Source organism: Hemitrygon akajei, chromosome 5, assembly GCF_048418815.1.
Source record: "Hemitrygon akajei chromosome 5, sHemAka1.3, whole genome shotgun sequence".
NCBI lineage: Eukaryota > Metazoa > Chordata > Chondrichthyes > Myliobatiformes > Dasyatidae > Hemitrygon > Hemitrygon akajei.
The window spans coordinates 138036437-138262140 of record NC_133128.1 but is presented as its reverse complement, the minus strand read 5'-3'; the positions used below and the strand labels follow the sequence as shown (position 1 = coordinate 138262140).

At 41.3% G+C, this 225704-nt stretch overlaps 1 protein-coding gene across 1 annotated transcript; it reads right to left on the bottom strand.

Annotated features, from left to right (window-relative positions):
• Positions 1–387: 387 nt before the first annotated feature.
• slx9 (SLX9 ribosome biogenesis factor) lies at positions 388–162921 on the bottom strand. Its single transcript, XM_073046632.1, has 6 exons — positions 162705–162921; positions 162471–162582; positions 26013–26075; positions 25425–25584; positions 7348–7413; positions 388–784 (listed from the first exon to the last, which is right to left on the bottom strand). The coding sequence occupies exons 1-6, from the start codon at positions 162858–162860 to the stop codon at positions 667–669; spliced, it is 675 nt and encodes a 224-aa protein (XP_072902733.1). The 5' UTR covers positions 162861–162921; the 3' UTR covers positions 388–666.
• Between the last annotated feature and the right edge of the window lie 62783 nt (positions 162922–225704).

Here is a 225704-nt window from a genome sequence, read left to right as displayed (position 1 = left end):
ATACAAATCTGTGAAAATAAACTTGATTCTGAACTGTCATTATATTAAGTGCAGTAGTTAACTAAACCATTAATCATTAACATTCTAACTTTCGTTAACTCAGTTCCAGACATGATTCTGGATGCAAACCTTAGAAGAAATTGAGACACTTGGGATCTTGAAATAGAATTTCCAAGTACTGCAGTGTTTAAATTACCTAGTGGCACTTAACAAAATAGCCAAAGCTATATATTAACGCTCAATTTATGGGCAGATTTTATTTATTGGACAAGTTCAAAGAAAAATAAACAACCACTGCAAATTTTCAGGAGTACCACAACGAAAATCATGAGCATGTGCAAAAAGAATCAGAAGTTAACTAAAAATTGGAAATCAAATAAACAGTGCTGGTTTTCAACCAACCTTTATTATGTGTATTATAATTATATGTACAAAACATTTTCTAACATACTAAAATAAAAGTTCTTGCATTGCACATACTACCACTTGTCTTACTTTCTGTTTGTCTAAGAAACCATGGGCACTGAGAAAAATAAAGTCTGAAATATTACCATTCAACAACAATATTTTTAAACAGGACCTGACAAACACAGTCAGCTTATGAATTATTCCATGGTTTCCTGATCACTTAAACGCCCACTGGCAAAAGACAAGCATTTCTGATCTTCAGATTTCATCTTCTTGCCGTATTCTCTTTTGAAGATGTTCACTGACTGCTGCCAGAGGGTTTGCCTTAAACGCAGGGTTCTCAATGGTAACTCTGAACCTGGCCACTTCTTCCTCTCTAGAACATAAAAGTGCAGTGTTAGAATCTAGATCAAAAGGAATTTTTAGAATGGTCACCATAATTCCTCACCAGCCACCCCCAACCACAAGCCAGATATTTCAACCTAAAACTGGAAGATATTTCTTTAATTAAAGCTGTTGGTAAAATAATTCATGGTAAAATGAGAAATCAGTTTTTCACCTAGCAGGCAAGTGGGGTCTGGAACTTGCTGCCTAGAGGTATGGTAGCGGTAGCAACCCAGCTCGGATTCAAAACGTGTCCAGATGTGCTGTGACCTGGAGATCTATAGAACAAGGGCTGGAAGATGGCATTAGACTACATAGCTCTCTGTCAACATCACAGTCCTCCTTGTTCCATGAATTTTCAATGATTCTATAATGATAATAACCATTTCTGTAATTCTGTCCACCAGCTATTCTGTTATCCTCAGGTCACAATATATGTTTAATCAGCTGGCAGTCAATACCACTTTTGACAAATAAAACCTTCATGCAAGTTTATGCACAATGTGACTGTCCAAATAAATGTGATGTTATATATTTGTATAGCATCAGTATATTAGTGAAAAAGTAAAAATAATGGTTTTGAGTTACTCAAATTGGTCATTATTAACTTGCAGCAGATCTGCACTAATGTATACATTATCAGCTATTTCAACTGATGCCAGCCAGCACAATCAGCACCAGGCAGACAAAAGTACAATGAACTCATTACGTAATGTCTAGTTCCATTAACATGTGTAACTGAGAGTGCTCAGTTAATGATCCAGGAAGCAGTAAAGCAGAGGAAATTCTTGAGTCAACAACTGCCCTGCAGGAACCCAAAGCCAGTTTCTCAGAAAACTGAAGATCCAGCACACAAAATGGATGACAATCTGGGAGCAAGTTGAGAAAATCCAAATGTCCCATTTTTTTCCCTTGTTATTGGGGCACAGTCTGCACAACCTTGAAAAGGTACCTACACAAGCACCAGAATTCCATCAAGATATTTTGCTGCCATTGGTTACACAGGATGTTGCCAATTTCTGTTACAAACACTTGTGTTATGATAACAGTTAATGGAATAATTTAGGCAACAGCTCAGATATCAGATTGCACAATTTAATCAGGACCTGATACCCAAAACTATTAAGAGCACCAAATAGTAAACCTGCCTGTATAATCTCAATGGACAGGAAACTGCTCAACAAAATGATTTCTGTTTTTAAATCAATCTCAAGAACAGAAAGATGACTGAAAAAATAAATCACTTGATTTATTTGTGCAGAAAAATATGGAAAGATTTGCATTGATACAGCACTTTTCATGTCTTTAGGAATTATTCAATATTGTATTTTTGGTTTACAGTATAATGCACAAAGTAGGGCAAATAATTTGCACACTGGAGTCAAAATGGATTCAATAATAAAAATAATGACTAAACAAATCTATTGGTGTTATTGACTTAAGGATAAATGTTATCAAGGCACAGCTCTTTTTCCAAACATCGGGTGATAATTTCATCCTTGAATCACAGGGTTTCAGCTGAACATCTCAACAGAATGATACTGCCTTTAGCAATGCTCAGAAATGTATTGATATGGCAGTATAATCTGTATGCTCAAATCTCCAGCGTGAATTTACACACTAAACCTCTTTACTCAGACCCAGAGCTAAAGCTGGCATTTTCAGAATATAACTCAGTGAACGATTAAAATATAGACCATGGATACATCTTAAAATTACCTACTGAAGAAGAAAGCTAAATTGTTGGATGTCACCAGCAGGATTGAGAAATGGCTTAACAACACAAGGATAGTGGTCACAATTACTGTAAATCAGCAGCTCAGTTGAAGAGAATGTGATGGAGCACTATTAATTAATGAAGGCATTTATTCAGATTCAATTAATCGTAGCGGTCAAACAACCTCGGGAATGAAAACAGTCAATACAATTGTAACGGCTGAAGACTCATGAAAGCCAAGGTGTAATACCCTGAAGTATTTCTAACCCATCATAATAAAAAGACGCCCAAGGCAGGATTTGATGCTGGATCCAGTATAGAAAATGAACCAGACCAGATGTGTGAAGTAATTCAGGGAAGTATGTTTTGTTGTCAGGAAAGAATAAACTAATTGCTTGCAGTATTCAATTGAAGAATAAGGATACAAGGGAACAAATGAGGGGAAGGAAAGGTATGTGCATCAAGTAGACCATGGTGCACTGCATTACAAGAGAGAATAAGTTGGAGTTAAGAAAGAAGTCAAAGGCACATTTAGAAATGCAAGAAGGTAGGGGGAAATAACTGCGTAGAAACGAGAGAGCTTGTCTTTAGACATTTGAACTCTATGTACCACTTTGAATTGTAATAAAGAATGACGAGCACATAATGATAAAGAATTAATCAATTTTAAAATAGTCTTCCAGTTCTCTTCAGATATGAGAATCTGTAAATCCTTTTCCCAGTCTCCTTTAATCTTAACTAAATAGGCCTTTTACAGTCCCAACAGCAGACCGTAAATGTGAGATATTGAACCGTTGTCAAAGGGTTTCAGATTAAAAATTGTATCTATTATGTTCTTATCTGGGCTAGTAGGAAATGTATGTAGTTGGGATCTTAAAAAATCTCTAATCTGTAAATATCGAAAAAAGTGAATATTGGAAAGGTTAAATTTCATTGAAAGTTGCACAAAAGAAGAAAAATTCCCTCCATCAAACAAATCCTGAAATCGTTTAATACCTAATCTATCCCATTCTTTAAAAGATAGGTCCATTAAAGACGGTTTAAAAAAGCAATTAGAAAAGATGGGACTTGAGAGGGAGAAATGTACTAATGGAGTGGCCACACTAATTCATATGTTTTGGACATGTCTGAGCCTTGAAAAATTTTGGAAAGACGTATTTCAAACTTTTTCTGTACTCTTCAATGTTAGTTTTAACCCCATTCCCTTAACTGCCATGTTTGGTATTGTTGAGGATAGTATTACAAAACTGAAGCCATCTAATTTGCAGGTATTGGCCTTTATGTCTCTTATGGCCAGGAGGGCGATCTTGCTCAAGTGGAAGGAGGTTGCCCCGCCCACTCATGTTCAATGGCAATCTGAAGTTATGTTGTGCCTTGATCTAGAGAAAATTTGCTGTTCAATTTCTGATTCTAAACATGATTTTCTAATGTTATTTTCATAATCTCTGAACTGTTATTAAAGTATGGTGCTGAGCCATCATTATTATAATATTATATGGTAAGGTATTTTTTCTCTCTTTTTTTCACCAACCAGCTCATTTTGGTAGTGGGGGTAGATTTTTTAAAAATAAAATACAATCATTCTACTTTATTTCATTTCATAATTCAATCTTTTTTTCTACATGATTGATTTGGAATATGGGATACTGTGATCATATTACTGTGATTTAAATGTAATGTAATTCATATTACTTGTATCCTTATGAACTTTGTATTTATATCCATGCAATTTATATAATATTAATAAAAATATTGAAAGAGAAATGCAAGAAGGTATGATATTAAATAGTCTAGTGATTTAAAACACGGTTGCAACATATTTTAAGAGGTTATAAAAAGGCAAAATGGTTGGGATGAGTGGGCAATAAACAGATATACAGGACACTTGGGAGATGGCAGAGAATTTAAATCAGTTGTGCAGCTTGTAGAGTCTCTGTCTCGCAATGCCAGAAAGCTGGATTCACTCCTGGCCTCGAGTGATTCCCTGTGTCAACGTGAGTTTTCTCCAAGTGGTCTGGTTTCCCTTAACATCCTAGAGATGTGCGGGGAAGTTGGCTAATTAGCCACTAAAAATAGGTCTATTGTGAGGCAGTTAATGTGAACGTGTGATTAATGTCCAATTGGTAAAAATTCAGCATGAACTCCATGGACTAACATACAATTTTCATGCTGTACCTCTGTATGGCCAAATTCATTTCACTTCAATGTTTATTTTAGAGCAAGAGGTTGGCATGACATTGGATGATGGAATGATTAACACAATGAATGCACAAACAGGAGGATATATTACATACTGAGACCCTCTGTTGGTTGCAGTCGGCCATGGATATTGCGTCCTAGCTGTCTAGGTGATACATACGCTAGGGCAGTGTGACATGGAGAGCAAACAGTTGCCTGTGCAGAAGACTCCCATTCTCCACACAGCTGATAAATCCAAAGGAACGGCAAAGACCAATACAGTCTGGCACCAGCAGGAGTTGCCAGTCAGCGTTGAACTCAGCATAGAACTTACCTTAGGGACTCCAGCTCTGGATTTTTCCTTGGGGTTTACTCTCAAATTCTTCCCCATGAGTAATATAGCTGGAATTGGATGTCAGAGGCTATTTGAGATGCATGCCATTGGGAGCATTTGATAAGTAGTGGGAGCTTATCCCCACTACCTCCCCCAGCTATGCCAACCCTAAAGGAACCTATATATTACCAAACTCAAAAAGAATAGAACTTTTCCAGATTTCCCATATTTTTAAAGAATCAGAACAACAGATAGCAGAAGCATTGCTATATACAGTACATTTTAATAATACATCATGAAAAAAACGAGGTGGATTGGCAGATGACTACTGTAATGACTAGATTTACATAGGGGAATGTGACCTGGGAATGAAACATTGTCTTATTCAACACTGGTGGTAAATGGTGACAAATATGTTCTTTGATAATAAATTTACTTTGAACTTGGAACTTTGGATCAGTTCAAATGGTAAGCAGCATGTTGCTCCTGATTACCACCACCTCTGATGCTCTACAGTAAACCACTGGAATCTTCTACAAGCCTTGCAACTCTCAGACTTGAAAAGCATAAACACAAGAGATTCTGCAGATGTTGAAAATCCTGAGAGCCGCACACAAAATGCTGTGTATGAGAAACTCAACAGGACAGGCAGCATCTATGGAGAGGAATAAACAGCTGACACTTTGGGCCAAGACACTGCAAAAAGACTTATCAGGTTAAAAAGCATTCCTGCTGAGCAAGCAGCAGGTCAAATCAAACTAATTTCATTGATTCATTTGAATGGCATCAAACACAGTGGTGCCATTCAAATCTACAGACAAAGTCAGTTTCAACACTGGTCAATAATTGGAATGAAAACACCAATGCCCAGGTTCAGAAAGTAGTGGATACAGCACAGTCTATCACAGGCAAAACCCTCCCCACCATTAAGTACATTTACAGGGAATGCTGCCACAAGAAAGCACCAAAGATCTTCACCATCCAGGCTATGTCCTCTTCTTGCTATTATCATCAGGCAGGAGGTACAGAAGCCTTTGGTCCTACACCACAAGTTTAAGACGATATGACCCTGCAAGCACCAGGCTCATGAACTAGCATAGGTAACTTCATTCACAACTCTCCTTACAGACTCACTTTCAAGGACTCTTTATGACTCATGTTCTCACTATTATTTTTATTGGCACAATTTGTTTTCTGTTGTTCTTTGGTTGTTTGTCAATCTTTGTCTGTTTATGGTTTTTTTGGCAAAATTCTACTGTATTTCTCTTTTCCTGTAAATGGATGCAAGAAAATAAATCACAAGGTAGTGTATGGTAACATATATGCACTTTAATAATAAATTTACTTTGAGCTTTTAACAATTTAAATTTTTAATCATTTATATTTTCCATTTTTTAAACTTGCACAAGTAAACTTCAATGCTTGTCAAAGTCAGAGGAATTGAAGCTGTCAAACTGGCACTGGGAATCAGGGTCCCATTTGGAAGACTGGTCCAGGAGAGATACTTAAGTGAAATGGGACGGATGAGAAGTAAATGAACAACTGAAAATGTGTTTCATTATTTGGTCATTTATTATACATTTATTAGATAATCTTGTTAGGATCAAATTGGCAGTGAATTTTTTTTCCCACTTTTGGCGAACAGTATTTTATAATGTTCAGTCCACAAACAGTGAACTTTCATGAAAGTGATTAGATAGATAGATAGATAGATACTTTATTCATCCCCATGGGGAAATTCAACTTTTTTTTCCCAATGTCCCATACACTTGTTGTAGCATAACTAATTACATACAATACTTAACTCAGTAAAAAAATATTATATGCATCTAAATCACTATCTCAAAAAGCATTAATAATAGCTTTTAAAAAGTTCTTAAGTCCTGGCGGTAGAATTGTAAAGCCTAATGGCATTGGGGAGTATTGACCTCTTCATCCTGTCTGAGGAGCATTGCATCGATAGTAACCTGTCGCTGAAACTGCTTCTCTGTCTCTGGATGGTGCTATGTAGAGGATGTTCAGAGTTATCCATAATTGACCGTAGCCTACTCAGCGCCCTTCGCTCAGCTACCGATGTTAAACTCTCCAGTACTTTGCCCACTACAGAGCCCGCCTTCCTTACCAGCTTATTAAGACGAGAGGCACAATTACTGCCTTAATTAAGTTACAAGTGTTTTATAAATGCCATTAATTTTATGTAATTCAACACAAATCTTTAGAAGATTTAATATTCTCTCTTTGAAGGATTTAACCAAAACCATTCTGAAATGTACAGGTAACGGTTGAATCTCCTTGATTGTTAATGTCTTTGAACAAGAGCACTTACATTAATTTCCGTTTTTGAGCTTGCTTCATCCGACTGTATTGTATTCTTTCAGGTTTCTTCTTTGCACTGTTACAAAATAAAAAATTGTTAAACATTCTATGCAGCTTATAACTTAATTGAATCTGTACAGATTGAGAGCAGGGATAGGCTACAGAACTCCTCAGACTTGCTCTGCCATTTAATTAATCATGTGATCCAACGGAAACATCAGCTCTAGGTAACTTTTCACCCCCTTGCTTATCAAGAATCAATCAACCTAAAATCAAATTCCAAAACTTTCCTTCTGAGCCCTCTGAAGGAGAGTTTCTAAAACTCAAATCTCAGAGCATAAATTTTACCTCCTCTCTGCCTTAAATGAGTGACCACTTCTTTTCAACAGTGACCAAGTTTTTACCTCTCTTTAAAGAATAAACACCTTCTTCATATCCACTCTGTCAAGATTCCCCAAGAACTTGCAAGTTTCAATCAGGTTTCCCCACTCTTCAAAATTGCAGCAGATGCAAGTTTAACCTGATCTGTCCACCTATTGATGTAGAAAAGTGGATCTGAGCCACTTCTAATACTTCAACATCCTTCCTTGGTTAGAATGATCAATACCTTCAAGAAGGTGCCAGGCAAAGCTTATTAAACAGAATTAGAGAACATGATATTAAGGGTAATGTACTGGCAAAGACTACGGCTTGATTAACATACAGGTTTGGGAAACTATAACTATTGAAGTGTTACAGAAATTGTCACTATAGCCTCAAATGTTCAAGTTCTGCATCAATAATTTGGAAGAGGAAGTAAAGTGTAATACATCCAATTTTACTTATGATACAAAGATGATTAGCAGTGTGAGTTATGAGAAAGAGTTAGAAAGACCTCAAGGGATACAGGCAATGTGAAATGTGAAGTCATCCACTCTGGTAGCGGAAAAGGATTACATTTTATTTATTTATTATATTGTTCTTTTTTGGAGAATCCAAGTGTCCTCATACATGAGGACTCATTGTTGACATACAGGTAGGTAGGTAGGCCTCCGTTAGTCTCAATAGACCATGGATTTGCACCTTGGAAAGTTTCCAGGGCACAAGCCTGGGCAAAGTTTTTTTTATGGAAGACCAGCAGTTGCCCAAACTGCAAGTCACCCCTCTCCACACCACCGATGTTGTCCAAGGGAAGGGCATTAGGACCCATACAGCTTGGCACTGGTGTCATCGCAGAGCAATGTGCAGTTAAGCGCCTTGCTCAAGGACACACATGCAGCCTCAGCCAAGGCTCGAACTAGTGACCTTCAGATAACTAGACGAACGCTTTAACCACTTGGCCACGCGCCAACACATAGAGTACAGCAATAAATTAAGGCAAATATTATAGTGGCCTTTATTGCAAGATGAATTGAATACAAGAGCAAGGATGTCTGACTGCAATTATACACATGTTCATGAGACACAACTGAAAAAAGATGTACAGGTTGGATCTTTCTACTTAGGGAAGGACATACTTTCAGTAGAAGGGATGCAGGTAATATTTACAAGATTGATTCCTAGGATGGAACTGTCCAAAGAAAGAGTATGCAAGCAGGTCTCATACTTTCTACAGAAAAATAAGAGAAGATTCCTTTGAAACAGTAATTTTGATGGAGAGTAATAGAAATACCTAGGGATGAAACCTCTCCTGATGGCATGTCTGAAATAGCATTGGCCCTTCAGCACCAAGAATAGGAAAGAAATTTCTTTGCCTGGTGGATGTGAATATTTGGAAACCTAGAGTAAAGATTACACAATATGGAAATAGATTATTCAGCCTACCAAATCTGGGTTAATTTCATCCACACTAATCACAGTTCTTCCAAAAATTTGCCTCAAATCCCTCAAGATTTTACCACACACTTACATAAATAGATGAACTAAAGCGACTAATTAATCCACTACTCAGCCTGCCTTTGGAATATGAGGAAAATCAGAGCACCTGGAAATAATCCAGATGGTCACAAGGAGAACATGCAAACTCTGCAAGAAGGTCACTGGAGATGCATCCTATCCAACTGTGGAGGTTTACTGTATATTACAGGAAGAGAGCAACACATTTTTGGATTTTAGGAAAATCAAGGAACCTGGAAATAATAAAGGAAAACAATGCTGTGGTAAATGATTAACCATGACCTCAATGAAAGGCCCACTTCTACTTTTATTCCTTTTCTTCAGGAAAAAAATGTTGTTTTTAAAATGTGTCTTGATGGAGATGAAGTCAGCTGTATTTCCTTTCAAATTTAAAATTTCCACTGAATTCAACACTGGACAGTAAAACCTCAAAAAACCATTTACCTTTTGTAACACCCTGGTAAAGGTTTCACTGCTAACAGTGTTTGGGTTATTGTTAGAGATAAGGGGTGCTTAGGAATGTGGACATTTCAATCAGGAGAGAAGGCTGGGGGAATTTTTTTTCTTGCCTGACATGAAGTCTTGGTCTTTGTTTGGCGGGAGATGAAGAGAGAAGATGCTGGAGAAAACTGATTGTAAGATTTGCTCTGGAGGGAACTGTGATTCGATGGAGCCAAGGAGCAGGAGTCTACTGGGGATCGGTGAATATGACTGTTGGAAAATTTGAGCTCTAATCTGTGTACATTTGACTGTTTAATCATAACCAGCCCTTTTAAATTTTTTTTCTTTCCTCTACTAACCCTTTAGTTAAGTTAACATTCATAAATATACTCCTTTTAATTGTATGCTGTGTGCAATCAGTTTTTTCCTGCAATGAGCTGTACAAATCACTCAACATTTGGACAAACCAGGGCTTGGGCGGGCGAGACATCCTAATCTCACAAATTTGGTGGGACCAGGGTGTGTATACTCTAGACGAACAGGGCCAGTGAAAGGTGGGCTTCTTGGCACTGAGGTGGGAGACTGCCAGTGAGAGCTAATGAGCTATTTCCTGAGATGCCCAGGAGAAAGGGGGTTTTGGTGTGGAGGCTCATCTGGGATTGAGTTTGTTGGATGCTGTGTGATTGCCCTGAGCATTAATCAAGTGGGTTTGTATTTTGTGTTAAACTATTGTCTGGTAAGGTGCTTAAGATACGTGGTTATGGACACTGCAGGGACTGAGCATTGGTGCGAGTCAAAGAGATTATCTATAGCTAATGCTTGTGTATTAAGTGGAGTGGATATTCGTAGCCCAGATGAATTGTTGCTTAGGATTTTAAGTACCATGAAAACAATAGGAACAGTTTTGATCATGGAGTGGAGGCTAGACAAAATGGTGGGCAAAGATTTAATTGTAGTTTAGATTAGCGCTGACGTAATGGTGGTGGATCTGCCTGGTACTATTGGGGCTGTCCGTACTTCCTGAGAAGAGAGGAGTGCAGGCGAGGGTGCCGAATTGGAAGCTGAGTTTCACGGAGACTTTAAATGACAAGTCACTCTTGTTTCTTCGGAGTGAGGGGAAGGAGTGGTCTGATGTGGAAAGTCTAATGTGTCTTCCAGTGAGGGATGAAAATCCTGAATTGGTATCAGGCCTTACATCCCTGGCAAATAAACAGCCAAGTGCACCGGCAGAGAGTCCCAGTTGTCATAAGTTGAGAATGTTCTTGGGAATAACAGCCCCCCCACCCCCAGGCCGAGGAGGAGGAGGAGGAATATGAGACTTGGGCAGAGCAGATGTCTCAAATGCTGGATGAGTGGCAGTGCTCTGATAATGTGAAAACACAGTGACTGGTAGAGAGTCTGAGACCCTTAAAGACAGAGAACCCTTTGGCTTCTTCCGTGGGCTACATGAAAACACTAGAAAATGTTTTTACCACGAAGGGAAGCCCAATGGAGCTTTTGACAGGGTTTAGGAACATGTTTCAGGAAAAGGGGGAGAAACTTTCTGTCTACATTTTTTGGTTAGAAAGACAGCTGAGTTGCTTGTGGTGTAGGGGGGGGGTGCCATCCAAAAAGCTGAGGTGAATCAGTTAAAGATGGATCAATCAGCAAAAGGTGCACAATCACAGGATATGATCATTTTCAGCCTCTGAAGGCCTCATAAGTCGTGCCCTCCTCCCTCAGTTGTTGAGCTGATCAGAGAAGTAAGAGAGGAGGAAAATGCAATGGAGGAGCAGGAGGCCTCCTTCAGCAGGATACAGTCCTCGGTAGAGCCTTCGTAGCTGAAGTGACCCCGGTGGTGTTACAGGAGCTCGTGGCAGATTTTGGAGCTGAGGTGCCCAGGTTGTTATTGGCAGGTGCTGCCACCCAGCGTGCCAAAGCTGACAGGCAACTGGACCCATTGATAGAACACACTAAGCAGAGGGCTACTGTTGAACGGGGTTCCTTGAAAAAGGGACCAGCTGATATTGTCTGTTCAACTGTAGTGAGGAGGGACACTTTAGGTGGGAGTGTGAAGAATGGGAAAACCTTTGGAAAGTGATCCCACGGTTACTTAAGCAGAAAGGGAAGTCAGGAAACTTCAGGGATACCCATTGAGGAAACGGCCTGGCGTCTTGGGGGGGGAACATGCTCCAATTAGCTTATCAAGGAAAACACTAAAGTTAAAAAACCCTATTCCTGAAGGCTTATTGGGGACAACCTCCAGCATATCCCAATGGATCAGGGCTATTTATACCAGAGCCATACTTGACACAGGTTCTCAGGTTACTCTGCTGCTCAGATCGTTCTACAACCAGTATTTGACGTATTTACCATTGACGCCACTCAGTGCGCTAGAGCTCTGCGGCCTTAGTACTGATGACTACTCGTAGATGCTGGAGTGTTCAGAAGCAGATGTGGGAGTTGCTGAGGTCCTTGATACATGGTTTGTCTGGACCCAGTCAAGAAGAGTGAAGCTTCAACTCTTGTAGAAACAAATACTCCTATCATGAGGAGGCTAGAGGGAGCCTGCAAGTAGAAAGTTGGAGAGAGCTTTCTAAACACCTTGTCCATTCACCCTGTGTTCAGAGCTGCTTTTGAGCGAGTGTGCACCCATCCTTGGCTGGATGATGAGCACAAACAAGGAACTGTGTGGTACACTCAGTCCAAACCCATCACGTTACGGCCTGGGGAAGTACCTAGAGTGACCGGCAACCCCAAACTTCTTGGAATGCCTGATGCTGAGGCTCTTTTAGTAGATGCTCTGGAAGACCACGAAGAGGAGTCACGCTTACCTCCTGGGGTACTGGCTCGAACGGCAGAAGCCGTCGGTTGTACAGGTGAACAGGATGACAGTAATTGTCAGGAACACCTTGGGGTGGGAGGTTGCCCTCAGGCGGAGAATGCTGATGGCACATCTTTTTCTGGTGACTGTAATTTCTAGATTTATAGTTTTCTTGTATGACAAATGGGAGAGAAACTATCTCCTGGAAAGGGAAAGTTGACAGATAAGTCATGCATTTTTGGTGACTCCTTGATACCTGGAGGTTGGAACAGGAGATTGTCAGAGCAGATGTTGAAGTTCGAAGAGGCCTTTTTTACCGATGAGTTTGATTGAAGGTTGTTCCAAGAATACTTGCCATACCATCTGAATGATGGCGGAAACCCCTCAGTACCTGCCGAAGTGGAGGAAGTTCGGCAGCATCTGGGGAAACTGAAGGAAGGTGGGATTATCACTGAGTCCAGGAGTCCCCATGTGTCCCCATAGTGGTGGTGAGGAAGAAGAATGGGAAGGTACGAATATGTGTTGACTATCAGACTCTGAACCAGCACACAGTCCCTGACCCAGTACACTATTCCGAGGATCAAGGATGCACTGGCCTGTCTGAATGGAGCAAAGTGGTTCAGTGTGCTGGACCTGAGGAGTGCCAGATACCCACGAGTGAAGCTGACAAGGGGAAGACTGCATTTATATGTCTACCTGGATTCTTTCAGCTTGAAAAGATGCCACAGGACATATCAGGAGTGCCGGCTACTTTCCAGGATGTCTTGGAGGAAACTGTTGGGGATATGAATTTGCTTGAGGTGCTGGTGTAACTGTATGATCTCATAGTGTTTGGGTCCACCCTGGAAAAGCAGTAGGCGAGGCTAATGAAGGTGTTAGGCCGCCTGAAAGCTGAAGGGTTAAAACTATCACTGGACAAGTGCCAGTTGTGCAAGATGTCTGTTAACTATGTTGGGCATAGGATGGAGTAACTATGGATCCATCACAGATAGAGATGGTGACCATATGGCCAAGGCCCAAGAGTGTGAGTGCCCTACGCTTGTTCCTTGGATTCTGTGGGTACTATTGGTGGTTCATGAAGGACTACTCTAAAGTGAGTCACCTTTTGAATTAGCTTCTGTATGGTTATCCTTCCTTGGGGATGAAAGGGAGGAGGACGAAAGGAGAAGATGGTAAAGATTATCTCAGCCCTTTGGAGCAAGATGGAATGTAAACTATGCAGAGACCTTTAAGTTGCTGAATGAGATGTTGACGAAAACGCCTGTGTTGGGTTCTGCAGACCCCCCATTGCCATATGTATTGCCTACAGACACCATCAGAGAGGGCTTGGGGACATTCTGTATCAGGATCACAGCACAAGCTCAGACGTCACTTTTATCAGCCGGAGTCTGTCACCCTCCGAGCGAAACTACCCCTTGCACAAATTGGAGTTTCTGGCACTGAATGGGGCTGTGGTGAATGTTAAGTTTCTATCTATATGGCACCAAGTTTGAGGTGAGGATGAACAGCAATCCATTGACCTATATCCCAACATCAGCAAAATTGAATGACACAGGTTGACAGCGTTGTCTGCCTTTGATTTCAACCTGAAGTACTGGCCAGGGAGCCGGAACATTGATTGGACGCCTTGTCCCGAAGTGTTCATGAAGGGATGGAAATGGACAGAGAGTGGGAGAGCATTCCTGCACCTGGAGTTAAAGCAGTGTGCCAGGTTTCCATCACGGGGAAGTCAGAGGCAAGGCAAGGGCAGGATCGAGCGATGGATCATTTGGGTGCGTCTGGTTGTGCCATTCCACCAGTTTACTGCAACTTGACCGCTCTGAGTACAAAGCAATTGCCTGAGTTGAGTCCAGGGGAAGTGGCTGCCACTCAGTGAGATGACCCTTGCATAGGTACCGTCTGGTCAGCAGTTATGAAAGGGGCATGACCCAAGCTGAAAAGATTAAACACTCTGTAGTATCTCTACTGCTGAGAGAATGGCACAAACATATTAATGCGTGGCTGAGAGACAGGTGTAGGGGGCAGGGCTTCAGGTACCTGGATCATTGAGGCCTCTTCTGGGGAGGTACGACCTGTACAAAAAGGACGGGTTACACCTAAACCCAAAGGGGCCCAACATCCTAGTAGGCAGGTTTAATAGAGCTGTTCGTGAGGGTTTAAACTAATTTGGCAGGGGGATGGGAACTGGTGTGATAGGGGAAAACAAACACAAATCAAAAACAACATGCAGCAGAGATGATAGAAAGGACAGGCAAGAGATGAGGCATAATCACAGCCAGTGGGCAATAGAAGTGTAGTGCAGTTAAAACAGAAAGCAACAAATACTGGACTGAAAGTGTTATATTTGAATGCACGCAGCATAAGAAATAATGGACGATCTTGAAATTCAGCTACAGATTGGCAAATATGATGTTGTGGCCATCTCTGATACTTGCCTAAAGGATGGCTGCCACTGGGAGCTGAATGTCCAAGGATATACGGTGTATTGGAAAGATAGGTTAGTAGGCAGAGGAGGTGGTGTGGTCCTGTGCATAAGAAATAATATTAAATCATTAGAAAGGGATGACATAGAATTGGAAGGTATAGAGTCTCTTTGGATTGAGTTAAGAAATAGCCAGGGTAAAAGCACCCTAATGGCAGTTGTATACAGGCCTCCAAACAGCAGCTAGGATGTGGATTACAAATTACAGTGGAGAAAGAAAAGGCATGCCAGAAGAGCAATGTCATAATAATCGTTGGGGATTTTAACATGAAAGTGGATTGGGAAAACCAGGCCAGTACTGGAACTCCAGAGAGAATTTGTGGAATGTCTAAGGGATGGCTTTTTAGAACAGCTTATTATTAAGCCCACTAGGGGATCAGCTGTGCTGGATTGGGTGTTGTGCAACGATCTGGAGGTGAGAAGAGAGCTTAAGGTTAAGGAACCCTTAGGGAACAGTGATCACAATATGATCAAGTTCACTTTGAAATTTGAAAGAGAGAAACTGAATTCCAATGTGTCAGTATTTCAGTAGAATAAGGGAAATTACAATAGCATGAGAGGGGAACTGGCCAAGGTTGACCGGCAAGAGACACTAGCAGGAAGGACAGCAGAGTTTCTGCAAAAACAAGGAAAGCGCAAGACAGAAATATTCCAAATAAGAAGAAATTTTCAAATGGAAGGACACTACCATGTCTGAAAGTGAAATTAGAGCCAAAGTAAAAGCAACAGAGAGAGCATACAAGGAAGCCAAAGCTAGTGGGAAGATAGAGGACTGGGAAGCTTTTAAAATCTTGCAGAAGGAAACAAATAAGGTCATTAGGAAGGAAAAGATGAATTATGAAACGAAGCTGGTGACTAATATCAAAGAAGATACTAAAAGCTTTTTTAAGTATATAAAGGGTGAAAGAGAGTTGAGCGTAGATATAGGACCAATAGAAAATGACGCGAGAGATATTGTAATGAGAGACGCAGAGATGGCAGAGGAACTGAATGCATATCTTGCATCGGTCTTCACAGTGGAAGACATCTGCAGTATTCCGGACATTCAAGAGTGTCAGGGAAGTGAAGTATGTGTGATGAAAATTACCACAGAGAAGGTGCTCAGGAAGCTTAATGGTGTGAGGGTGGATGAATCTCCTGGACCTGATGGAACACACCCTCAAGTTCTGAAGGAAGTAGCTGGAGATTGCAGAAACGTTAACAATGATCTTTCAAGAATCAATAGATTCTGGCATTTTACCGGATGACTGGAAAACTGCAAAAGTTACTCCGTTATTTAAGGGTGGGAGGCAGCAGAAAGGAAACTATAGACCTGTTAGCCTGACATCAGTGGTTGGGAAGTTGTTGGAATCGACAGTTAGGGATGAAAATACGGAGTACTTGGAAGCACATGACAAGATAGGCCAAAGCCAGCATGGTTTCCTGAAAGGAAAATCCTGCCTGACTAACCTACTGCAATTTTTTGATGAAATTACAAGCAGGGTAGACAAAGGAGATGCAGTAGATGTGGTGAACTTGGATTTTCAGAAGTCCTTTGACAAGGTGCCATACATGAGGCTCCTTAGAAAGATAAGATCCCATGGAATTACAGGGGAGTTACTAGCATGGGTGGAGCATTGGCTAATTGGCAGAAAAAAGAGAGTGGGAATAAATGGATCCTATTCTGCCTGGCTGCCAGTTACCAGTGGAGTTCCACAGGGGTCGGTGTTGGGACCGCTTCTTTTATGATGTATGTCAATGATTTGGACTATGAGATTAAAGGATTTATGGCAAAATTTGCCAATGATACAAAGATAGGTGGAGGAGCGGGTAGTGTTGAGGAAACAGAGAGCCTGCACAGAGACTTAGATAGTTTAGGGAAATGGGCAAAGAAGTGGCAAGTGAAATATAATGTTAGAAAGTGTATGATCAAGCACTTTGGGGGAAGAAATAAACGGGCAGACTATTATTTAGATGGGGAGAGAACTCAAAATACAGATGCAAAGGGACTTGGGAGTCTTTGTGCCAGATACCCTAAAGGTTAAGGTTAAGTTGGTGGTGAAGAAGGCAAGTGCAATGTTGGCATTCATTTCTATAGAATATAAGAGCAGGATTCTTATGTTGAGGCTCTATAAGGCACTCATGAGACCACACTTGGAATATTGTGTGCAGTTTTGGGCTCCATATTTTAGAAAGGATATACTGACGTTGGAGAGGGTTCAGAGAAGATTCAGAAGAATGATTCCAGGAATGTCTAGCAGCTCTTAGGCTGTACTCCTTGGAGGGATCTTACAGAAATATTCCTAATGTTAAAAGGCCTGAACAGATTAGATATTGCAAATTTATTTCCCATAGTAGGGGACTCCAGGACAAGAGAGCACAACTTCAGGATTGAAGGATGTCCATTTAGATCAGAGTTGCGGAGAAATTACTTTTGTCAGAGGGTGGCAAATCTGTGGAATTTGTTGCCATGAGTGGCTGTGGAGGCCAAGTCATTGGGTGCATTTAAGGCAGAGATAGATAGGTTCTTGATTAGCCAGGGCATCAAAGGGTATGTGGAGAAGGCAGGGGAGTGGGGATGACTGGAAGAAATTAGATCAGCCCCACAATTGAATGGCGGAGCAGACTCATTGGGCTGAATGGCCTACTTCTGCTCCTATATCTTATGGTCTTATCTAACTGGAGTTGAGGAACTAGACCCTATACTGGATCACGTCTCCTTCAAACAGGCCTCGGTGTTCCCTGCTGGTTCTGCCTGAGAAGTATCGGAGGATTGTGTTGAAGGTACTTCATGATGATTCAAGACATTTGGGCTTTGACAAGACCTATGGATTGGCCAGAGATCAGTTCTACTGGCCTTGAATAAAGCCTGAGGTTGAAGAGTATTGCAAGTTGTGTATCTGATGTATTCGAAGGAAGACGCTGCCTATGAGGGCCACTCCATTATCCCATTTGCAGAGTGCGGGGCCACTTGTTCCAGTGTGTATGGATCTTCTAATCATAGAGCCTGATTCCAGCAACATGGCAGATGTCTTGGTTATTATGGATCACTACACCAGATATGCTCAAGCCTTCCCTACAAAGGATCAGAGGGCGTCTACCATAGCCAAAGTATTTCATTCATTATGGCTTCCCCAGCCAGATACACAGAGATCAGGGAAGGGATTTCAAGAGTACGCTCATACATGAGTTACTGGGCAGGCTTGGAGTTGAGAAGTCAATGACTACGCCTTATCAACCTCAGGGTGATCCCCAGCCCGAGAGGCTCAACTGGAGATTGCTAGACATGCTCAGAACCGTGGAGATCAGCAAGAACAACAAATGCAGCCAACATATTGGGTATCTGGTCCACTGCTACAACTGTATACAGAATAAAGCCACTTGATACTCGCCGTATTATTTGATGTCTGGGCACGAAGCAAGGTTGCCTGTTGACATCTGTTTTGCAACTGGCGGAGAACATTTATCACAGAAGACTTATCTGAAGTATGTGTCTGATATGTGGAGGGAATTGCAAATGACATATGAACTAGCAGAGGTCTCTGCAACCAAGCAGAATCAAGAAAATAAGAGGAGATATGATCAAAAGGTTAGGTTCTCCTAACTGACGTCTGAAGACAGAGCTCTCATAAAGAATTTGGGGGTACCAGGGAAGATTAAGTTGGCTGACCGCTGGGTGGCTACACCTTACATGGTGGAGAGTCAGATGCCAAATGTGCCAATTTTCCCGGTTGAAACCAGTGGATGGGAGTGGACCTGTCAAGATACACCACTGGAACCACCTTCTACCTCTGGGACAAGAGGTACATGTTAACCCAGAGCCCGACATGGACCATGCACCTAGTAAGAATACTCTGCGACGATATGTGAGAACGAGAGACAAGCAGCTGAAAGGTCTGGAAGGGACCTAACCACTGAATGTGGTACTGACTCAACAGGATGAGGAAATGTGGGTGTGGTATGTGCTACCCTTTGTAAACTCCCCAATAATGGATGAAGAAATTCCCAAACAACCCCATACCAATGTGGATGAAAGGTGGGGAACTAGCAATGGGCAGGCAGGTTTGTGGCTGCACAACGATGGGAGACTGGGCTCTAAAGTGACTGTGCAAGAAGCCGATCTTAGTCAAGTGACAAAGGGACCTGAGTTGTTGGAAGGCATGAATAATGGACAGGGAGAGGCCTCTCCATGTAGACAGGAAAGATCCCAGGGAGTGTTTGAAACTAAAGGAATAGATGATGGGGTAAGGAGGTCTCAGAGAGTCAGGAAACCCCCAGATAGGCTAGCCTATGTCGCACTGGGGGAACAGACTGTTGCGCCTATTCCCCTAGTGAGATATGTCACTACCATTTACAAATGCATTGGAGGTTCTGTGATCACAAAATTCCTTTGAACACTGTTATTAATGAGGGGATGATAAATTATTTCAAAGTCATGAGGACATGACTGTTTTGATGGGGGCGGGGGTTGAGTGGAGAATGTAACACCCTGGTAAAGGTTTCACTGCCAACAGTGTTTGGGTTATTGTTAAGAGATAAGGGGTGCTTAGGAGTGTGAGCCATCCAATCAGGAGAGAGGCTGGGGGAGCGGGTTTTTTTGCCTGACACCAATGAGAGTCTTGGTCTTTGTTTGGTGAGAGATGAAGAGAGAAGATGCTGGAGAGAATTGGTCGTAGGATTCGATCCGGAGGGGGCTGTGATTCGGTAGTGCCAAGGTGGGGATTGGTGAGTATGACCTTTGAAAGGGTTGAGCTCAACCCGTGCACATTTGACTGTTTAATTATAACGGGCTCTTTTTGGTTTTTTTCTTTCCTTTTCTCTACCAACTCTTTAGTTAAGTTAATATTCATAAATTTACTTCTTTTAATTGTATGCCACGAGCTACCTGTTATTTCCTGTGACGAGCTGTAACGGGGCAGCAAATCACACAGCATTTGCACAAACCAAGGCTTGGCTAGGCGAGACATCCCAATCTCATGGATTTGGTGGGACCAGAGTGTGTATACCCTAGACATATGATGCCAGTGAAAGGTGGTCTCACTTAGAAAATCTTTTACCTCATTTTACCAACACCACTCATCAAGTAACTATCTAATTTGTTCAATTTTTCTAAACTTCTCTCAGAGCCTTGCAGATTTTTCAGTTAATCTCAAATTTGCTTCCACTAGCCTTTTAGACAGTGCATTCAAGATAATAACTTTGTGAATAACATTTTTTCTCATACCAGTCTGGTTCTTTTGTCAAATCTCTTAAAGTTGTATTTATTACATGCTGCATAGATAGCAAAGCTTGAACCTATCCTATTTATGTTGTACTTGTTCCACCATCCCTTTTGTCTGCCTTTATCATTTCTTTACTCTACCGTTCGAGGGAGAGGATCTAGTTCATCCAAATAAACTCCTCATAATCAGTGACATAGCAGAGAGCCAATTCAACTTTCATTTATCACACAGCAATTGATACTTTGAGATTTTTTTTGGGATACACAGTAAGAAATGCATAGCTAACCAAATGCACAGCTAGAAATTAAAAACAGATCTGATTGAGTTTCAATGCAGACTGGTGATACTCATCTCTGCACCTAATGTTGTTCTGGCATGGCTTTCCCATTGTATATCTATTTATATCAGGAAATCGATCTTTTTTTCTCATCATCAAGCACCTTAACTTCAAACTGCACTGTTAAATCTCCCTTCAGGCCCCTTTGTTCGTCAGAGATCAAGCTGAGTTTCACCATCAATTGTAGGTGTTGGGTCTTTTGAAGAACATAAGGTTGACAAGACCCCCAGCCTGAAACAATATATCCAACGTTATTGAGAGAGGCAAAAAAATGAAATTGTTGGAGTCTTGAAAAGGATATTTGTTGTCCTCTCTTAGCCATAGACAAGGTTCCAGAAGACTACCAATTCACTAATGTTGTGCCTTTGATCAAGAAGGAAATAAGGAATAATCCTGGGAATTATAGACTGGGAAACGCACATCAATGGCAAGGAAGCTAATGGAGAGGATTCTTAGAGTTAGTTTTTACAACCATTTGGGGGAAAATGGTCAAATTAGGACAGTCAGCATGGCTTTATACAGGGCAAGTTGTGTCTTACTAACTTTATAGAGGTTTTCAAGGAAGAGGGTTATAGAGGTTTGAAGTTATTAACTTCAAACTTTATAGAAGTTTGAAGTTAATAACTCATCAGGGGTGATTGATAAGTTTGTAGCCTAAGGTAGGAAATGAGTTATTATCTTCAAACATTCTGTATAATCACTCAAAGAGTTGACCTGCATGTGCATGTAACAAGAGCTGTATAACCCATCTCCTTCTACCACAGGCCACAAACTTATCAATCAGCCATCTGTGGACACTTTCTGGATGTCCAAGAGCCGTATGCTCCATGACTACTGGACTAAGTGTGTAAATGTAGGAGGGGACTATGTTAAAAATAAATGTGCTAGGTTTTCTAAAATTGACTCATTCTACCTTAGGCTACAAACTTATCAATCACCCCTTGTATGTTCACAACACTTAAGAAACATTATTTCTGATCCACTATTCACTAAGCAGTGTGTTTTTGTATCTCTATAAATTAATATTTTGGAATTTTAAAACATCTGTTCTTACAATTCGAGAATTCATTATACTTATTTCAACTAAGTCAGTAAATTTTTTTCAACACAGCTGGAGTTTAATTTTACATTATAAAAGTCTTATATAAACTTTTATTCAAACCACATTTAATGTTTACACATTCTGACAGCAGTCTACTGCTTTTGGAAACTTTTCAGATGAAAAGTGACTGCAGCGTTACCAACTTCCAGCATTCATACAGCCCATCCCATACTTCAAAAATTTCTAAAGAATGAAGACATTGAATGTCTTCAGAACTGCTCCAGAACTGCATAAACCAGGTCCTTAATTCTTCCTCTACCACTAAATTATTTAGCTCTCTATTTCACTGATTTGCACACAGCTTGTCAAATTCACTACATTCATGGGTGCGTGTTAAGTGAACAAAATTTTAAAAAATAAGATTTTTCAAAATGACATGTTGGAGTTTACTTAATAACAATCTTGAACAGCTTTGACCATTTTCTTACAATTCAAAGTCTCAACCATGATGATGATATTTCAAACACTGGGGATGGGGGTGGGTGGAGGAAGAGGGGCTTTGGGAGTAGCTGGTGCATCTTCCAGCATTATTCTTTGCTTCTGAGTCCTTGGATGGGTCCAGGAAAGTGTAGTGTTGGAGAAAGAAGAAGATGATGATGTAGTAGCAGACTGAAGGTTTAATTCAAAATGGACAAACACCGAAAATATATCCTTTCTGGGAGCAACCCTGCAACAGCCTTGGTCTCATGATTCAGCCATCACTTAATAATATCTGATATTCTGCTTTCATGTTAATTTGCCTTTTGTGGCAAGGTAATTTCTTGATATTTTATACTCTTACTCATTTGTTATTCTTTAAGAGATGAGGATACCAATCGGCTACTCTTGCTCTATTTCCATCAATCCCATACCACTACATTTTTTCCTACAAACTACTCTCTTTCATATACTTATCAACTCTGCTCTAATTCTCCTCCAACCCTCCCACACTGGAGGTAAATTCACAGTAACCATTTATCTAATAACCAGCACATCTGCGGGGTGCAGGAGAAAATGAAGCACCCCCAGGGAATGAATGTGCAATCTCCACTCAATTAAACCAAACCAGGGAAATATGGCAGATTTCCCTCTCTGACAGACATAAGTGGACTATATAGTTTACATTCTTACTTCGTTCCACTAACAAATAGCTGTTGCTCAGAGTAGCTCCTCTTGCTTGGATCTCACCATCATAATGTCAAGAGTATTATTCCTGATGGAGTTGTATCCATGTCTGATAAAATTATTCTTCTCCTTGTTTAGCTTTTCCTGTAATTCTGGAATGTTCTGAATATTTTACACATGAAAAAAACTAGGGTGGCAGACACAGGGCAATGATGACATAAAAAAAGGTTGCATGGTGATAGCAAGGAGACTATAGATGACATTAATCTACTGTAAATAATGGCAGATGGAATTTAAACCTGACAACGATGAGGTGATGCACTTTGGGAGGACAACAAACTCTGATATATATACCATGAATGATAGGGCTCAAGAAAGGAGCATGAAACTGAGGGATCTCAGTGTACAGGATTCCTAAAGGTGGCAGCACTGGTACAGTGCCTATAAAAAGTATTCACCACCGACCCCCCCCCCCCCCCCAGGAAGTTTTCAAGTTTTATTGTTTTACGACATTGAATCACAGTGGATTTAATCTGGCTTTTTTTAAAACACTGATCAACAGAAGTGAAAACAGATCTCTACAAACTGATCTAAATTAATTACAAATATAAAACACAAAATAATTGATTGCTTAAGTATTCACCCCCTTTAATATGGCACACCAAATAATTACTGGTGCAGCCACTTGGTTTTAGAAGTCACATAATTAGTTAAATGGAAATCTGTTTTTGGAGTCCTGTGTTCAGTCAAAGTATTCCAATTGATTGTCGTAAAAATACACCCGTAACTAGAAGGTCCAACTGCTGAAGAGTCAGTATCCTGGCAAAAACTACACCATGAAGACAAAAGAATACTCTAAGCAACTTGACAAAAAGGTTATTGAAAAGCACAAGTCAGGAGATGGATACAAGAAAATGTTCAAGTCACTGAATATCCCTTGGAATACAGTTAAGTCAATCATCAAGAAATGGAAAGAATATGGCACCGCTGTAAATCTGCCTAGGGCAGGCTGCCCTCAAAAAATGATTGACTGTACAAGAAGGGGACTTGTGAGGGAAGACACCAAGAGACCCTGGAAGAATTACAAGCTTCAGTGGCTGAGATGGGAGAGACTGCATATACAACTGTTGCCATGGTGCTTCACCATTTGCAGTTTTATGGGAGTGTGGCAAAGAGTAATACCACTGTTGGAAAAAAAAACAAGAAATTTTGGCTAGAGTTTGCCAGAAGGCATGCGGAAGACTCTGAAGTCGGCTGGAAGAAGGTTCTATGGTCTGATGAAGCCAAAATTGAGCTTTTTGGCCATCAGACTAAACACTACGTTTGGTGTAAGCCAAACACCACACATTATCAAAAGCACACCATCCCTACTGTGAAGCATGGTGGTGGCTGCATCATGCTGTGGGGATGCTTCACTGCAGCAGGCCCTGGAAGACTTATGAAGGTAGAGGGTAAAATGAATGTAACAAAATTATAGGGAAATCCTGGAGGAAAACCTGATGCAGTCTGCAAGAGAACAGCGACTTGGGAGATTTGTTTTCCAGCAAAGCAATGACCCCAATCATAAAGACAAAGCTACACAGGAATAGCTTAAAAACAACAAAGTTAATGTCTTGGAGTGGCCAAGTCAAGTCCAGACCTCAACCCAATTGAGAATTTGTGGCTGGATTTGAAAAGGGCTGATCCCCATGCAATCTGACAGAGCTTGAGCAGTTTTTTAAAGAAGAATGGGGAAAAATTGCAGTGTCTAAATGTGCAAAGCTGATATAGAGACCTATCCACACAGACTCAATGCTGTGATTGCTGAAAAGGTGCATCTACTAAATACTGACCTGATAGGGAGAATAATTATGCAATTATTTTGTGTTTAATAATTTTAATAAGTTTAGACCAATTTGTAGAAATTTGTTTTCACTTTGACACAAATGAGTCTTTTTTGTTGATTGGTATCAAAAAAGTTAAATTAAATTCACTGTGATTCAATGTTGTAAAACAATAAAACATGAAAACTTCAAGGATGGGGGGAATGGATGAATACAGTTTATAAGGAGGATGAATACATTTTAAAAGGTGGTGAAGGCAATGAACATGATACTTGCCTTGATCAGCATAGAATACAAGAGCAGAGACGCAATGGTGCAAGTTTATTACATTCAGCTGGGCCACAACTGCTGTACCACAGGAAAACCTATAGAAATGCTGGAAATAGTTGAGGACTTGATGAAGTTTCTTTGATCTGAAACATTAATTATGCTCTCTTACCACAGATGCAGCATAACCTGCTGAGTATCTCCAGCATTTTGTTTTTATTTGAGGAATATAATTCTTAAGGAAAAATTGGCCGTGCAAGGGAAAAGAGAGAAAGCTCTTTCTCAAGCCATGGAAATCATAAGCTCCACCCTCCAAAAGAACTGATGAACATCAAAAAAATATTGGCAGTAACGCTCATGTATTTTTGTTAGGCATGTGAATTTGGAGTCATGGTACCAAGTCATGCAAGTTGAAGTGCAGATGAGCCATAATGCAGCTAAATGAGCCTATCCATATTCCAACAATTTGTCTTCCTTATTCATGATTAACTATTAATCCTGTAACAAATAGGTAGACAGATGGGGTCCAGTGTTGATATCATAGATCATAATGAAACAGCATAGTGAAATTCAAACCAAGCAAATGAACAATAAGATTCAGATTGCTGAAAATCACAAACATCCTGATATAATTACAAATGTCTGTCTGTACCTCTTTGATTTCTGGGCCATTGAATTGTTGCTTGTGCTGATCAAATCTGTCAATTCTGGCAGTGCATCAGAAAGTGGCTGCATGTCTCCCACCACAGGGGTGGATTTCCGTTTCTCTTGGGCTTTCTTCTTCTGTTTTACAAGTTTAATCATCTCGATCTCTGCCAGATAACAGTGCAAGTCCGCATTGAGGCTAACATTCTTTATGATATTAGTTAAATGTAAATTATAAGTAGTTGGAATTTTAATATCAATTGATGGTTTATGCTACTACATACAGTATCATCTACTGGATTCACACTGGGATACTATCACAGGCAACAATTCTCCACACACTCATGTCCTAAAATCAACCTTTAGTATTCAAACTACTTTAAACTGTAAATAAGACAGCAAACAAAACCAGCATGCCATGTACAAACCAGAGGTATGAAAAGGCTTTTTCAAAATGTATTAGTGAACATAAGCTCTCCAGTACCTGGTCTACATATATTCATTCAACACGCACACCTTTTCTTGCCTACTTGTAGCCTGACACTGGTCTACATCTTACACAATCAAACTGGCAGCTTAAGTGGGTGATACTTACTCTGAAGCCATTGCTCACGCCTCTGCTTTAGCTTCTCTTTCTTTGGGAGCTGAATCTTGTCACCTGCAGAAGACAATCAGTGTTACATCAGAAGAGGAGTGCAAGAAAATAAACAATTTTATGAAAAGTACTGTAGATTTACTGGAGATGAAAGAATAATGCAGATACTTAAGTAGTCTTTCGTTGCCAGCATTCATCAAAAGCCTTTTTCATAAAAATCCAATTCAGCAAACGAGTTTGTCAGTTTAGTATAAGGAGCAAGGCCAATCATCATGATTTCAGTTCCCACCTACCTGTTGTAACTGATTACTGTATTCTCTCAAGCCTTGGACTGTACACTTCAGTTAAGAAAAGATCGGTCTTGGTGCTGTACAGATTCCATATAAAATTTAAAAGGGTTGTGAAGGCAGGTTGAACGTGCCAAATTTCTATTCTCCATGATTACAAGCATGTGAATATTCTCATGTACAGGTTTAAGGAGAAATCCAGGATCAAACAGCATGGAAACAGTCCCTTGTCCCAACTTTTCCATGCCAACCAATGTGTCTTCCTGAACCAGTCCTTTTTGCCTGTGTTTGTTCCATATCCCTCTCCACATTTTCCATCCACATACCTATCCAAATGTATTTTTAAATTGTAAATGCACCGACCTCTCCTACTTTCTCCTGTAGTTTACTCTGTCCATAAACCACACTCTGTGTGAAAAGCTTGTTTCTCAGGTCCCATTTAAATCCTTTCCCTTTCAACTTAAATCCGCCTTCTTGATTTAGACTCGCCTACCCTGGGAAAAGGACGGACAATTTATTTTATCTATGACCCCCCCCCCCCCCCATGATTATAAACATCCAAAAAAGGTCACTTCTCAACTTCCTTCATTAATTACAGCTTGTCCTTACAACTGAAGCCATCATCCTTGTGAATCTTTGCTGCAGCCTCTCAGCTTCAGCACATCTTTTCTAGAGAATGGTGACCAGAACTGCAAATGTATGTTAACCAGCACTTTATATAACTGTAACCTGACTCATGTAATTAATGCTCCTGTCAAGCATGCTGTACACCTTGCTCCCCCTTTCCTACTTTCTACCAGTGTTGCCTCTTTCTGAAAACTATGTTCTTATACCCTTAGGTCTCACTGTTTACAAATCTCCACTGGTTTCTGTCATTCACTGAGCATATCCTGCCCTAGTTTTCCAAAATGCATAATTTCACATTTGTCCAAGTAATGTTCCTTCAGCCAATTTCTTGACCCATTTTTCCCAGTTAATAAATATCCTGTTATATCCTGAGATAAACTTCTTCACTGTCTACCACACCACCAATTTTAGTGTAATCTCCAAGCATGCTAATCATGTCACCTACGTACTCGTTCAAATAGTTAATATGTATGGAAACCAATCCTTCTGGCACACTACTGGTCACAGGACTTCAATCTGACAAAAACAATCTTCCACAACCACACTCTGTCTGCTTTCACCAAAACAATGTTGTACCAAAGTGGCTCGTTCACGCTGGATTCCAGCTGACCTAATCTTCCAGATCAGCCGATCACACAAGATCTTGTGAAAAGCCTTGCTAAATTCAATGTAGACCAGAGGTTAGTGGTTTCCAAGAGGGGGATAGCATCTGTATGGAGGCGGTAGGAGCTTCTTGGGGGCAATAAAGATAATGGGAGTTAAGTAGGGGGGATGGCAGCTGAATGAAAACAGGCTTAATTCAAAAAATGGATGATTTATCATAAGCATTTGTTAGCACTTGATCCTCAGTGCCTCATAACTGATTACAATGATCATGTATCACCTCATCTCGTTAACCCACAGTTCTCTTAGACTTTGCTCAAAGTGCAATATAGTTGTTACAAAGTAATGAGATACTTGTAAATTTAGCATATTATGAGAAATCTGGACTGAAGAAAAGTATGTGTTATTTCCCACCCGCACAATATTACCATTCACTACTGTAGTACAGTGCTAGCTAGCGCAATTTCCATACTCTGATCACGTGGTGACACTACTTCTGTGAATTAGGGTATGACGTTTAATGAAGTAAAGTTCATAATCTGCTCTTTCAAATGGTCTTGACAACATTTCTCCAGCCTATGGCCCAATTGAGACATCGCTGCCCCACGTAATATACAGTCAGTTTTTGCCTGAGCTGTGATGATGTCATAACTTTCCCCTTTATTAATCACGTACTTGAGTTTGGCCTTAAACAATAGGCAATTGACTGTGGTCAATAATCCATAACAAAATTGGCAGAAGCAGGCCAAATGAAAAAAACATTGCAGACAGCATAGTGTGGAGTATCTGAAATATGGATTTATACCAGCACCAAGCAACCAACAGCAGTCTATAACTCTGTTGTATGAAAAAGTAATTTCAAATGAGGCAATAAAACTGTCATGGCTCCTTGAATATTTGAAGAGAATACACTCTTGTCAAGACAAACAAGAACTTGGCTTATTTTCAGTCACTCTGTGAAAACTTTCAGATATGGAAACACTTCAGAACATGTTTTCAAGCACTTCACAAAACAGTGACAGTCTGTACTTCATTCAACATTCATTGCTCATTGCTAAATCTGGAAAACCCTATACAATTGGAACAGAACATTCTGCTAGTAGTAAGGGAAGTTCTGAATACAGTATCACAGAAGTCACCAGACCGAATAATTAAAAGCAATTTTGCTGAGCAACATCTCCGTTCAAAGACGAATAGATGAAATGTCTGAGAATGTGGAAGGCACTTTGTGCGCATGGGACAACAGAATTTGTTCTGCAGTTGGATGAGTCAACTTTGCCAGGCAATTAATCTTTGCCTCTTGGTTATATTGGTTTTGTAAAAGTTGAAAGCATGGTTCAAGAATCATTATTTGCAAGGAAACTAGGAAGTTATTGGGGGGGGGGTCAATATTTCAGACTGTTGAGCAACTAATTTGAGCAACATTCTTGTGCAACAGACAGGGTACCTTCAATGACAGGACACCACTGTGGGGTTATTACTTTCTTGAAAAAAATGTTGTAACTAATACATTTACCATTCACTGTGTAATAAAAAACAATATCTTGTCGCAAAAAACCTAAGAGATTAGCTACACAAACCATTAAATACTTCTACCACAGTGGTAAATAAATAGCCCCATTCTCTAAATTCTCGACTATTTCAAGAGTTTTGTATTGAGAATGATAAACAGTTTGAACACTTGCTGTAGCTCACAAGTCAGAATGGCTCCCAAAAAGAAATTAACTGAGACGGTTCTTTGCACTTTTTGAAACGGTGAAAAAATCCTTTGAAGACCCAAATGATTCATTCAGTTAAAAACTCAAAAATATTTGGCATGACATTGCTTATTTGTTAGAATTATTAGTGGTTTAATGACATCAATCTTAAATTTCAAGGAAATTATGCGAATCTTATCCAGGTGAAATTAGTTGTCCCCATATTTCTGTCTAAGCCTTATTTAAGTGCAACATCAGTCATCACAACTTTTACCAATTTCCAAGCCTGTCTGATTTGGAGAAAAAGAAAGAACACAGGATGATGATCTTCAAGTATCTGTGCCCACCTAGGTGAGCTACATAGAGACATTTCAGAGAGATTTCAAGATCTTCTCTCAATCCAAATTCCAGATTGGGTATTAAATCCATTCCTGAACACTTGTAATGAGGAATTAACAGGAAGAGTGGATAAAAAATTGATCTCACTACAAAATGACTTTGAGCTGAAGCTGAGATTCAAAACACTATCAAAACTACTGGTTGCAGAATGATATCTCTGAATGTTATCCTGCACTGTGGAAAAGGTCATGATGGTCTTAATTACCTTTCCAATACTTGGAAACTGCACAGTTTCAGTGCAGTCACCCAGCTTCATTGGCACAAGTTGATAGATACTTGACTGGTCACGTTATGAAGGGATATGGGGAGAAGGCAGCAGATTGGGGCTGAGAGGAAAACGGGATCAGCGATGATGAAATGGTGGAGGCAGACCCAATGGGCCAAATAGCTTAATTCTGCCCCTATATCTTATGATCTAATTGACTATCAGCAGAACAGTGCCAATCAATGGCCTGCACCAGTTCTAAACACACAGACTAGCCATTTCTCTAAATGTAAAAAATACATTGGAATCATGTTGTAATGCTGAGCTCACGTAATCATAAAAGTTTAGCAACACAAAAGCATTTAATTATAGTACTTGTACTATACAGCAACTGCCATTATGTGGAAGACAGCCGTCAATCCTAGGGGATCAGGGGTTTGCGCCCCTGGTGGACTGTGTCCTCTCCAGGGCACAAGCCTGGTCGGTAAGATTTGAAGAACCGGCTGTTACCTATGCAGCGGGTTCTCCCTCTCCACATCGCTGATGTAGTCCAAGGGAAGGGCAAGCGCTGATACAGCTTGGCACCAGTATCCTTGCAGAGGTTGCCAGAGTGAAGTTGTAAACAACATTTAACTGCCTTACAGATGCTGGCTCTGGATTTCTTTCTCGGGGTTTACTCCCAAAGCCTTTCCTATGGGTGGGTATGGCCGAAAGGCAGCAGAGGTTTAAAATCAGAGCTTTTCTTCTCTTAGGCGGGCTGCTGTCCAAGGCTGATGAGCTGCATCTGCCCAAAGCAACTGGTTTTGAGGTGCCAGTAGTCCACCCTTGCCCCTTCTCTTGTTAGTAGAAACAGTTCCGCCGGGCCTAGTAGCTAGGCCACACATGAAGGCCAAGAGTTGGACTTGGTTGTCAGAGTGTTAGAGACACACACCATTTGGAGCACTTTATGGGTAGTGGGAGCTTATCCCCACTACCACCCCCCCGGCTATGACAACCTCTGGAAACGCCATTACTGTATGTATTTTGAGAATAAATACACTATGTAATTTGAACCACACCGCTTAGCAATTCCCCGATTTAATCCCAGCCTAATCATGGGACAATTTGCAATGACTAACTAAATTAACCTACTAACCGGTACAATTTTGGACTGTGAGAGGACACCAGAGAGCACCCGGAGAAAACCCACACAGTCACAGGGAGAATATAGAATTGATTCAATCTCAAAACTATTGACTTATTTACAAAAAACTTATTAAAAGGAAAAAAAAATAAATTAATTTGCTTGCATCACACACCAGGGTGCTCTCTTTCTTTTCAAATCTTTTTATTAATTTTAAGAAAAACATAAGTGAAATATGAATACAAAACGTTTGAGAGTACATAATTAATAGTTTAAATTGACAATCAGACATGTAATAATCAATATATAAAGCCTCCCAAACTCATAGTATTGATGTAAAAGAATCGAAAAAAAGAGAAAAAAAGAAAAAAAAAACCCAAAAAAACTAACCAACATGGGCAATTGCATAATGTTAAATACATACAGTAGTGCCGATAACTCTGAACCTCCATCCAAATAATTAAGGATAATAACAGTAAGGTTCAGGATCAGACCATTTAACTCATATGAAAATGTTGAATAAATTGTCTCCAAGTTTCCTCAAATTTAACTGAAGAATCAAAAACCACGCTTCTAATTTTTTCTAAACTCAAACAAGAAATAGTTTGAGAAAACCACTGAAATACAGTTGGAGGGTTAATTTCTTTCCAATTCAGTAAAATAGATCTTCTAGCCATTAATGTAACAAATGCAATCATTCGTTGAGATGAAGCGGATAGACGCTTATTATCTATCATTGGTAAACCAAAAATTGCAGTAAAAGGATGCGGTTGGAAATTGATATTTAAAACTCTTGAAATAATATTAAAAATATCTTTCCAATAATTTTGTAAACAAGGACAAGACCAAAACATACGAGTCAATGAAGCAACATCAGAATGACATCTATCACAGGTTGAATTAACATAAGAATAAAATCGAGCAAGTTTATCTTTAGACATGTGAGCTCTATGTACAACCTTAAATTGTATTAGGGCATGTTTAGCACAAATAGAGGACGAGTTTACCAATGATAAAATTTTTTCCCATTGCTCAGTAGATATAGGACAATGCAATTAATCCTGCCATTCCTTCTTAATTTTTTCTGATACATCTGGCTGTACACTCATAATCATATTATAAATGATAGCTACTAAACCCTTTAGACAAGGATTAAGAGCTAAAATTCTATCTGTAATGTCCAATGGACATTCTTTCGAAAAAGACTTTAATTCATTATACAAAAAATTTCTAACTTGCAAATATCTAAAAAAATGGGTTTTAGGTAAATTATATTTATTAGATAGCTGTTCAAAGGACATAATGTTATCATCCAAAAACAGATCACGAAAACATGTTATACCTTTTGTTTTCCATAAAAGAAAAGCTTGATCTATAGATGAAGGTCGGAAGAAATAGTTAGATATTATAGGACTTGACAGCATAAACTTATTCAAGCCAAAAAATTTACGAAATTGAAACCAAATTCGTAATGTATACTTGACTATGGGATTAGTTATCTGTTTATTCATTTTGAGTAACGAAAAAGGAAGTGAAGATCCTAAGATTGAGATCAGTGAGAAATCTTGCACAGATTTACATTCCAAATTTACCCATTGTGGGCAAGCAGCTGTAGTCGATTCTTGTGTCCAGAATATTAAATACCGTATATTAACTGCCCAAAAGTAAAATCTTAAGTTTGGTAGAGCCAAGCCGCCCTCCTTCTTAGGTTTCTGTAAATATTTTTTGCCTAGTCTAGGATTTTTGTTCTGCCACAAATAAGAAGATATTTTAGAGTCAACCATATCAAAAAAAGATTTAGGAATAAAAATTGGTAATGCTTGAAATAAATATAAAAATTTAGGTAGTATCATCATCTTAATGGCATTAACTCTGCCTACCAAAGACAAAGATAGTGGAGACCACCTATTAGCAAGTTGCTTAATTTGATCGATTAAAGGTAGAAAATTAGTTTTAAATAAATCTTTATGTTTTTTAGTAATTTTAATACCTAAATAAGTAAAATAATCTGTAATAATTCTATATGGTACATGATTATAAATTGGAACATGCATATTTAATGGAAATAGTTCACTCTTATTAAAATTCAATTTATAACCAGAAAAGTTACTAAATTGAGCAAGCAAAGAAGAAATAGCAGGAATAGATCTTTCAGGGTCAGATATATATAATAACAAGACATCCGCATATAATGATACCTTATACGTCGTCTCCCCACGGGTAATACCGAAAATATTGGGTGATTCACGAATAGCTATAGCCAAGGGTTATAAAGCAATGTCAAATAATAAAGGACTTAAAGGACAACCTTGCCTTTACCCCGAAATAACTGAAAAAAAAGGGGATCTTTGATTATTGATAAAAACCGAAGCTAAAGGTTTATGATATATTAATTTAATCTATGATATAAATTTTGAACTAAAATTAAAATGTTGCAATGTATTAAATAAATATGACCATTCGACTCTATCAAATGCTTTTTCGGCATCTACAGAAATGACACATTCTGGTATTTTAGATGAAGAGGTATAAATAATATTAATTAATTTTCTAATGTTAAAAGATGAATAGTGATTTTTAATAAATCCAGTCTGATCTTCAGAAATAATTCGAGGTAATATATTTTCTAATCTATTAGCCAAAATTTTACTGAAAATCTTAAAATCCGTATTCAGCAAGGATATAGGCTGATAGGATGCGCATTCGGTAGGGTCTTTATCTTTTTTAAGAATTAAAGAAATAGAAGCTTCATAAAAAGATTGTGGTAGTTTGCCTATACTTAATACATCTTTAAACATTTTACAAAGCCAAGGAGAAAGTATGGAAGAAAAAGATTTAAAAAATTCTGTAGAAAAACAATCTGGATCAGAAGCTTTACCCGAATTCATTGAAAAAATAGCCTTTTCTATTTCAAACTCCGTAATAGGTGTCTCCAAAAATACACTATCCTCAACAGTTACTTTTGGAATATACAATTTCCTTTAAAAATTCATTTATTATAGAAGAGTCCTTAGTACATTCTGATTGATATAAGGAATTATAAAAATCTTGAAAGGCTTTATTTATCTCTTTGTGATCAATCGTCAAAGTACCATCTTGTTTACGAGTCCTAGTAATCTGTCGTTTATCCGAAGCAATTTTCAATTGGTTAGCTAGTAATTTACTAGACTTATCTCCATATGTATAGAATTGGGCTTTTGATTTAATTAACTGACTTTCAATCGAAGAGGATTATAGTAAACTATGCTCCATTTGAAGTTCCACTCTTTCTTTATAAAGTTCTTTGCTAGGGGTCATTGAATAAATCTTGTCAATTGCTTTGATTTTATCAACTAATGTTAATATTTTAGAATTAGTTCGTTTCCTAACTCCAGCAGAATATGAAATAATCTGTCCACGAATATATGCCTTAAAAGTATCCCACAAAGTTCCACTAGAGATCTCTGTTGTAGAATTTGTTGAGAAAAACAAATCAATTTGCTGTTTAATAAAGTTGACAAAGTCAGAATCCTGCAATAAAACAGGATTAAACCTCCAACCTTTAGTATTAATATATGAATCCGTCATCTTAATAGATAACTTCAAAGGTGCATGATCAGATATGGTAATAGAGTCATATTTACAATCCATAACATCTGTAAGTAAATGGTGATCAATGAAAAAGTAATCAATTCTTGAGTAATTATGGTAAACATGGGAAAAGTAAGAAAACTCTTTGTCATTAGGGTGTAAAAAACGCCAAACTTCACAAATAGCTGAATCAATCATAAAAGAGTTAATGAGAGAAGCCGATTTATTCGGAAGAGTTTGGATGGGCTTGGATCTATCCATCAAAGGGTTTAAACAACAATTAAAATCCCCACCCATTATCAGTCTATATTGATTCAAATTAGGAAAGGATGTAAATAAACATTTAAAAAATTCAGGACCATCAGTATTTGGAGCATAAACATTAACTAAAACAACTTTTTGATTAAAAAGTAGACCAGTAATAAGCAAAAATCTACCTTGCGGATCTGAAATTGTTTCATGATGTATAAAAGAAGTTGATGAATCTATAAAAATGGAAACACCTCTCACTTTGGCTTGCGAATTTGAGTGATACTGTTGGCCCTTCCAAAACCTAAACAACCGTTGACTATCCACCTTCCTTACATGAGTCTCTTGTACAAAAATAACATTAGCATTCATTCTATGGAATACTTTGAATGTTTTTTTCCGTTTAATCGGATGATTTAAACCATTAGTATTCCAAGAAACAAAGTTAATAGTCCTATCCATCTTGACAATATTTATTACAGTTAACACATAAGTTTGAAAAAAAAGTGAACTCATGAACCCGGAAGAAGGAAGTAAGTTCAAGGAGAAACCAGAAGTCACGGCACTGCGACCATTTTTGTAGTTTCATATAAGCCCATGAAATAAAACTAAGCGGAAAGCAAGCAAAAAGAAAAGAAAAAAGAAAAATCCCCCTCCCTCCACCCTCAAAACCCCAGGAAAAAAGCCAAAAAGAGGCAAGCAAGCAATCTAATACTAAAATTACCCCCGTGTCTCAAGACGGCAACTCAGACATAACAAAGTTAAAAAAAATACAAACAACCCACATTATAAAAGAGGGTTGGTATAACAAAAGTTAAAATATAAAATTAGTATTATAAATGTATATAAACAAAAGGGTTAAAAAAGAATTAAAATGATAGAACCCATAAATGACTAATACTGGATTGGTATATTCAATGGAAGTTTAAAACTTTCAAACACATCAAAACAGATATGACATTCCAAGCACTAAAGTCTGTCGGGAAGAAGAAACGCCATTTTATTTTAAAAAAATCTTAATATTTAAATGTTAAGAGTATAAAAAAGCGTATATAAGCTTAAAAAGAAAAGCAAAAAGGAAAAAAACCCTAATAAGTTATTTTCAATGCTAATAGATTAATAATATGGAAAAATAATAAAGTCAAAATAAATCCAGCAAAAAAAGCTTTAACCGTATATAAGAAATACATGTAAGCCATACCCAAAAAAAAACCAAACATCATTCTGTAACAGATCCAAATCTATAGGCTAAATTACATTAGTCAGCCCGATAGAATGTCATTGTTCCAAGAAACCTTGAGCATCCGCTGGAGATTTAAACAGCCGAAAAGTTCCGTCCTCAAGAGTAACTCTCAAGTGTGCTGGAAATAACAGCGCTTGCTTGCAGCCTTTCTGGTGAAATTTCGACATAACGAACTAAAAGCCATTCTAGCCCTTAAGACTTCAGGGCTATAATCTTCCAGAATGCAAAATTTAAACTCTTGACAGCTGATCATACCCTTTTTCCGAGCTGCCCGAATCAAACGTTCTTTGGTATGAGGGTAATGGATCCGGAGAATTACATGTCGTGGTTTCAAACTTGAATCAGACCGAAAACGGGAAACACGGTGTGCCCGATCGATTACCGGGAGAGAGTCCAGTACCTCTGGACCCAAGACATCCATTAGAAATTTAGAGAAGAAAATGGTAAGATCACCGCTCTCAAATTTTTCCGGAATCCCAATTAGCCGAAGATTTTGTCTTCGAGAGCGATTTTCCAAATCAGTAATTTTAACTTTATAACGATCCATCTGTTGAGAAGTCAAAGTTTGCTCTTCTTGTATTTTTTCAATTATACGATCTTTCTTGCGAGCGGCTTCTTCAAGAGCCAAAATACTTGCTTGTTGTTTTTGTGATTCCAGTGTAAGTGTCTGGAGCTTTTCTTCAACTAGCTTCAAACGTTCATCATACCAAAAAAGCTTTACGGTTATTTTTCTCTCCAGTTCTTCAAATTTATCTTCTATAAGCTTCACAATTGTTTCTAAAGTTATCGGTTCTTTCGTCTGTTTCGATTCTTTTGCTTTAGACATTTCCGCAAGTTGAGAATAATTCAAATAGTTAAAAAGAAAAATTCTGTATGATTAGACCCCTTTAGAATAAGTATAAAAAGATCCTTTAAGGGGTGTTTTTAGGTTAAAAAGACGTAAAAGGTTTGGAGCAAAGCCTAGCAGCGGTTTACTCCATGAGCGTCATCTTGAGACCTACCAGGGTGCTCTCTAGTTACCTGATGAGGTAACTGTAGCCTTTGGCCAGGAGCAGATGTTGTCAAGTGGTGCCCAATCTTCATAGAGCGTTTCAACCCTTAACCACTATACTCTCCAGGTGACAGGTTAGCAGTGGTGGCCAAGACACAGCCCATCTGCTCCTGACTTCCAGCTCAACTCCTCTAGCCTGCTCCGTATCCAGCAAGAGACTCTTTCTGCTTCCTCCCCCATCCTGTAAGCTGCTTGGTTCTTGCTCTTTTCATCAAGTCCCAGTGCAGACAGCAACCTCCATCCTGACTTTGCCAGGAACCCTCCACAGCCGATCTCTATGGGGAACAGCCACATTTGCCATCCGTTGTCTCCGCACTCCTGGAGTGGTACTTCAAGGCCTTCTTCTCATGAGTCTCCTCACATCCTTCCTCCCATGGTACTGTGAGCTCCACCAAGATGATTTTCTTGTCTTCAGTGGACCACATTGACCCGCATCTCCCATGATTTGGCAGTTTGCAGCAGATTGGATTTAGCACTTTTTGACATGACTGGCATGGCCCTCCTCTTGATGAAAATGACTCCCCTGTTTGTCTCTCTGCCAGCTGGTCTCTTTTTACACCTCTCCCACTCCAATGTGCCAACAAGGATCAGCAGGACCTTGTTGTAGTGCCACCTATACTGACCTTGTATAAAAACTGTTTTGCATCCTGACAATATGCGTGCCAGTGAACTCTGCTGACCACAAAACTTGCATTTAGGGTCTTCTCTCCTGACCCCCCCCCCCCACCCAGGGAGATTGTCATTCATGGACCGCGAGAGGAAAGAATTGCAGAAGGGCTTAATTCTCCAAAGCTCTGACCAAGTGATCTTGCATTTGGGAATATCCAATTTCATCCAGGTGCCCTGTGACCCCAACTCCAGTGCCTTCGATATCCCCCTTTCATCCTCAAGGTTCCGTACCTCTGCCTGAACCATGCTACACCTATCTCTTGCACTTGCACCTATACTCCCCCATTGTTGGAAGTGTGCTGAGCTGATGCCTTGCCGTCTCAGGCATGGGTTGCCAATGATGTCTCTCAATTGCAGAGAGCTCACCGACTGGTCTACAGCCAAGTTGATAGCCCACTTTTGGCCTGATCTTGTTGTGACTCCTGTTTGATTTATTAGCTTGTCATTGGAACCCCTCAGTATTAACACAACTCTATACTTTGCCACCTTGAACTCCTCCACTACCGATGACAACAGGAGCTGTAGCTGGCCTGATCTTATGCACAGCCCCACTGAAGAAAAACTTGGGGGATCCCCAGCCACTTCCACAGGTGCTTTCTGACTTTCCTTTCGATGCCTTCTACAGTGGTCATGGGGAACTCATACACTGCGAAAAGCCAGAGCAGCCTTGGTAGAAGACCATTTTGGTACAGCCATATCTTAAATTTACCAGGGGGTCCGGTTTTGTCGATCTTCTTCAGCCACTTGTCAGTCTGCTTTACGGTGTCAGTGATGTTGGTGCTGTCCGTTATTGCTGCATTAAACCACTTTCCAAGACATTTTGCTGGGTTGCCCTCTATGGATGAAATGACTTGTCCCTGTACTTGCTAGTAACCTTGCCCTTTTTGATCACCATGCACCTAGACTTCCTGACCTTGAAGATCATCCTAGCCCAGGCAGCTACGTTGTCCAGGGTTTCCAATACCCATCTTGCTTGGACGTGGATTACAGTGACGTCATCCACGAACCCATGTATTGTAGTTTGGATAATGGGCTCCAACACTGGACCTCAGGTTACATCTGCTGCTCTGATACAAGGAGTTTCATACCCATGACAAACAAGATGGGGAGATGGTACAACTGGTTGGAATCCCTTTCTGGAGATCTTGCCACCTGGTTGCAAACTGGGCTGAAGTGAAGCATAGCTTGAATCTTCCTAGACAGCTAATAACTATGTCTTGTGTTACTGGTGGAATATGGTAGTTGTCCAGGAAAACCTGGATGAGGACGTGTGGAATTGATCCGTAGGCATTGGCTTGGTCTAACCACACAACTGTTAGGTTGCCTTTCTACTGCCTGGCCCCGCAGATCAATTGGGTGATTAGTGAGGTGTGTTCAAGGCACCCAGAAAATCCTGGGATGCCACCTTTCTGGATGGAAGTGTTGATATACAGTCGGCCCTCCTTATCCGCGAATTCAACCAACCACGAATTATGAAAATTCTTCCAGCACTTGTTGTTCGAGCATGTACAGACTTTTTTTCTTGTCATTATTCCCTAAACAATGCAGTATAACAGCTATTTTACATAGCATTTACATTGTATTAGGTATTATAAGTAATCTAGAGATTATTTAAAGTATACGTGAGGATGTGCGTGGGTTATCGTGGATTGAGATCGAAAAAAATCAGAAGTTCTCTTAACTAAGTAAGTCAGAACAGGTACATCCGGTATTATTTAGCGTCAGGTAGTCAAACGTTTGTATTCGTGTATAGTATATATTTTACCTTTCTATGCATATAAAACACTTAAGAACATATGTTTCAGCGCCAGGCTCAGGAACGCAAGTTTGCGAGTCGATCTAGTGACAGATCGCTATGGAGTGCGCTCTCCACCGTGCCGGGTTGATGTGGAGGATCAAAAACCCAAAACCCCAAAACCCAATAATTAAACCACTGTGTTGCTTAGTAATAATTGTAGCTTTCATCGGGGCTCAGCCTTTCTTACTTCATCCTTTAAAATTGTAATGCTTTTCCAATGACCGATGGTGTTTCACCTCTTTCCGATCGCTTTATTATTTCCACTTTATTTTCAATCGTTATCGTGATTATTTTCGTAAACAGAAACACTGCAGATTCAGATCTCTACCGCTGGTCCTAATGTCTACCGCACTGAGACAGGTTAAATAAGGTCTTGGGTTCCACTGGGTCCTAAGATTCACCGCATTGAGACAGGTTGATAGGGGACTTGCGCATCTGCAAATTTTGGTATCCGCGGGGGGTCCTGGAACCAATCCCTCGTGGATAAGGAGGGCTGACTGTAGTGGTTATCCATTAAGTAAGAGTTCAGCCTTCCTGCAAGCACTGAGAAGATCTTGCAGTCCACACTAAGGAGGCTAGATGGTTCTAAACTGGATGATTGTAGAGGAATCATCATTCTTGGGAACAAAGCATCCTTTAGCCTTTTCCAGCCTTTGGTCCAAATCTTTCTCAGTATCTTCCACAACCTCCGGAAGAGTTTTGGGCATTTCTTACATACCTTGTAGGGTATATCACAGCTGCCGAGGAGAGAGGTGTTGGAGTCAGTGTGCTCTACTGGAGTATCGGGGGGGGGGGGGGGGGGTGGGTAACACTGCATCCAAGCTGGAGTTGGTGCTGTCCCACAGTGTTCACTCAGAAGAAGATAAACTGCATTATGTTCGATTGCAGATTGCTGAAACATTCATGGACTCAAAGTCCTGGACTACATTTTTTTTGTGTGTATTTTATATGCCCTTGCTACCTTGTATGTGCTAAATGTGCCTTGTGCCATGTATGACTTTTGGTACTGTGTTTTGCATTTTGGCCCTGGAATAACGCTGTTTTGGTTGGCCATATTCATGGATATTTTTTCTATGGTATCTATGTTCGAATGACAATTAAACTTGAACTTCATTAAATTTACACAACTTCTCAAATCATTCAGAGTTACGAAGGTTAATAGCTCATGGAAACAATTTTTCCAGAGCAAAGACAACTGCATTAGGGACAAAAAGCAAAAGCAGAAGATGTATACATTGCAAGTTTGAGATCAGATTATCATTATCATGATCCCTCCCACTGTTCCACACCATGAGACTAATATGATCATGAGATGGATCAATAATTTCTGTACTTAAGAGATCCATGTCTTAAATTACACAATGCATTTAGCAGTGTTTTGGGAAAACCAACGGGGGAAGGGGGGTGGGGTTAATGCAAGAGAGAGGGGACAAGCATATGAGAAATAGTATATAAACTGGGGCAAGTTCAGAACTATCTGAAAAGCACATTACTATCACTACCACTGCTGCTACTATGGAAACCAGTTGGCACCAATTTATGCTTTGAGTACATCTCCTCCTGTTTGGAGTTAAAAAGGACAAAATATTCAAGGTAGATCATGAAGAAACCATCTTGTCAAATAATTTGTTCTTTTTCAAGAAGCCTTATATTCTTTTTATCCCCTCTGCTAAGTGGGTGTCAAAGTGAATTCTCCCTTAATGTGGACTGCAGCTACTTTCAATATTCCATTCCGTTGCAATCTTCTCAGTCTGGAATCAGACCAAAGATGTATTCTTTCTAACCTTCCCAAGTGAACATATGGTTTTATTTTCAAATTACATGTCCTCTCTCCCATGTCCAAATTATTAGCAGGTGGGGGAAAGGGAAGGGAGCACAGGGCTGTAAAATAGGAGTAGTACTTAAATACACTCAGTGGCCAACTTATTATGTTCATCTGTACACCTGCTTGTTAATGCAAATATCTAATCAGCCAATTGCATTGCAGCAGCACAATGCATAAAAGCATGCAGACCTGGGCAAGAGGTTCAGTTCTTGTTCAGACCGAACAACAGAATGAGGAAGAAATGTGATCCAGTGAGCAGCAGTTCTGTGTGTGTTAATGCTAGGGAAGCGCTGCATGAAGCTCTATGGCGCCATCAGTGATTTTCATCCAGACATTATGTGGTTTCTTTATTGTTTCTTATTTAACCAAGATGCAGTTTCTTTCAAACCACAGATGATTTCTTTAATTTTGCTGACAACTTCAACCACACTAACTTATTAACAGTTCTGCCTAAGTTTTATCAGACTTTGCTATCAGAGGTGAGAAAACAGGAAAGCTTGTTTATATCAATATCCCTGGTGTATACAAAGCTGCACCCAATCCCCCATCTTGGATTCTGTGACCAACTATCTTTTATGCTAATTCCTGCATACCAACCACTGATTTCAAAGGGCCAAAAAGAGCAACCTCACATTGCAGAACTTTTGAAAACGTGGGCTGGAGCATGTTCAGACAGGCAGCTACCTACGACCATCACATTAACATCAATGAATGTGCAAGATCTGTGATTGCCAACGCAGAGAAGTGCATTGAGGACATCACTATTATTTAACACATTTATGCGAGGGTAAATCAGGATGTTGTCTTCAGAGTGGGGGATAAGACAGTTCTCAGGTCAGCAAGAACTGTACTTTGCTGCGCCATCAGGAAGGCAAAACACAATTATTCAGAGAATATACGAGCATTTCTGTGACACCAAAGACCTGAGGTGCATATGTGGTAGGGCGTTCAAACCACAATGGACTACAAGTCCACCTTGAGCATCAATATCAGTGACACTTCTCTTCCTGATAGGTTGAATGTCTTTTACGCTCGGTTTGATGTACAGAAAAAATGTGCTGCTGAAGAAGGCCCCTCTTCTTCCCAAGGAGCAAATGCTGATGTGAGGAAGACCCTTGCCAGGGTCAAGGGTCAACCCACATAAAGCTGAGGGAACTGATAACATACAGTTACAATAAAAAGTATTCACCTCCTTTGTTAGTTTTCATGTTTTATTGTTTTAAAACATTAAATCACAGTAGATTTAATCTGGCTCTTTTTGACACTGATCAAAAGAAAAAGACTCTTTGGTGTCAAAGTGAAAACAGATCCCTACAAAGTGATCTAAATTAATTACAAATACGAAACACAAAATAATTGATTGCATAAGATTTCATGCCCTTCAAGTCAGTATTTAGTAGATGCACTTTGGCAGCAATTACATTCGAGGCTGCTTTGATAGTTCTTCATCAGCTTTCACATCTGGATACTCAAAATTTTCCCCATTTTTCTTTACAAAACTGCTCAAGCTCTGTCAGATTACATGGTGATCATAAGTGAACAGCCTTTTACAAGTCCAGCCACAAATTCTCAATAGGATTGAGGTCTGGTCTTCACTTGGCCACTCCAGGACAACAACTTCGTTGCTTTTAAGCCATTCTTATGTAGCTTTGGCTTTATGCTTGGGGCCATTGTCTTGCTGGAAAACAAATCTTCTCCAAATCACAGTCCTCTTGCAGACTGCATCAGATTTTCCTCCAGGATTTCCCTATATTTTGCTGCATTCATTTTACTCTCTATCTTTACAAGCCTTCCAGGGCCTGCTACAGTGAAGCATCTCCACAGCATGATGCAACCATCACCATGTTTCATGGTAGAGATGATGTGTTTTTGATGATGTGCCGTGTTTGGTTCACGCCAAACATAGCGTTTAGTCTGATGCCAAAAAGCTCAGGTTTAGTTTCATCAGACTATAGAATATTCTTCTAGCTGACCAGAGTCTCCCAGTGCCTTCTAGCAAATTCTAGCCAAGATTTCATATGTGTTTTTTCAACAGTGGCTTTCTCTTTGCCACTCTTCCATTAAGCTGCAACTGAAGCAGCTCGTGCAGTCTCTCCCATCTCAACCACCGAAGCTTGTAACTCCTCCAGAGTTTTTATAGATCTCTTGGTGGCCTCCCTCACTAGTCCTCTTCTTTCATAGTCACTCAGTTATGAGGACAGCCTGCTCAGGTCAGATTTAGAGCTGTTCCATATTCTTTCCATTTCCTGATGATTTACTTAACTGTACTCCAAGCGATATTTGGTGATTGGAAATTTTCCTGTATCGATCTCCTGACTTATGCTTTTCAATAACCTTTTCACAGAGTTGCTTGGAGTGTTGGTCGGGTGCTGAGAGGCTGAGCAACCCACTTAACAAAGGTTCTAATGGACATTGTCAACATCTCTCTGTAACAGTCCAGTGTCTTCTCAGGCTTCAAGATAGCCACCATCATCACAGTGCCCAAGAGAGCATTAGTAGCTTGCCTCAATGACTACCATCCACTGGCACTGACCTCAACAGTAATGAAGAGTTCCGAGTGGCTGTTTGTGGATCACATTAATCCTACCTTCACACTATATTGGACCCTTTTCCAGTTTGCTTATTGCTGAAATTGGTCCACTGATGGTCTCTGCACTCCACTGTAATTTGTCCCATCTGGTAAATGGTGCCTCATATGCAATGATGCTGTTTATCAACTTCAGCTCAGCATTTAATACAATTATCTCTCAGAAGCTGTTGGGTAAATACCTTGTTCAGTCTCAACACTTTTCTCTGTAACTGGATCCTGGACTTCTTGACAGAAAATCCATAGTTAGTCTGTGTTGGAAGAAATATCTCCAGCTCCCCACACTGAGCACTGGCGCTCCCCAATGCTGCATGCTCAGCCCCTGCTATTCATGCTGCTGGCACATGACTGCACTGCTAGATCCAGTTTGAAACAAATCATCAAGTTCACTGATGACACAACAGTGGTTGGTCTCATAATAACAATGATGAGGCGGCGTACAGAAAGGAGGTAGAGTAGCTTGTAGAATGGTGCAAGCACAATAACTTGAGACTCAATGTGATGATTGTGGACTTCAGGAAAGTACAGGCTGACCACCCCTCACTGCACATACACGGCTCCTCTATGGAGAGAAATTGGAGCACTAAGTTTCTGGGAGTACACATAATTGACAATCACATCTGGTCCCTCAACACTACCACTTTGGTCAAGAAAGCAGAGCAGCATCTCCACTTCCTAAGGAGATTGAGGCAAGTGAGGCTCCTTTCCCACCCCCATTCTAACCAGTTTTGCGAGGAGCACCACTGGGAATATCCTGACCAGCTGCATCACCATCTGGTACAGGAATTACTGGTGATAATATTACTTTGTGTTTTGTGTCTGAGTTATATTACTCTGTTTGCACCTTTGGTCAGGAAATTGTTTCATTTTGCAATATGCGTGTGTACAGTTGAATGACAATAAACTGAACTTAAAATGCCTTGTTAATAAGGGAGGACAGAGAAGAAAAGCCAGTCTGGTTCAACCTGACAGGAAGATGACAGTAATTCAAATAACCACGTGTTACAACAGTGTTGTGCAGAATAGCACCTTTGAACACACAACACATTGAACCTCGAAGTGAATAGGCTACAGCAGCAGCAGATCACAAGCATACATTCAGTGGCCACTTTATTAGGTACAGGAAATACCTAATAAAGTGGCCACTGAGTGTGTATTCTCCTACCGTGAACCTTACTATATTCATGCGTATGATAGACAGACAACATTAATTTCTGTACCACCGTGCAAAAATGTAAAATTTTTGAGTGAAGTTTTGAGATTTTGTAATGTTTCATTTTCAGGGATAGAACAGGCAGTTATTTTTAACCTACCATGGGTGTGGATTTAGAAAGCAGCACCCAAGTTTCCATGTTTCAAGCATTGAGCAATATGGTCTTGCTCCAAGCTGAAAAATATATTATTAAGCCAAGCACACCATAAAAGGCCATCCCGTGCAGCTAAAGCAATGAGATCATACCAAGTACCTGCTATTACTAATAGCAGATTTAGAAATTGACAAATTGACTTTGCAGTTGGCTCAAAAAAATTACATCAATCTGGTTTGCTATTCTAAGTCCTTCGACTTAATTCTAATCTGGCACTGGAGTCAACAAGCCTCTCCTTAGGGGCTCATATGCTAATTCAAACATAGTCCATGCTTTTTAAGGCGGTAACAGAGATTTGTCTGAATTTTGCTGGGCAAATTAACAACAAAAACATAGTGAATGGGATATGGGACTTTGAGAAAAATGTCTAGTAAAGTAATGGTTACCCTGTATGCCAGTGATGCTAAAAGTAGGCAAGAAGTGTAAGAGTACACTTCAAGTTCCTTTCACTGCTGTGTTTGTTAAGTGGACAAGACTCTCAGTTGTGACTCAGGAGGTTACATTTCTGAGTACAGAGTCAGACAGATGCTGTCATCTCGCGCCGAAAGAATGCTGCACTGCCAATTTCATCATTTGATTTTATTTGCATTCCTTCCTTTTTTAAATGTTAATTTACTTAGTAGCATGATCGGACAGTTTCTAGCAGTTTTCATATTTCAAAGGCAACAAAAGAGAAGTTGTCTGAAACATGCAAATACAATGCTATTTGAAGACAAAAGTAAAAAATACTGTGGAATACATTTCATCACTTTAGACATTACATCCAAACCAGATTCTTCACATTCTTTTAAGTCAACTACACAATCTTATACTATTAAGCATAAGTGTCTTAAAATAAATCAGAAACTTTTCCTTTTAAGTACTACATTTTTAGATAGCTCAGTAGATTAATACTTCAATCTTCCTTATTTGTCCACTCTGCACATCAAATTGAATAAGCAATGACTAACTATTATTGAAAATGTAGAGATAATGGACTTTAAGCATCTTACATTCTTTTAATACATGTGATGTTACATCATATGATGCCACAGTTTGCATAATGTCTCATCTTGAAATAATGTCTAAACCTATTTTGTGTTTTTGGCAACAATCCCACTAGTCTGTGGCACAGCCAAATCTAGCCCTTGTTCAAAAACTGTTTTTCTTTAATTTGTTGTAATTATTTCTCATTTGTGAAGAGTGAACCAAATATGCAAAACAAACCACTTTCTTTCTTATACAAAAACCTCTTAAGTTTTCTCGAATAACCATATAACCATATAACAATCACAGCACGGAAACAGGCCATTCCGGCCCTCCTAGTCCGTGCCGAACTCTTAATCTCACCTAGTCCCACCTACCCGCACTCAGCCCATAACCCTCCACTCCTTTCCTATCCATATACCTATCCAATTTTACCTTAAATGACACAACTGATCTGGCCTCTACTACTTCTACAGGAAGCTCATTCCACACAGCTATCACTCTCTGAGTAAAGAAATACCCCCTCGTGTTTCCCTTAAACTTTTGCCCCCTAACTCTCAAATCATGTCCTCTCGTTTGAATCTCCCCTACTCTCAATGGAAACAGCCTATTCACGTCAACTCTATCTATCCCTCTCAACATTTTAAATACCTTGATCAAATCCCCCCTCAACCTTCTACGCTCCAATGAATAGAGACCTAACTTGTTCAACCTTTCTCTGTAACTTAAGTGCTGAAACCCTGGTAACATCCTAGTAAATCGTCTCTGCACTCTCTCTAATTTATTGATATCTTTCCTATAATTCGGTGACCAGAACTGTACACAATATTCCAAATTTGGCCTTACCAATGCCTTGTACAATTTTAACATTACATCCCAACTTCTGTACTCAATGCTCTGATTTATAAAGGCCAGCGTTCCAAAAGCCTTCTTCACCACCCTATCTACATGAGACTCCACCTTCAGGGAACTATGCACTGTTATTCCTAGATCTCTCTGTTCCACTGCATTCCTCAATGCCCTACCATTTACCCTGTATGTTCTATTTGGATTATTCCTGCCAAAATGTAGAACCTCACACTTCTCAGCATTAAACTCCATCTGCCAACGTTCAGCCCATTCTTCTAACCGGCATAAATCTCCCTGCAAGCTTTGAAAACCCACCTCATTATCCACAACACCTCCTACCTTAGTATCATCAGCATACTTACTAATCCAATTTACCACCCCATCATCCAGATCATTTATGTATATTACAAACAACATTGGGCCCAAAACAGATCCCTGAGGCACCCCGCTAGTCACCGGCCTCCATCCCGATAAACAATTATCCACCACTACTCTCTGGCATCTCCCATCTAGCCACTGTTGAATCCATTTTATTACTCCAGCATTAATACCTAACGACTGAACCTTCTTAACTAACCTTCCATGTGGAACTTTGTCAAAGGCCTTGCTGAAGTCCATATAGACTACATCCACTGCCTTACCCTCGTCAACATTCCTCGTAACTACTTCAAAAAATTCAATAAGGTTTGTCAAACATGACCTTCCACGCACAAATCCATGCTGGCTACTCCTAATCAGATCCTGTCTATCCAGATAATTATAAATACTATCTCTAAGAATACTTTCCATTAATTTACCCACCACTGATGTCAAACTGACAGGTCTATAATTGCCAGGCTTACTTCTAGAACCCTTTTTAAACAATGGAACCACATGAGCAATACGCCAATCCTCCGGCACAATCCCTGTTTCTAATGACATCTGAAAGATCTCCGTCAGAGCTCCTGCTATCTCTACACAAACTTCCCTCAAGGTCCTGGGGAATATCCGGTCAGGACCCGGAGATTTATCCACTTTTAAATTTCTTAAAAGCGCCAGTACTTCCACCTCTTTAATTGTCATAGGTTCCATAACTTCCTTACTTGTTTCCCACACCTTACACCATTCGATATCCTTCTCCTTAGTGAATACCGAAGAGAAGAAATCGTTCAAAATCTCTCCCATCTCCCTCGGCTCCACACATAGCTGACCACCCTGATTCTCTAAGGGACCAATTTTATCCCTCACTATCCTCTTGCTTTTAATATAACTGTAGAAGCCTTTCGGATTTACTTCCACCTTATTTGCCAAACCAAACTCGTAACTTCTTTTAGCTTTTCTAATCTCTTTCTTAAGTTTCCTTTTACATTCTTTATATTCCTCGAGCAATTCCTTTACTCCATGCTGCCTATATCTATTGTAGACATCCCTCTTTTTTCGAACCAAGTTTCTAATATCCCTTGAAAACCATGGCGCTTTCAAACCTTTAACCTTTCCTTTCAACCGAACAGGAACATAAAGATTCTGTACCCTCATAATTTCACCCTTAAATGACCTCCATTTCTCTATTACATCCTTCCCATAAAACAACTTGACCCATTCCACTCTCTCTAAATCCCTGCGCATCTCCTCAAAGTTAGCCTTTCTCCAATCAAAAATCTCAACTCTAGGTCCAGTCCTGTCCTTCTCCATAATTATATTGAAGCTAATGCTATTGTGATCACTGGACCCGAAGTGCTCCCCAACACATACATCTGTCAGCTGACCTATCGCATTCCCTAACAGGAGATCCAACACTGCCCCATCTCTAGTCGGTACTTCTATGTATTGTTGCAAAAAGCTATCCTGCACACATTTCACAAACTCTAAACCATCCAGCCCTTTTACAGAATGAGCTTCCCAATCTATGTGTGGAAAATTAAAATCTCCCACAATCACCACCTTGTGTTTACTACAAATATCTGCTATCTCCTTACACATTTGCTCTTCCAACTCACGCTCCCCATTAGGTGGCCTATAATACACTCCTATCAGTGTTACTACACCTTTCCCATTCCTCAATTCCACCCAAATAGCCTCCCTAGAGGAGCTCTGTAATCTATCCTTCCAAAGCACCGCCATAAGATTTTCTCGGACAAGCAATGCAACACCTCCTCCTCTGGCCCCTCCTACTCTATCACACCTGAAGCAACTAAATCCAGGAATATTTAGTTGCCAATCACACCCTTCCTGCAACCATGTTTCACTAATAGCTACAACATCATAATTCCATGTATCAATCCACACTTTAAGCTCATCCACCTTTCTTACAATGCTCCTAGCATTAAAATAGATACATTTAAGATACTCTCCACCTCCTCCTCTCTTTTCATCCCTAGCAATGCATTCAAATTTATTATCCTTTTCTTTCTTCTCCCCTACAACTTCGGGCTGAGCGCATCCCTCCTCCATCACCTGCCTGTCCTCCCTCACACACGGTCTACTTACTTGCTCTACTGGTGAACTAACCTCCTCTCCCATAGTTTCCTCAAATTGATTTCCGCCCCCCCATCTTACTAGTTTAAAGTCTGCCCCGTAGCCCTAGCAAACCTCCCCGCTAGGATATTGGTCCCCCCAGGATTCAAGTGTAACCCGTCCTTCTTGAACAGGTCACGCCTGCCCCAGAAGAGGTCCCAATGATCCAGAAACTTGAATCCCTGCCCCCTGCTCCAATCCCTCAACCACGCATTCATCCTCCACCTAATTCCATTCCTACTCTCACTGTCGCGTGGTACAGGCAGTAATCCCGAGATTACTACCTTTGCGGTCCTTCTTCTTAACTGCCTTCCTAACTCCCTATACTCTCGTTTCAGGACCTCTTCCCCTTTCCTACCTATGTCATTGGTACCTACATGTACCACGACCTCTGGCTCCTCACCCTCCCACTTCAGGATATCTTGGACGCGATCAGAAACGTCCCGGACCCTGGCACCAGGGAGGCAAACTACCATCCGGGACTCCCGATCACCTCCACAGAACCGCCTGTCTGAACCCCTGACTATCGAGTCCCCTATTACTATGGTCCTCTTTCTTCTATCCCTACCCTTCTGAGCTACAGGGCCGTCCTCTGTGCCGGAGGCCCGGCCACTGTCACTTCCTCCAGGTAGGCTGTCCCCCCCAACAGTACTCAAACATGAGTACTTATTGTCAAGGGGTACAGCCACTGGGGTACTCTCTAGTACCTGCCCCTTCCCCTTCCTGATCGTGACCCACCTATCTGCCTCCCGTGGCCCCGGAGTGACCACCTGCCTGTAACTCCTCTCTATCACCTCCTCACTCTCCCTGACCAGGCGAAGGTCATCGAGCTGCAGCTCCAGTTCCCTAATTCGGTCCCTCAGGAGCTGCAGTTCGGCGCACCTGGCGCAGATGTGGACGTCCGGGAGGCTCGGAGACTCCAGAATCTCCCACATCCGACACCGAGAACAACAAGCTGCCCTCACACTCATACTTCCCGAATAACTGAAAATAACAAGAACTAAAAGATAAGCCTACTGTGCCCTCTTCCGCCTAAGCCCTCTGAGCCCAAGCCCTACACTCTGCTCCCGACTCACTCCGCTGCCCGCAAACGAAGCTGCCCGCTGCTTAAGGCTGCGTTCTTTTTATATCTTCCCTCCTTCCCAGGCCTCCTTCACGCGCCTGCGCAGTCCCGCCTCTCAGAACTCCGATCTGAGAAGCAATTTGAAAATGGCCGCCGCCGCACTTCTTCTCAGCCTCGCTGTCCTCTTCCAAAAGAGAACTGCCTCACTCCTTCTCTCCTTTTTATATCTTCCCTCCTTCCCAGGCCTCCTTCACGCGCCTGCGCAGTCCCGCCTCTCAGAACTCCGATCTGAGAAGCAATTTGAAAATGGCCGCCGCCGCACTTCTTCTCAGCCTCGCTGTCCTCTTCCAAAAGAGAACTGCCTCACTCCTTCTCTCCTTTTTATATCTTCCCTCCTTCCCAGGCCTCCTTCACGCGCCTGCGCAGTCCCGCCTCTCAGAACTCCGATCTGAGAAGCAATTTGAAAATGGCCGCCGCCGCACTTCTTCTCAGCCTCGCTGTCCTCTTCCAAAAGAGAACTGCCTCACTCCTTCTCTCCTTTTTATATCTTCCCTCCTTCCCAGGCCTCCTTCACGCGCCTGCGCAGTCCCGCCTCTCAGAACTCCGATCTGAGAAGCAATTTGAAAATGGCCGCCGCCGCACTTCTTCTCAGCCTCGCTGTCCTCTTCCAAAAGAATACTTGAGCAACAAGCAAGATGCTGGAGGAAGTCAGTTGGTCAGACAGCATCTGTGGGGGGAAATGATTTGGGTGGGCCCCTTCATCTGGACTGAGTTCATTGCCAAGCTCCTGCATTTTATTTGTAATTCCATATTCCAGCATCTGCAATCTCATGTCTCTATTCTCTAAAACACTATTATAAGGCAATGGACTGAACGCTGGAAAATTAGATTAGGCAGGGTAGTAAAAGTCTTCTCCTGTGATCTAAAGTGTAATGACCGTCTGGCAACCATGAGATCTTTACATAAATTAAGCAAGATATCCAAAATCACACACTGAAGTCTATAATTTCCCAACGTATTCTGACCAATCTTAACATCATCACAAATGATATTCATCTCCAGGGTCTATAGTCAAAGTATGTACCAGAGTCATTTTTGCCATCAACACCAAAGATAAATATGATTCCACTTTGTTCTTTTTTCTAGTTTATATCCTGGCTGCAGAACATTTTTCAGAGTCAGGATGACAATCTAGATCAATTTGAGAATATTTACACAAATGTGATATATCTGATTTTCCTTACTGGTCCTTCAGTCTATCTGCCAAACTCCTTTGTGACAATATACTATTCAAAGAGTCCAGTGTGAATTGGGCACTGAACATAGCAGGTAAGGAATGGCACAAGAAGGGACTCAGGAGAGCTGGAAAAGGAAACGAAGTGGCCAGGGTGAGAAGAATTAAGGAAAGCCCCAAGGTATTCTACACCTACATTAACAACAGAACCATAACTACAGTGTGGATATGACTGATCAAAGATAAAAGATGAAACACGTGCCTGGAGTCAGAGGAGGTAGGGGAGGTTCTTAATGAATATTTTTCTCCAGTATTCACCAGTGAGAGTGATCTTGATGAATGTAAGGTCAGCATAAAACAGGCTTATGTGCTAGAACATGTAAAGGTTAAAAAACAGGATGTGCTGGAACTTCTAAATTAGGACAGATAAGTCCTCAGGGCCAGAAGGGACATACCCCAAAGTACTGCAGGAAGCGAGGCAGGAGATTACTGCGCCTTTGGCAATGATCTTTGCATGCTCACGGGCTATAGTAATAACTCCAGAAGATTGGGGGGCGGGGGTAGCAAACATTATTCAAGAAAAGGTATAAGGGATAATGCTGGGAATTATATTGCAGTTATATTCAGTGGTGGGCAAACTATTGGAGAGGATTCTTAGAAACAAAATCTACAAGCAGTTGGAAAACCATAGTCTGATTAGGAAGGCATAGATAGAATGGCCAGCCAGCTCTTTTCTCCCAGGGTGGCGATGGCTAATCAGAGAAAATAAAATTAAAGGGAAGCATAGGGGGGATGTCAGAGGTCGGTTCTTATGCACAGAGGGTGATGAGTGAATGGAACCCTCAGACAAGGGAGGTGGTAGAGGCAGTTACATTAGAGACATTTAGGAGACTGTAAGATAGGCACATGTAAGAAAGAAAAATGAAAGGCAATGTGGAAGGAAAGGCTTAGATTGACCTTGAAGTAGGTTAAAAGGTCAGCACAACATCTTGGATCAAAGTGCCTGTGCTATGTTCTAAATTCAGCGACTTCATTTACTTCAATAGAAAGCAGTGGCTCTAAAAGATAGAGGTAAATACAGTTAAATCAACACCAATTCAAAAAGATTATTTAACTGCTTTGAGCATTTAAGCCCAAGGGTGCAGATTAGCCATCAAACGATTTTTTTTGCACTAAAGAAATACGCATTTTAAGTGGAGTATTGGTTCAGAGGGATAACCATCTTGCAGGTTTGACAAGGCCATTAGTTATGTAACACTGGTTTGAACAGAAACAATTTGTAGGCTGTTGATTGAAGTGGACCCTGAGTTTCCAGCTGTTAATTTAATTAATCTCATTCTCAATCTGACCTCTGACTTTCACCCCTTGCATTGTTTCAATGCAGCCAAACAGAAGCTCAAGGAACATAATCTCATGTTCCAATCACACAGTTTAGAGCCCTCATGGTTTGATACTGAATTTGACAATTTTAGGTCACCAGCCTTCCCAGTTTGACCTAGATGATGATACCCAGCCAACATACAGTTTTATTTCAAAATTACAGCATTCAGACTACTTTCCATTTCACAGTTCCATCATTAAGAGCCAGACAATCATACAGCATGGGAACTGGACCTTTGTCTCAACTTGTCCAAGTTAACAGAAATGTTCATCCATAGGTTTCTGCCTCACCAGTGCTTTATGAAGTCTCAACATTACATCTTTGCTTTTATATTCTAGTCCTCTTGAAATTAATGTTATCATTGCACTCTCCTTCCTCACCTCAGACTCAACCTGTAAATTAATCTTAAGGGAATCCTGCACAAGGACTCCCAAGTCCTCAGTTTTTTTGTATTTTCTTTTCATTTAGAAAATAGTCAACGCTTTCATTTCTTCTACCAAAGTGCATGACCAAACGCTTCCCAACTGTATTCAATCTGCCATTTCTTTGCCTAATCTTTCTAAGTCCTTCTGTGGCCTCTTTACTTTCTCCAAACTACCTGCACCTCCACCTATCTTCATATCATCTGCAAACTTTGCAACAAAGCTATCAATTCCATCATCGAAATCATTAACATATCGCGTAAAAAGAATCAGTTTAAACATAGACCTGTGAAATACCACTAGTCACCTGCAGACAACCAGAAAGGCACCTTTACTCCCAACTTTTGCCTTCTGTTAATCAGCCACTGCTTTATCCATGCTAGAATCTTCCCTGTAATACCATGGGATAGTAGCTTGTTAAGTAGCCGCATGTACGGCAACTTGTCAAAGGCCTTCTGAAAATCCAACTACACAACATAAACCAATTCTCCTTTATCTATCCTGCTTGTTATTTATTCAAAGAATTCCAACGGATTTGTCAGGCAAAATTTTCCCTTGAGGAAACCATGCTGACTACTGCCTATCATATTGAAATCACTCCTTCCAAAGGGTTCCTTTACCGTAATCTGCTTAATCGCCTCCAGTTCTTTACATATCACGCAATCCAGTATAGCTAATTCCTTAGTAGGCTCAATGACAAACTACTCTAAAAAGCCATCGTAGACATTCAACAAATTCATTCACTGGGGATCCATTACCGATCAGATTTTCCCCAAGCTACCCGCATGTTAAAATCGCCCATGACTATCATGACTATCTCCCATTGCCTTTTCGACATGCCTTTACTATTTCCCATTGTAATCTGTAGGCTACATCCCAGTTACTGTTAGGAGGGATGTACATAACTGCCATCAGGGTACTTTTCCCTTGTAATTTCTTAACTGAAACTTCTTAACCTACAGGGATTCAAACTCTTCCAATCCTATTTCTCATCTTTCTAATGATTTGATGCCACTTTACCAGTAGAGCCACACCACCCGCTCCGCCTACTTTCCTATCCCTCCAATACAATGTGTAACCTTGGACATTCAGCTCCCAACAACAACCATCCTTCAGCCACAATTCAGTGTTGGCCACATCATACTTGACAATCTGTAAAAGTGCAACAAGATCATCTACCTTATTTCTTATACTCCGTGCATCGAGATGTAACACGTAGAGAACTGTATTTGCTACCCTTTTTGATTTTGCAACCGTAATGCATTGATACACACCCTGCTGGCTACAAGTTTGTCCTATCATCTTCCTACCTTTCCTGACAATCTGACTGTATGCTATCTTTGTTTTTTTTAAATCATCTGTCTGGGACGGGAACTGTAATTCCTTCAATCACAGGACTCTGCAGAGAATGGTGTGGGCAGCCCAGCACATCTGTAGATATGAACTTCCCACTATTCAGGACATTTACAGAGATAAGTGCATAAGAAGGGCCCAAAGGATCACTGGGAACCCGAGTAGCCCAACCACAAACTGTTCCAGCTGCTACCATCTGGGAAATGGTACCGCAGCATTAAAGCCAAGACCAACAGGCTCTGGGACAGCTTCTTCCACCAGGCCATCAGGATTAAGATTAACTCACGCTGATACAATTGTATTTCTATGCTATATTGGCTGCCCTGCTGTACATACTATTTATTACAAATGACTATAAATTGCACATTTCGATGGAGACATAATGTAAAGATTTTTACTCCTCATGCATGTGAAGGATGTAAGAAATAGTCTGTTCAATTACTGTGATTGATTTACTTATTTTTTTCTTTTTTTTTCATGTATTGCATATGCCAGTGACATTAAACCTGTTTCTGATTCTCATGCACAAAGATTACACCAACCTGAAATGTTAATTCCTCTTGCTGAATCATCTACTCCTGTTTCTATTTCTTCTGTTCTTAAATGAGAGGAAGCTGGGATAAAGAGTGGTCAATGCTTACAGGAATTTTATTCTGGCAGTATCTTTCCAGGGATGTTGGTAAATGTGTTACTGACAAATATGAAGCCCCTCAAATGGATATTTAAGAAAGCTCAGAAGCTCTGTTGTAACTTTTGAAAAGAAATGAGGATATGTGTCATTTAAATACAATAATTGAAATAAGTATTAACAAATGTCTTAAAATTGGTGGGCAGTAAGCTAACATATTGAACAATGGGAATGTAGAATATCAACTTATTAAGCAGCTATTTACAGCATAACCATAAGCCTTCTATCCCAAAGATTCATCCCAGTGTTTGCACATCATCTAAGTATCCTGCAGCTTTCTCATCAAATTCTGTATTTGTTTCTCCCTAATATATCTATGAAGTGTCTCTGAAGGCATCTGTTCTGTTCATCTCAACTACCAACTGTCACGGTACATTCTCAACACACTGGATGAATTTCTCCATGAATTCCACAGCACTTGTGACCAGCACATACAAGTATACCTTCTACATGGTCCCACTGCAAATGCAAACATCTTTAAGTGCACCCTATCTGTTCATAATCTCTTAAAACTTCTAGCAGGTCTACTGTCAGTCTTGTTGGTCCTTTATTCTACAAAGTATGGTTCACCTTCCCTAGTGGGAATAATCTTTTAGTTTAAACACCACTTTAATAAATCATTGCTCCACTTTCTCTAATGCTTCCACAGGTTTTCTAGATGCAATAATAGTTGCCGCACAAATTTTTGCAAAGGCCAAACTTAGGCAGGCTCGTGTACATTGGATAAGGTCTAAACAATTGATATACATATATTGATACATATAAAACAGCATATAACTTTGACATCACACCTTCTAGCCTATCATGGACTTAAAATGAAATACAGTGCCTTAAACAACACACACACAATGCTGGAGGAACTCAGCAGGTCAGGCAGCATCTATGGAACCTAACCTATAAGTGGTCAAAATTTCAAGCATTCAACAGGATTGGAAAGGAAGAGGACAAAAGCCAGAATAATAAAGTGGTAGAGGGAAAGGACTACAAGCTGCCAGGTGATAAGTGAGACCAATGAGGTGTCAAGTGGGAGAGTGTGGAGGGGAGATGAAGTAAGAACCTGGGAGGGGAAAGTGCTGAAGAAGAATGAATCCATAGGAAAGGACAGTACACCATGGAACAAAGAGGAGAAGGAGAGGATCAGATAGAGGTGATAGGCAGCTGATGAAAATCTGAGAGGATAACAAGAACGGGGAATGCAAACAGACAGGAGGGAGGGGGAAAATCTATCAGAAATTGGAGAAATTCTTTTTCCATATAGAAATTAGTCTTTGGTTTCCATTTTTGTTAAAGTGATAATCCAACAGACATACAATCACTCTGACTGATACTAATTTCCAGACGGCTCTGACTCTGAAGAAATGCTTCTTAGATTATCTATAATAATTGCTGCTTACTAACCTTTGGCTAGAAACAAACAACAGCCCTTAGCAAAATTTGCAATAAACAGAATACCTGCTACATCATTGACTTTTGTTGCTTGATTGTATGTGAGCTGCTTAAAACCAGCACATTTGATCAAATGTCATTATTTCACCCAAATATCTCAAAAAAAAACAAGAAATAAATGAATTCTTATCTTGATCTTATAAGATAAATAAAATGAGATCAATGCAAAATGATGAATGCGCACAACTTAAGTGGACTATATGTTACAAAGATAGGTCAAATAATGGACCTCTGTGAGAAGGGAATTAAAAAAAAATCAAGTGTCATATTCTGCTATGTTAGTTACCGTCATTAACAAGTCAATTTCCAGTCAATCAGCTCTTTCTCCTTTAGAACATTAATAGTATGATATCTAGTTGCATCAAGCATACGCAATCAGCTCAGCCATTGGTTCTTAAAAGCCGCATACCTTAACCCCACAAAGTCCAAAAATTTTCGTGCCGCTCCTTTTATTGTCCACAAATTTTGGTAACTTGCTGTACTAGCATAAACATTTCAGTGCCAGTTTCAAGGAAGTAAAGCCAAAGATAGAGAATCCAAAAGGAAGCTTCACAATAGAGTACTTCTTAGCAGATATTCAGAAAAAAATACAGGAGGTGGACATGATTCGGCCCTTGATGGCTTGACTGACAGTGAACAAAATAATAAGCTGCCATGGCAGTTATGTACAAACTAACTGGATAGTTATAACCACGAATTAAGATTTGAGACAATACTGTGCTACAGAGAGTATATTACCTTATTATTTCACGTTGTTTCTGCTGTCACTAAGTGGAAGGAGAACTGCACCTTAAAGACGTTTGAATTTCATAATACTGTGCATGAAACACATATGAAAAGTGACTAGAAAATTCTAGGAAAACTCATGTTGAATGGGTAATATCACTAAATAAATCAATATTTCAATGATTCTTAAAAATACGTCGTCTGCTGAAGGCTAGATCTGTGGCATTCAAGTCTGGTGACCCAGACCTTTACCAGAAAACTAGGTATGATTTGCGGAGGGCTATTTCAAGAGTGAAGAGACAATTTTGAATGAGGTTGGAGGTGACACTGGATGCATGGCAACTCTGGCAGGGTCTGCAAGACATTACTTCCTACAAAGTGAAACCCAATAGCATGAATAGCAGCGATGCTTCACTACCAGATGAACTCAGTGCCTTCTATGCCCGCTTTGAAAGGGAGAATATATCTACAGCTGTGAAGATCCCCACTGTACCTGATGACCTAAGATCTCTGTCTCGGAGGCCAATGTTGAAAGAGAGTGAACCCTTGCAAAGTGGAAGATCCTGAAGGAGTACCTGGTTAGGCTCTGAAAACCTGTGCCAATCAACTGGTAGACTATCGCCCAGAAGCACTCATATCTACAGTGATGAAATGCTTTGAGGGGCTGATCATGACTAGACTGAACTCCTGCCTCAGCAAAGGACCTGGACCCATTGCAATTTGCCTATTGCCACAATAGGTCAAAGGCAGATGCAATCTCAATGGCAATTCACATAGCTTTAAACCTTCTGGACAACACAAACACCTATATCAGGGTGCTGTTCATCAACTACAGCTCAGTATTTAATACCATCATTCCCACAATTCTGATTGAGAAGTTGCAGAACCTGGACCTCTGTACCTCCCTCAGCATTGGATCCCTGACTTCCTAACCAGAAGACCACAATCTGTGCAGATTGGTGATAACATCTCCTCTTCACTAACGATCAACACTGGTGCACCTCAGGGGTGTGTGCTTAGCCCAATGCTCTACTGTCTTTCTACGCATGACTGTGTGGCTGGGCACAGCTCAAATATCATCTATAAATTTGCTGACGATATAATCATTGTTGGTAGAATCTCAGGTGGTGATGAGAGGGTGTAGATGAGTGAGATATGCCAACTAATGGAGTGGTGTCGCAGTAACAACCTGGCACTCAGTGTCAGTAAGACATAAGAGCTGATTGTGGATTTCAGGAAGGGTAAGTTGAAGGAACACATACCAAATCCTCACAGAGGGATTAGAAGTGGAGAGAGCAAGCAGTTTCAAGTTCCTGGGTGTCAAGATCTCTGAGGAACTAACCTGGTCCCAATGTATCAATGTAGTTATAAAGAAGGCAAGACAGCGGCTATACTTTATTAGGAGACTGAAGAGATTCGGCATGTCAACAAATACACTCAAAAATTTCTATAGTTGTACCATGGAAAGTATTCTGATGGGCTGCATCATTGGCTGGTATGGAGGGAGGGGCTACTGCACAGGACCAAAAGAAGCTGCAGAAGGTTGTGGATCTAGTCAGCTCCAACTTGGGTACTAGCCTACAAAGTACCCAGGACATCTTCAGGGAGCAGTGTCTCAGAAAGGCAATGTGCATTATTAAGGACCTCCAGCAACCAGGGCATGCCCTCTTCTCACTGTTACCATCAGGTAGGAGGTACAGAAGCCTGAAGGCACACACTCAGTGATTCAGGAACAGCTTCTTCCCCACTGCCATCCGATTCCTAAATGGACATTGAATCTTTGGACACTAGCTCACTTTTTTAAAAAAAAATTCTGTTTCTGCACATTAAAAAAAATCCATTCAATATACGTAATTGACTTGTTTATTTATTATTATTTTTATTTTATTCATTATTATTATTTTTTTGGCTAGATTATGTATTGCATTGAACTCCTGCTGCTAAGTTAATAAATTTCATGTCACATGCTGGTGATAATAAACCTGATTCTGAAAAATGAAACTCCACTGATAACCTATTGAAATGCATAAAATTTCATTGAAATGCTTTACTGATGCATTATAGCTAAAGCTGATTTTCCTCCAAATGCTACCAGATATGATGAGACAATATTTGTGAAATATAGTTAAAATTCAAAGAATTGCAGTTCTGCAATACCTGAACAGTACAAAGAAATAGTCATCTTTTTTATTTGCCTTGATCTACAATTATGTAAAATGTTCCAATGTAAAGGACAGTATTGATAAAATCCTAGGAATAGAAAATGTGGTCTGCATTACTCGTGCAGAGTGATGGTTGGATTTTTGTTACAAGAGAGAATTGTGACAAATTTAGTGCTCAGATAAACAAAATGCTTTTATAAAGGGTAAATTACTGCAAACTATTCCTGTTGGCAGTATTTGTTTGCTGCCTTCAAGAAAAAGAGAGAGAACACAATTGGCAAAACACCCAGATTGGAGACAGCAACATTTTCTTTTATATGTGACGCATAATCAGTAAAACACCATCTGAAAGGGTGGTCAAAAAGCTCAAAAATAAAACACATAAATACATGAAGTGAAAATATTGTGAAGCCATTGAAGAAAACATGGATGAGGAGCTATATCTAGCTCAAATAACAACATACTTGCTGGGGCATGTTTTATTTTCTGGACTATCGTCCTAAGCACAAAAAACTATCCTGAGAGAGAGAAAATTTACAATAGGGAAATTCAGACCATACTAATGTCACTGTGTTTCAATCAGATTAAATATGCTCTTCAATTAATGGCTTTGCTGTGAAACTGTACAAGAACTTTTTGCAAATCTTCCTGTTTGATATACCATTAACAGAAATAACATCACAGTTTGTTTGGAGACCATGATTTATGTTCAGTTTATCACAGCTGTACTGCTGCTTCATAGGACATAGAATTTCTGCAAAAATAAAGCCATCAAAGCCAAACGAAACCTGGTTAAACTTATGTGTGTGATATTGAAATACAGGTCAACCTTCACTAATCCGACTACCTGTAATCCAGTTCCTTCGATAATCCTGCACTGATTTCAAATTTTCCACGCAAATGTAATTTCAAATTTCCCGGGCCACCGTACCAATCTGCTGCACATTGTTTTGGTTGTGCTAGATCTGTTCACATGTTGGCGCGCTCTTGTAAGCAAAGACAGGTGAATCCTGCTTGTTTTCCTGCATTTAGTAATATTATTTGCAGGAGGCGCAGCCGCCCGACACCCACAGGGGAGCTGGCACGCACTGGGTTGGTCCGTCTTCTCGCCCGCCTGCCGGCAGTTGTGCACTGCCCTTCGGCGTCACCTAGCCAGCACTCCGTTCTCTTCTGCCTACAACCTCAGATCAGATGTGGCGACCCGCTGAATTTAAACATTACTAAATGGAGGAAAAGAAACTAATGAGGATTCCCTCAGTAACTGCGAGTGAACAGGGAAGAGCCCAGCGCCGAATCCTCGGCCGCCTGGTGGTTGCATGAAATGTGGCGTATAGAAGACCTCCTTTCTCCAACATCTGTTTCTGCTCACCCAGATGTGTTGCCACCATCAACAGTTTTTGAAGAATCTGTTGTGCCAGTTTCAGCACCAGTTCCTGATGCTTCACTCATTTTTCAAGATGAAGATGTTGATGATCCTGACAACCCCACACTTGCAGACATGTAACTTTGCCTGAAAGTATATTAAACATCTCACTTTAGAAGCAGAAGTGCTCAACTGTTCTGTATAAATTAATTCCTGTACCCTTCAATTTATCTGTGCCTGTACAGTATATTACTTTATTAAAATTTCCCTTGCTACTCATTTAATATTTCTGTTTCATCATCTAACTTGTCCTGATTTACGTGATATTTTAAAGGTATGATGAGGCGGTTAGCTATTGCTTAATGTGATCCTTCTGTAATTCGGCATTTTCACTAATCCGGCACTCCTCAGGTCCCAGTGGTACCGGATTATAGAAGGTAGACCTGTACAACTAAAAATAATCCACCTTCAACTGCATTTGCACATTTTGTTAATACATGGAATTTTGCTATCATTCCTCATTTGGGTAGAATATTCAAAGCAACTCTGAAACTGGGCTAATCCAATTATTTGTCCCTTCCCAGACTGATCATTGACTTAATGGATAATGAGCAGTAAGTGGATATATTAAACCTATTCTGTTTCACATATGGGATGATAATGCCACACATCACCAGAAGCTTGTATGTCGCAAAGATAAATATTTTAATACTCTATATCTCCATTGATGAATCTTTCAATGTCTCCCACAATAATAAACACATCTCCCACAATAATAAACACAGGAGATTCTGCAGTTGCTGGAAATCCATAGCAATATACAGAAAATTCTGGAACTCAGCAGGTCAGGTAGCATCAATGGAGAGAAATAAGCAGGCAACAGTTTGGGCAGAGACCTTGAATCAGGACTGGAAAGAAGGGCACAGAGGTCAGGAAAAGATGTGGGGAGAAGGGAGAGAAGTACAGCTGGCAGGTGATAGGTAAAACCAGGTAAAGAGGAAAGTGTGTGGGTGGGGGAGGCGAGAAGTTTGGAGGTGAGAGGTGGAAGGAAGGCTGAAGGAGAAATCTGATAGGTAAGAAAAATGGATCACAGAATAAAGAGAAGGAAGAGGAGCACCAAAGGAAGGCGATGGGCAGGTGAGGAGAAAAGTGGAAAGGACACTGAAGAATGCAGTAGAAGAGGGATCTGGGAATACAGATATATAATTCTCTAAAAGTGGCGTCACAGGTAGATAGGGTTGTAAAGAGAGCTTTTGGTACATTGGCCTTTATAAATCAAAGTATTGAGTATAAGAGTTGTGATGTTATGGTGAGGTTGTATAAGACATTGGTGAATTTGGAGTATTGTGTGCAGTTTTGGTCACCTAATTACAGGAAGGATAATAACAAGGTTAAAAGATTGCAGAGAAGGTTTACAAGAATGTTGCCGGGACTTGAGAAACTGAGTTACAGAGAAAGGTTGAATAGGTTAGGACTTTATTCCCTGGAACTTAGAAGAATAAGGGGAGATTTGATAGAGGTATATAAAATTATGATGGGTATAGATAGAGAGAATGCAAGCAGGCTTTTTCCACTAAGGCTAGGGGAGAAAAAAAACCAGTTGACATGGGTTAAGGGTGAAGAGGGAAAAGTTTAAAGGGAACATTAAGTGGGGTTTCTTCACACAGTGAGTAGCGGGAATGTGGAATGAGCTGCCAGATGAAGTGGTAAATGCAGGCTCAGTTTTAACATTAAAAAAAAACTTGGACAGGTACATGGATGAGAGGGGTATGGACGCATATGGTCCAGGTGCAGGTCAGTGGGACTAGGCAGAAAAATGGTTCGGCACAGCCAAGAAGGGCCAAAGGGCCTGTTTCTGTGCTGTAATGTTCTATGGTCCTATGGTTCTAAAGGAACCCAATTAGGTATTTCATTGCAATGAAGGTAGAACTAGTTGTTCAGGATCAGCGAAAGGATGCATGTCCACAAGACATGGGTATATGGTACAATGAACAGAACTTATGTAGTTCATACAGGTGTAATGACAACTGAGCATACTCCAGAGTAAACACTGAAAGATTAGCATATTGACCAAAAACTTGATTCAACGATTAAGTTGAATGGTGTTTTAGAGAGGGAGTTAAAATGAATGAAGCCTAAGCAGCTGAAAAATAGGTGGTGATGGTAACAACAGATGAAGTGGGATTTTTATGGGATGTGAAGCTGTGGGGGATAGTGCTGCAAGGTTGTAGGGCTAGAAGAAAATCAGTGACAAATGGGGGTGTGGGTGATTTACTACCGTAATTGAGTGAGGGCGCAGATGTACAAAACTGAAGAGAATATATGTGGCAGATCTTCAGGTGAATGAAAAACGATGGAACATGTGGCTGGGCATCAGAGCAATGAAATAATTGAATTTCAATTGCAAAATGAAAAAGAACAATTTCAGTAGTTTATCGATTGAGAAAAAGCATAGAGGCATTATGTTAGAAATCAAAGCAGTCTTTGGAGTGAAGATTAGACATGGTTGAAAATTCAGCAGAGGGAAGGAAGTAAAATTCAGCAGAGGGAAGGAAGTACAAGTTGGATCACAATGGCACTAAGTGATGCTGTTGACCAAATTCCTCCAAATACATTCAGGAAAAGAAAGTTAAATGAATGTCACTCCACTGTTTATAGACTTGAGCCATGGTTGTAGATGATGCAATCAACAAGGAAGATCTGCTTGATCAACCTTATTGTCTTCCATAAGGAAATTAAACTGTTGGTAAAACAAGGGCAATGCAGTAAATATTAATTATTTGAAAATCCAAACATGCCTTCATCAGAATGATGAACAATTTAACACTTACATTGCACTCAGAAGTCAGACAGCTCTCAAAAGGAAACTGCCTGAGATGCTTTTATCTGCTTATTGAAACTTTGATAAAAAATTTTTGGAGTCGAATGTTTCATTCAGTAATCAACTAAAGAATATTAGGCATGGCATTGCTTATTTGTCAGAATTATCCACAAAGTTTAATGAAATCAATCTTCAATTGCAAGGATATGATGTGATTCTTATGTCAATTCAGTTGTTTCCACATTTCTGTCTAAGTTAACCCTATATAAGTGCAACATTGGCTGTCATTGTCTTTTCCAATTTCTGAGCCTTTCGGACAGAAGAGAAAGAAAGAATACCAGATGATGGCCTTCAAGTATACTGTGCCCATATAGGTGAGCTGCATAAAGACATGTCAGGGAGATTTCAGGGTTCTCTCTTGATCCAAACTCCAGATTGGATAATAAATCCATTTTGATAATGAGGAATTAACATGAAGGATGGAAGAAAAACTGATCTCACTACAAAATGACTTTGGGCTGCAGCTGAGGTTCAAAAAAATCTTATCAAGACTCTAAACGTTATCCTGCTCTGTGGGGGGAAAAGGTCAAGATGGTATTTATTGCCTTTCCAACTTTATATTTAGTGGAGCAGTTTCAGTGCAGTCGCCCAACTTTTTACAAAACAATGAAAGAGACTGCAAATTACTGAATCTTTACATCAGAGAGTCCTTCTAAGTGACATTCAGCCTGATGTTCAGAAATAGATATCACTGCATCAAGCCTATCCATCTCACTTAAATGTGAAAAAGCAATAAAGTAGTGAATATTTGGACTACTGATGTATGCTCTAAAATTATTGATGAAGATTGTTTTTGCTGTAATTAAAGAAATTATTTTATTTGTAGCTTTAAATAGATTTGAATAATGTTTACAACTATTTGTCACTGTTTTGAATTTGTAGCTCCTATTTTCTTTCACTGTGCATCGTAAATCAAGGTTCTTTACAGTTTTTTACGTAATGGTCGGAAAAGGAGAAATGCTGGGGATATGGTCTGGGAGCCAAGTGGGCAGTAATCCAAAAATGTTGGGGAACCAATGTTCTAGAGACTGCTGTGCATGAAGATCCCAGCAGATCAGCAGTATCTGAGATATCTAAACCATCCCGTATGGCACCAACACTCATTCCATGGTCAAAGTCATTTGGATCACATTTCTTCCCCATTCTGATGTTTGGTCTTAATAACAGCTGAACCTCCTGACCATATCTGTATGCTTTTATGCATTGAGTTGCTGCCACGTGTTTGATGGATTAGATATTTGCATTAACGAGCAGGTGTAACTAGTAAACTGGCCACTTAATATATGCCATTTGCAGCCGAGCTCAGAACAAGGGCCATAAATAAAAGAAAAGCACTCTTAATCTAGTGTACAGACAACCATTCCCCCCCCCCACCCCGTTACAAATGTTTGGGTTAAGGAAATACAACCTTATGGTATTTACAAATAACTGCACGGAAGTTTAAATTCCAGAATAAAATTCACTCTCATGGAATTTGTGTGGGAGCAGAAAAGTAAATAATTCAATTAAAATATTTTTCTTCAATTGCATCTCTTGACATATGCACAGATGACATGGCTATGTGTTCAGGAAAATCATAATACTGATTGTTTTCTCAGAATGTTCTCCACCCCACCAACTGCAATACAGGTAGCGTGGGAATTAGCTGTTTTCAATCCGTGATCACAGAGTGGTTTTCTCCAAGAACAGATGACCACTTTGCTAATTACCTGCAGTCAGTTCACTGGAGTGACTGAGTGTATCAAGCGTCTCCCATTTTAATTCCACTGTCACTCTGGGTGTACTTGTTTGTGTCTTCTGCACTGCTGCAAGGAGGCCCAACACAAGCTTGAGGAACTACACCTCATCTTCTGCTTTGCCACCCTTTAGTTTAGTCCAACTCTCGTTCATTCCTCTCTGTAGCTGAATCTGTCATTTTTGCTCTCTCAGATTAGTTCTTTTTCTCTCTATTAGCACTGCCTGTCCTGCAAGACATGTCTCACAGCCCTGCCATAGCAACATATAACACGGGTAAAGAAGCAGTAACCCTCCATCTCCTCCATTAACTAACTTAACTTAATCTTGCCATGCACAGATATTTTCATTGTCTATCTCTACTGCCACCTTACCAGCAACTTAAAATTACTTTAAAAGCTCTTTCCCGGTTATGTTAAATGCTCATCAATCTGAAATATTGGCTGTTTTTTTCTACAGATACTGCCTGACTTACTGAGCATCAAGTAGTTTCAGATTTTTTAAAAAAATTTCAGTTTTCCAGCATCTGCAACATTTTTGATTTTTCTAGTACCAATTCTTTGGCTGTTCATTCTAGTTTCAAGATAAAACCTTCTGCCTTAAGAAGCAGAATAGAGGTAATGAGAACCAGAAATTTTAAATAACATTCTTAGAATATCAGCTATTTGGGGAAACAGAAGCTTCAGAGAAAGTTAATATCCAAAGAGAACAGCATTAAGTCAAACGTGAAGATTGTACTTTTTTAAGATTATGGCTGTGGCTCTTTGAAAGCTACATGATTGTTTGGTTTGGAAACTGCAAGGCATCAGACTGCAAGACACTACAACAAATAGTAAAATCCACTGAGAGGATCACCGGGGTCTCCCTCCTCCCCTATTTGTGACAAAAACTGGGAGTGTTGCAGACAAAGGGCCAGAAGCATCGTTGAAGATCCCTACAACCCATCCCACAATCTCCCTGAACCACTATCATCACGAAGGAAGTACAGGAGTATCAGGATTAGGACTGCCAAACTAGGTAGAGCTTCCTCCCTCAGGCTATGAAACTATTGAATATCTGCCATCACCGAGGTTTTGTCACTAGGACGATGAGCTGCTTACTGTATTGTTTACCTGTGCTGTGCACTACATGCATTTTGAATCATATTTTATTAACTTTATCTACGGAAATATTTTGGTGTGTAATATATGTTTTGTGGGTTCACTGTGGTCTGGAGGAATGTTGTTTCATTTGGCTGTCTATATGTACAGTGGCATGCAAAAGCTTGGGCACCCCGGTCAAAATTTCTGTTACTGTGAATAGCTAAGCGAGTAAAAGATGATCTGATTTCCAAAAGGCATAAAGTTAAAGATGACACATTTCTTCAATATTTTAAGCAAGATTACTTTTTTATTTCCATCTTTTACAGTTTCAAAATAACAAAAAAGGAAAAGGGCCCGAAGCAAAAGTTTGGGCACCCTGCATGGTCATAACTGAGTAACACCCCCTTTGGCAATTATCACAGCTTGTAAACACTTTCTGTAGCCAGTTAAGAGTCTTTCAATTCTTGTTTGGGGGATTTTCGTCCATTCTTCCTTGCAAAAGGCTTCTAGTTCTGTGAGATTCTTGGGCCATCTTGTATGCACTGCTCTTTTGAGGTCTATCCACAGATTTTCGATGATGTTTTAGGTCGGGGGACTGTGAGGGCCATGGCAAAACCTTCAGCTTGCACCTCTTGAGGTAGTCCATTGTGGATTTAGAGGTGTGTTTAGGATCATTATCCTGTTGTAGAAGCCATCCTTTTTTCATCTTCAGCTTTTTTACAGATGATGTGATGTTTGCTTCCAGAATTTGCTGGCATTTAATTGAATTCATTCTTCCCTCTACCAGTGAAATGCTCCCTGTACCACTGGTTGCAACAAGCCCAAAGCATGATCGATGCTTAACATGCTTAACATCCATGCTTAACAGTTGGAGAGGTGTTCTTTTCATGAAATTCTGCATCCTTTTTTCTCCAAACATACCTTTGCTCATTGCGGCCAAAATGTTCTATTCTAACTTCATCAGTCCACAGGACTTGTTTCCAAAATGCATCAAGCTTGTTATGATGTTCCTTTGCAGACTTCTGATGTTGCAGGAAAGGTTTTCTTCTGATGACTCTTCCATGAAGGTCATATTTGTGCAGGTGTCGCTGCACAATAGAACAGTGCACCACCACTCCCAGAGTCTGCTAAATCTTCCTGAAGGTCTTTTGCAGTCAAACGGGGGTTTTGATTTGCCTTTCTAGCAATCCTACGAGCAGTTCTCTCAGAAAGTTTTCTTGGTCTTCCAGACCTCAACTTGACCTCCACCGTTCCTGTTAACTGCCATTTCTTAATAACATTACGAACTGAGGAAACAGCTACCTGAAAATGCTTTGCTATCTTCTTATAACCTTCTCCTGCTTTGTGGGCATCATTTGTTTTAATTTTCAGAGTGCTAGGCAGCTGCTTGGAGGAGCCCATGGCTGCTGATTGTTGGGACAAGGTTTGAGGAGTCAGGGTATTTATAAAGCTTTGAAATTCGCATCATCTGGCCTTCCCTAACGATGACCGTGAACAAGCTATAGCCCTAACAAGCTAATTAAGGTCTGAGACCTTGGTAAAAGTTATGTGAGAGCTCAAATCTCTTGGGGTGCCCAAACTTTTGCATGGTTCTCCTTTCTTTTTTTTCCACTCTAAAATTGTACAAAACAAAAATAATATAATAATCTTGCATAAAATGCTGAAAAGAATGTTTCATCTTTAACTTTATGACTTTTGGAGTTTATCTTCTACTCACTTAACTATTCACAGTAACAGAAATTTTGACCAGGGTGCCCAAACTTCTGCATGCCACTGTACAATGTCCTGTGTATGTTACTAAAAAGGGCTTCTTTGGTTTGTTACGAGTAGGAATGTTTCTTTGTCTGTTAAATGTTTCTCTCGCCGTTGTTTCGCTTTAGAATGGCTGCTATGGTAATTGTATTCATTTGTTAATCAATGGGGAATATTATTGTGTTTTGTGAGGCTGGGAACTTGGGGGAAGGGTTGCGCGGGCTTGGGGGTGTGAGGAGAGTCGGGAGGAGAGACGGACGAGGAAGGTGGACGGGCGCTGGATGGCTCGTAGGACCACCGCGACTGGCGCCGGACGGCTCGTAAGCCCACCTGGGTGGTCCCAGGGGTGACGACGTGGCTGTCGTATGATTCGTTGATTGAGCTCCTACGATGTGCACTACACTGACTGAACTTTGATACGTTGGCGCCTTTTGTTAATACTCTGTTAATTTTAGTAAACTCTTTAAAGTGTATTTCATACCGGTATTTGTTGTGGGTTTGATACTGTGTGCGGGCGCGAGGCATAAACTCGATTCTCACAGCACCTGCGTGTATGGGAGGTGGGTTGGTATGCGGCTGGATCTCCTTTTCCCCTAGACATAGACCAGCCTTTTGGGTAAGTGTTACACCACTGTATGACAATAAGCTGAAACTTGAATTGCTTTCTTCTGGTGGACTTCTGATGTATTGAAAAGGGGTCATATTAGAAAGCATTTTAGGAATCTCTACCCTACCCATTGCTTCCAGTTTTAAAGCCAGCTCTCTAATGCTTCCATGACTCTACATGCTCTGATATTATTCATCTGTAATATGTCTTATTACCCAATTGTTTTTAGTGCAAATAGATAGACATCTTTACTGCATTAATTTAGCTACCTTCTTTACTTCTTCAAAGTAGCTCATCAGCTTTGTTCAGAAAAATTCACATTTGTGATCCATTTTAATAATTTATCAAGATGTTTTTCTATTTTTTTGTCCTTTAGTAGGAATTCTTCCCCCCCTTCATATACCATACATTGGTCCATAGTTCCTAAACTCATTCCATTCTCTTCCTTAAATGAGCATTGTATTAGCTATATTCTTCCAAGCATTACATCTTTATCCATGAATTATTAAATAGCAGCAATAGCAATTTTACTATCTCTTCCATAGATTCTTTAAAAATACATGGATGAAATCCATCTAGACCTAAAGTATTATCCTCTTTGATTAGCTCAACAAGTCTGCTGTATCATTTATATTTTCTTCATTTGTCCATTTGATTGGTCTCCCATGGAAATGGCAAGGCATAAGGAATTATTTAATACATCCGCCATTTTACAAATGCCCTTGATTTCATCCTAACTCTTTAATTATATTTTATTCCATTAAATACAATACCGACCTCTTGGGATGTTCTTCACAATATGTCATGGGAACTGTTGAGTCCAAGTCATTCGAAAATTTCAAAACTTAGCCTGCTAATAAACTCAAGTTCAGTAAACATAAATGAGACCCATCCAAATGAATGGCAGAACAAGCTTAAGGGAGTACATATCTGACTCTAGTTCCTACGTAAATAGTAATAGCCACGATAATAATTACCTAGCAAGAGTTGTCATCTTCAGTCAGACTGTTTGTATTAATTTAGTACTGATTATTTGAATTCAGCCAACAGACGTCAGTTACTGTGTAAACATTGTATTATCAATTACAGCACAGCCTGACATGAAAGCAGAGGTAGACCATGTTTTCGAGATGAGACAGTCTTTGAAACCTTGTCAAGAATGCAAAAACGTAAATGGTTTATTGCTGTAGTTTTTTAAAATCCATGAACCCTAGATCAATTGATCTCTGAAGTTACTACAGTAAAACAAAAAGCAAGCACACAAGATTAATTTTTTTTTTTACAAAACTTTAAAAATTCCACTACCCATTAACCTTTCACCCTTACCAAGCATTACCTCATTCCATTCTTCTTCAGTAACCAAATCATACAAGACAATAGCCTGGTTGGAGAGTTGGGAAAAAAGATTTGTATAACATTTCTCACAACCCAAGGACAATTATAAGAAATTCCTCTAACCTTCCCCCCCTACTCTCACCAAAACAGTTCTGAAGTGAGACTACAGTTGTGATGCAAGAACCTGCAGAAGCTAAAATGTATTCAAGACTTGAATATCAAAATAAATTGCAGATCCAGAAATCTGAAAGAAAATAAAAAAATACTGGTGAAACTCAGCCTCTGTGGAAAGAGAAACAGTTAACACTTCAATTGGAAAAGCATTCCTCAGAACTGTGAAAGGGCACACAAGTTAGCTTTACATTGCAGACAGGGTGAATTGGACAAAAGAAATATCTCTGACCTTACTAGGGATATTCCCTTTGCACTGGCCATCCCTCCCTCACTTTCTCAGCAACTTAAAACAAACTTATTCTCTTGCTTTCCCAGTGCTGGCAAAGGACCTTTGACCTTCATTCCCCTTTCTACAGATATTATCTGACCTGATAAGTGTTTCTACCTTTTTTGGTCTATATTCAAGACTTCATGTGATAACAGCCACTTGTTGATTCTTGCTGAAGGACAAACATTTCCCAGGCAAGAACCCAAGTCTTCCAAGAAGTGTCAAAAAATGTATCTCTCATTTGAGGGGATAAATAGATCCTTCCAAACAGAGGCAGCAAATGTGACTCAACTTCTCATAAAGAAATTGAATCCAAGACAGCTCTCAGAGCATTGCCATTGGCCCATTACCTCCACCTGATTCCCCAATTCATTCAAATGCCCATCAATTTTAGCCTGATACTCAGACCAAGCATTTGAGGCCATTTGCAGCAGCCAATTAACCTACTGACTAGCATCGTCACTAAGGAACCCTGTCACCCAGGACATGCCCTCATCTCATTGCCACCATCAAGGAGGTAGTGTAGGAGCCTGAAGACATACACTTAACATCTTAGATCAACTTCCCCACTGCCATCAGATTTCTGAATTAACATGTACACTATCTCACTTTTTTCCTCTTATTGCACTACATATTTAATTATATGTATTTATTTCTTATTGTAATATAGTTTTTAAAATTATGTATAGCAATATACTGCTTCTGCAAAACAACATATTTCACAACTTACGTCAGTGATATTAGACCTGCTTCTGATCCTAATCTCTCCAAATCTGGCATAAAACTAAGTGGGACTCTATGTAGTGATAAGAATATAATAATATTTTGAGACCTGAAAAGTTAACTCCATTTCTCTTTCCACAAATGTTGCCTGTCTGGATTTCCAGCACTCCCTGATTTTATTTCATATTTGCATTTTTGATTTTCAGTCCTCATATGTAAATCACTGAAAAATAACTTGTGAATGCAGCAGACAACTTGGAAAACAAATTCAGGTTCATTGAAAGAGAATTTGAAATCAAGAGGAATTCCATTTAACTACGATGATAGGTAGTCTTGGCAACACTATATGCTGGAGTATTATGTACAATTTTGGTCTCCTGACATTAAAAATATTTTTTTTAAAAAAGACTGTGTAGCATACTAACTCCTGGGATGACACAGGATCTCAATGAAAGTTAATTCTTAGAGCGTTTTAAGGGTTAAACATTGGAAGGATGGGCTGGCTGGTGGTGTAGTGACATAAGCACTGGACTTTGAGGCAGATGGTCCTGAGTTTGAAACCTGCCAGGACCCAATCTGGGCAACAGCAATATCTATGCAGAAGAATGACCTGGCAATCTGCTTCAGGATCCTATGGGCAACTACACTATCCATGAGTAGACAATGACTTGACAGTGCTCAATAACAACAACATTGGTAGGATAATTCTCCCAGCTAAAGTGCATAGAAATAGGTGTCACAGCCTCAAAATAAGGGTCAAACTACTTAGGACAAAAAATGAGAAGAAATTCCAAGTGGTGGATCTCTATTAATACATAGTAATTAATAACAACAATTAATTTTATTCAAAAGGGAATTGGATTTTTTTTGGTTTGAGAAAAATCAAGAGATATGGTGATAAGGCAGAAAATTGGTGTTGATAAGGAAATTAGCTGCATCTGGCTTTTCAGGTTGGGGAACTATGAGGATCTATGGCACTAGGGGTAGAGAATATGGGGCAAAGCATACAGACTGGGATAGCAACAATGATGGTGGCGTGTTTAATGTTCAATAGTCAGGAGGGGAGCAGTTTTCATTTTATTTCATTTACTTAATTACATTTTTACATTTGAATACCCTTTTCAGCTGTAGCTCCTGCACCACATTCAACCAAAAAGAACAGAAGCAATCTCCTCCCAGATAACTGCCAATATCCAGTTTAGGTCACTGCTTTATCCACAATGGATTATCAACTCACTAAATTGTACACCCAATAAAACAGGATGCAGCAACACAATTGTTAAGTGCTTTAATCACCAAATATCAAATACTGCTTAACTGCAGATAGAATGAAAAGAATCAACAACAGGTGTTTGGGAGGTTGGAGGGAAACAGTTATTCTTTCAGTCTTGTCTTCTTCCTTCTTAAATATCACAGAAAAAAAATTTGCTAATTTTCCCTAACAATGAAAGTAGGCAGAAACTTGCTTTTGTTGCTAATGTAACACAGATAGCGTCATACTACTTATGTCACATTAGCCATTAATTACTGTCAGCAGCTCATTTATAGTCCATTGTAGCACTACTTCCCTGTCTACACTTAAAATCGAGACCAACAAATTCAAGCACTCACTATTAGCTGAACTCTACTTTGCACACTACCTTCAATGGAACTCAGTGGTACTCAGTGATGTGTAGGTAAAATAATCAGCAACAGACATTTTCCCCTTACAGTTTCCATCTGGTTATAACAGTTTCTCCAACAATTAGCATCTTATCTGCGCTATTTATACAGCCCAAGAAACATCATGAAGGATCCCACCCACCCTGCTCATGGATTGTTTATTTCAATCCCATCAAGGAGGAAACTACATATCATCCATGCCAGGACCACCAGACTCAAAAACAGTTATTTTCCCCAAGCAGTAAGGCTGATCAACACCTCCACCCACCCCAATTTCATCATTTCCTGTCATTCATCTTATGTACAGGTGCTCCTGTACACGGTGTCACTTTATGTATATACAATTGATTTATGTATATAAGCTATCTTATGTATTTATATTTATTGTGTTCTTTATCTCATTGTGTTTTTTTTGTGCTGCATCAGATCTGGAGTAACAATTATTTAGTTCTCCTTTACAGTTGTATACTGGAAATGACATCATAGCAATCTTGAGTCTTAAACAAGAAGCATTTGCAGCAAATTGCTCTCAAGCTAACTAATAGGTAGAAATTTTTAAAAAATATGCCAACTAAAATTCAGATCTCAGAATAAACAAAAGCTGCACTAATAACAGCCAGATTTTTCTCATCTTTTTTACAGTTGCTTTACTTAGTTACTTTGAGTTCATATTCCAAAGGAAACACGGGTTCACTGACACAAAGCTTTGTATTTATTGAATTATTAATGCCAAGAACTGACCTTGCCCTTTGTGTAATTAATATGCTTTACTTTTAACTAAATCCACAAATCTGATTCCAATATGATCTTCACACTCAATCTGAATCATATGAATGCCAAGACAAAGCAAGGTCAGGAGTTCTGCGTTTAAGTGTCATACGATTTACATCACGTTGTCCATTGTTAGCAGCTCATTTATATGCCATTGTAGAACTATTTCCCTGCCCACACTTAAAATCTATACCAGCAAATTCAAGTTGGAAGTGACCTAATAGACTCAGCACACGGGGGAGAAAAAGAACAAGTCATGAGATCTAATATGCCCTGCAGTGCATTTCCAGACAAGGATGGATTGTGATCTGGAGGGCAAAGTCAAAACATGGTTTCCCAGGCTTATATCTTTTACCTCTGTTCTTCCAGACCCTCAAAGATATATGTCTAGGATGTGGTTCAGGAAGTCATTGCAAATTACCACTCTTAATTTGTACACGGTAAGCTACTATGCACTACTGAAGGAGGGAGTGAATTTTAATAGAGGGCAGGATACAATCAAATGGGCTGCTTTGATACATACAGTTTCAATATACACTCATCCAGCAAAACATAGTTTCAACTTGGGAAGACAAAAGCTATAACTTGGGGAATCAGAATCAGGTTTATTATCACCAGCATGAATTGTGAGATTTGTTAATTTAGCAGCAGCAGTTCAATGCAATACATGATAATATAGAAAGATGAAAATAAATTATAGTATATATATATATATATATATATATATATATATATATATATATATATATATATACACACACATGTGTGTGTGTGTGCATATATAATAGTTTAAAAATAGTACAAAACAGAAATAATATAGATTTTTTTAAAAAGTGAGATAGTATTCATGGGTTCAATGTCCATTTAGGAATTAGATGGCAGAGGGGAAGAAGTTATTCCTGAGTTGCTAAGTGTGTACCTTCAGGCTTCTGTATCACCTTCCTGATGGTAACAATGAGAAGAGGACATGCCCTTGGTGATGGGGATCCTTAATAATGAACATCATCTTTCTGAGGCACCACTCTTTGAAGATGCCTTGGGTCCTACGGAGGCTAGTACCCAAGACGGGGCTGACTAATTTAATTTTGATCTGCTTTTGTAAGCACAATATTTGTGGCACATTCCATTACGTTTCTAGTACAGTAAAAACCACAGTTTTGATAATTGGCACTCTTGTGATGAGAAAGTCATTAATGTCAAGGGTAGATGGTTACACTGTCTGATGTTCAAATGGTTAATAGCTGATGTGTGTATGTGATGTGAGTATAGTTTTCCATTATCAGCAAATATCGAAATATTGTTCAGGTTTGCAGCTTTTTTCAGCATGCTGATGTAAGGCATTTCATTTTTTGAATTGTAAATGGAGTTAAATATTTTGGAATCATCATCAGATATGCACACATTTGACTTGAAGAAAGATGTAAACACAAGAGAGTGTAGATGCTAGAATCTGGAAAACACACACACAAAACACAAGAGGTACTCAGCAAGTCAGGTAGTACCTATGGAGGGAACTGGACAGTTAATATTTTGGGTCGATACACTTCATCTGGAAGCTTCTCACATCTTTTCTAATAATCATCTTCCCTACTTCACTTCATCTCCAGAACTCAGCTTCTAAACCCACGTCTGAATTAAGAGTTGAATCAAGAAGTCCAAACAAACTTTAATGTTTGTACTGCTGTCATCATGTTTCAACACTGTTGATAAGTGAGGCCAGATTAATGGGGCGATTAGACTGAGAATTCAATTTGTGGCACTTTCTGTAGACAGGGCATACTAGTAGGTAGTAACTTCTGTGTTAGCAGGATCCCCAGAAAGCAAGTGTGGAAAGAAGAGATTAAATTATGAGAGCAAGTCAAAGACTTCCTTACTGCTCATTTGTAATAAACTGCATAAAATAACTTGGATGAGGATAAGGGTGCTCTGATTAGTAAATTTGTGGAGTGGACAAAAATTGGTGTTGTAGATTATGAAGAAAGTTGTCAAAAGAATACAGAACATAGATCAGCATAGTTCAGATACAAAGTTGGTTGGAGCAATAGCAGGGGAATTTAATCCAATCAGGTATGAGGTAAAGCACTGCAGGTGGTCAAATTCGAGTAGGACATCTAGAGTAAATTGGTCAGTATAGATGAGGCGGACCAGAAGGATCCGGTTCTGTGTTTGCTGTGTGACAGTAAAGCTGTATTACAAATCAACTTTTCTCTGTCTCTTTCCCAGTTACCCTGCATTTAAAATGCATCTATTTTCCTGCACTGATGAAAGGTCATCAATCTGCAAATAATAACTTTTCTCTCACCATGGGGAATATTTCCAGTTTTTTATGTTTCATTTCAGATATCAAACATCTGCAGTAATTATCATGTTCTTTACACCTCAGCCAGGTTGGTTATCAGTGATGCTATCAAACTTTCTTTGAAGTTCCACACACTTGCTACATTCAGTACTCTTATAGTGTTCAAAATAGTTTTGAACTAAGGCCGATGTTCAGGAGGGTGAACCCACAAAAATCATCTGGCCCAGACAAGGTACCTGGTCAAGTACTGAAAACTGGCTGTTCACTGAGATCTTCACCCTCTCAAGCTGGCAGTCTGAGGTACCCACCTGCTTCAAACAGGCTTCAATCATACCTCCTGGTGCCTAAGAAGAACATGATAACTTGCCTCAATGACTACGGTCTAGTAGCACTTACATCGACAGTGATGGAGCATTTTGCAAGATTGGTAATGAAACATAACTCCTGCCTGAGAAGCGACTTGATCTGCTCCAATTTACCTACTGGAGCATCAGGTCTACAGCAGATGCCATCTCATTGGCTCTTCACTCAATACTGGAACAGTTGGACAGCAAACATGCATACATCAGGATGCTCTTTATCTATTACAGCTCAGCGTTCAATACCATCATCCCCTCAAAGCAAATCAATAAGCTTCAAGACCTTGGCCTCAATACCTCCTTGTGCAATTGGATCCTCGTTTTCCTCACTCACACACTCCATTCAGTCTGGATTGGCAACATCTCTTCCACAATCTCCAACAGCACAGCTGCACCACAAGGCCATGTGCTTAGCCCCCTGCTCCACTCACTTTACACTTATGACTGTGCGCCTAAGCACAATTCCAATGCCATATTCAGGTTTGCTGACGACACCACAGCCATAGGCCAAATCAAAGGCAGTGATGAATCAATACTCCCCAATGCCATTAGGCTTTACAATTCAACCGCCAGGACTTAAGAACTTTTTAAAAGCTATTATTAATGCTTTTTGAGATAGTGATTTAGATGCATATCATATTTTTTACTGAGTTAAGTATTGTATGTAATTAGTTTTGCTACAACAAGTGTATGGGACATTGGAAAAAAAGTTGAATTTCCCCATGGGGATGAATAAAGTATCTATCTATCTATCTATCTATCAGCATATAGGAGGGAGATTGAAAATCTAGCTGAGTGGTGCCACAACAACCTCTCAATTCAATGTGAGCAAGACCAAGGAGCTGCTTATTGACTTCAGGAAGAGGAAACCGAATGTCCATAAGCCAGTCTTTTTGGAGGATCAAAGGTGGAGAAGGTCAACTATAAATTCCTTGATATTATTATTTTGGAAGACCTGATCAGCACAGCACTTAAGTGCAGTTGCAAAGAAAGCATGGTGGCGCTTCTACTTCCTTAGGAGTTTGCTAAGATTCAGCATGACATCTAAAACCTTGACAAACATCTGTAGATGTGTAGAGGAGTGTATATTGACTGTCTACATCATGGCCTGGTATGGAAACACCAATACCCTTGAAAAGAAAAACCTATAAAAAGTGGTGGATTTGGCCCAGTCTATCACGGGTAAAGCCTTCCAAACCATTGAGCACATCTACAAGAACAATTATTGTACAAATGCAGCGCCCATTGTCAAGGACTCCCACCACCCAGGACATGTTCTCTTCTTGCTGCTGCTGTCAGGAAGAAGCTACAGGAGCCTAATGACTCAAACCACCAGGTTCAGGAATAGTTATTACCCCTCAACCATGAGGCTCTTGAACCAGAGGGGATGAATAACTTCACTTGCCCCATAATTGAAATGTCCCCATAACCTATAGACTCACTTTCAAGGACTTTTCATCTCATTTTCTCAATATTTATTGCTTATTTATTTGTTTGTTTATTATTATTATTCTTTCTTTTTGTATTTGCAGTTTGTTGTCTTTTGCACACTGCTTGATCAAAAGACAAATAGTATTCCATTGATTCTATTATAATTACTATATTATGAATTTATTGAATAGGCCCACAAAAAAATTAATCTCAGGGTTATACATGGTGACATCCAAGGTTCAAAGTAAATTTATTATCAAAGCGTATATGCACTTTGATAATAAATTTACTTTGAACCTTGGATGAATACTGACTTAGTAACTGAGAGAAATAATTTAATGGTAATCAGGAGATATTATTCCCCTACTTTAACCTCATACAGTGAGGCTCTGTGAGACCTTGAATCTTTACTGAGGGTTCCAATGAACACTCTTGCTGTCTGCATTTAATAATAATTATCCCCCACCTCAACAGTCAGGATAAACCCAGCAATTGTTCTCAATTATCTCTATTGCTGTCATTTTGTGAGGGAGTCCAAAGCTGGTCTTTGCTAAACTAGTCTAAAGAATAGCTCTCTGAATTTAGACACCAGGCATCCTGAAGTGGACTTTGCAAGATCAACAAGGCTGACAATACTTTTCATTGGTCCAAAACCATACGATCTATTAATGTTGGTGAAATCTTGCTGGGGGGATCTTAAAAGGCATCTGAAGTTATCTGCATGATGAACTGATGAGCAACAGACTTCCTTTCCCTTTATGAGCCAGGTGGGTTTCATGGACACCATTACAGTTTTCGTCACGTTGCGAATTATTTAATGAAAATAATATAAGTTCCTCAGCTGCCATGTTGTGCTATTAACTCTGTCTCTCTATTGCTGCTAGGATTCTTGTTTATTAATCAAATAATGCACCTTTCAGAAACTTGCTGAGATCTGCGTACATTGCTAACTGAATAATCTAGTCTCCCCAAGTAACTTTTCTTCCTTGCATGAAGCCTAAAGATAACAAATCTCAATTTGAAAATTTTTTCGCTTGCTGCAGCAGCAAACTAATTTCTCACTTTGTTACCAAACTGCCATTTAGCATCAGCAATATTCATATTGGTTCTCGAAAGGTTATGGACAGTTCCATTCCTGTGTAATGTTCATAACCAGGCAAATCCAAACCACCAAACTCCTAAAGGTTTGTACATATAGACAGACAGTACATAAATTGGACATTTGTAAGATAGGGTGGACCTGTACTACGAGTGAACAGGCATGATTTCTCATTTGGAACCCTTCCTAATCAAATGCAAGAATGAAGATTAAGTAATAACATAATCTGAAAACCACAAGTGTTAAATATTTTCTTAATTAATTAAAAAAATTTCTTAATCATTATCAATAGCAATCTTCAGCTTCAACTGTCTCAATTTCAAAAAGTAAACAGCAACTGATATTATCTGGACCAGACTAAAATGTTTTCAGACATTTGCAGTATTTACTCTTCACAGATTCCAGGCATGCCGTACATTCCATCCACAAAGGACAGCCCTTTGAATGCTGAGTAAGTTTCATATTCTTAAACCAACCAGAAGCTTTTAAAACAAATTACTACAAGATTACAAGATGTTGAAGTATTAGGTGCTTACTTTATAGAGGACCACCTTTATACTGTAAAATAAATTTGATTAAAAAAAACCTCCATTTAACTATGCAGAAAATGAAGTTGAAATTGATAAATATACTTTGAAGTGTTTTAGAACTAAACTAGTTGAACAAAATTGCCTTTGTAATTGTTCTTGGATTAAATTTAAATAAAAGCCGTATTATACAAATACCAATTTAGTACTCTGGAATGGCATACTCTTGAATGCATACATTTACACCTCCTTAAATATAAATTGGGATTGTTTTGGTTGCGAAAATATCTTCCATTGATTACAATAAAATAATAATTGTAATGTTATGACAATGCGTTCATTGTATTCGATATGCAATGGACATGCTTGAGAAGGGTAGGCCAAATTTTCAATTGTTTTAGAAAAATAATAGCCAATAGAGCTTTAGAAAACTGTAAAGTTACACTGGAAATCTTTTGAGGAATTACCGTAGATTCCGGACTACAGAGCGCACCCGATTAAAAGCCGCTGGCTCTAATTTTAGAAATAAAATCAATTTTTTAATTGTACAGGCCGCACCGGATTTTAGGCCGCACCGGATTTTCGGCCGCAGGTGTCCCACGTTGTAATATGAGATATTTACACAGAAAGATATTACACGTGAGGATTTTTTAACTTTTAATTAAATCCATATGGTAACAAAAACAAATACATATTGCAAATGCTTTTTTTCGAACCGTGCCCGTAACGCGGCTACTTTTAAATATACGTTGCGTATACTTTTTTACTGAACAACATTCCAATATCCCCTAACGACTGGTAAAAAATATATATACTGCAGCCTACCAGGAAAAGTTATTGATCGCCTTTAACTTAAAAGCAGCGTTTTCGCTCCGCCGCTCCCCCCCCCGCCGTCCCGTTTATCGCAAACCGGCGTTTAAAAGCAGCGTTCACTCGCCCCCTCCTTCCCGTTTATCGCAAACTGGTATCCCACAAGACGCGGCGAAACCGGGTGTGACGTCATAGCATCCCGCGATGTAGTACAGAAAACAAATATAGTTAAAACTCTTCTAACTTTAACTAGAAAATGAATTACTAAGCGAAAATATTATAAACTAAATAACTGCCATAAAGGCAGCACAATGCTTTTCTTCGAGTATTTTCCATGTTGATGAGGGTGAGTACAAATGACTGATTTACAATAATTTAATTGTGAAAGTGCGCTTGATTTATCGTACAATTTCACTGGACCTCTGTGAACTACTCATCAATTTTATTGGTCTACTGTTACGAGGCAAAATGTTTTCGGCGGCATGAAAAAAAATAATACATTAGCCGCTCCGTTTTAAAGGCCGCAAAGTTCAAAGCTGTTCAAAATGTGGGAAAAAAGTAGCGGCTTAAAATCCGGAATCTACGGTAAGCAAAACAACTGGCATACAAGTTTTTCAATGCAAAACGAACACAGATAACACTGGACAAAAAAGGTTTTACTTCCAGAATACTTTTGACTGTATCTCACAGTGGTGGTAGAAAATTTGTGTACCCTGTAGAATTTTCTTTATTTCTGCATAAATATGACCCAAAATGTGGTCAGATCTTCACGCGTCCTAAAACTAGATAAAGAGAACCCAATTAAAGAAATTACATAAAATACATTATACTTGTTCATTTATTTATTGAGAAAAATGATCCAATATTACATGTATTTGTTGGAAAAAGTATGTGAACCTTTGCTTTCAATAACTGGAGTGACCCCCATCCTGCACATCAGCTTGGAGGAATTTTAGGCCATTCCTCCTCACAAAACAGCTTCAACTCTGGGATGCTGGTGGGCTTCCTTAAACAAGCTGCTTGCTTCAGATGCTTCCATAACATTCCTATAGGATTAAGGTCAGGACTTTGACTTGGCCATTCAAAAACACAAATGTTCTTGTTGATTTACTCATCTTTCAAATCATTGTCTTCTTGCATTATCCAACTTCTATTAAGCTTCAGATGACAGACTGCTACCCTGACATTCTCCTGTAAAATGTCTTGATACTTTGAATTCATTGTTCCCTCAACAATAGCAAGCTGTCCAGGACCTGAGGTAGCAAAGCAGCCCCAAGCCACGATGCATTTTCCACCACACTTCACAGTTGAAATGAGGTTTTGGTGTTGGTGTGCAGTGCCCTTTTCCGTCCAAATGTAGCAATTTGCATTTCTGCCAAAAAGTTCAATTTTTGTCTCATCTGTTCAGAGAACATTGTCCCAGAAGTACTGTAGAACATTCAGGTGGTCTTTTGCAAAATTGAGACATGCAGCAATGATTTTTTTTTTGGAGAGAAGTGGTTTCCTCCATGGTGTCCTTTCATGAACACATTCCTTTTCATTGGTTTTCTTATGGTGGACTCATGAACAGAGACTTAAGTAAGTTCTAAAGATTTCTGCAGTTCTTTTGCTGTTACCCTTGGGTTCTTTTTCACCTCCTTTAGCATTGCACATTGTGCTCATTGTATGATCTTTGCAAGATGCTCACTCCTAGGGAGAGTAGCGACAGTGTGGAGTTTCCTCCATTTGTAGACAATTTCTCTTACTATGGACTGATGAACTCTCGGGTCTTTAGAAATGCTTTTTTTTTTAGCCTTTTCCAACTTCATGCATCTCTACAATTCTTCTTCTAAGGTCCTCTGAAAGTTGTTTTGACCGAGGCATGGTGTACATAAACAGATCTTTCTTGAGAAAGGCAGGCTTTGTCACTAACTTGACTTTGTCCATCTTTATTATAGGGCATGGCACCTCTATAAACACACACCTCCAATCTCATCTCATTGATTGGAACATCAATAATACTCCAAATAGCTTTTGTAGAAGGCATTACCCCAGACATTCACATACTTTTTCCAACAAATACATCTAATACTAGGATCATTTATTACAACAAATAAATAAACAAGTATAATGTTTTTTGTGTCATTTATTTAATTGGGCTCTCTTTATCTGGTTTTAGAACTTACATTTAGATTTGATCACATTTTAGGTCATATTTATGCAGAAACGGAGAAAATTATATAAGGTTCACAAGCTTTCTAGCACCACTATATGGATTTTGGGCTGCTGATCATGAACATCACCATGAATTTTGCCCATCACACACCTTTTTTTTTAATGTCACTTACATTTGTTATTTCAATTCATAATTCAAGTCAATTAAAATGTTGCCCACAATGTAATGTGAAAAGTTTCCTATCTTTTCCAGGCCTGCCCGGGCACACTTATGCAGCCCAGGTTTTAGAAAGGCTATAAATTTAATGCATTGTGTTAACAATTATATCACCTTGTGACCGTGTTGATGCACATGCTCTACGTGCATAGCATGTTGCATGTACTCATTATAATAAAGTAATTGTATTTTTGAGAGTATTTGTAATAACAAAATGTCTCACCAATGTTGCAACAGCAGTGATACATTCTGTTATTTTTGCGGCAAATAAATGCTTAGATCTCAAATTCTGAGCATGACTCCTCTTATTAAGAAAGTCTATATGCTCTACTCTGGGTGTAAAATTGGCAACTAAGACAAAGCCTGGGCTCCTCAAGTTTGTTGCGCAACAGGCGCTGTCGATCTTAGAGCTTGGCTCAGAGGTACTCACAAGTCAATGCTGTTCACTGTACCGATGATACGGTGAAAGTTGAAGGACCATGTGACAGACTGCTATTTCTGTCTGACAAGTGTGTTTGGTCTCTCTGCTAAAAACAAGAAATCCTTTGAATACCCCAAACTCCCTTCAACCATGAGACCTTTGCTGCATGATGCATGAGCCAGTAATGGAAAATGACACTGATATTGATACAGATTTTAGAAACATAGATACATAGAAAACCTACAGCACAATACAGGCCCTTCGGCCCACAAAGTTGTGCCAAACATGTCCCTACCTTAGAAATTACTAGGCTTACCCATAGCCCTCTATTTTTCTAAGCTTCATGTACCTATCCAAAAGTCTCTTAAAAGACCCTATCGTATCCACCTCCACCACCTTTGTCAGCAGCCCATTCCATGCACTCACCACTCTCTGAGTAAAAGAACTTGCTCCTGACACCTCCTCTGTACCTACTCCCCAGCACCTTAAACCTGTGTCTCTTGTGGCAAACATTTCAGCCCTGGGACAAAGCCTCTGACTATCCACACGATCAATGCCTCTCATCATCTAATACACCTCTATCAGGTCACCTCTCATCCTCCGTCGCTCCAGGGAGAAAAGACCGAGTTCATTCAACCTGTTTTCATAAGGCATGCTCCCCATCCAGGCAACATCTTTGTAAATCTCCTCTGCACCCTTTCTATGGCGTCCATATCCTTCCTGTAGTGAGGCCACCAGAACAGAGCACAGTACTCCAAGTGGGGTCTGACCAGGTTCCTACATAGCTGCAACATTACCTCTCAGCTCCTAAATTCAACTCCATGATTGATAAGGCCCAATACACTGTACGCCTTAACCACAGAGTCAACCTGCGCAGCTGCTTTGAGCGTCCTATGGACTCGGACCCCAAGATCCCTCTGATCCTCCACACTGCTAAGAGTCTTACCATTAATACTATATTCTGCCATCATATTTGACCTACCAAAATGAACCACTTCACACTTATCTGGGTTGAACTCCATCTGCCACTTCTCAGCCCAGTTTTGTATCCTATCAATATCCCGCTGTAACCTCTGACAGCCCTCCACACTATCCACAACACCTCCAACCTTTGTGTCAACAGCAAACTTGCTAACCCATCCCTCCACTTCCTCATCCAGGTAATTTATAAAAATCATGGAGAGTAAGGGTCCCAGAACAGATCCCTGAGACACACCACTGGTCACCAACCTCCATGCAGAATATGACCCGTCTACAACCACTCTTTGCCTTCTGTGGGCAAGTCAGTTCTGGATCCTCAAAGCAATGTCTCCTTGGATCCCATGCCTCCTTACTTTCTCAATAAGCCTTGCATGGGGTACCTTATCAAAAGTCTTGCTGAAATCCAAATACACTACATCTACTGCTCTACCTTCATCAATGTGTTTAGTCACATCCTCAAAAAATTCAATCAGGCTCATAAGGCACAACCTGCCCTTGACAAAGCCATGCTGACTATTCTTATTCATATTATACCTCTCCAAAATTTTCATAAATCCTGCCTCTCAGTATTTTCTCCATCAATTTACCAACCACTGAGGTAAGACTCACCGGTCTATAATTTCCTGGGCTATCTCTACTCCCTCTCTTGAATAAAGGAACAACATCTGCAACCCTCCAATCCCCACTGATAATACAAAGATCATTGCCAGAGGCTCAGCAATCTCCTCCCTCAACTCTCACAGTAGCCTGGGGTACATCTCATCCGGTCCCAACGACTTATCCAAATTAATGCTTTCTAAAAGCTCCAGCACATCCTCTTTCTTAATATCTACATGCTTAAGCTTTTCAGTCTGCTGTAAGTCATCACTACAATCACCGATACTTTTCCATAGTGAATACTGAACCTCTGCTATTTCCTCTGGTTCCATACACACTTTCCCACTGTCACATTTGACAGGTCCTATTCTTTCACGTCTTATCCTCTTGCTCTTCACATACTTGTAGAATGCCTTGGGGTTTTCCTTTATTCTGCCCAACAAGGCCTTCTCATGGCCCCTTCTGGCTCTCCTAATTTCCTTCTTAAGCTTGTTCATAGTAGCCTTGTAATCTTCTAGATCTCTAACATTACCTAGCTCTCTGAACCTTTTGTATGCTTTTCTTTTCTTCTTGACTAGATTTATTACAGCTTTTGTACACCACGGTCCCTATACCCTACCATAACCTCCCTGTCTCATTGGAACGTACCTATGCAGAACTCCACACAAATATCCCCTGAACATTTGCCACGTTTCTTCCGTACCTTTCCCTGAGAACATCTGTTTCCAATTTAAGCTTCCAATTTCCTGCCTGATAGCCTCATAATTCCCCTTACTCCAATTAAACGCTTTTCTAATTTGTCTATTCCCATCTCTCACCAATGCTATTGTAAAGGAGATAGTATTATGATCACTATCTCCAAAATGCTCTCCCACTGAGAGATCTGACACATTTCCCAATATTAGGCTCATTTCCCAATACCAAATCAAGTACAGCTTCTCCTTTTGTAGGTTTATTTATATATTGTGTCAAGAAACCTTCCTGAGCACTCCTAACAAACTACACCCTATCTAAATCCCTTACTCTAGGGAGATGCCAATCGATATTTGGGAAATTAAAATTTCCAGGATCTGTTTCCTATCTGAAACATCTAAAACTTGGCACTTGAAGTAACCATTCCTGTCCCTGAGCCATCCAAGTCTCTGTAATGGCCACCACATTATAACTCCAAGTACTCCAAATAATCCACAGAGCTCATCCGCTTCGTTCACAATACTCCTTGCGTTAAAGTAGACACATCTCAAACCTTTGGTCTGAGCCCTTTATACTTTGAACCCTTTATATTGAGTGATTCTCATCTGATAACTCAATCTGAGTTAAATGACAGAGTCTCAGGCTTGTCAAAGGCAAAAGCAGAGTTACTGGGTTTAAGACTGCAAGGATGGAATCTGCTGTCACTAGGCACAAAACTTTCTGTGAAGAATTTCGATTATTTGAGACAGCTTTTTCCCAGAATAACTGATGCCATGATTAAGGAAGGCATTTTTTGTTGGTCCACAAATCAACAGGTCATCAATGACAGGCAATTCAAAGAACTTCAAGTGGGACCGGAGAAAATCACATGGCAGACAATCAAGGATATTGTTGAAGACTGTCTTGGCAACTATAGAGCACCAAGCTATGTGCTTTGACAACATGCTTCAAGCATACAAAACCATGAAGTGTAACATGTCACTAAAGATCCATATTCTGCATTCCCATTTAGGCTTCTTCCATGCAAATGATGCTGCTATCAGAGACGAGCATGGTGAAAGGTTTCACCAGGACATTGTGGTCATGGAGAAATGATATCAGGGCAACTGGAATCCATCAATGCTGGCTGATTATTGCTGGACACTTAAACAAGAAGCTTCAGACACTGAGAGCAAATGAAAATCATCAACAAAACATTTTTAGCTCAGTTGAGCTATTGCAAAGCATCAGCATCATTATAGAATTAAACCCATTATATTCAATAAAAGTTAATTTCTTGTTTCTCCAAATTCTACATGATATAAGTAGTTTGAAATTATATTTGCGTTCAGCTTCAAGCAGTCAATTATAGCCAAAAAAAACCTTTCCAAGGAAACACAATTTCGAAAAAAAATTGCTGTCCAGTGTAAAGCTGTGAATACTCAGCAGGCCAAGCAGCATCTGTGGGAAGAATACCCTAACTCCCACAATGACTACTCTAGTGCTTCACCATTTGAAATTGAAAAGACAGACACTTCGAAAATGCAAACATTTACTGCAAGCAATTGAGATATTGCTCAATGCAAGGTGACCAAGTTCTGAGAACAAATCTACAAATGTAACAGTATACATGATAGCAGAGAATGCACTCTTTTTTGGTTATTTGGAAGTTGAGAATGAAATTGCGAGACCAAATATGCAACTATGAGACACAAACAGTAATAACAAAGCTAGAAAGTATAAAAAGAACAGTACAAAGGTCCACACAAAGACACACAGAAAAAGCTGCCATTACAACAGATTTATGGCTAGGATAGAATAAAGAGCCATATACCCATTGCATCAAGGTGTACACTATGTAAGGCTGCTTTGTATTCTCAAGGATTTTAACAGAATGTGGCAGACATGTTGGATCATAGTACGCATAATGACATAAGCAATGTGGCCCTGGCTAACTCAATTTGCTTGAGTTTGTTGCTCAACTTTGAAGCTGCCCCTATGAATTGTGTGGCTGCTGCCAACTGCCACATCTTCACCAAACCACCTTGGTTGCAAGTCTTTCAACACAAAATATACCAAAATTTTAAGCTATCCAGTTCTATTAAGTGCATAATCATTAACTGGTTTGCAGACAAAAATAAATTTATTAAGTACTGTAAGTTACATTTTGTATTACTTGGTTAATAAAACAAAGCTGGAAGAAGTTAAACTTCAAGCCCAATCTTAAAGAAGCACCACACCAGAATTAAAGATCAAGCCATAATTTTTCAATCATCATTTGCTGGTTCTAGTTCCACTGGAGAGTAAGCAATGAAGTTCCCCAACACAGTACATCTCTTTTACTGAAAGAAATCAACTGGTAAACTCATCGTTTCAGCTCACTCTTACCCCAGAGCATATTCCTTTCATCTTGACAATTGTTTTATTACATCATGGTAATCAATATCGAGATTTTCAAAAGAGCATGCCTTTGTACTTTATTTCTGGTGCTGACTTTCTTTTAAACCATTGTGGACATTTGCTCCTTCACCCTGAAACACAGGTTAAGCCCATTTCTTTGCAAAGTGGTTGTTCAATTTGCCTACATGCACTTTAACTCTCCTTCAACTGGCTGAATTTGCTTTTACACAGAATAACTATTTTGACTTTTGTTTTTGCAAGACAAATAGATGAACTTAATGGGTCATACAGAGCATTCTTTGTCCCATTTTAGATATCTGCCCAAGTCCCATTTTTAACTCTGTGCTTGCCTTCTGCATTGTTCCAACCTAACTTGGTCCAGGTCTTCTGACAAGTCATTTATTACTTCAGGTACCTGTCCTTCTCCAGATACTCAACAGCTCAGTAACTTCTGACAATATCTATTCTTTCCAGTTTTCCATTGCTAGTAATGATTCTGCCTCTGGTTTCAATTCTCTTAAACCATTTGTTACATTTTGAAATTTCTCCCACTTAATTTCTGATTTCTGCAACGGCTTAAAATGTTTAAATTTTCCCTGTTTTAACAAAGCATTACCAACTTGAAATATATTGTTTCTCCATACTGATACACATACTGAGTATTCACAGCATTTAACATTTTTGTTAAAGCAATTAGTTGGAAGTCAATCTTTGTTATTCCTTACATCAGCAGACTATTTAAAAACATACTTGCCTTGAATAAAATAAAAACTTGTTTTGAACATTTAACTTTAGTTCTGATAAGCAACTGACCACAGGATCTGGGCCTGCTTCATCTTGTTACACAAGCTATGATGCCTGCTGTTCAGGACCAGAATTTTTAGATAGAAAGCAACTTCATATTAATCCAATTCCTTCAGCATTCACCTTACAAAAGGTGACCCATGAAAGAATTTGAAGGAGGGCAAGATAGCAAAGAAATATTAAGCATTGTGGATTCTTTCAAAGTGATGAATTTACTGAATCTTGTTACATCAAAAACACACATAAATGCATAATTGTTTTGGACTCAGAGTAGTAAGTTTGTAAATTTGGAGGCAAAATAGAAATCCTGAAGAAAACGACTCCATAATATTGTAAAATATCTTTGTTCTTTAGTATTGCACAAAACATAAGGCACAGAAATAGACCATCTGGCTCAGCTACTGGTGTTTATGTTCTTAGCATCAAGTATAAATATTCAAAAATACTCAAAAAATGTTTTTGATATTGCTATAAGATCCTTGTTCTTGGCTTATTTTTGTATGAAGATGATCATTAAAAGATGAAGAAAGTGGTTAAGAAACAAATATGTCACAACAGCAGGTAGAATATAAAGGAATTTGATTTTAATATTAGTGCTTTCCAGATTACCTATTCTTTTTAAAAATAACAAACAGGATTATTTTTGAGGAACAGTGTACAATGCATCTTTGTTCTTCAATGTGAAAGTTTAGCATTAAGAAAAGGTTTTGCTATCATTGAACTGAAAATAGATTACAGGTCATCTCCTTTTTCATATCTCTAACAGCTTCTTTTACTCTGCTACACAAATCACATCAGGAAAGACAAACAATCCAGTGTAAGTTTCAGCAAAGGCATATCTGATAGCGATCTAAAACCTTGTGTTATTATACTCTATATTCCATATGGAATAACCTGATCTATGGCTGTATTTAGTTTGTACACATCCAATAGATTTCTGCCAGTCTGCCAAATCTATAGGGACAGAGACATTTGTTACAAAAAGAAGAGAAGAGATGAGGAAGTGAGGAGATCAATGAAGGCTCCTCTTCCATATTACAAGTTAGTGCTCAGCCTTAATCAATTTGTGACATGTGATCTCCAGTGTGTGGTTTCAGGGTTAATTGAAAGAGCAAACTGTTCTGTGCTTATGGATCATTTTCTCAAGCCACAGCAGTAAGACCTTGACACAAGGACTAGCTGGCTTCTGTTCATAAGAGCAGCATCTGATATGGTTACAAGATTAAGATATGATAATATACATCAAACGGAGTTGGAAAAACTCTTGCAATTCTTTATCATGGTTGTATCAAAATCTGGAGAACTATCAACACACCACAACAGCTGCAATAGTTCAAGATGGCAGCATATGCCACCATCACTTCAAGAACAACAGGGGATGTGCTTTAATGGTTGACTTTGTTAATGTTGCTCGGATTTTGTTTCTGAACAATTAAAAGAAATCAAGAGAAATGCTCAGTGGAAGATTGTGTAAAATCTCAGTAAATGTTGTTCATGGTCTAAAGCAATCAAGGAGAACTTGTAGAAATTTAATAAGTAATTCACCCACATCCCCTTCATTTAGTCACACAATACCATAAGTCGAGTGATCAACAATTAAGTGAGTTTTCCTTTTCATTAAAAAATAAACAAATCCTTGCTATGTTCAAAACTAAAATTTTGGCTACTCTGTTATACATTAGTAAAGTTAGATTTTTTTCTGGTGCTAATCTATTTTTTTTAAAAACGGCATTCCAAATTTCTTGATCATAAATGCATTCACGATTATTTCTTCTTTTCGATTCTCTATCATTTCTGAAATCTTTCAGAAAGATTTCATGACTTTTTTTGAAATCAATGCCATATTTAAGTATGCGGACGACATCACTGGCATAGGCTGAATCAAATGTGGTGACGAATTAGCATAAAGGAGGGAGATTAAAAATCTGGGTTGAGTGGTGCCAAAATAACAACCTCTCACTCAATGTCAACTAGACCAAGGAAATTATTATTGACTTCAGGAGAGGGACCATGAGCCAGTCCTCAACGGAGAATCAGAGGAGGAGAGAATCAGCAACTAGAGGACCTGTCCTAGGCCCAGCATATTAGTGCAATTACAAAGAAAGCAGAGGAGCACCTCTACTTTCTCAGAAATTTGTGAAAAATCAACACATCTAAAACTCTCACAAACTTCCATTGACTCAAGATTCAAGATTCATTTATAATCAAAGAATGTATAAATTATACAACCTTGAGATTTGCTTGCCAGATATGCCATTTGGGCTGAAAGCTTCTCAAGGATTCACCCTCTTGGAGGATACTCTAATGTCTGCCTCAAAGACCAAGATCGTTCAGAGGGGTGGGGGAGGAGTATAATTATTTTCCCCTATAAAAGTGTGCATAAAAGACATTACTCATCTGCAACTGATGCATTGTTGCTACTTGCATACATGTATTATGTATACTCACAGGAAAACACAAAGATGACGATGAAGAAGACGGAGATGGCAACAAAGACAACGAAAAAGATGTAGACAAAGTAGATGAAGATGAAGAGGGAGTCAGAAATGAAAAAGGCAAAGACGACAAAGATGATGAAGATGAAGATAAAGGCAAAGAAGGTAACGACATGGCTTACAATGGGACATAGACTACAATGGGATGGAGCATGCAGTATTACAACAGGATGCACAGCTGGTCTGAGAAGTGGCAGATGCAGTTAAATCCAGAAAAATGTGAAAGATACACTTTGGAAGGTCAAACTTGAAAGCGGAGAATAGGATTCTTAGCAGCACGGAGTAACAAAAGGATCATGGGGTCCAAACCCATAATTCCTGAAAGCTGCCACACAAGTTGATAGGGTGGTTAAGAAGGCATATGGTGTGTAGGGGTTTGAGTTCTAGAGTTGTGAGATAATGCTCTATGAAGCTCTAGTTAGATCACATCTTATGAGGAAAGGTTGAGTGAGCTGGGGGTTTTCTCTTTGGAACAAAGGAGAATGAGAGGTAATAACAGAGAATGATAGAGTGGACAGCTTTTTCTCAGAGCAAAAATGGCTTATACGAAAGAGCATAATTTTAAAGTTCAAAAGTTCAAACTTCAAAGTAAATTTATTATCAAAGTGCATACATGTCACCATATACAACACTGAGATTCGTTGTCTTATGCGCATACTCAGTAACCATAATAGAATCAATGAAAGATGGCACCCAACAGGATGGACTAACAGCCAGAGTGCAAAAGGTAACAAACTGAGCAAATAGAATATATATATATATAAATAATTATAATTAATAAACAGGTAATAAATAGGCAATAAATATTGAGAACATGAGATGAAGAACCCTTGAAATGGAGTCCATGGATGATTTGAGACAGAAAAGGAAGGGGAAGATACCAGAATAAACAGAGAGGGGAAGGAGGACAAGCTAGGAGTTGAAAGGTGAAGCCAAGTGGGTGGGGCAGAGTTATGAAGAAAGAGGCTCGAAAGTGGTAGATGGAAAAAGTAATGGACTGGAGAAGAAGAAATCTGATAGGACAAAAATAGACCATGGGAAAAAGGTAAGGAAGAGGGGCATCAGAGGAGACGATAGGCAGGTGAGGAAAGGGGGTCAGAGGCCAGAATGGCAAATAGACGGGGGGGAGAATTTACCGGAAGCAGAAATCGATGTTCATACCATCAGATTGGAGGCTGCCTAGACAGAATATGAGATGTTGCTCCTCCACCTTGAGAGTGGCTTCATTGTATCAGAAGAGGCAGCCATGGACCAACATGTCAGAATGGAAATGGGGATAGTAGACTGCCCTCCTTATCCGCGGGTTCCGCATGCGCGGATTTAATCAACCGTGGATCGGGGAAAACCCAGAAGTTCTCTTCCAGCACTCGTTGTTTGAGCATGTACAGACTATTTTTTTCTTGTAATTATTCCCTAAACAATACAGTATACCAACTATTTACATAGCATTTACATTGTAATAGATATTATAAGTAATCTACAGATGATTTAAAAGTACAGGCAGTTCCTGGGTTATGAAGGAGTTCCGTTCCTGAGTCCGTCTTTAAGTTGGATTTGAAGTCGGAACAGGTACATCTGGTATTAATTAGCATCAGTTAGTCAAACGTTTGTCTTAGTAAATAGTACATATTTTACCTTTATATGCATATAAAACACTTAAGAAACGTATGTATTTCAATAATCAAACCACTGCGTTGCTTAGTAATAATTGTAGCTTTCATCGGGGCAGGGCCTTTCACATACTCCATTAAAATTGTTCCGATCTTTGACCGACTGTAGCCTAACGCTTTTCCAATGACCGATGGCGTTTCACCTCTTTCTGATTGCTTTATTACTTCCACTTTATTTTCAATCGTGATCGTGATTATTTTCGTGAACAGAAACACTGCGCATTCAGAGCTGCGCCGGGTCCTAAAGACCACTGCACTGAGACATGTTAAATAAGGTCTGGGGTTCCGCTGGGCCCTAAGGTCCACCGCATTGAGACAGATTAAATAAGGGACTTGAGCATCCACGGGGGATCCCGGAACCAATCCCCCGCGGATAAGGAGGGCCGACTGTAATTACAATGGTTGGCCTCCAGGAAATTCCACTTTTACACATGGAACAAAGTGTTCAGTGATGCGTACCCCAATTTATGTTGGGTTCCACCAACACAGAGGAGGCTGCATTGGGAGCACAGATACAGTAGATGACCACAACAGATTCACAGGTGAAGTACTGCCTCTCCTGGCGACTGTTTGGAGCTCTGAATGGAGGTGAGGGAAGAGGTGAATGGGCAGGTATAGCAGGGATACATACCAGAAGGGAGATTAGTAGGGAGGGATGAATGAACAAGGGTATCAAGGAGGGAGCAACCCCTGCAAGAAGTGGAGAGTTGGGGGGGGGGGGGGGGAGAAGGTAAATAAGTAGCTGGTGGTAAGCTGTCGCTGTAGATGGCGGATGTTGCAGAGGCTCGTGGGATAGCAGGTGAGGACCAGAGGAACACATTCACTGCTAAGGTGGTGGGAAGATGGGGTGAGCACGGATGTTGAGAAATGGAGGAGATGCAGACGAGAGCAGCATCAATGGTGGAGGAAGGGAAATCCTCAACTTGGGAACAGATATGGCACAGATGAAGGATCTGAGAAAAGGGAATAGCATTTTTACAGGCAACAGTGGAAAGAGATAAAGTCAAGATAGCAGTGAGAATCAGTAGATTTATAAAAGATGCAAGTAGACAGTTTGCCTATGGAGATAAGACCATAAAGACCATAAGATATAGGAGCAGAAGGAGTAGGCCATCGAGTCTGCTCTGCCATTCAATCATGGCTGATCCAATTCTTCTAATCGTTCCCACTCCCCTGCCTTCTCCCCATACCCTTTGATGTCCCGGCTAATCAAGAACCTATCTATCTCTGCCTTAAATGCACCCAATGACTTGGCCTCCACAGCCACTCATGCCAACAAATTCCACAGAGTTACCACCCTCTGACTAAAACAATTTCTCCGCATCTCTGTTCTAAATTGTCGTCCTTCAATCCTGAAGTTGTGCCCTCTTGTCCTAGACTCCCCTACCATGGGAAATAACTTTGCCATATTTAATCTGTTCAGGCCTTTTAACATTTGGAATGTTTCTATGAGATTCCCCCCTCATCACCTGAACTCCAGGGAATACAGCCAAAGAGCTGCCAGATGTTCCTCATATGGTAAGCTTTTCATTCCTGGAATTATTCTCATGAAACTTCTCTGAACCCTCTCCAATGTCAGTATGTCCTTTCTAAAACAAGGAGCACAAAACTGCACACAATATTCCAAGTGTGGTCTCATGAGTGCCTTATAGAGCCTCAACATAAGAATCCTGCTCTTATATTCTATACCTCTAGAAATGAATGCCAACATTGCATTCGACTTCTTCACCACCGACTCAACCTGGAGGATAACCTTTAAGGTATCCTGCACAAGGACTTCCATGTCCCTTTGCATCTCTGCATTTTGAGTTCTCTCCCCAGCTAAATAATAGTCTGCCCATTTATTTCTTCCAGCAAAGTGTATGACCATACACTTTCCAACATTGTATTTCATTTGCCACTTCTTTGCCCATACCCCTAAACTATCTAAGTCTCTCTGCAGGCTCCCTGTTTCCTCAACACTACCAGCTCCTCCACCTATCTTTCTATCATCAGCAAATTTAGCCTCAAATCCATTCATCCCATAGTCCAAATCACTAACATACATCATAAAAAAGCAGCAGTCCCAACATTGACCCCTGTGGAACTTCACTGGTAACCGGCAGCCAGCCAGAATAGGACCCCTTTATTCCCACTCTCTGTTTTTTGCCGATCAACCAATGCTCGACGGATGCTAGTAACTCCTCTGTAATTCCATGGGCTTCTTATCTTGCTAAGCAGCCTCACGTGCAGCACCTTGTCAAAGGCCTTCTGAAAATCCAAATAAACCACATCTACTACATCTCCTTTGTCTGACCTGCTTGTAATTTCTTCAAAAAAACTGCAGTAGGTTAGTCAGGCAGGATTTTCCTTTCAGGAAACCATGCTGGCTTTGGCCTATCTTGTCATGTGCCTCCAGGTACTCCGTATTTTCACCCCTAACAATTGATTCCAACAACTTCCCAACCACTGAAGTCAGGCTAACAGGTCTATAGTTTCCTTTCTGCTGTCTCCCACTTTTCTTAAATAGCAGAATAACATTTGCAATTTTCCCGTCATCCGGTACAATGCCAGAATCTATCAATTCTTGAAAGATCATTGTTAATGCCTCCACAATCTCTCCAGCTACTTCCTTCAGAACCCAAGGGTGCATTCCATCAGGTCTAGGAGATTTATCCACCCTCACACCATTAAGCTTCCTGAGCACCTTCTCAGTCTTCACTTCCATGACACTCTTGAATGTCCAGTATAGTGCAGATGTCTTCCACTGTGAAGACTGATGCAAAATATGCATTCAGTTCCTCTGCCAATTCTGTGTCTCTCATTACAATATCTCCAGTGTCATTTTCTATTGGTCCTATATCTACGCTCAACTCTCTTTCACCCTTTATATACTTAAAAAAGCTTTTAGTACCTTCTTTGATATTAGTCACCAATTTCCTTTCATAATTCACCTTTTCCTTCTTAATGACCTTCTTTGTTTCCTTCTGGAAGTTTTTAAAAGCTTCCCAATCCTCTATCTTGCCACTAGCTTTGGCTTTGCTGTATGCCCTCTCTTTTGCTTTTACTTTGGCTCTGACTTCACTTGTCAGCCATGGTAATGTCCTTCTTCCGTTTGAACATTTCTTCTTATCTGGAATATATCTGTCTTGCACTTCTCTCATTTTTCACTGAAACGCCTGCCATTGCTGCTCTGCTGTTTTTCCTGCTATTGCCCCTTTCCAGTCAACCTTGGCCAGTTCCCCTCTCATGCCACTGTTATTTCCCTTATTCCACTGAAATACCATTACATTAGAATTTAATTTCTCCCTCTCAAATTTCAAAGTGAACTCGATCATATTGTGATCACTGTTCCCTAAGGGTTCCTTAACCTTAAGCTCTCTTCTCACCTCCGGACCATTGCACAACACCCAATCCCTTAGTGGGCTCGACAACAAACTGTTCTAAAAAGCCAATCCCTAGACAGTCTACAAATACTCTCTCAAGGTCCAGTACTGGCCTGGTTTTCCCAATCCTCTTTCATGTTAAAATCCCCAATGATTATTATGACATTGCCCTTCTGACATGCCTTTTCTATCTCCTGCTCTAATTTGTATTCCACATCCCGGTTGCTATTTGCAGGCCTGTATACAACTGCCATTAGGGTCCTTTTACCCTTGCCATTTCTTAACTCAACCCATAGAGACTCTATACCTTCCGATCCTATGGCATCCCTTTCTAATCATTTAACATTATTTCTTATACATAGGGCCACACCATCCCCTCTTCCTACTAACTTATCTTTCCAATACACTGTATTCCAATACACTTGGATTTTCAGCTCCCAATGGCAGCCATCCTTTAGCCAAGTATCAGAGATGGCCACAACATCATACTTGCCAATCTGTAGCTGAATTTCAAGATCGTCCATTTTATTTCTTATGCTGCGTGCATTCAAATATAACACTTTCAGTCCAGTATTTGTTGCTTTCTGTTTTAACTGCACTACACTTCTATTGCCCACTGGCTGTGATTATGCCTCATCTCTTGCCTGTCCTTTCTATCATCTCTGTTGCACGCTGTTTTTGATTTGTGTTTGTTTTCTCCACACCAGTTCCCATCCCCCTGCCAAATTAGTTTAAACCCTCACGAACAGCTCTATTAAACCTGCCTACTAGGATGTTGGGCCCCTTTGGGTTTAGGTGTAACCTGTCCTTTTTGTACAGGTCGTACTTCCCCCAGAAGAGGCCCCAATGATCCAGGACCCGAAACCCTGTCCCCTACACCAGTCTCTCAGCCACACATTAATGTGCATGATCATGCTATTCTTCCACTTGTTAGCACGTGACGCAGGCAGCAATCCTGAGATTACTACCCTGGCAGTCCTGCTTTTCTGCTTCCTACCTAACTCCCTGAATTCTCTCTTCAGGACCTCCTCTCTTTTTCTACCTTTGTCATCGGTACCAACGTGTACCAAGACTTCTGGCTGTTCACCCTCTTCCTTCAGAATACTCTATACCCGATCCGAGACATCCTTTACCCTGGCACCTGGGAGGCAACATACTATGCAGGTATCTTGATCAGGCTGGCAGAACCTCCTGTCTGTTCCCTTCACTATGGAATCCCCTATGACTACCACATACCTTATCTTCTTCTCCCTTCTGGAGATGGAAAGATCAAGAAAGGGGAGAGAGGTGTCAGATATGGACTAAATGAATTTCAGGGGTGTATGGGGTGTCAGGGAGAGGTAGTACCTCTGACGGGGAACACGTTGTACTCTTCTGAGTAGTTTGTCCGCATTGGTCCTCACCTGACACTCAGCTCTCACCGGTAGTTCCTCATAGCTGTTTGCATGCAACAGCGGCCATGCCCCGGGCAACGGCTTTGACTGGCCGGCAAAATCTGGTGAGGGTAGCCGATGGGCCTTAAACCCTCAGTGAGTTCGGGATTGTCTACCTACGCATGCGAAGACTGAATTCGGCGGACTACGCGGAGGAGACCACCACTTGGTGGTCCAACGAGTAGAAAGGCGGACCCAGCAAAGCATTGTAGAGCGCAATCAGGGCACAGTGAGACACGTAGGACACTGCTGGCCATCCACTGCATCCCGACTTATCTCCAACCGTCTCGACTCCGTCTTGCAACTGGATACAGATAGGTCGGGACGAGAGAGTGTGGCTGACGATTTGCGCAGCTCTCCCTCACTTTAATCCAAGTCAAGCGTAAGTCACGACTCCAAACCCATTCCGCTAAAAAACTTCCAAGTCCTGTGGCGATGGGCGAGTGGCGAAGCAGCAGGTGCGGATACACTGGAAGCTGTAGTTACAAACCTGCACACAGGCAGCCCAGGGCATTGGGGCATTCTCCGCTGGAATGAAGCAGCAGTGGAGCTCGGCAGCCCCCTGGGTGTCTGAGCAGTCCTCTAGGAATCGCTCTGCTCACCTCCATGGAGGAAGGGGCTAGAAAAGGTGCCTCAAACATAGCCTGCTTCATCTTACCCTGACCAGCACACTGCGGCTGGCGGGGATCCCACTCAGCGGTCGAACTACAAAGAAGCCGAAAGTGAAGGTGCTCAACCTTAGCACGTGGAACGTGCGAACTCTGCTTGACATCACCAAGGCTGTCAGACCAGAAAGAAGAACAGCACTGGTCGCCAAAGAACTAGCCTGCTATAACGTGGATATTGCAGCACTCAGCAAAACACGCCTAGCAGACAAGGGCCAGCTTACAGAACGTGGTGGTGGGTACACCTTCTTCTGGAGCGGTCGCAGCAGCACTGAACGACGAGAGGCTGGTGTTGGATTTGCCATCCGATCCCACCTCGCTCGTAAACTTGCCAAGCTTCCAGAGGGCATCAACGATCGCCTGATGACACTTCGACTCCCACTTGGCAATAAGAGGAGTGCAACGCTGATCAGCACATATGCCCCAACAATGACCAACCCAGATGATATCAAAGATAAGTTCTATGAAGAACTTGACGCCCTCATAGCAGCAGTCCCACAGTCAGAGAAGCTTATTGTCCTCAGGGACTTTAACGCCAGAGTGAGGACAGATTACCAGACCTGGGAAGGGATTCTTGGAAGACATGGTATTGGCAAGTGTAACAGTAACAGCTGCTCCTCAAGACATGCGCTACGCATGACCTTGTCATCACCAACACCCTATTCCACCTCCCTACCCGTAACAAGACATCTTGGATGCATCCACGCTCTAGGCACTGGCATCTGATTGACTATGTCATCACCAGAAAGACGGACTGGCAAGACGTGAGAGTGACAAAGGCCATGTGTGGTGCCAACTGCTGGACGGATCATCGACTCACAGTGTCCAAGTTTAAACCGCACCCTGCCTGTGAGAAGACCCCAAGGTCAGAAGACTGCAAAGAGGCTCAATGTCTCCAAGCTGAAGAGCAGCGTAGTTGCAGAAGAATTTCGTGAAGACCTAGATAGCAGGCTGCTTGACACACACACACACCCCAGGATGACCACGCCAGCATTGAAGAGCAGTGGACGGCTTTCAGAGATGCAGTCTACTCTACCGCTCTCGAACACCTCGGACCAGCAATCCGAAGACATCAAGACTGGTTTGATGAGAACGACGAGGAGATATAGACACTGTTGTCAGAGAAACACCAACTGTTCAGAGCGCACCAGAACGATCCCACTTCACAAGCAAAGATAGATGCCTTCGCCAGTGCAAGATGGAAAGTGCAGGAGAAACTCCGTGAGATGCAGGATGTCTGGTTCAGCAATAAGGCCGATGAGATCCAGGGCTATGCAGACAGTCATGACACCAAGCGTTTCTACAACACTTTGAAGGCTATGTATGGACCTCAGTCCTCTGGCTCCTCCCCCTCCTCAGTGCAGATGGGACTCGGCTGCTGACAGAGAAAAAGCAGATTTTGGAGAGATGGGCTGAACACTTCAACTAGGTCCTCAACTGCCCTGCCGAAATCAATGATGAGGCCATTGCTTGCCTACCTCAGGTTGAGATCAACCTGGACCTTGACAACCTCCCCACAGAAGAAGTCAGAAAAGCCATCAGGCAACTTTCTTGTAGCAAAGCACCAGGATCAGATGCAATCCCTGCTGAAGTCTACAAAGCAGGAGGCCCATTCATGATGCAGAAGCTGACTGAGCTCTTCCAGTCTTTGTGGAATGAAGGAAAGTTCCCGCAACAGTTGAAAGATGCCAGCATAGTCCACATCTACAAGAGAAAAGGCAACCGCCAGTCTTGTGACAATCACAGAGGCATCTCCCTCCTGTCTATAGCTGGGAAGATCTTAGCTTGCGTCCTGCTTAATCGCCTTCTCCAACGCCTTGAGCAAGGTTTCCTCCCAGGAAGCCAGTGTGGCTTCCGTGCACAGCGTGGAACTGTCGACATGATACTTGCTGCACGCCAACTCCAGGAAAAATGTCAAGAGCAGCACAGCAACCTCTTTATGACCTTCGTCAATCTGACCAAGGCATTTGATATGGTCAGCAGAGATGGCTTATGGAAGATAATGGAGAAGTCTGGCTGCCCTAGCAGGTTCATCACGATTGTTCGGCAGTTCCACGATGGCATGATGGTGAAAGTTTTGGATGATGGTGACGAGTCAGAAGCCTTCCCAATGACGAACGGTGTGAAGCAAGGAAGCGTTCTTGCCCCTACACTCTTTAGCATGGTCTTCTCTGCTATGCTGAATGATGCCTTCCGCGATTGTCAGGATGGTATACACGTCAGATACAGGACTGGCAGTGGGCTATTCAACCTTTACAAAGGTAAAGGAGACCGTCGTCAGAGACCTCTTATTCGCTGATGATTGCGCCCTCAACGCCAGCATAGAGCAGAAGATGCAGCGAGAAATGGACTGCTTCTCACGAGCCTGTGACAACTTTGGACTTACAATCAGCACCAAAAAGACCAAAGTTATGTACTAGCCCACACCTGGAAAGCCCTACCAGGAACCACACATCACAGTAAAGGGGCAGAAGCAACTGACAGTCGACAGCTTTACTTATCTGGGCAGTACTCTATCACGAGCAGTGAACATAGATGTAGAGATCAGCAACAGAAGTGCCAAAGCCAGTGCCGCCTTTGGGAGACTCCGTGAGAATGTATGGGAGCGGAGAGGACTCAGCCTTACCACCAAGCTGAAGATCTACCAAGCAGTGGTTCTCACCACCCTCCTCTATGCCAGCGAGACCTGGACTGTCTACAGCAGACACGCTAAACAGCTCAACCACTTCCACTTGAGCTGCCTCCGCAGACTTCTCCACGTATGATGGCAGGACAAAGTCCCAGACACGGTGGTCCTGGAGCGGGCTAGCACCCACAGTGTCTACACCCTCCTACAGAAAGCCCAAGCCAGATGGGCTGGCCATATCATCAGGATGTCTGACAGTCGACTACCAAAACAGCTGCTGTATGGAGAGCTGAGCCAACGCAAGTGCTCAGTTGGAGGGCAGAAGAAACATTTCCAAGACTGCCTCAAAGTGTCCCTCAAAGACCTCACCATCAATTCCAGTAGCTGGGAATTGCTTGCTCTGGACCGCCCAACCTGGTGGAGCAGGACCACTAAAGGAGCGTATGCAGCAGAAATCAGATGCACCGCAAAGGCTCAGAGGAAACGCGCCACGCGCAAGGCTTGAGCTACCTCCACTTCCACTGCAGCACCTACCCTCATGTGTCCCACATGTGAGTGAGCTTTCAGGGCCCGGATTGGCCTCACCAGTCACCTCTGGACCCAGAGTCACAAACCCTCCACCTGACAGAAGTCGTGGTCGTCTTCGACTCCAAAGGACGAACGACAACAAATGAATTTCAGGGCAGCGTGGAAGTTGGAGGCAAAATTGATGAAATTGACAAGTTCAGCATGGGGCACGAAACACCACCAATGCAGTCGTCAATGTTGCACAGAAAAAAGTTGTGGAGCATTACCAAAGAAGGCTTGGAACATGGACTGTTTCATGTAGCCAACAAAAAGGCAGGCATAGCTCAGGCCCTTATGGGAGCCAATGGCTACCAGTTGAGCTTGGAGAAAGTGGGATGAGCTACAGAAGAAATTGTTGAGTGTGAGGACCAGTTCCATCGAACAGTGGAAGATGGTTGTGGAGAAAAATATTTAAATATCTTCACAAGGCAACCTTGGGGGAATAAAATCCAGTTCCTTGATTGATGTCAGGGAATACCTGAAATGATCCTGATCCAAGCATTCAGAACATCAAGTTAACGTTTCAGGAGAAAATGCAATCACAGAAAAAGAAAATCAAATACCACCTCACAAGTAACCCACTTGTCCCATATGCAGTACAGATTGGGGGTATGGCTTTTGTTTCATTAGTCCCCTCAGAACCAATAAGGATGGCAAGTCATCCTTCATCCTGAGAGACTATTTTGGAAGAAGAAGATGGTACACAATTTATAACCTCATGCTTGGTATACCCCTTGCTCCACAAACAATCAAATTGGAGTACTAGCCTTGATTCAGTGATGTGCTTTGCTTGGCAATTCAAGATGCTAAATAAGCACAAGATGAAAAGTGAAAAAAATGAGTGCCATATGCATGGTGAACAGCGGAAGCATTATCTTATAGTCAGTTATGTATGTATCCACATGTCAAATAATTACCGTAGATTCCGGATTTTAAGCCGCTACTTTTTCCCCACATTTTGAACAGCTTTGAACTTTGCGGCCAATAATCCGAAGCGGCTAATGCATGATTTTTTTCATGCCGCCTCGTAAACATTTTGCCTCGTAACAGTAGACCAATAAAATTGATGAGTAGTTCACAGAGGTCCAATGAAATTGTACGATAAATCAAGCGCACTTTCACAATTAAATTATTGTAAATCAGTCATTTGTACTCACCCTCATCAACATGGAAAACACTCGAAGCATTGTGCTGCCTACTTAGTTTAAACTATATTTGTTTTCTGTACTACATCGCGGGATGCTATGACGTCACACCCGGTTTCGCGGTGTCTTGTGGGAAAATGCCGGTTTGCGATGAAACGGGACGGAGGGAGGGAGCGCATTACGCGAGCGGCTTTGGATCTGAGCGAACTCTGCTTTTAAGTTAAAGGTATCAATAACTTTTCCTGGTAGGCTGCAATATATATATTTTTTTACCAGTCGTTAGGAGATATTGGAATGTTGTTCAGTAAAGAAGTATACGCAACGTATATTTAAAAGTAGCCGCGTACGGGCACGGTTCGAAAAAAAGCATTTGCAATATGTATTTGTTTTTGTTACCATATGGATTTAATTAAAAGTTAAAAAAATCCTCACGTGTAATATCTTTCTGTGTAAATATCTCATATTACAACGTGGGACACCTGCGGCCGAAAATCCGGTGCGGCCTAAAATCCGGTGCGGCCTAAAATCCGATGCGGCCTTTACAATTAAAAAAATGATTTTATTTCTAAAATTAGAGCCAGCGGCTTAAAATCAGGTGCGCTCTGTAGTCCGGAATCTACGGTAGTTCAAAACCTTTGCAATCCTGCCACATCAATTTATAAAGTTTGGAGTTAATTAAACTGATAATAGGATCTTAATCCTGAGGTTATGCAGCACAAGAGCAAAAGACACATCTGAGACATTAGTGACCATCTTCAAATCAAAGAATGCTGGCCAATTCCAGTCTCCTTCGATGTATCTCATGATATTAAAGACCATCCAACAGTCCATGGGATTTAGAGGAACAACTTTGTAGAGAGTTCACGGACTGTTGCAAGAAACTTAAGGTTGCTAAGTAAGTGATTTTAAACTTTCCACATATTGACTGGGACATCCATACTGTAAAAGTACTAGATGGGATAGAGTTTGTCAAATGTGTTCAGGAAAGTTTCTTAATCAGTACATAAAAATCCCAATAAGAGAGTGTGCAATATTTGATCTCATGTTAGGAAATGAGACATGGCAGGTGACAGAAATTTGTGTAGGGGAACACTTAGTGATCATAATTCCATTAGCTTCAAGGTAATAGTGGAAAAGGATAGTTCTGGTCCTTGGATTGAGATTCTAAATTGGAGAGAGGCCAATTTTGATGGTATCAAAAATGATCAGAGATATGTGGATTGGGACAGATTGTATTTGGGCAAAAGGTGTACTTGGTAAGTGGGAGGCTTTCAAAAGTAAAATTATAAGAGCACAAAACTTGTATGTACCTGTCAGAGCAAAAGGTAAAGAATACAGGTTTTCAAGAAATACTGAGGACCTAGTTAAGAGAAAAAAAGATATATAGCAGGCATAAGCAGGTAGGAACAAGTGAGGCACTTATGAAGTATAAGAAATGCAAGAGAACACATAAGAAAGAAATCAGGAGGGCTAAAAGAAGGCACAAGGTTGCCGTTGCAGACAAGGTGAAGGAGAATTCAAATTATTTCTGCAGATATGTTAAGAGCAAAAGGATTGCAAGAGATAAAATTGATCCTCTGGAAGATCAGAATGGTAGTCTATGCCTGGAGCCAAAAAAGAAGGGGGAATCTTAAATGCATTTTTGCATCCGTATTTACTCGGGAGCTGAACACAGAGTTTACAAAAGTGAGGCAAAGCAGCAGTGAGGTCATAGATGCCATACAGATTGGTGAGGAGCTGTTTGCTGTCTTCAGGCAAATCAAGGTGGATAAATCCCCAGGGCCTGACAAGCTGTTCCCTCAAACCCTGTGAGAAGCAAGTGCAGAAATTGTGGGGGCCCTCGCAAAGATATTTAAATTTTTCTTAGCAATAGATAAGGTACCAGAGGATTGGAAATTAGCTAAACTTTAAGAAAGGCTCTAAAGTACACCAGGAAATTATAGGCCAATGAGCCTGACATCAGTTGTGCAAAAGTTATTGGAAGATATTCTAAGGGACCAGATATACAAGTGTTTGAATAGACAGAGACTGATTAGGGATATTCAGCATAGTTTTGTGCATGGTAGGGCGTGTCTAACCAATCTTATAGTGTCTTTCAAAGAAGTTACCAGGAAAAGTTGATGAAGGCAGGGCAGTGGATATTGTCTACATGGACTTCAGCAAGGCATTTCACAAGGTCCCACATGGACGGTTGATCATAAAGGTTCAGTCACTTGGCATTTAAGATGAGGTAGTAAATTGGATTAGATATTGACTTTGTGGGTGAAGCCAGAGAATGGTGGTAGATGGTTGCCTTTCTGACTGGAGGCGTGTGACTAGTGGATTACTGCAGGGATTGGTGATGGGTCTGTTGTTGTTTGTCATCTATATCAATAATGTCGTTTGTAGATGACACAAAGATTGAGGGTGTAGTAGACAATGAGAAACACTACCAGGGATTGCCATGGGATCTGAACCAGCTGGAAAATTTGGCTGAAAAATAGCAGATGGAATTTAATGAAGGCAAGTACAAGGTGTTGCAGTTCAGTGGGACTAACTGGGGTAGGTCTTACACAGTGAGCAGTAGGCCACTGACAAGTGCAGCAGAACAAAAGGATCTCGGAATACAGGTCCATAATTCATTGAAACTGGTGGCACATTGGCCTTTGTTAATTAAATTTTTTGAGTACAGGAGACGGGACGTTCTGTTGTAGTTGTACAAGACGTTGGTGAGGCCTAATTTGGCGTACTGTGTGCAGTTCTGGTCACATACCTGCAAGAAAGACGTCAGTAAGATTGAAAGAGAACAGAGAAAACTTACAAGGATGTTGCCAGAACTGAAGGACTTGAGTTATAAGGAAAGACTGAATAGTTTAGAACTTTATTCCTTGGAATGTAGAAGACTGAGGAGAGATTTGATAGAGGTATCCAAAATTATGAGGGATGTAGACAGGGTAAATGCAAGCAGGCTTTTCCCACTGAGGTTATGTGTGACTACAATTAGAGGCCATGGGTTAAAGGTGAAAGATGAAATGTTTAAGGAGAACACAAGGGGAAACGTCTTCATTCAGAGTGTTGTGAGAGTGTGGAATGAGCTGCCAGCACAAGTGGTGTACGTGAGCTCAATTTCAACACTTAAGAGAAGTTTGGATTGGATACATGGATGGGAGGGGCAAAGAGGGCTATGGTCCAGATGTGGGTCGATGCGACTAGGCAGTTTAAATGGCTCAGCACAGTCTAGATGGGCTGAAGTGTCTGTTTCTGTGCTGTACTTTCCTATGACTCTATGATTAAGAAAGGCTTCAGACAATTACAAGCTCTGGAGGAACATTACCTATCTCCTCTTTAGCTTTATAATTTGTTATGGCAGTGATATCCAGATCGTCTTGTCCACAAAAATCAGGACAAACTCAAGTTGTTCACATACAGCTCTATTTACCTAGTTCTAAATATCAGCAAGTTCTTTTCAGAACAAATGAGGTTAGCTTTAAGAGAACTCCTGAGGTACTGCACTACCGTAGGCTGAACACCAATGACAGAGTTATGCTCGTTGTCTGAGTGAATGCGATAAATGTGGCCACCTTTGGAAAGCTGTTCCCACACCATCAGGTTGCTGACAAAACTGTAAACTTTAGATAATTTTACTTTTAACGCCAACCCACTTCTGCCTTTTTCAGGTGTATCTTCATTACTTGCCAAACTTTCTTCTACTCAGAGGGTCATTTGATTTTCCTCTCAGCTTGCTCTACTGAATACATTATCCACGGTTTTTATATTTATTTGAAAAATAGAACCCAACCACACTTCAAAGAAAGACTAATTTCTAATGAGGCATCCATTGCCTCCCCTACCTACGTGGTACTGTTCGTTCTTTATTAATTCATACTGCAATGCTCTTTTCCTGCTTTAGTGACTGTCAACACCAGAAGCTGTATTACTAAGAGCACAGTTCTATAAACAGGGGATTCAGACAATGGCATAGAATAGGAACTCATTATTTACAAAGACTCAGACCTTAGTACACCATGAAAATGTAACAAGTAACTGTTCTCTTGTTTGTTTATTTATTTAGAAATACAGTGCAGAAACTGCCCTTCCGGACCTTCAAGCCGCACTGCCCAGTAACACCCAACAACCCCGATTTAACCCTCAGCTAATCACGGGACAATTTACAATGACCAATTAACCTACCCAATACATCTTGGACTGTGGGAGGAAACCAGAGGATTTGGGGAAAAAACCCATGCATTCCACGGGGTGGACATAGAAACTCCTTACAGAGGACATCAAGATTGAACTCCAATGCTCTAAACTGTAATAGTGTCATGCTAATCACTACTATTCACTATTTGTTAATTAAATTATCCTTTGCTTTTAACAATCACAATCTAAATTATACAACAATTTACCAAGAATTCACACTGATGGTAATTAGAGATAATTTAGAAAATTATAATTAATGGTCACTGTACTGCCGGGGTGCTCCAGAACAAGCTGGACCAATGGTCAAGCAGTACCAACACTGAATGTGGAAAATTATCCACAAAATTGGCAAATCCCAGTCACCTAATTATTACCCCATTAACTAATTTTCAAATCAGCAAAGTGATAGACATATTTCACCATGTTGTAAAATGAGTTTAAACCATCAATAACCTGTTCACTAATGTGCAAGAGATTCATAAATCAATAGTCTTGTCAAAACATGGAAAAAGGAGTTTGGCTTCCAGCATTTATGACAACCTGAGGAACAGGAACAGTACTTTCCCCTCTGCCATCAGATCGTTGAATGGACAATGAACCTATGTACACTACCTCATTATTTTTTCTCTCTTTTTGCACTATTTTTTTAATATATCTCTTATTGAAACTTGTTTTTAAAATTATATACTGTACATAATTTAAAACTGTACTGCTGTTGCAAAGCAACAAATTTCACTTAATATGCCAGTGATATTAATTGCACGTCAGTGCAATTGATCAAGGAGCCCAAGTAAAAATAAATTAATAAATGTTGAAGTTAGGGCTGATTACTGACTCAATTCAAACTTTGTACAAAGGTGGTCGAAAGTACGAGAGGCTAAGCAATTTAGCCATGAGCTTTGTTACAGGGCACAAGGACATAATAGGAAGAGGAATATGGTTGCTCAACTCTGCCCTATCTATTCAATGTGATCATGGCTCACCTCCACAGGGCTCAACTCCTCTTCTATGCCAGATCACTACAGCCTTCAATTCACTCATCTTTTAAAAACTGATTTACCTATTTTAAAATACCTCCAGTGATCTAGCCTCCACAATACACACTTCCAAAGATTTAGCACATTTTGTAAGTGGTAGTTACAACCCACCTCTGTTTTAAATTGTTGCCTCTTACTATTGTAACAATGCTCACTAATTTGAGATTCTGTCAATTGCAAAAATATTTTTCCTCAACCTTGACTTGCCTCCTTAGAACCGGATCTTTTAATAATATTTACCTTTTGAATGGCACAGAATATAGATCCAATTTCTTGTCTCAACTGAAAGGATTACTCTCTAATCCCAAGAAATTTGCTTTATGTATAACATTAAAACTTTTTTCCAAAACCACGATACGCTAAGGTGGCCAAAAATGTGCAAGGTACTATAGATGTGTGCCTCACTAGGAGCTTGAACAATGGTAACAACATTTCTCAACCCCTAACCTATTGCAATAACATGTTTTGCCTTCTAAACCATTTTCACAGTGTTAGTGAAGAATATAATGGCACTGGAGGGAATCTGAGAATGATTCACAAGACAAATTCCTAGGATCAGAAGGTTGTCATATCAGGAACAAAATAAATAAAATCCATATTCTTTGACATTTAAGCACTTGCTGCATCTTCGTACTAATATTCTGCAATTTCTGCACAGGAACACCTGGATCCCCCTTTATTTCACTCACCTGCAGCTTTCTCCATTCAGGTAACAGCCTGCTTTTACATTCCTCCTATCAAAGTGCATGCCCTTACAGGTTTCCATATAAAACTCCACTTGCCAAGATTTTATCCACTCACTGAATAATATATCTGTTAAAGTCCAAATGTCTTCAATGCAATATGCTCTCCCAACTATTTTCACATTATCAGTTGCAAGGGAGGAGCAGGAAAACAGAACTGACTGGATTCTTCAATGTAATCCTGACACAGACAAGTGGCCGCCTGAAACAGTGTGACTCTTACATCCTTGACTGTGCAACGGACTTTAATAGAGGTTTGTCCAAATGCACTATCTTCCCTAAAACATACACAACTTTATGGTGAGCAAATACATCACCATTCCTTAATCAAAAAGTCAAATAACTGGAACCCACTACCTAACAGCACAGTGGGTACACCATCCCAACGAAAATCAGTGAAATTCAAGAAAGCAATTCACCAAAGAGTATTTAGACACTGGGTACAAATGGCGATCTTGCTTGTCCATGTCTCAGAAGAGTATTAATAACACATTATTCGCAATTCATTTGGTACTTTTCCTCTCAACAGCATACTCTTAATTTTAAAAGTACATTTAGACTACTGGCAAACAATTACTAAACTGTTATTAATCTGTCAAATTCTGTTCTCTAAGGCAACAAGTAATAAAAAAATCCAAATGCAATTTATTCCATTTCATAAGGAAGATTTCCCTTGATCATATTAAAATAAATACCCATAAATTTTGCAAATACTTTAACCGGTGCCAACTTTCAGAAGAGACATCATGTGATACTCAATATTTTTATGCGAAATTCCTATCCTCATCACTACAGTGTCATCAAATTACATTAAAAATGTCAATAATGTGAAGCTAGAAACTAATTTTCACAAATCATGCTCTTAACTCTGTATCCCAATCTTCTCCTCCCAAAAAGCCATTAAAAATTAAAGTGAGTTTCTAAATTTGGTCTTAAATGACTTCTTAGCACAAATGCCCTGAATGTAAAATAGAACAAATAGCAACTGCACATACTCAAAAGTGTAAAAATGTCCAAACTACATTTGTACGCACTCAAATTGCAACTTCCCTGAGTGGGACTGGGAAATAGTTGGCAATTTACAAATACAATACTTTATTTGAAAGCAAATAGATTCTCCTTAAAAGGTCAATAATGTGTTAATTTCCCAATGCTGCTCCAATGCTGTCAGCAGAAAATACTACCTTCTAAGACGAAGCAAGGAATAAGAAGCTGATGCTAACTGAAACTAGAGCTCCCTGTGCTTGCTCCACCTTTCAACAAGATCAAGCCTGATCTTTTATACCACTGCCACTTTTCTGCAGTTACTACTGGTATCTAAAAATCTATCAATCCCATTCAAGTCAAGTCAAGTCACTTTTTATTGTAATTTCAACCATAACTGCTGGTACAGTACACAGTAAAAACGAGACAACATCTTTCAGGACCATGGTGCCACATGAAACAATACAAAATCTACACTGAACTATGTAAAAACAACACAGAAAAAAATTAGACTACAGACCTACCCAGGACTGCATAAAGTGCACAAAACAGTGCAGGCATTACAATAAATAATAAACAGGACAATAGGCACAGTAGAGGGCAATAAGTTGGTGTCAGTCCGGACTCTGGGTATTGAGGAGTCTGATGGCTTGGGGGGAAGAAACTGTTACACAGTCTGGTCATGACAGCCCAAATGCTTCGGTGCCTTTTCCCAGATGACAGGAGGGAGAAGAGTTTGTATGCAGGGTGCATGGGGACCTTCATAATGCTGTTTGCTCTGCAGATGTGGTATGTAGTGTAAATGTCTGTAATGGCGGGAAGAGAGACCCCGATGATCTTCTCCGCTGACATCACTATCTGCTGCAGGGTCTTGAAATCTGAGATGGTGCAATTTCCAAACCAGGCAGAGATGCAGCTGCTCAGGATGCTCTCAATACAACCTCTGTAGAATGTGATGTGGATGGGGGATGGGAGATGGACTTTCTTCAGCCTTCGCAGAAAGTAGAGATGCTGCTGGGCTTTCTTTGCTATGGAGCTGGTGGTGAGGGACCAGGTGAGATTCTCCGCCAGGTGAACACCAAGAAATTTGGTGCTCTTAACGATCTTTACCACGGAGCCATCGATGTTCAGCAGAGAGTGGTCGCTCCATGCCCTCCTGAAGTCAACAACCATTTCTTTTGATTTGTTTACATTCAGAGCCAGGTTGTTGGCTCTGCACCAGTCTGTTAACTGCTGCACCTCCTCTGTGTGCTGACTTGTCGTTCTTGCTGATGAGACCCACCACAGTCATGTCATTAGCGAACCTGATGATGTGGTTCGAGTTGTGTGTTGCAGCACAGACATGGGTCAGCAGAGTGAGCAGCAGTGGACTGAGCACACAGCCCTAAACATTCTTGAACATACTCAATGACTTAGGACTCCACAGCCTACTTCTTCTGCTGTCTGAGAAAGCCAAATGTTTACTTTCAGACTGTCAGATTCTTGGTTCAAGAGACTGTAGCAAAAAAAAGAAACACTTATCCTGTCAACCAGGAATCTAGTTGAAGTATTGCATTAAAGGAGACAATTTCATTATAGTCTGAAGATGTTCTGGTATTCCTGAAATATTTACCATTACATGATCCCAAATTTCAAACAGAAGTACATAACCAGAACATTGTGCCTTTAAAAATGAGAAAATAAATGAAACTTAGTCTCTCTTGAAGTGCTATTAAATACTCAGGTAGATCTATCAGAAAGGATTGATCTAATTTGGCAGCAAGATGGGAACAGGAGAGAATTCAAGATGGAGAAAAACTAAGCAGAGAGATGCTAGAAAAAATATAAAAAGTGAAATAAACAGCCGCAAGGTAAAGCAGGAGTCAAAGGTATTAAAGAATATAGCAAAATTAAATGCTCGGTATCTGAATGCTTGTGGCATTCAAATCATGGTAAATGAAATGCACAAGTAAATGGTTATAACTGAAATTGCTGTCCAAAGCCTGAGAATTAAACATTTCAAAGTACTTCACGTACAGGAAGGACATTATTTTCTTCTGCTCCATTTCTTCCACTATTTTCTTGGAACACACTAATTTAATTTTGACTTCCAGTTGGTTTCCAGTAAGATTTCTCTCTCTACTAGGGTGCCAACCAAAATATTGGAACAGATAGAGAAAGAAAAATAAAGGGAAGAAGCACCTAAACTTTTTAAATCCCTGCTAATAAGTTTTGGAACTCGCCAAGAAAACTATTTTCATGTAATGATATCTTTCCAATTCCAGCCACTGTTGTGAATAATAACTAGTGATAATTTACCCCTTCATCTCAAAAAGCATGAACTTTACCATATGCTCAAGCAAATGCTCTTATTTAATGCTTTACAGAAATTTGTAAAGTAAACATTCTACATATTATCCTCATTCAAAGACAGTTTCCAACATGTTACCCTGCAGAACATTCTAAATATTATCCTTACTCAAGGACCGTTTCCAACATGTTACCCTGTATTTACATGGAAACTCAGTGGTGACCAGTTAGAAGGATGTCTGATCTAGGCCTCCCATTCTGATTTACATCAATAGTCCTCCAGTATGTTTGTAAAATATTAACAAATTGTAGCGGTGTGCTACACGCAGCGCTAAAATAACGACACGGAGTCGGTAAACTGCAGTTAAAGAGATTTTATTCGAACTTCACAGCTTCGCTTTAAAGCCTCCCTGATCCCGCCCTCCCCGGGCGCGGATGCTGTAGGGGGCACGTATTCACAGTCCCGTGCGGGCTTTTCCCTTTGTTGGTGAAGCAGACCTGGCGCCGTTTTGGGACTGGCCTTTGTGCCGGCGCGCTGGCTATTTGTGAGCCGGTTCGAGTGCGCTAGGAAGTGGGTCGCCACATAACCCCCCACCCCCAGAACTGGCGATACACCCCCCCCAATGTCCACAGTCTGGGCCGGACCCTGTTTGGGAGGTCGGCCTCTGCGCCGCGGTGCCGGAAACTCGACCGGTTGCGCCAAGTCCACATGGGCCGGTTTGAGTCGGTCCACCGTGAAAATCTCCTCTCTCCCCCCAACGTCCAGCACGAACGTGGACCCGTTGTTCCTGATCACCGTAAATGGCCCCTCGCAGGGCCGTTGCAGCGGTGGCCGATGCCCGCCCCTTCGTACAAACACAAACTTACAGTTCTGCAGGTCTTTGGGTACGCAGGTCGGGTTCTGCCCATGCTGCGAAGTGGGTATGGGGGCCAGGTTGCCAAGCCTCTCGCGTAGTCTGCCCAGGAATGCTGCGGGTTCTGCCTCGTGCCCCCTTGGGGCTGGTATGAACACCCCGGGGATGACCAGGGGTGCGCCGTACACCAACTCGGCCGACGAGGCGTGCAGATCATCTTTGGGTGCCGTGCGGATGCCGAGTAGGACCCAGGGAAGCTCGTCCACCCAGTTAGCTCCTCTCAGGCGGGCCATGAGAGCTGACTTTAGGTGACAGTGGAAACGCTCCACCAGGCCGATCGACTGTGGGTGGTAGGCAGTGGTGTGGTGCAGCTGTGTCCCCAAAAGGCTGGCCATCGCTGACCACAGGCCGGAGGTGAACTGGGTGCCTCTGTCGGAGGTAATGTGGGCCGGTACACCAAAGCGGGACACCCAGGTGGCGATCAGTGCCCGGGCGCAAGATTCGGAGGTGGTGTCCGTGAGCGGGATCGCCTCTGGCCATCTTGTGAACCGGTCCACGATAGTCAGGAGGTGCCCACGATATCCACATGAATGTGGTTGAAATGCCAGTGGGTGGGGTGGAACTGCTGCGGCAGAGCTTTGGTGTGCCGCTGCACCTTGGCCGTCTGGCAGTGCATGCACGTTCTGGCCCATTCACTGACTTGCTTGCGGAGTCCGTGCCAAACGAACCTGCTGGAGACCATCCAGACGGTTGTCCTGATGGAGGGGTGCGCTAAGTTATGAATGGAGTCGAAAACGCGTCGCTGCCAAGGTGCCGGGACGACGGGACTGGGCTGGCCGGTGGTGACGTCACAAAGTAGGGTCCTCTCACCTGGGCCTACGGGGAGGTCCTGGAGCTGCAAACCAGAGACTGCGGTTCTGTAACTTGGGATCTCCTCGTCTGCCTGCTGCGCCTCTGCCAGCGCCTCAAAGTCTACCCCTTGGGAAAGGGCATGAATGTTAGGGCGAGAGAGCGCGTCCGCCACGACATTGTCCTTACCCGAGACGTGCCGGACATCCGTCGTGTATTCAGAGATGTAGGACAGATGGCGCTGCTGGCGGGACGACCAGGGATCAGACACCTTCGTGAACGTAAAGGTAAGCGGCTTGTGGTCCGTGAACGCGGTGAAGGGCCTACCTTCTAAGAAGTACCTGAAATGCTGGATTGCCAGGTATAGCGCCAACAGTTCCTGGTTGAAAGCACTGTATTTGAGCTCGGGTGGTCGCAGGTGTTTGCTGAAAAACGCCAGGGGTTGCCAGTGACCCGCGATGAGTTGCTCCAGTACCCCACTGACTGCCGTGTTAGATGCTTCCACTGTGAGGGCGGTAGGGACGTCCATTCTGGGGTGCACTAGCATCGTGGCGTTTGCTAAGGCTTCTTTCGTTTTAATGAAAGCGGCGGCGGACTCCTCATCCCAGGTAACGTCCTTGCCCGGACCCGACATCAGGGCGAACAGGGGGCGCATGATTCAGGCAACTGAAGGGAGGAAGCGGTGGTAGAAATTTACCATACCCACGAATTCCTGAAGGCCTTTGATGGTGGTGGGACGGGGAAAATGGCGGACTGCGTCTACCTTAGCAGGCAGAGGGGATGCCCCATCTTTAGTAATCCTGTGGCCCAGGAAGTCGGTGGTGTCGAGCCCGAACTGGCATTTGGCCGGGTTGATTGTTAGACCGTATTCACTCAGTCGGGCGTAGAGTTGACGGAGGTGGGACACATGCTCCTGATGACTGCTGCTTGCTATGAGGATGTCGTCCAAATAGATGAAAGCGAAGTCCAGGTCGCGTCCCACCACGTCCATTAACCGCTGGAACGTCTGTGTGGCATTCTTCAGGCCGAACGGCATGCGGAGGAACTCAAAAAGGCCGAACGGAGTGATGAGTGCCATTTTGGGGACGTCGTCCGGATGCATCGGGATTTGATGGTATCCCCGGACGAGGTCTACCTTGGAGAAGATCCGTGCGCCGTGCAAGTTTGCTGCAAAATCCTGAATGTGCGGCACAGGGTAGCGGTCCGGTGTTGTAGCCTCGTTCAGCCTGCGGTAGTCGCCGCATGGTCTCCAGCCCCCTGTCGCTTTGAGCACCCTGTGCGGGGGGAGGCCCATGGGCTGTCAGACCGCCGTATGATCCCCAATTCCTCCATCCTCTTGAACTCCTCCTTCGCCAGTCGGAGCTTGTCCGGGGGAAGCCTTCGAGCACGGGCGTGGAGGGGTGGTCCCTGGGTCAGGATGTGGTGCTGTACGCCGTGTCGGGGCATGGCTGCCGTGAACTGCGGTGCCAGAACCGATGGGAAATCCACCAGGACCCTAGTGAAGTCATTGTCGGACAGCGTGATGGAGTCAAGGTGAGGGGCTGGCAACTGGGCTGCACCCAGGGAGAACGTCTGAAAGGTCTCAGCGTGGACCAGTCTCTGCCTCGGCAGGTCGACCAGCAGGCTGTGAGCCTGCAAAAAATCTGCACCCAGAAGCGGTTGGGCTACGGCGGCCAGTGTAAAGTCCCACGTGAACCGGCTGGAGCTGAACTGTAGCTGCACTGTACAGGTGCCGTAGGTCCTTACTGTGCTGCCATTCACGGCCCTCAGGGGGGGACCCGGTGCCCTGTTGCGGGTGTCGTAACTCATCGGAGGTAAGATGCTGATCTCGGCACCGGTGTCGACCAAAAAACGGCGTTCCAACCTCTTGTCCCACACATACAGGAGGCTACCCCGATGGCCAGCCGCCATAGCCATCAGCGGCGGCTGGCCCCGGCATTTCCCGGGAACTTGCAGGGCAGGCTACAGCAGCGGGCTTCTGTGCCCCACCGCTGGTGGTAGAAGCACCATTGTTCGTTGGGCTCCTCACCCCTGCCTCTGGGGTTAGCGGGCTCTGTGGCCGGGCCTGGTCTGGTTTGCTGCTGGAAGCGTGGCCTGGTGATCTGTGCGACGGACGCCCCACTCACCTTCTTGGCGTTCCACAGCAAGTCCGCCCAGGCTGCCACCTTCCGGGGGTCGCTGAAATCCGCGTCGGACAGCAGCAGGCGTATGTCCTCGGGCAGCTGCTCCAGGAATGCCTGCTCAAACATGAGGCAGGGCTTGTGTCCGCCAGCCAGAGACAACGTCTCATTCATTAAAGCCGATGGAGGTCTGTCCCCCAAACCATCCAGGTGCAGTAAGCGGGCAGCCCACTCGCGCCGTGAGAGTCCGAAAGTCCTTATGACTAGGGCTTTGAAGTCCGTGTATTTGCCGTCCTCCGGGGGCGACTGTATGAACTCCTCAACCTGGGCGGCTGTCTCCTGGCCGAGGGAGCTCACCACGTAGTAGTAACGTGTGTCCTCTGAGGTTATCTGCCGAACGTGGAATTGGGCTTCTGCTTGCTGGAACCATAGGTGAGGTCGCAGCGTCCAGAAGCTTGGCAGTTTCATTGAAACCGCATGAACAGATGTGGCGTCGGTCATCTCTGGTCCAAATATCGTTTGGACCGTCGGGGTCACCAATTGTAGCGGTGTGCTACACACAGCGCTAAAATAACGACACGGAGTCGGTAAACTGCAGTTAAAGAAGATTTTATTCGAACTTCACAGCCTCGCTTTAAAGCCTCCCTGATCCCGCCCTCCCCGGGCGCAGATGCTGTAGGGGGCACGTACTCACAGTCCCGCGCGGGCTTTTCCCTTTGTTGGTGAAGCCAACCTGGCGCCCTTTTGGGACTGGCCTTTGTGCCGGCGCACTGGCTATTTGTGAGCCGGTTCGAGTGCGCTAGGAAGTGGGTCGCCACAAAATGATGAAACAGTTGTCCCACCAAGAGAGTCTAAATAGCTTGGAACTGTATTCCTTGGAGCTTAGAAGAATGAGGAGTAACCTTATTCAAATATAAAAGATCCTAAAAGGATAGATATTGGATGTTTTCACAAGTAGGAGAGCTTCAAACATAAGTACAAAGGGCTGGTCATTTAACTCACAAGTATAGCCCTTCAAGATTATAGGTGCCATCTTATGGATGACCTGTTCACATGAATGGGCATTGGGATGACCACTAGGTCATTGGGGAAGATTTTTCTGCTGCTACAGGGCAATGGGCATTTAATGTCAAGTGAGAACAGGGTACTTCTTTGTAAACACAAAGTACACTGCAGATGCAGTGGTCAAATCAAGACGTACAAAAAAGTTGGATGAACTCAGCAGGTCGGGCAGCATCCGTTGAAAGAAGCAGTCAACTACATTTTTCTCTTATTCTTTAAGGGCAATAATAAGGTATTTCTTTGTGCCTGCACTCCCCACACCCATCTCTAAACTACTATAAATTGGGGACTGCATCAAACCAAGCTGAATTGGGGTGATGAGCAGACACTTTTTTTGATCGCTAAGTCAGTGAGACAGACTGGTGGCCACTCTTCCTGCTCTTCTGTCATGCCATTTCTATGATCCTCCACCACACACTGCGGTTTACATTTGTCTTGCAAAAAATCATATAATTAAGAGCTCTCAGGAACAAAACCCTGATATAACCCGAGAACTGTGCTCAAAGAACTTCCTTTGCACAGAGGGTGGCAAATCCTTGCAGTTACTGAAGAAGCATCATGAGAAATCTTTAGAGGAGCTGGATAAATATTTGATGGATAGCAGAATAGAGAGGTTTGAAGGAATGGCATAGAATAGTAGACAAGGTCACTATGGATTAGCTATGATCATATTAAGGGGCAAAACAGGTCTGAAGGACCATTTTCTTGTAATGAAGATACTATGCAAAGAAAAATTATGAATCTTTGTTCACTTCCATAAATTTTTCCTTCAAACAAAGATTCAGAACTACATTTTTCTCTTATTCTTTAAGGATAATAATAAGGACAAGTGCTTGGGTTATCTTCCAAACTCTGGTGGACCCATGTTAGTCAAGATGAGTTATCCGATTGGTATTCAGTTTATATTTACATACATTGGCAAGAACAGAGTTAAACCACAATGCATCATCCACTCATTAGTACTACGCAGGTACAAACTTAAAAAGCTCATACAAAAAAAAATTGTCCGAATGATACAGAGCTGTAATTCATCATAACAGGACATCATACCGTCCAGATGTTAAAACAGAAAATTGATTAGAAGTGAATATGGATTGAAAAGGGGAGATCAAAATTACCATAAATACATCACAGAAAATGCCCATGAAAATAATGTTTTTTTTTAATTTATTTATTAAATTTTTAGAAAATTACAGAGTAAATGTAATGATAAAATAGTGAAAAGAGAAAAAAAATAATAATATTGACCCTCCCCCTCCCCCCCTTAACCCTTATCTAAAGAAAAAAAAGAAAGAAAGAGAGAAAGATTGCCTGGATATCGGAGGATCCCCACATGCTCCATGGAGTTCAAAATAATTTTAATTTTTATTTTTACTTTCCCCAATTACTTTATAATTTTATCTTCAAAAGGACCTATGTATTTAATCCTATCTTTTGTAGGTAAGGGAGCCAAATTTTCAAAAATATATCATATTCATTTCTTAGATTATATGTACCGTAGATGTCGGATTATAAGCCGCTACTTTTTTCCCACATTTTGAACAGCTTTGAACACTGCGGCCTTTACTACGGTGCGGCTAATGCATGGTTTTTTTTCATGCCGCCAAAAACATTTTGCCTCGTAACAGTAGACCAATAAAATTGATGAGTAGTTCACAGAGGTCCAATGAAATTGTACGATAAATCAAGCGCACTTTCACAATTAAATTATTGTAAATCAGTCATTTGTACTCACCCTCATCAACATGGAAAACACTCGAAGAAAAGCATTGTGCTGCCTTTATGGCAGTTATTTAGTTTATAATATTTTCGCTTAGTAATTTATTTGTTAGTATTTTCTAGTTAAAGTTAGAAGTACTACATCCTGGGATACTATGACGTCACATCCGGTTTCGCCGCGTCTTGTGGGAAATACCGGTTTGCGATAAACGGGAAGGTGGGGGCATTAGACCCGAGCGAAACGCTGCTTTTAAGTTAAAGGTGATCAATAACTTTTCCTGGTAGGCTGCAGTATATATTTTTTACCAGTCGTTAGGAGATATTGGAATGTATACGCAACGTAATTTGTGTGTTACCGATACGTATGTATATTTAAAAGTAGCCGTGTTACAGGCACGGTTCGAAAAAAAGCATTTGCAATATGTATTTGTTTATGTTACCATATGGATTTAATTAAAAGTTAAAAAATCCTCACGTGTAATATCTTTCTGTGTAAATATCTCATATTACAACGTGGGACACCTGCGGCCTAAAATCCGGTGCGGTCTAAAATCCGGTGCGGCCTAAAATCCGGTGCGGCTTGTACAAGTACAAAATTGATTTTCTTTCTAAAATTAGAGCCAGTGGCTTTTAATCAGGTGCGCTCTGTAGTGCGAAATCTACGGTAATTTTTTCAAGTGGAATACAACTATATATTTCATTATTCCAACGATCCATAGTTAGATATAAGTCAGATTTCCAAGTAACTGCGATAACTTTTTTGGCTACTGCCAACGCAATTCTTATAAATTTTTTCGGATACTTATTCAATTTAAGTTTCGGTATTGTCCCTTCAATGTCTCCTAATAAAAATAATATTGGACTATGTGGGAGTTGTACTCCAGTAATTTGTTCCAATAAAAGTCTTAGATTTATCCAAAATGATTGAATTTTAAAACAAGACCAAGTAGAATGTAAAAAAGTACCAATTTCTTGATTACATCGAAAACATTGGTCAGACATATTTGAATTTAATCTATTTATTTTCTGTGGTGTTATATATAACTGATGTAAAAAATTATATTGTACTAATCTAAGTCGAACATTTATTGTATTTATCATACTATCAGAACATAATCTTGACCAACTTTTTCCATCAATTTTAATATTCAAATCAGATTCCTTTCTTTGTTGAATACAGATTATAAAATAATAGCAAAAATTTTATCTAATAGAATATCTAAATATTTACCAAAATTAATACATATGGATCAAACAGGTTTTTATTAAAAACAGACAATCAACGGATAATATAACCCGGTTACTTAGTATAATTCATTTGGCACAAAAAAGAGAGGAAATGAGTGTGGCAGTTGCTTTGGATGCAGAAAAAGCATTTGATAGATTGGAATGGGATTTTTTATTTAAGGTATTGGAAAAATATGAGTTAGGAAAATCTTTTATACAATGGATTAAAACCTTAAATACTAATCCTCAAGCTAAAGTAGTTACGAATGGTCAGATTTCAACACTATTTTGCTTAACGAGGTCAACTAGACAAGGCTGCCCATTATCACCTGCTTTATTTGTATTGGCAATAGAACCATTAGCTGAATTAATTAGAACAGATTCAGACATTGTGGGCTTTAGAGTTAATCAAGAAGAATATAAGATTAATTTATTTGCTGATGATGTTTTGATTTATTTAACAAACCCATTGCAATCTTTACAAAGACCATCTTTTAGATTGGAAGAATATGGGAAAATATCAGGGTATAAAGTAAATTGGGATAAAAGTGAAATTTTACCCCTTACCAAAGGAAGTTATAATCAATGTCGATTAGTAACTCAATTTCGATGGTCAATAAATGGGATAAGATATTTAGGTATAAGTCGATAATGATGTAAAAAATTTATATAAACAAAATTATTTACCATTATTAAAAAAAAGAGGATCTTGATAAATGGATGATGTTACCAATAACATTAATAGGTAGAGTTAATGCTGTAAAAATGAATATATTTCCTAGATTGCAATATTTATTCCAAACTTTACCAATACAATTCCCTCAGAAGTTCTTTCAAGAACTGAATAAATACGTAAGAAAATAATGTTTAAACTATTATTTCATAATTGTCTGGTTTAATATTGTGGAAGCTATTAATAATTAGTACCATCAGTGAGAAAGAAGGCAATCATCTATTACATAGGTTCACGATGTGCCCAAGTACTTTTGAAGCACAGGAATTATTGTACCATTAAAAAAATTCAACCATCTGGCACACAACATGCCACAAACAGTAATGTTAAAAGCTTTATGTCATATGATAAGCAAATTCATAATGGCTCATCACTTTATGTTCAATACCTGTGTTCTTCAATTGTGCTTATACAAACACCCTACAAATTCAAATCAGGATCTCAATCAGAAAATGTTCAGAAATTTGACAGTAATTCTGATATGTTTTTCAATTACACAGTGGAGCAAAATGAGTTTTCATATCTGACAAAAAAGGAAAAGGGTCAGACAAGCTTAATATGGGCCCAAGAAAGTCCTGGACATACTTTCTGCTATTTATAGTTGGTTGTGAAATGAGTCGCATTAGCAGCTAATTCCCACAGGGCATACTGAATTCTGTTGGTATCAACAAATCAATTTGAGATTCCATTTTCCATGTCTGTGATCAAAAGAAGCATTTCCACCTCCTGAGATGTCTAAAAATACAGATCCAGATGGAGATTATCCAATGTTAAATAACTGTCCCATCTAATCCCTTCTATTACATGCAAACTAAGCAAATAAAAATGATCACTCAAGAAGATTAATAATCCTCAGCATGTTGGTTTCTCTCTGTTCATTGTTGATTTTTGTCACATTTTTAAATTCCTATCTTACAAGACTGAGCCACATTAACACTTCATAGAAAATATAACCTTTGAAATGTTAGTTTTGTATCTCCTGTGTGAAAATGTATGAAAAACCAATATTATTTTACCAGATTCATTAATGTGATAATTTATGAGCAACAAGTTTATTTTATGAAGTTCATTGGTGAGAAAAAATATTTCACCAACTTTCTCTTCCAATTATGTCAAATCATGCAGCACAGGGGAATTCTTCGAACACTTTAGAATGGAACAATATGGATAAAATTAAAGTCCTGCAAAATAGGATTGGGATCTCCAAAGACTCAGTTTCAAAGATTTTTGAGGGAAACTATAGAAGCAACAGAGATCAAGTTAATTGGAGTTTTTTTCAAAAACATGATGCCTGGATAAAGAAAAGACTCTGGGGAGTGAGTCAGTGAGGATTGGTAGAACGAACAGGCCATAATTTTCAGTTTAATCTCAAAGACATATCGTAGTTCAAAGGTAAAAGTAAATTTATTAACAAAGTGTTGTGTATTTATTATTTCAGTAAAATTTGAATAATATTGTAAATATGTTGTTTGATTAAACATTTGTGTTTAAATAGCTCTTTATAGGTTAAATATAAAAGTCCATGAATGCCATACATCATTACACCACGTCAAAAGTGCGCACCTTGTTAAAAGCAAAAACTAAGTAGTAGACACACATCTCCTGGCTCTGCATTTTTCTTTCAATTAGTTTTATGTTTTGAAGTTACAAAACATAACAGCGATGACGAGGATGCTTTAAACAAATCCAAAACGACTACCTACCTGTTGAAGCGCAGAAAAGTTTTTTAAAAAGCACAGCAAGAGGTCCAGTTAAAAGAAAAGGCAAGAAACGAATGAATTCAGTTCATAAATAGAGCATAAAAAAAAGAGCAGAAATGGTTAGCTACATCAAAAAGACATATTTGATTGCACAAAAGATAACTGGATATTGTATACTTAACAAATTGAGCTGTCTTTTCAAGCAAATGAAATAGCCAATGAAGAGAGTGCCAGGTTTGCTGGGCATTAGGTTAAAAAGCATGCAGCTTGCTTGGAAATTTAAATTTCCAACCAAACCAGCCAAAAATGAGCTTTACTGATATTGTGAGAGTAATGCAGGAACATTTAGAACTGAAACCATTGTTGACTGCAGAACACTGTAGGTTCCATAGGCAGAGTCAAGACGAAGGGAAGTCCATTTCAACATACGTGGCTGAATTGAGAAATTGTCTGAGCATTGCTGGTTCAGCGATGGGCTTAATGATGCACCGAAAGATCACTTAGTTTGTGGAATCTTACAAGAAAGTATTTAAAAATGGTTTCTAATTGAAGCACAACTCACATTTAAAGGAGCAGTTGAAATTGCTGTGTCAATGGAAACAACAGACAGAGAGGCAATTGAATGAAAGTGAGCATGAACAAATTCCAGCCTTCACACATAGTTCTGCCTGGCTGAACAAACTGTGTTATTGTTGTGGTAGGGACTCACATATACCAGTGGTCCCCAACCACCGGGCCGCAAAGCATGTGCTACCGGGCTGCGAGGAAACGATATGATATGGCAAGATGAAACAATATGAGTCAGCTGCACCTTTCCTCATTCCCTGTCACGCCCACTGTTGAACTTTAACACACACAAGGTCATCAGTCGCCTAAACGCAGTGATACCCTCGCGCCAAGGATCACTGGTTGGCCTCGCACAGCTGGTGAGAAGTGCCGTCACTACTGGCCTGGAGTGCAGACAGATGGGCGCCGCTTCTAAACCTGTTTATGGCATGGGGACCTCTGGCCCTGACCTTGTCCTCTCACCCCACACTCGACCAGCTGCACCTGGCCAAGCTGTCTGGCAGTGGGCAGGCGGGAAGCTGAAGTTCGGGCCCAGAGGCTCTCTAATGAGGCAATGAAGGCCTCAAGACTGCTTCTGTACCTTGAGTTCAAGCACCCTGCACTTAAAAACAAACCCATTGAGTTTTCTGAGCAGAAAAAACGTGAACAAGCGGGTTAGAAGCAAGTGCTGATAGCCACATAAACTAAATTGCGGAATAGACTGGACATTAAGGAACCACCTTCGAGTATCACTGTATTCCAGTCGTGTTTAACAGCCCCACCCCACCCGTCGTCGGCTGGTCCACAAGAATATTGTCAATATTAAACTGGTTCGTGGTGCAAAAAAGGTTGGTGACCCCTAACATACACCAGCTAATGCACGCTTAAAGGTGAAACTTGCAGAAAATGCAACAAGGTAAGACACATAGAAACCCGGTAGGACACATACAAAAAGCATGTCAAGCATACAAAAATAAATGAACTGCATGTGGAAGAGAAAAAGATAAAAATGTGTAGTTGCAATTTCAAACTAATCTGCATGTTGTTGATGAAAAATCTGATATTGATGAGTGTGACACAGGACTGAGTAGCCTTGAGATTTATAATGTGAAAACTAACAATAGAGAAGCAGTATGGCTTACAGAAGTGAACAGCAAATTAATTCAAAGATTCAAAGTACAGTTATTATCAACCACCCAATGTGCAAAAAAAGAACAAATTGCACTAACAGCTAAAAGTGAGCAAACAACACATAGAATATCAAAACTGAATTACAAGATTGAATTCAAGAAGACAACTAATCATGGAAATGCTGATGAGTTGTCCTGTTGCTGATGGATTTGATGTGTTGTGCATCCAGAGACGCTCTTCTGCATATCAGTTGTAATGCGTGCTTATTTGAGTTACTGAAGTCTTCCTATCAGCTTGAATCAGTCTGGTCATTCTCTCTCTCATTAACAAGGCATTTTCACCCATAGAACTGTTGCTCAATGGATGTTTTATGCTTTCACACCATTCTCTGTAAATGGTAAAGACTGCTCAGTATGAAAATCCCAGGAGATCAGCAGTTTCTCAGATAGTCAAACCACCACATATGGCACCAACAATCATTCTGTAGTCAGTCACTTAGATTACATTCTTCCCCAGTCTGATGTTTGGTCTGAGAAACAACTAAACCTCTTGACCATGTCTGCATGCTTTTATGCATTAAGTTACTGCCACATGATTGGCTGATTAGATATTTGCAATTCCGAACAGGTGTACAAGTGTACCTAATAAAACGATCGCTGATTATATATGAGAACAAAATTATTATCAAAAAAGCCATAAAAGCAAAACATTAAGTGAAAATGATGGAAATGCTGATTATCTGAAAACTGCTGTACGCAATTCCTGCCGAAGGGTTTCAGACCAAACATCAACTGTACTCTTTTCCTAGATGCTGCCTGGCCTGCTGAGTTCCTCCAGCATTTTGTGTGTGTTGCTTGAACTTAATTAAAATCTGCAGGTTCTGTAAACCAGTGCTCAAACAAGTAGACATGGTATTTCTTGAGTTTACATTGAGCTTCATTCATGGCCACAAATAGGTGGCAGAAGGTAAGAGGTCGCGATGGTATTGAGATTAGTGGCAGGAACCAAGAGCTCAAGGTCACACTTGCAAATTCACAGATCTTCTGCAAAGTGATCATTCATTATGCATTTGAATTCACAATGCAGCACAGACCAAATTACAAGGCACATCACTGAACTGCGTTGAAATGGGAGAAGGTAAAAAGGCAGATGCAACATCATCTCCAATTAACACATACGAACAAGATGGAGGACTGCCGAAGGGTCTTGGCCCGAAATGTTGACTGCTCGTTTCCACAGATGCTGCCCGACCTGCTGAGTTCCTCCAACTTGTTTGTACGTGTTGTTTTGACCCCAGCATCTGCACTATACTTTGTGTTTATCATCTCTAATTGTTTTGTAAGATGCCATGATTAGGGGAAATGGAAGTGTATTAGAGGAAGCTGTTCCTTTGTAGGGCTGAGAACAAAGGAGGTGGGAAAGATGTGCCCAAAAATGGCATAATGTTGAAAACAAACAAAAATATTGCAAAGTAGAGCTGCTAGGATGGTAAAGGGAAACCTATTCTAATCCCAGTTAGAGCATATAAACAAGAAATGGAACTCAGTGCAGTTTGAGGAAGGTTTACACTCGATTAAAAAGTGACAAAAACAAAAGCGATTGTAAAGAAGGTGTAATTGTCAGAAAGTATACAATGGATACACAGCAAGTGTCAAAAGAGAGTACAGTCCTTGCAATGATCATGGTCAAAAAATGTCAAGGAAGTCAAAGAGGCTGCAAGTATTAGTGGCTAAAGGTCACTAGTCGATTTATTGCTGATTGTAGAATTTGAGGGAGAGAAGGTTGAAGAGCAATGCAGCAATTGAATTTAAAGAGCAAACACGAGGAAATCTGCAGATGCTGGAAATTCAAACAACACACACAAAATGCTGGTAGAACACAGCAGGCTAGGCAGCATCTATAGGGAGAAGCGCTGTCGACGTTTCGGGCCAAAGGGTCTCAGCAAAGTGTTCTACCAGCATTTTATGTGTGTTGCAGCAATTGAATGAAAGGATGAAAAACCTTGAGGCCTTGCAAGTGCATTTCCGTGGTCAACAATTTACCAGAAGATCCAAGTAACAGGGCAACAAAGGACCCCTCCAAGTTTCCAGAGTCTCATTTTTCAAATTGGGAGAAGCAAGTGATATTTAAGTTGAAGTTAAAAATAAAACCAATACTGGAACTATTAAAGTCAGCATCTGCAAACAAATCAAGTCAATATTTTAGATCACTGAACTTTAATCAGAACCACTTTTGTCAGTTTGTTTTAAATTGGCTTTTCAATTCAAGGTGAAGCCAATTCAAGGTCAATTGAAGGAATAGGTAAAGTCAAACAGAGAAAGATGATATTGGAAAGGAACTGGCAAGACTATCCAGTGGAGAATTCAAGGATCAAATCACCACCATGGAAATGAACTGGGAAATGGGGAAAAGAAGGGGAAGAAATAACAACTGTGGAGCAAGAACATGCTGGATGCATTATTTAAGCAAGGCTGGCTTCCTTAGATATCACAAGAAGTTTGGAGGTTGGGCATGATGGCTGAGGATGGGAGGTCTGAGGAAAAAGTAAAGCAAGCAGTTATAATCAGTGTATTTACTGTCCAAAGGACAAGATGTGAGGGAGATAGATGCTAGAGGATATCGAAATGCACCATTCAATCTTCATGGGATAAAGATTAATACATCAAACAACAACAAGCAGCTTCAACCTTCGGGTTAGTCTTCATAATTACAGTATTGCAAATTAGAGCGATAGGTCGGAGTACAGCGTGTGTGTGTGTGTGTGTGTGTGTGTGTGTGTGTGTGTGTGTGTGTGTGTGTGTGTGTGTGTGTGTGTGTGTGTGTGTGTGTATATATAATAACTTCTATTAAAATGATGCACTGCTCTGAAATTCAGTACAACTTTAGCGCCACCTGCTGGTTGGTGCAACTTAGGTAAGATTTTACAATGAAGTTTTTATTGATTACAATGATGTCTTTAGAAATAAAAATAAGGAATCTGAATTTTGAAAAAAATCTGAACATTTTCAGATTTAGGCCTCTTCAGACCATTCTTCACCACTATTCAATCACGGCTGAGGCATCCCTCTCAACCCCATTCTCCTGTCTTCTTCCCTGTAACCTTTGATGCCCTGACTAAAGGCTGATTTATACTTGTGCATCGCATCTACGACGTAGGTACTGCGTACCCTACGACGTAGGTACTGCGTACCCTACGACGTAGGGTGATGTGCACCTCCTCAAAAAAGTAACTCACGCGTCGCGGCGACGCAGACCGCAACAACTGTGATTGGTCCGCTTGGTAGCATCGCATTTCCTCCTACGCATTTCCGGTTGCTTCTTCTCCGACATGTCTGTACACCAATGTGAAATAGATGAACCAAATCGTCAAATCTACCTGCCGACATGCGAAGATGTTTGAAATGCATTTCCTTGTCCATGTCTTTCACGAAGAAACACAACACAGTGACATAGAAACCCCACCGCCAGCTAGCGTTTTGGTGCACACCAATGCATGCTCGCTACAGCATAGCCTACGTGAAAGTGAAAATCAGGGCTTTGGTGTAGCCTGCACGCACAAGTATAAATCAGCCTTAAACAAGAACCTATTAACCTCCGCTTTAAATATACTCAATGACTTGGTCTCCACAGCCATCCCTGACAATAATTTCCACAGATTCACCACCCTCTGGCTAAAGAAAATCCCCCTCATCTGTTATAAATGCATGTCCCTCATTTGTGAAGCTGTGCCCTCTGGTCCTAGCCTCACCTACTATAGGAAACCATCCTCTCCACATCCACTCTATCCAGGCCTTTCTATATTCAATAGGCTTCAATAAGATCCCCCCCCCCCCACACCATTCTTCTGAAATCCAGCACGTATAGGCCCAGAGCCATCAAATGCTCCTCATACATGAACCCTTTCTTTCACAGAAGCATTCTTGTGGACCTCCTCTGAACCCTCTCCAATGCCAGCACATATTTTTCTTAAAGAGCACAAATCTGCTCATAATACCCCAATTGCAGTCTGACCAATGCCTTATAAAGCCTCAACATTACATCTTTGCTCTTATATTCTAGTCCTCATAAATAAATTCTAACATTGTATTTGCCTTCCTTACCACCAACACAACCTGCAAATTAACCTTCAGGGAATCCTGAACAAGGATTCCCAAGTCCCTCTGCACCTGATTTTTGAATCTTCTCCCCGTTTAGAAAATAGTCTACATGTTTATTCCCTCTACCAAAGTGCATGAACATACATTTCGCTACACCATAGTCCATCTGCCACTTATTTCCAATCTGTCAAAGCCCTTCTGCAGACTCCCTGCTTTCTCAACACTACCTGCCCCTCCGCTATCTTCAAATCATTCACAAACTTGGCCACAAAGCCATTAATTTCGTCATCCAAATCATTGACATATAACATGAAGTGGTCCTAACACCAACGCCTGTGGAACACCACTCATCAGCGGCAGTAAAACAGAAATGGCCCCCTTTATTCCTACCCTTTTCCTCTCACCAGTCTGTCAATTTTCTACCCATGCTAGCATCTTTCCTATAATACATGGACTCTTATCTTTTAAGCTGCCTCCTGTACAGCACTTCATCAAAGGTCTTCAGAAAATACAAGTAAACAACATGCACTGACTCTCCTTTGTCTATCGTGCTTGTTATTTCCTCAAAGAATTCCAACAGATTTGTCAGGCAAGATTTCCCTTAAAGGAAGCCGTGCTTACTTTGGCCTCCTTTTTCATGCACCTGCATGTACCCTGAAATCTCATCCTTAATAATGGATACAAACATCATCCCAACCACTGAAGTCAGGTTAACTAGCCTGTACTTTCCTTTCTTCTGCCTCCCTCCCTGCTTAAAGAGTGGAGTGAATTTACAATTTTCCTTTTCTCTGGAACCAATTTAGAACCTAGTGAATCTTTAAAGATCGTCACTGATGCCTCCACAATTTTTTCAGCTACCCCTTTCAGAACCCCAGGGTCTAGTCGATCTGGTCTATGAGACCTATCTACCTTCAGACAATTCAGCTTCCTAAACACTTCTCCTTGGTAATAACAACTACACTCACTTCTGCCCACTGATACCATTTTAAGCACAAATACAACGCAATACCCTTATGATTCAATGATACAAGCTTAACACAGCAATACATTCATGATTATCAAAGGACCTTCACATTCTTTAATAAAAATGTCTCAAACACAACTAGGCTGAAAGAACGGTTAACACACACAAAATGCTGAAAAAACTCAGCGGGTCAAGCAACATCTATGGACAGGATAAAGTTCCAGTTTCAATTTGCAAAAACAACAGCTCATCATATTGCATCAGTCACACAAAATGACTGCTAAGTAAATGAGGGTGCATTTTTTATGCTTCAAATATGATATTTTTATGCTTCAAATGTTCCTGGTAAACACTGCAAAGCTCCAAAGGACTCTCTATTATTGTATGCCACCAAATGATTGCTGACCAAATACAGTATTCACATTGACACGTCAATTGAAATTTACAATAAACATTTTAAAACTCTTTTTTCAGAAATCAACCGAAGTTCAGATCTATACTGTGGAAGAGCTCTAGAGTGAGCATCAGGAGAGAGACACTTCATCAGCAGCCAAAACACTTCTGGGAATTCATGACTAGAAGCCCAGTGCTTTGCTGGAGAAGTATAGATGTTATCGGAGATATCTGGGAAGAAGCTGTTTTAAAACAAAGGAAACTAGTGTGTTAAGTAACCTTCACAATATCATGCGAGCCCTTGACGGGGCAGAGAAAAAAAATGTAGTCGGCCCTCCTTATCCACGAATTCAACAACTGTGAATTGCGAAAGCCCAGAAGTGCTCTTCCAGCACTTGTTGTTCGAGCATGTACAGACTTTTTTTCTTGTCATTATTCCTTAAACAATGCAGTATAACAACTATTTTACATAGTATTTACATTGTATTAAGTATTATAAGTAATCTAGAGATGATTTAAAGTATACGGGAGGATGTGCGTGGGTTATCGTGGATCGGGATTGAAAAAAATCGGAAGTTCTCTTACTAAGTAAGTCGGAACAGGTACATCCGGTATTATTTAGTGTCCGTCAAACGTTTGTCTTAGTATATAGTATATATTTTACCTTTCTATGCATATAAAATGCTTAAGAACGTATGTTTCAGTGCCGGCTCTGGAACGGAAGTTCCCGAGTTCGATCCAGTGACAGACCGCTCCCGAGTACGCTCTCCACTGTGCCGGGTTGATGTGGAGGATCAAAAACCCAAAACCCAATAATTAAACCACTGCGTTGCTTAGTAATTAATTGTAGCTTTCATCAGGGCAGGGCCTTTCTCACTTTATCCTTTAAAATTGTTCCAATAGTTGACCAATATAGCCTATTGCTTTTCCAATGACCGATGGCGTTTCACCTCTTTCCGATCGCTTAATTATTTCCACTTTATTTTCAATCATGATCATGATTGTTTTCGTGAACAGAAACACTGAAGATTCAGAGGTCCACCACCAGGTCCTAAAGTCCACTGCACTGAGACAGGTTAAATAAGGTCTGGGGTTCCGCTGGGTCCTAAGGACCACCGCATTAAGACAGGTTGAATAAGGGACTTGAGTATCCGCAATTTTTGGTATCTGCGAGGGGTCCCGGAACCAATCTCTCGTGGATAAGGAGGGCCGGTTGTATTGCCCTTTGATGGAAAGGTTAACTATCAGAAGACAGATTTTAATTGATAATGGATAAAATAGTAATTCAGAATAAGAGTTGTTATCCAAAAATAATAGGGATCTCGAAGCAATACCTGGTTGAAGACTTGAAGAGCGATTGTGAAGCTATAGCCCAAGAGCTAGGCTATGGGAGTAATTTAAATATTTCCATTTTTGGGGGACATGAACACATGAGGTTGCATAGCCTCTTTTAAGTTCTTCTGATTAGAATTTCTCTGAAATATTAGATATATTATCACCGACATATGTCATGAAATGGCTGTTTTGTGTCACAAAAATTGCTATGTGACAATAAATAGATAAATAGTCCAAAAGAGAAATGGCAAGATAGTAGTCATGGGTCATGGACAATTCAGAAACCTGAATGTAGCTGATTTTTGTTCTTCCTGACCTTTTATTAACAAAAGCTCTGGAGTGACCTTAAGTCTCAAATGGAATATTGATTAGGTAATTCAACTCTGAGGTATCTTTTTCTTACTCTCCTATAATCAAAGACATGCAGTAATTTAATAACATTTAACTAATGTGCAAATTAAAGGCATATACTTGAACTGTTCATTCACATTGAACACACTGTCACTGCGATTGACAACAGATGGTTAAGAAATCAACCTAGTATAGCAGCGAGTGGAAGGGAATGAGTTAAATATCAGCTTGTAAATACATTATAGTAAATGAATGTCAAGACTTTCTCATAAACAGAACAAACATAGAGATCAATTTGAACTACAGCTGTCAGTTGGGAAAATCAATTTCTGCTAATCAAACCCCTTCTGCTACCTGTTCTGGAGAATCAAGATTAAATACATGGGGAGCTGGCATTATGAAACATGTTGGGCACGAAACTGACAATTTCATGAAGAACTGGAAGCACTCTAAAAAAAAACACACAAAATACACAAAAGAAAACCATTACTCAGTCTTAAATCAGACTTCAGAAACACTGGCTTTTATTCATTATTCAAAATACATAGAAATAAAACAATTGGCATCATTTATCAAAGGTGTAAGCATTATCGATAATAACTTTGCCATCAACTGATACTTCAAATAGTAATGTTTGTTTGATAGTTTTTTAATGACAGTAACAGAAAATCCAAACAAATACTGCCTTCCTTTAACTACCATCTTGCAAAACACATTATGCTAGGCATAAATAGACTATATTATCCCTATAATTTGTTTACACTTCTGTATCATTACCATTTTTCTACACTGTGTAGATATCAAACAGCAAAATAAATAATGATAGAAATTCAAAGTAAAAAGAGAATGCTGGAAATACTCAACATGTCAGGTAGCACCTGTGGAGAAAACCAGAAATAAGATTTCACATCAACAATATTACAATTTTAATGAAAGACCATTGACTCAAAACATTAATTCTGTATTTCTTGCATTGCCTGTTTTCTGCCCAGATGACCATCAGTCATATAACATGGAAACTGGCAATTCAGCCCTGTTCTGACCTGTGGAGGCACTGTTCATTTTGTATGAACATCACTTCCTGTATGTAAGCTGCCTTTTACATCATTCCCTGTGCAGATAATTTGGATTTCAACTTGAAGCACACACAGTAGAAAGACAACCATCTCTATTCACTCTTTATTTGCCCTTGAAACAGCAATATCTGTGAGTCTTAACCTTTCTTAATATTGGGAAACATTTAGTAGATGTACTTCAAAGTAAGTATGTTTATTGTTTATTGCTATTAAGCTATTGTTGCACCACGAGTTCACTCTGGTCTACACTGAGAATGTGAAAAGGGTAAGGGGTACATGTAGAGGGGGTGGGCGAGGGGTAAGTGTAGCAAAATATGTAGACAGGACAAGAGAGAGGTACGTCATTGGGGAAGTAAGGAGAAGTACCGTAGATTCCGGACTACAGAGCGCACCTGATTAAAAGCCGCTGGCTCTAATTTTAGAAATAAAATCAATTTTTTAATTGTAAAGGCCGCATCGGATTTTAGGCCGCACCGGATTTTCGGCCGCAGGTGTCCCACGTTGTAATATGAGATATTTACACAGAAAGATATTACACGTGAGGATTTTTTTAACTTTTAATTAAATCCATATGGTAACAAAAACAAATACATATTGCAAATGCTTTTTTTCGAACCGTGCCCGTACGCGGCTACTTTTAAATATACGTTGCGTATACTTCTTTACTGAACAACATTCCAATATCTCCTAACGACTGGTAAAAAAATATATATATTGCAGCCTACCAGGAAAAGTTATTGATCACCTTTAACTTAAAAGCAGCGTTCGCTCAGATCCAAAGCCGCTCGCGTAATGCGCTCCCTCCCTCCGTCCCGTTTCATCGCAAACCGGCACTTTCCCACAAGACACCGCGAAACCGGGTGTGACGTCATAGCATCCCGCGATGTAGTACAGAAAACAAATATAGTTTAAACTAAGTAGGCAGCACAATGCTTCGAGTGTTTTCCATGTTGATGAGGGTGAGTACAAATGACTGATTTACAATAATTTAATTGTGAAAGTGCGCTTGATTTATCGTACAATTTCATTGGACCTCTGTGAACTACTCATCAATTTTATTGGTCTACTGTTATGAGGCAAAATGTTTACGAGGCGGCATGAAAAAAATCATGCATTAGCCGCTTCGGATTATTGGCCGCAAAGTTCAAAGCTGTTCAAAATGTGGGAAAAAAGTAGCGGCTTAAAATCCGGAATCTACGGTAGCTAAAATAAGGTGCCAGGCCAGACGTGGAGACCACAAGGAAAAGGGAACCTACAACCACAAGACAATGTGCTTGGCAAAATATTTTAAGGATACCTATTTCAAGTGTCCTGAAGTACGTCAGTATTAATTCTAGGTATTACACTTTAACCTTTGCTAAATTCTGAGTAGTTCGCATGCTTAGCTATGCAATAGCCAATCAATTGATGAATTCGAATCGGTAACCATATTTGCGAATGCAGTACCCTGCTTTTGGTTATAAGTATGACCTTTGTAAACCGACAAATTGGGAGTTGGCTACCTTACGCCCGAAGTGTGTGGGGCTGCGAACTCCTCTCTGAATAAAAACCGTTTCAGAGGTAATTTCGTGTCTCTGGTGTTTTTCCTCAACTGAGCAGGTAACAGTTACAGGTTGACAATTTGGCGAGCCGATCCAGGAGCCTAATGGCTGGCAGTTCAGGGATCCGGTGTAAGCGGTCGGCGGGCAGGTACGAGCGGGTTGAGACAGAAGGGCCCTCCGAGAGATTTTTCTCGGTCTCTCTCTCCCTCTCTGACTCCCCGTTCTGACCCCTTCGGCTCCGGCTGACCATCCTACGGCCTCCACGGACCAAAAAGAGAACCTCAGTTGGGAGACACGGATAACAGGTGAGAACTACATAAAAGTTTGGGGTTCGAGTCCCCTAGTAAAAAGTTTGGGGTTCGAGTCCTCTGGTTAAATGGTTTGGGGTTTGAGTCCCCTGGTAAAATAGTTTGGGGTTCGAGTCCCCTGGTAAAATAGTTTGGGGTTCGAGTCCCCTGGTAAAATAGTTTGGGGTTCGAGTCCCCTGGTTAAATAGTTTGGGGTTCAAGTCCCCTGGTTAAATAGTTTGGGGTTCGAGACCCCTGGTTAAAATAGTTTGGGGTTCGAGTCCCTTGGTATAGGAAGCGGGGTTAGAGTCCCTGCATGGGGTTGGGGTTGGAAGCTCTGGAGCAATACATATTTAATTTGATTAAGGTCTGGTCCCAACATCTAACTGAAACCGCATCCTGCCTTAGACTGGTTGTTAAGAGCAGAAATCTGCCACGCGAAGGTCAGGACACTGAAGTGGATGCGAGAGTAAGTTACCAAAATGGACCAGACTCTAGATAAATCAGGACCAAATACGCCATTATGGAAAATGTGTAAAGAATTCCCTGAAAACGAGACAGATTTACGGAGACTGAGTGCGCGGATGAGTAAGAAGTTGGGGAATTAATTTTGGCCATTAGGGGGAACTTGGGATCTTAAGAAGTGTAAACGAGCAGAGAGACAGGTGTGGCGACAGAATGTCTCACAGAAATGGAAAGATCTAATTACGCGTGGTATACCGTGACCAGCAGACTTAATGAGCGCTCCCGCCAGACCTCCTGGGAGGTGAATGCAAGAAATAGAAAGATACCCATCAACGATAGTGATGGAAAACCCAGGGGCTGGCCGGTACTGAAGGCCTTATGTGAAATCTATGATGAACAGTGTAGGATTGATGATCATAATGTACAATTTGGTGATAAAAGGCCGGCACCGGATATGACTGGGCTGCAGACCCTATTTGACCCTAATGAGGACACTGAGGAGGAGGAGGAGTAGCAGGTCCTTTCGTTGGTGAGGGCTGCGAATCCCGCCCCGCCTGTACCTTCAGAGCCTTCCGCCCCCCCCCCCCCCCCCCATGCACTCCCAACTTCCCTTTTCGGGATTGTCAGCTCTAGTGCAGAAGTTCCAGATGACCGAAGAACTCCCCACTCGCTATAACCACTATGAGTCCCTTATCAGATTTGTGGTAACCCCCAATTTGGGCGTCAACCTGGCAGGAAGGGACATTCTCTGTCGTTTCCATCTCACCGTCACCTGCACCAGTGATGGTCTCACCCTGACCGAACCTCCTACCCATTGGGCGTTCTGGCTTCAGGTTCCCCTGCAATGGTGGGCGTTGGACCTCGCCCATCTCCCCTCCTGCTCGCCAGTCACCCTCGAGCCCCCATACACTCCCCATGTGACCCTTGTGTACGACCCTTCAGGACACTCAGAGGTCTTGTCAGCCTTATTCGCCCCACACTTGGGAACTGAATTCCAATTTCAGTCTTTGCCACTGTGACTGCGGAGGCAGGCGTAGCCTTAGCTGCCTATATCCCCGACTTCCTGTGGCAGCAGTCCCCTGGAATAAGCCCTCATATAACCCTCTGCGTAAATGAGGGTCATGCAGCTATGGAATTGGGCCCTGCCGTCTTTAGGGTGCTGCAGCAGGCAGACCCTTCCCTGACAGGAAACGCGCAGGGAGTGGAAAGTGGTAGCATTCTTTTCTTCAACAAGCAATGTGACACCTCAGGAACCCTGCAGCACCATCAGCCTCCGACTGACCCCTGCTGTGAACCTCCACCCCCCCCCCCAGATATGGGCAACCTCCAAGACCGACGTAGGCCTTACCCCGGTAGCCCCCGTCCAGATACAGGTAAAGCCCAACTCACTATTGCCCTGGATCCCACAGTACCCTCTCAAAGACCTCCTTCTTAGAACAGGGCGTCTTGGTCCCCTGCCTTTCGCCCTGTAATACCCCGATCTTAGCAGTGCCAAAGCCCGGACACCCCGAGTGGCACCTTGTGCAAGATTTAAGGACAATTAATGACATAATCCCTCCCCTACATGCCGCCGTCCCCAACCCCGCAACCATTCTGGGCCAGATACCCACCACTGCACGATGGTTCACCATTACAGATTTACAACACGCCTTCTTCTCCCTACCCTTACCTGAGGATTCACGCTACTTATTCGCCTTCACTTTCCAGGATCGCCAATACACCTGGACCCGCCTTCCCCAGGGCTTTAGGGACTCCCCCACTATTTTCTCACAGACCCTTTGTGGCCAACTGAAGGACCTCACCTTCCCTAAAAACTCAGCGCTCATCCAGTACGTTGATGACCTGCTTTTGGCTAGCGGCACTCAGTATGCCTGTGAGGAGGACACAAATTATCTCCCACTTATCCGATGACTCTCCCGTTAGTAAAGGCAATGCCAGGGCAGACCTGGCAGCCAAGTGAGCCTCCTCCTCTAAAACAATAACTGTGGATTCGGCCCCACGCCTTCTGCCTGCCAGGCAGCCGGTTGATAGCCTAGGCATATCCGACAGCGCGCGATTACAGGGGGACGCCCCGCGACAGAACTTGATATTTGGAAAAAACATGGTTGTATTGTTAATAATGCAACGGGCCTCTGGCAGACCCCAGCAGGTCAGATTTGTATTCCTGATACTCTCCTGCCTGTCCTGGTCGACCGCCTCCACTCTGACACTCACCTCGGCCAGGAGGAAATGTGTATGTTGTTAAAAACATGGTGGTCCCCCAGTTTGAATGAGGCAATGGAGAAACGGGCAAAGGGTTGCTTAATTTGCCAAAAAGTAAACCCGGGTAAATCTATTAGATGTGATAAAGGGTGCACCCCAACCCCAGCAGGACCGTTTGACACATTACAAATGGACTTTATCGAGTTACCTAAGGTAAATTGTTATAAGTACTGTTTGGTTATAATCAACATCTTCAGTAAATGGATTGAAGCCTTCCCCACAATGAACAACAAGGCTTCCAAGGTAGTGCGAATACTGCTGAAAGAAGTTATTCCTCGTTTTGGTATCCCACAAAGACTCTCATTTGATAACGGTCCGCACTTCATTGGGAAAGTAAACAAAGAACTCTGCGAAATACTAAAGATTGAACAACAGTTCCACTGTGCCTATCACCCCCGAGCCGCAGGAATCGTGGAACGTGCAAACGGCACCCTGAAGGAGAAATTAACTAAATTGACCCTTGAAACAGGACTAACTTGGCTTAAAGTCCTTCCCCTGGCACTGTATCATATGCGCATTACACCTCAAACCAGTACCGGGCTAACTGCTGCTGAAATAGTTTATGAGCGCCCAAACAGAACCCCATGGGGCAGTGACCACAACCCCCCACCAATACAAGTAGATCTACAAATGATGGGCGAGGAACTGCAGTGTTACCTCAAGCATTTAACTTTGTCTCTTAAGTCCCTACACACTCAGGTGAAGGAAGCCTCAAGACCTGATCCTGACAGAGAAGGCGAGTGGCAGGGAGCAGAACCAGGAGGTTGGGTGTTAATAAGGAACCGGGATCGACCCAAGCTGGGACCCCGGTGGAAAGGACCGTACCAGGTCCTCCTGCAGACCCCCTCTGCTGTCAAAGTGAAAGGACAAGAACGTTGGATTCATCTGAGCGATTGCAAGCGCTGGACCTCGGACTCGCTAGAAACCACAGATAAATGAAGGAACTGATAAACGGACTTAATTGAACTGTTGTGTGTTTAAATTCCTTTTTCCTTGTGGTGTCACATCGTTGAAATTGTGTTCTGGCAATGGGAGGTAGGATGCTCTTGGTTATCTATATTCTTTTAGGGATAGTGGGGTATAGGACAGAGGTTGAGGGACAACTGGACGAGGAACCAAAACCCCTGAAAGGATCGAAGGGGGACATTTCAAGGCAGAAAAGGGACTGGGGCTTCCCCAAAGGCCCCACCCTTGAAAGACCCTCCTCGGAGTTTATAAGTGGCAACTATTTCCAAAACGTGCACAAACGACTGTATGGCACTACAACCATCGTTTGCTATCCCCACCCCGCCAGTGTCTCCTCGCTCTTTACCGTTTTCCTGCACTGGGACCGTGTTGATCAGCCCTTCCGATGTGCCCCCGCCAGCAAAACATTGCCTGAGGGAAAGAGGGTGGAACTCACCTATGACTCTTCCACGGCCCCGGTTGTGGACTGTTTATTTGCCCCGTCCAACAGGTGGATGAGAAAGGATCTCTGGTGGGAGGGGAATCCCAAGCCCCCGAAGGGTGACCGAGTATATGAGAACTGCTACTTCGGAACAGGGTGGGGGTGTTCAGACGTGTATGTCTCAAAAAACGTCGCCTGCCTCTCCAAGCCCTGTAGGAAACGGGAGTGTCACCCCAACAAGGACCCCTTACGGATCTCTTGCTCTTGCCATGAGACAAAGTGCCAGTCCCTGGCCAAGGGGGGGTGGGGTGCAACTTCTTTGTGGGGAGGGGAAACGCACTCACCTCCGAGTCAACGATCAGGTATTCCTACGACCTAAGTATCGCAGGGGCGCCAAACGAGTGTACGCCCCTGCCGGTGTAGCAGAATGGAGTGATACCATACACCTAAAAGGTGAGGGTTGCACTGAGACCATGTATACCCTCCCGGGGTATTTTTTCTTCTGCAACGGCATTGCCACCAACTTCCTGAAGTACCCTTACCCTTCCTCAGTGGCCTATGGCACCCTCCTCCCTATAGCGGTCCCTTGTCCTGGAACTTGGGGTCCCTCACGCCGCCCGCCTGGGAGGTACAAGAGAGAGGTCTCCCAGGAATTTTGTGCAGATTACCGAATCCTGACCACCCTAACCGCAGGTCAGGTGGCCGGATACGGGGCAGCTGGCTTTTTCTCTTTGGGGGCATCAGGAGCCACTATGGCGGCCTACAATCGGAACTATCTGGCCTGTGGTCTCATGAGCCTCGGGAACGCCACCAGGGGAGCATTAAGACTTATCACTAACAGCCTTAACCAACTGTGGCTCTTCTCCATGCAAAACCGCTATGCACTTGATTATCTCCTCACCAGGGAGGGAGGGCTCTGTGCTTTCGTAAAGGACAAATGCATAATGGGGCTAGACGATGCTACCGCCAACATAACACGGTACATGAACAAAATAGATGAACAGTTAGGATCCATCAAGGAAGGAACAGGTTGGGCAGGGTGGGGGGACTGGGGACTAAGTGCGTGGAAGGACTGGTAGATCAATGGGGCTATTTACACGCTGATGGCTATTTTCGGGATTTTTGTCTCTATCGCCGTTGTTAAATATGTCCTAAACCGCATGATGGCCTCGCTAGGGGACCTGCTGCCGGCTAAGCCACTGATGATAATGCGGGCAACCGGCGAGGCCACCGAACTCCTCGAACCTGCACCAGAGGATTTTCACGGTATTGACAAGTGATCATTTCATGATCACAGGAGGGAATGAGAATGTGAAGAGGGTAAGGGGTACGTGTAGAGGGGGTGGGCGAGGGGTAAGTGTAGCAAAATATGTAGACAGGACAAGAGAGAGGTATGTCATTGGGGAAGTAAGGAGAGGTAGCTAAAATAAGGTGCCAGGCCAGACGTGGAGACCACAAGGAAAAGGGAACCTGCGACCACAAGACAATGTGCTTGGCAAAATATTTTAAGGATACCTATTTCAAGTGTCCTGAAGTACGTCAGTATTAATTCTAGGTATTACACTTTAACCTTTGCTAAATTCTGAGTAGTTCGCATGCTTAGCTATGCAATAGCCAATCAATTGATGAATTCGAATCGGTAACCATATTTGCGAATGTAGTACCCTGCTTTTGGGTATAAGTATGACCTTTGTAAACCGACAAATTGGGAGTTGGCTACCTTACGCCCGAAGTGCGTGGGGCTGCGAACTCCTCTCTGAATAAAAACCGTTTCAGAGGTAATTTCGTGTCTCTGGTGTTTTTCCTCAACTGAGCAGGTAACAGTTACAGGTTGACAACACGACATAGATATGGAATGTTTCATGTGAATATTACCTTGGTTAACACTGATCGTGAGAATATTCGATAATATCAGTATAATTAGGCGCACAACATTTCTGTATTGAATCTAATACATGTTTTACTTAACTTTCTGCAGCTTCACTAAGTTTTCTCATCAGAAACTCTGAAAAAAGCTTCTAGCTCGGGTGATTTTTGAGAAGGTGTTTAACTTGTATGCAACACGCTGTGAGGGCGGTAGAGTGAAAAGATAAATCATCTTCAAAGTCATTGCCCACAGATTGGAGTAAAGTCTGAATGGTGTATGCTACAAATGTCAGCTTCCAACCCCAACAACTTCCGTTCCCGAGCCCGGTGCTGAAACATACGTTCTTAAATGTTACATGCATAGAAAGGTAAAATATATACTATATACGAATACAAAAGTTTGACTAACTGACGCTAAATAATACTGGATATACCTGTTCCGACTTACTTAGCAAGAGAACTTCTGATGTTTTTCGATCCCAATCCACGATAACCCACGCACATCCTCCGGTATACTTTAAATCGTCTCTAGATTACTTATAATACCTAATACAATGTAAACACTACGTAAAATAGCTGTTATACTGCATTGTTTAGGGAATAATGACAAGAAAAAAGTCTGTACATGCTCGAACAACAAGTGCTAGAAGAGCATTTCTGGGTTTTCGCTATTCATGGTTGGTTGAATTCGCGCATGCGGAATTTGTGGATAAGGAGGGCCGACTATACTCACTGCAGGACTAAAAGTGTTTGACGACTAGCCTGCCCAGTTACTCATCCTGGAAGTCAAGCTTTTGCAATGCTGTGGAAGGACTAAGTCTCAAACCTAGCGAAGAGCTAGATCTTCTCTGTAAGTGACTTGATGGGGAAACAAGGGTTAGGGCAGTGCACACTGATAATGCAGCTACGGGTTTGCAAGTGCTGTGGCAGAGGCTAGACAAATGCCATGGCCTCCAGAGGAAATCGAAGAATATCTTTTCAGCAGACTCAACAGCTTTCCAAAGCTCTCACACACAAAGACCCACAGAAGCTACTGGAGTTTGCAGATCAGCTGTCAGAACTACAAGCCGCAAAATATAAGGCTTACCCGCCAGAACTGAGCTTCTTGGACACTGCAAGAGGAATGAACCTTATAGTGGAGAAACTACCAAACAACATGCAAGAACGGTGGATAACTGAAGAGTCTGAGTAAGCATCAGGTCCCCTATCCACCATTTTCCTTCTTTGTGAAATTTGCCACCACGCAGAAATGCAAAATGACCTTAGTTTTGAGCTCTCAACATCTGGCAATGGCAGAACCTTATTCAAAGCCAGGTCTCTAGTAGAAACATGGAAAACCAAGATCAACAAAACTGAAGTAGAAAATTCTGCCAGGAACCCCAATAGATAATGCCTCACCCATAAGAAACTTCACCCTTTAAGAAAGTGCAAGGGGTTCAGAGAAAAGCTGCTGGCAGACCAGTAACACTTTCTGAAGGAGCACTCAGCAAAGGACTGTAAGGCTATCATACACTGCACTGAGTGCAACAGTGATCAGCGCTTCATGCAAGGTCAGCACCTTGGGCTACTGCTGATTCCCGCACACCTGCATCAGAGCACAGCGGGAAGACAGCTGAGCATCCATCAGATGCAGCTACTTTCTCATGCACAGAGGTATGTGGGAAAGGGTACCAAGGCAAATCCTGTTCAAAAATATTTCTAGCCAGTGTCTACTGGAAGGACATCCCAAGCAAAAAATAAAGGCATATGTAATACTGGATGATCAGAGTAATATGTCATTGGCAAAGTCAACATTCTTTTACACATTCAGTATCCAAGATTCTGTCTCCTCATACACTCTAAAGATATGTTCTGGAACATCAAAAGTTGCCAGAAGAAGAGCCAAAATGTTTGTTGTGGAGTCACTATGAGGGGAGATTTGCTTACCCTTGCCAACCCTCATTGAGTGCAATCATATTCCCAACATGACCAAAATCATAACCCCTAAAGCTGCACAAGGTCATCCATACCTTAAGGACATAGCTGACAAGATTTCCCCACTTGACTCTTCTGCTCAGATTCTCCAGTTGTTTAGCAGAGACACCATTTGTGCACACAAGATACATGAACAGCTCAATGGTTAACACGACGCACATTATGCCCAACAACTAGAGCTGGGTTGGGTCAAAGCAGGTGAAATCTGCCTCTTTGGAACTCATCAACCCATTCTTAGCATGTTCAAAAATGTCAGGAGAACACACACCCAAGTTACTCCAGGCCCTGTGAGAGCAGGATCTGTATGAAAAAGACTGTAGGGAAGCAAACCAAGCACCCTGATCTACCTCTGCTCAATCAGATTCAGGCAAGCTGTAATCTGTCAATCAGAAGACGATGATGAATTGGAACCTTCCATTGAAGATGAGGTCTTCCTTCACATCATGAACAAAGAGTAGCCAAAGACAGCCTCTGCAGTGGTTGACACATTTGTAAGCAACCTCTCAGCACAGAGCAATTGAACTGAACAAAGGTTAGAATCCTCCATGTTGTTCAAAGGCAGGTGTATGCAGAGAGAACGCAGTACATCACAAGGCAGGAACTTCTCCCAATCCAAAGTTAACCTCGTAAACTCAGACCCCTTCTGAGTAGGAGGATGCATTAAGAGAACACACTCACTCCTGAGGTAACTCACTCATCTGTCATTCTGGGTGAGCACCAATCCGCTCAAACATTAACATGTATGTCAAAGTATGTCATCAAGGACAACATTTTCAAAGCAAGAACGGTTAACGACTACAGTGAGACTGTCCCAAGACTTAATGAAATGATCTGACTTTTAGTTTCAGTAGTTAAATTGACATCTTATGGGTGTTAGACAGTAAGTGTTCTGGGTTCTAGTTTTGCATGCAGTTTGTTTTATACAAGTTTCACTTACTTTTTGCAAGCTGTTTTTTTACGTCATTTCCTAAGTAAACCCTATCCTCGTTATATGCGGGGGATACGTTCCTAGCAGTTGGCGCATAATGTGAAAACGCATAATGTGAATTATTATTTAAATGGAGAAAATAGGGATGCGTTCTAGAGGGCTTCCTAAATATGTTTTACCTGTAACTTATTCACATTTTCATACCAATACGACACAAAAGCAGTACCACAAGGCAACATTCGTATTATATTTCATCAATTTAAGGTAATATTCAATGTAATATATCATAGAAAGTTAACGTAGTAGGGTGTACAGTACTCACCAACATTGGCAGGTGTGTTCACTCCGGGAAATGAGTGGTTGTTGTGGTCGTCAGGATCATATCAAGCACAGCAAGGGATGAAGGAGACTCACAGAACTCTTAGATCTGCCTGCATCAGGAGATGACACCGGTTTGAAGAAAGTGGTGAGGGTTGTTTGCTTGGCAGCATTTTGTTTTTCAGCATAAATTTGTTTGTAGGGAAGAAGGGTTGACGGCAGAGAACAACTGAAATGCTGACTCCATTCTAAACTTGGGTCCGTGTCCATCGCCATTTGTGCCAAGTGTTCCAACTTCCACCATTCCCTTACCGTTGGTAAACTCCCGAGATTTCCAAATCGTCTGTTGCTTGCAGCATCTGAGAGATAGTTCACCGTAAAAAAAAATGCCTTAAATGTGGATCACACCTTGGTCGAGTGGTTGAGTCAGCGATGTTGTGTTAGGCGGCAGGAAACGCACTGTTATGTTAGGATGAATGCTGTCCAAATGTTTAGGATGGGCTGGTGCATTGTCAAGCAACAAAAGAACTTTAAAGGCAAGATTCTGTTCCCGGCAGTAGTGTCCCAGAGCTGTGTTACCTTCAGCTGATGCCGCGCTGTTTATAATTTCCAACTTTTTTTCAAGTGTTAAAGCGGTTCTCTGCCACTCGTCTGATGGCCCAGGACATGACACTGGACGCTTAGGAGGCATAAATATTTCAAGTGCAAAATCACTGCACCATAGTGTTACGAATGTGCCACAACTCTGAGGGGCCAAAGGGTACAAAGTAGCCCCCTCCTTTTTGAGAATCGCAAGATCGCTATTAATTCGGGTCTGGGACCCAGGAAATGAGAGAGAGACGTCCAGAATACACAAGTTTTGGAATGTGTCCTGGCCTCCGCAAGGCGGAACCATTGATAACGGCTATTGTCTCTTGGAGACGGACTTGTGTATTGAGTACTGTAGTATTCATTGAAGCCCTCAGGGGGTGACCAGAGTGGGCTGGTTGAGGGATTGCATCATCCCAACCTGATTGACATCTGAGACTCCATGAATAAGGATAAAAGAGGGTCTGGGGAACAACCCCTTTAGACACACCAGGAGAAACGTATGAGAACGGTGGAGGCTTGTGTGTGTGACCATCCTTGCCCGGGTGACAAGTCCTCCACGGAATGGCCTCGCTAAAGGACGAATACGGATCAAGAGCGGATAAAGGAAAGCTGGCAAGTTTCTATTCTCAAAATCTCTCTCTCTCTCCAACAATTGAAAACCCAGCGGTCCCCAAAGGCTGAAGCCTGTATGAACTGAATGAACTGAGTGACTTTTACATTTCCATTGGACAATACATTATCCCCTAGACAACGATAGAGCTATTTCTTATTGATTATTATTATACCCGCACTTTTAGATTTAGTATTGATGACGTATATTATCTGTATGTTTGCATTGATATTATTTTTGTGTATTTTTACTAATAAATACTGTTAAAAATAGTACCATCAGACTTCAAAGGACCTCTCTATCTTTGCTGGTAAGTGACCCAGTTACAGGGTTCATAACAGTAGGTAAAACCAACAAAAGTTTAAGAGCGCAAGATCGCACATGCACACCTTGCCAAAACCAATGTGAGACTGGTGGGAGTGAGATTGTGAGGTGCGCGCACCTGACTTGTATTGGCGGGAAAGCGTTGCTTCTCATTCCAACAGTGAGACTGCGAGGCATGCGCACGTGACTTGTATTGGCGGAAAAGCAGTGCTCCTTGCATAACTGAGTTTTGGATGCATATAAGGAGACGTTGGTAGAAACAGGTTCCTCACATAACTGTGAATCTGCATAGTCTGAAGACGCATATAACGAGGATAGGGTGTAGTTAATTTGGATTTTAATGAAGCACATACAGCAGTGAGACATTCTTCTCCCTCCACTCTTTAATTGCCATTGAAACAGCAATATCTGAGAGTTTAAACTTTCTTAATATTGGTAAATATTTAATAAACATACTTTGAAAGAAGTATTGTGTTTATGGTTTATCACTATTAAGCTATCGTTGTGCCACAAGTTCACTCTGGTCTACATGACATATTACAGAATGCTGCATGTTTGTATTACCTTGGTTAACACTAATTATGAGAATAATCAATATTATTAGCACAACAGATCTGTTTTGAATTTAATATGTATTTTTCTTAGCTTAGGGCATTTTACAAAGTTTTCTCATTAAAAACCTTGAAGAAAGCTTCTGGCTCAAATTACTTTTGAGAGGGTGTTTAATTCCCTGCTTAGCTTTCTACGCAATGCAGTGTAAGGGCAGTAGAGATAATATTACTATATTTAGGCACATGGTGATTGAATTTAATACATATTTTACTTAACTTTCTGCAGTTTCACAAGTTTTCTCATTGAAAACCCAAAGAAAGATTCCAGCTTGTGTGATATTTGAGATGTTTAACTCCCTGCCTAGTTTGAATGCATACATCAATCATGCATCCTCTTAACATCCTTTGTTCCAGGGGTAAAAATGTGGCCACCTCTTAATTTATTGAGACTTGCACTTCATCTTCCCCTTTCAGTTTGGAATTTTCCAACTAGAAAGTGAAGATTAATTTGGAATTCACCGAAACCTTCCCCTTTGAGTATTTCCCACTTTGCAGATGTAGACCTAGCTGCAAGTAAATGCTCTCAGACTACCTTTGTTTGGTTCCAACTTATTTTCATAAAATTGATCTTACCCACCTTATCCTTGGTCTATCCTAATCTTTTCTCATAACCACTTTGAAAGACACAATTATGGTTACTCTTACAGAGTTACAGAGCCTTAACTGGCTAAAAAGATCTACGTAAGCCTGTTCCAAAATCTTGTACTCCAAATGATGAAGTTTCTTTTTAACCAGCTATCACTTTTCTGTCAATACCTTCTGTCAATCCAGAAACTTTTTAAGAGTGTTCATCTCTTATTTTCTTTCAAACATAAAGAATAAATAGGGATTCCATCTAATCTCTCCTCAAAGCAGAGCCCTCTCAATCTAGGTCAACTGAGGCAGTCCTTTGGGTTGATGATGACTTTTTCCCAGATCTATTCCACTGATTTTACTTTGGCTAAAGAAGCCAATGGGGAATTCACAGACTCTGCCATGACTGCTTTGAGTGCAACAACGTGTTGAAGGGACTGAGTTAAATATTGGAAATAAACACAGTAGATGGATGCACTCCTACAATTTTCCTTGAGTTTCCTCATAATTCTGCATGTACATGTGGTCCTCAGTAACTTACTGGACCTGTTACTACATCTGTTCCATTTTGATGCACCATGAGCCTGACAGTTGCCTTCCGGTCATGTGGTCACTGAGTATTTCTATTTTTACTTCAGATTTCTTAAATCCACACTATTTTGTGGTATTTTAAAACTATCCAAGAAGACTCAACATTCTTCAGACATACAGTGGATTCCAGTTAATTGGTCACATCAAAACTAGTACATCTTGGCCCAATTAAGTTGCTGCCCCAATTAGCTGGTGTCTGAAGTTCCTTGGAAATAGTTAAAATGGTGTTTAAAAAAAAGACAAACTATCATTTAAGTAACAAATTATGTATTTAAATAAAATACTGAACAGATTAGAATACTGGCAATACTACTACAGTACTATAAAACTGTGTATTAGTTCCTACTAGTTATCGACGGAGGAATTTATCCAGTGTATGCTGCCATGTTTTTTGATTGACTCTAAATGAACAAAATAAGCAAAGACACCGAGTGCAGATAATGGACTGTCTTCAAACAAAGCTTTGGAGAATTGCATCTTCCAAATCTTCATTTTCATTTTAACACTGTAAGATGATTGTTGATACCTTCAACTTCTTCCTACTTCCTAACTTGTTGAAGTAGTGAAATAGTTACATTTTCAATCCCGGCTGTTTCTGACATCTCCAAGCCTGAATGCTTGAACTACAGAGAGCAAAACAGTTCTGAATTGTCTCATTGCTTATTTCTCACTAACTATCAGTTACTACAATCATTGCTTTTTGAACACAAACACACGTAACTGATACTATTTAAAAACAGCTCTAAGCAAAGGATAGTGTCTAACAGCCACATAAGTGCATGCAACTGACACTAGGTAGAAAGTGCTTGGCGACATTTTCCTGTCCCAAATAAATGAAGGGAATCCTGGCCATTTTCTCAATTAGTTTTTGTTCTTTAAGACTTGTCCCAAATAAGCAGCTGCCCTGATTAACCCATGGCCCAATTAACTGGAATCTACTGTATTTCTTTTTTGCCAAATCACTCAAAAATAATTTGTTATAAGAATGAGGGAAACATGGGAATCTAATAAAGGCAAGCCTATTCAACCACATTCTTTTTAATTGTAAACATAACAGCCAAAACAAAAGATGGGAGATCCAGGGTCAGTACCGTCAACAAAGATATGTTTAAATGAACTATTGCCACTTAAAACAGATGGAAACAATACTGGTTGTGGACAAATACGTCCTTATAGGATTCCACAGAGGAAGTGTGGCTGCAGATCAGGGATACAAGTGATTTAAGGAAACTCCCTATATCAACTATCTCGCTGGCAAACGTGCAGTCTCTGGTGAATAAAATTAATGAACTCAGAGCTAGGGTGCTGAATCAGGGGGACGTTAGGACTTCGTGTGTCCTTTAGTATTATGGAATCCTGGTTAACCCCTTCCACACCGGATGCAGCGATTCAGATCAACAGGTTTACTATACACCGTCAGGATAGATCTATAGAGTCGCTCAAAAGCAGAGGTGGAGGAGTATGCTTCATGATCAACTCTTCTTGGTGTACAAATAAATCAGTGCTGTCCCAATTCTGCTCACTAGACCTGGAATATCTAGCAGTTAAGTGCTATCGACAGTGATGACATGCTTTGAGAGATTGGTTATGACTAGATTTAACTCCTGCCTCAGCAATTTGCCTATCGCCACAATAGGTCAATGGCAGATGCAATCTCAATAGCTCTCCACACGGCTTTAGACCACCTGGACAAAGCAAACCCCTATGTCAGGATGCTTTTCATCAACTACAGCTCAGCATTTAAAACCGTCATTCCCATAATCCTGATTGAGAAGTGGGGGGGGGGGGCGTCACGTGATGACGTAGGGTCGAGACGTTGGGAATCCAGCTCCCTCGTAAAAAGTAATGAAATAGGGTTTAAATGAAGAAGAGTTAACAAATATCTACTAGAAACTATTTATAAGCAACTCAGGATTATCTTTTGATATGGCTCCTAAACCGAAACAGAAGAAAGCTACTACTTCGAAGACGGCGCAAATCGGCGGGGGAAAAGGCCTAACCGTCTGGGCGAAGCTTCAGACTCAAGTTGGATCTCCTCCCGGCGAAGTGCATGGCACTTCTGATGATGCGGGACAGGAAGTTGCAGCAATGTCGGCGGTCTCTAAGAAACGGCAAGAACAACGCATGCGCGAAAGTATGCATGAACAGATATTAACAAATCTACAAAGCCCAACCATGGCTGGAAGTGAAATTGGAAGTGGATCGGAAGCAGAAACAGACTCTTTGGGAAATTCAGAGGAAGAAGAAGAGGAAAAGAAGGAAGAGATTAAAGGAGACATAAAAGATATCCTGATATATATTATGAATGAATTAAAAGCTATAAGAAGGATGCAGAATACACTCGATAATGTGGTGGAAAAACAAAAGAAGATGGATAACAAAGTTAAAGAGATGGAAGTAAAAGTGGAAGAAAACACTGAAAGAATAGATAAGATAGAAGACAATAATCTTGCCTGGACAATAGAAAGAAAACGGATGTTGGAAAAAATGGATGCGCTTGAGAACTCTAGTAGACGAAATAATATTAAAATTGTTGGTCTTATGGAAGGTACAGAGGGAGAAAATCCAATAAAATTTTTTCAAGAATGGATTCCGAAAATTTTGGAAATGAAAGAAGGAAGTCAAGTAATTGAAATTGAAAGAGCACACAGAGCTTTAAGACCAAGACCTCAACAAGATCAAAAGCCAAGATCAATTTTGATAAAATGCTTAAGGTACCAAGATAAAGAAATGATCTTGAAGGCAGCTACTCAAGGTGCTAAAAAGAGAAATGGGCCATTGATAATAGAAGGGAAAAGAGGTTTTTTTAAATCCAGACATAAGTTATGATCTTTTGAAGAGGCGGAAGGAATTTAATCCAGTGAAAAAATCTTTATGGGAAAAGGGCTATAAATTTTTATTGAGCTACCCAGCAAAATTGATAATTTTCCTGGATAATGAAGAAAGAAGTTTTTTCGTTGACTACCGGAAAGCGGAGAAATTTGTACAAGAATTACCTGATGTCCATGAAGAGGAGTAAAGAATTATAGAAATGAAATGGACTAATGATGAAGACTGAAACAAGGTTGGACTTGATGGACACTTATAAGGAAAAAAAATAGTCGAGGAGTATTAATTGGGAGTAGAGACATTAATTATTTTCTTTTTTTTTCTTCACTAATATATTTTCTTTTCTTTTTGCGGGGGAGCTGGAGGAGCTCCTGATTGATGGCTGCGAGTTTCACGTGTACAATCATGGCGATTGCCATGACCCGTAAAATGGGAGGGGGGGGGTAATGTTGTGTTCTTTTTATTCGCAACATTAGTGGGGGGGTATTTTGTTTTTTTTCTTATATATTAGTTATTTTTCTTCTTTTTTGCCTGGATGGTTGGGGAGAGACTCATAGCATCATGGAGAATTTTAAAGAGTTCCCAAGGTATTATGAATGATTAATTTACTTAATTTTTTAAGTTTTAATGTTAATGGAATTAATGGACCTGTGAAAAGAAAAAGAGTTTTAACATATATTAAGAAAATGAAAGGAGATATAGCTTTTTTTACAAGAAACACATTTAACAGAAACAGAACATAAGAAATTAAAGAGAGATTGGGTTGGAAATGTCATTGCAACTTCATTTAATTCAAAATCGAGAGGAGTTGCAATTTTGGTTAATAAATCTTTACCAATTAAAATACAAAATGTAATAATTGATTCTGGGGGGAGATATGTGATTATACATTGTCAAATTTTTTCAGAATTATGGACTTTTATGAACATTTATGCACCAAATGAAAATGATGCAAAATTCATACAAGAAGTTTTTTTGAACTTGGCTGATGCACATGATAAAATATTAATAGGTGGAGATTTTAATTTTTGTTTAGATCCAGTTTTGGATAGGTCAACTAAAGTTGCTACAAAATCAAAAGTAACAAAACTAACTTTATCATTAATGAAAGATTTAAACCTGATTGATATATGGAGAAAAATTAATCCAAGAGAAAGAGATTATTCATTTTATTCAAATAGACATAAAACTTACTCAAGGATTGATTTTTTTTTATTACCAAAAAATATTCAAGATAGAGTGAAAAGTGTGGAATTATATAAAGCAAGAATATTGTCAGATCATTCCCCCTTGATAATGACAATGATAATGATGGATAAGGAGGAATCGATCTATAGATGGAGATTTAATTCAATTTTATTAAAACGTCAAGATTTTTGTGATTTTATGAAAAAACAAATTCAATTTTTTTTGGATACAAATCTACATTCAGTTGAGGATAAAATTGTATTATGGGAAGCGATGAAAGCATATTTAAGGGGTCAGATTATAAGTTATACATCTAAAATTAAGAAGGAATACACAGCAGAAATAGATCAATTGGAAAAAGATATCATAAAGTTAGAAAAAGAATCTCAAAGATATATGACAGAAGAAAAAGGAAGACAACTTGTTAATAAAATCTACAATATAATACACTCCAGACATATCGTACAGAAAAAGTAATTATGAGAACTAAACAGAAATATTACGAACTAGGTGAAAGATCACATAAAATTCTTGCTTGGCAGTTGAAAACAGAACAAGCTTCTAAAACAATAAATGCAATTAGAACAAGTGTAAATAAGGTTACGTATAAGCCTTTAGAAATTAATGAAACTTTAAAAAAATTTTATACTGAACTATATCAATCAGAATCACAAAATAAGATTGCTGAGATAGATAAATTTTTATTACAAATAACCTTTCCAAAATTAAATTTGGAAGAACAGAAAGGATTGGATATGCCCTTTACATTAAAAGAGGTTGAAGAAGCTTTAGGATCACTTCAGAGTAATAAATCCCCAGGAGATGGTTTTCCTCCTGAATTTTATAAAAAATTTAAAGATTTATTAATTCCTCCTTTTATGGAATTAATATACCAAGTGGAAAGAATGCATAAACTCCCACAATATTTTTTAACAGTGATCATAACTGTATTGCCAAAAAAAGATAGAGATCCTTTAAAACCAACATCATATAGGCCTATTTCTTTGTTGAATACAGATTATAAAATACTAGCAAAAATTTTATCTAATAGAATATCTAAATATTTACCAAAATTAATACATATGGATCAAACAGGTTTTATTAAAAACAGACAATCAATGGATAATATAACCCGGTTACTTAGTATAATTCATTTGGCACAAAAAAGAGAGGAAATGAGTGTGGCAGTTGCTTTGGATGCAGAAAAAGCATTTGATAGATTGGAATGGGATTTTTTATTTAAGGTATTGGAAAAATATGAGTTAGGAAAATCTTTTATACAATGGATTAAAACTTTAAATACTAATCCTCAAGCTAAAGTAGTTACAAATGGTCAGATTTCAACACCATTTTGTTTAATGAGGTCAACTAGACAAGGCTGCCCATTATCACCTGCTTTATTTGTATTGGCAATAGAACCATTAGCTGAATTAATTAGAACAGATTCAGATATTGGGGGCTTTACAGTTAATCAAGAAGAATATAAGATTAATTTATTTGCTGATGATGTTTTGATTTATTTAACAAAACCATTGCAATCTTTGCAAAGATTATCTTTTAGATTGGAAGAATATGGGAAAATATCAGGGTATAAAGTAAATTGGGATAAAAGTGAAATTTTACCCCTTACCAAAGGAAATTATAATCAATGTTGATTAGCAACTCAATTTCGATGGTCAATAAATGGGATAAAATATTTAGGTATTAGAGTTGATAATGATGTAAAAAATCTATATAAACAAAATTATTTGCCATTATTAAAAAAAATAAAAGAGGATCTTGATAAATGGATGATGTTACCAATAACATTAATAGATAGAGTTAATGCTGTAAAAATGAATATATTTCCTAGATTGCAATATTTATTTCAAACTTTACCAATACAATTACCTCAGAAGTTTTTTCAAGAACTGAATAAATATGTAAGGAAATTTCTTTGGAAAGGAAAGATGTCAAGAATATCATTGGAAAAATTGACCTGTAAATTTGATTTAGGAGGGTTACAACTTCCAAATTTTAAGAATCATTATAAAGCAAATCAACTTAGATTTATTGCGTCTTTTTTTGATGAAGAAAAACCGGCATGGATTAGAATAGAATTAGATAAGATAGGAGAAAACATACCAGAAGATTTTATATATAAATGGGAATCCAAATGGATACGGGAAAAAAAAGAATCTCCTATATTAAGACACTTGATTGATTTATGGAATAAGGTAAATATGGACGATGAGATAAAGAAATCTTTATTAGCAAAAAGAACTAATTCAAAATAGGCTTATTCCTTTTACAATGGATAATAAACTTTTACACAATTGGTTCCAAAAGGGGATTAAATATATAGGTGATTGTTTTGAAGGAGGTATATTGATGTCGTTTGATCAATTAAAAAATAAATATAAAATATCAAATAACACTCTTTTCTGTTATTTTCAATTAAAAGCCTATTTACGAGAAAAGCTGGGTCAAACAATGTTGATACCAAAACCTAGTGAAATAGAAATATTAATTCAGAAAGGAAAAATTAAAAAATTTACATCTTGTATGTATAATGTGATTCAAAAACAGACAATTAAATTAGGAATTCATAAATCAAGACAAAAATGGGAATTTGATTTGAATGTTAAAATTGATGGAAAAAACTGGTCAAGATTATGTTCTGATAGTATGAGAAATACAATAAATGTTCGACTTAAGATTAATACAATATAATTTTTACATCAATTATATATAACACCACAGAAAATAAATAGATTAAATTCAAATATGTCTGACCAATGTTTTCGATGTAATCAAGAAATTGGTACTTTTTTACATTCTACTTGGTCTTGTTTTGAAATTCAACCATTTTGGATAAATTTAAGACTTTTATTGGAACAAATTACTGGAGTACAACTCCCACATAGTCCACTATTATTTTTATTAGGAGACATTGAAGGGACAATACTGAAACTTAAATTGACTAAGTATCAGAAAAAATTTATAAAAATTGCATTGGCAGTAGCCAAAAAAATTATCGCAGTTAGTTGGAAATCTGATTTATATTTAACTATGGATCGTTGGAATAATGAAGTTATTCCAAGTTGTATTCCACTTGAAAAAATTACATATAATCTAAGAAATGTATATGATATATTTTTGAAAATTTGGTTCCCATACTTATAAAAGATAGTATTAAATACATAGGTCCTTTGAAGATAAAATTATAAAGTAATTGGGGAAAGTAAAAATAAATATCAAAATTATTTTGAACTCCATGGAGCATGTGGGGATCCTCCGATATCCAGGCAATTTTTCTCTTCTTTCCTTTTTTTCTTTCTTTAGATAAGGGTTAAGGGGGGGAAGGTTAAGGGGAGGGGGGAGGGTCAATATTATTTTTCTTACTATTTTATTATCACATTTTTTCTTTGTAATTTCTAAAAAATTAATAAATAAATAATAATTTAAAAAAAGAGAAGTTGCAGAACCTGGGCCTCTGTTCCTCCCCCTGCAATTGGATCCTCGACTTCCTAACCAGAAGATCACAATCTATGTGAATTGGTGATAACATATCCTCTTCGTTGACAACCAACACTGGCACACCTCAGGGGTGTGTGCTTAGCCCACTGCTCTACTCTCTATATACACATGACTGTGTGGCTAGGCACAGCTCAAATACCATCTATAAATTTGCTGACGATTCAGCCAAAGCTTTGTTTGAATCTCAGGTGGTGACGAGAAGACGTACAGGAACGAAATATGCCAACTAGTGGAGTGGATGTCACAGCAACAACCTGGCACTCATCCTCAGTAAGACAAAAGAGCTGATTGTGGACTTCCAGAAGAGCAAGACGAAGGAACACATACCAATCCTCATAGAAGGATCAGAAGTGGAGAGAGTGAGCAATTTCAAGTTCCTGGGTGTCAAGATCTCTGAGGATCTAGCCTGGTCCCAATATATCAATTTGGTGCGTCAACAAATACACTCAAAAACTTCTATAGATGTACCGTGGAGAGCACTCTGACAGGCTGCATCACTGAATACGTACACAACACTGGAAGAACTCAGCAGGTCAGGCAGCGTCCGTGAGAAAAGAGTAGCCAGCGTTTCAGGCCAAGACCCTTCATCAGGAATGGGGCATCACTATCTGGTACCAGGCTACTGCACAGGACTGAAAGAAGCTGCAGAAGGTTGTAAACTTAGTCAGCTCTATCTTAGGTACCAGCCTACAAACTACCCAGGACATCTTCAGGAAGGGGTGTCTCAGAAAGGCAGCGTCCATTATTAAGGACCTCCAGCATCCAGGGCATGCCCTTTTCTCACTGTTACCATCAGGTAGGAGGTATAGAAGTCTGAAGGCACACATTCAGGAACAGCTTCTTCCCCTCTGCCATCTGATTTCTAAATGGATATTGAACCCTTGGACACTACCTCACTTTTTCAATATATATTTTTTCTGTTTTTGCATGATTTTTAATCTATTCAATATACATATTCTGTAATTGATTTACTTATTTGTTTATTATTATTTTATTTTGTTTTTTTTTTCTCCTGCATTATGTATTGCATTGAACTGCTGCTGCTAAGTTAACAAATTTCATGACACATATCACTTGAAATTTGTTAATACCTGATTCTGTTTCTGGTTCTGAAATGCAATGAATTTAAGTGATTTTTTTTAATATATTGTCTACCACTTCAATTATGGAATGGGTTGGGGGGGGGGGGGCGAACAGGGAATAAGCAACAAAGAAAGCAGAGTATTTTCTCTTGAAAAGTTAATCTATTGTATACTTGCCCCGGAAATTAATCATCTTACTTCTGCAGTTCTAATCTATTGCCTTAATAAGCAACACACACAAAATGCTGGTCGAACACAGCAGACCAGGCAGCATCTATAGGAAGAAGTACAGTTTACGTATCGGGCCGAGACCCTTCGTCAGGACTGATGAAGGGTTTCGGCCCGATACATCAACTGCACTTCTTCCTTTTGATGCTGCCTGGCCTGCTGCGTTCCACCAGCGTTTTCTGTGTGTTGCTTGAATTTCCAGCATCTGCAGATTTCCTTGTGTTTGCGACTTTGATAAGCTGTTTATTTCAACTCTAATTGTGCTTTCTTTTCTTGCTCATTCTTTGTACCTTTAAATACAAAGACAAAATAAATTGCAGGCACAATTCAATTGGTTAAGGCACTGCAGACTTTGGTTGAAATGTTTAACTGGTTTAAGTCATAGAACACTACAGCACTGAAAAAGGCCCTTTGGCCTATCTAGTCTGTGCCAAACTATTATTCTTTTTAGTCCCATCAACCTGCACCTAAACAATAGCCCTCTGTAGTATTGATGTAACTCAGACACCGCAGTATATTGAACAACCATGTTTATTCAACAGACTTCCATTTTCCTTAACCACCGTTCTGTTCTGACGTCATATGCACACTGACCTACGGATACTCACACAGTACATTACATCCCCCTTCTCAAGATTTTTTTTTACCAAACTGTGAATTATCAAAACAATGCCTTTCTTATATTGCAACATTAAACAAAAAAAAATCTTAACTTCTTATACTGTGTTCTGCACTGTATCTTACAATAGTAACAGCAGTATATTTTCTTTTACTAACATAGACTAATAAACCTTTTATTTCACACCTTGGAAAACATATAACATGTGTGACTTCACCTCAAACTGTGTGATAGGTAGATCTAGTCTCTGTATCTCGCTGGAAGTTTGACTTGTCTCCCAGACCGTGTGTGATACAACTGTGACTGTGCTTGTCCTTCATCAGTGTCAGTCTCTCGAGTGACCTCTGTGACTTTGCGGTCTGCATTTCCACCTCTGTCAGCCTGCGCTGAACCTTCACCTGTTTCGTCGCGCCCCTCACTCTTGGTGTCGTTTGTTTCCATATCTGTATCTGTGGAAATGTCCTGTGCACCTGTATGTGGAAACTCCCTCTCGCCTGTCTTCAGCAGATGCTTCCTGATCCTCCTGTAGACTCTTCCATCCGGCGTGCGAACTATGAAGGATTTTGGTTGCTGATGCCTGTTCACAACCACAGCTGGCTGCCAAGTGTCTCCTCTCTGTATTCTGACATTTTCACCTGTATGCAGATCTGGCAACTGTCCTGTATGTCTGTCATAGTAGCTCTTTTGCTTTATTTGCTTGTCATGTACTTGAGCATTACCTTCAGGAGTCAGTAGAGTTGTGGATGTTGGCAGTTTGGACTTCAGACGACATCCCATCAACAGCTGTGCAGGAGAGAACCCCACACCCTCAATCGGTGTGTTGTGGTATTCAAACAGAGCAATGTAAGGGTCACCGTTGCTGCTCTGTGCCTTCTTGAGCATGTTCTTCACAGTTTGTACAGTTCTCTCTGCTTGTCCATTAAACTGAGCGTGCCCAGAACTGGAAGTAACATGTTGAAATTCCCAGCTTTCTGAGAACCCTCTAAACTCACCACTGGCGGATTGTGGACCATTGTCACTAATGACAATATCTTGAATACCATGCCTTGAGAATGTCGACTTCATTGCGGTAATGACACCTTGACTGGAAGTGTCACTTAACTTGGTGATCTCCGGATATTTTGAATAGTAGTCCACACAAAGCAGATATTCTGCACCATTGTAGTGAAAGAGATCTGTGCCAAGCTTCTCCCATGGTCTTCCTGGTAGTGGATAGGGAAGCAAAGGCTCTCTTGGATTGCTGTTTTTGTTTTCATTACAGACAGCACACTGAGACACAATGTCCTCTATCTGAGTTGACATACCTGGCCAATAGAGAATGTCCCTTGCTCTTTTTTTACATTTCACTATCCCCAGGTGTGACTCATGAATTCTGTTGAGCATTTCCTGTCTCATTTGTTTTGGTACGACGAGTTTTGCCGCTTTGAACATTAGTCCTGGTGCATAGCTGATTTCCTCTTTAAATGTCCAGTATTTCTGCATTTCTTTTGAAACATCTTTTCTTTCTGTTGGCCATCCTTTCATTGTCATGTCTCTTAACATTTGCATTTCAGGATCATCTGCAGTCGCTTTCCTGAACATGTTCAACTTCTCCTCAGAGATAGGTAGCTGAGGTGTAATCCAGTTGACCTCCAGCTCTCTTCCTAGCAACTCTTCCTTTTGCTCTTTGAGGTAAGCACGACTCAAAGCATCAGCGATGTACAGTTCTTTTCCTGGCTTATATGTGACTGTGAGAGTGTACCTCTGTAGCCTGAGAAGCATCATTTGCAGCCTCATAGGAGCTTGGTGAAGTGGCTTTTTGAAGATGCTCTCAAGTGGTTTGTGATCACTCTCAACCTGGATTTCTTTGCCATACACATATTGGTGGAACTTCTCACACCCATAAACTATGGCAAGTAATTCCTCGATTTGAGCATATCAGCGTTGACAGTCCGTAAGTGCTCGTGCTCCATTCCACAGGCCTCCCATCCTGCAGTATAACAGCTCCTATTCCTTCCGAACTGGCATCCACAGACATCAGTTTATTGACTTCATAGAACTTGAGTGCTGGTGCATTGGTAACCAACTGCTTCAATGCGTCAAAACTTTTCTTTTGTTCGTCTTCCCAATGCCATTCAGTGTTGTTGTCTAGTAGCTTTCGAAGTGGAGCGCTGACCTCTAATAAGTTGGGAATGAATTTGGCAAGATACTGTATCATGCCCATGAACCTCAATAGTTCTTGCTTATCTTCGGGTGGTGGTAGTTGTACCACAGCCCTGACCTTTTCATTATCTGGTTTTAGCCCATCAGCGCTGAGTACGTGACCTATGTATTTGATCTCTGTAGTTCTGATCCTACATTTACTTTTGTTCAGTTTTAGATTGTTCTCACGTGCTGTCTCCAGGAGCTTCCTCAGTCTCTGATCATGTTCCTCAATTGTGTCACCCCATACCAGCAAATCATCAATGGTGTTGACCACTCCGTCCAGGCCTTCAATCATTTGTGCCACTGACCTCTGGAATACCTCTGATGCAGAAGAAATCCCAAAGGGAATACACAGGAAACGATATCTCACTATGGGCGTGTTGAAAGTGCCTAATTTGGAACTTTCCTCATCCAGCTTGATCTGCCAGAAACCTTGATTTGCATCTAATACTGAAAAGTATTTCGCATTAGGCATGCGGGAGACAACCTCTTCAACCGTGAGCAGCGGATAGTGCTCTCTTTTGATGGCTTAGTTGAGATCTTGTGAATCCATGCAAATACTCATCTTTTTTTCTGTAACCACTGTCACCATACTACTCACCCAGTCGGTCGATTCTACTTGTCTTGTTATGACTCCCATCTGTTCCATTCTGTGTAGCTCCTCCACTACTCGATCCCTGAGAGCTACTGGAATCTTTCTCGGAGCATGCACGACTGGTGCAACAGTTGGATCAATCTGGATATGGTGTTTCCCTGGTAAACATCCTAGTCCAGAAAACAAGTCAGCAAAGTCTTTGAGAATGTCATTTTCTTTCTCAACACCATAGATTCGCTTCACCAGGCCTAGCTTTGTGCCTGTTGCTTTGCCCAGTATTGCTGTAACATGTTGTTGTACTATCTCAAACTCTATCTTGTGTTTCTGTCCTTTGTGTACACAGATGAGTGTTTCCTTCCCAATGGCGCCATCTTGTGGCCGAAATATGCAACAAGCTTGCAGGTGGATTTTCTCAGTCTTCCTCTGATGTCCAGTGAAATGAATGTTTCTGCTGACATTACATTGCACTTTGCCCCAGTGTCAAGCTTAAATGTCACATTCCTCCTGTTTATTATCAGATCTTGAGTCCAATCATCTTCATCCTCCCTCTGCATTGTCAATATTCTTGATGCATACATCCTGTTCCACTTCAATTGTGCCAATGAACATGTCACTGTTGCCCTCACTCTGTTCCACAGCATGCATTTTCCTTGCGTGCCCCTGCGATTTGCACATCTTTGCAAAGTGATTTTTTTCCTGCATAATTTGCAGGTCTTACCAAAGGCTGGACATTTCCTGTATCCATGTACATAACCACATCTGTTGCAATTAACTTCCTTTTGATCATCCTGTGGAGCTGGCTTTGTCCTACTCTTGTCAGTTTTCAGTTTTTATTTTGTGCACATCAACCTCTTCATTAAGCACTTTAACCTGACTTGACATGACCTCGCTGGCACGGCAAACATCAATCGCCTTTTCTAATGTAAGCTCCGCCTCTCTCACTTGATCATCTCGTATGCTGCATACAATCCTCTGTTGCATATTAAAGAATCATGCAATTGTCTGAACTCACAGTTTTTTGCCTTGTTCTTCAAATCTGTTACATATGCGTCTATGGTCTCTGTCGGTCCTTGAGCCCTTGTGTCCGACGTACGGTAGGTTTTTTCTCGGTTCGCAGTAATCTTGAAACTTTTTCTTCAACACTTCAATTTTATCTTGCTCATCATCTTGGAAGACAAACGTGTTGCAAACCTTTACTGCCTCTGCCCCCGGCACATGCAGAAACGTAGCACACTGCACTTTCTCCGTCTTTTCAGCTACGCCGCTAGCGATGCAAAACAGCTCAAACTGCAGGATCCATATTTTCCAGATCACAGCAAGATTACCTCGTAGTCTTAAACTTGACGGTGGCTGTAACAGTGACATCTTTCACTCCTTTTTTTTCACAATTACTTCTGACACCATGTAGTATTGATGTGACTCGGACACCGCAGTATATTGAACAACCACATTTATTCAACAGACTTCCATTTTCCTTAACCACCGTTCTGTTCTGATGTCATATGCACACTGACCTACGGATACTCACACAGTACATTACACCCTCCATATCCCTCCCATCCACGTACAGGCTGCAGTGATGACTGTCTTTGTGGCTCTGAACTCATTACCATGAACTTTAGTTCTGAATGTTATTTGCAAACTTTTTATTGTTTGCACAATTAGCTCTTTTGTTTTGCACATTGAGTGTTTGACTGTCTTTTAATGGGTTCTATTGGGTTTCTCTATTTCGTGGCTGTCTGTAAGGAAACAAATCTCAAGGTTGCATACACTATACTTACTTTGATAATAAATGTATTTTGAACGTATTCAAGATTTGGTTTATTACTGAAATTGAATCTGCATCCACCACTTCCACTGACACTCTCACCACCCTGAATGAAGCTCTCCCTCATGTTCTCCTTAAACATTTCATCTTTCATCCTTAATCCATGATGTCTAGTTCTAGTCTCTCCGACCCTCATCTACCTTATTTATATCCCTCATAATTTTGTATACCTCTATCAAATCTTCCCTCATTCTCCTATACTCCAGGGAATAGTCCTAATCTATTCAATCTTTCCCTTTCACTCCGGCCCTCAATGCCTGGCAACATCCTTATAGATTTTCTCTGTACTCTTTCCATCTTATTGACATTTTTCCTGTAGATAGATAACCAGAACTGCGCACAATACTCAAAATCAGGTTTCACCAATATTTTATACAACTTCAACATAAGACCACAACTCCTCTGCTCAATATTTTGACTTACAAAGGCCAATGTGGCAAAAGCTCTCTTTACAAACCTATCCACACTTTGAAGTTATGTCTGTTTTCCGAGACCCGCTGTTCTACCACACTCCTCAGTGCCTTACTGCTCACCATGCAAGACCTACTCTGCTCTGTCCTTCTGCAGTGCAACACCTCACAGTTGTCTGCATTAACTTCCATCTACCGTTTCTCAGCACATTTTCCCAGTTGTCCAGATCCTGCAAGCTTTGATAACCTTCCTCACTTTCCACTACACCCCCAATGTTCCAAATGTGGTTTAACCCAGTTGAAAGTTTTAGCCACTTGAAAAGAATTTACTTCCTTATGCCCAGCTCATAGACTTCAAATAATTCAGTAAAAAGAGAATGAATGATGGTGTATTAACCCTGCTGTTTCAAAATCAATTTTCTTCATTTTATGTGAAGAACAAGTTTCCTTTGTGATCCTCCATACAACAGCCACTCTCATGTAAACGTTATTATTCAGATAAACAAGCATAAAAGTTTGTAGAATCAGCTGGCATTAATCTGATTCACAAATATTTGCACAGGAAAACAAGACATAAATAAACTCTTACAATAAAGTTGTGCCTAGACCAAAGTGCGTTTGGTCATTGTGCTTTGTGTTGAAAAATAAATATCAAGTAATCCGGATTCAAAATTAAATTCACAGACAACAATGTAACTGAAAGCAATAATTGCTCAGAATGGGGGAGTGAGCATGTGTTCAGAGTCTTAGGACTGCCACTTTAAACCATGAAAACCGATTTAGCCAAAAATGCTGCTTCCCAACTAAAAAGTATGGAACAGCCAAATTGCTGAGTTACTCATTGAACAGGCATGAAACAGACTGAATTATTCAGTCTAATTTTCCAGGCTGTGAAAGCACATAAGCAAGCTTGAAAAAGCAATTGAAAGTTATTCCCAACCTAATTTTTCAGGAAGTACTGATGAAAATTCCCTGGCAACCTCGACATACAATCGTGGCTCGATCCACGAAAAGTGTTGCAATGGTTTGTGAAGATCGATGCAATTCCAACATCACGGTACAAACTCGGGCGTTTTAACCTTACCTTTTTTACTGGATGCCACGGTCTTGCAGTCTTCATCATCCAGTTTTCTAACCAGCAACTTCGGATCGATCTTGGTACCAGCGAAGATCGAAGTCGACAAGTGATCGGCATCCTGAGCGACGAACAGGAGAGAGTTAGGTCAGTGAAGTTGAAGGGAACTTTCCCGAGAGCAGCTCACAATCTGCCGGCGTCTCGTCCGGTTTGGGCCGGAGCTGCCTCCCTGCCATCACTCACCTCCTTCAGCTGACTTCTGACAGCCGCGGGGAGTGGAAGCGGTGGCCAAGACAGAGAGGAATCTCGGGGAGGCTCACTCTCCGCCTTCGCCGACCCCGTCAACTTCACGGCAGCAGGATGCAACCTGAACCGAGCCCGCTTCGCTTTCCCCACCATTGCCGTCTCTGTTGTCAAGGGCGACACACGTGCCTGAGCCTGGTCCGACCGCTAAACCTTCCGACCTGCCAGACTCTCCCGGGCTACGGTTTCGGGTCCGCCGGTGGGGGGCGGATCTGTTGTGGCCCGAGAGAATCAGCTGATAGTTTGGAGAGAAGTTGGGGTCCCGTACCCACGTTTAGTTTCTATGGACAGTGGTCGATGGAGGTGACAACGAGTCATAGACAGTCCCCGAGTTATGAACTGGTTCCATTTTTATAGACGTCGATTTTGTTCTTGTTGGAAAATACATAAAATCGGTCGATCTGGGTAACTAGACCTCTTCAGCATTGCTACCCTTCGTCTGGCCTATTTGTGAACACAGTCCAACCAATAGTTTTATTCTTAACTGCGTCCCCTGTTCAGAGGGAACAAAAGGAAGGATTTCTCCAAAACCCTTATCACAATGTCGCAAGCAAGAGAAAATCTGCAGATGCTGGAAATCCGAGCAACACACACAAAATGTTGGAGGAACTCAGCAGGCTGTGGTGAACTACATATACCTGTCTGGACTGCTCCTGTGGCTCCTCCCACAGACCCCTGTATAAAGCGACTGAGGCCTGATGCCCAGCCTCATTCCCCAGGATGTAGTGTTGTTCATTCTTCCAGTCAATAAAAACCGATACCTCGTTTCTTTCGTCTCAGAGTGAGTTATTGATGGTGCATCACAGGCCAAGCAGTATCTATGGGAAAGAGTACAGTCGACGTTTCAGGCCAACTGTACTTTTTTTCTACAGATGCTGCCTGACCTGAGTTTCTCCAGTATTTTGTGTGTGTTGCTCACAATGTTGCAAGCAAACTTAGAGGACTGTCAAGGGGACTGCTGCTCCTATCATCTTCCTTTTTCTCTCCACCCTTTCCCCCCTTCTTTGCAGCTTAAAACCTATTTAATTTATATCTTTCAATGACACTACATTAATTGGCCTAATCGCAAACAATAATGAGGTGGCCTGCAAAGAACAAGCCACCCCTGACACAGTGATGTCAAGCAAAACAACCTCTCCCTCAGTGTCTCAAAAACAAAGGAGCGGGTTGTAGATTACAGGAAGAATGGAGACGGACTAACCTCTATTGACATTATTGGACCTGGGGTTGAGAGGTTAAACAGATTTAAGTTCCCCGGCATCCACATCACCGAGGACTTCATTGGTCTGTACACAACAGCGCCTCTTTCACCTCAGATGGTTGTGGAAGTTTGATATGGGCCCCCAAATCCTAAGAAGTAACTTCTAAAGTAGGGACATGTTGGGCACAACTTTGTGGGCCAAAGGGCCTGTATTGTGCTGTAGGTTTTCTATATTCCTATGTTAACTTTCTACAGGGGCACAACTGAGAGCATCCTGACTGGCTGCATCACTGCCTGGTATGGGAACTGTTCCTCACTTAATCACAGGACTCTGCAGAGAGTGGTGCGGACAGCCCAATGCACCTGTTTATGTGAACTTTCCATGATTCAGGACATTGACACAGACTGGTGTGTAAAAAAGGCCCGAAGGATCATTGGGGTCCTGAGTCACCCCAAGCACAGTATTCCAATTGGTACCATCTGGGAAATGGTACTACAGCATAAAAGCCGGGACCAACAGGCTTCTTCCACCAGGCCATCAGACTGATTAATGCATGCTGATTGGAGTGTATTTCCATGTTACATCGACTGTTCTATTTGTTATAAATAACTATGATTGCAGATTTAGACTGAGACGTAACATAATGATTTTTACTCATGTATGTAAAGGATTTAAGAAATAAAGTCAATTCAATTCAAAACTTTCCCCAGTCTGATCAAAGATTAAGTCCCGATGCATGGTTTTGACCTGAAATGTTGACGGTCCATTTCCCTTCACAGATACAGTTCCTCTAGCAGATCTTCTTTTCCCTGCTCCAGTTTCTAGTATCTGCAGTCATATGTGTCTCCAAGCTGAAATTTATTTGTAGATGTGTCCTGATATGCTGGATGTTTCCAGTATCTTCTGATTTTATTTAAGATGATGATCAGAAATTGTCAGCCTCATGTAAGTGATCAGAGTAGAAAGACCAAGTGAAGTGCAATGGACTGTCATAATCCAACATGCTTGGGACACTAGCAGCATCAGTCTGGCAGGGTTATCGAATTATTGAATACTACACACTTTTAAATCTCTTCTTTACCTGTTACACGATATTACAATGAATGTTTCAGTGAAACAGGTTTAATAGGACCATGGCAATTAGGATCCTGGTGAGCAGACAGGGAGCGCAGGAGGCACTGCCTGGTGAACAAGCTGTTAAGCCATCAGGACTTCTGGATGGTGGATTTATTCAAATACTTAATTTTATTTGGTGATACAACATGGTAATGGCCCTTCTTGCCAATGAGCCCGCCCTGCCCAGATACACTCATGTGACCAATTAACCTACTAACCCATACATCTTTGGAATGTGGGAGGATACGGGAGGAAACCGATGCGGACGTGGGGAGAATGTACATTACAAGTCCTTACAGACTTACTGTAATAAGACATAGTGCATAATTAGGCAGTTTGGCCCATTGACTCTGCTCCACCATTCAATCATGGCTGATCCTTTTTTTCTCCTCCTCAGCCCCAGACCCCAGCCTCCCCCCCCCCCCGTAACTTTTGATGCCGTATCCAATCAAGAACCTATCAATCTCCACATTTAATACATCCAACAACCTGGCCACCACAGTTACCTGTGGTAACAAATTCCACAAATTCACCACCCTCTGCCTAAAGAAATTACTATGCATCTCTGCTTTAAATGGATTCCCCACCTATCCTGAGGCTGTACCCTCTTGTCCTAGACTCCCCCAGATGGGAAATGTCCTGTCCACATTTATTCTCTCTAAACCTTTCAACATTTGAAAGGTTTCAATGAGGTTCCCCCCCCCCTCTAAATTCCAGTGAGTGCGGTCCCTGAACCATCGAAGTTCCTCATATGATAACCCTTACATTCCTGAAATCATCCTTGTGAACTTCCTCTGAACCCTCTCCAATGCCAGCACATCTTTTCTTAAATAAGGAGCCCAAAACTGTTCAAGGTGAGGCCTCACCAGTGCCTTGTAAAGGCTTGGTATCACATCCCTGCTCTTATATTCTGGACTTCTTGAAATGAATGCTAACATTGCATTTGCCTTCCTCACCACCGACTCAATCGGCAAGTTAGCCTTTAGGGTGTTCTGCACAAGGACTCCCAAGTCCCTTTGCATCTCAGATTTTTGGATTTTCTCCCCTTTTAGAAACAGTCTGCACATTTATTTCTTCAAGCAATATGCATGACCATACATTTTCCAACATTGTATTTCATTTGCCACTTTCTTGCCCATTCTCCTATTCTATCTAAATCCTTCTGCAACCTTCCTGTTTCCTCAACACTACTTGCCCCTCCATCAATCTTCGTATTGTTATGAACCCCGTAACTGGGTCACTTACCAGCAAAGATAGAGAGATCTGTTGAAGTCTGATGGTACTATTTTTAACAGTATTTATTGATAGAAATATACAAAAATAATATCAATGCAAACACACAGATAATATACGTCATCAATACTAAATCTAAAGTGCGGGTATAATAATAATCAATAAGAAATAAGCTCTATCGTTGTCCAGGGGATAATGTATTGTCCGATGGAAATATAAAGTTCACTCAGTTCATGCAGGCTCAGCCTTTGGGGACCGCTGTGTTGCAATGGTTGGAGAGAGAGAGAGATTTTGAGAAAAACTTGCCGGCTTTTCCTTTTATGATTTTGATCCGTCAGGAGTCCCGTTGGTGTGGCCGTTCACTTGTGGCCTCTCCTTTAGCTAAGCCGTTCTTCCATGGTGAGCCCGCCAACCCAGGCAAGGGAGGACGCACACGAGCCCCCCACCGGCTGTCACTATTAAACACTGTCACGGGATTTCTAGCGTTTCTCCTGGTGCGTCTGAAGGGGTTGTTCCCCAGACCCTCTTTTATCCTTACTCACGGGGTCTCAGATGTCAACCATGTTGGGATGATGCAATCCCTCAACCAGCCCACTCTGGTCGTCCCCTGAGGGGTTTCAATGAATAGTACAGTACTCAATACACAATTCTGTCTCCAAGAGACAATGGCCGTTATCAGCGGTTCCGTTTCGCTGAGGCCAGGACACATTCCAAACCTTGTGGATTCTGCGTGTCTCTCTCTCATTTCCTGGGTCCCAGACCCGAATTAATAGCGATCTTGCGATTCTCAATAAGGAGGGGGCGACTTTGTACCCTTCGGCCCCTCAGAGTCGCGTCACATTCGTAACAGTATCATCTGCAAACTTGGCAACAAAGCCATCTATTCCATCATCTGAATCATTGATACACAGCATAAAAAAGCAGTCCCAACACCAACCCCTGCGGAACACCACTGGTGACTGACAGCCAGCCAGAAAAGGATCCTTTTATTCCCACTTTCCACTTAGTGAATGCTCCAACATGTAATTCTGCTGTAAAACCACAAGCTCTTAACTTAGTAAGCAGCCTCATGTGTGGCATCCTGTCAAAGGCCTTCTGGAAAATATACAACATCTATTACATCCCCTTTATCCGTCCTACGTGTAATCTTCTCAAAGAATTCCAAGAGGTTTGTCAGGCAAGATTTTCCCTTAAGGAAACCATGCTGTCCTGTGTCACCAAGTACTTCATCACCTCATCCTCAACAATTGACTCCAACATCTTCCCAACCACTGAGATTAGGCTAACTGGTCTATAATTTCCTTAATTTCCTTTCTTAAAGGAGTGACATTTGCAATTTTTCAGTCCTCCAGAACCTTGCCAGAGTCCAATGATTCTTGAAAGATCATTCCTAATGCCTCCACAATCTCTACCACTGCCTCTTTCAGAACCTTAGGGTGCAGTTCATCTGATCTGGGTGACTTCCAGCTAGTCTTCCAGCTTTTTGAGCACCATCTCCCTGTTAGTAGTAACTATACTCACTTCTCTTCCCTCACACCTGTTAACACCTGACACACTGCTAGTGTCTTCCACAGTGAAGACTGATGCAAAATACTCATTTAATTCATCTGCCATCTTCTTGTCTCCTGTTATTAATTCTCCAGCCTCATTTTCTAGTGGTCCTATATCCACTCTCATCTCTCTTTTTGTTTTGTTGTATGCCCTCTCTTTTGATTTTACATTAGCTTTGACTTCCCTTGTCAGCCATGTTTGCACTATTTTGCCATTTGAGTATTTCTTTGTTTTTGGAATTCTGCAGTTTCCTCATTTTTCCCAGAAATTCAAGCCATTGCTGTTGTGTTGTTATCCCTGCCAGCGGCTCCCTCTGATTTACTTTGGCCAACTCCTCTCTCATACCACTGTAACTTCCTTTACTCCAGTGAAATACTGCTACATCAGAGTTTACTTCCTCCCTATCAAATTTCATTGAACTGTATCGTATTGTGATCACTCCCTCCTAAGGGTTCCTTTACCTTAAGCTTCCAAATCACCTCTGGTTCATTACATTACTTAATGCACTCAATCCCTTAGTTGGCTCAATGACAAGCTGCTCTAAAAACCCATCTCATAGGCATTCAACAAATTCACTCTCTTGTGATCCACTACCAACCTGTTTTTCCCAATCTACTTGCATGTTAAAATCTCCCATGACTGTCATAACATTGCCTTTTTGACATGCCTTTTCTATTTCCCATTGTAATCTGTAGTCCACATCCTAGCTATTGGTCAGAGGCCAGTATATAACAGCCATCAAGTTCGAGTTCTCTATTTGCTACCAGCAATTTAATCCTATCATCTGCCTGCCCTTCCTGACAATCTGACTGCACGCTATCTTTGCTGTTTCACCATCCATCCTATCCTGAGTCCCTTCACTCCAATTCCTACCCCCCTGCCAAATTAGTTTAAACGCTCCCCAACAGCTCTAACAAACCTGCCAGAAGAATATTGCTCCCCCTTGGGCTCAGGTACAACCGGTCCCTTTTGTACAGCTCCCTCAATATGAATAGGACAACTTATCTGGAAGACTAGAACTAGGGAGGAATGTACACTCAGAAGAAAGAGTTCAAAAACAATTTGATACTGATTAAATAATTCCCTGAATTTAGAAATTATTGGTGCACAATCAATTTAATATAGAGTTAAAGGAGATAGAACTGCTTAAGGTTCTATCTTTATGTTGTGGCACTTCTCCACATTACAAAGATAAGAAATGATAGAAGTAAATAATGGTCTTCCTCACGTACGCTCCTTCTCGCAGTTCCTGCCGTTCAGATGTTCGGAAGGCTTTGCTGCCACACCTGTGCTTTGAGATGAGGCATTGACTTGGCCTTAGATGGTGGGTGTTAAGGCTCAGTGCACACCCCTTGCCCCCCGATGATCTTCTGAAAGCTCACCGCCCACAAGGATCTTTTGAACTGCTTTAAAATGATGCTGATAATCAGACTATTTAAAACAGTCTAAAATGATTCAAAAACTTAATTGATATAATTAAGAAATAATGATTAAACTAAATGAATGTGTAAAAATTAAGAAAATAATGACTAAACTAAATAAATGTGTAAAAAAACTTCTGTTAGGTTTGCAATTGAGGTCAACAATGACGGTAACTGCTGTCTAACTCAGCCATGGTTGAGGTGAAGTTGAAAGGCCAGGTGCACCAGAATATTTATGTGGGTGAAAAGGAGGTTAGATGAACCCGCTAGTTTCTGAACCGCATGTTGCAACAAGTGGGTGCAGAAGTCCCAGACAAGCTGATATGTGCTCTCCGTTGAAATGCTGAAAGTTAGTTGGGATTGCATAAAAGTGTCCACGGACAGCTGCAGAATTTAAAACGAAAACAGAAGTTGAAAATACTCAGCAGATCAGACCACATCTGAGGAAGGAGAAACAAAGTTAGTGCTGCAATTTAAAGACCCTTCTTCAAAATCACTGCACTCCTATGCTGTGCCTTATCCATGCTGAAAAGGGTTTGGAGAGTCAGAAAATGAAGTTCTGGCCTAGTATGTATAGTAACATCCAACCAGATTTAAGTTCAATGATGACACCCAGGGCGTGGACAGTGAAGAATTAGATCATGGTAGCACCATTGATTCTCAGAGGGAGAGTAGTCAGATTGACCCTGGTTGCAGATATTTACTACTGGCACTTGTGTAGCGCAGATGTTACTTGTTGTTTACCAGTCTAAGACAGTATATCCACTAGGATGGTCGGCATATGGGCTTGAACTCTTCACAATCTGAGCAGCTGCAAATGGAATGAAACATGACAATTATCAAGATAATTCTCGCTTGAAGAAAAGGTCACCAGTGAAGCAGCTGAAGATGGTAGAGATTAGGGCACTGGCCTGAGGAACTCAGTGTACTGATGGTCAGCCTCAACCATCTTCCTTAGTATTTGGTTTAAAGATTAATTATAGCAGCCTGTGGGATGCTTTCCATTTGATTCTACTTGCTGCAGCTTTACTTCGTGTCACAGTCAGCCTGTGTTCACTCCCTCAGCAGTTCAGCTCTGCTGTTTATGGGTATTTTTCCAGAGCAAAACAATCCTTGTGGAAGTGAACAGATTATGGTGGAATTCATTAGCTGTTATCTTATTTGATGTCAGACGCCTGCTCCTATTTCATGATTTTTAAAAGACAATGAAAATATAGAAATAAAGTTAAAATTTTGCGCTTTTTAAATGTCCTTAAACCATTCACAACGTGAGGTTCTGCGGCTCTACATTGACAATTCTCCGCACCGTGAAGTCTGAGCAAGAGTTATTGATGACCTTAAAGCAGTAGTTAAATTTCTAATGGCAAAGAATTACTCTCTTCACCGAGTTTAGCAGGGAAATATGGAAAATTTATAAGGCAAGACACGGTGGTGATATGCTATTTTTGTGACATTTGCTTGAATATTTGGTGTTCACGTTTGACTCTGCTTCAGATACTCACCTGTAGTTCGTCTTCAGTATGCCCATTTGCTTTGATCCCATCAATTCTCGAAACTGCAGATTCTGGGTCCGAGTATTTTTGTTTTGATGTAAATAGAGTAATAAGATCCTGGGGTTTTGGTTATTGCTTTTATAGTTCCCCTTTATATACATTAGAACAAAAGACTTTTGTTCAATTAAGCAACATGAACTCTTTTTACACATAGTAAATTGCCAGAGTTAAAGTTTTGTAACAGAAATTCCCAAGTGCCCTGTAGAGGGCACTGCACCCATTCTACATCCCCCTTAACCACAGCCTAAACTAATCTCTATGCAGCAAGCCTCTTACAGTAATCAGGTTAGATTTAATCTTCATATATATTGGGTACAATAAGGTTGCATAGTGCCTAGAATGACACCATCAGCAATCACTGATCAGGGTTCAGTTCCTGCTGCTGTCTGTAAGGAGGTTGTATGTTCTCCTTTCCTCCTCACACATTCCAAAGACGTCCGGTTTATGGCTAGTAAGTTGCTGCCATGCTGTGTTAGCACTGGAAGCATGGTGGTGACACTTGCAGGCTGCCCCCAGCACAATCCTTGTTGAAATTATGTGATGCAAATGACACATTTCACTGTATGTTTCGACGTATCTATGCATGTGTGACAAATAAAGCTACTTTTTTACCCTTTATCTCTAGGAATAATAATGTTATAATAATAACTTGGTTAAGGAATGTATACAATGTAATTTTTTGGATCTATCTGTCAAGGAAGCATGTCTGTCTGTCTGTCATGGCTGTGGATACAAAGCAATGATCATAGATTTAATTGTACTGGTAAACAATGACAGGATATCAGTAGTATTGAGTAGTCCACTGCAGAACTCTTCGAAGTGAAATTTAATATTGCATTGAGAATGCAATTTCCCCCTATAGTTGCTACTTATGTATTTTAGTCCCATATTGCTATTGGATTTAAATCCTACTGTGGGCATGTTCCTATTTTTGTCAACCTTGCAAATCTATAAGGCTTAAATCTACATTCTTCCAATACTAACCTGTCACATCTAGATTTTCTTAACCCCTTTAAATATGTGCTCTATCAGCTTGGTAACGGTCACTATGCTTACACATTAAGAATGATCATTCTTCAATGAAATGCCACAAGGGGACCCTACCAATAGAGATTAACCAAAATCAATTCAATGAATGGAACAACATGCTATCAAGATATATATGGCAAGTTAAAAGGCCTAGAGTTTGTCTCAAAACTTTGCAATTAGCCAAGGAAAAGTGGGGGGATGGGGCCTACCCTCTCTTAGAGATTATTATTTTGCCGCACAGTTGAGAGCTGTGATATGTTGGTGCAACCCATCGTATGACGCTCAATGGAAAAACATTGAGGAGCGGGTACTTCCCATCCCCATACAAGCAATTTTGGCTGATAACAACCTGCAAAGGTACATAAATACTATTGATAACCCATGGGTGAAATGGACTCTTAAAATATGGAAAACTAATATAAAAGAATATAAACTAGAGGGAGATATTGCAATTCTTAAATGGTATGCATATGACTCGGATTTTACGCCAAATAAACTTTATGCTAGATTTAAGGACAGGACAACTAAAGGAATAACAGTTCTTAGCAATATAATGAAAGAAGTAAAACCGTTCAGTTTTGAAATGTTTAAGGAGAAACACATTAGAAAAACAAGACTTTTATCGGTATTTGCAGATGCGACAGTATGTTAATAGGACGGTTAAAAATGTAACCAAGGCAAGTACATGTTTGATAGAGCTATTTAGAAAAGCATATAATTCAGATAATGGTAGCAGAATCATTTCAAGTGTGTATAAGGGTTTGTCAAATCTTAAAACACATTCGACTTTATATATTAAAACAAAATGGGAGAAGGAAGGAGGGATAATTATATCTGAGGAAGAATGGACAACAATATGGAGGTATCAATGGAAGTGTACCAATTCACAGAAATGGAGGGAGTACGGATGGAAAAACTTGATAAGATATTTTATTACACCCTCTCAGAAATCCCATTATGATAGTAACCTCCCTGTTTGCTGGAGAAATTATGGAAATCAAAATGCAAACCATTACAGTACCATATTTTCTGGGAATGTCCCATTATCAAAGACTGTTGGAGTGGGATGCACAATGCCCTACAAGACATATTTAAATATGAAATACCCTTACAAAGTAAGACCATATATTTTGGGTATATACCTCAAGAATGGTTGAAAAGAGATAAATATTTAATGAATATACTCCTAGTGGCTGGTAGAAAGACTCTTACCAGGAAATGGTTATCACAGGAGAGCCCAATTTTAAACGCATGGATGGAAATTACAACATACATTTACAAAATGGAGAAGAGAACAGCATCTGTTAATCATAAATTGGAACAATTTGATTCATGCTGGGGAAAATGGTTTAACACCTCATAGGCCTGGTTTTATTCTCACAAATCAATGAATATGTTGTAAAAAAAAAATCACTCCCTACTTGTACATAGTTTTCTCCTTTCGCTTGTTCTTTCTTTCCTCTCTTTTCTATATATGTGTACCTCAGATAAATATTATGTGGAGATTTGTGACAAATATGAACATATGATATGTATGTACAGATTCTGAAATACGTCTTATGGAAACGTTTGTTCGATAATGAACTTCAATTTAAAAAAATCACAAATGAACAGAAATGCCACAAGGGTCTGAGAACTGAGGAGAGGAGCCTGGGTTCGGATGGTCACAGATTCATTAATGTTTGAACCCCTCGCACACTCTCGGTGTTAGTGTCCAAGCCAAATGACTGAACCAGAGTAAAGTAACTGAGAAGAGCTGTAGACCCAGTCCTGGTGATTGGGCAAGCCTGGTGTTGCAATGAGCCAGTGGCCAGAGCATGCCTCCACTTTAATCCAAACAGCCAAATCTTGGTATCTAATCCGGATTCCATGCTCAAGAGTGGTTGGACCTTTCCTGCATTTCTTGTTTGCTTCTTTACATCTCCCTCCCTCCAAATTTCTTTTACCTCCTCTTTAACTTATTCACCTTTTCTTCCCTACTTCCTCTCTGTCCCTCTTTCTGTCCTCCTTTCTTTCTCTCTGCTTTCTCCATTCTCCCCCTCTCCCTTCTAATTCCCGCCTCTGTCCTCTTCCAACCTCCTGTTTCCACTCTCCCTCTTTCCCTCACTCCATGTCCCTTTTTGTACCCTCATTCCTATCTCTCCCTAGTCTACTATTCCTTTACCTCTTTTTACTTCTCTCCTCCACGCCTCTCTCCCTCTCCTCTCTCCCTTTACCCATCTCTTATCTCTAATCCTCTCCCTCTCCTCAAGCTCTCCACATCATATCTTCTCTTCACCTCCCAGTCCACAGTCTTTCACCTCTCTTTCTTCGCCTACCCCACCTTTCTCCCATCTCTCTCTCTCCCTCTCTCCCCCTCTCTCCCCCTCTCTTCTCTTTCACTTTCCTTCCTCTCTTTACCTGCATTGATTGGGAAACTAGAGTGAAATATACGATAGGAGAAAAACAGCAAAAAAATTTGAAGAAATAACTCATAGTTCAATAAACAGACTATTTCTGTGGAAAATAAGCTCCACGGAAAAACAGTTTATCCACGTTGAACAACAGAAGTTAAAGATAATGTCAAAGTAAAGGAGAATGAGCCTGAGTGGAGCGGTAACTGTGACAGGGTTTTAACAGATGGCAAGAGACTGAAGTTTCAATACTGTCATGGCTCAATTGCTGGATTTGAATCCATAGACCTAGAATATTAATCTGGATTCGTGAATTTCAATCTTTGTCCAGATGGAAATGTTTAAATTACATTAGCTGGAAATAAAAATAAATAATTGTATCAGTATCACCATGAAACTACTGAATTGTCAAAATCCTTCATGATTCAGATGCAACAATTGGTGAGACTGAAATGCCATATGAAAAGGTTCAAAATTCCAGTGTAAATTAAACTTGGACAATAAATCTGACATTGATAAAAGAATTATCAAAAGTATTAAGCGTATATTTTGTATCTTTCTTGGCAGTTGAATTTTTTTAAAGCACTTAAAGTAGAAAGAAATTGAAGACCTGGTGAGGATGATGAAGTAAATAAAATGAAAATGTAATTCTGGAGATATGAAAGATACCTGAACTACCTGAACTACAGGGGGACCAATATCCTTTGTTAGTGCTATTGGGGGAGGGTTTCCAGGGGGATGGGAACCAGAGTGACAGAGTAGATAGTGGAGCGGGGATGAAAATAAATGATGTTAAAGTTTCATGCAGTCACAAATAGAAGGGCTGTGTGTGGTGGTAATAATCTTCTGAGGTGTGTCTATTTCAATGCGAGGAGTATTGTGGGGAAGGCTGATGAGCTGAGGGCATGGATTGACATGTGGAATTATGACATTACAGCCATTAGTGAAACTTGGCTACAGGAGTGGCAGGACTGGCAGCTTAATGTTCCAGGGTTTCGATGTTTCAGACGTGAAAGAGGCAGAGAAATGAAGGGTGGGGGGTGGTGGCATTGCTAGTCAGGGAAAATGTTACAGCAGTGCTCAGGCAGGACAGATTAGAGGACTTGTCTACCGAGGCCATATGGGTGGAGCTGAGAAGCAAGAAAGGTATGAACACATTAATGGGGTTGTATTATAGACCACCCAATAGTCAGTGATAATTGGAGGAGCAAATCTGCAGAGAGATAACAGACAACTGCAGGAAACATAAAGTTGTGATAGTAGGGGATTTTAATTTTCCACATATTGATTGGGATTCCCATACTGTTAAAGGTCTAGATGGGTTAGAGTTTGTAAAATGTGTTCAGGAAAGTTTTCTAAATCAATATATAGAGGTACCGACTAGAGAGGATGCAATATTAGATCTTCTAATAGGAAATGAGTTAGGACAGGTGACAGAAGTGTGTGTAGGGGAAAACTTTGGTTCCAGTGATCATAACACCATTAGTTTCAACTTGATCATAGATAAAGATAGATCTTGTCCTCGGGTTGAGGTTCTAAACTGGAAAAAGACCAAATTTGAAGAAATGAGAAAGGATCTAAGAAGTGTGGATTGGGACAGGTTGTTCTCTGGCAAGGATGTGATTGGTAAGTGAGAGGTCTTCAAAGGAGAAATTTTGAGAGTGCAGAGTTTGTATGTCCCTGTCAGGATTAAAGGCAAAGTGAATAAAAAACCTTGGTTCTTTAGGGATATTGGAACTCTGATAAAGAAGAAGAGAGAAATGTATGACACGTATAGGAAACAGGGAACAGATAAGGTACTGGAGGAATATAAAAAGTGCAAAAAATACTTAAGAAAGAAATCAGGAGGGCTAAAAGAAGACATGAGGTAGCTTTGGCAATCAGGGTGAAAGATAATCCAAAGAGCTTCTACAGGTATACTAAGAGCAAAAGGATAGTAAGGGATAAAATTGGTCCTCTTGAAGATCAGAGTGGTTGGCTATGTAAGGAACCAAAAGAAATGGGGGAGATATTAAATGGGTTTTTTTGCGTCTGTACTTACTAAAGAAACCGGCATGGAGTCAATGGAAATGAGGCAAACAAGTAGTGAGGTCATGGAACCTATACAGATTGAAGAAGAGGAGGTGCTTGCTATCTTGAGGCAAATCAGAGTAGGTAAATCCCCAGGACCTGACAGGGTATTCCCTTGGACCTTGAAGGAGACTAGTATTGAAATTGCGGGGGCCCTGGCAGATGTATTTAAAATGTCGGTATCTACAGGTGAGGAGCCGGAGGATTGGAGGATAGCTCATGTTGTTCCGTTGTTTAAAAAAGGCTCAAAAAGTAATCCGGGAAATTATAGGCCGGTAAGTTTGATGTCTGTAGTAGGTAAATTATTGGAAGGAGTACTAAGAGATAGGATCTACAAGTATTTGGATGGAGAGGGACTTATTAGCTGAGTCAACATGGCTTTGTGCGTGGTAGGTCATGTTTAACAGATCTATTAGAGTTTTTCAAGGAGGTTACCAGGAAAGTGGATGAAGAGAAGGCAGTGGATGTTGTCCACATGGACTTCAGTAAGGCCTTTGACAAGGTCCCGAATGGGAGGTTAGTTAGGTAGATTCAGTCGCTAGGTATACATGGTGAGGTAGTAAATTGGATTAGACAGTGGCTCAACGGGAGAAGTCAGAGAGTGGTAGTGGAGGATTGCTTCTCTGAGTGGAGGCCTGTGATTAGTGGTGTGCCACAGGGATCAGTGCTGGGTCCATTGTTATTTGTCATCTACATCAATGATCTGGATGATAATATGATAAATTGGATCAGCAAATTTGCTGATGATACAAAGATTGGAGGTGTAGTGGACAGTGAGGAAGGTTTTCAAAGCTTGCAGTGGGATTTGGACCAGCTGGAAAAATGGGCCGAAGAATTGCAGATGGAGTTTAATACAGACAAGTGTGAGGTATTGCACTTTGGAAGGACAAACCAAGGCAGAACATACAAGGTAAATGGTAGGGCACTGAGGAGTGCAGTAGAACAGAGGGATCTGGGAATACAGATACAAAATTCCCTAAAAGTGACATCACAGGTAGATAGGGTAGTAAAGAGAGCTTTTGGTACATTGGCCTTTATAAATCAAAGTATTGAGTATAAGAGTTGGAATGTTATGGTGAGGTTGTATAAGGCATTGGTGAGGTCGAATTTGGAGTATTATGTACAGTTTTGTTCACCTAATTACAGGAAGGATATTAATAAGGTTGAAAGGGTACAGAGAAGGTTTACAAGGACGTTGCCGGGACTTGTGAAACTGAGTTACAGTGAAAGGTTGAATAGGTTAGGACTTTATTCCCTGGAGCGTAGAAGAATGAGGGGAGACTTGATAGAGGTATATAAAGTTATGATGGGTATAGATAGAGTGAATGCAAGCAGGCTTTTACAACTAGGGGAGGAAAAAACCAGAGGACATGGGTTAAGGGTGAAGGGGAAAAGTTTAAAGGGAACATTAGTGGGGGCTTCTTCACACAGAGAGTGGTGGGAGTGCGGAATGAGCCGCCAGATGAAGTGGTAAATGCGGGCTCACTTTTAACATTTAAGAAAAACTTGGACAGGTACATGGATGAGAGGGGTATGGAGGGATATGGGCCAGGTGCAGGTTAGTGGGACTAGGCAGAAAAATGGTTAGGCACAGCCAAGAAGGGCCAAAAGGCCTGTTTCTGTGCTGTAATGTTCTATGGTTCTATATTGAAAAATCCTACCATTCAATGACCTTCATCATTGACTTTTAAAGTGTTGTATATATTGTTTCTGTCCTCCAGAAGTCCATAGATTTTAGATGAATCTCCTTGAATTATAATACTCAAATAGCAAAAAAAGGAGCTAAAAAATTCAATTAAAGGTAAAAAGAAGTGTCAATGTCTTCAAATGGTGGCAAGATACTCAGAAAATCATACTGTAACTTTATATTTTCAATGTGGGCTGACTGAAAGTGAAATCATATTTGAATGATCTGTTTTTTTCTAAGAGTGGAACTAACAGTGAAACAAAGAAACACACGCAAAATGCTGAAGGAACTCAGCAGATCAGGCAGCATCTATGGAAATGAATAAACCGTTGACGCTTCGGCCAAGACTCTTCTTCAGGACTGAGAGGGGAGGGGGAAGATGTCAGAATAAGAAGGTGGGTGGAGGAAAAAGAGATTAACTGGGAAGTGGTAGGTAAACCTAGGTGGGTGGGAAAGGTCAAGGGAGAAGAAGTATATAGCGAATTTGGATTTTCAAACAGTATTTGATGAAGTGAAATGTCATTGCACCAGATCAGGGATCATGCAATTGAGGTAATGAAGTAGTGAGGATTGAAGCTTAGTTATCTTACAGGAAGCAAAGACTAAAGAAAAATTGTTCTTTCGGGTAGGCAGCGTTTTTGTTTATTAATCCAAGGATTGTGGGCTTCGCAGACTGAGCCCATCCCTAATTGCCCTTGAAAAGTTAGTGGTGAGCTGTCTTCTTGAACCACTGTCCGTGTGGTGTGGGTGTACCCACAAATTTGTCAGGGAGGAAGTTCCAGGATGTTGGGCCAATGACAGTGAAGGAACAACATATTTCCAAGTCAGGATGGTGTGTAGCAGGGAGAAACTTCCTGTGCTTTTACTGTCCTTGCCCTTCTAGCTGGTAGAGGTGGTGGGTTTGGAAGATGCTGTTTCAGGAATCTTGGCAAGTTGCTGTAGGAGGCACAGTGAGTGTGTCAATGGCTTTTTACTGACAAAGTCAATGATTTAGGATGCGAGGAGCAAGTTTACTAGTGTTTCAAATTTGGGTGGGAAGTGAGAGAATACAGAATATTAAATAAGGGAAGTACTATAAGATGCAGAAGCACATTTCAACTGTTACCACACAAAATGCTGGAAAGGGTTTATATTTATCTCCAATACCACAGCAATCAAAAAGCTTCCTGTAGCAAAATAAAGAAGAGAATTTTTAAAGCCTAGCAGTGGATTGTCAAAAATGAAACTGGAATCAGCAACTTGCAAAGACTTTTTGTATGATAGCTGCTGGCAACACAAATCACAGGTCCACACCTCCAAGAAACACTTTCAACTTCAATTGAGTGTAGTGGAGAGTATATTGACTGGCGACATCACTGCCTGATATGGTAACACCAATGCCCTTGAACGGAAGATTGGCTCGGTGCTTGGAGTGATCTAACCTCACACTCTGGTTAGGTGGGTGGGCATTGAATCTCTTCCACATCGACTCCTCTTCAAACCATCCACTCCAACTCCAACAGTGAGTCCGACTCAGTCTGCGGCCCCATGAATATGTTGCGCTTCGGTTTTGCAATGCACCCACACGGCCCATCCTTCAAATCAGCTTCGCCTTCACTTGCTTCTTCATCGTTTGTGCTAATAGTTGACCACAATTTTTTTTCAGAAAATGTCTACTAGTAATATTTTTAGTCAAACTTCTGCCTTTTGGTAGTGCCATCTTAAACTGGAATTCCAAAATAATTCTAAAATATCTTTAGGAAAGAACACAAGAAGGATATGGGAACAGGAGTGGACCACTTGGCCCCTCAAGCCTCCCCCACAATTTAATATGATCGAGGCTGATCTATGCCCACCTTGACTCCTCTTTGTGGCAATTCCAATATCCATCAATTCATCGAACTTCCATACATTTATCCATCTCCACCATAAATATATCTGATTATCTGGACACCCTCTGGGTCAGAGAATTCCAAAGATTTGTTACCCTGTGAGAAAATAAATTTCTACCGACCTCAGTTTTAAATGACAAGCTCCTATCCTGTAATTATACCTCCTTTTGTGTGACTCTCCTACAAGTGAAAACATCTCAACATCTACACAGTCAAGCCTTTTTAGGATTTTATATGTTTAAATAAAGCCAACCCTCATTCTTCTAAACTCAAAGATATACAGACCCAAACCACCTGGCCTCCCCTGCGAGGACAACCCGCTCAACCCAGGAAATAGCCCGGTGAATCTCCTTAGGACTGCTGGTAGGTCTCTTTTTAGGTAAAGGGACCAAAACTGTGCACAGTACTGCAAGGGGGGGGGGGGGGCTCACCAACATCCCACACAAACGTTCATCTGCCAGGTTTTTGCCCATTCACTTAACCTATCTATACTTCATTGCAGAATCACAATGTCCTCATCACGACCTACCTGTCCACCTACTTCCATTTAATTGGCAAACCTGGCCACATTTATTCCCTCCTGCAGGAGGTAACATAAGTATCAAACAAGTGAGGGTGAAACACTGAAAAGGGCCCATTAATTCCAACTCTTTGTTTTCAGTGTGATGGTTTTCAATCCATGGTGAGACATTCCAACACCATGGACTCTTAATTTACTTCTCATTCTTATGTGGTACTTTGTCAAATGCCTTTCAGAAATCTAAATACAGGTTCATTTCCATCACCTTCCCTGTCACCACTTCAAAGAATTGTAAAAATGATCTGCCTTTGATAAAAAATGTATTGACTAGAATTGATTATATTCAGCTTTCCTGAGTAATTAGTCATTTCCTCTTTGAAGATTGACTCTAGCTTCTTGCCAATATCAGATGTTAGAAACTAACTAGCTATCGTTCACCACCTTCTGTCTTCTTTCCTTTTTGAACAAAGGAGTCATATTGGCTTCTTTTTTAAAAAATTTTTTTTATTAGTTTTTCAAAACATTTTACAAATTAAAAACCCCAAATCCCAGTGAGGAGCATTAATACAGTGCAAAATTAAGCATACAATAACAATATGCTACAAAGGAAGAGAATTTAACAAAAAAGCACCTAAATTAAAGACAAGTAAGCTTAGTGTCCTCCCCAAGCCCCACAACACAAGAAAAAAACAACAACTCCAGACCAACCACAACACAATATAGAGAGTATAAGTCAGGACAGTCAAACTCCCAGACTGTGAATACACTTAGCAACAGAGGATAGTAATGCCTACTACCAGAAAAAAAAGGGAACTGAAAGCAAGGGACCGAAAAAAAGAAAAAAAAAGAAAAAAAAATCCTAGTCAGGAGGAAGGTTATGAAAGTACTTGATAAAAGGTCCCCAGACCTTATGGAACTTTAGATCCGAATTAAGAACTGAATAATGAATTTTTTCGAGGTCCAAGCAGGCCATAATGTCGTTAAGCCATTGCGCATGAGTGGGTGGGGCAACATCTCTCCATCTAAGGAGGATCAAGCGTCTAGCCAGGAGAGAGGCAAAGGATAATATTCGGCATTTGGTCGGACCCAGACATAAATCTGTCTCGCCCCAAAAACCGAACAGAGCAATTAAGGGGTTTGGTTCTAGGTGCTGATTCAGAATACACGATAACTTAGTGAAGACATCTTTCCAACATTTCTCCAAGCTAGGACAGAACCAGTACATATGGATGAGAGAGGCCACGCCCCTCTTGCATTTATCACAGAGCAGACTAATGCCAGGGTAGAATCGAGATAGTTTAGATTTAGACATATGGGCTCTATGAACAATCTTAAACTGTAAAAGGCAATGGTGAGCACAAAGAGAGGTTGAGTTAACCGATTTGAGAACTGAGTCCCAGCTCTCCTCGGATAAGGAGATATTTAAATCCTGCTCCCAGGCCATTTTAATTTTGTCCACAGGGGCCCGTCATAAGGCTGCTAGTTTATCTCGGATAATTGATATTAAACCTTTACCTAGTGGATTAATGTAAAGAAATAGGTCCATAGCATTTTTCGCAGGCATTTCAGGAAAGTTAGGAATTAAAGGAGCAATAAAGTGTCGGATTTGGAGATATCTGAAAAAGTGAGCGTTAGGCAGGTTGAACTTAACAGAGAGCTGCTGAAAAGAAGCGAAGCGATTATCAATGAAAAGATCTTCAAAATGTCTAATGCCCTTCCTATAGCAAACATGGAATGCTGAATCGTACGTAGTAGGTAAAAAAAGGTGATTATGTGCGACAGGGCTAGAAACGGAAAACCCCTGGAAACCATAGCATTTCCTGAACTGAGCCCATATACGCAAAGTGTGTCTAACAAGAGGATTAGCTATTGATCTGGGCAGACTACTAGGGAGTTCAGAGCCAAGAAGTGCAGAGATAGATAATTCTTTAGTGGAGCTCAACTCCATTGCCACCCAGTTAGGGCACTCGGGTTGGCCGTGGAAGAAAGACCAGAAGGTAGCACAACGTATATTAGCTGCCCAATAATATAAGCGAAAGTTAGGTAAAGCCATGCCACCCTCTTTTTCAGATTTTTGGAGGTGGATTTTATCAATTCTAGAGCGCTTATTCTGCCACGGATATGACAAAATAATAGAGTCTAAGGAATCAAAAAAAGATTTAGGAATAAAAATTGGGATAGATTGAAATAAGTATAAAAATTTGGGGAGAACATACATTTTAACAACATTAATACGACCTACCAAAGACATAGATAGAGGTGACCATTGTACCAGACTCTGTTTTATAGCATATGAAAGATTGACAAAGTTTTCACGAAAGAGATCTTTAAACTTCCTTGTGACTGTAATTCCAAGATAAGTAATTTGATTATGGATTACTTTAAAAGGGAGATCACAAAATATTAGTTCTTGTGCTTCTTTATTAATTGGGAAAAGTTCACTCTTATGTAAATTAAGTTTATAGCCAGAGATCTGGCTAAACTGGTCAAGAAGTGAAAACATTAGAGGTAAGGATGTAGACGGATTTGAGAGAAAGAGTAATAAGTCATCAGCATAGAGAGAAACTTTATGCTCAACACCCCCTCTCCAAATCCCGGTCAATTCAGGACAGTTTCAAAATGCTATCGCCAGAGGTTCTATAGCCAAATCAAAGAGAAAGGGACTTAAGGGGCATCCCTGACGGGTGCCATGTTTGAGATTAAATACTTGGGATTTCTGAAAATTAGTTAAAACAGAAGCAGTAGGACACAGGTACAGCAATTGGATCCAAGAGGTCAAATTTTTCTAAGACTGCAAAAAGGTAGTTCCACTCTATACGATCAAATGCTTTCTCCGCATCGAGGGAAATAACACATTCAGGAGTCCCAGTTGGAGCTGAGTATAAGATATTAAATAGACGCCGAATGTTAAAAAAAAGGGAGACGGTTTTTAATAAAGCCTGTTTGGTCATCAGAGATAATGGAGGGAATAACGGTTTCTAATCTATGAGCCAACACTTTAGCTAAGATCTTTACATCAACATTGAGCAGAGATATCTGACTCGTTTAATTATGGCAAATTGCCACCCTCTTTCAATGAGGCATCTATTATTCTTCTTTTAAAAAAGGGCAAAGACCCAACAGAGTGTTCCTCGTACAGGCCGATCTCTCTGCTCAATGTTGATGTAAAGATCTTAGCTAAAGTGTTGGCTCATAGATTAGAAACGACATTATAGCCTGCTTGGACCTCGAAAAAATTCATTATTCAGTTCTTAATTCGGATCTAAAGTTCCATAAGGTCTGGGGACCTTTTATCGAGTACTTTCATAACCTTCCTCCTGACTAGGGTTTTTTTTTTTCTTCTTTTCGGTCCCTTGCTTTCAGCTCCCTTTTTTTTCTGGTAGTAGGCATTATTATCCTCTGCTGCTAAGTGTATTCACAGTCTGGGAGTTTGACTGCCTTGACCTATACTCTTTATACGGTGTTGTGGTCGGTCTGGAGTTGTTGTTGTTTTTTATCTTGTGTTTTGGGGCTTGGGGAGGACACTAAGCTTACTTGTCTTTAATTTAGGTGCTTTTTTGTTAAATTCTCTTCCTTTGTAGCATATTGTTATTGTATGCTTAATTTTGCACTGTATTAATGCTCTTCATTGGGATTTGGGGTTTTTAATTTGTAAAATGTTTTGAAAAACTAATAAAAAAATGTTTTAAAAAAAAACATTGAGCAGAGAGATCGGCCTGTACGAGGAACACACTGTTGGGTCTTTGCCCTTTTTTAAAAGAAGAATAATAGATGCCTCATTGAAAGAGGGTGGCAATTTGCCGTAATTAAATGAGTCAGATAATACTGAAAGTAACTGAGGAGAAAGAAGTGAAGAGAATGATTTATAAAATTCTACAGGGAACCCATCAGGTCCAGGAGATTTCCCTGAGGACAGTGCAGAAATTGCAAAAGATATTTCTTTTGATGATATAGGTGCATTGAGTTTGGCTTTGAAATCAGATGAAAGTGAGGGGATATTCAGATTCTGTAAAAATTGATCAACAGAGATATTGTCATTCAGAGATTCAGAGGAATAAAGCCGAGAATAAAAAATTTTAAATGTATCATTAATTTCTAAATGATCCGATGTAAAGTCTCCGTTCTCCTTCCGGATCTTTGTAATATGTTGTTTGGCTTTGGAACGCCTCAGCTGATTGGCTAGGAATTTACCAGACTTATCCCCATGAATGTAAAAGCGGCTCTTGCTTTCGAGAAGTTGGCGTTCGATAGGTTGAGTGGACAGAAGGTTAAATTTAGTTTGGAGTTCAGCACGCTTCTTGTATAATTCAGGGTTCTTAGTTTGGGCATATATTTGATCCAAATCTTTAATCTGGTTAATGAGGTCTGATCGATCTGCACGGGATCTTCTTTTGAGATTTGCTGTGTAAGAGATTATTTGACCCCTCAGATATGCTTTCATGGCATCCCAGACAATCTGGGATGGCACTTCAGGTGATGTATTAGTGTTAAAATAAAAGGTTATCTGATCCTTAATAAATTTTACAAAATCATCATCCGATAATAAAGTTGAATCAAACCGCCAGTGTTTATTCCTCTGAGGGAGACCAGGAAAGTTCAGAGAGAGGGTAATTGGGGCATGGTCAGAAATCAGTATACTCTGATAGTCACAAGAGTGGGCAAATGGGATAAGTTGGTTATCAAGTAAGAAATAGTCAATTCTAGTGAAGGTATGGTGAACATGTGAGAAAAAAGGATAATCTCTCTCCGTAGGATGAAGGAAATGCCATATATCAGAGATACCAAAATTAGAGAGTAACGATTGGATAGCTAAGGCAGATTTAGTAGGTGATCTGGTAACAGAGGACGATCGATCCAGTTTAGGATCCAACCAACAGTTGAAGTCACCACCCAGTATAAGAGAGTATGAATTTAAGTCTGGTAGTGAGGAAAAAAACCGTTCAAAAAAGTTAACATCATCAAAGTTGGGGGCATACAGGTTTGCTAGTGCAACTTTAGTGTTATATAGTTTACCAGAAATGATAATAAAATAGCCATTTGTATCAGATATTTTATTATGGAGTTCAAAAGGAATATTTGAGTTAATAAGAATGGAGACTCCCCTAGCTTTAGCGGCAAAGGATGAATGAAAATGCTGACCCGCCCACTTTGACAGAAGCCGGGAGTTATCAAAACAACGAATATGAGTTTCTTGAAGGAAAGCAATGTCAGCTTTGAGTTGTTTGATATGTGAGAATACCTTCCTCCTTTTAACAGGGTGATTCAATCCCTTTACATTCCAGCTCACGAATTTAAGTGCACTAGCCATTATCAATTACTAATGCATAAAAGGCAGCAGGCATATAAAAAGTCAAGCAGTACAATAGCAGTCTGGGAGCAGAGATGTAAACATAGATTCATAAAGTCAAAACATATACATGTCCTGAGCAATAAAGAGAAACAATAAATACAGTGAGTGATGTTGGAACTGGAAAACCCACCCCACCCACACAACCCAAAACTAGATGGCTACCAAAACAAGTAGCTAGCTCTACCAAAAAAATTAACCCAAATACAACTTCCAGATCTGTGTCATTGACAGCAGTTCCGTATAAATGCTATAACAAACAGTAACTAGTTTATGCACTAGAAAACATAACTACAGATTAGAACACCTTCTGCAGAAATATAAAACTTAATACAGAGAAAATCGGAAGAAAACCAAAACTAACCTACCCGCGAAAAATTATAGAAGAATAAAGTAAGAGAAAGGGGAAAAAAAGGTAAAAAAAAAAAGGAGAGGAAGGGGAAAATTATAAATTCAAGACGAGTATTTATCAACCATTTACAGAGAGGAGAGAAAAAAATTCAGAGATTAGAAAAAAGGGGTGAAGAAAAGAATAAATAAATAAATAAATATTTAAAAAAAGGCAAAATAGATCAGCAATTCAACTGTGAACCAACAAACAGGGAGGCCTTCACTAAAGACTTCGAACCTCCAAAACAAGTTAGAGTCAGTTGTAGAACTCTGTAGATAAAGTTATACAAGAATAAAAATGGATTACACACACACCAAATCCCGGGAGAGATTGTCAACAGCCCTTAGAATTTCAATGAATAATGTCTGAGTGATTCAAGTGAAGTCTGAGTCCAGAAAAAGAAATTTTACTACGAGGAGTACTTATCCACCATTTTAGGAGGTCCGATCAGATTCCGAAGATGACTGGATAGCCAGAAGACTTGCCACAAATGCTTCAGCTTCCTTCGCTGATTTGAACCACTTGTATTTTCCAGTATTAAGCTTGATTCGTAGATCGGCAGGATTGCGAAGAGAGGGTTTAAAACCACGTTCAAAAAGCACTTTCATTGCACCTTTAAACTCAACGCGCATCTTTAAGGTCTGGGGTGCAAAATCTTCCACAAAGCGAATGGTTGTATCCTGGAAAATAAAAGACCCCCTGCAACGTGCCTCTACAATCAGACTGTGTTTTACCTGGTATTGATGGAAGCACAAAATTACTGGTCGCGGGCGGGAGCCCAGAATTCTGGGGGGAACGTAAACTCTGTGTGCCCGTTCGAGCTCAGGCCGGTTCGGAAGCAAATCTTTCCCGAATATCTCACAGAGAAACTTGGCGAAAAACTTCACGGTTGGTCCATGTTCGGTCGCCTCTGGCAATCCAAGAATTCTAAGATTGCAGCGTCTGCTGCGATTTTCGAGATCCACCATTTTGGAAAGGAGTTTGTTACATTTTTCCTCTAAGTTGGAACAGAGAGTCTCCAAGTATCGAACACGACTTTCTAAATCTTCAGAAGTCGAATCGATGCGAATATTGGCTTCTTTACAATTTTCTGGTACCTTTGAGAATTTAGCAAGCTTTGAAAATTTTTAATTAATGGGTCAACTACCTCCTTTAAAATCCTTAGTTTCTCTAATAATTTAATCTCTGCACTTGGGATTTTGACAAGTCCTCTGTGTTATTTAGGGATAATATAACTATGAAAATGATGCAAAAGAATCTTTGTCACAAGGTGGGGGCAAAGGTGCTGGGAGAGGACCCACAAGCAGGACACAAACACGTCTCTTTAAGGTTCAATAAAATAGCGTTTATTACTCGCTACACAAAGAATCGGGAAATCAAGGAGGACAAAGAGGAACACGAACCTCGGACTCAGAGACTAGGGACTTGGATTTCCACGGACCTTGGACTTGGAAACTGGGAACTTGGATCCCCCAGCCATGACTTAGACACTGGGAACGTGGACCGCCGCGGACCTTGGACTTGGAGACTAGGACCTTGAATCGCCGCAGCCAGAAATGTGGACACTCAAACACAGGACAGGAATGTCGAGCAAGGACTCCGCCTTCAACTCAGGCACCGAGCTGGGACTCTTTCTCGAGGGAAAGACACGGACAATGGGCATGAACGTCGAGCCAGGACTCCGCCTTCAACTCGCCCCTGGCAGTTTGACCTTGTCCGGACCCACTCTGGCAAAGGAAGGCGAATTGCCGAACTCTGATGCGGGCTGGATCACTCTGGCTTGTGGTAGCGACGGCGACTTGCTAATGCTTTTTAACACTCCTGCCCCGAACGGCTAAAGCCAGGGGCTTATAAACTGCTGGTTCGGGTCGAGAGTAGGTTACCAAGCTCAAGGGACATGTGAAACGGAATTAGAAGGGAACAAGGAGTCAATGGTCCGGATCATAACGCAACCTAACTAAACTTGAAGGGGAACCGATCCGGACCATGACAGTTTTAACTGTTATGACCGCAGCCCCCTCCTTTGCGAGAATCACAAGAGCACTGGGGGGGGGGGGGTGGGTCAGGAGACCCAGGAAATGAGAGAGAGCCGCAGAATCCACAGGGGGTTTGGAATGTCCTGGCCCCTCAACGATACAAAGCCACGGGAAACGGCCATTGTCTCTTGGAGACACCTTTGTGGACTGGGGACTGGGCTACATGCAAGCCCTCGGGGCAACGTGGGCTGGGTGACGGGGAGAGATTGCATCATCCCAACCTGATTGACATCTGAGACCCCGTGAGTCCAGATAAAAGAGGGGCTGTAGAGACGGCCCCTCAGATGCACCAGAAGAAACGCTAGCGATCCCGTAATAGCGGGCAGCCATTTGAAGAAAGCCACGTGCGTTCGGTTCCCTCGCCTGGGAGCCGGTGGCTGATACCACAGAGATGATTTTCTTGAACTAACAACGGGGAACCAACTCCCCCGACACATCGGATCGGCCTCGTCAAAAGACCCGGGCAAGTTTCTCTTCTCACAAATCTCTCTCTCTCCAACAAGTGAAAACCCAGCGGTCCCCAAAGGCTGAAGCCTGCATGAACTGAGAGACTTTTATATTTCCATCGGACAATATATTATACCCTAGACAAACGCTAGAGCTATTTCTTATTGATGATTATTACTATACCTGCACTTTAGATTGAGTATTGACGATGTATGTTATCTGAATGTTTGTATTTACCTTATTTTTGTGCCCCTTTATAAATAAAGACTTTTAAAAATAGTACCATCAGACTTCGATGGACCTCTCTATCTTTGCTGGTAAGTGACCCAGTTACGGGGTATGTAACATAACATATCTGTCATTTCTTTGTTTCCTGTGCAGTCATATTGTTACACACTAGAATCCTTCCTCATTCTCTGGAGGTCCCACACATACTAAGTGCATTCTTGCTAGTTCAAAATCCATAGAAACAATTTGGTTTTATATTTTGCATTATTTTCTCAAAATTAATGTTTTCCCTTCCTAAGAGATCTTAAGGTTGTACTTCTAGATCAGGGGTTTGCAACTTGGAGCCCATGGACCCTTTGCTTAACGGTATTGGTCAATGGCATAAAAAAGGTTGGGAACCCTTGTTCCAGATCCTTAAAACTACCCAGTTCTCATTCCTTCCCCCAGTCCTAGCTACTTCATATGCCTTATTTTTCATTTAATATTGTCCTTGACCGCCATTAAGCACAGATCATGCCCCATTGTGGAAGAAAAATAGTAAGACATTGTGACGAACGTTAAGGGGTTAATGACCACCTTCTAGTATGTGAATTCAAAGTCTCTCATCACTTCTCTGCGACTAATGTACACTGTGTGACTGAAAAGTGCTTTGTAGATTTTGAGCTTTTGAGCAACGTGCTTTTGAGTTGAGAGTTAAGGGGCAAAAGTTTAGGGGTAACACAAAGGGGAACTTCTTTACTCAGAGAGTGGTAGCTGTGTGGAATGAGCTTCCAGCAGAAGTGGTAGAGGCAGGTTCGATTTTGTCATTTTTTTAAAAATTGGATAGATATATGGACAGGAAAGGAATGGAGGGTTATGGGCTGAGTGCAGGTAGGTGGGACTAGGTGAGAGTAAGTGTTCGGCATGGACTAGAAGGGCCAAGATGGCCTGTTTCCGTGTTGTAATTGTTATATGGTTATAGATGGGATGGGAAAATAACGATGTCTGTGCTTCCTTGTTCTAAGAATCATCACATATTTGTTCTTGGGAAAGCCTGATATACTGTCCTGAGAACTAACACTTAAGAAAATGTATAACTGCTCAAGGACATATAGTGCAACATCGCTATTCTAACGAGTACTTGTTGAAGTTCCCTCCTTTTTCAGACTTAAGTGCTTCTTGTCATGTACTCCTGGGGTATAAATAAGAGTGTAATCCATTGTTGAGCAGAGTCTCAGAACTCCGCTTTAGGTGTCTGGGCTCTCCATGATATCATGTCATAAAACCCTTTAGTCTGAAACAATTCTCTGAGTCGGCCTGATCTATTCTGTCTGCTGCTCCTGAGATTTTTTTTCCACAACACTCATTCTCAGTGGGATAAATCCCTGCTGAGTGTTATGGACCAGCTGTGTGAACATCTGCCACATTTACCGATTCGTCGCTTAGCTTATTTTCACAGTCAACTTTAGACACCCCCACCTTTATATCATTATAATAGTACTGTATTTACTGAAGTTGAAGTCAAAGTAAATTTACCATCAAAATGTATATATGTCACCATATATTACCTTGAGATTCATTTTCTTGCAGGAAAATAAAGAAATATAATAGAAATGATCAAAAACTATATGTAATAGCCTGGTTTACATTTTTACTGTTGTGCTGTAGGTATTTCATTCAGCAGTTCTGTGAGAGTAGTCTGTTCTGCTTTCAGCCTGTTTGGGTTATTGTTGAAGATAAGGGATGATGAGGAATCTGAGCCATCCAGTTAGGATGGTTAAGTTAAGGGGGAGTTTCTCTGATGAGGGACAATAAAATTGGGCTTGATTCTTTTTTTTCGAGAGGAGATGAATCAGAATCAGGTTTATTATTACCAGCATGTGACGTGAAATTTGTTAACTTAGCAACAGCAGTTCAATACAACACATAACGTATAAGAAAAAAGTATATTACAAAAGTGAGGTAGTCTCCAAGGGTTAAATGTCCATTAAGGAATCAGATGGCAGAGGGGAAGGAGCTGTTCCTGAATCACTGAGTGTGTGCCTTCAGGCTTCTGTATCTCCTACCTGATGGTAACAGTGAGAAAAGGGCATGCCCTGGGTGCTGGAGGTCCCTAATAATGGATGCTACCTTTCTGAGACACTGCCACTTGAAGATGTCCTGGGTACTTTATAGGCTAATACCCAAGATGGAGCTGACTAGATTTGCAACCTTCTGCAGCTTCTTTCGGTCCTGTGCAGTAGCCCCTCCATACTAGACAGTGATGCAACCTGTCAGAATGCTCTCCACAGTACATCTATAGAAGTTTTTGAGTATATTTGTTGACATGCCAAATGTCTTCAAACTCCTAATGAAGTATAGTCGCTGTCTTGCCTTCTTTATAACTGCATCAATATGTTGGGACCAGGTTAGATCCTCAGAGATCTTGATACCCAGGAACTTGAAACTGCTCACTCTCTCCACTTCTGATCCCTCTATGAGAATTGGTATGTGTACCTTCGTCTTACCCTTCTGGAAGTCCACAATCAGTTCTTTTGTCTTACATTGAGTGCCAGGTTGTTGCTGCAACACCACTCCACTAGTTGGTATATCTCATTCATGTACGCCCTCTCGTCTCCATCTGAGGTTCTACCAACAATGGTTGTTATCATCAGCAAATTTATAGATGGCATTTGAGCTGTGCCTAGCCACACAGTCATGTGTATATAGAGAGTAGAGCAGTGGGCTAAGCACACACCCCTGAGGTGCACCAGTGTTGATCGTCAGTGAGGAGAAGATGTTATCACCAATCTGTACAGATTGTGGTCTTCCAGTTAGGAAGTTGAGGATCTAGTTGCAGAGGGAGGTACAGAGGCTCAGGTTCTGCAACTTCTCAATCAGGATTGTGGGAATGATGGTATTAAATGCTGAGCTATAGTTGATGAACAGCATCCTGACATAGGTGTTTGTGTTGTCCAGGTGGTCTAAAGCCTTGTGGAGAGTCATTGAGATTGCGTCTGCTATTGACCTATTGTGACGATAGACAAATTACAATGGGTCCAGGTCCTTGCTGAGGCAGGAGTTCAGTCCAGTCATGACCAACCTCAAAGAATTTCATCACTGTCGATGTGAGTGCTACTGGGCAATAGTCATTAAGGCAACTCACACTATTCTTCTTAGGCTCCGGTATAATTGTTGCCTTTTTTGAAGCAAGTGGGAACTTTCGCCCGTAGCAGTGAGAGGTTGAAAATGTCCTTGAATACTCCCGCTAGTTGGTTGGCAGAGGTTTTCAGCGCCTTACCAGGTATTCCATTGGGACCTGCCGCCTGAGAAATGCAGGAGAGAAGAAGTCGTAGGATTCAACCCAGAGCAGAACATTGATTTGATGAAGCCAGGGGTGAGAACGAGTGAGGATCGGTGACTATGGAGAAACTTTGAGCTCCAACTTGTGCACGTTTGACTGTTTAATTAAAATGGGCCCTTTTCTTTGTTTGTTTCTTTACTAATCCTTTTAGTCAAATTAAGATTCAAAATGTAATCTTTTAATCATATGCAGTGTACTGTCTGTTATTTTGTGGCACTAATTTGTAACGGGGTAGCAAATTACACAACATCCACAAAAGCCGGGGTTTGGGGTGGGACGAGCTGTCTTAGTCTCTCGAGATTGTCTTCCCTAAACTTACGCAACCAGGGAAGGGGGGGGGGGGTGTCATATACATAAAGAAAGACTAACAAACAGCAACTATTCAAAAGGAGAAAATTTTAAAAAACTAAATAATACTGACAATATGACTTGTAGTGTCCTTGAAAGCAAGTCTTTAGAATCAGTTTAGTGTTGAAGTGAATGAAGTTTTCTATACCGACTCACAAGCCTGATGGTTGTAGGGTAATAACTATTCCTGAACCTGGTGGTGTGGGACCTAAGGCTCCCGTACCTCCTGCCTGATGGTACGAGTGAGAAGAGACATTGGTCTGGATGGTGGGAGGCCTTGATGATGAATGCTGATTTTTTTGTGGCAGCACTCCTTGTAAATGTGCCCAAAAGTTTTGGACCTGTATTATTCATTGTCTAACTGCATCTGGAGTAAAGTCATATTGCAGTCATATTGTTACGCACTAGGATCCTTCCTCATTACTCACAACCAGATCTAAAATAGCCTCCTTCTGAGTTGGTTCCGTAAAATGCTGTTCTCTGAAGCAATCCCTGACACACTCCACAATACCCTTGCCAGCTTGGTTTACCCGATCAACCTCTCATGATAACTGCTGTTCCCTTCAAGCACGCGCAGGCTATCGCACAAATTATAGAGACACCACTTTCTGTGTAGTATACTCCAACCCATGGCTTCCTTTCCCCTGCTATTCATGATCTCAATCCAAACCGATTTATATTATTATCCATTTCCTCTGAAATCAGGTACCTTCCTTGATTAACAAGCTGCCTCCTCCCCCTTTCCGCTTGTTCCTTTGACATGCTGTACAACCTAGAACATGGAGCACCCACTCCTGGTTCCCCTGCAATGTTGTCTCAGTAGCTGACAGAGCAAATGCATACGTTTCTATCTATGAGTCCTCGTCTGTCTGATTGCAATAGATACTGACATTCAGATAATGAGTGTTCAGCTTTGACCTTTTGCTTTTTTACTCGCTGTATTTGGTCTTTTCAGGATACTTTAATTTACAATTTCTCACCCAGACTGTGTCACTTTGCTTGTTCATTTCCTCCTCTTGATCCTGTGTCACCACTCTTTCACTTCCTCCTCTGAAGTCCTTCCCCTCCCTTGTATGGTTTAGGCATCTGTGTACAAGCCAACTTATGTGATTAACTGGGATACTGGTCCCAGTCTCTCACTCAAATCTGAGTTCTTTTCCAGCCCAGAGATGTTCCTAATTTGAGTGCCAGACAGGCAAACACAATCTTTGGGACTCTCTTTTTACACTGGTGTGAACAGTGTCTGTTCCACTAACTATGAGTTTCTGTTCTCATCTTGTTATGAAATGCTCCCAACCACACCAGCTTCCAGGATTTGGACACTCTAATTCTCCAGAGTATGGACAGCTGGGTTCAGGATGGGCCTGCTAATTGGTAATCAAGTCCTGGGAACCAAGAACTGAGTATTTAAAGAGCACCTGAACCGATGTTTGGTGCTCAATTGCAAGCCGACTAGTGATATTGTCTAGTGTTTGTTTTGTGCTCAGTTCTCAATCCAGTTTGATATTGTATCCCAGTCCTTGCTTCGGATACTCCAGCATCTGGGCCCAAACCATCCTCGTCGGGGACTCTCGTCACAGTACGATTGAGCCAGTATGGACCCAGCAGGGTATCAGAATCCCTCGGCCACCACGGCCAGCCTCAGCGGGAGGATTTCCAGACAGAACCTAGAGATACACGACCTTCAGGCCACTATGAACCAGCTCTCTCAAGGAGGATGCCAGAGTCACTTGGGTGAGGCTATTGGTCGCTCTGTTGAGCCAGTACATCTTCAGACCCAAGAGAGAACTGGGGGAGACCTGGGCTTTTGCCGTGGCTTCCTCACTCAATGCTAATTGGCATCGGAACTCCAGCCATCCCGGATCCCTTCGGAGCACGGAGAAGTGACCTTCATGATCTCTCTCCTGACCGGGGAGCCCTCGCCTGGGACACCGAAAGTTGGAGTTTTGTGTGGATTCCGAGGAATTCAAGGCCACCACGAGAAAGGTATTTTATCATCCCGCTGGTGCAAACACAGCCTTGGATGCTCCGATGAAGCTGCTCAAGGAAGTTGGTTAGCGGCCGACTACGCTATTGGGTTCCAAACATTGGCGCAAGAGAGTGGTTGGAAGGGGGAGGCCTTGGCCACCCTGTATCACCGTGGACTCTGGGACAAACTAAAGGATGCCCTCCCCTCGGGAGAGCCAACGGGGACTTAGAGGTCCTCATCGACCAGTCCACCCACCTTGACAATCGTCTGGCAGAGCGTAAGAGGGACTACATTATGAGGCTGAAGAAGACTAGCCTGAGCCTGGGCTCAATCCATTACGGCTCCCCCGCCGATCTCAGACCACGACCAGCCTGACTGTCTGACTCCCGCTCGGGACTGGGCCTGGGCTCAATCCATTATAGCTTCCCCTCTCCTCCCCCCCGATCTCGGACCACGACTGGCCTGACTCTCTGACTCCCACTCGGGACTGGGCCTGGGCTCAATCCATTACGGCTCCCCCTCCCCTCCCCCCCCGATCTCGGACCACGACCGGCCTGACTCTCTGACTCCCGCTCGGGACTGGGCCTGGGCTCAATCCATTACGGCTCCCCCTCCCCTCCCCCCCGATCTCGGACCACGACTGGCCTGACTCTCTGACTCCCGCTCGGGACTGGGCCTGGGCTCAATCCATTATGGGTCCCCCTCTCCTCCCCCGATCTCGGACCACGACCGGCCTGACTCTCTGACTCCCGCTCGGGACTCTGTCATACCCATGCAGAATGGTTACACCAGACTCCCCACAATGAGACGTGCTGGCCACGCAATCAAGGCTGCAGTTACTGCAGGGAAGTTGGTCACCCGCGGGTCGAATGTCTGAAGCTGCAGCCGCCTGGTGATAGTCCATCCGCTATCGGGAGGCCTGTGACAGTAACAGCCACTGCTCCTAATCCCACGGATTCTGATTCATGCTGAAGGCAGTGTTCACCTGGGATATGAACTTGAGGTTGATGAAGGCTCTTATGGACTCTGGGGCAGCAGGTATTTTTCTGGACTTGGGAACCACACATTGGCTCAACATACCGCTGCGAGAGTCGAGCCAGTCCTTGCCCGCTAAGTTCTGGGCAGAACTGGCAACAGACTGCAGTGTTACAGATGAAGATCGGGGATCATGTGGAAGACATGAATTTCTACATTACTGACTCACCACTCATACCCCTGAGCCTTGGCTACCCTTGGCTGTCTCAGCATAACACATCCGTGGACTGGAGGGAGGGGACAATCATTGCTTGATCCAGCTATTGTAAGGGGACTCTCCCAAGACCAATGACCAGCAAGGAGGCAGACTTCAGTGCGAGGTAATCTGAAGCCCAAGGGATCCAGCCGCCAGGTTTCCATTAAAGGGAAGGCTCCTGAGTGCAGACCCTTGAAGCCTGTTCCCAGGGGCACAAGGGCCATCTGTAACTCCTCATTGCCATTGCCTGGGGATACGATGGAGTCTAGAGAACCCATGGAGGAGACTCAGAGGCTGGTTGAAGTGCCCCTGCCACCTAAGAAGCCTCAGGAGTCATCCTTTAAGTTCTTCCGAACGTGCAACACACAGGCCAGTCAAAGTCCCTTCCATATACAGTGACTCGGAAGAGGTGTTCTGCAAGGAAAAAGCCTTGGTTCGTCCACCACACCGACCCTTCAACTGTGCTGTAGATCTTCTACCAGGTACTGTCGTCTGCACGGTTGATTATACGCACTCCCAGGTCCAGAGAGAAGTGCAATGGAGGGAATATATAAAGGGATCCCTTCCTATGGGATTCATTCAGCCCTCCACCTCACCCGCCAATGCAAGCTTTTTCTCCGTACAAATGAAGGACGGCAGCTTGTGGCCATGTATTGATTATAGAGAATTAAACTGCGTAACATTCAAGAATCGTTACCCCCTTCCACTCATGAATATTCCCTTTGAGATTCACTAAGGGGGCAAGAATACTCACTAAGCCATCCCTACTGTGTCCACAGAGTCTGGTCCATATAAGGGAAGGCAATGAGTGCATTCAATACACTGACAGGGCACTACGAGTACCTGGCTATTCCCTTCAGCCTCGCAAATGCTCCAGCAGTTCTCAGGCCTTTATAAATGATATAGTCTAGGATACTGTCTGTGAGTACACCTTTGTCTGCTTGGATAGTACCCTAATCACCTCCAAGTCCATGGAGGAGCACGTTGCTTATGTCAGGGACATTTTAAAGAGGCTTCTAGACCATGGACTATCAAGCTAGAGAAGTCTGAATTTCATTTTGGGGGTTCAGCATTTCCAACGGCAATCTCAAGGTGCGTCCTACAAAGACCCATGCTGTCAGAGAGTGGCCACAGCCATCCAGTATCAAACAAGTCCAACGATTCCTGGGGTTTGCAAACTTCTACCGGAAGTTCTTCAGGACTCCAGCTCAGTATGGGGCTCCACTGATGGCACTAACGAAGACATCCATGGGCCCATTTGTCTGGACTACTGAAGCGGAGGCTGCTTTCGCAGAGCTTAAATCAGCTCCCATCTTGGTTTCACCTAACCCGGACCCTTCCTTCATCATGGAGATGAAGGGCTCAGACATCAGAGTGGGTGCAGTGTTGTCTCAACAATCACCATCAGACAGTGAACTGCATCTATGTGCATTCTTCTCCATGCAGCTATCGCCGGCAGAGAGAAACTATGACATCGAGAACCAGGAGCTTCTTGTAGTTAAGTTAGCTTTGGAGGAATGGTGTCACTGGCTAGAGGGTGCCAAGAACCCTTTTATCACTTGGACAGACCATAAGAACCTGGCTTACATTCAGGAGGTCAAGAGGCTGAATTCCAGGTAGGCCAGGTGGTCTTGTTCTTTAAATTCTTTAGTTTCATCCTGACCTATCGACCAGGATCAAAGAACCAGAAGTCAGATACCTTGTCCTGTCAATTTGATGAACCAGAACAAGAGGACCAGCCTACCACCATCTTGCCCCAAGCCAACGTGGTAACGGTGGCCCAGAATGACAAGAGGTTTGGCAGTACTTGCAGGCATACAAGCTGGAACAAGGAGCTCTGTGCCCAACCTCTAGGGTTCCTCCACCCCCTACCTGACCATGGGCACACGTCTACATGGGCTTTGTCATGGGTCTTCACATCCAAGGGGAAGACTGTCATCCTGGTGATTGTTGATCATTTTTCAAAAGCCTGCAAGTTCATTGCCTTGGAGAAGCTACCATCTGCGGTGGAGATGGCCAAAGTTGTCCTCGACCAGTTCTGCAGGATCCACAGATTCCCAGTAGACATTGTCTCGAATTGTAGTCCACAATTCGCATCACATTTCTGGAGGGTGTTCTGTAAGCTGGTTGTGGTAACAGCAGCTCTTTCCTCTGGGTTTCACCCTTTAGTCCAGCAGCCAGACGGAGCGGACCAACCAAGACTAAGATGCCTAGCTTCAGAAAGACCTGATGAGTGGTGTGACCATTTGATGTCAGCAGAGGTCACCCACAGCACCTTACAGCATTTGGTGAATGGGAGAACACTGTTCGAGTGCCAGTTTGGTCATCATCCGCCTCTCTTTCTGGAACAGGAGGCCGAGGCGGGGTCTCTGCGACCAAAGATCTCAGCCAACAAAGCAAGTGAAAATGGAATAGGGCATGAAAGATTTTGTTGGCCTCTACCGGGAAGGTGGAAACCAAGGTGAACGGAAGGAGAGGACAGGGAACCACTTTGCAGCCTTGGCAACAGGTCTGGCCCTCCACTCATGAACTCATGATTTGCCTCTCTGGGTAGAGTCTAGAAAGTTGGTGCCCCAAGTTCGTTGGATCCTTTAAAGTCCTGAGGAAAGTAAACCCAGTGGCTTACACCTTGCAGCTCCCCAAGACCCGAAAGATCGATCCCAACTTCTACATCTCTAAATTAAAACCTGTCTGCACCAGCCCCTTAGCTCCACCACAATCAGTCCCAATGCCACCCAGGTTTATCAACGGGGAACAGGTCTCCGCCGTGAGAAGACTTTTGGATTCACATTCTGCTCGGGGTGTTCGATAATACCTTGTGGACTGGGAAGGATTTGGACCCGAGGAGTGATACTAGGTTCCTGAAAGAGACATTTTGGATCGACTCTCATCCACAACTACCATCACTGTCTCTCTGAGCAGCCAGGGCTGTCAGGTGTCAGCCATGGGGGAGCGGGTCCTGATACGAGACGCTTCCAAACATGCCAGCTTCCAGGATTTAATCTCTCCAGAGTGTGGATAGCTGGTGCATCCGCTTTAAGGGTTCAGGATGATCCTGCTAATTGGCAATTGTGTCTTGGGTGCCAAGAATTGAGTATTTAAAGAGCACCTGAACTAAGGTTGGGTGCTCAATTGTAAGCCGACTAGTGATATTGTCTAGTGTTTGTTTTGTGCTCAGTTCTCAATCCAGTTTGATATCATGTCTCAATCTCTGCTTCAGATACTCCAGCATTTAGGTCCAAGCAATCCTCATCACACACGTCACTTCACTCTGACCACCCCCCTCCCCCCAAACACACACACACGTACACATTTGACAGGCTTCCTGTTCCCTTGTGATTTGAACAGGGAACCAGGTTTGACAAATTCTGCCATCGAGAGTGCAGCACTTCCTTCTTGTTTGACGCCAGAGATGTCAGACTTGCACTTCTTTGCTATTGTGAGAAGCTACCAAAGGAGGCAATAAAGCTGAGACACCACGACTAGACATCCTCAGCCGCTCCAATCTCCTCCCCCATCCTACCCCTCCACCATCGCCAACCATCTGCTTCAGGACATCACCATCTCCTGGGAGAAGCTGAAATTCTCTAATGATAGGTCATTGCCAAATGGGGGCAGATCACTTTGATTAGTATGGGAGACGGAGCATCAGTCGGCAATAAAAATTAGAGCTTAATGGAAAGGACTGCAGACATTCTTTCACCCTGTGTACCTTATCACATGGTGAGGCACGCGCCCTGATATTCCATTGTCAACCTGTAACTGTTACCTGCTCAGTTGAGGAAAAACACCAGAGACACAAAATTACCTCTGAAACGGTTTTTATTCAGAGAGGAGTTCGCAGCCCCACGCACTTCGGGCGTAAGGTAGCCAACTCCCAATTTGTCGGTTTACAAAGGTCATACTTATACCCAAAAGCAGGGTACTACATTCGCAAATATGGTTACCGATTCGAATTCATCAATTGATTGGCTATTGCATAGCTAAGCATGTGAAATACTCAGAATTAGCAAAGGTTAAAGCGTAATACTTACAATTAATACTGACGCATTTCAAAACACTTGAAATAGGTATCCTCAGAATAATTTGCCAAGCACATTGTCTTGTGGTTGCAGGTTTCCTTTTCCCCTTTTCCACCCCCTCTACACGTACCCCTTACCCTTTTCACATTCTCACCATTACCATGCTTGAAACCTGGAGGAAGAATTATTTTTCTTTTTGATAAACTCTGGTTGATGTTTATGGCGTTGTTCTGTAATCAGTAAAATCTAAAATGAGAGGGCAAAAATTTAAACCATTCAGGACCCTCTCAATTGTTGATAGAAAAAAAATGAATCCCTCCCCCTTGAACTGATTCAAAACAGGGCTCCAGCATAAAAGATAAGGTCATTTTCTGTGTCCTACTTGACAAAGTTCTTTATATTATGCTTGAAGGAAGCCACAAATACAAGACTCATGTCAATAAGATTGATTAAGTGAATTGTTAAAGATGTTAATTATATATTTTGATGGTATATTTCATTTACATCTTCATGTCTCTGAGACTAAACTTGAAATTGTGCTTCCCAAACACTAGAAAATTTGGAGATGCTGGAAATCCAAGCAACAAACACACAATGCTGGAGGAACTCAGCAGGCCAGGCGGCGTCTATGGAAAAGAGTACAGCGACGTTCTGGGCTGAGACCTTTCATCAGGTACTCTTTTCCATAGATGCTGCCTGGTCTGCTGAGTTCCTCCAGCATTTTGTGTGTGTTGCTTGAAACTGTGCTTGCAATTTTAAGTACTTTATTAAACAGTTACATCAGAATTTTTTTTTGGCATTTTCTTAGCCTATAACTAATTTAGCAGAAACCCAATATGATGTTTGTTTTCACTATTGAAGATGTTTGGAAGGCAGGTGCTGTGATGGGAGTTATGAAACTTCTGAATATTTAAAATGGTGAATAACATAAATAAATTTATCTTTTATTTCATTAGAAGCTATAGATAGAAATCTTCAGAACATTAAAGGGTTAGGGAAAAGATGGAAACGTAAGTGTACAGATGCTGGAATGTGGAGCAACTTAAGAATTGTGGATCCCAGCATATTTGGGAAAATGAGGCCTAGAGCTGTGGGAGAGGAAGAGATTTGAAGAATTGTGAACATTGTGTGGTGAACTACATATACCTGTCTGGACACGCCCCCTGATGACTGCTCCTGTGGCTCCTCCCACAGACCCCTGTATAAAGGTGATGGAGGTCTGAGCCCTGCCTCTCAGTCTCCAGGATGTAGCATGGTGGTCACTCACTGCTTGTTCCTTCTTCCAGCCAATAAAAGCTGATACCTCGCTTCTAAGTCTCAGAGTGAGTTATTGATGGTGCATCACATTGGCAGTTGTCCTGATGCAGAGCTTTAACCTGAAATATCAACAATTCTTTTCCTCTCATAAATGCTGATCATCCTCAACCCACTGAGTTCCTCCAGCAGAGTGTTTGATGCTGAGAAAGAAACATTATTGACATGTTGTACTGTTCATGTCGTTGACTTTCATGATGTAAGGATGCAACCATGAAGTGTTCAGATCTCCTCTGTGAATCTCCCCTCTTATAATTATTTCAAGCCATGGCATTGGCTTCTAACCGAGCCACATATAAGGCATCAGTTGATCAATAATTCTTTGATGTTGTAAAAAGGAGAAATCTCTACTATCATCAGGATAGTTATAAAAAAAATACAACAGAGGGACCTGGTGAAAATTAGCTAAAACTAGACAACTGGGTGACCCGTTGTGGTACCCTTTGAGAGAACCATAATATAGTCTGATGTGATGTGCTTTGGAAATTAAAGAAGAAAGACGCATAGCAAGGCAAATATAGCTCCTCCTCGTTTAACGAAGGACACCTGATGGCAAAATTTCTGGTTGATCTGCCACCCTTGTGCTTTCATTGTCATTCTGGAGACGTGCAGTCCTTTCATCCACTGTCTCTTCATCTCTTCTGTTGTCTGTTTTTTGTCTCTGATCCTGGAGACGTGCATTTCTCTGCTCCTTTGTCTCTTCCTCTCTCCTCCTCCTGTGCCTTCTTTTGTCAGCCTGGAGACGTGCAGCCCTTTCATCCCCCGTCTCTGCATCTCTTCTGCTGTTTGTTCTTTGCCTCTGATCCTGGAGTTGTGCGGCCCTGGCCTCATCCGATTCATGTTCTCTCCCTCTCCTTGTCGCTTCCCGACGACGTTTGGCGTCATCTCTTTGTCTTTCCACGCGGCATAATTAGGCTGACCATATTTTTTTACTGCTGGATAGAAGATACGAAGCAGTAACACCAAAGCCTCCAGGATGCTGACTATTCTTGATGATGTGGTTGGCGCTCTCCTAAATGGACATGATACGGTCACTGCTGTCCTTTGACTGCAGCAAAGGGTTTGATGAGTGTTTGGAAGTACATCATTACAATTAGATTTAATTATCTCTTATTGATGGGTGGCAGTTTGATCCGTCCCAGTCCTGCACATTCTGAGGGTCATTAGCAGAATGTGACCGCTCGAAGTAGAGCGGCCCTGCCCTTTTGCTCCGCTTGGTGTCGCAGCTGGGAGCATCATGAGGCACTGCCGAGGCTGGCGGTGCGCGTGCGTCCTGGTTTCCACCAAAAGTGGAATCAGCTCGGGAGCAGAAAGTGGGACCTGTTGATTGACAAGTGAGCAATTTTATACGCATGTATAACCCTGAACTTTGCAGGCATTTTAAGTCGATTTAATCATGGAAAGTGCCACTGTAATGCACCATTTGCGCTAATTGGAGGTCACAAACAGAGCCTGAGGGTTTTAGTATATCGATGTTTTCCATTTCAGAGCTGTGTGCAGTTACTTGCAATGTTTGCATGCTTTTGTTATTAACACATTCACAAAAGTTTACACTTTACAGAACTGTGACCCACTGAACAATGGAATGTCTTTTAGAAGTGCCCTTGTCAAATCTGCCTCACTTGTGGTTTCCGTTTGACAAACGCTATTGTATGAAACTCAGTGCTCCATTTTGCAGCACTGATCTTTTTTCACTAAAAATATTAAATGAGAGACTTTTCATTTATGTTTTGTAACTCCAAAACATAAAACTAATTGAAAGAAAAATGCAGAGCCAAGAATAAACAGTCTATTTCATTCTTCACTTTTATTGGGATGGCAGCAGGATGCCATTCATGTACTTTTACACAACCCGTAATGAGTTATGAAAACAACAACAAAAATTGCTTAATCCAGCAATATATTTACAATGTACTCAAATATTACTGAAATATTAAATACACAATGGCTTTGTCTCCTGTGAGTGATTAACATGTTTTTAATAATATTGTTTTTCTCTCAGGCAGAGAATTTCTGACTGTGAAGTTCAGTGGATGCAATTACCTTAATCAACTGATCAATCCTAATGTGTGAAACCAGAAGGTTAACAGCAGAAACAAGCTCAGTATGACCCTTGAACCTTCCAGCACAGTCACCAGTTTTTTCCCCTCTATTTTGGCATTCAATAGGTGATTATTGTTAAGAGATTTCTGGTGCTAAGGGGGCATGACAGTGTGAATATTTTTGCTGGTTGCAGAAAGGAGGTCATAGTTGGGAGCTTAACATCCAAGATGCACACTGCATCAAAGGGAAATGTGGGTAGGCAGAGGGGGTGGGCTGGCTCTGTTGGTAAAAAATTAAATCAAATCCTTAGGAAGAGGAGACATATTGTAGGATTGAAAGATACAGAATCCTTGTGGATAGAGTTAAGAAACTGTAAGGGTAAAAAGGCCTTGATGAGAGTTATATACAAGCCTACAAACAGTAGCTAAGATGTGGAATATGAGTTACAGGGGAGGTAGAAAAGGCATGTAAAAAAAGCAATGTTACAATAGTCATGGGGGAATTTCAATATAGAAGTCGACTGCAAAAATGAAGTTGGTGTCAGGTCCCAAGAGAGGGACTTTGTAGAATACCAATGAGATGGCTTTTTAGAGCAGATTGCGGTTGAGCCCACTAGGGCAAAGGCAATTCTGGATTAGGTGTTGTGAAATGAACCAGAGTTGATTAAGGAGATAAGGTAAGGGAACCCTTGGGAGACAGTGATCATGATGTGATAGAATTCACCCTGCAGTTTGAGATCAAGAAGATAAGGTCAGATGTATCAGTGTTACAGTAGAGTAAAGAGAATTACAGAGGCACGAGAGAGAAGCTGGCCACAGTTGATTGGAAGGGGATGTCCGATCAGGAATGATGGCAGAACAGCAATACCTGGAGTTTAGTTTTAAAGTAGCAGGATCTGTACCCTCAACAGGTTCTTACTGTTGCCCAGAAGCTGACAAAATCTTTTCACCAATGCTTAGTTAGAAGCTATGACTAGCCATTTAAACTCACTTCCCGTTCAGGTTGCTGATGGCAATGCTCATCTGATCGTAAGCCTTAAAGATTTTTCAGGGTATTTCATTAACAGCAATTTCTCTTAATGTGCAGGTGGCATGATGAGTCATTGCATAGTTCTTAGCAGGAGGTACAAGAGGATGCTAGTTTAAAGTCTTTATTTAAATGTAATAGTCGGCCACCTATGAACATTACATTAACGTTAGTAAATACGTGAGGTCTTCATAGAGGAGTGCATTGAGGATGTCACTGTTATTAAACACATCTATGTGAGGGCAAATCAGAAGCCATGGCTGACAGCAGTGCTATGGGCATGACTGAGAGATCAGGATGCTGCCTTCAGATGGGGAGATAAAACAGCTCTCAGATCAGCAGGAGCTGCACTTCATTCACAGAGAACATACAGCCACCTCTGTGACACCAGGGACATGGGGCACACGTGGCAGGGCATTTAGCCATAATGGCCTGCGTGTCAGTGAGAGTTACACTTCCCTTCCTGATAGGCTGAATGTCGTTTATGCTTGGAATGATATGCCAGCGAGGAATGACCCCCTTCACCCTGAGGAGCGGGCACTCTGCCTGGCCGCAGCTGACGTCAGGTAGACACGAGCCAGGGTCAACCCACGTAAAGCCGTGGGGCCTGATAATGTACCGGATCAGATGCTGAGGGACAGTTAACTAGGGTTCTGAAAGACAATGTCAACATCTCTCTGAAACAGTCCACTGTCCCCTCAGACTTCCAGGTGGTCACCATCATGCTGGTGACAGGAACCTGATTTATCAGCTACCATCCAGTAGCACTGATCTCAGCAATAATGAAGTGCTTTGAGCGGCTAGTTATAGATCACATTAAATCCCATTTTCCTGCAACATTGGATCCTTTCCATTGCTGAAAATGGTCCACTGGTGACACCCCAGCCTCTGCACTGCACTCCAGCCTGGCCCATCTGATAAATGGTGTCTCATATGCTAGGGTATTGATGTCAACTTCAGCTCAGTGTTTAATATGATCTTCCCTCAGAAGCTGGCAGGTAAACTGTTCTGGTTTCAGACCTCTCTAACCTCTCAGGACCTCTCTCTAACTGGATCCTGACAGAAAGGCCACAGTTGGTCTGTGTTGGCAGAAACATCTCTAGCTCCACCATGCTGAGCATCGGCCCTCCCCAGGGCTGCGTGATCAGCCCGCTGCTGATGCATGGCGGCACTGCTAGATCCGGTTCAAACTGAATCGTCAAGTTTGCTGATGACACAACAGTGATCGGACTCATCAGCAGTGACACAGACGGAGTACAGAGGGGAAACTGTGTCTGGCAGAAAGGTGCAAGCACAGCAACTCGAGGCTCTAAGTGGACAAGACCAAAGAGATGATTGTGCACTTTAGGAATGTGCAGGCTGACCACTCCTCAGCAGTCGTACACAGGTCCTCCATGGAGAGCGTTCGGAGCACCAAGTTTCTGGGAGTGCACATAGTGGATGATCTCACCTGGTCCTTCTATGTCACCTCTTTGCAGTGTCTCCACTTCCCGAGGAGATCGATGTGAGTGAGACTCTCTCCCCACTCCTCCATTCTAACCAATGTTTAGAAAAGCACCATTTAGAGAGTCCTGACGAGCTGCATCACCACTGGTACGGGAATTGCAAGGCCTCAAGTCCCTACAAAGGATTGTGAAGACTGTTGAGCCTTTAGCATTGTCAATAATCCCTCCCATCTGTTCACCAGTCTGTCTGACCCCCACCATCAGGCAGCAGGAACTGTTGCATTAGGACAAGAACTGTTAGAATGGGCAACAGCTTCTTCCCCCAGGCTGCCAACCTTCTGAATTTCCTACCACCACCAGGTCTTATCATGCAGGACGCACCAGTAGTGTTATACTGTTTATTTTTTTAACTTGTGTTGTAAATGCACATTATTATTTGCTAATTTATGAGTGGTAATATTACATTATCAGTTATATGTATTGTGTTGTGTATCTTGGTCTGGAGGAACGTTGTTTCATTTGGACGTTTGAATGGCAATAAACTGAACTTGAACTTATGTTAACACTGGTTGTAAGATTTGTATCTGATTGGAGAGGATAGAAGACCATGGTAGAAAGGGAAGGAGGAGGAGCACCGGGGGGAGCTGATGGGCAGCTAAGGGGCAGCACGATAGCGTAGTGGTTAGCACAAGGCCTTACAATACAGGCGACCCATGTTCAATTCCCACCGCTGCCTGTAAGAAGTTTGTACATTCTCACCGTGACTGCGTGGGTTTCCTCTGGGTGTTCCAGTTTCCTCCCACAGTCCAAAGACTTACTGGTTGGTAGGTTAGTTGGCTATTGTAAATTGTCCCATGATTGGGAAAGGATTAAATTGGCGGATTGCTGGGTGGTGAGGCTCAAAAGGCCAGCTGTACCTCAATCAATCAATAATAAATATTGATTGCAATTATCAGTGAAGCACAGGAACAGACCCTTTAGTCCATGATGCTGTGTCAAACTAATTAAGCTAATCACACCTAATCCTTGTGCCTGTCCCTCCATTCCATGTATAGTCATGAATCTATTTAAGAGCCTTTTCAATCTATAATCTAAACTATAATCGATAGAAATTATGTCCCATTTATTCTGTACATCGGCCCACATTAGGTATATTATACACCACAAGTATGGTTAGATGTTGTTGTGAAACTGTGCACTAATACATATAAACTTTGAATGCAACCCGTCTGTCTTTTGATAATCAGTTACAAATATGAAATGACAATAGTCCAAATTCATGCCACATCCTTAACTTGGGAAGTATTTTTTAAATGTTGCCATTTGGCACTAAGACATAAGTTGATATTGAGCAATATCCTGGCATTTAATGAACAATCTTCACAGAGACTTCCTCCATTTGCAAGGGTGCTGCTGACAGTGACCTCATTGATGCTGAACCGCGTGACACCCCTGTGCTGGCATCCATGTGCATCCCCATGCATCTCCAGAATAAACAGTTAGATCTGAAATTTAAGCACAGTCTCAAAGCTTTCCAACAGCAATAAAACTTAAAGGAACAATTTCAACACACACAGAAGAAATTCTGGTTGAGATAATTGTTCTTCCTCTAAAACCAAGAAATATGTTTAGCAACAAGCAGGTCTACGTGAGAGTTGCCTGCGTAGTGGACTCATTATTTAAGTAACAACTTGAGACCAAAACTGTTCATAGAATATTTTCTAATTACCAAATCCCTTCCAGGATAGCACCCTCTACTTGAATATATGAAGACTATGAGCCATCATTCTGGGAAGGGATTAGCACATGTTCTAGTACTGCCCTCTGGAAATATGATAAAGTCAACTGCCTTGGAATTTGATATGCCAGAGCTGCTAAAGAAAGGATCAATGATTAGTGAATATTGTTTCTTAATCTTACTATTGATGCATATCAACAATGATTAACAAGCAAGAGAAAATCTGCAGATGCTGGAAATTCAGAGCAACACGCACAAAATGCTGGAGGGACTCAGCAGGCCAGGCAGTATCTGTGGAAAAGAGTAAACAGTCGACGTTTCGGGCCGAGACCCTTCATCGGGACTGGAGAGAAAGAGGAGAAGTTAGAGTAAGAAGGTGGGGGAGGGGAGGAGGAAGTACAAGGTGGGAGGTGATGGGTGAAACTGGGAGAGGGAGGGGTGAAGTAAAGAGCTGGGAAGTGGACTGGTGAAAGGCATAAAAGGACTCGCTAAGGGGGAAATCTGATAGGAGAGGGTAGAAGGCCACAGAAGAAAGGGAAAGAGGATGAGCATTAGAGACAGATGATGGGCAGGTAATGAGATAAAGTGAGAGAGGGAAACAGAAATAGGGAATATTGAAGGGGGTCAGCAACTGGAAGTTCAAGATATTGGTGTACAGGCCAGCAGCATGGTGCCATCAACAGGGATCAACTTTATTCACCATACGCATTCATATACATTGGGAATTTGCTGTGGTGGTGTTTGCACAACATGCAACAAAAGCAACTACATTTACAAAGGATTCTAAAAAATAGAGGTTGGAATACAGATTTGGAATAAAATGTATGTACATACATAAATTCCAACATGTATTTACAATGTAAACAGATTGATAAAAATGGTTTGAAGTGCTTACGCTGCAGTGACTGGGGTAGCAGAGAGGGATGGGGGGGGGATCTCACTAGAATGGTTGATCAGATTATAACTGCCTGAGGGAAGAGACCTTCAAGATGGAGTGAAGTTTTAATAGCACATTCCAGGAGGAAGCTCCTTCTTTTCCTATAATGGAGCCATCATTGACTTCCAGGTTAATTGCAGATAGATCTCTGTTAATTGCTGCTACCGTCTTGCAAGAGTTTACTTTTATGGTGCAAAATGGTTTGGCAAGTACTGTAGAAACCTATTGCTTTCAAATGTGAGTGTACAGCTGTGAGAATGTACAGAGGGAACAAGCTGCTGGATGAGAGAATGTAAGGAAGGGGAAGAGGCTACATTTGAATGGGATATACCGTACAGGGAGGAATTGTCCCTGGAACCTCAGAATCCTCTTGAGAAACAGTGTGAGCGGTGCCCATTATTGAGTCAGGATGTCCACTACTGAATTACTCTAGCCACTTCTACAATCTCACATCAGGGTGAGATCTTCTGAGTGACTGTCATGACCTCCACAGCTATGAATGGTCATGTGTTGACATACTCTTAATCTGCAGCCAAAGATGCTTACACCATTCCATATTCTGCTTAAGGTTGTCAATAGCCCAGGTTATGCTGGACCAAGCCTGCTATCTGGAATCATCACCCTTGGTCCTCTGGGCCGGATTCAGAGAATGGTTTTTGCTCGTGACCAATGGCCATCAATCCAGCAGGGAGGGAAGTCCAAACAAAGACCAAACCTCAGGAGGTATATGTGGCCTATCAGCGGCATCAGAGTTATACTAAGAGGTATTTCTTGCAGGTCGGCGGCGGTTATTTGAAAAGGGAGCTTTGAGGGTGTTTGTCCATTGTATGTGGCCTATCAGCAGCGTCAACAGAGCTCTACGATCTAAATAAAAGTGCAGAAGGTTTAAGAAGAGCGGCCATTGTTGGGAGTGGGCCAGTGGCAAGATAGAAGCAACAGGCTATGGTTCAAAGAAGGAGGCTCGGAAGAGGCATCGGCTCTGTGTAAAGCGTCAGTTAAGGTTAAGATCACTCCCTACATGACTCCCTTGTCCACTTGTCCCCCCCATCCCTTCCCACCAGTCTCCCTCCTGGCACTTACCCTTGTAAGCGGAACAAGTGCTACACCTGCCCTTACACTTCCTCCCTCACCACCATTCAGGGCCCGACAGTCCTTCCAGGTGAGGCGACACTTCACCTGTGAGTTGGCTGGTGTGGTATACTGCGTCCGGTGCTCCCGGTGTGGCCTTTTATATATTGGTGAGACCCGAAGCAGACTGGGAGACCGTTTCACTGAACACCTACGCTCGGTCAGCCAGAGAAAGCAGGATCTCCCAGTGGCCACACATTTTAATTCCACGTCCCATTCCCATTCTGATATGTCTATCCATGGCCTCCTCTACTGTCAAAATGAATCCAAACTCAGGTTGGAGGAACAACACCTTATATACCGGCTGGGTAGCCTCCAAACTGATAGCATGAACATTGACTTCTCCAATTTCCGTTAATGCCCCTCCTCCCCTTCTTACCCCATCCCCTCTGTTTTATTTATTTATTTTTTGTTTTTTTTCTCTCTCTGCCCATCACTTTGCCTGTTCTCTATCTCCCTCTGGTACTTCCTTCCCCCCTTTTCTTCCGAGGCCTCCCGTCCCATAATCCTTTCCTTTCTCCAGCTCTGTATCACTTTCGCCAATCACCTTTCCAGCTCTTAGCTTTATCCCACCCCCTCTGGTCTTCTCCTATCATTTTGCATTTCCCCCTCCCCCACTACTTACAAATCTCTTACTATCTTTCCTTTCAGTTAGTCCTGACGAAGGGTCTCGGCCCGAAACGTCGACAGTGCTTCTCCCTATAGATGCTGCCTGGCCTGCTGTGTTCCACCAGCATTTTGTGTGTGTTGCTTGAATTTCCAGCATCTGCAGATTTCCTCATGTTTGTCAGTTAAGGTTTCCTTTTTTATCTTTTTTTCTCCCTTAATGTGCCGTTTAAACGGCTGTGGTGTGTTTGTCATGCTGGACGTTAGAGAACTGGGAGACCCAGACTCTCCCGGTGAACTACACCTTCATGAAGTGCATCCAGCTGCAGCTCCTTGAAGACAGTGTACGGGAGAGTGAGGAGATCATCGATCGGAGTTACAGGGCATTAGTCACCCCGAAGTTGCAGGAGGCGAGTAGCTGGGTGACTGTCAGGAGAAATGGAAATAGACAGTTAGAGCAGAACACCCCTGTAGCCATTCCCCTCAAAAACAAGTATACCACTTTGGATACTTTTGTGGGGGATGACCTCCTGGGAGAATGCCACAGCGACCGGGTTACAGGCACCGAGCATGGGTCCGTGGTGCAGAGGAAAAGAGAGAAGGGAGTGGTAGTGATAGGGGACTCGATAGTAAGGGGAACAGAGAGGAGAACAGTTTTGGGCCCCTTATCTTACAAAAGATGTGCTGGCATTGGAGAGGGTCCAGATGAGGTTCACAGGGATGATTCCAGGAATGAAAGGGTTATCATATGAGGAACGTTTGATGGCTCTGGGTCTATACTCACTGGAATTCAGAAGGATGAGGGGGGATCTCATTGAAACCTTTCAAATGTTGAAAGGCCTAGACAGAGAAGATGTGGAAAGGATGTTTCCCATGGTGGCAGAGTCTAGGACAAGAGGACACAACTTCAAGATAGAGTTGCCACATGCATCTGTGGAGGCCAGGTTGTTGGTTGTATTTAAGGCAGAGATTGATAGGTTCTTGATTAGACAGGACATCAAAGATTACGGGGAGAAGGCCGGGGAATGGGGTTGAGGAGGAGATAAAAAAAAGGATCAGCGAAGATTGAATGGCGGAGCAGACTCGATGGGCCAGATAGCCTAATTCTGCTCCTATGTTGTATGGTCTATGGTCTTATGATATGGCTCAGAGGGCAAAAACAAAAATAGCAACGGATCTTTGTCCTTTGTCAAAACTATCACTGAAGAAGGGTTTCAGCCTGAAACATCGACTGTTTACCCTTTTCCTTAGATGCTGCCTGGCCATTTTGTGTGTGTTGCTTTGCATTTCCAGTATCTGCAGATTTTCTCATGTTTGTGTCACTGATTTTAACTGTTTAAACTTCTCTCAAAAACTATTAAGAGCAATATGATTAACAATTGTTTTTAAAATAAGTTAATTAGAAAAACTAAATTGGTACACCAAGGCAACATGTTTTTAAAATAACAAAATTTCCCCTTTGCCTTATAATCTGTGTTCTGTAATCAGAATGCCCGTTGAAGTTACGGATTAAGGTCTCTGACCCTACATCATGTCAGACCTGATGTGGAATCAAGTGCTAGTTCCCCAGCATAACTGGGGATTTTCTCCAGCGTTGTCGAATTCCATGGAAATCCAGCTGTGAGAGTCATTGCCAGAGTCAGTGCATGCCAAACATCATGTGTGACACTTGGGATCACAGACCATAGCCACCATGATTTAGCTACTCTCTCGCCAGACTGCAGCAGAATGAGTAAGCAGACAGCTTCAGGAAGATTGCACATGTAAGAGCCACTATGTGCACCTATTTTCTATGACACTGAAGAAGGTCATTCAGCCCTTTAGGCTTATGTTCAATCCCAGCAGGCCCTTGTCCCCTCCTTCCAAACAACCCTGCAACTTATTCTCACACACATGCCCATCAACTCCCTGCTGAATCTCATTTTGGCACCTTCCTGTACTCAGGGGTTAATTAACCAGCCACCATGCCTCTGAGATGGGTGGGGGGGGGGGGGAGGGTGAGCGAAACCTGGAGTGTGCAAGCGAGAGCGTGCAAACTCGACTCAAATATCTGCAGAGATGGGGATCCTGGAACTGTGAGACAGCAGAGCTAACCAACGAGCCATTCTGCGGCCGCAGGGGTTTTTGTTTGTGGGTGCTGCACATCATGCCATGCTTCTGCATACAGTGTGCCGGAACAGACCACCGACACGATTCCACTGCTAGAGTCACTTATGGTGTTCTGCTGAATGTCATCGTAAAGACTCAGTACTTGCCCCATGTCCACCTGCCAAGCAGCTGTCCACGGAAGGCAGAGAGGTAAGAGGAAAGTGGGGTTGAGTGAGAATGAAGACCTTCGGAGAGGGGTGGCTGAGCAGCTGGAGCTCAGGGTGCCGATGACATATGTAGGAGCAGGGATGAAGTTCTGCAAAGGAATTTTAGGGAATGAGGTAGAAAGTTAAAAGGCAGGATCTCTAGGGTTATAATCTCAACGTTACTACCCATGCCATATAGTAGTGAGATGTGAAATGGGCACAGAGTGCAGTTCAATATGTGGATGAGGAGCTGGTGCAGGAGGGAGGGCATCAGGCTTATGTGTTATTGGGCTTGTGTGTTACAGGTGGCACCTGTACAAACAAGATAGTTTACCTTTGAACTGTAGGGGAACCAATGTCCTCACCAGCTGATTTGTTGGTGTTACATGGGTTTAAACTAGAGCGGCACAGGAATGGGAACAACAGCAGCAGGGCTATGGTTGTTAGAGCTGTGGACAAGGGAGATGATGTGAGCAGTAGGATTGAAGGGAAGGGTAGCAAGGAGCAGACTTAGTGGGACTGGTGGGCAGAAATGTATCTATTTCAATGCTAGGAGTATTATGGGGGAGGAGAATGAATTTCGAGCCCGGATCAGTGCATGGAATTACAATGTTGCTGCCATTTAAGAGAGCTGGTTGTGAGTGGGTTGTTGCATGAATGAAGTCACAGGAGAGAAGTACTGGTAGACACGAAGCAGTCTTTATAAGTTACAGCACGCATCATATTGGAGACCCTTTTGGAGCAAGGAGTCTGCCTGGCCCTACACTACACAATATTTTATATGCTAAAGATCAAAGGACGTTTCAGGCTAAGGTCAAAGGACAATTCCATATTTACAATGCTTCCTTTGAGCTACATGTAACAGTTTCAAATGCCTGGATCTTCCCACCATCACAACCCCCTATTCACACCTATATTACAGACACCCAAATACACACAACCAACAAATTTAAATCAGCATCGTCTTGTTCTTCCAATTAACTTGGTTCACGGTTCTAAGGAGCCCATTTTTCGGATCTGCATTTTAGATATAATCCACAATTCATATTCAAATCTGAAGGCTAGTGGCTGAAGTCAGTTAAAGTTGCTTGTTTCATGTGCTAACACCAAAAATTGCTCTAACATGGGTCACGGGTAGACAGGGTGGTGAAAAAGATGCTTGGCAGACTGGCCTTCATCAATCAGGGAGACTATGTTGCAGTTGTATAAATCACTGGTCAGGATGCACTTGGTGCTTTGGTCATCCTGGTGCAGGGAAGATCTGGTTAAAGTGGAAAGTGTGCAGAAGAAGCTACCAGAACTAGAAGACCTGGGATATCGGGAGACGTTGGCCAGGTTAGGTCTACATTTTTTGGAAAATAGGAGAATGTGAAGGCAGCATTATATAAAAGTTTAAAATTAAAAGATGTTCAGATAAGACGGATGGTAACAGTCCTTTCTCCAGGGTGGGGGCAACCAAAATTAAGGAGCACGGGGACAGGATGAAAGAGGAAAGATTTTAAAGGGATCTCTGACTTTTTCACACAGAGGGTGGTGATTACATGGAATGAATGACCAGAAGAAATGGTTAAGGCAGGTACAATACTATAAGAAACACTTGGATAGGCACATGGAAGTGTGGGGCCGAGAGGCATATGGTCTAAATGCAGGAAATTGAGGCAAGCTTGGTGGACGCCATGACCAGCATGGACTTGTTGGGCCAAAGGGCCTGTATCTGTACTGTATTGCTCTATGAATCTCTGTGACTCGATGCTAAGATGTGAACTTAGGGGCATTGATTGGGAGTAGCTACTAGCCATTTCTGATAGGTGGGAATTGTTTGAGCAGAGTTCAGGATCAGTCTGTTCCAGCAAGGAGCAAGTACAAATTGATAAGGTAAGATAATCTTGGATGATCTGAGAGATCCTAAATTTAGTTCGGAAGAAAAAGCAAGTATTTGTAAGGGTTAGGTGACTAAAATCAGACAGAGCCCTTGTAGATTATAAAGCTAGCAGGAAAGTGCTCAAACAGGTGATTATCAAGGTGCAAGGGACTATAAAATGTCCCTGGTGAGCCGGAACATGGTATTTTAAATATACATTAAGAAAAAGAATATAATGAGGGAGAGGGCAAGTCTGCTCAGAAATAAAGGAGAGAATTTGTGCTTGGAGTCAGAGCAAATGGCTGAGGTACAAAATGAATACTTTATATCTGTATTTACCAAGGAGAATGACATGTTAATGTGCTGGGACACTTTGAGATGAAGGTGGAGGTAATTCCATCCCATCTGCCTACGTGAAGTCTATAGCCCTATATTCCCTGTCTGTTCATGTGCCTGTCTATTTGCCTCTTGAATGCCACTGTCTTATCCGCTTCCACCACTCTCCCTGGTAGTGTGTAACAGGTACCTATCACTCAATGTAAAAACTCGTCTCATAAATCTCCTTTAGCTTTCCTCCTGCTCATCTTAAAGCTATGCTTTCTATTATTCAATATTATACCCTAGGAAAAAAAGATTCTAACGACCCACCAAAACACAACACACACACACACACACACACACACACACACACACACACACACACACACACACACACACACACACACACACACACACACACACACACACACACACACACACACACACACACACACACACACACACACACACACACACACACACACACACACACACACACAGTCTCCTTGGCTGCATAAGTCTAGGGAAGACAACCTCCGGCCCTGCCAAACCCATGGGATTGAGACGTGCTTGATCCCACGTCAAACCCCGGTTTGTGTGTGTGGATGCTGTGTCATTTGCTACCCTGTTACAAATGAATGTCACAAAATAACAGACAGTACACTGCGTATGATTAAAGGAATTATATTTATGAATCTTAACTAAAGGGTTAGTAAAGAACAACAAAAAGAAAAGGGCCCATTCTAATTAAACAGTCAAATGTGCACACGTTGAAGCTCATCTTGAACTTCTCTGTCACTCACACGCTGGGCCCTCGATCCATGTGAACACACACACCACCTTCCAAGCATCACTCACAATCCATCTCGAACAAACGGGTCTCCCACCGATCATATGCTGTGATCGGTTCTCCCCAGTGTCTTCTCTCTTCATCTTCTCTCAAACCAAAGAAAATCTCAAGCCCAACCTTGCTGTCCCTCACCAAGAAAACCTCCCACTAATTGGATGGCACACATTCCATTTTAAAATCTTTTTTTATTAATAGTAAAAATTTTTATTAATTATTACTGAAGATCAACAAAAAATACATTAAGTCAATATGTCATTGTGTACAATGAAGAATTAAATTAGCAAATAACTGATTAACTAAGCTAAGCAATATATCAATGATAATAAGAAAAAATAAAGTGTTAAGAATATATTTTTTCCACTTCGTTCCACATCATCCCTCATCTTCAACAATAACCCAAATAGGCTGAAAACAGAACAGACTGCTCTCACAGAGCTGCACAAAATGAAATACCTACAGCATAAGAGTGAAGATGTGAGTCAGCACAAAATGCTGGAAGAACTCAGTAGTTGGCAGAATCCTTGGAAATGAACACAGCTGACATTTTGGGCTGAGGCCTTTCTTCAGAACTGGAAAGGAAGGGGGAAGATGCCAGAGCAAAAAAGTTGGGAGAGGGGTAGGAAGGATAGCAGGAAGGTGATTGGTGAAGACAAGGGGTAGGAAAGGTAAAGAGCTGAAGACAAGGCAATCCAATAGGAGAGGAGAGTGGACCATAGGAGAAGAGGAAGTAGGAGAAGTGCCTGGGAAGATGATTGCAGGGGAGAAGAAGTAAGAGCTCAGAGTGGAGAATAGAAGAAGAGGGGTGGGGGGAAGGGGAAGACATTTTTTTACCAGAAGGAGAAATCAATATTCATGCCATCAGGTTGGAGGCTACCCAGACAGAATACAATGTGTTGCTCCTCCACCTGAGGATGGCCTCATCTTGGCATAAGAGGAGGCAATGGACAAACATGTTGGAATGGGAATGGGAATTAAAATACTGGGACACTGCCAAGTACCACATTTTCGAATGGAGTGGAGATGCATGATGAAATGCTCCCCCGATTTACGACGGGTCTCACCAATGTAGAGGAGGCCATATTGGGAGCACCAGATACAATAGAAAACCCCAGCATATTCGCGGGTGAAGTGTTGCCTCACTAGGAAGGAGTGTTTGGAGCCCTGAATGGAGGTGAGGAAGGAGGTGGATGGGCAGGTGTAGCATCTTGGTCACCTGTAGTGATTAGTGCCAGGAGGGAGATTAGTGGGGAGTGGCAGTTGGACAGTGTAATCTGGAAGGAGTGACCCCAGTGGAAAATGAAGTGGGAGGGGTGGAGAAAGTAAAAATGTGTTGTAGGATCCCTTTGGAGAAGGCAGAGGTTGTGGAGAATGACGTGTGGGTTGTGGAGGCTCATGGGGCGGTAGGTAAATAAATACCTATATAAATAAGGTATTTATAAGGCATACCTTATCTATGCCTTTTAAAGTGTTATATGTTTCTATCAAGTTGCCTCTCAGCCTCCAAAGGTCCAGAGAAAACAATCCAAGTTTGTCCAGATTAAATTTCATTGACGATTGTTTGCCACATTTCCTTTCTTTTCTTTTTATAATATTTTTATTCAGAAGAAAAAATCAAGATTTACAGAGTGCAATACATAGATACATCTCAACATAACTTGTGTACATTCATATATTATAATAAAATTGATCAAAATGTTATAGCATAACACATAAAGGTATACCACTCTGTAATCAAAAAATTTAAAGATAGGTCATACATCATAAAAGAAATTTTTTATATAAAAAAAAGTCAACCCCCTACGAACCACCAAAGAAAAAAGCTGATGGATGATAATGGATAATTAGAAAAAAAACATATTCGCTTAAGAAGAGAAGATAAAAATATACATAAAAGTCTGTGCACTGTTAAACTTTATAAATTGGAAAAGTAATTTAGGAAAGGTCCCCAGATATCATAAAAAAATTGTTTCAAATTTAAGATTGAGCAGCGGATCTTTTCTAAATTTAAATAAGACATAATATCTCGTAGCCATTGAAGATGTGTAGGAGGTGTAGACTCCTTCCATTTAAGCAAGATTGCTCTTCTTGCTAAAAGAGAGGTAAAAACTAAAACCTGTAGGTTAGGAGTATTTAAAGTTATATCTTCATTTGCAATAATACCAAACAAGGCAGTAAGGGGATTTGGGTCAAATTGGACCCTAAAAAGTTGTGAGAAGGTATGGAATACTTCCCGCCAAAACTTTTCAATTTTAAGGCAAAACCAAAACATATGAATTAAAGAGACATCAGCAAAGTTGTATTTATTACAAAGTGGAGAAACATTCGGATAAAAACTGGACAGCTTCTGTTTAGAAATGTAGGCTCTATGAACCATTTTAAATTGTAGAAGAGAATGACGAACACAGAAAGATGATTTATTAACCCGTTTAAGAATTTTATTCCATCTATCATCAGAAATCTGACAATTTAGGTCATCCTCCCAAGCTTTTTTTATTTTATCTAAAAAGTCTTGTCTAGAATCAATCAACAAGTTATAGATACCAGTAATAGAACCATTAACAAAAGGTTTTTAATTTAAAAGATCGTCCAGTAAATTTTTATCAGGACCTACAGGAAAAGTAGTTAATTGGAAACGTAAGAAATCTCTAATTTGAAGGTATCTGTAAAAATGTGTTTTTGGGAGTGCAAATTTAGTTGACAATTGGTCAAATGAAGCAAGAGATCCTGAGATAAACAGGTCCCAAAAACACTTAATACCTAGTTCATCCCAATCCTTAAAGACTTTGTCAGTCAAAGAAGGGATTAAAAAAAATTAAGGAGAATGGGAGATGATAATGAAAAATTCGCTAAACCAAAAAATTTCCTAAATTGAGACCAAATCCTTAAAGTTTGCTTAACGATTATGTTACCTGTTATTTTATTTGCTGAATAAGAAGAGTATGATCCAAGAAGAGAGACAATAGAGGAATTTTTTACAGAATTAACTAATAAGGAGACACATGATGGGCAATCTTTACGATAAATATAATAAGACCAGAAAGTAATATTCCTTATATTGGCAGCCCAATAGTAAAACCTAAAATTGGGTAAGGCTAATCCACCCATCTCTTTATTTTTTTGTAGGTAAACTTTACTTAAACAAGCTTGTTTATTATTCCAAATATAAGATGTTAAAATTGAATCTAAAGAATCAAAGTAGGTCTTGGGAATAAAAATATGTAAGGCCTGAAAAAGGTATAAAAATTTAGGAAGAATCTTCATTTTAATTGAATTAATTTGGCCAATTAGGGATAAAGAAAGAGAAGGCCATTTAGAAAGCGTCTTTTTCACATAATTCAATAAGGGGTTTAAGTTTTCTTTAAATAAATTCTTGAAGTTTTTAGTAATTGTAATTTAGTAATTTTAGTAATTTACTTTTTATCTCTAACACTGAAACTTCTTTACCTTCGGTTCTTCATTTAATTTCCTAGTTTAGTTCTTTTTCAGGATATAAACTGAACTTACATAAAAGTGAGCTATTTCCTTTAAACGACCTAATGTCATCAAATGTCAGATTTCCGTTTCAAGTTGTTACAAGTCAATTTACATATCTAAGTGTAACAATTACTAAAAACTTCAAGAATTTATTTAAAGAAAACTTAAAGTTAAGCCACATTTCCAAATGATTCTTGTTTTGGTCAATCCATTAACAACCTTCCTTGCCATCTACAGCAGTGCTAGTTTTTGTGCCATCTTCAACATCTCTCAGAGAGAAAGAGATTCCCAGCACCAATTCTTGCAGAACATTAAGACAGAATAACATCCCTCTCCCAATACCCACTCCATCTTCTATAATCAAGCTAATTTTGAATCCAAACTATCAAGTTTATGTGGATCCCACATGCCTTAATCTTTTGGATCTGCTTCCCATGAGGGAATTTGTCCATAGCTTATCCAATTCCATTTATTCAACATCTCCTGTGCTATCCTTGTCACCTCCTCAAAAGCTAATCAAGTTTGTAATAGAAGACTTCCCCCACCTACAGCCATTTTCATAATAAATCTATACTTTTCTATGTTATCTAAAGAGTTTCTAATAATTTCCCTACCGCTAATACAAGACTCACTGGGCTACAACTTTCTGGTTTGTCTCCACTGCTGTTCTTATAAAGAGGAATAATATAGGCTCGTCTCAGTTCCTCTGAGACCTTGTTTGAGGCTGCAGAAGATACAAAGTTCTCAATCAAGTCCCAACTTGCCTTCCTTCTTGCCTCCTCAATAACCTAGGATAGATCCTATTAAACTTTGGGGACTATTACAATTAATGTTCTTCAAGTGCCTACAACTCTTTCCTGATATCAACAATCTTAGAATATCAACATACCCTCTCGAACCTCGCATCCTCCATGTCCTTCTCCTTGGTAAAAATTGATGTGACATGTTTAGGACCTTGCCCACTTACTCTGGTTCCAGACATAAATGTCCAACTTTGTGCTTGAATGTCCTACCCTCTTCCTAGTTTCCCTGTTGTTTTTAATGCATGTAGATATAAACTAAGTTGGGAATCTCTTTAATCCAACTTGCCAAAGACACTACATGGCTCCTTTTAGCCTTTTTGATTGGACAATTAAGTTCTCTCCTAATTCCTTTATATTTTTCAAAGGCCCTGTCAATTTTCAGCTTCCGAAACCTTACGTTCACTTTCTTTTTCTTTTTGACTAAATTTGCAACAATCTTTGTCACCCAGAATTCCCAAACCTTGCATCGTTGTCTTTCTTTCTCACTGGAATATGTTGGTCCTGAGTTCTGAACCCCAGTCTTTCTGTGGTCTGTAATTTCCTCAGTCAGTCCACCAAATCCCTCACAACAACTACAATCCACAACTTCTAATCAGCACTTTGTCTTTGAGCAGGCCTGGATTGGTTCTGCTGAGTGCAGTGTTGCTGACAATTTTCCTTTTTTGCAGTAATCTGCAGAATAGGTTACGCATAATAGAAACAAGATAAAATCTGCAGATGCTGGAAATCCGAGCAACAGACACAAAATGTGAAGGAACTCAGCAGGCCAGCAGCATCTAGGAAGTTAGTACAGTTGACGTTTCAACTTCCACTCTGCCCTCAAATTTACCTGGTCCATTTCTGACACCTCCCTCCCCTTTCTCAATCTCACTGTCTCTATCTGAACTGTACCTTGTCCCACCCTACTACTTGTGAAAATGCCATCCCCTTTTATCAATTCCTCCATCTCTGCTGCATCTGGTCTCAAGATGAGGCTTTTCATTTTAGAATGAAGGAGATGTCCTCTTTTTCCAAAGAAAGGGGCTTCCCTTCCTCCACTCTCAATGCTGCCCTCAACCGCATCTCTTCCATTTCACGCACATCTGCCCTCACCCTATCCACCTGCCACCCTACCAGGGATGGGGTTCCTCTTGCCCTCACCTACCATCCTACCAGCCTCCACGACCTGCACATAAGTCTCCAAAACTTTCAGCATCTCCAATGGGATCCCACCACCAAGCACACCTTTCTCTCCCCCCTCCCAACTTCCTGCTTCCTGCAGGGATCGCTTCCTATGCAACTTCCTTGTCCATTTGTCCATCCCCACTGATCTCCCTCCTGTAGCAAGCGGAGCAAATGCTACACCTGCCCATACACCTCCTCCGTCACTACCATTCAGGGCCCCAAACAGTCCTTCCAGGTGAGGCGACACTTCACCAGTGAGTCTGTTGAGGTCATATACTGTGCTCGGTGTTCCTGGTATAGCCTCCTGTATATCGGCAAGACCTGACATAGATTGGAAGTCTGCTTCACTGAGCAGCTAAGCTCCATCCACCAGAGAAAGCGAGATCTCTTAGTGGCCACCATTTTAATTCCACTTCCCATTCCCAATCTGATATGTCCATCCATGGTCTCCTCCACTGTCATGATGAGGCCACACTCAGGTTGGAGGAACAACACAACACCTTATATTCCATTTGGGTAGCCTCCAACCTGATAGCATTTTTGCATGTGTTGTTCGGTTTTTCAGCATCTGCAGATTTTCTCTTGTTTGTGAGCAAGATTAGATTATATAGCTTGTGTCAAAGGCTTTAGTCAGAATATCCTGGACTTTTCATAAAAGCCCGATGTGGTCATTTGAATATAGTAGCTTCTTTGCACAGGTTCCTTTAAATCTCTTGCTGCCAGTCTCTAAGCCCCATCATTTTTGTGTTCCCACTCTAAGCGCCTCCAAGAAAACCACCTATTCTGTCTGACATTTAGTCATGTTATTTAAACTCCTCTCTAAGCTGGCACCTTCAAAGCTCAAAGTTCCCATGTTTTTCTGGACTTCATTCAATTCTCTGATATTTGGAACCTGCTAAGAGGTTCTTTTTATTATAAGACCATAAGACTAGGAGCAGAATTAGGCCATTCAATCCATCAAGTGTCACGGTCCGGTCTGTGGACTCCTCATTCCAGTTATTTCCTTTTCCCCATGTTCTGTTGGGTGCCTTGATTAAGATGCCCGATCTTCATTTCGAACCGGCAGCATAACAGGCTCCGGGTTACAGCTACTCAGGGGTGGACAGTCATCAGAAGTTCGTCACCGGAAGCTAGTCATCTCAGCAAGGCAGCTGTGCTCGTCTCAGGGCCACCGAGAATCATGGACTCTAGTTGCTTCAGTGCCATGGCTGCTTAGTGAATTCAGTCGTTTTCGTGTCCAGCTGAGTTGCTGGCTGTTTTGCCACTACTCCAAGTAAGATACAAATTCTGTCGTTTTCATGGCCAGCTGAGACTGGGTCGAGTCCAGAGCCTGTTGTCCAACTCCTTCCAGCTGCGTAGGTCCGGCTGTTTGCTGCTACTCCGAGTTGGATAGTGTGTCTCCTTGTTGTCCAAGTCCTTCAAGTCCAGGCTCGTGGTCCGTGTCTAAGTCCAGGCTCCAAGCCGTTCTCCAGTTCCTGGCTCCAAGCCATGTTCCAGTTCCTGGCTCCAAGCCGTGTTCCGGTTCCTGGCTCCAAGCCGTGTTCCGGTTCCTGGCTCCAAGCCGTGTTCCGGTTCCTGGCTCCAAGCCGTGTTCCAGTTCCTGGCTCCAAGCCGTGTTCCGGTTCCTGGCTCCAAGCCGTGTTCCGGTTCCTGGCTCCAAGCCGTGTTCCAGTTCCTGGCTCCATGTTCCAATTCTAGGCTCCGAGTCAAGTTCTGAGTCCTGGCTGAGTCCCAGTAAGGTTCCGAGTCCACGTCAACATCCAAGTTCTGAGTCCGAGTCTGAATCAAGATCCAAGATCCGAGTCTGAGTCCGAGTCAAGTCCTAGTCCAGGATTTACCAGTTTGTTATCCAATGTTTACATCTATGTTCATATTTTTGGCCTCGTTCCCTGGCCTTCCTAGTAACTATCAATAAATACTGTTCTATTTATACTTCCTCTGCGTCTGTGTCCTGCACTTGGGTCCGCTCCCAATGTCTCCTTGTAACATCAAGTCTGCTCCGCCATTCCATCATGGCTGATCCCGGATCTCACTCAACCCCATACGCCTGCCTTCCTGCCATATCTTTTGATGCCCTGACCAATCAAGAAACGATCCTAATCATGTTTTGATTATCTTAATGAGGGACTTGGATATGACTGACTCTTATAGTTATAACTTCTGCCAATAGCAGAACAAGCATAAAAATCACTGCTACTAATAATAATTACAGCCTTTGACACCAACTGTATAATGGCAACCAACTGTAAGAATATGAAAAATGGCACTATTACTATTGCATTTATCTGTTGACCATAACAGTTTCATTTTATTAACAACACTAAGTAGCACTTCAATATCATTGATCTGTGGTTATATCACTCAGACATAGAATGACTGCACTATAGAGAAACCTTTAGTGATTAACTTGCTCTTTTGAATTGAAAGTAGTTTCAAATTTTTACAAATATCTTGCGTCAGTTATTTTGATGGTAGAATGTTAACTCTATGAATCTTTAGAGGGCAGTTTTCTTTCTCCTCAAGGTATTATTTTCATGCTTAAAGTCTAGTTTCACAGGCAGGATGATAACCTTTCCAAATAGCCATCCTTCATGAAATTGTTTAAGCAGTATCACCAGAATACATGCCCAACTAGTTCACGGGTTCCCAACCATTTTTGTGCTACCATTAACTGAGGGGTTCATGGACCCCAGGTTGGGAACCCCTGCACTCGACAACAGGTAAACAAGTTACCCAGTCTGTCTCACTGTAGTGCTCAGATGAAATGCACAGCAACACAGGAAATGCACGGGCAATTTCTGGTATTGTAATAAGGATGTTTTGGGCTTCAGATATGGGCTTGGAAAGAAGTACACTACCAGGCTGCATCTTCAAGAGGTGCAAGAAACAAGGGCATTGAAGCAAAACATAGTAACATAGAAAAGAATGAGGAAAATGTACTTGAGGGAAGTTGATATTGTGGAAGTTGAGGCAAGTAATTGCTCCACTGTTTTACTGTAAGCTCGGGGTTTCGCTTCTGTACTGAATACTGAATAAAAATGTAACGCAATTTGAATTTCTTTACTCTTATTCGTAAAAAGCACATATGAGCAGAAATTACAGTCAATTAGAAAAAGTACACAAATCAAAATAGCTGAAGGAGTTAAAGAACTTAGAGGTTCAAAAATTGTAATTGAATTAGAATGTGAAGAAGAAAGATGAAGTGTTTCAAATCTGTAAATTCAAATATATTAATAGTAGAATATGATTTATCATCATAATGGCATATTAGCATAAGGATAGAAGCAGCTGAGATGGGAAAGTCTTTAATTGGGGGTGGGCTAATTACTCTGGTATTCGGCAGGAGCTTAGGAGCATTAACTAGGAACAGATATTCTCAGGGAAATGCACGGCAGAAATGTGTAGGTAGTTTAGGGATCACTTGCACGGGGTTCTGGATGGGTTTGTCCCAGTGAGACAAGGAAAGGATGGTAGGGTGAAGGAACCAAAAGAAGTGGAACAGTCAAGAGGAAGAGAAAGCATACTTAAGGTATAGGAAGCAAAAATCAGGCAGGGTTCTTGATGGCCAGGAAGGAGCTTAGGAGAGTTAGAGGGAAATATGAGAAGGCCTTGGTGAGTAGCATTAAGGAAAACCTTAGGGCATTTTACATGTACATGAAGAACAGGAGGATGAGCAGAGTGAAAGTAGGACCAATCATAGATAAAGGGGGAATTGTGCCTGGAGGCAAAGGAGGTAAGGGAGATCTTTCTGAATGCTGCGCTTCAGTGTCCACCAGGAGAGGGACCTTGATGAATGTGAGGTCAGTGCAGAACAAGCTAATGTGCTGGAGCACCTTGGGGTTACTAAACAGGAAGTACTGGAGTTTCTAAAAAACATTATGATAGATAAGTCCCCAGGACCAGACGGGATATAACCCATGTTACAATGGGAAGCAAGGGAAAAAAATGCTGGAGCACTAATGATGATCTTTGCATCCTCGCTAGCCACAGGAGTGATACCGCAGGATTAGAAGAAGGCAAATGTTATTCAAAAAAGGTAATAGAGATAACCCCTGGGAATTATACACCAGTGAGGCTTGCCACAGTGGTAGGCAAACTATTGGAGAGGATTCCTATGGACAGGATTGATGAGCATTTTACAAGGGATACCTGGAATGCATTGCAGATGTGGTAGTAGCTGTTAATATATTAGGGACAGTTAAAAGATTCTAAGGTAGGTACCTGGATGAAAGAGAAATGGAAGGTCATAGGCTGTGTAAGAGGGAGGGTTTAGATTGATTATGAAGTAGGTTTAGTCTTAACTCTAGGTCAACACAAACTCGTAAGCTAAAGAGCCCATACTGAATGATCATGATATTCTTTTGTACTTACCAACACACATAAAATGCTGGAGGAACTCAATAGGCCAGTTAGCATCTAGGAAAAGAGTACAGTCGACATTTTGGGCTGAAACCCTTTGGCAGGACTGGAGAAAAAAGCTAGGGAGTAGATTTAAAAGGTTGGTGGTGGGGGGAGAGGAGAGAGAAACACCAGGTGATAGGTGAACCTTGGAGGGGGAGGGATGAAGCAAAGAGCTAGGAAGTTGATTGGTCAAAGGGACAGAAGGCCATGAAAGAAAGAAGACAGTGGGGGGGGGGCATGGGAGGAGCACCAGAGGGAGGTGATGGATGGGCAAAGAGATAACAGGAGCAAGGGACAAGGGGATGGGAAATGGTGAAGATTGAGAAATCGATGTTCGTTCCATCATTCCAATGGGTTGGAGGCTACCCATCACTAAGGTGTTGTTTCTCCAGCCCAAGTGTGGCTTACCTCGACAGTGGAGGAGGCCATGGATGGAATGGGAGTGGGAATAGGAAGTGGAATTGGTTGGCCACTGGGAGACCCTGCTTGTTCTGGTGAATGGAGTGTAGATGCTCAGCAAAGCGGTCTCCCAGTCTATGTTGGGTCTCACG

Bases quoted from the DNA above. Each gene is read 5' to 3' on its own strand.
- slx9 (XM_073046632.1), bottom strand. From the start codon at position 162,860: ATGGTGGGGAAAGCGAAGCGGGCTCGGTTCAGGTTGCATCCTGCTGCC. The intron at 162,583-162,704 runs GTGAGTGATGGC...TTCGTCGCTCAG, and splicing joins TCAGAAGTCAGCTGAAGGAG to GATGCCGATCACTTGTCGAC. The intron at 785-7,347 runs GTAAGTGCTCTT...TTTATGTTCTAG, and splicing joins GCTCAAAAACGGAAATTAAT to AGAGGAAGAAGTGGCCAGGT.